This window comes from Podarcis raffonei, chromosome Z, assembly GCF_027172205.1.
Source record: "Podarcis raffonei isolate rPodRaf1 chromosome Z, rPodRaf1.pri, whole genome shotgun sequence".
Lineage (NCBI taxonomy): Eukaryota > Metazoa > Chordata > Lepidosauria > Squamata > Lacertidae > Podarcis > Podarcis raffonei.
Window position 1 is genome coordinate 23333342 of NC_070621.1, and position 228570 is coordinate 23561911.

A 228570-nucleotide genomic window follows, 5' to 3' on the forward strand; every position below is an offset into this window, starting at 1 on the left:
CTTAAGATCTACTGAACAGGGCAGGTATATGGCATCACAGATGCAAAGTCAAAGCAACATATATGTCCTTATGAATGTATGCATGTATATTGCAACCTTTCCACAAGGATCTCAAGGCAGCATACATGATTCTCTCTTCACTCCCACACAATAACCCTGTGAGGTAGGAAAGGCTGACAAATAGTGACTGGCTCAAGATGATCCACAGAGGAATACCATCATCATCATCATCATCATCATCATCATCATCTCACCTTTTCCACAGACTGGGTCTCAAGGAAGCTTAGATAAAATACAAAAAGCTAAAAGAGAATCCAATAAACAGAATCATCAGGAAGTCAGTAAACTCCACTAGAGTTAAAACAGTATAAAAAAAAATCTGTTAAAATACAAATAATAAAAAAGCACAGCAGAGAGTCATTTCCTTAAAAATCAGTCAGCTCCAAAACACCAATCAGAATAAAACAGTCTTCACCTGCCAGCGGAAGGACACCAAGGAGGGAGGCAGTCTACCTTCTCTAGAAAGGAAGTTCCAAAGTCTGGGAGCAAATATTGAGAAGGCCCTCTCAGGGTTAAGTGGAGATCTTAGCTTGGTCTCCCCAGCCCTAGCTCAACAAGAACTTTGCACCAACATGAGCACTTTTTCCCAAGAGGTACTGAAACAGAAGGGTTTCCTGTAACCCCAAAAGCTAATGGAAGACTGTGTCATTACATAAAGTGCCCCCAAACCCCGCCAATTTAATGAAATTGTCTGTAAAGCAATTTAGGTCATGGAGAGATACTTCACACACATTTTTTTCCAAGTGGGAGAAAGAGGGAAGAATTCACTCTTATATAGGAAAAGAAGCTGCCTAATATCTAGTTAGAACACTGTCTCCATCAAGCTTCCCCAATCTGGTGCCTTCAAGATGTTTGGGCCTACAATTCCCATCACCCCTAATTATTGACCATGCTGACTGGGGCAGTTGGGACTTTCAGTCTAAGACATCTGGAGGACACAAGGTTAGGGAAGTCTGCTCTACACTGATTGGGGGGAGCTCTTCAAGGTTTCAGACAGGAATCTCCTATTTGGAGATGTCAGGAATTGAACCTAGGGAAGAGGGAGTGACGTCTCATGAGCTAAATGGAAGCATGCTCTGACCCTCACCACAAATGTAGCTCCCCTAACCATGCTAAAACAACCAGAGTCACCAAACATTTCACATCCTTTGTTGGGAGTACCTTGGGGGCTATTGCTCACATGCAAGAAACTCCTCACAACTTATTGTTCAGGTACTTGTCCCACTTGGAAGACTGCTACTGTGACCAAACAAGGCCTCCAATATGACTGCCAAGGCAGGAAACCAAGAAAGCCAGAGAGAGAAAGCCTTGTGACATTGATATAAAAGGAATTGGCAGCATAGTATTTCCAGCAACTTAAGGGCTTCTCAGAAGAGCTGGTTTAATGTTTAAAACATTTAAGAAATCTAACTAACTGCCTTCAAATCATTTTTGCAAGAAGTTAAAACAACTGTGTCAGAGGACCTTGACTTTGGAATTCACCTATCTGCTCAACTTCAGCGACTCAAGGTTGCAAACTTTGAACTTCTACTCAGTATCTCCAATTTGAAGAACAAGAAGCAAAGGAAAAGTCTTTGTTCTCCCCACTTCATCGCTCTTTCTGACCTTGCATTAACATCCTTTGTTCAGTCCTACAGTGAAGGCCACTTTCTAGATTATTCACACAAGCTGGTCTCATGTAAAGATTTTTATTACAACTGATCACCTCTTATACATCAAAAACTGTCAACAAAATTTACTATGCCTAAGTTTAAATGCCTGCCTTAAGAGTAAAATATCAAGGATATAGAGGTGACTTGCAGCTTGTGCACAGATAAGACTATGTGGTTTCAACTTTATGCAGTTGAAGCGTGGCTAGTTGAAATCACACAAATTAAATGCACAGAGAGCAGGGAGCTTAAAAGCTCTTTCTGCACCAGGTTTTCTTCAGTAAGTTTGGGAGCTTAAAAACAGTCATCATACACCAGTAAGTGCCATACTGTGCTTTTTACACGCCATTTTCCAGTTTTTAAAAGGTTGTTTTGACTATACGTGATTTCATCCCAAAGCATAAGATGCCAGTCATCTGTATACAATGCTCCAAGGAGGGATGTTCACTTCTGCTGCAAATTTACATGCCATGTGGTAGACAGTTTTGAGAGCAAATTGATAAAGCATTATAGAATGCAATTTTATTCATTAAACCATTTAAACTGTATCAGCAATTATTGAGGATAACTCTTTGAAAATGATCCACAGATGGTACTACACACCTGTCCAAACAGCATATATTCAAAGCTTGAAGAAATGTGGGGCAACTAACACATACTAGCATCTCTGGTGCTCTTACCCATGTGCCCTCTTCACAACTGTAAGCTGGGCAGTGGGGTGGGGTAAGTGATGACAAGCTACAACAATTAACTATAACATTGTTCGCTGCATTTAGGTTCCTGAAATTCATACTGATTGTGCAGCTAAAATATAACTGATAGAATTCTACAGGATTAGTGTGTGAAAACAGTCACGATCCAAGAATCCCCAGGCATGCATCTCCTGATGGTGGAGATGTCAGCTGCCATCCTGGTGCCTAGGCATCTTCACTTGGTCACAAGTGGCCGATAGTCAGGTGCTAAATGCGCCTGATGCCTGGCTAATTTCGAACACTGGTTTCAGTGCAACAGGTGTCTATAGATAGGCTTTATTTCCATTAAAAACCAACCACCACAACCAGAAAGCTTTGCTATTTTGAAGAAGCCTGCTGCTGCTGCTCCAGCAGCTAGTATTAATGCACTCCAGTCATTTCAGAATCCAAGGCCAATTGTTCACCCTAAGTGACAGGCGCAACTTTCTTTCACTTCTATTTTAAATGCACCTTTTTAAAGTGGTATTTTATTTGAAGAACAAGCTGTGGGCAACATGCATTTAATAAAATTAATAACCAACAGGAGGCAAGGAGCAAGCAGAAGTGACCTTTACGGGGAACATGATGGTTTCCTAGGAAAATGACAGGGCAGCGGTTAGCTAAATGTTTCAGAAAGCATCTGAAGGATTACACAGGCTGGCCACAAAACATAATGTGCTACAGGGCCTTTGGATTAGAAAATGGTTATTTAAGGCCAGGGGGTTGCGGGGCTTGGAGCCAGCTGATATCTAGTGCAAGTTCCTGCAAGGCCTAGCTCTTCCTGAAGTGGCTGACCTTCCTATATCTGGGCTGTACCACTTGAATCTAGAGGCAGGGGCAGGAGGACCCAGGTTTTGTGTGTGTGTGTGTGTTTCTATTTTGAAAAATATTTCTAATCTGCTTTTCCAGGTAATGCCTAAGTCATCAAAAACAGCATCCAAATAAATACAAAAATCAATAGTCCAGTAAAACATAACACAATCAACTCTACCCCAACCACAAAGGAAGACAACAACCCACAACTACTCAGTTCTCACAGACAGCAATGAGGTGGCCAAGTTAAGTCTTGCTTATACCACATGTGGCTACAAATGAGGGCCCACATGACCATGACAGAACATTCCAGTTGCAAAATGTGCCTGGCGCCTGGAGGATTTTGAATGCTGTACTTGAGGGCCATTCTACTTATAAAGGTGAAACCAACCCACCTTTCTACTAAACTTCATACACACCAGGAGCTTCAGCCAATTTAGGGCAAGTCTTTCATACAAAATGTTTTATGATTATTTGTTTCATTTACACACCGTATTTTGAGATACACACTTAAATAGATATTACATTTTGCTTAAGCAGCAGCTCCTAGGGGAGACATTCCAAAGCCCTGAAAATTGAGCAGGTAACTGGGTGTTCACATTGTTTCGTAGTGTTTTCCAACTTCATTCATACACCCATGATAAGAATGTGACTGTGGGAGGCAGCCTGCCGCAGAACCAAAACACAGTCTCTTGCTCAGGAGAACAAACATGCATTTCCCACGCAGCTTTCGTCATACAAATCCTTGGGGCAGAAGGATCAGGTATGAAATCCAACAGACCCTAAAGAGAAAAGGCCAAGGCCAAAGACTACCAGAAAACCAGCAGGGCTGAGAAGTCAAAACAACAGCACACGATGCAGAGTCCATATATAGACTGCTGTATTTTCCAGTTTGAATTCTACAAGCACAAACTACTTCAAAAAGCAATTCAGTGACAGAGTCTAGCCCAAGCCAGCAAGCTGTTAAGAAAACCAGCAACAACCATCTTTAGCCAGACATGGAAGAATGCAGGATACTGGTTTATTTGACAAGTATGTTAGTACTCCCGAAGAGGGGGATTTAAGAATAACACTATATACAGATCGTAAAAATTGTCTATAGAATGTCCACATGAAACCAGCTTCACGGGCCCTGGAGGAGTCTTATCAGAAGCAAGTGACTCATAGCTGCACTTAAAGCTCAAAAAGGCTGGATCTAAACCAGACCCAGGTTCTTAATACAAAGCACACATTTGCCATGTTACTTTACTACTATGAGATGCAACAAAACTTCATCCAGTTATTTAAAGCCTCCTTTCCTACTTTATTTGCTGAAGAACTTCTTGTTCTCTCCCATCTTTCACAGAGTAATTGCTTTGCTACAACAGTTCATTTTACAGTGCAATGAAATCCATTCATGGGCAAAGTTAGAACTGATTTATTATCCTTGGCACATATAAAACCTTACTGTAAAGATTCTGAAGGCACATCCTCTGTTTGTGGTTCAAGGATGCAGAAGCCTTGCTCTTTTTTTTTTCTTTTTTAAGACACTGCTCTGAGTAAAATATATAAATTGCCACTTCTTGGCCATGTTTGCAGGTAACAATAAATCATAATGTTTAGTAAGTCACACCGTGAACTGCCCATGTGCTCCCGCTTCACTCCCCTTTTTGCGCAAGCGGGTAAATAAACCACAAATGATATAGATATCAGAACCTGGGATCAGGGTTTGTTTTGCCCCCAACAACAATCACTAGTGAGCAGGGCCAGAACAACAAATGTAAATGTTACTTTTGTACAGCAGACTAGTTTCTATCCAGGAAAGGAAGAGGTATGGTCAGAGTTCTAGGACATATTCCAGACAGGCAAAACCTTCAAGAGCATGGAGCAGGCCAGTGAGGGGTATGGCCAGGGAAGGAGTGTGGCCTGAGGAAACTGCTGAGGACCAGACAGAGAAGACCGAGGAGCCACATTTAGCCACAAGCTTGAGGTTCCTTACACCTCCTTTATGGCATAGTGCTATGATTCTATGTGTGAACATGGCCTTGAGTAAAATGTTGGGTTTTGTCAGTCTATTTTCACTTCAACGATTTAAAGAGTCCCAGAAGGTATTTACAGACAAAAGTCTTCAAAAAGAAATGCATAGTTTAAAACAAAGCAGCTAATTACAGCAGCAAAATTCACAGCTTAATTATTTGTATGTCTGGGAAGAAGTAAGGAAAGTGAGTATATAGGATTGCAGCCTTAGTATGTTAAGACAAAGCGATTTAAAACTTATGACTGATGAAAAAATGCCCCAAAATGGTTTTTTAAAAAATGTTACCTTTAATTTCTATTGCTTGTATAATTACAAACACCGAAGAGAGCATGTACCATCTTAAGGAGAACGCCTCCTTTATCTCCCATGCAGGATGCAATGCCTCATGCATCATCTAGAACACTGATATTCAACTGGTGGGCCTGATCCAAGAACGGTTGCAACAGGAGCACTATCAGCATACAAATATATGGTTAAAGATTAATAAATGGGTCCTCAAATGCATGCTTGGGTTAAAAGTGGGTCCTAGGTCTGAAAAGGTTGAAGCCTACTGTTCAAGAACAATTTCCCTATTCTCTTTCCAAAATATTGTTTTCTTCCATATGGAAATTTAATAATTACTCAACTAAAACTCATGGGATAAGTCACTTCTCTGTTTAATTAGGTGATAACCATCCTAAATATTCCGGCTTCTCCTCTCTTTCAGAACAGATGTAAATCTAGAATAAAGACTGCTAACATGTTATTTTTCCCAAGAGGTTTTATTGAAGTTTGAAAAAAGATATACAAAAATTAATACCGTATATCCAATATCTTTTTTAGAATTTTAAAGATAAAAAACTAATCTAAATAAAAACACAAAGAAAAAAGAAAAGAAAAAAGAATAATTTCCCATTTTTGTCTGTCAGCTATATAGAGAGAATTAATCAAAACATCCACTCCAAGTGGATCCACCCAATTATTCCACTTCCTGTAGACCACTAATTTCTTCAATCCTCAAACCCAGATATCACATGCTCATTTTCTTTTCACGCCAAAAATCTATAACAATCTTTAGTAAATTTCAACAATGATTTTTCTCTAATTAAACACATCAACTTCACCATCTGAACTAAGTCCAATAATTTTAACAACTATTCCTCCATAGTAGGTAGTGATGAATCTTTGTGAATATCTCATTGCTGTAATCATATATTGAAATAATGTTTCACGGTTCTTTTCTAATTGTATTTCCATTATTCTTAGCAGGAAAAATTCTGGCTTCAATTGAATTTTAACCTTTAAAAACTTCTAAATTTGTATCCAATATTTCTTAGCTTTTTTACAAGTACACCAAGCATGATAATATGTCCCTTCATATTTTTCACACTTTCAGCAAACATTTGGAACATCTTTATACATTCCGAATAACTGCCAGAGTTATAGAGTCGTACAGTGGTACCTCAGTTTAAGAACAGTCCGGTTTAGCTATTTGGTTTACAAACTCTGCAAAACCGGAAATAGTGTCTTGGTTTGAGAATTTTACCTCGGTCTAAGAATGGAATCTGAATGGTGGAAGGGCACCAACAGCAGGAGGCCTCATTAGGGAAAGTGCGCCTCGGTTTAAGAACGGTTTTGGTTTAAGAATTGACTTCCAGAATGGATTAAGTTTGTAAATCGAAGTACCACTTGGTTTTCAAACAACTTAGTTCACAAACAACTCGGAACTCAAACATCACAAACCCAGAAGTAGGTGTTCCAGTCTGCGAACTTTGCCTCGGAAGCTGAACGTCCGGCGCGGCTTCCAATTGACTGCAGGACACTCCTGCGGCCAATCAGAAGCCGTGCCTTGGTTTCCAAATGTTTCGGAAGTTGGATGGATTTCCAGAACGCATCCTGTTAGAAAATCAAGCTAGGACTGTATACCATTGATACATCATTATATTTAAAAAATCTTTAAGCCCATAACACAATGTAAATCTTAGCACTTTCATCCACATATGTTCCATCTATTACAACCAAAAAAATTCCACATTTAATCAAGTGTTAGATTAAATTTCAATTTCAACCAAAGTTTATACATTTTTGCAACAACATGTTCATCATTTGTACACAAGCTATCACCTTCCAGTGCTAAAAGTTCCCTTGTTTTAATTTTACCATCTCCTTGGTTCCACTCTTAAGAAGTCTTGATAGGTTAACCATTTCTCTTTGCCTGTCACCTCTTTTCTATAAAAGGCTTCTTGTGGTGAAATCCATAACAATGTCTTAGTACATAACCTAGGTTTATTTCTATTCCAGATTCTTAATAAGGCACATCTAATAAAGTTATTTTTGAAATCCACATTAACTTTTAACTTTAACGTACCACAAATATCCATGGCATCCAAACCTCAACTCACATCCTTCTAGTTCCAAAAATCTCTTATTTCTCAATGTCAGCCATTCCTTCTTCCACCCTAAGCAACAAGCTGCAAAGTACAATTTCAAATCAGGTAAACCCAATCCTTTGCATCTTGCAATACTTCGATTTTAACTCGTGTTTTTTTCTCCTGAAATAAAAACTTAATCTTTCTGTCATTGTTTAAACAGAAATCATTAGTCAAAATAGGTATTGTTTGAAATAAAGGCATCATTCTAGGCCACAGGTGTCAAACACAAGGTCCGCGGGCCGAATCCGGCCCGCCAGACCTCGTCATGTGGCCCGTGTAGCCGCCGCCGGCCGCCAGCCTTCACCTTTTATTCTCGCTTTTTTTTTTTTTTGACACAAGAAAGCCGCCTCTTCAGTGCATGCGCGGCAGCCTACAAGCCAGAGAACGTCTGCCCTCTAGCGGCGCCGGCCGTTCTACACAGGAAACCTCCACTTTACATGCATTCAGGAAACCTCTACTTGTTTTTATATTGAGCGCATGCCATCCTGTGATGTGACAGATCCAACGGCTGCCTGAACCCTTCTCTCCTGTACTGTAAGTACATATGATGTATGTGGGGGGGTCTGCTTATTATGGGGGGTCTAATTATTATTCTGCTTAAAATTTTATGATAATAAAGAGTGGACACATAGTCCTACAGATACAACCAGCCCTTTGAGGGTGACCAAACTGCTGATGCGGCCCCCAATGAATTTGAGTTTGACACCCCTGTTCTAGGCAAAACATTCATCTTTATCACTGAGATTCTAACCATTCTTAGCTTCCCACCTTGACATATTTTTCAAAATTTCAGCCCATGTCTTAACATAATTATTTTGAAACAACATACAATTTGACATTTGACATGACAACATCCAAATATTTTACTTTTTCCCAATTTGGAGCCCTGGTTTCTTCAACAAAACCTTCTGATCTTCTGTTGTCATATTCTTTATTATCATTTTCATTTTCTGGTGATTAACCTTAAAGCCTGGTAACATATCAAAATTAGTTTATCCATAAGAATCTCTACTCCCTGTAGCAGATTTCCCAGAACATCAAGTTTCCATCAAATGCTTGTTACTTATAAGTTTCTTTTTGGATCTTTACTCTCATCATTCTCTCATATTGTGTAATGTCTCTTAGCAAGACTACCAAGACCAAAATGAAAAGCAGTGGGAACCATGGACACGCTTGCCTTGTCCCCTTCTATATTTTGCATGGCTTTATTAGTTCTCCATTAACAATTATCTGGGCCTTCTGTGATGTATAAATAGGTATTACCCATTTAATAAAGTTATCTCCAAAGTTCATTTCTTGCTATACTCTAAACAAGAATACCCAATTCACATTGTCAAAGGCTTTTCCTGCATTCCAAAATATCAAAGCAGCTTGCTTCTCACTGTGGCAATTCAGATATTCCAAAATACATAATGTGTTCCAGGCGACGTCACTTGGCCAATAGCCACATTGATCATGATGAATGAAATTTTTAAAAAACTTTTTAAATCTTTGTGACAAAATCAATGTAAATAATTTATTATCATTGTTCAATAAAGGTCAATAGTTTTTCACTAAAGTCAAACCCTGGAATGTAGCTCTGTGAGCCAATTTGCCCAGCCACTGAATCATTATCTCCCACATGTGAAGAACTGCGGGCATTCCACTCCTGTACACAGAGCATAGACTGGATCATGCTTGTCCTTCTCCTGTGAAGCAATCTTCTGAGCATCAAGATCTGTCATGATGGCTACGTTCTCCCTCCATTGCTGGAGGCAGCAATGCTCATGAATAGAAGTTGTTGGAAACCACAGGAAGGGAGAGGGCTCTTGTGCTTGCTGGTTTCCCACAAGCATCTAGCTGGTTTCCCACAAGCATCTAGCTGGTTACTGTAAGAACAGGATGCTGGACTAGAATGACAGCTTGGCCAGATCCTGTAGGACTGTTCTTAGGTTCTTAATCAACTCCTGCTCCTTACCTGATCATTCCTCCTTCATTCCTATTCCATAGTCAGTGGAAGAAGAGACTAGGACACTGCAATTAAGCTTCACTTCTCAAAACATCTGAATCACAGGTCTTTCTTCTTTAAAAGCTATGAGCACTAGCCAGCTTTAAAAATGGCTTGTTATTGGCTTATGAATACTCACTTATATTGGAGACACCACAATCCTTGGCTCAGATGTGGTAGGGAGTCATGCTTGTTTGTCATGATTGTTTTTTGTGCTTGTGCCAAGGGAGAAATGAAGCAAGAGCAACCGGGCAGTGTGCACAAGCATGCTGCTCATTTCCAAGAAACCAAGGCTCGAGGTAATCTGTCAAGGGCTACATGCTGGGTAGGACCAAAGCAAGCAGTGGTCTAGAACACCATGCAAAGTATGTGTCTGCCCCTCTTTCTTTCTTTCTCCCATCCAATCCCTTTTCTCTTTTTCTGACATTTCGCTATCTCTCTCCCCCACCTAAGCCTTCACACCGTGCAGGATATTGGACATGGGGCAGATTACTCTTGCAAGAGATCTGAACTGACTGCTTGCTGAAGGCTTTTGAAATTAGGAACAACAGGCTGCCTACCTAAGCTAGAAATGGGGCGTTCTGTGACATGCAACTACAATTCTCTTCTCTATTTTTTTGCCTTCAGAAATGAAATTAATAGTTATTATTGTACTGTTACTTGTTCTGACACTCTGTTTTGACTCTCCTGCTGTTATTCCTATTTGACTGCTGCTATTTTTGCCAAATGATTGCTAGATTTATTTTTAAGACTGTAATTGCGTGAACTGTTTTGAAATCTCTTTTTCTTTTTTGTAAAACCACATTGGGGGGAAGTTATGGTGGAAGGATGGTCCATAAATACAGCAAGTAAAATAATCATCAATAATGCCTTTCATTATAAAATGTATAGCCAGTGCAGTTATTCACTTTTCTGGTGAAATTCAAAAGGATATGGATTGAGGGGTGTGTATTTATAAAACAAAGATAACTACATTCTCTTAAGCAAAATATCCATCTGGGACCAAAAATAATAATAAAAATATGGCAAAATCACTGAAAAGTTATGTCCAGCAAAATTAATTCATGTGACTTATTAGACATCCCAACAACAGCATATCCATATTTATATCTCGAAATTAAGAAGAAATTAAACATTCCACCCCACATTCAAGAATTCATGCATGGTGGATAAGTCTTCTGGCAAGTGACCCAGTTGACAATTAATCAAGGGCAACATGGAGCTAGGCATTTCCCCTTTTAGTGGACTATTTCACAAATGTGGAAACTTTTAGACTACAACTCTCCATCTCAGTTGGCTGGAGCCAACAGGAATTGCAGCCCAAAACATCTGGAGGGCACTAGGCTGGGGAAGGTTGTCAGGCTATTGCAAGAACGGATGCAGCCAAGAGCTACAGATAGAAAGTACTTTGCTTTGGAAGCAAAGTGGGCTTCAAGAGCACATAATTAATTACACTGGAGCTGGAGAATGTTCAAAGCATGGATGGAAATGGGAGAAGATGGGTAGAGCATGACTCCTTGGGGAGGGAGTATGGAGATATGAGCATGCCACCTTTGTCCCATCTGTACCAATACTTCTTCAGATTTACTGTTCTCTCAGCCCTCCATCTGCTATGCTTAATTGTGGCAGTGCATGCAAGTGCTCTGGTCATTTATATTTAAGGCAACTTAATGTCAAGTATTATTATTATTACTACTACTACTACTACTACTACTATTATTATTATTATTATTATTATATTTATCACATTTCTATTCCACAATGGAGATAAAGATGGTTTACATGGTGTTCCTGGATGTTCTCCCATCCTGGCACAGACCAAACCCAAACCCGATAAGCATCCTTTCAACCATGCCTTTTCCCTTGATGTTAATCAGGTCCCACTTCGTTAGAATGGATCACCTTCATAGTTTTCCATTGCCAAGCAAGGGCTTGATCTCCCACACAGGATGCTTATTGTATCTTTTTAAATTCACATCTCTCTTTTTCCTCCATGGTTCCCAACTATAAACCCATCATCTCAAGACATCATTAGACAAATGCCACAGCAGCATTATGCACTCTAAAGCATTTTAACAGATGTACATATTTTTAACAAGCAACAATCACTCCCCTCATAATCTCCCTCTGCATGCTGAAGATGGAGAAAAGCTATTGGGTGTCAGAAGGCAGAACTGCTCAACTCAACAGCTACTTTGCTTCTGTCTCCACCCAAAATGAAGGCAGTGCCCAACCTGGCAATAATAGAATAAACGAGGCAAGGTGGGGGCTGCAGCCCAAGGCAGGAAAAAAAGTGGTAAGGAAACATCTAGCTGCCTTATATGAATTTAAATCTCCAGGACCTGATGAGATGCATCCAATGGTACTAAAGGTGCTTCCACATGTAATCTCAGAACCTCTGGTCTATAACCTTTGAGAATTCTAGAAAAGGTGAGGTCCCTGCAGGCAGGAGGTGGGCAAAAAGTTGTCCCCATCTTCAAAAGGGAGAGGAAGAAGTCCCAGATAACTACCAACTAGTGAGCTTATTGATAGAAGGAAAGGTCCTAGAACAGCTTATTAAATAATTGATCTGTGAGCACTTAGAAAAGGATGATGTGATTATTAAAACCCAGCATGGGTTTCTCAAAAACAAGTCAGGCCTGACAAATATCATTTCTTTATTTGATAGAGTTACAAGCTGTGAATGTGGTGTATCTTGATTTCAGTAAGGCTCTTGACAAAGTCCCCCATGATATTCTTGTGGAGAAACTGGTAAAATATAGACTGGACAAGGTACCGTATTTTTCGCCCTATAGGACGCACTTTTCCCCCTCCAAAAATGAAGGGGAAATGTGTGTGCGTCCTATGGGGCGAATGCAGGCTTTTGCTGAAGCCTGGAGAGCGAGAGGCGTCGGTGTGCACCGACACCTCTCGCTCTCCAGGCTCCAGGAAGCTATCCGCAAGCCTTGCACACCCGGGGGGAGTTCCCCCCGGGCGTGCACGGCTTGCGGGCGGCAGCCTGCAGCGCGGAGCACGGGACGCCCTCCGGAGGACGCTCCGTGCTTCGCGCAGGTGTCCGCAAGCCTTGCAAGCCCGGGAGAACTCCCCCCGGGCGCGCACAGCTTGCGGGCGGCAGCCTGCAGCGCGGAGCACGGGGTGCCCCCCGTAGGATGCCCCGTGCTTCACGCAGGTGTCCGCAAGCCTTGCAAGCCCGGGGCGAATGCAGGCTTTTGCTGAAGCCTGGAGAGCGAGAGGCGTCGGTGTGCACCGACACCTCTCGCTCTCCAGGCTCCAGGAAGCTATCCGCAAGCCTTGCACACCCGGGGGGAACTCCCCCCGGGCGAGCACGGCTTGTGGGTGGCAGCCGGCAGTGCGGAGCACGGGGCGCCATCCGTAGGATGCCCCGTGCTTCACGCAGGTGTCCGCAAGCCTTGCAAGCCCGGGAGAACTCCCCCCGGGCGCGCACAGCTTGCGGGCGGCAGCCTGCAGCGCGGAGCACGGGGTGCCCTCCGGAGGACGTCCCATGCTTCGCGCAGGTGTCTGCAAGCCTTGCGCGCCCGGGGGAACTCCCCCCGGGCCTGCAAGGCTTTTGGGCGGCAGCCTGCAGCGCGGAGAGCCCTTTGGAGGACGCCCCATGCTTCGTGCAGGTGTCCGCAGCCTGCCGCCCGGCGCGTGGGGCGCCCTGAAGCAGAGCGCCCCTCGCACCGGGCAGACATCGGCCAGCCCCACAAGCTCGGGGGACAGCGGGGAGGCGCAGCGCCGCCATCCCACTGTTCCCCGACCTGGTTTTGGGGGGGAAATAAAGGGGGGGAATTTCCTTTATTTCCCCCCCAAAAAAGTAGGTGCGTCCTATGGGACGGAGCATCCTATGGGACGGAAAATACGGTAACTTTTAGGTGAATTTGTAGCTGGCTGAGGGTCTGAATCCAAAGAGTGCTTACTAGTTATTCGTTGTTATCCTGGAAAACAGAGACAAGTTGAGTATTGTAGGATTCTGTCCTGGGTCCGTTTTTGTTCAATGTCTATCTAAATGAGTTGGGTGAAAGAACTGAGGCGATGCTGATCCAAATTGCAGATGACACTAAACTGGGAGGGGTAGCTAATGCAGCTGAAGAAAGAAACAGGATGCAATATGACCTTAACAGATTGGAGAACTGGGCTAAAATGAACAAAATAAATTTCAGTAGGGACATACGTCATCTTCTGCACTTAGGCAGGAATAACCAGCTGCACAAAGATAAGATGGAGGACACCTGGCTTGCCAGTAGTACATGCGAAAAGGATCTGGAGGTCTTAGTAGACCACACGTTTAACATGAGTCTACAGTGTGATGCAGCAGCAAAAAAAGCTAATGCTATTCTAGACTGCATCAACAGAAGTCTAGTGTCTTGATGAAGAGAAGTAATAGTACCACTTTATTCTGCCTTGGTCAGACCACATCAGCTATGAAAAGCCACCTCACAGGAGGAGAAAGATCTGGAATAACTGAAGATGACACCAGCTCAAAAGAGAACCTGGAAGGAGAACTTTCAAGGGAATTGATGAGAAACCCAGCTTTTGCTGGACTCCAGCTCCCAACAGCCCCAGCCAGCATGGCCAGTGGTCAGGGATGACTGGGGATGTAATCCAGCAACATATGAATGGCCACAGGTTTCCTACGTGTTCCAGGGTATGACTACAAAGGGCAGGTGCAATAAAGTTTCCGGGAAGTATCGTGAGGGCCTAATTATATGTTAAGCTGCATTACTCTGATGATGGGCCCCCCTACACCATTGCAAAAAAGAAAGATGAAACAGGAGAAACTTTGCAATAGAGAACAGCAGTTCTTTAATCCTTCTCTTTCCCTGACTTTTCCCATACCTGTTTCATCCCCAACAGGGTTCCAGAGGCAAATGTAGGTAAGAAACACATGAAAGAACAAGAGCAGTGTGGAAAGAGTCCAGGAGAATGGGTGCACATTGAATAATGATGCATGGACTGAAGATGCAGGATACGGCAGCCTTGCTGGTCAATGCTTGGATTCCCTGGAAACATAACGCACAACACTGCCCCGAGTTCCACAATGGAAGCAAATTGGGATATAAATCCAATAAATAAGATTAAGACAGGTACCTAAAAAGAAGAGAACAAAAACACCAAGTAGGAACTTCTGATATTTACTGCAGAAAGTTTGGCGTGGAAAGTATCTAGGAGAAAGGAGGATGCTATACAAAACAAAGGTTGGAAAAGGGATATTGATGCAACCTAAAGGTACAATATCCATTACGGATTGCACAGAGAAAGGGAAAGAAGGAACCAGTGAGTTCTGATTTGGCCAAAAAACAAAAAAAAAAACAGCTTTCAGCAAAAGATAGGAAGATGAGGAAAAAGAAAAAAATTGCAATCTCTTCCAGTTTCCAGAAATTTGACCTCTACTTTCAGCTTCCTGCTTCACATATCCAGCAAGTCCCACCCAGAAAACAATTAAGTGGAGAAAAGTATGTTAGAAACCCTTTTGTCAGTTATTTATAATTCACTGAACCTCCACATCCAGGCTGCAAACTCCCATTGCAGCTGCGCTCCACGCATAAAGCTAATTCAATGAATACATGCATGATCCCCATAGATGACAAATGCACAGACTTGTTTCACACCATTTCCTACACATAAATGTTTTGTACATGAAATAGCCTTTGGATAAGGGGTGATGTTAACTATGGGGGGAAAGGAAGGTTTACAAGAGCTAGGGCAAAAAGGTGAGAGGTATCTTCTTGAAGCAAACTTTCAGAGGTAAAATCTTGGCAAGCCAGTTTGATATGAAAGGTGCAGACGGGTGGTATTGCTAGGAAGAAGTAGGTAGAATTTTATTCTCAGCTGCAAAAATGGGAGGATGTAAAGTCAGAAAACAAACAGAGATGCACACAAAAAAACATGTTTGATAATCTTCCCTCCTATTTTCAAATGTGTCACTCTTGGGAAGGGAGACCGTTTAAACATTTTTTTAAAAAAAAATCAACTTCATCCTTTTGAAATGGATGCTGCCCTTCATGAGGCAGTGTGGGACAGGTGTGCCAGGAAGTGGAGGAACAACTATGCACATGTGCTAAGAGCTACACACTTTGGGCTGCACCCAACTAAGTTCCACTCAAAACGTACCCACTGAGATTCAGACATGACTATGATTTCAATGGGTCTACTTAATACCCACCCAACTTAGTTGGATGCACAGTCGTTTCTTTTAAAAAAGAAAAAGCTGATGCTTCCCTTTAGCGGGTGTCGGGAGGAAGTGGAGAACTCTGCATGTGCTCAAAACACACGCGGGACAACAGAATTCGGAGGACGCGGAGTGTTTAAAAGTTGGTCGCCGTAGTCCTACAGGGCAGGGCTTTCATTTATTTTATTTGTTTACCCACCTACTTATTGCCCTCTCCAGTTTCTATCCCGGCCAATTTAAGTCATGCTTGGAGAGGGAGGGAGAAGGGTGCTGACAGGGGGCGGGGAGGAGAAGGGGAGCTCCTACGGGGTAGAATCCCCCTGTGAGACAGAGGGGGGATTGGAGCCCATTCTCCACCCCTTACCATGGTAAGGCGAGTTTTCGGACCGTCACCGGCATTACCATCCACCCGCCATGGTGGTTCCCGCCGTCACTAGAGCACCCGCTGAAGCGCTCCGGGCAGCCACGCGTTCTTCGCCCAAATGGCTCCGGCGTCCCTTCCACAAGTCCGAAATATAAGTTCCGGCGTCCCGTTCCCACCTCCCCGCACCTCCTTGTGGGAAGAGGAGAAACTCATCCTGCACCTACTTCGCTGCTTGTATTCCGCCTTTCCATTTCCACTCGCGCCTCCGTTTACAGGCGGACTGATTAACTATTAAGCCTAAGCCATGGTCCTATATACTGTACAGGATTGTTTGTTTTTATGTTTTTTATGTTTTTATGTTGTTTCCAACCACTCCCATCAACCACGACCACTGGCCTTGCAGACTGGGGCTGGTGGGAGCTGAAATCCATCGGCACATGGCGGGCCACAGGTTCCCTCCTCGTGCTAGGTCCTCGCGGTTTTTAAAGGAAGCGATGTATTCGATTTCCCAGTGCAGCCACGAAGCTCACTGGGTGACCCGTGGGCCATTCAGTCTTTCTTTGCCTTCCCTTTACAAGCTGGTTGTTTGTTGTTGGGGGGGGGGGTAAAGAAACCCACTTATATACCCAGCCAAATGGGCGATGTATAAATAATAAAATAATTTGTTATTATTATTAACTTTATCTTCAACCCCTTGGAGGAATGACAGAAGAATAAAAAAAACCGAGGGAACTTTTGCAGTGGATCATTTATGTATGAAGGTTTTCTCTTATATTTCAGCATGCATGGCTTTACAGGTATTTAGGTTGATCTACTTAGGCCACTAGCTCCTTTCCTCTTAGCCCCCCAATTCAATCTGGGCTTCCCCCACCCTATTACCTGAGGACATAATCAGCATTCATCCCCCACCTCAACAAGTTTCTTCAGCTGCACTGAAATCAATCTGTCCATCTAAGTTTGCTAAGGAATTGCATTGTAGCTTAGGAGTTCAAATGTGTGTGCATCTGCTCAGAGGTAAGCCCCATGGACATTCCTCTGCTGGCTTACTCAGAAGTAAGTCCTTGTTCAGTGGAACTTACTCCCAAATAAGATTGCAAAAAGCCCAACAGTATAATGGGGCATATTAGTCTAAAGTATATAAAATTGGGGTTGCAACTGTGCACACGATACATTTCCGCATTGTTTTGGAAGTGGGTCACTTTCATTTCTGCAGGGATCACATTTTCATGAGACAATCCCCTTATGAGTGTCTACTCAGAAACAAATATCAGAGACACTGTTGGCCAAAATGGAAATGAGCCGAAATGGGAATATACTACCCCCTGCCACCATGCCCCCCCCACTTTTACCGCTGCCAGAACACCTCCCTCTCTCCAAACTTGGTGAAAGCGGGTACATTTGCTCTTCTCTGCCCCAGGCACAGAGAAGTTGAGGTGAATCTGTGGGTAAGGTGAGCTTCAAGGGGAGTGGCAAGACCTTTCTGCCCAAATTCAAACTGTTTTTACATACACTTAAGTAGTGTTGAGAGGAGCCGAGACTCCATGGCCACCACCCCATTTTCCAGGGAGCTTACATGGATGAAATATACTCAGAGTCGCAAAGTGATTTCATGCTCTTTATTCAGCTCATAGTGGTGAGGAGGAATGAATGAAAGTCCCCTCAAAGTATCTGCTTAATATACATTATTTACACAATGGGCTGCACATGATCGGCTAATTCCGGAATTCTACTGTAAGCCAATCAGGTTGTGGATTCACTTCTATCTGGAGCATGATTGGGTAGTTCCTGCCAACCAATCATACTGCTGCATTGTTCTAGGACCAATCAGACTGCTGCATTCTGAATCCTATTGTTCTAGGACCAATCAGACTGCTGCCTTTTGGATCCTATTGTTCTAGGACCAATCAGACTGCTGCAGTTTGGATCCTATTCAACTCAGTACATAACAATGGAGATAGTGACACAAAGTGAGAAGGTACGAAGAACACGTGGTGGTGGTGGTGAGAGAAGGAGTAACTGGGAAAAGGCCAGATTCAGATTAAGCTCTGCCTCTCCTCACATTCTCCCCTTTCTCAGTCAGCTTCCCCTTCTCTCTGCCTCCTATTCCTTTCCTCCATGTCAGTGCCAGCTGCAAAATCAGCAAGAAGGAACTATCTCCAACCACTACAAGGCCACCAGTATCTCAGGGATATGCAACAGCAAGGTGAAGTGGGGGTATCTGCAAATCCTGTTATGTTCTGGTCCACCAGAACATAACAGGGGTGATGACGACAAAGTGTTTCTCCCCTTCATCCTGCCACCACCTCGGCCAAGAGAAGAAAGCCCTCAGGGATGGGAGTGGGGAATGAACAGGAATGAGCATAGATGGAGCAAGCTATGAGGGGACAGGGAGTGGGGTTGTGGAAACTGCGAGGGGATGGGAGAAAGGGCTGTGTGAACTCCACAGATGGATGCAGTAATGCTTCTGAATACCAGCTGCAAGAAACCACGGGAGGGGAGAGTGCTCTTGTGCCCTGCTTAGGGTATATGGTTGGCCACTGTGAGAACAGGATTCTGGACCAGATGGACCAATGGCCTGATCCAGCAGGCTCTTATATTCTTATCTAGGAGGGAGGGTAGGGTTTCGGGAGTAAGCTGTAAGGGAAGGGCTTTGGGACGAGGTGTACAGGGAGGGGGTTAGCAAAGGTTATGGAGCTTGGGGTGTGTGGCAGGAAGGCAGGGTTGGTGAGCAATGTGAGCAGAGGTGGCAGGCCCTACTGAGTTTTTATCAGACACAGCACTAGATATCCCCCACTTTCTCTTTGACGCCTAATCCTAGCCACGTTGATATGGAAGATCAACTTAGATGGCTTCAAAATGGAGGATATGATGATCAATGGCTACTAGCCACAATGGGTATGGTGTACCTCCACTTTTGGAGTCAATATACCTCCGACTACCAGTTGCTGGGGAATCACAGGTGCGGAGTGTGATGTTATGCTCTGGTCCTGCTTGAGTGTTTCCCATGGGCACCTGGTTGGCCACTATGAGAACAGGTTGCTGGACTAGATGGGACATGGACATGATCCAACAGGGGGCTGCTCATGTTCTTCAGAGAGTCTCATTGATTGCAGTGGGTCGGGGTCCCTAATAGAATTGCAGCCTTTCTTTAAATATCTGCATTGGTGGAAGGGGGTGGCAGCTGTGGGAGAAGTTTTTCTAGTTGTGTTTGCAGAGCATTTCATCATCATTAGAGTCTGTGTTGCTTTTGGCTGTGGATTTTAAAATGTGTTTTTAGTTATATTTTGCTTGGCACCCAGGCAGCCTCAAGCAACAATAGAACTCCAAAAATAACATTTTATACTGCTTTACACTTGAGGCTCTCAGTGTATTTTTAACAATTGCAATTAAATTGCACTGGAACAAGACTATTGTATTTGCAGAACAGAGCTGCACAGAGGCACAAGCAGGAGAACAGAGAGGCTAAAGGGATTTCTGTTAATCATGTCAGCAAGAACTAGGAGCGGAAATGTTAATCTCTCAGGCCTATCCACACTTACCTTTCCTCTGCTCTTTCTAGGCACGGTCCACATTTAAAAGCTCCATGTCTGAGTGCTTTTGTTTTTGTATTGTTTTGTTTACCCCACAGCTTTCCCCACAAAAAGCTGCTCTTAAAAGCTCAATTGGAGCAAACAGCAGTCCACGGAAAACCCAAATTGCTGTTTGGTTTCACTTCAGTTTAAAGTGTATATTTCCACAGGGAAAGTTGGAGAGGAACCCACATTTGAGCACTCCTGAGAAATCTCTATGTGGGACAAGAAGCTACAGTTAGAACTGGATATGGAACAACTGATTGGTTCAAAATTGGGAAAGGCGTACGACAAGGCTGTATTTTGTCTCCCTGCTTATTTAATTTATACGCAGAATACATCATGTGAAAGGCTGGGCTGGATGAATCCCAAGCTGGAATTAAGATTGCCGGAAGAAATATCAACAACCTCAGATATGCAGATGACACAACCTTGATGGCAGAAAGTGAGGAGGAATTAAAGAACCTTTTAATGAGGGTGAAAGAGGAGAGTGCAAAATATGGTCTGAAGCTCAACATCAAAAAAACGAAGATCATGGCCACTGGTCCCATCACCTCCTGGCAAATAGAAGGGGAAGAAATGGAGGCAGTGAGAGATTTTACTTTCTTGGGCTCCATGATCACTGCAGATGGTGACAGCAGCCACGAAATTAAAAGACGCCTGCTTCTTGGGAGAAGGGCAATGACAGGCCTAGACAGCATCTTGAGAAGTAGAGACGTCACCTTGCCAACAAAGGTCCGTATAGTTAAAGCCATGGTTTTCCCAGTAGTGATGTATGGAAGTGAGAGCTGGACCATAAAGAAGGCTGATCGCCGAAGAATTGATGCTTTTGAATTATGGTGCTGGAGAAGACTCTTGAGAGTCCCATGGACTGCAAGAAGATCAAATGCATCCATTCTTAATGAAATCAGCCCTGAGTGCTCACTGGAAGGACAGATCGTGAAGCTGAGGCTCCAGTACTTTGGCCACCTCATGAGAAGAGAAGACTCCCTGGAGAAGACACTGATGCTGGGAAAGATGGAGGGCACAAGGAGAAGGGGGCGACAGAGGATGAGATGGTTGGATAGTGTTTTCGAGGTTACCAGCATGAGTTTGACCAAACTGCGGGAGGTAGTGGAGGACAGAGGTGCCTGGCGTGCTCTGGTCCATGGGGTCACGAAGAGTCGGACACGACTAAACGACTAAACAACAACAACAAAGAGTGAGGCAAAAGGTAAGTGTGGATAAGTTCATCTTCGTATTCCAGCCACAGGCAATCTGCTTTTCTACTCATTAACACTTGGAACACCCTTCAGTTCTATATTGTAGCCCTATCTGGGCATTATAACTCTGCTTAAATAATGTGTGTCAGGGAAATGGGGGCAGAAACCACCCCCACCATTCATGCATGTGTGTCCTGCCCACTGAGCAAATACATTTGAAGGTGGGGGATATAAGACTGGAATTAAATGGAAATTGGAGTTGGTACCACAAGCGAGCATAGTTGGGCATCTGTGGATGGTTGCTCCTCAGCAGGGGGCCCACTAACAATAAGTCCCTTGACCTGCTGCAGTGAAGCCGGTCACTTCTGTGAAAATTTTATTAGATGCACGCAAAATGACCACAGTGGCAATAATTCATGATATCGCAATCGTTTTAGCATTGCTGAATAAAAGTGGCACCATACATTTAAGCCAGCCTACTCCAGCCTGATGCCTTCTAGTTTATGCTGTTGGACTCTAACTCCCATCAGCCCTAGCCAGCATGCAACAATCGGAGGTGATAGGAGTTGCAATCCAACAGCATTTGAATGGTATTGGGTTGAGGAAAGTTCATCTAAGCTCTAACTGAATTGTGAGACTGTGATATTTCCATTTTATTGCCATTTAACTCCACTGTCTACATCCCCCCTAACCCTACATTCATGTGTGCATAATATATCAGAAAACTACAGATCATAGCACAACACGAGTTTTAGTCCACAGCCATCATAAAATGTGCTAGTTCTTAATGTGCCACAAGACTCTTCGTTGTGTTTTTGAGTTTTCTGCAAGCACAGAGGCTACCAGTCTCACAAGTTTAATAACCTTTGGTTAAATAACCTTTGAACCTTCAATTTTCCAAAAAGACTTTTAAGGGAATATTTTTATCCCAATGTGTTGCTACTGGAAATTGTTTAACGTGTGATTTTATTGTAAAATCACTTCAGGGTATTTTATGAGAAGCAATTCATAATTGAATTGAATTGAAATCTAGTGCTAATACTAATGACTAAAAAACTCCCTTCCGTCAGGGTATTTCCTATGTTCTTTCAAACATTCCAAACTTGTTACTTGTTTACAATCCTACCACTTAATCAGGGAATGTTCTTTTTTTGGTTTTCACTCTGTGGCTGAAGCCTTAGACAATTCGATTCGATTTGATTTACTTTGTATTTAATAATATTTATGTATCACTTGCCATTAGCAACGTAATCTCAAAGCAGTTTACAGATATGAGAATTAAAATACATAAAAACAAGTCCAGTTTATAAACAAACAAACAAAACCCCTGAATATCACAGATATCAAAAATTATATGGGGCAATGGGATCAGTACTGATACTTTATCCCTCCTGGGCCAGCAGCTGTGTTACTGAAGCTGCACTCTGCACTTGGGGTGTGTATGTGTGAAGGCTCATATGTATGTGTGAAGCACTCACTAGCTCTTCTCAAAAGAGGCTACTTGCAGACCTTTTTGCTACGGGTGCAACTCCCGCTATACTTTCCTACTGCCCAGGGATAGTCAATGTAGTGCATTCCCCCCAAATATTGTTTGATTCCAACTCCTATCAGTCCTAGCCAGCATGCCCAATGGTCAGGGATGATAGGAGATGCAGCCAACAACATCTAGAGGGCACCTCATTGCCTACCCCTGCTCTAGCCTCTGGGTTGGTAACTGGGGAAGCAAAATTGTACCCAACTGAGTCTTAACTGAGAGTAGATGTAAGAAAATTAAGTCAGTTGTGTTCATTAATTTCAGTGGCTTGACTCTGGGTATGACTAACACTCAATACAGCTAAGCACAGGAGAGAATCTCAGTTCACATTTAAACCGAACCTGTCTAATTCACACTTGCTGAAACAAAATACAAACCCATGTGCAGCTGTCCTTCAATAACACACACTGTATTTTGAAATGCAATGCTCCAGCCCAGTAATGTGTAGAACAACACACGTATTAGGTCAGAGAATATATAGAAATACATGCATCGTTCAAAATAACATATAAAAAATGTAGCATGTTAGACAAAATAGCTTTGCAAAAATGTGTATATTTTTTATTGATTTATTGATTTATTTGCAGTGCCAGCCTGGTTTACAAAACAGAGAAAATAATAAAATCATTGCTGAAAAATTGTTTACAACCATAACTTAAAAGATACAGAAAGCTAATACCACAATAGAACAGACTAAAATAAATTATACAAACCTTCTAACCATCTGTACAGGCTTGTCTAAATAAGAATGACTTCAGCAGGCATGGAAAAGAATATAATAACAGTGACTGCCTGCTATCCATAGGCAGGGAGTCACAAAGTGCCGTTGCTGCCACAGTAAAAAATTGAGTTTTTAAAATGCTGTGCAGGTATTATGTGGCACCTGTAGTAGTGCCAATTCTGCAGATTGAAGCAGTCAAGTGGGCACATATGGGGTAAGGCGATCTCATAGTAAACTGGTCCCAAGTTGTTACACTTTTTCTCTACTAATAGTAACACCTTGAACTTGGCCTGGTGGCAGATTGGCAAGCATCGCAGGTCTCTGAACACAGCTGTTACATACTGACAAGGTCTCACTCCTGTCAGAAATCGCGCTGTGACAAAACTGCATATGAAATTGTATATCTTTTTGGAGAAAATTGTACTAAAAAGCTGGTGAATTTTCGTGAGGGGGTTTTGTATTTATTTTTTAAATTGCAAAATGATGTGTAAATGTGCAAAACTGAAATCAAGATTGGGAAAAATAATAAATTTAAAATGACAAATTCACCCATCCCTTGCTACCTACAGTCCCTTAAGGGGACCAGACCTACCTCAGAGTCCACTCATGGCCAATATCTATTTCCGATTACTAATCGTGCTGATGAACCCATTAAAATTTGTAGCCTCAGTGGGTGCCTCCATCCAACTTGGAAGCATTGTTCCAGAGCTCCCTCCCTCAGTGTTTGTGGTTTTGCTTAAATAACAAAAGTTTTTGCAGCACAAAACGAAGCCCCTCAGAACCCAGTGGCAAGACATCAAAGCGAATTTTATTTTCTTCTCCCTATCCCCACCCCACCCAAAATGTTATTCCTGATATAATCTCCTCCTGCTTAGTTCCAAGTTTAAACCAGTAAAATGGTCAGCGAAGAAAAAGAATGAGTGAAAATGGCAGAAAATGAGTGCAGTTTACTGTGAGGCCCGGACTTTATGTCCCAAGTAATGGAATGTCATGTTTTGACTTCTGATTGGCTGAGGAATGCAGGAGTCAGTTTTCACTGGGGATGATCAAAACGTTCCCCTCTGCCTGTCGGAGCACAATCTTTTGCGGGGAGAGGGGACTGGCGGCTGCTTTATTTTTCTTCCTCCAAAATGCTGCTTCAATGAAACTGCCGGGAGATTCCATTGTCAGGGTGGCACAAGAAAAGAGAGAGGCAAGGGGGAATTGTGCTTTTTGCTCCGTTCTCTTCCTACCCCATCAGCAGAGCTCATCAGGTCTCCTCCACTGGCATGCCCTTCCTACCTAGGAATACTATGTCACATTACTCCACAAATTTCCTATTACTTCCCATCCCTGAACATCCTGTCCAGGACTGCGCAGCCAACAAAGTCATCAAGCTCGTTGTGCTGGGTGGCAGCGGCGTTGGCAAAACGGGTAAGTCTTCAGAAGTTGCTGCGGAGGCAGCCTGGTCTTTTCTTTCTCCCCCCTCCTCCTCCCCCTCCCTCCCTCCCTCCCTCTCCTCTCTCCACATCTGCCATCTGATTTTATGTTAATATTTGATGGAAATAATGATCCGAGCCCATGTTTATCCTGCAAAATGTAAAGGTTAACCAGATCAGATTCCCACCCCCACCCCCATGCCGCTATGAAATATAATGCCTGGAGATTTTCAAGCAGATGAACTGAGGGAGGGGGGAAGGTCAAGGTTCATTGGCACTGCCCTACGCTAGCAAATTTTGTATTATGTTGCACGGGGTTTCACCGGAAGCTTATCAAGGTTTCATCAATGAGAGGATCCACCATGGTAGAGAAACTTTCTTGAAAGAGGGCTGGGCTACTGCTGCCAGGCTTTCCCTGCAGCATGGAGTTTGGGGTGTTCTAGATTACTCTGTCAGTTCACATGGTGAGCCTAGGGTCGGCTGCGAGGGTCCTTGGGCAAGACCTCTTCCAGGGCCCCCTCTCCTTCATGACACCATTCCTTCACTGTAGCAGTGTTAGAGGGCCCCCTTCCTGCAGAGTGCAGATGCCCAACTGTGCTGACTTGTGATACCAGCCCCAAGTGAGATGCAGCTGGTCTGGCTCCTCCAGTGTTTTGCATGAAATGAATGTATGGAAGAGGGAGAGGAAGCTGTCTTATACCGGGTCAGACTAGTTGCCCATCTATCCCAGTACTGTCAGCAGCTCTCAAGGGTGTCACCTGGTGGAAGGTTTTCTCCATCACCTGCTTTAAAGAGGAGATGCCAGGACTTGAACCTGGGACCCTTTAGCATGTGCTCTACTGTTGCACTGCATTCCTAGTTGAATATATGGCCCCCTTGCTCAGAGTGAGAATTTGTGATCTTTTGCTCCACAAGTAAAGGCACTTACCCACCACTGGGGATGGACAGAAATTAGATTCACTTCACATTTAAAGGTGAACCTACCTAATTTGCGCTTTCTGGAACAAGAGACCTTAAACACAGCCACCCTTCAAAATTCGCTCTTCTCTAAATTTTGCAGTGCAGTTCTCCATCCAAGCAGTGGGTACAAAAATGCATATAGTTGGGTAAAGCATGCATAAAAATGCATTTATTAGTAAAAAAAAATCATACAGAAATATATTAAGGGAAATTTATTGGGGAAATGTGTAATAGATACAAATGTGTCTATTAGGAGAGATTCACATTAAAAAGCAACAAACAAATGTGACTTAAAACCAGAACATGGTGTGGAACTGTAAGAATGGGAAAAATGAGAAAATCTGAAATGGACTTACCTGACCATCCCTACCTACCACCAATAAGCCACCCACCCTTGAATAGGCCCTGAAATGCTCTGCAATACGCTGGGATTTCTGTACAGAGGAGTGAAAGCAGGAAAAGCCCCCCCACTCCACCCCGCTGCTCCCATGAATTTGGAATGCTATCTGATTGGCTATCTGAAAGCAGAACTGGGTGCCAAGTGCCTCAGTTATTAAACTGTGCTTTGGACCCTGCCCCGCAAAACAGGAAAGAGAGTGCAGGATGAACACCCTCCAGAGGGTCATGAGCCGGGCATTGGGGAATGACGTTCTGTTGGTGGAAGACAAGGAGCTATTGGGAATCTGCTCTCAAATCCAACAGGAGATGCATGAAACACTTTTCAGAGAGTGGGTTGCCAGGGAAGACAGTAGGGGAGGCATGAAAAGAGCAAACAAAAATTATTATGGCTGGAGCAATTCTGCAGGGCTCTTATGTCTTTATGGTATAGCAGTCATATTACAATAATATTTCATATCCACGGATTCTCCCATGTGGTGGAGGGATGCTCTTCAGGTCTGCCACAGGACCCTTACTCATTGCAGACAATTCAGGGAGACACCCTAGGTTGTTGCTGCACAAGTCATTGGGCCTCATCTTCTGCCTGAAAACCACTGAAGATGGAATTACACTTTACCCTAGCAAAAGTGAGCTCCCAAACCTACATTGACCATGACATTGCCAACTTGGTGCCCTTCAGAAGTTTTGGGCTGCAACTCCCATTCACCCTTCGGAGCATGCCTGTTGTTTGCAAAATTCCGCCTTCACCAGCCTGGTTCCTTCTTGAGGTTTGTTTTCCAATTCTGGCTGATATGGAGTTGGTGTACAAAACAAAAGACAGTGTTAGGGAGCGCTGTGTTTGGGTGGCAGCATTGAGTAGTTCCACCTTTAGCTAGCTCATTGCATCAAAAAAGGTTGCATAAAAACGGTGGGTATCTGCTGTTGCTTTTCCATCCTGCGGTAAGCAATAGATGTGAAGTGTGTGTGCATGTCACATGGTTCATTTCCTCATAATAATAAGTTGGGTTGAAAGGCGCTATGGGAATTCCACTTAACATAAGGGAGACAGTGGTGGAAAACTTAGTGTCCCAGACTCCCAAATGCAGGAACGTGAGAAAGCCATGAAAAAGACGATAAATGTGAATGTGAAAACAAATAGATGGGAGTTTTATAGCAGACATATAGCCTTAAAAGCAGCTAGCAGAATGATGTCCTTGGCTGCCAGCCTGTTTACATGTCTATGAAAGTAACTCCCGTTGAACTTATGAGTGGGTTTGCATTACAATGCATATGGGTTAGTTTTGTAAGAATGTGCTCTGTTTTGAATACAGTTAAGCTTAAATCTGAAAGTTCACGCTGTGATTGCTGCTTCCTTTGTAGATTAATTATGTGACTTTTCGTCTGGGTTAATATATCCATTTCCATGCTACACTCTGTAAATACACTTAGGGACTTAGGCTGTCTCTCTAGAAGAACTTCACGGGGGAGAGGGGGGAATCAGAAAGAGGGACTAATACTACATGAACAATTCCCCGCAGTCGTGAATGGCTTAATCTGCTGCATACCTGTAATGCAGTCACCAGGCCAAGCCAAATTGTTAGCCACAAATAATTTATTACATTTGCTACATGGAAATTGTACTAATGGGGGCAGGAGATGATGGCCTAAGAGTCATTTTTCTGTGACAATATATGGAACCCTGAAGAGTTTGGGGTATTACTTTTCAAGTTTCTAGCTCTCATGATATTGGCAGCATCTTAGAAAATGTGTTTGCAGCAAGTGATAAGAAAACCATAGACAAATACTGTGATTTTTAAAGAGTCATGTCAAATATTTTTGAAGGCCACTTCACACATTAAGCATTTTTAGGGGTTACCCGTGAAAGCATAATTGTTATCCTGAGTGAGACCATCAAGCTCAATATCACCTACACTGGCTGGCAGTGATTCTCCAAGGTTTCAGAAAGTCTCTGGGGCCTCTCACAGCAGTTCCTGAATATAGGCAATGACCATTTTGTGTACGTTCGATTGATGCATGGCTGCCAACACGTGGGTTGCTTTGGGCTTCAGGGGCAGGGCAGGGCAGGCTTATATGCAACCGCTGATGCGCTTAATGACCTGGAAGTCACCCTCTACACAAACAGAGAGTTGCCTGCATGCTCTTTCTGGGACCTTTTGCATGCAAAACATGTGCTCTACTGTTAAACTATGGCCTTCCCAACAAAGGAAGCTTTTCTTATACTAGGTCAGAATATTGGCTTATCTAGCTCAGTGTTGTCTAAATTGCCTCTAAGGTTTCAGGCAGGCGTCTTTCCTACCTGGAGATGCTAGAGTTTGAACCTTTTGCATGGGAAGCAGAACTACATCTCTTCCCTGAACATGACCAAGACATTCGTAAATGCAAATGTTACTCAAAAACACACATAGGTGTGTCTGAGTAGTATTCCCATTTGATTGCAAACCTGTTGGGAAACCAAGGTTTGCTGCTGTGTAATGCATGAAATGGCCCTGGGAGACCCAATGCAGTTTTGTTTTGGGGCAGACACTTTGAGAATGAGACTATTAAATTATTTATTAGTAGTATTTGTATACCACCCTATACTGGTAGATCTCAGAGCAGTTCACAACATAAAATCACAATATAAAAAACACAATATTAAGTAATAAAAACCAAAAAAACAACCCAATAATCCCACCACCACCACAGCATCGGATGTCAATCAGCCAAAGCCCTGGATGAAGAGGAATGCTTTTTTGCCTGGCACCTAAAAGTGTGTATTGAAACCACAGCTGAACCTCCCTGGGGAGAGCCTTCTACAAATGAGGAGCCACTACTGAAAAGGCCCATTCTCATGTTGCCATTCTCCAGACCTCTTGTGAAGGTGGCACATGAAGAAGAGACTCAGAGGGCACGCACCCTGTGTAACGCCCTTCCACCAGATGTCAAGGAAATAAACAACTTTCTGACCTTTAGACGACATCTGAAGGCAGCCCTGTTTAGGGAAGCTGTTAATTTTTGAAGTTTTGTTCTGTTTAATATTCCTGTGTGAGCCGCCCAGAGTGGCTGGGAAAACCCAGCCAGATGGGCGGGGTATAAATTTATTATTATTATTATTATTATTATTATTATTATTATTATTATTGCCTTTTTCTTTAAAAAACGTTTAGGGGTACTCTCAATTTGACTCAAGAAAACCACCATTTTATAGTTCACATTGGAAAAAATAAATACAGTAAATGGACAAAAGTACAAAGATTCACAAAATGTTTAGGGGTATGCATACCCTTGCGTAGCCCCAGGGGAAGAAAGCACTGATGATGATGATGATGATGATGTTTGCAGGCAGTCCTTGAGGTACTGAGCCATTTAAGGCTTTATAGGTCAAAACCAGTACTTTGAATTGGGCCCAGAAATTAATTGGTAGCCGGTGGAATTGGATTAGGATCAGTGTAATATTTTCAAACCATCTTGCCCAGGTGAGCAATCTGGCTGCTGAATTTTGCTCTAGCTTCAGAGGCAGCCCTACGTATAACACATTGCAGTAATCTTAATAAATAAATAAATAAATAAATAAATACAAATGTGATGCCTGTTGTGGTCACAAAACTTTGGTGCATACTGAGGAGTGGTTCTTGACTGCATTGCACATGTCTGGAGCAATGGTCTTTCGTTGCTAAACATGTTTCCATATAGCACTATTGTCAATGAAATGTGTGTAGCACATGGAATGAAAGCAGGTGTTTAATTACCACTCTGAGCCTGCGGCTGCAGTTTCTGACATTTTCTAACTCTGACTAAAAAGCGGCATTTTTCCCCTTGTTTTGCAGCCCTAATTGTACGCTTCCTCACCAAGAGATTTATTGGAGACTATGAGGCCAATACCGGTACGTCTAACCTTCTAACGCTACATCATTAAAACTAATGTATTTGTGTCTAACTGTCCTGGGGACAGAACGAAGGGTCATGTGGTCAAAATATACAGGTCGAGTCAGGTGAATAGATTGCTATTCCTCTTATGGTTGGAAAATAAAGATTTTAATTTGCCATGTGGCTTAGTTGTTGTTGTTGTTTGCATAGGTCACCCAGCCAAAGGATTTGGGGCTGCTCCGATTTTTAATACCTGGCTCCTTCGGTCCCTCACTCGATGGGTTGAATAGGCTAATTGCTGGGTTCATGTTCTTATGTTTCTAAACCAGCCTCCCCCAACCTGGTACCCTTGAGATCCTGCAAACTACAGCTTCCATCAATCTCAGCCAGCATGGCAAACAGTCAACGATGATGGGATTTTTGCACCAGGTTGGGGAAGACTGTTCCAGAGCCAGCCTTCTTTTCTTTTAGTGCTGTGGATCACTGGCAAAAGAAAATGCTAAAACGCTGTCTAAAATGTGCATATTTTCAGTGAACTGCCCCTGGCTATGAAAACAATAAATCAAAGCCCAATTATTTACAGCCCCGCTCCTTTTCTTAAGCTAATACTCTATTCACTTTAACAGAATAGGATCAGAGGAATGAGTCTGGCTGACACACTTCCTATAAAGAAAAAGGATCAAAAGATTGTTGCTTCCATCGACGGACAGAGGGCCAAGCATTATCCAGCTCTCCATTTCCAACAAGCAGTGGAAATGAACACTGTGTTTAAAAAAGCACCAACCTGAAATATAGACTTTATTTCTGTTTTTAGCGCTGTTCAAAAAGGGCAAGACTGAAATAGATGTAAGTGGGTTTGTCAGTTGACCAGCAAAATGGCAGCTTAGCCTGTCCTTGTACATTTAATAACAACAAGGTGACTCTGCCAACTGTCCCCCCCCCAGCTTTTTTAAAAAAGCATTTGATATGTTATGAGATTGGGGGCAACACTAGATCCCCTTAAATGTGTTATGATTTAGTAAAAGTGAGAATTAATCAAGGTTTGATCAAACTTTGCCGATCACAGAAACCCCCTGGGTTTAGTTATGCCCATGAGCCAAGGCAGCTCAGCAGAGCTAGCTGGATGGGCTATTGGCAGGGGACAAAGGCCAGTGATGACCCAGCAAGGAAACAAAGACTAAACAGGAGCCAGTAAAAACTGCACAGAATCCAGTAAAAATAATTGGCTGCTGAAGGAAGGAGGGCCCATGACAAAATCAAAAGTTTTAAGTAACTTTTCTGGACATGGCAAATTCCACAGCTGAAGTCTGTTGCAGCAAAAGGAGACTTGTGGTATCCAAGAGATTGACAGGCATCTCCCAACTGAGGATTAACTCTTTATGGATCTGATGAGGTGGTCCCTAGTCCATGAAAGCTGCTTACATTTAAGGTGCCACAAGACACTTTGGCTGCGGTCCTATGACACCTTTCCTGGACACCACATATTCCCCCTACCCAAAATGCAGTGGGTGGGTTCTAAATCAACCTATGTAGGTTTGCAGCCTTTTGTTGTTTAGGTCCCACAAGACTCTTGGAGTGATCAAATGTCAATTCTCCCTCCTGACTGATAAATGAAAAACTGGAAACTTCGCCCCTCTAGCTCTGTCCCTTTCATCTGATTAAAATGCACTGCTGGGCTTTTCATTCCTCACCTTTGCTCTTAAGGCTGTCAATGGGCTGATCTTTTGCTCATGTACTTGATTTGTTGGTACTTCTTTCTGTTTCTGTGTAACCATGCACAGGATTTGTGCTTCAAATCTCTGTTTCCAAGATTTGGCTGCTAGAGAAGCATTGCTGGGAGCTGCATGCTTTTTCCATTAAGCAACCATCCCTTCAGCAATCCTTCAAGCAGAAGCAAATATGTTATAGATCGGAAACAGGTGGTCATATATAACTGAGGCCATGGAGAAATACTTCTCCCATTGCTGGAGGGTAGGGCCAAATATGATTAGTGTCTGGAAGTACCCAGACATCTCCTTTTGATGTGTTATGGAAGTGGAATAATATGCTGTCTGGACTTTGTTTCATAGGCTACTTATAAAATGGTGTCAGCTCCAAGCCAGGTACATTTCTCCTGCCTGTGTATTCACTCTTCCAGTCAGGCCTGGTGCCAGCACTCAGCATGGTGGGGCAAGTGCCACAGCCACGGGGCTCCCAGAAGAGCTGCCACATTAGAGCAAATGGGACACTGCATCACCACCTCCAGGACTTAATTTCTCCAAACCCATCTGCCTGCTTTCTTACTTAAAACGGGTCCAGGGGGAGGCTCTGGTCTGGTGATGCAGTAAAACAGTGCCTGGAGTGTACCATTTCAATCTGCAAGTACAAATCTGTGTGACTGAATGCTTCCTCCCATTGAGAAGATGAGTGATCATGACGGCTATGTACCACCACCAATATCAGAGTCAACACTATGATCACTACCAGAAAATAATTTATTCATTCTATTATTATTATTATTATTATTATTATTATTATTATTATTATTACTATTAAATTAATTTATCCCCCAGCCCTTCAACCAAGTTGCTCAAGATCCTGCACATGGTTCTTCCCATTTACAACAGGTATAGGGGATATCTGTGGTTCTCCAGATGTTGATGGACTCCTATCAGCCCTAGCTAGCTTGCTGATGACCAGGGATGGTGGAAGCTGCAGTGCAGCAACATCTGGAGGGCCCCAGGTTCTCCATACCTCTCTTACAACTAGCTGCATGAGGTAAGGTTAGAGATCCTTGCAATGCTGTTTATGGGTGAGGAAGGATTTGAACCCAGTTCTCTGGAAACATAATCCAAACACTGTTAACCACTACACCACCAGGACCAATCAGTTAGAAGCAGAGCCACCACGCACCTGGCCTGGCAGTGGGGTCACTGCCAGTTACGAGGAGAGGTGTGGGGCAGCAGGGACATTGCCACTGTTTGGCTGCATCGGTGGAACCAGTTTGGTGCTCCCACTTGATGCGCCCATGCTGTGCTAACCTACACACCTCGTTGCTCCTTCCTCTCTTGGGAGGAGGTAACAGCTGTGCTGCTGTGAGGCTGGGTGCATGCCAGAACCCCTTCTCACCAACCTGACCATTCCTGCACTACACTATACTGGGTCTTTTACCTAGATTAGTAGAAGTACTGTACACACATTCTTAGATTTATTTGCATAAACAATGTTCTTTTAATATCAAATCCAGATGTTGGAAACTTGGCCATGGGGAATTTATCTCACTGTAAAATGCCTTGATGAGCTTGAAACAAACGTCTTCCACAGAAGAGAAACACCTCCTTCCATGAACCAAATCCTACAGCCTTATCCAACCTGGTGCCCCTCCAGACATTTTGGATTGCAACTCTCTGCACAACTGTACCAAACCTCTGGAGGGCACCAGGTTGGCAAAGGTCCATAGAAGTTATTCTCACTGGGCTAAGCTTCCCCAGTGCTTTGGTAAGTGCTAAATGACTACCTGGTGGAAACATGAGCTGCAACCTTTTACCAAGTGCACCAGAAAAAATATCAGATCAGAGTGGAAGCATACTTGGAGATGGAGATAGACATTTTGTGACTGACGTTTTCATCTCAAGTGAATCCGAAAATGTACTTCCTAAAGCATAACTGTTCCAGATTTTTAACTGGTGGTACTTCTGTGCCTTTAACAGCAGCCTGTCTCCACAGTAGGAAATGTTACACCTGCTCAGGCTGCTGCTGAAAGCAATGGCATTGGGGCACTACAAATATGTATTGGGGTGGGAAACCTGCAGCCCTCCAGCTGTTGGCTGGGCCCAACTCCTATCAGTCTGGCCAGTGGTCAGGGATAATGGGAGTTGTAGTCCAACCACACCTGGAGGGCTCCAGGTTAGCTACCCCCTGCGTGGGGGTAGGTGGGTGGGGGTGGGGGTGTTCCAGGACGCATACTTACAACCATGTCAGCTTGTTGTAGTGATAGTGAAGACAAGACTGCCTTGCAGCCTATCCTTTAGCAAATCTGCATTTTGCATCCATCACCACACTCAGAATAGGGGGGGGGGGGAATTAAATATGGGGAAGTAATTTTTTTCCCTGACACTTCCCAATATATGCCAAAAGCTGAATTCTGCGTGCGGTGACAGGTTTCACACTGCCACCTTGCAACCCAATGATCAAGCATAGGTTTTTATGTCCCCTGATGCAGTGGTTGACTGTCCCAACCCCTTCCCTTACCAGACCTGTCTTTGCAATCCTTCTTCCCTATTTATATCCATGCATGTGCTCTGAACAACTTGGGGCTCACTCTCACATCTTTTAGTGCAAAAAGAATTTAGCCCAGCTTATGAACTTCTAAATTCCCCCTGTGTACCATGTCCAAAAATGCAGGCACCAGCTCTCACTGCCAATAAGCATTTGCATAGCATAAGGAGACACTCTTGGAGCATGGCTGCCCCAGGTTTTTGCTTAGTTACCAGTTGGGTTGTGCAGGCTCTGATGGGAAATATTCCATGTATCCATCCGGTTGTCATCTCTCTTTTTTGCCAGGTGCACTGTATTCCAGGAAATTCACCATTGATGGAGAGCAGCTCACTTTGCAAGTTCAGGATACACCCTTCGTTTCACTGGAGGTAAAATGGCTTTTTAATGTTGAGATGTTTAAAAAGAAGTCTTAATGTAGAAGTAGCCAATGTGATGCTCTTCAGATGTTGTTGAACTCCTCCTCCCATCAACCCCAGCCATCACAGCTAATGGTCAGAGTGCTGGAGTTCAGCAACATTGGTTGGCTTGGTGCCCTTGTTTTAAATTTCCATTATTCTGCCATAACTACCAGTCAGGGTACAGCAGCTATGCCAAGGGTGGGAGCTCAAGTAGACGGCCACCACCCTTCCCTTATGTTTCATTTGGGAAGAAGTGACATTGGAGGGTGCAAGACAAATACCTCAGAGGGAAGGTGAAGAGAGCATCCAGCTTTCCTCTGTCTCGCAATGAGCCCAACGTAGCATGCTTTTCTCTTTTGAGTCTCTCTGATACACACACGTGATGTGAAGCCAAATGGCCTAGGCATGGGGGGATGAAGTTCCCTTTAAGTCACAACACACACAATAACCCCCACAGGCAATTTTAAGGAGTTATGAAGGGCAAAAGGACAAGGAGGGGAGGTACAATGGTGCCTTAAGGAAATAAACAAAATATACTAGAAAGCTAACTAGGTCTAGGAGTTATAGTGTGTAATTAGACAAACTAGAGTAATCCACATTGCCTAGAGCAGGTGTGGGAAACTGTTGGCTCTCCATATGTTGCTTAATTACAGCTCCCATAATCCCCAACCACTGACTATGCTTGTTGAGGCTGAATAGAATTGTAGTTCACTAGTTCAGCAACATTTGGGAGACCAAAGTTTCTGCACTCCTGGCCTAGAGCAAGGATGGGAAAACTATTGTCCTCCACATGTTGTTGGACTGCAACTTCCATCAGCCCTAGCATGACCGATGCTCAGGAATGATGGGAATTGTAGTCCAACAACATCTGGAGAGGCACAGGGTCCCCCATCCCTGATATAGAGAGGCAACAGAATTGTGGCTGGTAACTGAGGAACAGGAGACAACCTTCTGTCACCAGCTGGCTGTAGAAAGATCAGACTAGGGTTGGATACAGTACTTCTGAAGGTAGAAAGAAAGAAGCATTGCTACTGCTCTTGTAGACACTCAACACACAATGATTTTTGTTCACATTTCAAAAGCCTTCGCAACCTATTTGATCAGAGGTGTGTCTGTGTGGGGTGAGTGTATGCACCAGCCTCCCCAGCCTAGTACCCTTCAGACATGGTTGAACAAAACTCCCATCATCTTAGTCATCAGCCATGGTGGTTGAGACTGATGGGAGTTGGAGTCAGAAACATCTGGAGGGTGCCATATTGGGTAAGGCTAGAAAGTCTTAATTTGATCTAGGACTTAATTTGATCCAGGGTTTATCACAGATGGCTCAGAAGCAGGGCCAGTTTTCAGTAGCAGGGATAATAACTACAAAATCACTGGGATTAGTATGATGGGAAAGTGCCTCTGAGGATCCACAGAGTGCATTTTTCTTGGTAATGAAAATTGAGAGCCAAGGATTACGGACTTCTGGGCAAATTTAAGCCTCAGCACTTTTCATCTTTATCAGCTAGAAACAGCGCCTCCCGATCATACTACTTTCAACTCTCTTAAAAATGAGCTTTTAAAGGGGCCAAAGCTTTTAAAGTAGGATATTGGTTATGTAGTATTACATGCAACCAGATAACTGGGCCATTTTGAGTGCAGACATGACAGGGGAGAGGGATTCTTAAGAACAGTTCCATCACACAATTTTAAAAAAAATATTTGGGAAAGTTGGAGTTTGTCTCCAGCCCAAATGCTAAGTAATTTTGTTCTTCTTTGTACCCAGATTAATAGAGCTTTTATTGGCATGGATGAGGGTGTCATAAGCAGAGCAGTGGTAGTTGTGCTTTCATAATTTCGAGAAGTTCCAGAGAATACTTCAGACAGGGCATCGGTTTTGCCTAATTCATTATTCTTTGAAAGAGAAAGCCAAAAGGAAAGAGATAATGTAGGTTGTTGGCTGATGAAATGCTGTCTGAAAAGTGCATGGTCAGTAACTATTTGTGTCTCTGGTTGAAATAAATGATTAAGAAGACATTTCCTTTAAAGCAAAAAAATAGAAAACCCCTGCTGTCCTTTATCTTTCATTAGGCCACATTCCATTTCGATTATTGCACCAATTTCATTCTGGGCTGCTATCAGATATAACAAAAGGGAAATTTCCAGTTGCCTGTGGACATCATTTTGCTCTTTTCTGCTAATCTTTTGAAAATATATAGGTATATATATTCACAGGTGTGTGTTTGTTTGAAAAATGATCTCCTAATGAGGATCATTTGCCAGTCAAATATAACAGATTGCCACAGCTCACATCCTTCTCTGTAGGGTGGACAGGGGACAATATACTGGGGGGCAGCGGGGAGTCAGTAGAGTGGTACCTCGGGTTAAGTACTTAATTCGTTCCAGAGGTCCGTACCTAACGTGAAACTGTTCTTAACCTGAAGCACCACTTTAGCTAATGGGGCCTCCTGCTGCTGCCACGCCGCCACCACACAATTTCTGTTCTCATCCTGAAGCAAAGTATTTAACCCGAGGTAATATTTCTGGGTTGGTGGAGTCTGTAACCTGAAGCGTATGTAATCTGAAGCGTATGTAACTTGAGGTACCACTGTATATTAAAGAAGGCATTGAGTCCAGCAGGTCAGAAATCCCCAAAGGGGAAGATTCCTCCTCCAAATCATTATGGGTGATGATACTGGGCCCTAAGAATAATTTACTACTGGGACAAAGAAACTACACTGGTTGCCAGTTCATTACCAGACTACTTCTCTTGTCACAGATGGAAGGCTATCGGGGAGGCTGGTTTAGTTTGAGCTTCTGATTTTCCCTGGCACCATTGTTCCTTCCCAACTGGAATCTTCTTTTTTCTTCTTGGTTTTGTTGACAGGACGAGAGTGACACTATCTGCTGCCAGGAACAAATAAACCGGTCCATCTACTGGGCAGATGGTTTTGTGCTTGTCTATTCCATCACGGACCATAACAGCTACCGCACCATCCGCCCCTTGCACCAGCATATCCGGAAGATCCACCCCAATGCCAACATCCCTCTGCTGATCATGGCCAATAAAGGAGACCTGCTGCGAGCCAGGCAGGTGTCTGTGAAAGAAGGCCTCCAGCTGGCAAACGAGCTGGGCTGCACTAACTACGAGTTGTCTGCACGGGAGAACTTTGAGGAGGTTCACGATGCCTTTAAGCAGCTTTGCCAAGAGATGAGCAGGATGATTGGGAGCTGCAATGGTGAGAAACGCAGAGGGCTCCATCTTGTTCGGCCTAAGTCCCCCAACATGCAGGATCTGAAAAGGCGGCTGAAGCAGGCCTTGTCTTCCAAGGGGAGAACGGCCACAACACTCTGATGTATCTCAGAGTAGCAAGCCTGGCCTGGGCCTTAAGAGGAGGGATAAGACAATGGGATATTTATATCTATTTATGGCATTCTTTTGCCAGCATTTTTTGTACGACAGAATCCCTTCATGACAAGGTGATATTGGATGGCAAGCTTTCAGAGCTGCGCCTTTTGTGTCAAAATTGTCACCGAGACTAATGGCATCTTAAAGACAGGTTCTTCATCCATGCAGTGAGCTTAGCTTCCTAACTGACATGACATGTAGCCGTACCAGCCAATCAACCTTGCTCTTCCCCCATGTTTCAGGCAGGCAGTCTATCTTTACTCCCTCATTTTTCAGTGCCACATGCATGTTTATTCAATCAAATAACACCTGCCCACATATTAAACAGAGTTGCAAAACTGATGCAGAGGTGGGAGGGGTAGTTGTTCACTGCAGTGGCACAAGCCAACACACACCCTTCACCATACTGAAAACCTGCACAACTAGGTTTTTAAGAGCTTACCTTAGAAGAGAAAAGTACCAAAACTTCATCTCACCCCTACTGCACTGGCACATTTGAGAAAAATAGTTCTCATTTTATCTAGGACGGTAGTAAAGATTGGACTGAATGCCTCGCTTAGCAGTGTGATCAACATATGATCAGGGGTCAGCAAACTTTTTCAGCAGAGGACCCATCCACTGTCCCTCAGACCTTGTGGGGGGGGCGGACTATATTTTTTTTTGGGGGGGTGAACAGATTCCTAGGCCCCACAAATAACCCAGAGATGCATTTTAAATAAAAGGACACATTCTACTCATGTAAAAACACGCTGATTCCAGGACTGTCTGCGGGCCGGATTTAGAAGGCGAATGGGCCAGATCCGGCCCCCGGGCCTTAGGTTGCCTACCCATGAATATGATGAACCAGAACTTGGCAGTGCCCAATAGGCCTATTCCAACTCATAGTTAATGGTGCTTAAGTGCATAACGCCACTATAAAATAGTTAAGACAATGTGTGCTTAGCTCTGTATTCGATTCTGGGCATTTTGCGTACACTTAATGCCAATTTAAAGGAACATTTGCCTTGTCCCAGCTGCAATTGCCACATCATAAAATTGTAGAGACTTCACCATCTACCTGAAGTAGCTACAAAATGTATATTAAATGGATGGAACTATATGTTTGATTTCCACAGTGATGGTGATCAGGCTGCAAGTATACACAACCCAGTTTGCTGGCCTAATTCAGCCTTCTCCAACTTGGTGCCCTCTAGTTTTTGGTTACAACTCCCATCAATCCCAGCCAGCATGGTGGCCTTGGCTGATAGGAATATATCTAGAGGGCACAAAATTAAGGGAGGCTAATCCATACTGGACTCATCACTCTTGTTTTGCCATGCAGAGCTGGGCTGAAATTTTCAGCTGGGGTGAATTTAGAATAAAATGAAGAGCTGTGCTCAGCTTTCTCCCTCTCCCAGAGAAAGAGGGCCAATTTGCTTAACATTCTCTGCCATTCCTGCCATTTGTAGGATACAAAAATGGGCCCCAGATTGCCAACACAGGAGTTCTGTTGTTGCTACCTGTGTTAGCAGCAGCAAAAACCAAAACACTTATAAAAAAGAGTCCTCAATCGTGCCACTGCTAATGATGAGGTCTTACCCCCAGTGCCTCTGAAACTGTTGGGGAATTTTCCACCTCACTTCTAATAATATTTAGAGAAATATCCCACTTACCCTAGTTTTGCCACCTGAAAAGAAGGTGAAGAATTTTGGGAAGCCAGCTTTGCTCAGTACTCAAGTTATCTCACCAGCCCACTACAACCCCAAAGGCTTGTTCCTGGTTTGTTACCACCAACATGCCATGGATGTATATATATATGTGAAATGAAGGTTTTTTTGTGGGGGGGTTTTTTTGCCTCAACATGCATCACTTTACACTTGTTTATATTGAATTTCACTTGCCATTTTGCAGCCCAGTCACCAGTTTAGAGAGATCCTTCTAAAGCTCTTTGCAATCTCTTTTTGCTTTAACGACCCTGAACAATTTAGTATCATCAGCAAATCTGGCAATCTCACTGCCCACTCCTAACATTAGGTTGTTTATGATGAAGCTAGTTTGCTTTCAGTGGAAGGTATTTTTTTGATACAATATAACTGGGTCAAACTGGACATTATGTGTTTGAATCTTGTTCTTCTGTTTCCTCAAATCCAACTGCTCCTTGCTCAGTGCTTGGGCCCCTAATTCAGTTAAGTTTGTAGAGACCGGGAATCTTATCCTAAACACACTTACTGCATGGAGCCTGCGTCAACAAGACTCACAGATTATTCTCCTGGGAAAAGGACAGAAAAAAAGTTTAAAGTTGCTTCATCCCCTCAACTGGACACATGGTCTTGGCGCTATTTTGGCACATGCCCAATAAAGCTCATGTTTTATATCTCTCATCTTTGCAAGTCTCTCAGTCATCCCATCTCCTCAGTAGGGCTGGGCGATATAGCAATATATCATCCAAAACTGGTTTCAAGTCCATATCACAGTATTGGCTTCATAATTTTTGACCTGGCACTACATTGTGAATCGTGATGTGTGTGTGTGTGTGTGTGCGCGCGCGTGTGCTATGCAAAAAAACACAATGTGGGGGAAACCATGAAGCCAGCCAAGGCTTCTACATAGCTCCATCCTTATTTCAGACATTGTGATATGTCAGTATATCGCAATGTTTAGCTGCTGATATATCACAAAGTTGGAAACCAGCTCCATCCTTTTCAGACACATTGTGATATATTGCAGTGTTTAGCTGGTGATATATTGTGATGTTGAAAACCAGATATCGCCCAGTCTTACACCTCAGAAGTGTGCCATGAAAAATGATTTTACAATATAAAAGACTCCTGTGAGGCCTCCACAAAAATATCTGGCCACAGAGGAGGCTGCCCACCACATCTCTGCATGCTCTACTGCTCTGGCCCTACCTTTGTCCATCTCCTGTGCTGATCGATCATCTCTGGATAGCACAGCCAATTCCAATGCTATATAGGTCCCAGCCCTGTCTCCAGGGGTGAAAAAATGTTTGGAGACAAATTCCCATAGGAGTGACTGAGGGAGGACAGAAGATGCCACTGAACCTTTGATTTGACTATATTTCCCTGGTAATGAACTCTAGTCAATCAGGAGTCCCTCAGAAATGACGACTCCATGGCACTATTTCATTTTATTTATACCATTTATTTGCAACTTATCTATAGTAGTCTCTAAGCAGTATACAAAGATACAGCACTTATAGTGCAGGACTATGAGAAGCCTCCCCACCCAATCAGATGCATGCAGTTCAATCTGCCAATCGGATGCATGTAAAATCTGCAAGCTGTGCTAGCTCTTCTCCCAGCTTGCATTGCTGTTACCTCACATATGTAATCAGCTGGCTAAAGCAGTAGGCAGTAGCATTTTTTCTGTGGCCAGCCTACCAGCCTTTGAAGGAGCAGCAACAAAATACCAGTGTGAAGAGGGACAGCCAGTCATGAAGCACATTCAGAGCTTTTTTTTCAGTTGGAGCACACTGGAACACAGTTCTGGCACCTTTTTCCGGAGCCCCCAAATAATAACTCCTGGTGCTGAGCCCCGGCACGAACCAATTCCTGAACCAATTCCTGAACTCATCTTCCTCCTCCCCTCTCATACCACCCACCCCCAATCCTGACATGGCCTTGCTTCTCCCCATGGGCAGAGGCTGCTGTGGGCAACGTCAAGGCCTACCCAAAGGACACCAAGACGTCCCTTCTTCCTCCTCCCTCTAGATGCTCTTGCAGAAGGCAGGAAGCCCATGGTGCTGGTGGAAGAAAGCAGGAAGAGAGAGGGGAGGGGAAGGCAGGCCACAGCATGAAGGGATCACTGTGAGGAGAAGGAAGGTGAAAAAGAGGTGCTGTGGGGGAGGCCTCCCTGTCGCCCTGGCCCAGGTGCCCAGGGACACTGGGCGCAGCATGTCTGCCAGCCTATGGATGGGAGATGGGAGATGGGAGTGAGGGAACAGTGAGTTGGCTGTTGTAGGGCAACTCCATGGCTGGGTCAGAAGTTTCATGGGAAGCAGCGGAGGGAGGGACAGACATACACATAGCTGTCAACTTTCAGATTTGAAAATAAGGGATCAGCAGCCTCAAAAATAAGGGATCAGCAGCCTCACCTGTCCCGGGGAGCCTCAAAAATAAGGGATCAGCAGCCTCACCTGTCCCGGGGAGCCTCAAAAATAAGGGATCAGCAGCCTCTCCTGTCCTGGGGACAGTCTACGGGATATCTAACAATCCGGGATAGAAGCAGGAAGCAGCAGGAAATGGTGCTGGAATAAGGGAATTTCCCCCCAAAAAAGGGAAGGTTGACAGCTATGGACATACAACACCAACCCTCATCTTTGCCGCAGGGCACGCTTTCCTCTATTCCCCCCCCCTCAAATAGTTTTCTCAGTCTGCCTTCAAATGGATGCTCTTCGCAGGCAGAGGCTTATTTGTGGTGGCCATTTCTCCCATGGCTTACAGGGTTTGCTGTGGCATGCAAACAGGGTGGCTACCCTGGTAATCATAATTTTATCATCATCGTCACCTGCTGGGAGAAAAGAAGAACTGCAGGCACACCAGCAGCCCATTTTGGAAGGTCTTGCAGGGTGAGTAGGAGGCGCAGGAGTGAGCAGGCAATTCCGCCAGCCCCTACATTAGACACCTGCCCTCAGGTGCAGTCAAGGATGCTAACTAGTCACCAGTGTCAAAACAAAATCACATTGTCAGTCTCGTGGGTCTCTGTATACGGATTAGGGATGCAGGAAGGGAGACAACCATACTGACCCAGTCTGCCTCAGGCAGCAAAATGTCTTGGGTTAGCTTTATGTTTATTGTCCAAATGTGCAATCAGGGTGGAAATGGGGGTATATATTACTGGCCCCAAAGGCCTTTGTTTGGGGCGGGGGAAGCTGTACAGCAGTGTGGGTGCTATATTCATTGAAAGCCCCTTTACTAGCAGGAGTGGGGAGGGGAACAGGAGTTCTGTGGTTGGCAGCAGCAACAGAGGGCAGGTGTGTTGTTAGTGCTGAAGGGGCTTTCCTAATTATTTGGGTGTGGGGGAGGATATCTTGCCCCCTCCTCAGTTCTGCCCTCCATGGCATCCGCAGGCCTTCCAGACCTCAGAAGGATTGCTTTGGGGGAGAAGGGAAGGAATTGCCCTGTGTAGGTAGAAGGAGGACTTAAATTTCCATCATATACTTAGCAGACATCTCAAGCTGTCTGGGAGAATGACTTATGAGCCTTTGAGGCTGAGGCTGGGAGTTAGGCAAGGCTAAAAAGATTTTCTGGTGTTATTAGAGTTCACCTATTCTAAACAGGCCTCTTACAACCCTTCAAACTCAGAAATGCCATGCTCCGACACCATTTCAGTTAGCATTGGCAAAACCATCTGAACACTGCCAATAGCCTTAGTCAAGTTAAATTCCATGTGCTATCAGGTAAGCCAGGGTCCAAGGACATCTCCTTATGTGTGTACGAAATCAACTAGCAGATATGTGTGGAGAGAATCGCCATTGTAGCTGGTACTTTGTTTGCAGCATAGCCTCTCCTATTAAAAAGGCTTGTTGTTTTTTTAGTTTAGAAAATGGAGTGATTTTAATAATAATGTGTTTTCTATTATGACACAAACAAGGAGAAAGTACAACTGTGTTATATGCTATGTATTGCCTTCTCAAAAAGCTACCAAAGGCACCCTGCTAGCCTCAGGGCTGAATGGGGATTCGAAACCTAATCTTCCAGGCCCTTGCCCAATGTTCTAACCATAACATTTGCAATTACAGATGCTCATTTTAACTACTTTTTTTTTAATGCCCAAATGTATGTTTTCTCTCCTTTTACTCTTTAGTTCTTTACATGATAAGGTTGGCAGTAGCACTTGTGTGCATTTAACAGCTGTGTATGAGATGGCAGAAAATGGTATGAACTAAAGAGTGCATTTGATGAACTTGAGCAGACCTATTTGTTCCTTTTTTTAAATGAACTTTCCAAAACACTGGTGGTTACTAACACAAATAAACTCCACCATGTTCCATGGGGTTTATTCATGAGAGCTAGCGTAAGACTAGAGCAGGCACCCCCAATCCCCAATTCCCATCATCCCTAGCTAACAGGACCAGTGGTCAGGGATGATGGGAATTGTAGTCCCAAAACATCTGGAGGGCTGAGTTTGGGGGTGCCTGCTCTAGTCTTACACTAGCTCTCACGAATAAACCCCAAAAGACTAGAGTATTGTGTTGTACCTAAAAAATGTGAGTTTCCAGTAACTCACTCCCCTTGAGTGTGTGGCTTTAGAAAGGACCGAGAGAGAGAGAGAGCATCTATCACTTGAGGAGCTTGTCTCATTCTCCTAATGGTAGGGCCAGCCCTGGGACACAAGACCCAACTCCTACTATCAATGGCAGATCTACATTTTTGAGGCCCTGAAGCTTGAACTGTTATGGGGCCCCTACACAACCAGCAACGAGGTCTGGGTAACCATGGTTAACTTCTTCAGTGGGTTTGTTCCATGACAGATCATCACCCAAAAATTTTTTAATAGCTACTACATCTCAGATTTTGATTTAAAATTGCTGTACTGGATTATTTCACACGTCAAAGTCACTGGTGTGTGAATAAAAATTTCCTATGTCTTACAGTTTTCAAGTTAGAGCTCATTTGGTAGAGTGTGAGGCTCTTAATCTCAGGATCATAGGTTCAAACCCCACATGGGTAAAATATGGAGCTTGGACTAGATGATCCTTGTGGTCCCTTCTAACTATTCTATGGGGGAGGAATAAAAATTGGGGGAAATGTTATATGCATGCATGATGCACTTTTCACATCAAAAAAATTAAGTACTGTGGACTTAAATAATTTCTGGGGCTCTTCTGGGATTAGAGGCCCTAAAGTAGGGGTGGCCAACTCCCAAGAGACTGTGATCTACTCACAGCATTAAAAACTGGCCGTGATCTACCCTCTTTTTGGGGTTCGGGTCAAAGTTCTTGAGCTTTTTTTAGGCAGGAAGAAAGCCCCGATTTTTGAGGATTCAAGCCTAAACTCAAGGGAGAAAGGGGAACAACCACTCATCAACAGATCGCTGGGGAAACAAACAGCCTCACTGAGTAAACTCTATCTTCCGTTCTCCAGATTGTGCAACAATGGAGGGCAGGGCGAGGGGCCGGATTCTCTTTTACCAACGCTAAGGAAAGGGACCCAGCGATCGACCGCGATCTACCAAAACCTTCCGGGGATCTACCAGTAGATCGCGATAGACCTGCTGAACATCCCTGCCCTAAAGCTTAAGATTCATTCATTTCATAGGCGATCCTCACCTGCCTAGTATTTATGTACAGTCTAGTCACCAACAAGTTCCATCCTATGTTGTTGCATATTCTAAGCTTTGGCTACGTAGAAGTTTGAGGACTTCTACAGAAAAGTCTACCTCCCATCATGGGGTTCCTTGGTTATACCGGAATCTCATTGTCTCCTGGAAGCAAGGCATATCCTTGTTATTCAACAATGTTTCATCTTCAGAGAAATGGGACTTAAAGAAAATCAACGCAGTTGGGAATTTTGTACTGAACATATCAATATCCATTCCAAGCCTTTGTATTGAGGCAGGATATACACTGAATTATATTTGCCGGTGGCAATGCAACCCTGGGGCTTATTCAGGCACAGGACAGCAGCAGGAGTTAATAATTTGAAGGAAATCATTAGAGTTTATCCAAGAGCCCTGTGACTCATCAGCAATTAAGCTATACAGCCATCCGCTTCCTGCTCTTTTACACTTGAATGCAGTTATGTGGAAAAGCTGCTTACCTTTGCTTTTCTTTTTTTTTTAACCATCCCAATGTAGCCATAAAAGCCCCACAACCTTTACAACGCTGTAACAAGAAATGATTTCACTTATGCAAAACCACCATGTAGTCTACATTTGCTGTCATTAGTTTTAGTGGGGGGCTAGATAAAACCTCCTTTACTAAGATAGTCGCAAATGACTCAGTATATGGATTTAAAATACCTCTCCCAGTTGTTGTTTTTCATGTACAATCTCATTTCTGAAGCTTTTTCCACTGACAGTCCACCAAATTTCAGGTCACGGTGACAATAAAAGCTCATTATCATGTTTTGTGAACAGAGTGGAAAAAGGGCAGGTTGCTGTGCCCAACATACATGCTATATTTTTTTTTAGACATTATTGTAAGGATGAGTGCTCTCTTGGCAATTAAAAAGAAGCAAAATGCATTAAAACAGAGTGGGCTGCTCAGAAGAACTAAATTGTCCAGAAAACAAACAAGGCCCCATCCTTATGCCAGCAAATAGTACCTTGTGTTCAGATGTCTCCTTCAATGAGCTCAGCATTGCATATGCCCCCCGCCCCCATTTTCTGGGTGCCCTGAAACAGGATCAGGCCATTCAGGATCAGGCCTGCCTGATCTGCTGCCTAGGTAATCACTGCTCATTGGCCAACTCCAAGCTTTAAACCAGGCATGGATCAGACCATTTTTAAACAGAGAACACATTTGAATACAATGGTACCTCGGGTTAATAACTTATGGTAATTCGTTCCAGAGGTCCATTCTTAACCTGAAACTGTTCTTAACCTGAGGTACCATTTTAGGTAACGGGGCCTCCTGCTGCCGCCGCGCCGCCACCATGCAATTTCTGTTCTCATCCTGAAGCAAAGTTCTTAACCTGAGGTACTATTTCTGGGTTAGCGGAGTCTGTAACCTGAAGCGTATGTAACCCGAGGTACCACTGTACAGGACTGTCCTCTACAGTAGTGGACCTTGGGGGGCCTGTAGCTTAAACTGTTATGGGGCCCCCTTCAAAACCAGCAATGAGGTTTGGGTAACCACTGTTATCTTCTTCAGTGGGGTTGTTCCCATGAGATATCACCACATTTTTATTTTTTAATAATTACTACATCTCAGATTTTGCTTAAAATTGCTCAAAACCTTTACAACATCTGTGCCACTGACTTTGGGATTGTTGAGCTATATGCAAAAAATTAATCAACTACTAAATAAAAAATATATATTAAGCAATGTGGACTAAAGTCGCTTTTGGGACTAATCTGGGATTAGGGAACCTTCATTAGTTCTACCCATGGCCCTGTAACAACACTTCAAACAGAGGAGGATTGTCCTTTGTAGACATATGGCTGCCCTAGAGTCAGGTCAACATAAGAACATGCCTTAGAGTCACCCAGACCATTGACACATTTAGCTGAGAGTTGTTTGTACCTGTCCTTCATCAGCCTGGTACCCTCTTGATGTTTTGGACTATTGTAATCATGGGAACATAAGAAGCTGCCTTATACTGAGTCAGACCATTGGTCCATCTAGTTCAGTATTGTCCACAATGACAGGCAGCAGCTCTCCAGGGATTGAGACATGGGAGCATTCCCAGCCCTATCTAGAGATGCCATGGATTGATGCTGCTGGCTGGGGCCTATGGGAGTTAAAGTCCAAAACATCAGGAGAGCACCAGGTTGGGAAAGGCTGCTCTAAACCTTTTAACATGTTAATGGACATCTGTTTTCTAGAGTGTATGAGAATTACCATCAGAGGAGGCTACTTTCTTTACTTCTTCTTAAGTCACTGTTCCAACATGGCTGTTGTGGTTTAAAAAAAAGGAATGAAGCTGAAAGCAGTGGCTCATGCAGAGACCCAACGGGCATCTGCTTCTGTGAGCAAATTATTCAGTCACATCTGTGCATTCAGAATGATTGACTAATAATATTGTACCCAGTTCAAAGATGCAGTAGAATTACCCATTGCCAGCAGAGGCCAATTGGAAGGGGGCATGGCCAGCACAGTAAGCCATGCAGAGTTACAGCAGGCAGCCTCTGCTTTCAATTGGTTGTTTGATCCAATAGGAGAAACAATTAAGAAATCCCTTTCTTAGTCTCTTGTGGGTGGCACAATTTGTTAATTATTTTTCTGCATCAACACCAGAGATTCAGAATAGGGCACATCCATTTATCTATACGTAATTGAGCTGGCACAGTTTTCAGACTACAGGGAGAAAAATGTAATTAGATGTAGCAAGAACAAAAGAGGGAGGTAAGATGCTGAAATTATGGGGACAATTAAGTTTCCCTTTAGATCATAACATTTGAACTGTTAACATTAGATTGAGTATAGAATTTCCATTGTGTGTTGACCGAGAAAGACACAAATCCCCGAAAAGAGCTCCCAGGTCCTTTGGAGGTGGGCCAGCACATACCGTATACAGAAGACAATAGGAAAGAACATTTGTGCCAGCAGTGCAATGTTCCTATGCATTCAAGCATGGGGTGCGATGGGGTGAGGTTTGCTGTTTCAAACGAGCTAAACAAGGCAGGTTGGCAGAGGAAGTGACAGAGTGCAGGGCAGCAATTCCCAGTTTGATGCCTTCCAGATATGGTTGGACTCAGTGCTTTTTGGGGGGAGGATGCAGGGGTACACATACCCCTAAACATTTTGTGAATCTAAGTTTGGCCTCATTGGGGGACAGTATTTCAATATGAGTAGGAAAATGAGAGTACCCCCTAAACAGTTTTTAGGGGGGGAAGCACTGATTGGACTACAACTCCCATCATTCCATATGGTTGGGCATTGCCAGCTAAGGCTACTAGCAGATCTGATTCAAAAGCACCTGGAAAGCACAAGGTTGGAGAATGCTGGTTTGGGGGAAGAAATATAGTAGCGCCTCCAGAGGAACTGGTGCACTGAAATCTTAGTACGTAGCAGCCACTGACCAATTTTCTTTGTAGTAAAAAATAACTGGAAGGAACCAAGTTGGGAAGGGCTACTTTAGGGTTGCAAGTCTTGAGGTGACTAGTAACCACTTGATAACCAATGTGGTTCTGTACGACTGCTCTTTTCAGTCATATTATAGGTGAGCAAGCTCTCCAAACTTTATCTTAGATTAACTCAGAAGTTATCGGAATTATTCAGGGCGGGGGGGCAGTTGGTAATTTAATCCCATTTTTCTCAAACTCTCCTTTTGTAAGGTAAAGTTAAATGGCACAAGGACCCCTGGATGGTTAAGTCCAGTCAAAGGTGACTATGGGGTGTGGCGCTCATCTCGCTTTCAGGCCAAGGGAGCTGGCGTTTGTTCACAGACAGCTTTCCAGGTCATGTGGCCAGCATGACTAAACTGCTTCCGGTGCAACGGAACACCATGACGGAAGCCAGAGCACACGGAAACGCTAGTCTAACTCAATTAGTTCCCAAACTTTTTTGAGGTACTGACCTCTTGGTTTCATAAACTCACTCCCAGTGCCCCCTAAAAGCATTCGTCAGAATTGCAGTCTGTATGACTAAGGAAGGTAACAACACAATAAAAAACAGTAACAATTAATTGACAGTTATTCAAAATCCTATTAAAACTATTTAGTTTCATTAATTCCACAAGATTGAAGAAGTTAATCCAGTGATACCAGCTTTGCCAAGTCCGATAGACATTTAAGCTTCCAGTGCCTGCTGCCACCCCATGCCTCTTAGTGTCTCCCTAGGTAATCCCACCCTCCACCTCCTGTACACTTTGGGAACCACTGTCCCAGGCACCACATCAGACTGAGGCCATTGGCTAGTCCCAGGCAAGATTGTTGCTTGTCTGTTCTTTTTATAGGCCTGTCTTGTGTCCTAATCCCTTTTCCAAATCCCTTAGTCACTGCATATTGTGGCCAGGGCTTGACATATTTCTTAAAAGTTTCCAAATCTTATTCGCTGAGGACCTGCCAGGCAAAACCTTCCCCACCACTTCTTCCTTTAAAAATATATATTTTAAAGCATTCTCCATTTTAGACAAATTTCTCTATGGCTACATTTCTGGAAACTATCACAGGGACCTTACTCAATTCCCCTGCAGTCAGAAAAGCAAAGAACTCAGATCCTTTTTCTAAATTTGATGGCTGAAGGACTACACAGGTCTTGAGCTGTTATTATAACTGATTGCTCTCAGGCTGCTTTTCCAAATCAGGCGGTTTCCCCACCCCCTGCCCCATCACTCTGCTGAGAATCTTAGCAATCTGGGGCAGGTCATGTCGCAAAGGAAGGCTTTCACTCACTGAAGTGGGAGGACATGCTGTGCTTTTCCCTGCTAGCCAGAAAACGTGACAGATCTGTGTGGGATGGGCAACTCTGCAGCCGTTGGAATGCTCACAGACAAGCAGCTGAATTGCATACATCTTGGCCATGATCCATCCTTGTTCACTGGACACTGGACATTAACTGAATTCCACATTGCTTGAAAATTCCCAGTATTCAACTTCATTCCCCAGGAAAGCATAAGTGTGTGTTTTTATTTTACTTTTGCCCTTTGGGAACTAGGCACAGCATGCTTTCCAAAGGAAACTAGTACTGTAAGAAATGTGTGACTCAACAACACTGTTAGGATCATACTAGGGCTGCAAATCAGAGGTATACCTGGGGGAAACAAGGGGGCACTGGATAATACCTGAGTGTTAGCCTCCAGTTAAAAACACAGCTACAGAAGCTAGTTGTGTTGTTGTTGTTTTTTAATGGTTTATCAAATATTTTCTTGGGTTACAAAAGTACATACAGTGTCTGTGCTTTCAGTTCATAGAGTCCTTTCTACAGATCAGTTATATTCAATGTGAGACACTAATGTTATATAGACAGCATAAGGTTGGGTGAGAAGAGAGGTGGGGAGAGAGAGTGGGGGGGAGAGAAGTGGGGGGAGGTAAACTTTCATTGTGTCAGTGTCACATGGGTAGGTTCTATTCTATTCTATCTTTCTTTTTTATAGTTTTTGTTGGCAGTGAGAGAGATTGGGGGATCCAGGTTGGTTGCCTTCAGTTGACTGCAGTGAGTTTTGTTTGTGTATATGAGGGGGAAGCTACAGATGCTAGTTGAAAAGTTGGCAACTTTACCAATAATCGTCCAATCCACTAGCCACTTACTGGTAGGATGGGAGTCAAAACTGATCCAAGATGGATCTCAACAATGGTACCATAACATAGATATGGTCAATCTACCAGAACATAGATATATAGAGATAGATGATAGATAGATAGATGATAGATGATAGATAGATAGATAGATAGATAGATATAGATAGATAGATAGATAGATAGATAGATGATAGATAGATAGATAGATAGATAGATAGATAGAGATGATATAGATGATATAGATGATATAGATATAGATATATAGATATAGATATAGATAAAGATATAGATATAGATAGATATAGATAGTGTTGAATAGTAGGTAGACATATGACTATGTCGTCTGCTATGACTATGACTATGTCGTCTGCTATGACGACACAGCAATTCTTCAAAGCATCTCTTTATTTGTAAGCTGGAACAGAACTGAACAGCACACAGCTCAGCCGGCCTGCTTTTATAGGCAGCCGGCTGTCAACATTGTAGCAACAACAACCCAGGGTTTCCCGCCTAAAATAACTGACGTGGACCTGAGTGAAAACTACATACACAATACTCCTGGTGGCCAGGGTGAGAACTTCAATACATAACACCCCTCCCCACCGAGATAAGGCGTTAGTTACAATCGTAATGGTTTTCTTATATACAGCACTACACATAATGGTTCAATTAGGCACAAAGCATATCGGTTACATTTCATATACTTCCATTAGACCAACAGTGTTACATGTCCAACAACATAGTCCTTTAAATACGGTCTACTGGCCTTGTGGATTTCCTGGGCAGAGAGTTCAACAGCTTCTGAGGCCACGGACTCCTCAGTGGCTTTCTGCAGTATGAGGTCTGGCTTGGCGAGGAGATGCCATTGCAGACGGATGTCCCAGACCCCGCAGACGATTTGATCCATCAGGGCATCATCTAAGTCTTGGAACTCGCAGTGCATTGCAGCCTGTCGGAGGGCGGTGGTTTAGTTGTTAATTGACTCCCCCTCTGCCTGGTTCTGGTGGTAGAACGCATGGTGGGCAGCAATCTTGGATGGCTTTGGGGCGTAGTGGTTGCGGAGCTTCTCTTGAATCATGTCCCAAGGTGCTGCCTGGACTGCTAGAGGTGCAACCGATGCTCGGGCCATCGCGAACACTTCGGGGCCACCAAAGGCTGAAGAAGAGGCCCTGCTTCTGCTCTATAGACCCTCTTGTCAGCTCATTTGCTTGGAGGTAGCAGTCAAACTGAGCAAGGTAGGAGTCCTATGATTCAGAGGCTGGGGCAAATGGTGGTAGAGGCACGAGTGTAGCCATGGTTCCGATGCCGACATGGAGGGCGATGGATGGAACACAGTGCTCTAGCCAGACGGTTAGCTCTGAATTGGTTCTGCTCCGTGATTTCGCTCAGTGTTTCAGCTCCATGATTCAGCTCATCTCAGAGGGTGGCCGCGTCTGGTTGTGCTCTGATGTCCATCGATCCATTCCTCGTCGCCAGTGTTGAATAGTAGGTAGACATAGCAGACGACACAGCGATTCTTCCAAGCATCTGTTTATTTGTAAGCTGGAACAGAACTGAACAGCACACAGCTCAGCCAGCCTGCTTTTATAGGCAGCCGGCTGTCAACATTGTAGCAACAACAACCCAGGGTTTCCCGCCTAAAATAACTGATGTGGACCTGAGTGAAAACTACATACACAATACTCCTGGTGGCCAGGGTGAGAACTTCAATACATAACATATAGATGATAGATAGATAGATAGATAGATAGATAGATAGATAGATGATAGATAGATAGATAGATAGATATAGATAGATAGATAGATAGATAGATAGATAGATAGATAGATAGATGATAGATAGATGATAGATGATAGATAGATATAGATGATAGATGATAGATGATAGATAGATAGATGATAGATAGATAGATAGATAGATGATAGATAGATAGATAGATATTTGTTCCTACAACCCACCCTTCACTCAATGGTCCTAGGCCAGGTTGCAAAAATATCACAATTAAACAAAATACCAAAGTAATCAATAAGAAGTTAAGAGAACAGCAGCAATAATATTAGCACAGGAGAAAGGAAGACACTCATTCAACCAAAGGCCTTAGTCAAGAGGCGCATCTTGATCAGCTGAACTCAGTGAGGTGGTCACTTTCTCTTGGGCCAGTGCCCTTCATAATGTTGCGGGGGTGGGGGGGACAAGAGAAAGGGAGCAGGAAGGGAATGAGAGAGGAGGTGGCAGAAAGAGAAACAAGGCCTTGTGTACTTTGGCCTCTGGTCACACCCACTGCTGGATTTGGTGCTGCCCATCACCAGCATGTAACCTCCAGCAGATTATAGGAGAGGGAGTGATACAGAGGTGTGGCTGTCTTCTAGATGGGAGCCACCAGCAACATACCCTCCAACATTCGACAGATGACAATTGGGACAGATGTCCAAAGCCTCCCCACCTTCCCCAAGCCCCATAAATGCTTGCCGGCTTTGGGAAGAAGTCAGGGGGACTGTAGGATCGTCCCTGGAACCTCACCTCTACCCAGGCGGCTCAGGTCCTGCTCCATTTTTGGGACATTTCTGGATTAAATCAGAGGCCATCATGGCATCCGTATTTCTGGGAATGCCAGAATGAAATCATGGCAGTTGGAAGGTATGCAGCAGTCTTCCCCCACTTGTCTGCTGTGATAACAAGTTTGCAGAGATTTACAGTATTACGGTATTTTACAAGCTAGTTAGCAGGAAGTTCCTTCTTCAAATCTTGCCTTTGCCATGAACCCAATATGTGCAAGCCAGTCTTTCACAGCCATCAGCATTTTAGTGTACATTTCTCCTAATATACACAATTTTGATTGCAGTTTCCCCTAATTTTGTATGTTATTTTCACTGATATATGTGTTTTTATGCACAGTTTCTCCTACTATGTGCATATTTGTTTACATTAGTTTGTTGAAGAACTGTATCACAACATTTGGAGAGGTGCAATTCCTCCCCAAAAGCTGGTTTTTGGTTCTCGTATTGCCTCAGGAAGTGCAAATTAGGTAATTTTGCATAAAAATGTGATCCAACACCAATATCTCCCTTTGATCCCTACTTAACTTGCATGGTTGCTGTATGGATAATGCAACTGGATAATGTGTGCGAAGAATTTGAATGCTAATAATAATAATAAAATTTTATTTGTATCCCGCCCTCCCCTGCTCAGAGCAGCTAACATCATATTAACAGCACAATATACATAAAAACAAGCAAGTGATCGATTAAAATGCATCCCAAAATTAATTCAAATAAATTAAAATTAAAATTAAACTAAACAAATGGCAGTCCTCAGGTTAAATTGAAAGTGGTTAATACTCGCCATGGGACGCGGGTGGCGCTGTGGGTAAAACCTCAGCGCCTAGGGCTTGCCGATCACATGGTCGGTGGTTCGAATCCCCGCCGTGGGGTGAGCTCCCATCTTTCGGTCCCAGCTCCTGCCCACCTAGCAGTTCGAAAGCACCCCTAAGTGCAAGTAGATAAATAGGTACCACTTTATAGCGGGAAGGTAAACGGCGTTTCCATGTGCTGCTCTGGTGCTGGCTTGCCAGAGCAGCTTCGTCATGCTGGCCACATGACCCGGAAGTGTCTCCGGACAGCGCTGGCCCCCGGCCTCTTAAGTGAGATGGGTGCACAACCCTAGAGTCGGACACGACTGGCCCATACTGGCAGGGGTACCTTTACCTTTTTAATACTCGCCAGGACCAACTGTTTCCACTAATATTATGAGGACCTGTGAGCGGGCTGGGAAACCTCCTTCGTGCTTGTTCTTATACAAAGAGAAAATGCTTCAAAGCGTGGTGCAAATGTCCAGTATAATTTTCAGGGTTACCAGTTGATCTGTTCAATCAGGAATGACAAAGTAAGGTATGGAAGCCGCTGCTAATATTGTGACATGCTTCACCATATTATGATAGCCAACTGGGGAAATGGCCAAGAGGAAAAATAAATAAGGCAGGCTGGGGGTTGGGGGAGAACTGTGTACAAAATTAGTAAGCTAGCTTCCCAGAAAAAAAACTCCAGCTCTGCTAGAAGGGTGAAGAGAGTGTGGCTGACCCTGAAGCATTTCCTGCTCTGAAGATGGGAGTGCAGCTTTTGCTCTAAATATGGTTCCCACGCTTGCATGCAACATATTCCTCACTGGGTTCCTCCCACCCAGCTAGCCAACGCTTCCTTTCTTCTTGATCCTGTTCGTCTCCGAAGACTAAGTGGCCTCTTGCTATCGCGTAAAGCACGTCCAGCCATTTGGGATGCCATTTAGGGTCAATAATGATTGTTCCATAATAGCTAACTGCTGCTGAAGTTTGACAGACGTAAAGCGGGGGATGGGATGGTGAGCCCTCTCCGCTGTCCTCCCCCCCTTAATTCTTTCTCTTCCCTCTTTTCCAACTCAGAAGCTGAGCTGGAGGACAAAGAGGCACTGCTCTGCTCTGCTCTGCAATGCCTTCTTCCTTCCTCCCATCCTTCCCTAACCCATCACCTATGTTATGGGAGGGGGCAGGGGAGAGGAGAGCTGTTATTGTACATGGAGCTGCCACCCCTTGCTCACATTGCCTACCTAACACCCTTGCCAACACCCCACATCTCACCCAATGACCCCATCCCCTCACAGCTCCCTCAACTGCCACAACTCTGCCTACCCTCACTCCATTGCCAACCCCTACCCCTCGCACAACTGGTCCTCCCTCCCCTCCCAGCTCACCCTAATCCCAATATCCTGCTGCCACTTGCAGAGGAGAACAGAATGAAGAGAGAAGGTTTCTCTCCCCTTTGCTCTGTGTCACCGACAGAAGGAAGTGGACAGCAGCAAAGGGCAAAGGGAAGAAAGAGATGAAAAGGAGGAAGTCTCTATACATGTCTGTAACTGAACTACAGTCTGCTTAGTACACTGTAAAGCAGTGGCTCAGATCTTAAAAGTGCAGATAGATTCACTGTTTAACCTGTGGTTCCTGAAATTTTGCAGACCACCGCCCCCTTGGTTCCATAAACTCATCCCCAGTGCTCCCTACCGCACCCTATAAAAAGCATTCACATAACCCACTAAGGAAGACACAATAAAATTCAAAGCAGTAACAATTAATTGCACATTTATTCAAAATCCAGTCAAAACTATTCTGTTCAATTAATTCAACAAAATTGATGGTGATTCAGTGATCATCTGATCGTCTGATCATCATTTACATCTCCGGTGCCCCCTGCTACCCCCTTGCCTCTTGGCACATACTCCTAAGTAACCCCATTTTGGAAACCACTGCTTTGTAGTATCCTAAAGGAGGGTCTGGCTGCAATGGAAGCCTGGTGATGAACACTCCTGTTGGGAGATAAGGAAGGTATGCTGCAACATTTGATATGTATACAAGGTAAGGATCTACAACACACTGTTGTAGTATATCTAAATACAGTGGTACCTCGGGTTAAGAACTTAATTCGTTCTGGAGGTCTGTTCTTAACCTAAAACTGTCCTTAACCTGAGGTACCACTTTACCTAATGGGGCCTCCTGCTGCCGCCGCGCTGCTGGAGCACAATTTCTGTTCTCATCCTGAAGCAAAGTTCTTAACCCAAGGTACTATTTCTGGGTTAGCAGAGTCTGTAACCCGAAGCGCCTGTAACCTGAAGCGTCTGTAACCCGAGGTACCACTGTGGTGCTTCTCTTCAGAGCTCAAGCCAAATGCCATTTGGGGTAATCACAGAAGGAAGCGGCGCAGGCCTGCACAGAGCTCCAAGTCAAGGTTGAGAGCAAGCTGAGGTCACATCTGGACCACATATTTAAAGCACATTGCTTCCCCAAAAGAAAACTGGTAGCTGTAGTGACCTCAGCCTTCTTAAACCTCTGCCCCCAGGCTTAAGCACCTTGCAGATTCTTAAAGGGCCCAACCACTGATGTGAAGACTCCTCCTCCATTCCAAAGTCTTGTGCCTGGCAAGCTCATGCACTAGTGGACCAGTAATATCTTATGGGAGGCATTGGATATCTCAGGAGAAGGCTCTGCAGGGTGTTGGCATTTTCTTCTACGGGCTCATGTAAATCAGGCCCAGTGACCTCCTGATCCCCAGAAGCAGGCCAAGACCCCTGGCTCCTTCGCTGGAGACTCTGCACCCTCTGACTTGATTGCTTCTGATGATCTAGCCCAGGCACCCCCAACCTGTGGCCTTCCAGATGTTTTGGCCTACAAGTCCCATGATCCCTAGCTAACAAAACCAGTGGTCAGGGATGATGGTAGTTGTAGTCCAAAACATCTGGAGGGCCAAAGGTTGGAGATGCATGATCTAGCCCAATCCCCTGAAATGCAGGAACCACAGCTAAAGTTGGTCTTCCAACTTCTGTTTAAAAACCTCCAAGGAAGGCGAGTCCAACACTTTCCAAAGTAGTCTGTCCCACAATTCTTTTCATCTGAAAGTTCTTCCTAATGTTTAGTTGGGATCTCCTTTCTTGTCATTTGAATCCATTGATTTGGGTCCTACACTCTGGAGCAGCAGAAAACAAACTTCCTTTATCATCCATAAAATACAGGTTTCGTTCCTTGGGGTTCAATGTGAATAATTACAGCTTTGGAATATGCAGCAGTCAGGAGAGAAGATCAAAATCAGAAGGAGCTGAAGGGTTAACTTTCCAAGAAGGCAACCTGCAACCACATAAACCCATTATTGCATAAACAGTACATTGCACAGAAATGGATTTTGATAAATAATCTGCTTGTTGTGCCAACAAATTTGCAGGAACATTTGGCTCACTTTTCCCTTGAAGTGTGTAGGTGGGAATTTGCATCAAGGAAACAGTCCAGGGGGGATTTAACCTTTCCCCAGCAAAGAACTACAGATTCAAAACAAAGTAGCTGCGTTTACACTTTCAAAAATGGTAGGTGGTTCCATTGTAGATCTCACCCTCTGCTTTGTCTGGGTATGCCTTAAAAGACTTGAGGGTTTTATAAGCAAATCCTGATGACAGTTTTATTGCGCTGATGGTATGGCTTATTGTCTTATCAGTGGTCCTTAACCTTAGATGTTGAACTCCAACACCCATCAACCCTGACCATTGGGCTAAGATGGTTGGGAATTAGAGTGCTGCAGTTCAGCAACACCATGAGACCCAAGCTTGGAGAACATTGGTACACAGTTCATTAATGTTGCAATCCCACCCCTGCTTACCTGGGAGTAAGGTCCAGTGAATATGGTGAGACTTAGTTTCTGACTAAATATTCATAGGATTCCCATGGAAGTTACTGTTGTCTGGTGTTGGTGATTGCCTGTATGCTTGTGGTTGCATGTTGTTTGATGTCTTGTTTTCCTCATTCCCATTCTTCATGATGCTGAAGTAGGTTCCTAGTTCCCAGTTCCACATAGAGATCATCAGCACACCCCACATCACACACTCTGCAAGCACCCCAAAGACATGCACACAGGCTGCCACTGCCACTGCCACCACTTCCCGCCCTCCCGAACACACAGCACACATGGGGAGAAGTGCAATGACTATTTATTGAAAGCACCCTATAAGATAGGGGTGCAATCTGGGTATTTTTGTACTGGTTCAGTTGTCGATTAGCCAAACGTGTTGCTTGTCCCATCTCGTCACAGTTCTACTAATATTCCCATTCTGATCTTTTCCATTGTTGAAAAATAGCTTGTCATTTTTTCAACCATTGTTAATTTCAAAAAACAACAACAATGAACCAGTAATTGCCCAGGCTAGTATGCATCTTGCCTCAGAGTTGATGCAGTTGTTGATGTTGTTACAGGTATGTAATGTTGAAAAATTGAAACTTGAACAGAATGTAGCTTCAAGCAGTGCACTTTGTTAGAAGTTAAACAAGGATTGATAAAACTTAAAGAATGGAATGTATTTTTAATTATTTGGCTCACTCACTCAGATGGCCAGTGCATTCTTTCCATGCCTCTCCCTCCCCCCCCCAAACAACACAACTTTACAAAGCAACTTTCTATTCACAAGATTACCATCTTCTGCGGATGGCAGGGGAAATGGTAATAATCACCCACTTTACAAAGCGATAAATGGAATGACCTAGAGACATGCCTACGTTAAAAGTGGTATTCCATTGTCTCTGTGTGTGCGCAAACTGCATTGACTGTCCCTGTTTGCAAAGCACAGTTGGCCACCAGCCCAAATCAAGGTGTAAAGGAGACACTGTTTTAGTTGTGTGAGTCAGTCTTTCCTATCTTAAAGAAGGCAAACTGAAGTGGTACACTGGGTGTCTGTCTGCAAGACAGCTGAATGCATTGGGTTAGACCAGATTAAAATATGGTATAATAATGTAGCCCAGTGGTGCTAATACCCTCCGCATGTTGCACACACTAAACTTGGGCATGGCCTGCAAGTTGCAGTGGATGCATTATGCATCCCTTGCAGTCATTTACCCACCTGTTCTTACAATATGGAGAGGCTGCTGCTAAAGGTGGAGGCTTCATTGTTCAAGACAAGTGTTAGGGATGGACCTCTGGGAACCATTATTCTTTTTTTAAAGTGGATGTTTTAGAATTATAATGAATTGGGATGGAGACTGCCTTAAGTTCCTCAGTAGGAATTTAATGGGGGATGAGTGGGACATTAGACAACTTTATATAGAAATGATTGTGGGTGAAGGAGAATCCCTGAAAGGAAATCAAATTGATTCGGAGCCTGAACTGGTGGGAAATGGGTAGTGATGGTAAAATGAATTGTAGAGGGGTGCTGAACGGGGCAGGCTGCAAAATCCCAGGGGGATACTGTGACAGTACAGTACGAGTAATGTGACTTGCAGTAAGTGACTTCTATAAAGCTATTAAGTAACACTGTGTTATTAATTTACAGTTCAGACTGCTCTGCCTCCTTTCTTTTAGCAAATGTTTTGTGCCACTGGGGAAGTGGTAATTCTGTATTGATTTGTTTTGGATGTTTGTATGTGATGCCAATAAAAGGTTTGATGATGATGAATTTACAGTTCAAGATTTCCGCCCGCCCCAAAAAAGAATCCACTTTCTTAGTTCTAGAATGGCACAGCTTTCAGGGTCCTGTGAGTTTTAAATTTCCCTCTAACAACCCACTTTTCACAGAAAAAAGGACAAAAAAATACAATTTGCATGGATTGAAAAAAATAGTAATTAATAAGCATAAATGAGGTGAAAGAGAAGTCAACTGTTTATTAAAATATTATTTATAAAAATACATGCATCAGGCTCACATTCAAACTAACAAAATACAAGTAAAGCCCAATTTATTTCTTTAAATCATGGAAGTATGAATAAAATAATTTCTTTTAAAAAATAGATTTTTAAAGAAATAAAATGGCTTAATCCACTGAAAGCTATAAAACAAATATTAAGAGGAGCAATGCCCATTGCTGAGCAAGGTTGCTAAAGTAACAGTGACATATCCCTACTTGTTATATATTGCTGCTGGATGACTTGCCAGGGAATTGCAAGGGAATTGCAAAGTGATAGAAAGGTAGAAAGTGACAAAAGGGGAGTCAGAAAGAGCTAACTTGAGAGAATCAGTAAGCTAGAGGGAGTTGGTACTTAATACTACATGCAAACATGCCCCAGAAAAGGCATCCATGACCAGTATTGGTCCCAGGAATATTTATGAGACCATTGCTTCCTCTGGTGCTCCTATCCACTCTCATCAAAGTTCAGCTGCTTGAAAGATGATAATTCCTTTTAAGTCCCATTTTCAAAGTCTTAGAAAGGCTGGGGGTAACTTAAGTGCCAGTTGATATACTGCTGCTCTTTGTGTCAATGTTAACGTTCCCACTATGGCCTGGGTACTGCACCCAAAATCTTCTTCACCCCTAGAAGATCTCCTTTTTTCTACTCTAGATCTTCAGTGATGAAAGCAAGAACTTCTGAATGGAAAAGAAGAGAAACAGCACTTAAGGGAAGGGAAACTATTGTAGGCACCACATCCCACTACAAACTGTTGGCTACAATAGGATGCTTGTTTCAAGCCTAATTTCAAAGTGGGGAGGGAATGCTGTGGGCCCAGAAGAGGCACCTCTCTGTTCACATGTGTGCCCATGAGTGGCACATTCACACCCCTGACCTAACTACTGCACCACATGAACTCTCAGAATTAGGCTTTCACTTCAAAAACGGTGAGGAAGTTGGGGGTGGTATCTTTTGCCCACTCTTCTGGTCACAGGAAAACTTCCATGGTTGGTGGTTCATTCTTGAATTTCTTAAGTGAGTAAATCAAAACTGGTGGACTCAGTAATTCTATTGATGGAAATATAAGGTCAGAGAAGAACTTAAATGATTATCACCCTTCCTCAAATGTGACCCCTCCCAATTCTTATTAAATCAGAGACTATTTATTTATTATTTATTATTTATTAAATTTATTAGTCACTTGTAACCCAAAGGTCTCCAAGTAACTTACATTAACACATACACAAAATGCCATAAGGGAGGGGGGAAAGAAGGGATCATATAATACATTAATATATCGTCTAACATAACACTTATGAAAAAACAAAAAATCACGCTCTCCATATAAATAATAACAGCTGTTCCAATGTGTTCTAAAAAATGTCCCTTTTTAAAAGCACTTCTCAAGCTGTCCTACATCCCTAGCACAGAGCTAGACATTTGGTAAGTCATAAAATAGTTTACTTAACAAAACTCTTCAAAGGTCAGATTCATGTGCTTTCTTTAATTTACTAACAACTTACCATCAAATGACAGTATTATTAAACAGTTAAGTAAATAATAACTAATAGGAAATGACTAAATAAATAAGTAGCCATGTAAATAATTAAGCACGTAACTAAGTAGGTAAATATTGGCTTTGTGGTTTCATTTCAATTGATAGCAAAAGGCAGTGAGATCTAGATATTGTTGGACTCTATTTCTCATGATCTTCCGCCAACATGACTAAACGTCAGGGATGGAGTTGTAGGTGAGCAACTTCTGGAGGGCCAGAAGTTAGCTGACTTTGGTCATGGGATGAGGAACCTGTGGCCTTTCACGTGGGGCTGGACAGCATCTCCCATCATGCCAACTATTGGACTTGCTCTCAGGACCAAGGAATCCCCCACACCCGCCCGCCCCCTGTCCCCAAAAAACAGTACTTCTGTCTTGTCAGGATTCAACCTCAATCTGTTAGCCGCCATCCATCCTCCAACCGCCTCCAGACACTCACACAGGACCTTCACCGCCTTCACTGGTTCTGATTTAAAGGAGAGGTAGAGCTGGGTGTCATCTGCATACTGATGAACACCCAGCCCAAACCCCCTGATGATCTCTCCCAGCGGCTTCATATAGATATTAAAAAGCATGGGGGACAGGACAGAACCCTGAGGCACCCCACAAGTGAGAGCCCAAGGGTCTGAACACTCATCCCCCAACAGCACTTTCTGGACATGGCCCAGGAGAAAGGAGCGGAACCACCGTATAACAGTGCCCCCAGCTCCCAGCCCCTCTAGATGGTCCAGAAGGATGTTATGGTCGATGGTGTCAAAGGCCGCCGAGAGATCCAGCAGAACTAGGAAACAGCTCTTACCTTTGTCTCTAGCCAGCTGGAGAAACTGTGCGACCAAGGCAGTTTCAGTCCCATGGTGAGGCCTGAATCCTGACTGGAAGGGATCCAAATGGTCCGCATCCTCCAGGCGTGCTTGGAGTTGTTCAGCAACCACCCACTGAACAACTGAAATGGTTTTGTATTGGACTATTCTTATAATAATGTGTTGATTTTCATTTCTGTTCTCATGTGAGCTGCTTTGAATCCTTTTTAAAGTGGCATAAAACTCTAAATAATAATGATAATATAAATAAGCAGGACATGAATACAATCGTTCTCCTCCTGTGTGGAATTCCCATCAGCTGGTAATCAGAGGCATACTGCCACTGAATCCAGAATGTAACCATTGTGGCTAGTAGCCTTATCCTCCATGGATGTGCCAAATCCTCTTTAAAAGCCATTCAAGTTAGTGGCCATCACTATCTTCTGTGGAAGCGAATTCCACAGTTTAACTATGTGCTGCATGAAGATGTATGTTCTTTTATTTGTCCTGAATTCTCTAATGCTCAGCTTCATTGGATGACCCTGAGTTCTTGTATTACATTTTCTCCATACCACACGCAATTTTATATACCTCTCTCCTTTCCAAAAGAGATGTTCTGCCTAAGGCAGAAAAACAGAATAGATTGGTTGGAGGGCTGATAGTCCAGGAGCTCACAAAAAACCTGAAGCTGCAACTTCCACCTCACCCCATCCCATGCAGGTATACATGATGATGCCATTGTGAGTCACATAGTTGACGGGTCAATGTAATGGTGAGAAAAGTCAACTGTATCTTTCTAACAGCAGCAGGCACAAACGGAAAAGAAGGGATCTGCGGTTGAGCTCTAGTTGAATATCACATGCCACCCACTCTAACATTTTGCTCTGTGAAGAAAACAGACACCCATCCAGCCGGAAATGCTCATGACCTCTGAATGGGGCCATTTGGTTACCAGGAGACTGGATGCAGTATCTAAAGCTACCTTTAACTGATTAACCACTTGATGATCTGCTTACAAGTTTTTCACTGTCAGTGGTTAGTAGCTAGAGGCTAAATAAGCTTTTCCCAGCCTGGTGCCCCCCCCCTCAATGTTTTGGACTACATCTCCTATAGTCATGCTGGCTGGAGCTAATAGGAGTTGTCATTTAAAACATCTGGAGGACGTCAGTTTGAGGAAGGCAGAATTAGCTTAAGCTTCCACCTTCAGAAGCTGCAGTTCTGCAATGAGGGTACACAAGAGCTTGGTTCTGTGAAATGTATTGTGAGTATATACAAAAACAAAAACCTTTTTCCAGCTTTCTTTCTTTCTTTCTTTCTTTCTTTCTTTCTTTCTTTCACATAATCCTCACAAAAAAATTATCTGATACACAGGCTACCAACTTTCCCCTGGAAACTTTCCACAGGAAAATAAGGCATGCAATCCCATTCCCTCTCCCTGCCGCACAGCTAAAGAATTGCTCACGTTCAAATAAGTGAATTGTCACATAGCAAGTATTCCACTTGCAGGACCAGTGGCATGATAAGGAACTAATAAATTTAATTAATTAATAAATATTATTTGGTCAGAAATTGTGGTCCATATTCACTTGATTCATTTCTGTTTATTGTAAAGCTTCTGGAAATCAAATATGATCGTTGCATGTCATTTAACAAACATTGCTAACTGCCATTTCATGCCATCTATCAAAAGCTGTCAAATTCCATTGCATGTCAGCTATCAAATGCCAGGTGTTTGGATTCTGACATAGACTCAGATCAGGAATCCTCTCATTCAAGTAGCTTTGCAGAGGAAAAATCTGGTTCACTCTCTGGTCTTTCCCGTGTGCATCCACTGGCACTGGAACCCAAATCTGGTCCCTTGAACCCTAAATAGATACCTCAAACATTAGACTGATAGCTCAGGCGAACCCTGAGGAGCCTTCCTCAAAGAAACCCCTGCAGCTTGGAACTCCATTGTCTAGGAGAAGCCAAATGATTCATAAATGGCACAGTACTCTTAACTGCCCAATGGAGTACTTGGGGCAGAGTTTTCTTTTTTTCCTTTTTAATGCTTCTTATTGACTTATTATTACAACACATACACACACAACACTTAAAGAACAAACTAAAAAAAAGAAAACACAAAACAAATAGTAAACATATATCCATAAATCTGCAAGTTTCTACACACGGACTTATGTTTTCCTATTTTATATTTCCTACTCTTATTCTATTCTGATAGACTTCCTTCCTCCTCAACGTGGGTCTGATTTTATACTTGATAAACTGTTTCTTTCTCGTTTCGTCTTTTCTACCTTTCTCCATATGCTGTACTTGTAAACCCTATTTTGTTTTGCAAAAATTACTCGAAGCAAGTCCAAGTTTTAATTTGAGGGCACTCTTTTTAAAAATAATCTCTGTACTTTCCCCACTCTTTTTGAAATTTTTGTTTAGACTGTCCCCTAATCGCATCCATCATTTTTGCCAATTCAAGGTAATCAAATAGTCTATCTTGCCACTCTTTTAGTTGGTACTGTTTCACTTTTCCAATTTTTGCAATTAGTATTGTTGCTGTCAGGGCAGTCAGGGGGCAGAGTTTTTATCTTGACTACCTAGTCCTGGTTATAAAGCTCTGCTAGCTACTCAAGGCTAGTGCTGAGATAACCTTCTCTTCTGCCTCAGCTGCAGGACTGCTAACCATGGTTCTGAACCAGTCCTTGTCCAAGGTCTGGTGTTGCCTTAAGCTTCTGGTCTGTTCCACAATGCTGAGCCTACTGTTTATTATCTTCCTTGTGTCATCTTCCCATGGTTGTAGACATCACATAAGACCAGTTCTTAACACCTAATAAATGGCTAGAAGAATGACTTGGTGTTAGTTTGTGGAGGAGTTGCACTGGGGCCCAGTCTCTATTCTCTTTTTTTTAAAAAAGAATTTGGTTTTCCATTTTTAACATTAATATAACATCTTATTTCCTTTTACAAATTTTTAGCTCCACTCGACTTCCCTCCATTCCATCATCTGGTTTTTGTATACCTACATCATATTTCCACACATCTATACCATCTCAATTCTACCTTTTTCCTTAATATTATTTTAGTCTTTAAGCACATGTAGAAGCTTATTTCTATTAAATGTTGTGAGATTTATCTAAGTCCTGTTAGTGTCTTTATATGTTTACAATGATTGTCTATATATAGAATAAATTTACTCCACTCTCTCACTGACACTTGGTCACTCTGGCTTTGGATTTTCCCCACCAGCTTTGCCAGTTCCACATAGTCCATCATCTTCATCTGCCATTCTTCAACTGTCGGTGATTCTTGTTGTTTCTACTTTGGGGCTAATAAAGTTCTAGCTGCCGCAGTAGCATACATAAACAATTTCCAGTCAACTTTTGATATTTCCTCTCCTGTCATACCCAACAGAAATGCTTCAGGGTTTTTTTGGGAAAGTATACCTAAATATGTTTTTTAACTCATTGTAAATCTTTTCCCAAAATAATTTAACTTTATCACATGTCCACCACATATGGTAAAAAATCGCCTTCCCAACAATTCTTATTTCTCATTCTATACATTTTAGCTAATTTAGTTGGAGTTAAATACCAAATACCATCTATACATCCCATGCCCCTGGGACATGTGCCACACCCCTGCGGGCAGTGTGCCACGTCCCCAGGACACGCGCCAGCCATGCCCCCACCTGCTCTCCATCCCTGGTGCCGGAGCATGAAGCTCCGCCACTGATCTTGTAGTTTCAAAACCATTTTTCTTTTGTCTTTGTTAAATATATCATTTATTTGATAATATTGCAACCAACCTGTTAATACATCACCAACTTCATCAAATGGTTTCATTTCTAACTCACTATCGGCTTCCATCAAAATCTCTCTATAGGTGGGCCATTTTCCTTTCCTTTCCTTTTAACTTTTAATCTTTCAACTGATATTGCTTCCACTAGGGATAGCCACCAAGGTCTTTTTCTTTTTAACAGGTTTTTATACCTCACCCACGGGACGCGGGTGGCGCTGTGGGTAAAACCTCAGCGCCTAGGACTTGCCGATGGCATGGTTGGCAGTTCGAATCCCTGCGGTGGGGTGAGCTCCCGTCGTTCGGTCCCAGCTCCTGCCCACCTAGCAGTTCGAAAGCACCCTTAAGTGCAAGTAGATAAATAGGTACCGCTCTAAAGCGGGAAGGTAAACGGCGTTTCCGTGTGCTGCGCTGGTGCCGGCTCGCCGGAGCAGCTTCATCACGCTGGCCACGTGACCCAGAAGTGTCTTCAGACAGTGCTGGCTCCCGGCCTCTTAAGCGAGATGAGCACGCAACCCCAGAGTCGGTCACAACTGGCCCGTACGGGCAGGGGTACCTTTACCTTTACTTTATACCTCACCCAAACATCATATATGGATTTCCTTATTGGGGCCCAGCCTCTATTACCCCCAACAATATGGGAAGGAAACTCTCAGAGTTTCAATCTGAATCTGCATCAAAGTGATTTTGCTTTGTTGCCTGAATCAGTTACTGCAATGTTTATCCTTCTGCCAGATGAATTTCCTGTTCTGTAAATCTACACTGACATCTGCTGGCAGGCTTGAGGTAATTAAAAGCAGAAGTTTTTGATTCATCACCAAAAGTAGAGATCCGTGATTGTCTTGACTACTATCTTACCTGCCAAAACATTCTCCCCTCCTTAAACTTTCAGCTTTAATTTTTCTTCCCAGGAAGCTGTTTCATACTGAGTCAGACCAATGGCCCTTTTAGATCAATACTGTCTACTCTGGCAGTTCTCTAGGGTCTCAACATACTTCCCCCTGAGTTCTACCTGGAGGTAAGAGAGATAAAACCTAGTTGAGTATTTTAGGCTATTACATTCACACCCTGCTTTTTCTTCCATCACCGAACCCAAAGCTGTTTCCAGTCAGCCAACCATTCAGGTGCTGATCAGAGTGAGACCTCCTTGGTTTCAGCCAAGTAGTGGCCTCATGTATGTAGCTTTAGACTGTACCCAGGGCCCATCTGCTAGGGGAAATAAGCAGCAATCAGTACTCTACCCAAATATTCAGAAAGAAGTAAGCATGTTCCTGATTTCTAGAATTCCAGCCAATGAGTGCAAAGATCAAGGGATAGTTGAAAAAAATACACTTTGAACTTATTTTTGATTATATTTAAATGTTGATTCTATTATTGTGTCTTACATCACTTTAAAGATACACTGTAAACATTATTCAGATCATTTCACATTCATTGTGAAGATTTCCCAGTACTCCCTTCATCTTGTCAGCCACATTTCTGGCCACAAGCCTGTGACTGAGACTGGCTGGCAGCTCCTTTATGGAACTATAAATAGAATAATTTTCCATGCCAGGAAAATTGATAGCTCCAGTTTTTGTGTGGAAAAGACAGTATATAAACCTTATGTATAAAGAGATAGCAAACCCCTTTCTCACTGATGTTGCCAGGTTACACGTGTTCAGAGGGGTGATGGCTGTAACTTCCATTGCTACCAAACAGGGAACCTTTGTGATTGTAAATATAGAGAAACACTTGAGTCCAGTTTTCCTCCAGCCTGGTGTTTTGGACTCCAGTTACTACCAGCCCCAGCTAGCACAGCCAATTGTTAGAGGTGATAGGAGTCACATTTGGTAGGCACCAGGTGGTAGAATGCTCTTGATGCTCTGCTACAGAATGACCACTTTAATCTACACTGAAACTGTGCAAAGATCTCACTTGAACAAACTGGAATGCTTGTAAATTGAGTTGTTGGCACAAGTGAAAATGAACAAAGCATAAACCCAAATGTTCTATTGGCAGCTTTCTAGTGTGTGCCCAGTGTTGGCCGGCACCCATTGAAGCTGGTAGGGCAAAAGGCAGGGAGACAAATAGTAGGTAGAGGCAGAGGCAATGGCGGGCAGAAAAAAATGATTCTAATGTTTTCCCCTATCCTCCTCCCCGGTGAATTCTACGAGGGCAACACTGAAGCTACATACTCACATGTTTGTAGCAAAAGATGCATTATTTCTCAATATGGAATTGTTCCTGCTCATCCTCAATTAATCAATCTAGATTTATTCTAGATCCTGACATCCACAAGGGTGGGTGTACATGTTCCCTTATCCCAAAGAAGTCCAATAAAGAAGACAACTTTCATTGTGCAGCCTTAATTTGCAGCTGTGTGATTGAATTGCATTTTGAAATGGTGACAGTCTAGAAGTGCCCTAAGCTTCTGCTGGCGTGTTTTCTCTTCTTTGTACTGGTGTGAGTCTTCCCAAATGTCCTTTTTTGATTAATTTGTCTCTGAACCTTTGTATGCATGCTAAAATCTAATGTAGAAACTATTTTAAAAGAGCAGATTAACCTTGATTTAACAGCAAGCAAATTTATTAAAAAAAATTCCATTGCCCTTAAATGGGTAAAAAGTCAGGTCAAGTTCTGCTTTGGGAAACTGCTGTCATCTTCAGCATTAAGCATGCCATATACCATGATAACACTGCAAACTGACCACTGACTTGCAGACACTACTTCCTGAGTTTCATTAAAAAAATTTAACCTTCTCTGCCTACTTGAGTTGTGTTCACCTGACCCCCTTAGACTATCATAAAGGGTTTTTTTCCCTTGGTGCATTACACAGTTTTCCTCTCATCCTGTTCACATCAGAATGACTTCATTCATTTCTGTTTTTGTTCATACAGCAGAGGGTATCTTCAGTCTGTGTAAAAGTGCTTACCCTGGCTCGAGACAAATTCAGAGTGGTTTAGGGACTCCAGTCAATGTCACTCTTGCTACAACATGGCTTTGTCACTGTGAAAAGTCTCCATCTTTTTCCATTTCCAAAAGTAGTGATGCAGGCCTTACAAATCCCAAATGGATATTCAGTTTAAGAGAACAACGTGCAAAATAGCAGGGCCTTTTACAACAAACATGGGCATTTTCCCCACAACTCGAAACTTGCAGAGGAGAAAAATTCAGATGTGGTGGTAACCCTTTATGTATATTTTTAAGACCTACTTTTCCCCTCCCCATTTTTATTAGATTTGATTTGATACAATTTTATAAAGCTAAAAATGAAAACAATAAGTAAGGCATAATAACAGAAAAGGAACATCCCATATTCCCCATCCTACCACCTCCCTAGCCTGCACAGTGTTTCTCACACTTGAGTCTCCAGCTGTTGTTGGACTACAACTCCCATCATCCCTGACCACTGATGGGAGTTATAGTCCAACAACAGCTAGAACTCAAGTTAGAGAAACACTATGTGATTCAGTTGGATTACAAATTAATTAAGAATTCTGATGCTTATGGGTAAGGAAAGGCTCTGGTGTAAGGACACTAGCAGCCTCTAAAATATTTTATCCTATACATCTCCATTGTGCAACTTGGAGTGATTGGAAGGAGTCTGGGTGGAGTTTCGTTTGTCCACTGTAGTGGAGATGAAAAAGACAACCATTAACCTCTCTAGAATTGCTATCGGATGCTCAGATGTTGATGTTATGATAGTATCTGTTGTTGAATGGGTGATAATTTATCTGTCCTGTGATTGTCATTAATATATGAAATAAGCCTCCAAATTGTAAAGAAAATGTCTAGTTTCTCTTTCCTTTGAGCAAAATGGAATTTGTGTTACCTTTTTGACAATAGCCAATTCCATTTTTTTTATAACATAGGTCTATACAGTGGTACCTCGGGTTACAGACGCTTCAGGTTACAGGCTCCGCTAACCCAGAAATAGTACCTTGGGTTAAGAACTTTGCTTCAGGATGAGAACAGAAATCACATGGTGGCGGCGCGGCAGGCTCCATTAGCTAAAGTGATACCTCAGATTAAGAACAGTTTCAGGTTAAGAACGGACCTCCAGAACGAATTAAGTTCTTAACCTGAGGTACCACTGTATGCAAGTCTTTCCATTTTGGGGCAACAGATAGATCTCAAGTCATGGTGTGGTGTGGTGTGGTGTGAGGTAATCTCTTCCTTAAAGACTGAGGTATTGGCGTTAAAGTTGTTTATGTTTCAGAAAGCAGACTTGCTTGACAGAGTGCAAACCATATAAGCTTCAAAAGTGAGACATCTCATCTCCAGTCTACAACTGATTCCACCTAGCTCTATCATGCTCACTGACCCTATTTGAGGATCTCTCTAATTCTGGCACAAAACAGCAATGAGGCCTCAATTCTAGACTATTTAAATTCCTAGTGGACCTCAAGTATGAAAGTGGAAGCAAAGCATGTCAGGCATGGGAAAGAGATATTGGGTTTAAATTTATGAATTACCGTATTTTTCCATGTATAAGACTAGGTTCCCCCCCCTAAAAATAATGTCAAAAATTAGGGTGTGTCTTATACTCTGGGCCATCTTTCCCCATTTTCTTAAATCTGAGTCCCCAAAATAGAGGGCATCTTATACATGGGGGCATCTTATAGATGGAAAAATACAGTATGCCTGGGAAAGTATGTGGTCTAGTACTTACCTTGACTGCTACTTCCATAGTCATACACAAGGCACTTTAAAATTAGTATATCATTGGCCCTTGATTCAGGTGAAGATCAGTCATGGTCATACCTTGTTTTCTCTGTTTTACCAGAGGGGTTGTGAAGTCACTGGTTCATATATGCACCTATGGTAGAACTGTTGAAAATGAAGGGGTTTGGTAAAAGATAAGCAGAAAAATGAATTTTAGCTTACAAGTTTAGCCTTTTTAGGTGAAATATAACTAACACTGAAGCAAGTAATAATATGCTTAGAAAATCCCCTTTAAAAGCACAACTGCTCTTTTAGATACACATTTTTTTGTACTGCATCATTACAAAATGAAGTTTAATGAATACTTGTCCTTATATATATTATACTCATGTTTATTGAATATGTATTTCCACAAGGCAACAATTTGGCAACAATTTGTTAGCTAATTGCTCATTTTATATGATGCAGCCGTTTATTTGGGAATCTCAGTTGCGGCACATAATAATTATTCAGACATTTAGATTTATCCCCCTGCCCTTTCACTCTTACCATGTTGCAACATGAACAGAACCTTTTTGGAAACATCATGTCCCTTCACTTAAGCAGTGACAGAAACGTAGGTGGAACCAGCCAAGTGCCTCTTCATTATCTCCCTGTATCCTTTTTGTGTCCTCTCCAAGTTTTTCTCAAATTTGTTCTGCTGTCCATTACGGTACTTTGTTATTTATTACAATTAACATATAATTTCCCCGCAGATATGGCAGGCAGGCACTTATGTTGCCTGCTGAAATTGCTTTAAATGTCACTGTTGTCTTTACATCCAACCTACTTAATGTTCCCGGTGACAAAGAAAGCAAATATGAGGTTTTATGGAAACAATTACAGGCAAATGAGGCTTTTACATCAGTCATGATGTATAACAACACCTCTCCATAGAATATTACTCTGATCTAACCATCAAATAGATAATACTTATTCATAATATCTCAGCCCACATGATCAGCATGCATTTGCTGCCTTAAAAACCTCTATCAACTTATTTTGGAACAGGAAGGTGACAAGCTGAAATTGCAGAGTTATGAGAAGCTTAAAGGGAAGCTGCGAGACTGGTTACATTATTTTCAAATAAGAGAGGTTTATAATCAAGACAGAAAAATTGGTTTCCAGGTGGAAAAATCAAAGTTGGAAACAGAATTGCTAGAACCCAATGCTAAGATATTATCAAGAATGTATAATTTGCTGTTGAAATGGAGTACTGAGGAAGAAACGGTAAAATCTGCCATGATTAAATGGGCACAAGATATAGGACACAATATTATGTTTGCTGACTGGGAGCAGTTGTGGACCACTGGGATTAAATTTACGGCATGTAATGCCTTAAGAGAGAATATTATGAAAATGACGTACAGGTGGTACATGACCCCAGTCAAGCTTGCAAAAAATTACCATTTGCCCGATAATAAATGTTGGAAATGTAAAGAAATTGAAGGCACATTCTTTCACCTTTGGTGGACGTGCCCGAGGATCAAGGCTTTCTGGGAGATGGTTTATAATGAATTGAAAAAGATATTCAAATACACTTTTGTGAAGAAACCAGAGGCCTTTCTCCTGGGCATAGTTGGCCAATTGGTGCCAAAGAAGGATAGAACTTTTTTTATGTACGCTACAGCAGCAGCAAGAATACTCATTGCAAAGCATTGGAAGACACAAGAACTACCCACCTTGGAAGAATGGCAGATGCAAGTAATCGACTATATGGAAATGGCTGAGATGACTGGCAGAATCCGAGACCAGGGAGAAGAGTTGGTGGAAGAAGATTGGAGGAAATTTAAAATTTATTTACAGAAGCAGTGTAAAATGTATGAATGCTGATGACATTGAAATGAAATGAAGGGGTTTTAGTGACGAGAGTAAAAGTTTGAAATTATAAATTTGGGAGGTAGGATACTTAAGGACAAAGTGGTAGGATATGAATTTGCTGAACCAACTGTCAAAAAGGGATACAAAAAAGGGAGACGTGAGGAAGTCAGGAAAATAATCAATGTTGAATAATTAGAAAAGAGTGATTTGTGTTTTTTCTTATTTTACTTTTGTGTGTTGTCTGGTGTGTTTTTTTCTTCTTTTCTTTTTTTTCTTTTTTAGGTTAAATGTTTGTATTTTATGTATTTTATGTATTGTGAAATCTTGTTTTTGTGCTTTTATTGTCCTTTGTTTGGTGATGTCTTTCCTTATTGTTAAACTTAATAAAATATTATTATATATAAAAAAACCTCTATCAACTTGCTCACTCGCTGGATCACCACCTTATCGTGGTGCATGGGCTTGCACGTCCCTGTGATCCTTGTGAGCGAAGCCATTGTGAGTCTCATACTGCCAGCAAGGTCACCCAAGGCGGTAAGGTCAAAGGAGAGGAGCTAGAGCAGTGGTTTTCAACCAGTGTGTCATGGCACCCTGGGGTGCATTGAATCATGGTCAGGGTGTTGCAGGCAACACTGGCCTCTGTCCCTCTTTCCTTCCCTCCCTCATCTGATGTCCTCTGCGTCTCTGCTTCCCAAAGGCTTGAACAGCTGTTTATTGCAGCAGCCATGGCTATAAGCTCCACAGGTGAATAGTGCCTCTGGGAGGCACCTCTCTTTGGGGGGAGGGGCAGCTCAGAGACCAGGGATGGCAGCAATAGCTGCCTGGAGGAGAGGGAAGAGGAAAGGAGGCTGAGGGAACACTCCACAAGGAAGGGTGTTTGAAAAAGGATGAGAGGCTGCCAGCTCTGCAGGCAAGGGGTGACATAACTGGGCTTCTAAGCTCCACATGGGTGCTACAGAAAGACTGTAGTTGGTTAAGGGAGCCGTGGACTCAAAAAGGTTGAAAATCTCTGAGTTAGACAAAGAATGATCTAAGAAGTCCTCAGCATCAGAACAGGCAGAAAATAATAAGCTGTATGTTACAACGGCTGTGAAGGTGGATGAAGGCTACAGCAGATAAGAATCTACTAGTTGTCGTGATGCTCATGCTATCAGAATAGATCCTTACTGCATGAACTGATCTCGACTCATAAAAAATATTCACACGCAAGCATCTTCCAAAAACCCATCCCAAAACCCACCCACCCCAAATGAACTTACTAGGGGCTGACAACCCAGGTTGCTTTGCTCACCAATCCCCTAGCCCCACCAATCCCCTTCCAACCCTCATCACCAAAGTCCATCCCTCCTTACTCCTTGCCCAAGCCCCCTCCCCTAATCCCCTCCCTTTACTCACCAAACCTCTACAGCTTCCCCGTGATGCTGCACTGCCTCTCTCAAACCAACTACCACTGCAAGCCCAGCTTCCTCACCCACTTCAACCCCCTGCTACAAGCCCAGGTCTCTTGTCTGCTGCCTCTCTTCCTTACCTGTTCCTTGCCTATACAGTATAAAGAGAAACTAACATACCTATTCCAAACTCTTCCCAACAGGTACAATTAGAAACATATATAATTGATAATATCCCAACCACAGTCTACCACTTCTTTAAAACTAGAATTAAAAACACTTTAAAAACAATTTAAAAACAATTAAAAACTATCAAAAATAGATTACACAAACTATGTTTAATGTATGGAAGGAGAAAATAGGAACATTGTCTCCAGGTTCGTCCCCCCCCGCCCCCGCTCCCTCTAGCTTTCCATCCATTCTTTTGTAAATCTCTTCACCATCTCTCTGTGACAAGATGGAAAGCCAAGAGTCTATACTGCTTAATGAACATCTATGAGAGCAATACCCCACTAAGGGTACAAGAACTGCAAACTAAATGGGAGAAATTCATATATCATGGCTACTGTGCTACCAACTGGAAGCTTTTCTTCCAGGTTGTCTCGTGCCCCCCCCCCCCCGGTACAGGGGCAGAGGAGCACAAAAATCGCACCACTCCACTCTGGCTCGGAGTGGCTAGGAGCCTGCCTGTCCATTCACAAGCTCCCCAGGCCACTCCTTTGCTGCTGTACAAGGAGGGAGGCACGAATACATCTCATTGCCAAGTGAGTATGGGATTGGGGTGGGGTGGGGGTTTGCCATGATACAGTTCCTTGCCAAGGGCACAAGGGAGCCTAGGTATGCCTCTGCTCCTGGCATGCTACTCTGTCCTGCTTTTTACTAGTTGAGCTGACCATTCTACCTCTATAGCAGGCTGGGATTTTTTAAAGCAGATTTCTAGCTGCACAAATGCCCTTCCCTATAAAAGTGGGAGAGCCAAACAAACAGAAAAAGTACTTTGTCCCTTGGTTGCACTCTGTATCAGTGGAGGTTTCTCCATAGGACTCAGTGGCTCCTATCTACTTCACAACAATGATTCATACATTTATCTACTCCAGTAACTAACAGGTGCAAAAACAGGAAGATACAATGAAGCGTTACTTGCACAGCTGTAAAGGATGAAGAAAATGAAGTTCTTATCAAAAAGTAGAGGATGTTTTCATTTAGCTTGGGGAGTTCGTTTTAGGTATGGCAATTGAGCTTAAGTAATTTATTGCAAGTTCTGTTGCTTTACTCTCAAAACAATGCAAGTGTGAAATTTAAAACAAAAAATTTTTTTCCTTCCAGTAGCACCTTAAAGACCAACTAAGTTAGTTCTTGGTATGAGCTTTCGTGTGCATGCACACTTCTTCAGATACATGCACACGAAAGCTCATACCAAGAACTAACTTAGTTGGTCTTTAAGGTGCTACTGGAAGGAAAAAATTTTTTTGTTTTGACTATGGCAGACCAACACGGCTACCTTTCTGTAACTGTGAAATTTAAATGAGAGACTACCATCAATTCCTTAGCAACTATATCATAGTGGCTCCCTATTTTAAAGAAGTGAATAATGTTTCGTAGTGGAACAAAATGAGAGGAAATTAAATATTAATTTAAAATAATTGCCATATTTCCAGAATTAAATTTAAGCTTGCCATGAGATCATGATGACTGCATAACTACAGCAATTATAGCATCGGGTTTCATTTAAAAGATTATTAAGTGGACATGAATATTATTAAACCGAATAACCTTAAAAAAGCCTGGTACATTATTAATCTTATGCTATTTTCTTTTTTGTAAAGTTTTCTATTATTATATGTTATGATGTATATAAAACAGAGAGAACAATTATTATAACAGATAAAAATTAAAAAGATGAAAAACAAAGTTATAAAACAGGCATGAAGAATGAGTATGGTTGCAAATGGGTTAAAAAAACAAAGTCCAAGTTTGTTGTTGTTTAGTCGTTTAGTCATGTCCGACTCTTCGTGACCCCATGGACCAGAGCACGCCAGGCACTTCTGTCTTCCACTGCCTCCAGTAGTTTGATCAGACTCATGCTGGTAGCTTTGAAAACACTATCCAACCGTCTATCAAAGTTATCATACTATCAAATCTGCTTCCAGATTTGCCAGAATTGCAATGAGGGCTGCCTTGAAAATGATGGTTCCACTGTATATGCCATAAAGGAATGCCAAATCACAGAAAAAGTGTGTGGCGGTTCTAGCTCTTGTCAAAATCTCAAATTATTTGTATTTTTTTCCATTATAGCTATATTCCAGAGTGATTGATACCAAGCATCCAATGTAAGATTTGGGGCAGTATTCCACTGAGTTGCAATTACTACTCATGCTGCCCAGATCATAACCTTATACTACTAATCTTTATACTTGGCATGCAAGCCTCAGTATTACCGGTTACCTTCCTATTGAGAAAAAGTATTAAGCTTTCCTCCTAGATATGAATATTTGCCTTTCTAAAAACAAAGCACTGAGAAGGAAACATACTATATCCATATTATGTTCAGCACTTTAAAAAGTATTAAATTATAAATTATTTCCTACCAGACTTAACATATTGGAAAGAACATGAATCATAACCAGTTGGGTCTTATCCTTCAAAGATATATAGCTGACCTGAAAGGTCTTTAGTTTCATGAAGTTCCATAAAATACACAAAACACCCCTAATTCTAGTGGCCCTGGATGTATAAAAAGTTTTTGACCCTGTTAATTGTAATTTTTCATTAAGCTCTCTTTCTTGTTATAGGTTTCGCCTCAAATTTACTGCTACATGCTATTTATTCAACCTACCACTGCACATAGATATGAGCTAATGATCTAGATTTATGTGTGTGTGTGTGTGTGTGTGTGTGTGTGTGTGTGTGTGGAGAGAGAGGGAGAGAGGGAGAGAGAGAGAGAGAGAGAGAGAGAGAGAGAGAGAGAGAGAGAGAGATACCAAACAGGGCTGCCCACTGTCCCCCAACTTTTCATATTAGTCTTTGAATTTTTGGCTAACACTCTTTGGTCCAACCTTAGTATCACAGGCATTAATGCTAATGGCACAGAACAGCTGTTAAACTTTTATGCTGATGACATTCTGCTCATCCTGCAAGGCCTCCAGACAGTTGTTCCCCTACCTCATATATGAGTTGGAAACTTGTAATGAGAGCAGGCTTTTGAGTGAATTTTGGAAAGACATAGGATGTCAGATGATGTCTTTGAATATATACCCAGGTACCCAAATTTCCTTATTCCAGATATTAGGTATTCTTCTCTCTATAATTAATACTTTTGGGTATATAAACATCTGCATAAATCTTTTAGAGCAAATTATTGTGTCATATGGCAGAAAATTCTTCCAGTGGAACAGACCATGGGTGCAGCCAGGGTTTTTGGGGAGAGGAGGACTTTTGTTTCGGGGGCAGAACTGAGCTATCTGTGACTCAGTCGGTCAGCTTAAGGTTTTTTTTTAATTAACTTGTTTGAGGGGGTCAGCTGCCCCTCCTACGCCCATGGAACAGACTAAATTAAAAAAATTCCAGCTGTCTGGCAGCTATAAAGAAAGTAATCTTCCCGAGCTGTCCTGCCTGTATATTTTTGTTTTTAACAACAGTGATTCTGTCCTTGATACTAAGCTGCTGGCAGAGTATAGTTGAATTCTTAACTTTTAAAAGTAGAGATCAAGAACCTCTAACGTTCATAGATACAGACCTGCCTCTGAAGAAGGCTGGGACATTCCTCTATTTAAGATTTATTATGAGTCAAACCAGATTCAACATCCAATTTATTTCATGGCAAGAAGGCAAATAAATCAGTAGGTGTAGGTGGAAAAGGGAATCTTAGGTTGGATTATACAGACAGCATTCATTTTGTTAAAATGGTGTTATGTCACTTCTCTGAAAAGAAACAGACTGCACTTTGGCAGGGACTCTACAACTTTGGAAACACAGAAAATAAAGGCTTTTACCTAACATATCCTTCTAAATCATGCTACACTATTACCTGGACTCTGCCTCATGTGATAGGCAATTTAATATTATAAACTTTGAACAGGGAGGTCTTTACAGATTTAGATATTTCATCTAAATTTCACTTGCCTTAGCTAGGGATTTGCCCAAATCTTTAGATTACGGTATATAATTTAAAGGAGCGTGTAAGCAAATGCCGGGTCTTTGAGCCACTATCCTTAGTAGGGTAACAACTGATCAATAAAGACTTTGGCACAGTGGACAAACTGAAGGAAGTGTGGGAATCTGATTGGTCTATTAATCTTGAAAATACCCATTGGTCTTCTATTTTTGGAACCTTTATTTTTAAGTCAACACCTGTATCCATCAAACAGACAATGCTAAAAAAAAATCTTTTGCAGCAAATACGTCAGTCCTTCTGCTACTCCTCTGTGTTGGAAAGGATACAGAGAAGTTGGCTTGTGCTAATATATGTGGTGGCTCTGTTGTAAGGTTTCCAAATTTGGGGATTTTTAATGAAATAAATAGAAGAAATAACAGGGAAAAAAACTGTAAAATCCTTTGATTTGGCATACTTTTGGCCTTTTCCAGGGAACAAATGTGGGACTGCTGTTTAAACCTCTTATTGGACGCTTATTTGTGCCAGCTCAGTTGGTTATCGCTTGATACTTGAAGAATGACACTGGAGCCACCAAGGATAACTGGCATAATAAGGTTGGGCAAATTGCATTATTGGAGGACTTAACTAACCAACAGTATGCAAAAATGTTGGTTGGCCCAGCATTGGCCTACTTCTCCTGCAGTACCCCTTCTTAGTGGCTCAGATGTGCCTGGGTATGGAGCCCACCCATATCCTGGTGTGGGAACATACCCTGGATTCAAAACTATTCCACCCAGTTAGGACTCCTCCTGTAGCTCTTGGTGTATGTTGCTATGTCTTGAGGATGGAGGCAAAAGAAAATGCCCCATGTTGCGTCTGCATATTATCTACTGCTGTAGCTGAATAATGAGGGAATTGCTCTGTGGTTCAATGAGCTGAAGCTTCTCCAAAACTATCCATGCATTCTTAAGGAGAACAAGTAACATAGTTCTAGTGGAAATGAACCTCTTAGCTCTTATCCTGATAAGAAGGGAAATATTCTTTAGGTATTCTTTAAAACAAAACAAAAAAACACAACTGTGAGGTTGTACAGGTACAGTTTTATCTGTAGGTATATTTCTAATTTCAAAAACAAACAGTATCTTATGAATAAAGCTTAATTTAGAAACCATTATTGTACTCTACCAACATAAGTATCTTAGTGAACCTGGGGGGATTTTTTTATTTGGCTCTGTATCCTGTGGTTTTAGCTCAGAGCAAACTGTTTCATAAACAGTGCAGGTGTCTCATCTTATTCAGAAGGGTGTGTCCATTTGTTTCAGACATATAGAGACATATGACACCACAGAACAGGAAGAAAAATGAAAGACAAACCTACCCACCTACATGTTAAGAGATGCAGAGACACAGGATCTAATGCTGAGAAATGGGCAGGTACTGAAGAAAAGCAGAGGGTAAGGGCTTCTGCTGAGGTTTTCAGCTGAGTAAAATTTTGAAAGTTGTCTGTGAGGTTTTGAGGAATTTAAAATATTATGTCAAAATGAATTAACAAAATGTACTTGTATTGATGTTATTTTTATCCATTTTTCTATTATGCTGTAGGACATCTTGGATATATTTATGTGGGGAAATGGTGAGCAAATTGAGGAGGAGGAGGAGGAGGAGGAAGAAGAAGAAGAAGAAGAAGAAGAAAATTCTAGAGAACCTATTTAAAGGATTTCAGTTGCAGTGATGTTTTATGGTAAATTTTGAAGTGCAGCAGTTCATCATGATAGCTCCAATAGCAATTTCCCTTGGGAGAGTTAAAAATGCAGATGTATTGATCTAATATTTACACACAAACATGCACACACAATAAAGACCAGTTCTATGTGGCATAATACTCCATTTATTAGAAAAAAGCATGACTGCCATCTTATGCATAGCCAGTCACCAGGAAGTAAGCTCCAATAAACTCAGTATTATGTATTTATGACTGCAGAGGATGAAGAAGAAGAAGAAGAAGAAGAAGAAGAAGAAGAAGAAGAAGAAGAAGAAGAGTAGTAGTAGTAGTAGTAGTAGTAGTAGTAGTAGTTTGGACTTGATATCCCGCTTTTCACCCCCCTTAAGGAGTCTCAAAGCGGCTAACAATCTCCTTTCCCTTCTTCCCCCACAACAAACACTCTGTGAGGTGAGGCCGAGAGACTTCAGAGAAGTGTGACTAGCCCAAGGTCACCCAGCAGCTGCACGTGGAGGAGCGGGGAATCGAACCCGGTTCACCAGATTATGAGTCCACTGCTCTTAACCACTACACCACACTGCACTCATTAATGCCAGTATGGACTTCTGACAAGAGCTTCACAAGATCATTTTTGATAGCAAAGCCTACTCCATGTATTCAATGTTCTTGTTCATGTATTCCAGAAGAATGTATAGCCTCCTTTTTCTTCCTTCAGATTTCCCTCTCCTGCTCTTCGAGTTTCTTGAAGCGCTGCAATATCGATGTTAAAACGTCGCAAATCTCTTGCAATGATGGCAGTTCTGTGTTCGGGATGTTCATTATCTGTGTTATCCAACAAAGTCCATGTATTCCATCTTCCAAAGTTCAATTGTCTTACGACCACTGGGTGGTAACCCCATTGGGCGTGGTAATCCATTCAGGGGGAAAGGAGGGTAGACTATGTTTAGGGAACCTTTTCTAGCCCCTCCGCCTTTTTGGGATGAGCAGAGTAGATCCTAAATAGGGCTGCTCAGTCATGGACACAGCTGCCGAGCTGCTCAACTGCCTCATTCCTTGGGTAAGAGTGACTGAATATGTATCCCCCGCCTATGTGCTGGTTCATAACTAGGGGCTTCTAGATTTCACGGTCCTGCCCCCGTTACCATTTGCCAATCATCATGGGACTTTTTTGGGTTTGGGATTTGGTTTTGGAAGACACCAATGCACAATCTCCGATGGCATGAGTATCACGAAGACTGGTAGATTCTTCTGCCTGTTCTTGCTGTTGAGGACTTCTTGGATCCTTCTTTGTCTAGCTCCTCCCCTTTGACCTTACTGCCTTGCGTGACCCTACTGGGAATACAAGACTCCCAGCAGCTTTGCTCACAAGGGTCATAGGAATATATAAGCCTACGCACCACGATGAGGTGATGATCCAGCAAGTGAGTCTGAAAATCACAATACCAGTGACTGCATAGGGTAAAATGAATTCCAGATGATAGCTATAAGAATGAATGATATTGATCAATATGTCTAAAATAATGAAGAACATTTTTAATTATATGATTGATCTTGTATATTTTATTCTTAAATAAACTACCAAGAATGAGGGATAGCTAGGACATGGACTGAATAGCATAAAAGGAATATTTGGGTATCCTTAACTGGGGCCCTTGTGCATCAAGGGGAAGATAGTGTGGGATATTGTGCAAATAAATGATAGGCAGAGAGAAATGCCTGTTGTTGGGGAGGATGACATACAAATGTTATACATGGGTTAAAAGGGGAACAGAGTAGTGCTAGGTAATGGGTATGCATCCAATATATTGCTAGAGGCTGGTGAGGTAATGAAACTATGAAATGCCAAATGTTTTCTGTAGTACAGTGCCTGGGGGTAGTGAACAGATATGTTTGCCAACAAGAATAGCACAAGGATCCAAAAAACCCTACAAAATATGAAATTCTGGCAAGAAAAGGGCTAGAAAGTTTTAAGAATTCCTCTCAGGTAGCATCTCATAGAAGATGTTGAAATTGGTTTTTGTATTTCTTAAGACTGCAGTTTACTCCTCCAAGTTGGTCAGAATGTGCATTCATTTTAAATTGTTTTTCTCCATGACACGAGCAATGACTCTGAAGCTCTCTCACATTATCTCTGCCAAGAATGAACATTGCTAAGCAAGATTGAACAGAGCCATGTGTCAATCAAAGGTAAATATATGACCTAATGTAAGTTCAAGATTATTGTTATATGTTCTTGAGCAATTCAAAGTCCAATGGGCTAAAAAAAGGTTAAAACTCCTTTTCATCCTTTCTGATAGGGGCTTTGTTTCATCACACTCTTTGGCTGGGAGTTTCATTTTCTCTTAGTTTGCTGTTCTTGTTATAACAGCACTATGAATTTTGTTTGCTCCTTGGATTTATGCTAATTCTTTTTATGTATATTGGCTTATATTTTAATATTTTTTGTCTTACTGTAATATTACTGCTCAGAGGCCTCTTGATGAAAAGGCACCCAGAGGAAAAATGGAAATCTAGATAAGCTTGCAAATCTGAACACCATAAAACACTGGCTGGACAGTTTGACTTCAAGGTCAGTTCTCTGACCGTGGACCAGCTGCTGTTTTTCTCCGTTTAGGTCACCTCACAGAATACTTTTATGAGTTTGGTGCAGAGGAGTAGGCTGTATGCCAAGACCCAAGTGTTAAAATGTAAGGTAAAGGTACCCCTGCCCGTACGGGCCAGTCTTGCCAGACTCTAGGGTTGTGCGCTCATCTCACTCTATAGGCCGGGAGCCAGCGCTGTCTGGAGACACTTCCGGGTCACGTGGCCAGTGTGACAAAGCTGCATCTGGCGAGCCAGCGCAGCACACGGAACGCCATTTACCTTCCCGCCAGTAAGCGGTCCCTATTTATCTACTTGCACCCGGAGGTGCTTTCGAACTGCTAGGTTGGCAGGCGCTGGGACCGAACGACAGGAGCGCACCCCGCTGCGGGGATTCGAACCGCCGACCATGTGATCGGCAAGTCCTAGGCACTGAGGTTTTACCCACAGCGCCACCTGCGTCCCTGTTAAAATGTAAACAAGGGTTCAAATTCCTGGTGAGATGAAAGCCTAATTAATGGGCCATTAAGTGAACAAAAGAAGTGAATCTGTGCCAGACAATAAATGGGTTGAGCCCTACCCTCAACTGGCTGTTAGTTAGAAAGACAAAAGCTAGAGAGTTGTGAGATGTGAGCTAGGAGCTAGGAGCAGAAAGCAACAGGTTGGAAAGCCAGAGAGTTGCGTGATTTGTGTTTAAATCCAAGGCTGTGACTATGGGGGAAGCAAAGCCCTCTTGGAGTGTTAATGCTGTGAACCCCTCCATCCAATGCCAGGTGGCCTTTTAGGAGCCCCACGACAATGGATCAAAATGGGTTTATTAGAATTATTGGTTGGTAAAATAAAAAACGTATTAGGAGATAATCTGCAAGAGGGGCTTGGATATTTGGACAGCCTAGGGGCTTCAATAGGCTTTAATCCGACACTGCCTCCATTGTTGTACAGTGGTACCTCAGGTTACAGACGCTTCAGGTTACAGACTCCGCTAACCCAGAAATAGTACCTCAGGTTAAGAACTTTGCTTCAGGATGAGAACAGAAATTGTGTGGCAGCGGCATGGCAGCAGCAGGAGGCCCCATTAGCTAAAGTGGTACCTCAGATTAAGAACAGTTTCAGGTTAAGAACGGACCTCCGGAACGAATTAAGTTCTTAACCTGAGGTACCACTGTATATATGTGTGTAAATAAACCATATAACATAGAGATACCAGTCTCCGCTGTGCCTCATTCTTAAGGAAGTGATTGGAACCCATGGAATCTCACACCACTTGGAGACTGGGGTGGCATGCAACAATACTTTCTAGAGTTGCATATAAATGTGTGATGCAAACTTAATAAATGATAATAAACAAATATAAAATGGGCACAGTTTATGTAACACCCCACCACTTTTTAGGACTGATGGAGAAACTGTGTAGACAAGAAAAACAAAAGTGCATTCTGTTCAATGGGTCTGACTCCCTAGGATGTGTGTTTAGGATTGGGCTACAAGTGTAAGTGCAGGAACCCATCAGGAGGTTTTAGTGTTTTAACTTTTGTATGTTTTAAAGAAGCTTTGCGGATTTTGCCCACCCCCACCCAATTTAATTTTTTTATCTTTTCATAAACAGCTTGTGTGTGTTACAGTCAAGCGGTGTATAAATTATATGAAATAAATAACTCTCCCCCTTCACCTGCAAGGAGCATAAGGTGGCCTCACAACAACTCTGCCAGGTAGGTTAGGTTGAGAGCAGGCAAAGACGACCAGGGGGTCATTCCCCGCGGCTTGAACCCTGGTCTCCCAGGTCGCTCGAACCGCGTCTGCACCGCGCTGTAGCCTGCGATTTGGGGCAACATTTTGGCCAAGGGCGGCGGCATCTGAGCCAGCCATTCATTTTATACATCTTTTGCGTGTGTGATACAGAGAGAAAGGAAACTTATGGGGGGGGGAGGGGGCACCTGGAGGACAACCAGCCGGACGCGCGTGTGAGGCGTTGTTTTGAGGGGCGGCGGCAAAGGCAAAGGCAGGCAGTGAAAGAGGCGGCAGCAGCGGCTGTTTCGAGGGGTGGAGGCGGGCAAGCTGAGGCACCTGAGCGGCATCCGCCTCCTCTTTCTCCTCCCTCTCTCCGCCCTCTCAGTGGTTTCGTCTTTCTTTCTTTCCTCCGCCCGGAAACTCACAAGAGAGGCAGCCACGTTGCCTCAGTCCTACCGACCTGGGCCGGATTCGGCGGCAGCGGCAGCGGGTCCCCTGAGGAGAGCCGGGAGCCCGCGCTTTTCCTTGGCGCCTTTCCCGCCCTCCCGCGGGTCTGAGGAGCCCTCTCCCCCGCGCCTTACGTCCACCAGGTGAGTCCGCCTCCCTCCTCCTCCCTCCTTCTCCCGAGCTGCAGTTGGGATTGAGACCGGGTCAAGCACGGAGGGGGAGACGCACCCAACATCGTTAATTCTTACCACAACACACACACACACACACACACATAAACACCCCGCACGTTAGAGTTTAAAAGTTTCGGGGTTTGGATGGGAAGTGTTGCGGCTTCTTTCAGAGAGGATCGCCGAGTTCTCTCGCTCTCCTTTGACCACCTCAGGATGACTTCCGTGCCCTAAGAGGGGTGTGGAACCAATAATAATAGTAACAGCAGTAACAAGGCATAAAAAATGACTCATGTGGTCAGGAAGAGCTTCAAAATGTTACTTGGGTTGTGGTGAAGATGAGTTCTCTTCTGTGTTGTTGTTGTTTTAACTATTCGCTGACTTCTGTTTTGAGAAAAATCAACCAGGCGATTTGCAAAACTCCTCGGATTAAAAATTTGGGTTAGTGGGGGAGGTTAATTTGAATAGGGGGTTATGCTTGGGGGGATTATTATTTCCCTGATGTCTCCCCCCCCCAATAATTCCCTTCATGATACTTATGTTAATAATTGTATAGGTGAATTTATAGTTCAGAGCTCTGTGACGTGTTTGTCACCCTCGGTGTCTTTAGGTTGAGCTAAGAGTGAGCAATTGTCCCATCTCACAGGGTGGTGGTTGTGAAGATAAATTGGGGAGAGACGTTCCATCACTTATGTGGTCCTGATCCCCGATGGAGGTGGGGCAAGATAAAAATGCAAGTAGTTAGAATTGTTCAACAGGGTTTAGAAACTATGTCCTCGGTTCATGGACAAACATGAATGGGAAGGGTGGAACTCAGTAGAGCTTCAGGTGTTTTTATAATACAAATACATTATATTATTAATATTAATCTTATTGGAATGGTTGTGATCAACACAGAAACCAAACCATGTTTTGAACCACCCAGCAGCAGTGCAAGAGCAATTATTATGGATTAGTGACTTCTTAATAAGTTTTAGGTGCTCTTTTTGCCTTGTGACGTAAGAAGTGGGTTTATTCCATCGTTTGATGCAATAGCAATAGTTTAGATTGTACAGAGCAAGGAGGCCATAGGTGTAACAACTTGTGATCTCCCAAAACTGCAAGCAACCCCACCAGTCACTGGCGAGTTATTCTCTGTTTTTTTCTTACCTGCCTATTAAATACTGGGTGATGGGGATGGGTTTGTCAGGCTAAAATAAATACATACAGGCTGGTATGGTCATATTTGGTGTCTCACAGTTTGTGCAGCCTAACCCATGGCTATCACAAACACTGATGAATGTGTTTGGTATATTTCTATACCAAACAAGCACTCACAAACATGTAAAAAAAATTAGATTTAGAGCTAATTAGGCTTAACTAAGCGTTAGTCCCATTGAACTTCTGAGTTGGTATGCTGTTGCTATAGAACTAGGAGATAGCAGTTTTTAGTTATGCAGTGAGCGTTTCCGGAGCAGCAAATCACATCAAGGTCACTGGGATTTGTTTACCTTCTAGTAAGTGTTTAGTCTTTCATCCTATTTAGGAGTCATATGCAAGCCTACTCTGTGGTTTTTCCTGTTTAGAGAAATGCGTATAATATTGCAGTCTAAATCCTGATTAATTGTGATGTTATGTATTAAAATCTAACAGTTGCTTCTGAAAATGCAGTAATACAACACGCCCACCCCATGTGCTCTTCTGACTAACTCTACACGGTATATTTACTCCTGCCTAATTTACCATTTTCCCTTTTTTGTAGTGCCAAAAAAAGAAAAAAACCTAGTTGCAAAGCAAATGTAGAATAAATAGTATTCTGAAATAATGTTGTGATTCACAATTGCCCTTTTCTATGTAAATTTTAGTTTGGACTTTGCCCTTTTTGATTAGGTAATCTTGTTTGCCTTCAGTTTCGTGAAACAGGTAATAATTGAATTGGCTCTCTTTTGTGGAGTTCTTTGGAGCCTCTGTACAAAACCTATTGCTATGTAAGCATTACTTCACTCCAGGTACAATCCAAAACCTGGCTGCTACCCAATGGGCTTTTTGAAGTGGCCTCTCCCTGCACCTCAAAATGCCATGTTTCAGGGCTATCCACTGCAAGCAGGCAGAAGAGACTATTCTGTGCCAGCAGAGTGATGTTGGTGTCATTCCACAAGTGCAGAAGAACAGGACTGTGCCTCCACTCAATCTAACCCTCTTCTAGCCTGGCAGAAAGGGAATTTGGCGGCTTGCACAGTTTGTCTTGATTTTTAAATGAGCAATTACACATTTTTGCAATAAACACAGTGATCCAATTCACACATCATGGTAAACCATAATTAATGGTTTGCTCTGTATTCTCCTCACTAGTGCTGGGGGGAAACAAACAAGCATCCCTGGCTCTGCATTGCATCTGAACCAGGGATCATGATTTGCTTACTCTGTGCCCTCTTAGGAATGAGCATGGTAAGTCATTAACCATGATGTGATGTTCAAATGGGGCCAATTTCAATGGCCTTTGTTTTCGAAATACGCAAGTGAAAAAATAAATAGTGACACAATAACAAAAAGAACAATGTGTTTTGGCACCTTAATGACACACACATTTATTATGGCATTTGCTTTTGTATAATACAGCCATTTAATCAGATGTATGAGGTGTTATCCTGAGTTGCAGGTATATATATATACCCATGGGGTGGCATGTTGGAATTATAAACAGTCAGATCAAGAGTTCAGGATAAAACTTCATGCATCTGATGAATTGTATTGTGGACCATGACAGCTTATGCCATAATAAATCTGTTAGTCATTAAAGTGCCACAAGACTCATTTTGTTGTTTTTGCTGCAACAGACGAACATGGTTATGTCTCTGGACAATGAATAACAAAGTGAAAGATGCATGAAAAATGTAAAGACAAGGAAGAAGAAATGTTTTTCTGATGCTGTTTTACTAGGGTAGGACTAATGAGATACATCCAGTCTCTTAAGTGTCATGTATTGCTTCCTTTCTTAAGAACAGTTCATCAGTTTATTTTTCTGTGAGCTGCTTGAAGTTGTGATGAATATGATATCTCCTGTCCAAAGTCTACTTTTGTAACTCATAGACAAAAGATGAGAGACATAAATATGATTCTCTCATTTCAGCTTCCAGCTAGTGATAAATGAAAGAGGATTGTAGAGCTCTACATATATTGCAGATAAAGATGGCTTTGTGCTTTCAAAGACCTCATCTTCCAAAAGCCCAAGTCTTACAGAGGAAATTGCTGGTTAAACCCCTGATTTTATCTTTTGAGGCAATATAATAACTATGTTTCTTCACTGAAAAGGATGGTTGAGGAAGAAAATTAAATAGAGCCTTACCTACATATTATGTGGATTAACCACAGAGAAATATAGAATGACAGAATTGTAGAGTTGAAAGGAACCACAGGGGTCATCTAGTCCAGTCCCCTGCAATATAGGAATCTTTTTGCCAAATGTGGGACTTGAACCCATGACCCTGAGATTAAGAGTCTCATGCTGAACTGACTGAGCTATCCTGTGGGCATCGCAGGAGCAGAGTACTGTACATACCGTATTTTTCGCTCTATAAGATGCACCAGACCACAAGACGCACCTAGTTTTTGGAGGAGGAAAACAAGAAGAAAAAAACTCTGAATCTCAGAAGCCAGAACAGCAAGAGGGATCGCTGTGCAGTGAAAGCAGCAATCCCTCTTGCTGTTCTGGCTTCTGTAATAGCTGCACAGCCTGCATTTGCTCCATAAGACGCACACACATTCACCCTTACTTTTTAGGAGGGAAAAAGCGAGTCTTATAGAACAAAAAATACGGTAATTTTTTTAGTCACTTGGGAGGTGTCTTCTTGATGGTAACAAAGACCACTTTATATACTATCCATAGCATTTTTATTGAAATGTTAGCGTGAGAGTTCTGTAAATATAATGTTAAGGGGAGCAATCATGCTTGCTTTTCTAACTGTATAATTCTTGGTGCTCTTTGTGTATCCTAGAACAAATAAGGGAGTGCCTAATAATCCATTGTTTGTAGAGAGAAAATGTGAATTCTGATGTATGGGATACCAAAGTCTGGTGTGTTGGTTGAACGTCATGCCAAGCAACAGTTTGCCCAAAGCTTCATTTAAGGTTTGGTTTAACAGCTGCTCTCAGCCCATTGTTTGTCAGATGTCTGTTTGGTCAAGGTTGGCTCAGTGAACAATGTCAGGACCATCTCAGTATATGGAACTATGAAGTGATCCAACATAGAACCTGAAAACTGTTGGGAGTATTACTACCTAAAAGCTCTAATATGTAGTCACTTACACCTATGACATAGCCAAGTTTAGGACTGTGAAATTGTGGCGATTGCTGATATTCTTTCTTTTCTTCTGCTTAGATGATGCCATGGCCTTTGGCTAGTATAATGAAAGTTTACTGATTACTGAAATTGTATAAATCCAGTAATTTTTTATACCTTGGCTTAAACCTTAGACTGGGCCTTAGGAATTCTCTTGAAACTACTGTGGCTGTTGCAATCCACACAGTTCACCTATATAGTGGTACCTCCGGTTAAGAACTTAATTCATTCTGGAGGTCCGTTCTTAACCTGAAACTGTTCTTTTTTTTTTTTAAATGATATTTATTAAAGTTTCAGAAAAAGTTACAAAAGTAAGAAAAAGAAAGAAAAAAGAAGCAAAAAGTACAAAATACAGAAAAAATAAAAACAATTATAAATAAATCAATCTTTCCATATCTTGTCTTTCATTTACTTGTTTCCCTGACCTCCTCACACCTCCCTTTTTTGTATTCGAGTTCAGTTAGTTAATTCAGCAAATCCTTTCCCTCTTTTTTTATCTTAATCTTTTATCTTAAAAAATTACAACTTTACATTCTCACCTGATTAACAATCCATTTTTACATACTCCTTTGTAACATTACTGCTAAAACCACTTAACTTCATTCCAACATCATTCTAACATTCATTAATTTTACAGTATTTCTGTAAGTAGTCTTTAAATTTCTTCCAATCTTCTTCCACCGACTCTTCTCCCTGGTCTCAGATTCTGCCAGTCATTTCCGCCAGTTCCATATAGTCCATCAACCTGAAACTGTTCTTAACCTGAGGTATCACTTTAGCTAATGGGGCCTCCCGCTGCTGCCCGGCCGCCGCCCCGCCATTTCTTTTCTCATCCTGAAGCAAAGTTCTTAACCTGAGGTACTATTTCTGGATTAGCGGAGTCTGTAACCTGAAGCATCTGTAACCTGAAGCGTCTGTAACCCGAGGTACCACTATATAACCATTTTTTAAGCATTTCAACCCATAATTTTGTTCTTACACATTTAAATAAGAGCCACCCTGCTGGATCAGACCACTGGCCTATCTAGTCCAGTTATTGTTTCTCACAGCAGCCAATCAGATTCTTATGAGAAGTCAACAGCTGGACAGGGAGGCAAAAGTACTCTTCCAGAAAGTAATATATTGCTAATATTTCTAGTTGCCATCAATCTGTCTTACTCTCTTTCGACACCATCTAAGTTGGTACCATCATCACCACATCTTATGGAACTAATGTCCATAGTACAGTGGAATGAAGACATATAATAGTGATTGTGTGAATGGTGTATGGAATTGTGCATGATAGTATAGCTGTGTATGGAGTTGTGTGGGGTGTTGAGCCCTTGCCCAATTAACATGGAATTTGAGAAACTGTAAGGGGGAAGAAGAAAATTCACAGTATCATTCATTCACAGTGTTATTTCTTCTCATTGTTCTGTTCCTGGCATGCACTATCTATTTCTGCTTTGTTACGTTAATGAATGTCTGGCTAGACGTTCTGATTAACATTTCCAAATTATATTAGATAAGGAACATTTCTTACTGTGCTGTCTTGAAGAATGATAGGTGAGGGAAGTGTACAATTATGACTGTTTGGCTAGACATTCTCATTAACATTTTCAAATTGTGTTAGATAAGGAATATTTCTTACTAGGCAGTCTTCATGAATGACTAAATGTGATAGGTGACAAAAAGTGTGTGCCTGTGATCTGTTTAAATGGACAGTTTCCCAGTGCTGTTGGAAGTACACGTCTGAGGCTGCTGACGCTATCTAGTGTAGCATGATTGGACAGGAGTGAAAGAACATGCTAGAAATGTGGCTGTAGGCATTATAATTTGCTAAAGCTTCATAAGGTAAGGTAATTACTTAGCATTATCTCTCTTAAAATTAAGTAAAGTGGAATTTTCTGATAAACATATAGGATGATATGTGTTTTGAAGTGGGCTTTTCAAAGAAATTAGGTAGTAGACATACGGTCTCCATTTATTAACACTTTACCACATCTTTGGAAGGTAACCATTCTGTTGGCAACTCTTCTTTTAGCTGCAGTTACTTGGATAAATCCTAGGTTTTAACTTTTGCTTTTAGTTTGGATTTTGTATGTTAATTGCAGGAGACATTATTTGTTCAGCCTTGAGCCTTAAGTTTGGTTGCTTTCTTTGTGAAGTCACTAATATCAATAAAAAGAATGAAGAGTCTTGATGACACTTAATGAAGTATGGTATATAAAAACAGCTTGTTAGTTCAAAGCACATTTGGCAATGGAGGACAATATCTTTCAAAAGGAAACGTTGTTTAGTTTGGAAGACAGAGTAGAAACATTATTTAGCTGCTGATTGTGAAGTTTAATAGGGTCATTTTCTAATATATTCACTCAGGCTTCCATCCTATACATACTGTATACATACATCCTATATATACATACTGGAAAGAAGTTTCATTGAACATAGCTGTATACCTCACTCCTTAGTCTGAAGACATTCTGAGTGTTTTACAGAATTCTTAAAAACACCATAAACAACAACATCTTTAACATTGCAAAACCCAACAGTACAGTAAACGCAGCATAAAAGCCTAGAAGACTAAAAGTCTGAAAGACTTGGGCAAATAAATAGTTCTTACCATGTATGCAAAAAATAAATCAGTGCTGGAAACCTTCCCACATTAAGTGTTCCATAACTTGGGTACCTCTTCAGAAAAGGTCCTCTCATTGGCCATTTGTCATCTTACTTTTGGAGGTGTAGGGACCCAGATAATGGTCCTTGAGGAAGACAAGTTTGTGCAGGAGAAGATTGTCCTTCACATATCTTGGTCCTAGCCTGGTAAGATGAGAACTAGCAATTTGAATTGCTCCTGGAAATGGACTGGGAATTGGTGCCAATATTTAACTGCTGCTGAGATGTGCTTCATATGCTAATCACAAATCTAGTTTCTTTGTTTTGTACCAACTGAGGTTTCCATGTTGTCTTAAAAGGCAGCCCTTGCACAATGCATTATATAGTACTCTTAAGTGAGCTTTTACCAGAGCATGTGTAAGCTAGTCACACTATCTCTTTCTGGGCATGTTTAGTATCATCATTAGTTAGTCAAATGTTCTTTATGATACAGAAACTACTTGGGTCTCTAAATTTAAGGCTGGGTATAAGGGCAGCTCAACATCTGGTTCTGATTCATTAGGGAGAGAGCAGTCTATGTAGAAAGGGATCCACCTCTGAAGCCAGATGAACCACTCACCAAAACTTCCTCCATCTTAATCCAACTTCAGTTTATTGGTCCTCATCCAGTCCATTTCCAACTCAGGGACCAGTTCAGCACTTTCACAGCTTCAATCTAAGAAAAAGCAAAATAGAGTTGTACATCTACATATTGATGACATCTCACCTCAGATATCTAGATGAGCTTGTTCAATGGTTTCACATAGTTCAGAGAAGGAGAACCTATTGCCCTCCAAATATTACTGGATTACAACTCCCATCAGTCCCAACCAACATGGTCAGAGGTAGGGATCATGGAAATTGTTGTCTAATCGCAATTGTAGGCCACAGGATTGATCCTCACCCCCAGTGCAGATATTAAATAGCCTAGGCAACAGTATCAGAATTTGCATGTTATATAGGAAGAATGGGAATTATAAGAAGCATATGAAAAAGAAAGTTCTTAATAAGGGTGAACTCATAAAGAATATGGGAGACATTTTGACCTTCAGGGAACCATTTCTCCATATACTCATCTTCCGAGGAAACACTTAAACATTTCAGAGCACTCTAGGTCATGATTCAGGGTAGACAGTAAATTCACAGGTAAGTTTCCCTGGGTGTCCTCATTGTACTGTATGAAGTGTGCATGCTAGAACATGTCCACAGCTTGACATAAATATTAGTAATGGTGGGCAAGCTGTCTCTCAAGAGACCTTGTGCATTATTACTTCACACCGAGGAACTCCTCATAGACTTTCAAGGTTTTCTTGGAATAAATTCTCATAGAGTCAAAGGTTTTCTTGTAACAAATATGCAAATCACCAGTATATGAGCAATTGTGTGCCATCTTCAGGATGATGGCCATAGCTTGGTTGTAGAGCAGATGCAAAAAATCCCAGGCATCTCCAGATGGGTGAATAAAGCTTCCTGTCTGAAATGCTAATCAGGGTAGACAAAACTTAACGTAGGACAAATGGTCTGACTTTATAAGGCAGCTTCCATTGTGGATAGCTACTATTTTTCCTAAATTTATTCTGCTTATTATCTATTGGCTTTTTATACGCTTCCACCCATAATATGTCAGATAAGCACATGCTGAACTGCTTTAGTTCTTCCCTTTGACCTCTTTCTAAACTTATGCCATGACTACATTCCTGTGTAACCTGACTCACAAAATTCCTGTTTAGATCTTTAGGGTAGATAAATTTAGGTGGCTAGGCAGAAATTTATTTATAGGCATTAATAACTGGGAAGGGAGAAAATCCACAATAACTTTAATTTATTTCTAGGCTCAAATAACTCCTTGCTGGGAAAAGTAGAAGATCGAGACTGGGCAGATTGTTTACCTGGTTAGTAGACCATTAAAGGTTACATGATTATGTTGTTGTGTCCTCCTATATGTGTGGTAACAAAATGTGGGTGGTTAAAACCACCTCATTTCTCAATTTGAAGCTGCACATACCTGAACAGTATTTGTCGGTACTGACATATATTTGACCATGATTGTGCAGAACAGCATTAGAGTATCTTGTTGAATCTTTCTTACTTCGAGGAAAAGTCTTCTGTAGAAATGGAGAGGCAACAAGGGACAAGAGGAACACTTACATTACTATCATTAAAGTGAATTTCCAGTGTTCAGAGTGCCCTGTGAGAGGCTGCTCAGCTCCCTCAGAATGTAGAGACTGAAGCAGCTTGGTTCAAGCTAGGCAAGAGGGGAGCCAGAAGGAGCCAACTGGTTGGTAAGTTGCCACTTGACTACCCCTTTAATAAATCGGGTAGCCAACATGGTGACCTCCAGATGTTGTTGACCATTACCCCTGACCATTGGCTGTTATGGCTGGTTGGTTATTCCTGCCATGAGGTATGCTGGACCCTTGCAGTTTGAGGCTTTGAAGATAAATGCCAAGAAAATGATAATATGTGAAGCTGAAAAATACAAGTGTTTCCTTTTGTCTTTCCTGACTCATCCAACATTATGCTTCCTTGGATGACCCTGGGTTCTAGTAATATGACAATGGGCAGCAAAGCCTCTCTTCATCCACACCATGTATATTTTTATACCCTGGTGTTTTGTCCAGAGAAAGGTTGAGCAAGACTTATTTTTCTTTTTACTTGATAAATTTATTATTCCCTTGAACAGATGTTAATATAACTGGCCTGTAATTTCTTGGATCCTCTCTGAATGCCTTTTTAAGAGCTGATGTTACACTGACCACTTTCTCGTTCTTGGGTATGGAGGCTGATCTTATGGATACTTTGCATAATTTTGTTAGAAGATCTGCACTTTCACATGTCAGTTGGGTCAGTTGGGTAGAGTTAGGCAAGTGCTGGCCTAAGGGATCTCCTGTCATTATGCTTTGCCCCGGCTTCCAAGACTCTCTAGGTCTAGGACTTCCAGATAAGTTAGCTCATGCACAAGGATCTGCCCTACATCTTCCACAGTGAAGAGAAAAACAAAAGATTTCAGCTTCTTGCCAATCTCCTTTTACTCTTTTAACATTTTAAGTCCCTTCTATACCAAAAGTTCAACCACCTCCTTAGCTTGTTTCCTACTCCTAGTATATTTAAAGAATTGGTGGTGGTGTTAATTGTGGGCTTTGTGAAGGCATGCATATGGAAGACTGGCATCCACAGGAAAATAGCAGGAGGCTATAGTGAAGACTGCTTCATATGTTGCTGTAACACCTGAAACAGTGCTTCATGAATATAGTTAGACCAGGAAACTGCTTTGAAGAGTTCTGGAAAGAAAACCCTTTGAAAATAGCAGAAGAGATGGCAATGCCTTTGTTTAAAGACCCCAACACCTTGGGAGAGGTTGATTTATCAGCTTGTAACACAACTTAATAGTGAAAACAATCCAGCATGAGAGCAGTTGACAGGAAATGCCCCTTCTTATACCTTCATAGGACCACATGTTTATGTCCTTTCACAATGTAGCCATTCTGAAATAGCTAAAGTCTATGTCCTATTTTGTTTCCAAAAGAAGACTGTAAGAACTAGAGTACTGCTTCTGTTGAGGCAGGCTGGGTGACAAATTCCTACTGGAAGTTGTTAGTCTTTTCTTGCCCCACCCCCACCCCACCCCACTGTGTTCCTGGTGAGCACCCACATTTCAGGAGAGAACTGAATAGTTATTACTCTGGTATTGATTCATCTCTTAACCCACCAAAAGAAAGAGCAGAGAAATATTATTGTGTTGGGGATGGGAAATAGAATTTCTGGGAGCTAAACTCTCAGAACTGGTCGCACAAGTATTGTGGCTGAGAAACAAATTTGATTGCTGGCAGGCAAGGTTTTGCTACCCAGGAGAAAGGTAGCAGGGATGTTGTATCAAATGGGGCAAATACCTTATGCTTCCTCCAAATTTCATGGGTATTAAAAGACTCTTGGAGAGTTTGTCTGTTTTAAATGACAGTGATCAAGAAAATAGCATATTTCCTCCACATTAACACTCCATATAAAATCTCCTTTGTTCTTGACCTAAGGGCCTCAGCCTCAAAAAGTGTTTGGCTGGGGGGAGACTAGAGGTTGGGAAGAGTCAGCTGCACACATATGAACCATAGTTCCTGCATTCCCTTGATCATTTTGGTTGCCCTTTTCTGAACATTTTCAGTTTGGAGAAGTCCCTTTAGAGCTCTTCACAATTTTGGGCAAAAGATTCTTGCATTGCAGGAGGCTGGACTAAATAATCCTTGTGGTCCCTTCCAACTCTGCAATTCTATGATTCTATGATTCTTTTGTTTTAATGACTCTGAACACCATCAGCAAACCTGGCTGCCTCACTACTTGCACCTCATTTTAGATAGTTTATGAACAAGTTATTTTTAAATATTGATATTACATTGACAACTTTCCAGTCCTGAAGTATGGAGGTTGATTTGAGGGGCAAGTTACATATTTTTGTTTAGAAGATCAGCAATCTCACATTTGAGTTCTTTGAGAAAACTAAGGTGGGTACCATCTGGACCCTGCTATTTGTCAGTTTTTATTCTATCTAGGAAGATTAACAAATTCGGTGTTGTACTTAACAAGGTAGTGCTAGTCATGAGCAACCAAGAATTTCATGCAGGTGGATATGTAGGAAAGTTGATGGCAGAAGGATCATACTCACATACTTCTTTACAAGACTGAACAAATGTATTACGGTGTAAGCTTTCACAGACTAGAGTCAACCTCATCAGATACAAGAAATGTTATCCTAGGTTGGCAAGTATATATATACAGTGGTACCTCGGGTTAAGTACTTTGTTGTAATTTGTTCCGGAGGTCCATTCTTAACCTAAAACTGTTCTTAACCTGAAGCACCACTTTAGCTAATGGGGCCTCCTGCTGCCGCCGCACTGCTGCCAGAGCACGATTTCTGTTCTCATCCTGAAGCAAAGTTCTTAACCCGAGGTACTATTTCTGGGTTAGCGAAGTCTGTAACCTAAAGCGTATGTAACCTGAGGTACCACTGTAGATTCAGATGGGTATGCATTGAAAAGCTTAAACCAAATAGCAATGAAATTGTTTTAGTAAATATTTTGCTTAACACTTTATCAGAATTCAGATAATCCTCCAAACCAAGTCTCTCAAGTCCTAGTTTTGATGATGAGGCATGAGCCACAGACTTAAGTTCTCCATCTTTCCAACCCTAGGGTTCCAAAATTTTGACTACAAATAACCAAGCTGACGTAAATAGTGACAGTCTTGGCCTTTTGTCTGACTGTCAAAGATAGGAGTTGGCAGGTTGGCTAGAATACATTTTTTATTACTGGTAGTTAGCAATATCTGTAGGCTGGTTTTGCAAGATTGTGTGATCATGAATAGGAAAAGGTGATGGCAGAATAGTGCAGTGGTTTACTCTTTTGGGATGATGCTGATTACATTATACGCATACTTCCACTGGTTTTTCTAGTTCCTGTAGGACACTGGGTTTGTTGCACATAAATTCTGTTGCCATGTCTAATCTGTTTGTCAATATTTTTGCCACCTGGACTGTGAAAAGGCTCAAGACATATGACCTTCTCATGTTCTTATCAACTAGTTAACCCTTAACACTGGGCTTATCTTTTGATCTACTCACAAAAGCACACAAGGACTGCTACACTTGTTCATTTGCTAGGCAAGGAACTGGAATGTTGCATATCCTGTCTTCTAGGATGAGGTCCATGCTGCTTATGCAATGTACTATTCTATTATACAGTTGACTTAATTGAGAAATTAACTATGTGCAAATCTTGAAAGTTTGAGGATTCCCCTTTTAGCATTTGGTGAAATTTTAGCAGGATTAACTAAAATTCTTTTATTGAATGACTGTTTTAGTTAATTTCAAAAGTGCATGTTAACTAGTCTAATATATGTTCAGAGTTTGTCTTACCCGATTCCTGTATTAGCAACAGCATAAAAAGGAATAAATTCCAGGGTCTAAAAATGAGTCTATTGAAATTCATCTTGTTAGTTTTTGTCCACTTCTCCAATCTGTTATAAAGTCATATTGAATCCTGTCTTCTGCAGTATTAGCTACCCCTCCCAGTTTTGTGCCATCTTCAGATTTGTTGGGTATCCCCTCCGTTCCTTCATCTAAGTCATTCAGAACCCTATGACACTGCACTTGCTTTTTTTCTGGGGAGGTGAGAAATTGTTAGTGAGCCATCTTGGGTTTGGTCGGTCAACCAGCTACAAATCCACCTAAGTTACATTGTTAGTTCCATGGTTCCCTAAGCATTTATTTCAAGTATAAAAAATGAGCTGCCCATTATACATGTTCCTACTAAACAGGCTTATTCTGCTTTGTAGCAGCCTAGTACTAACACCTCCCACCTTGAAATTTCTGGTTTGTTTGTTTGTTTTTACTCCCTGAGGCCAGGATTCTATTTTACTTTTCCTTGAGGTATATTATTTTGTTTGATAGGAAGAACAGAATATGATTTTGCCTGTAGGATCTTAATAGCTAGGTGTTTTACAGTTGAGCCAGCAAAAGTTGAAAAACACTGCTTTAGTCAGCATTTCATTCCTTGGATTTCTTCCTAGATTTGAAGATTAAATAAAATGCAAAATGAACTGAAAGACTCATCGTTGTCTTTATATTTGGCATAACTAAATTATTAGTATTCTATAATGCCATAGATGTGTAAATACAAAGAGAATATGTGTGATTCAGCAAATGGTGAAAGCACTGTAATTTGACATGATTAGAGGCAAGAGCAGACAACTTGCTGCTATTGTAGGGAATAATTTTAAATTAGCAAGACTATAAAGCATAATGGGTGCCTCATTTGGCTTTTTATAGCTAGAAACCAGCAGCATGCAATTGTTCTTTTATTTCAGGCATCAGGGGTTATTAGAACAGTGGTAATGATAATGTAAACTGGCCCCTGGAGTGGGGAGAGAACCCTGCTGCTTGAAAGTAACAATATGGCTAAGGACTGAGAAGGTAAAAATGCCTGGAGTCTGCACACGGCACTCTCCACCACTGATGCATGCTTAGGGACATCCTTTAATTCCTACCACCACCCTTAAGCTCTGACTGTTGTTGGTCAGGGCTCACTGTTTAAATATATTACAATGCTGTGGAACTCTACTACATCAAGGTTATTGTGGAAAGTGATGGCTCCCAACTGCCTAGCTCTTATCATGGCACTTCTGCCTGCCAGACAGTTTCTGCAACCACCACCAGGTAAGCCCTCTATGGAAAATCCATATAGGAATAGCCCCAAGAGACATGACTTTGCTGAGGAATCGTTCAAGCCTTTAATTGGTCAGGTTGGCTTCTGTAGCAGCCTTTGTATAGCCACTGTTAATGCTACTTAAAAAATTCTCTTTGCTTTTTATGTTATAGCACAGCATGGGCAGGTTTTCAAAGGTTATTCCGTCAGGAATCCATTCCATATTGACTGGGAATCCTCAAGTGTCTGCTGTGGAATTCATGATACTGAAACAAATCCAAGGGTGTAGGTAGCTCACATGGAACACTGGCCAGTCCTGTTGGGTCTCATCAGTGTATCCTAGGATGCACTCTAGCTGCTGCACATTGCTTGGGAAGAACAAGTAGTGGACAAGCTTTTAGAGGAATTTCCCCTTGTCACTAATCTTGTTACCAAACACTCAAGCTTGCATAGAATGCCAAGCTCTCTTGGAACACAGCTTGAAAACCAGTGAGCTGAATAAAGCCTCATTTCCTCTATCAGTAATCAGGGAACTTTTAAAAGCTGAGCAGGGTCTCCCAAACCAGTTGTTGGGACTACAACTTCCATCATCCCTAGCTAGCAGGACCAGTGGTAAATATGATGGGAATTTTAGTCCAAAAACAACTAGAGACCCAAGTTTGGGAAACCCTGGTTTAGAGTAATAAAGTACTGCGAATACTTAAGTTCTAGCCTGATAACTGTAGCATATATAATTTATATTGTTCTTCACTTTTTTTAAAGAAACACCTAAGCAGTTCACAAATATCAAAAGCAAAGTACAAAAAATGCTATAAAATATTAGAGATAAAAATCAAAAATTATAAATACATTGGAGAACTTCCATAATTTAAAATACATTAACACCGCCAGTAACAGAACAGTTTAACTCTCCTAAACATCAAAAAACACACTGTGTGAAAGATTAAGTAGATGGGGCTTCGGGAATCTCTTTTAAGAGGTTGCTCCAGAGGGTTGTTGAAGCAGCTTAAAAAGCTTGCCATGGAATTTCATGCACACTGGCGAAGGAGAGACAGGGTGCTGCATCTCCTACCTGTGCCCAGCATAGGCCTACTCACTTTTGTAGACCCAGAACAAGTTGCTTTTTATTGATTATCAGCTTTATGCAACTGCATAGGAAAATGAAAGTAACCACAAGAACACTAATGGGTGGAGTCTTGGCTCCAACCTATAATACCTGGAGACAATGTTTAACTTGTATCATTACCCATTACTACAGAAACCAGTTGGGCTGCCAGAGGAGGCAAAGCCCTTCCTCATTTGTCATAGAAATTGCAGGTAGCTGCCAAAGGAGAATCAGAACTCTTTTTAGCCTAAGAAGCATTTTTTGTGGGGCAATAACTTTTGTGGGTTCATTTACAAGCCTAAAATAATGCCCAGTTTTACACATATGGTAGTAAAGAACCAATTCAGAAACTCTTATTGAATAACACCACATGGAACATCTGCTTTCTGATTCAGTCACTGAGGACTCAACAGACTAGTTCCAGCTTGCCATGCTTAGGAGGGCTTTTCACTTTACCATCGTGCAGACAGGTGTGGATTGTCTTTCATCGCTAAGGTCAGGTCTGAGTTTTTAACAGTCTGAGCAGCTTCCTTTTATGGACTTAAGAGAAGTAATGAGGTACATTCAACACTTTCTTGGATGTTAGAAATCTGAGCCTCAGTGGTTAAGAGCTACTTTGATTTGATCTCCAAGAATTTTGTGTAAAACTTGGGCAGTAATGGAGTAAAACATCAGTATTTGAAAGAAAGTTTATTTTACTCTATTTTTTTTTCCTGTCAGGACTTCAAGGTGGCTGACAACAATGAAGAATTTAAACAGAAGCTGAAATTGTATGTTGGGCAACTTACGGTCCTTCCCCCTTTTTTCTGTACATTATGATGAGCCAGCATAATTTTTACCCCATTGAATGCAGACCTTGGCCAATCTAGATGGGTTGCTTGAAGTGGTAGTAAGTTGTGATTGGCTTGATGGGTCACAAGGTGTTCAGGGCTGTGTTAAATATGTAGAAATCTGAGGGCATAAAGCAGGGATGGGGAACATGTGGTAATCCAGAATGCGGCAGCTAGACTGGTGACTGGGGGCGGCCGCCGAGACCATATAACACCGGTCTTGAAAGACCTACATGGGCTCCCAGTACGTTTCCGAGCACAATTCAAAGTGTTGGTGCTGACCTTTAAAGCCCTAAACGGCCTCGGTCCAGTATACCTGAAGGAGCGTCTCCACCCCCATCATTCTGCTCGGACGCTGAGGTCCAGCGCCAAGGGCCTTCTGGCGGTTTCCTCATTGCGAGAAGCAAAGCTACAGGGAACCAGGCAGAGGGCCTTCTTGGTAGTGGCACCCACCCTGTGGAACGCCCTTCCAGCAGATGTCAAAGCAATAAACAACTACCTGACATTCAGAAGACATCTTAAGGCAGCCCTGTTCAGGGAAGTTTTTAACGTGTGATATTTTACTGTATTTTTGGTTTCTATGGAAGCCGCCCAGAGTGGCTGGGGAGGCCCAGCCAGATGGGCGGGGTATAAATAATAAATTATTATTATTATTATTATTATTATTATTATTATTACTCCAGAGGTTGCCAGATTACAACTCCCTTTGTGCCTGACCCATAGATTGACACTGATGGGAGTTGGAGTAGTATAACAACATATGGAGAATCTTAGGCTCTACATCCCTGGCATAAAGACTGGCCTTCCATTACTCTGATATTTCATTTTGTTGTGTTGGGGAAATACTGGGGTTCCAGACCGATACCCTGGGCTGCCTGGAACAGCCAATAGAATTCATACACTAATTATCAGTCAAACAGGAGGTCATTATTTAGCATTGCAAGGGACACTAATTAGGCTGAGAGGAAAGTGCCTCATTGGATAGAAGATACAGCAATATTTATACTTTAAGAATTCCGAAACAACAGCTATGTGTCCGGCTAAGTCATGTGGCATATCAACTGACATAGCAACAGACTTCAGCCTTACTCCTTCTTCCAGCAGTTTCTCCTGCAAACACAATATTCACATTCATTTCCTCAACCATTCTCTCACACATTTCAATTCTATAATGTCAGTTTCTCCCACAACATATTTTTAGTCCTTTTTCATTGCATCTCTGCCCTGTTGACCAGTCTCTTTCCTCTTAAATTGTTATGAGTCTCTATCATAACAAATATTAAAAACAGATGTAAAATATATCTTTATTATGTGATTATGAAATGGGCTAGGTTGGAAATGTAAAATAAAGTTACATAAATACACTAGAGTTAGATATTTTACTGAGGGTTTGTACTTTGTTTATAATTACCATCTGCAAGGGTCACAATGAATATTTGCTGAATATGACTTTAGTTACTTAATGAAGGGTGTTAACTGCTTGCAAAGTTAATAATCTTCTTGCATGTGTATTATAAGATGCTTGGGTGATAACAAAAATATTCTCTTATAAGTTTGTATTAGAAATTGTCTAAGGAAGTGACACAAATATCTGTATCTGTTTATAGTTGCAAAACTGCTCAGCTTAAAAGCATCTCTTCTCAGACAGCTTTGTCAATGTCAAGCAATAAATCTGTCAGCAGACTGAAAATGAGTTTTGAATTGGATCATAAGTTGCAAAAGTATCATTAATGTACCCAATGACATCAGTCTTAACTGGGTGGGTGGAGAGTGGATCAATTGCAGGTAATTTTAAATGGTCTTACAAACAAATGTCTTCAGTTATCTAAAGTACATTACTTATATGTAAATATTGTATCTTTTACTACATGAAATTTGTATACATTGCAGAGTGAAGTAGTGATCTCATCTTTTTAATTAAAAATTGATTTGATGGTTTGAAATATTACCTAATTTTAAATTTTTCCTTTCTACCTTATCAAGTAGGAAGGGGCAGAATTTGTTCTGTAAAGATCCTTTGCAGCACCTCCCGTAGTTGGAAATATTGGGATAATTTGTTGACTTAACACATTTCACACAACTCCTGCCACTGTTACTGAACAGTGGTTCATAGTTCTTATTCACATCAGTAAAGGTTTACCAACCCAAGCCACAAGGCAGAGAATGTAAAGTCAGACTAATTAATGACCTCACGTGAAGTGCACATTGCAGGGGAAGATCTCTAACCATAGAAAAGCACTATCGTTTGCCCTCAATCATTTTCTTATTGAGGCTGCCCTGGTGAGAATTTCATGGATAAAATTTGAAAGATACTGTCTACCACTTTTTTGTTAAACATATTGGCCCTTATTTCATCAACGATAAACTTTTAAAAATTTTAAACAAAACAGGCAAGGAAAAGAGTGAGCTGTGACATCACAGTTTTCTCCCAGAAGACCGGACTTGGATCAGTCTGCTGGTGTAACATTCTGATAAGCATTTGTTTCTTCATTTTAGGTATCTTCTCTTCACTACCGCCAAAAGACCGGCCTTGCCCCCTGATTGTAAACACGCCAGATGTTGGGTGCCATGGCTGAGACTGCAGGAGAAGAACCGGTCTTCAAACTTGGAGAACGGTGCCATGAGTGTGGGCAGCTCCACTTGTTGCTAGACAATCATCTTTATAACTTCCAGGATGAAGTGGATGATGAGCTCACTTGCCATATTTGCCTTCAGCCTTTGCTGCAGCCTATGGACACACCTTGTGGACACACATACTGTTTTAAGTGCCTTGAGAACTTCATGCAGGAGTATGACTTCTGCCCTATGGATCGGAAAAAGCTGTCCTTCCAGCAGTGCCGGAAGTCTTCCCTTTTAGTGCGGAATTTACTTGATAAGCTCATTGTCCTCTGCCCCTTTCAAGAAGATTGTAAGCACACTATGCAACGGTGTGAGTTAGAGGCTCACTTGCAAAACAGGTGTGTATATGGTTCAGTAGTGCCATTAACTATACTTGCATCTTATCCTCTCTGGCTCCTTCACCTTTATTAGTAACTTATAATTTCTGTTTATTTTTGGCCTGAATATTGCATATATTAACAATAGAGGGCAACTGGGCAGCATTCTTAGTTAAGAAATAGATCGCTTGACTGCTAAAATATGTTAATGGGCTAGTTCCCATTTTTCGAATGTATGTATACATGTGGAAGTTTTCTGTTTCTTTTTTTATAATAATATTTATTAAATTTTCTGTTTTAACAATCCAATAAAAACCACATTAATAACATTCCAAATTATACAATAATCAAACAATCCAAATTTTATGCCAAATTATAAGTCTCTGGTTAGCTTTCCATGCCCTGAGGTTCGGGGGGTGATGATGATCTCACATTTATACTGCTTCTCTTAATTAGTCCAGGTAGTTCCAATAAAACAATCCAATGTTAATCCTTCATTTATTTTTAACAGCCTCTGAGTTCGTCTGGCAAGCAGGTTAGACCAATATAGTATGTTTCTGTGTGGGTGTTTTAAATAGCGGGCCAGTCTTATGAAAGTGCCATCCTTCCTCTTTCTGGAGTAATTTTAATTCCCCTTTCCTTTCCTGACATAATCATAGTCTTATGTTATGTGTATGTGCTAATGTAAGCCATCTTTCTCTAAATTAAAATTTTGACTAGTGAAGAAAGCTATATGGATAGTTTCAACAAAAATGTTTTTACATTGTCAAACATAGGAAGTTTTTTACTACAATCTTAGCCTCACTTCTGAGTAGACAATGTTAGGATTGTACTGTTAAGTTGCAAAGCTGCCGATGGCTCTCACAAGCACCTGCATTTGAAGAGCTGCTGGTCTAATTGTACTTTAATTGTTCATTTGGCAAGTATTCACACAACAAGCTGATAATTTGTATTATTTCCTATGGGAACATTTCTAATCCATGAGATGTCTCTTCTCTATCCCTCCCTGGTTTCTGCCTGAGATCGCTGCAGCCAATCAGGAAAGACCAAACAAAGGGAAAACATCTGTCCTCCCTGATTCTCCAATCTCTCTCCCTGCCCCCTTGAAATAGTTTCCACCAGCCAGCAAAACACAAGAAAGAAGTGGCAAACTCTAGCTGATTGGTTATTTGAATTCCTTGTGTTCAGATAACTGAGATTTCAGATACCAAGCTTTCCAGTAGTGGCACCTGCATGTATTACAGCCTTTCCACTGTAGGTTGTGGTGTGCCTATAACATTTATTTCAGTACTAGACTGTAAACAGAACCTATCTTGGGTTTAACATATATATCATACACATCATGAGCTAATAAAAAGAGCAAACGTGTTTCAGTAATTTGAAGGCTACGTGTTTGTTTCTAGCAGAACACCACACTTTTTTTCTGTAGCTGTAAATACCTTTGCTCCTAGTTAACTACTGTTGATAATGGATCTGAAGACAAATCATCCTATAAATTAGCCATTAAGGTGTAACATAGCAGACTGGTGCTGATACAGCCAGATTGACTGAAGACTGTCCAGAGGGCAATTGAATTAGAATTTGGGTATGTCTGAATGTTACTTTTTAAAAAAAGTTATTTTTTCTGATATAGTGCACACTAAAAAATACTTATTTTTTAAAAATACCAAAACAATTCATAATTTGTAAAACAGCATTGCAAACAAAGTCCAGAAATTTAAAATATTCTAATATTTTGTCCTCAATCTCTTAATTTTATAATGTTTTGGCGAACTAAGACCTTATTAACTGTTTCTAATTAGGCTATGTATTTAATGAGCCCTGTATCACTCCTTAACTGATCCAAAAATGATTAAGTTGTCTCCAACTAAGTTTTACTCAGAGTAGACCTAATGGACCTAAATTAGTCACGTTAATTATTTTGAGTGAGTCTGCTCTGAGTAGGATGTGCATTGGGTACAACTCACCCTTCCTCAAGCTGGTGTGTGGACAGCTTGTTATTCTGAAAAAACATTTTTTAGATGTTTTGATTTATTGTTTGTTTGGTTACCACCCTAGGCACCTTTGAAAGGATGAGCAGGATATACATCTAATAAATTAATAAACAGAAATGGTAGTTCAAGTCAGACTATCCTGGAAATGGGCCATGGATTTGTGACTTACCTCCTTCCTTCTCAGTTGGCTTGACTCTTATCTTATTCAACACAAACAGTAGTTTGAACATTTGCCATCTCTGCAAACTGAAAGTGAAGCCGAGAGAGTAGGATGGAAGAAAATATGTGAGACTGCTGCTAATTTGGCTTTTCCATTGAGCCAATGGGTTATAAATGGATAATCTATTTACATTTAAGACTTAAACCCACCTGGTAACACCTGGTACAGAGTCTCAAATAAACATGAATAGTTACGCTTCCTCTGAAACATGGTTCTCCTAACTAAATAGAGTGTAGTTCTAATGTCCTTCTGAATCAGTATCATTGAGGAGTATTTCTGAAGTATATGGCTTGAGGATTTTGGTCATAGTGCTTTGGTGGGCTGTATGGAAACTTTTGAGTTGAGGAATATGGATGCCAAGTCAAATATAAAGCTACACTGGAGATATAGTAGTTCACCACTAGCTGATGGATTTTTTTTAATTTAGAAGATGAGGTGCTCCCTAGTTAATTTTTGCCCTAATTGTCAAAACTGAAATACACACTAATGATAATGCTTGGCAGCATTACTGATAAACCAAAGAAAAAAGGGGAATCCTTATTAACATAAATGTGAACTTAGTGCCAACAAGTCCTCATTTTGACTCATCAATGTGCACCCCCCCCCAAATACCCCTAAGCTCTAATGCATCTGTGAGTCTAAATTTGTTCATTCCTTGGCAGCCCTAGACAAAGAATAACAGTTGAAAAAAATTCTTTGAGCTAAGCAAACTTAAATAAATGAATCACTGTAACCTGTTATATAATTGACTTGACAGAAATCATTAGAAAATATATGGGCACCTCTTGAAAACTAAAGGCGTGGACTACCAATATGCTTAATTCACAGCAATTCTTTTGCTCTTCTTCAGTCCCAAATATTTGCTTATGCATTAAAAGATGCATATATTGTAAATAACATACAGTGCTTGATTAGCAAACAAGGGAGCAAATGAGAGTTACTCCATAGCAAATGAAAGTAATGCCTTTCTCTCCTCTCTGATTTCTTAAACTTACTAATTTATTTAAGCTGACAATGACATCTGCATGTTGGATAGGCAAACTACGTGAAAGAAAACATTCTGTCGGTGGAAACTGTGTGGTTGTCAAAACTTGTGTTGCTTCGTGAAGTACTTTCATGTCCCTATCATAATGGTGTGTAATGAAAGATACATCTCCTTTCATAGATGTTTTCCTTCTCGTGCAGGTGTCCTGGGTTCAAGAAGTTCAAAGCTCATCTTGAAAGGAAAAAGAATCCTCGCTTCAGGTTGAAGGCAGATTCTCTTTCCAGACAGGAAGCGAGTACTGTAAAGGAGCCTGAGATATTGAACGCAGTGCCGTCCCTTGTTTCTGGAAGTTCAATAGCTGCAGTGGTTTCCCTGGAGACACCAGAACCTGGATTGATTAATCCAGCCTTTGATGGGAGTGAAGAAGGTATGCATTCATCTCTCAGAATGAATTCTATGGTCAGAGAAAGCAAGTCTGCCTTTGCAAAAATTATTTTAGTTTTCATTCCATCTGATAAGTTTACAAAAATGCATTAGTTTGTGGTAAAAGAGTTGAAAGCTACAGTTTTATAAGCAAGGCTGCTCAAATTGTGGTACAGTCAGACCTCAGTTGTCGAACGTAACCCATTCCAAAAGCCTCTTTGGCTTCTGAAATGTTTGACAACCGAGGCACGGCTTGCGATTGGTTGCAAGAGCTTCCTGCACTCAAGCGGAAGCTGTGCTGGACATTCGGTTTCCGAAAAACATTCAAAAACCCGAACATTTACTTCCGGGTTTTCAGTGTTGGGGAGCCGAAAGTTCCAAAATGGAGGCGTTCAGAAGCTGAGGTTTTGCTGTACTGGGGGCAGAACCCAATTTTCTAAGAATCTTGACTTTATTTTTTAAATTTTTTTAAAGGTAAGTTGCAAAGATACATGTTTGAAAGTGTGTGAACAATGCATTTGAAATCTCAGAAGCCAAATAAGTAGCTTTGTAGGATTTCTAGTAGTTTGTAAGCAGGGATTCAGTGTCTTGCATAGATTTTTTACTCTCCTATGAATAATAAAACCTAAATAAGAGGAAATAGTCAAATAGTCATTTGCATTGTTTATATAGATTGCATAGTTCAGATTTTCTCAGTACAGGAGTTCCATTGGAGCAGTATTTAAGTTTTTAAGAAGTGTAGAATACATAGCCCTGTTTATTTAAGTTTCTATTTCAGTTTATTTATTTCTGTCCATAATAAGCACCCCGTGGCGGGATGCGCTCCCGTCGTTCGGTCCCAGCGCCTGCCAACCTAGCAGTTCGAAAGCACCTCCGGGTGCAAGTAGATAAATAGGGACCGCTTACCAGTGGGAAGGTAAACGGCGTTTCCGTGTGCTGCGCTGGCTCGCCAGATGCAGCTTGTCACGCTGGCCACGTGACCCGGAAGTGTCTGCGGACAGCGCTGGCTCCCGGCCTTTAGAGTGAGATGAGCGCACAACCCTAGAGTCTGGCAAGACTGGCCCGTACGGGCAGGGGTACCTTTATAATAAGCACAGGTGCTGTTGATTGTACTATATTTGTACAATACATATCCACAGATGAACCAAGGAGAGGGGACAAAAGTGCACTTTTGGAAACATTCTGTATAGTACACTTTTGTTTCTGTTTTGCTAGGAATAAAGGAAAATTACCGGTAAGTCTTAGGAAATGGAAAGTTATACTTACTTTGCATACTGGGCTGTTCAGAATCAGTGAAATAGGTCACCAGTATTTAAAATTTCTAGATGTGATCTGCAAGTGTGTCTCCTTTGTCTTCCCTCTCCCATCTCTGATTCTCACTTTCAGATTTACCCCAAAGAGCCAGTCTTTTAGCAGAGACAACTACAATTGAAATTCACCGAGAAGACCCTGAGGAAGAACTTGGGATGCGGATAGTTGGGGGTAAAGACACCCCACTAGGCAACATTGTTGTCCAAGAAGTTCTTCGGGATTCAGTTGTTGCTGCAGATGGAAAAATAGCGCCTGGAGACCATATCCTGGAAGTAGGTTTGATATAATTAAAAGGCTTCAGAGTAAAATTACAAATCAATTCCAGGACACTAAAATGCAAAATCATGTTTGAAAATTAGTTTGTAAGGGGAGGAGATATATGGGAGCATTTTGAAAGTATTTAAACTGGTGTAAAGATTTGGAAGAAAAGAATATCCACTATAATAAGAATCTATTCATTTAAGTGGATATCAAACTATCCTTAAAATGACGAAGTGACAAAACACTAGGAATGGACGGATTCCTCACTGAATGGTATAAGTCATATATAGATATATTGGCACCAAAACTTCATCAATTATATGATGAGATACTTCATGAAGGTATTTTGTCAACAATATTTAATCAAGCTTACATTACAGTTATTCCCAAACCAGATAAATACCATACACAGTGCGCAAACTATTGCTCTATATCCTTGATCAATGTTGATATAAAGATCCTAACAGTGATTCTAGCAAATAGAATTCAGCAGGTAATAGCAGCGATTATCAAGAGTGACCAGACTGGCTTTATAAAAACAAGCTGCAGATGATATTAGTGGTGGATTTGGTAGCTCTAAATAAAAATAAAGACCATTTGTAATCACATCACTAGATGCTGAAAAGGCTTTTGACAAAAATCTATAAACATGGAAGTAAAGATAAAGGTACCCCTGACCATTAGGTCCAGTCGCGGACGACTCTGGGGTTGCAGCGCTCATCTCGCTCTATAGGCCGAGGGAGCTGGCGTTTGTCCACAGACAGCTTTCGGGTCATGTGGCCAGCATGACTAAGCCACTTCTGATAAACCAGAGCAGTGCAGGGAAATGCTGTTTACCTTCCCGCTGGAGCGGTACCTATTTATCTACTTGCACTTGATGTGCTTTCGAACTGCTAGGTGGGCAGGAGCAGGGACCGAACAACGGGAGCTCACCCTGTTGCGGGGATTCGAACCACCAACCTTCTGATCGGCAAACCATAGGCTCTGTGGTTTAGCCCACAGCGCTACCTGCGTTAAGTAGCTTCACTTAAATTTGGATTTCATTGGATTTTATAAAATGGATTAAAGTAACGTATGAAGCACCTGCATCAAGAGTCAAAGTGAATGGTATTATGTCTGCCACTTTTCCCCAGGCCCGAGGAACTAGACAAGGATTTCCACACTCACCATTGCTTTTTAACATTTGCATTGTGAGATTTACAGTGTAGTTCATAATACATTCAAATATAAATTAGTTTTATTTGCTGACAATATTTTGTTTATTTTGAAACCTCAGACTAGCATTCCCATTTTGATGCAAATGATTGATGCTTTTGGTAAAATATATGGTTATTCTATTAATTGGTCCATATTGGAATTGATGCCAGTAGGTCAAAATCTGATTACACATTCTTTCAAGAAGTACAGTAATACCTCCGTGAACGTCTGCCTTGTCTAGTGTCCATTCTGGCGAACATCCACGGCAAACCCGAGGTACCCGAGGTACCACTGTATTATTCCCAGACCACATTAATATAAAACTTCCAGTTTTTATGTCAGGATCATATTTCCAAAAGATAAACTTCCTGTTTAGGAAAACTGATAGATGAGGAAGATGAGTTTTACAGTTATATTGTTTTAAGACAAAAATATCTACCAGATGGGGCCCAGTGGCAGTACCTTCAGTTACAACATCTCCTAACTAGTTTGTATGGCCCAGCAGCTTTCTGAGTCTTAATCTTATATTAAGACTAAAACAGCAGAAAATAATATTTAGAATCTATTGCACTCCTTCATGTCTGTATTAAAAAAAGGATTTGCCAAGATTGCAAGATGCTAAAGATGTGGTTCCCCCTAAAAAGTTTCCCTCTACATTTTATAGAAAATGTGCTAATTTAAAAATAATATATACTATAAAATAACAGTTGTAACAATATATTAAGGCAAACATTTATCAGTTTTAGACCTTTAAGTTGTAGTAGCAGTTGCCAGGACATTGCCCTGTTTGCCTCTACATAGTTCCATCTTCCAAAGGCCTTCTGGTGGTTCCCTCACTGTGAGAAGCAAAGTTACAGGGAACCAGGCAGAAGGCCTTCTTGGTAGTGGAGCCCTCCCTGTGGAACACCCACCCTTCAGATGTCACGGAGATGATGAACTACATAACTTTTAGAAGACATCTGAAGTTAGCCCTGTATTGGGAAGTTTTTAATGTTTGATATTTTACTATGTTTTATATATGCTGTAAGCCGCCCGGAGTGGCTGGGGAAACCCAGCCAGATGGCTGGGGTAAAAATAATAAATTGTTATTCTTAATTTTTAGGCATTGTGATATATTTGTATATCATGATGTGTAGCTGGTGATATATCGTGCTTTTGAAAGCCAGACATCACCCATGCCTATCACCCAAAGGGCTTTTGTTTTAGCAGGATTCAGTCTGTGTGCTTCTTTGCCCTCATCCAGCCTATGACTGCGTCCAAGCTCCAGTATAAAACATGCACAGCCTCTCCTGATTAAGATGTAATAGAGAAATAAAAATTGCTGAGGAAATTCGAGAGGCAGGAACGGACTGGTTGCAGTATCATCAGATAAATGATTTGTTTAGATAGGACAGGTGGAGGGCTTTTATGACCCAAAGCTCACATCTTGAAAGAAAGATTATTGAGAGTAAAGGAAAAGTGGTTTTCAAAATGTACAAGTTATTATTAGAATGGGAAACAAAAGATGAACTGGTAAAATCAGCTATGATTCACTGGGAAGAGATATAGGTCATAATATAGATATGAGTGCATGGGAGAAACTGGATTCTTTTAAAAATGTTACACATTGAGGGTGAACTTTATGAAAATGATTTACAGGTGGTATCTGACACCGAGTTAATTAGCAAAGATGTATAAATCTGAATCACATATCTGTTGGAAATGTAAAGAAAAAGAAGGTACATTTTATCATCTGTGGTAGACATGCAAAAAGTTAAGACTTACTGGGATATTATATATAATGAACTGGGAGAAAATGTTTCAAAAGACTTTTGTTAAAAGCCCAGAAACGTTTCTTTTAGGTATAATAGACATAAGTGTATTTAAAGACCAGAAATCACTTTTTATGTATACAACAGCAGCAGCATGAATGGTATATGCTCTGAAGTGGAAAGAAGATACAATACTAACAAAGGAAGAATGGCAGATGAAGTTAATAGAGTATATAGATGTGGCAAGATTGACAAACAGAATAAGAGACCAGGATGAAAAAGTATTTAAAGAAGAATGGAAATGTTTTGTAGACTATTTGAAAAATTAATGTAAACATATTAAAAAGTTAACAGTAGAAGAGTAAATTCAGCAGTAAGAATTATTGAGATATAAAATTGAGAAAAAGAAAATGTTGGGAAAATTAGAATATGCAATGGAAAAGAAATTAATAAAATGAACCATGGAAGGGGGGAAGGGAAGTTGAAAATAATTGTGTGTTTTATATTTGGATTATTCTTATTGCTTCAGTTGTAAAAAGAGAAATGATTTTTAGAAAATTGAAAGAAATTCTTGAGGAAATGAACTGCTCCTGTGAAGGGCAATCTATCTCCCTTCATTGCTCTTATTCTATATTTTCTTTTTCTTTTTTTCCTGGAAGAAGGGAGGGACAGGGTATCATAGTGCAAGGCTCTGTACCAGGTAGTATAGTGATCAACTCTTTGTTTTTATTTTCTTTCAAGGTGAATGGCGTCAACATCAGCAGTGTGACCCATGCTCAAGCTATCTCCTTACTGCGTCAGCGCTGTGCTGTGTTTCACTTCATAGTACTGCAAGAGAAAGGGTTTACCACCAGAACTGGGCAACTGGATTCCAGCCGTTCAGTAAACCAGGAAGTGATCCATGTTACCCTTGTAAAGAGAGACCGATCTGAACCTCTTGGCATCAAATTGATCAGAAAAACAGATGAGCCTGGGATTTTCATTCTGGACCTTCTAGATGGAGGCTTGGCAGCCAAAAATGGGAAACTTAGTCGGAATGATAAAGTTCTCTCTATAAATGGCCAGGATCTAAGACAGGGAACTCCTGAAGCAGCTGCACAGATAATCCAGGTAACCAACTAAGTCACAGGTGGGGAATTTTGGGCCTGTGGTTGAATTTGGCTCTCCAGATTGCTTTACAAAGGTAAGTGTTGTATTTGTTGCATGGGCACTTTTTGCCTTTGGCCCCCAGAATGTTAGCCATGAGAGAATTCAGCACTCTGGCTGAAAAAGATTCCCCACCACTTGCTTTAAGGAGTGCCACAGTCAACACTCTAATTAAACTTATTTGAATTTTCAAATGTTGCAAGAGGGAATCCTTGGTAATATGAAGAGATCTCTTTCCCAGACCTGCAAGTGGGATCTTTTTATTGATGATAATTGAACCTGGTTTATTTACTATTTATTTTTAACTCTCACAACAAAGCAGTGATCTGTCTCTTCCTTTTGCAAACTTGGAAGTTCAGTCTTCAGCTCGTTGTCTTTGCATATACTCTATGCATAGACACACAAACAAAAATAAATTGATTTCACTGTTTGCCCCTCTCATTTCTGTTTTAATGCAATATGCCTGTAAGCTATACAAGTGAAGAGTTTAAATTAGTGCTTCCTGTTGAATATTTAAATCAATCCACTCTGTTTGCCCACTTCGTTGCAGTGCTGTCCTGTGCTTGATATGTCAAGTTTTAGAATTAGATAGGCATTGATTGAAATATGAGTAAGCAAGGGTTGTCTCCTGGTTTGTAAACCATAATTTGGAGGGAGGCAGTCTTGTATCTGCACTGGATCTTTAAAAGTGCTGAACTAACTTCAGCATTCATATTATAATTATATTATAATATTGTTGGCATCTTTCTCAAGAGACAGTGGAAGTGTGTGCCATCGGGGGTAAAGTCAAACCGTTGGAGAGTTACAGCTCCTGTTGTGGCTGTAGAGACCAGCATGGAAGAGACATGTTTTATTTCAGCTGGGGCAGATGAAGGTGTCTGGTTTTGCTGGGGCAGATACACCATGATGTTTCTTCTCTCTGCACCCCTCCCAGCAGTCATTTCTCCTTTGTTTTTTGCTGTCGTCTCCAGGCACTACGGTCATCTGCAAGGGATTCCCATATGGTGGGATTAATGTTGCCAGCCTTCATGTCAGATCGCATTTAGCCAGTGCTTCCCGCCCCCCCCCCCCGCCCCCCGGGGCACTCAAGCGTACGCAGTACCAGCACTTCTATTTTTGTTGTTAAAAAGTGTGGAACTTATGTAACTACTTCATGTACCGGCACCTCTTTTGGGGGGAGGGGGTGTTAAAAAGTGTGACACTTAGAGTAACAATTTCATGATGAGTACCGGCAACTAGTTTTCTAGAGAAAAAGCACTGAGATCCTGCCATCTTCCATTCTATGTACATGACCAAGCCAGTGTAGATCTGGGAATGTGGGCTTAGAAAAGCACTTATTTGTTTGAGACTCTGTCTCAATATATATAACTTAATATTATATATACATTATAATATACAAATCACCTATTATAATTTTTCTAGTGACACACTGGAGAGATCCTGCAAATTTGCATGCTTGAACATTATCATTTTAAGCTTCCTTCCTTTTTGGCTTTCTTGACAGACTTGTGAAGCGAGAGTAAACTTTGTTGTTCTCCATCAGTCTGGTGTGCAACTCCCAGAAACTGTTGAAGATGGCAGCGCATCAAACACCAGCAGCAGTAGCAGTGGAGGAAGCCCAGTGCATCGTCGCAGAAGACCTGAACAGAATCATTATCAATGGAAGTCCAATTACCAGAAGGTATTGGTGATTTTAAGTTCTGGTTTTGGGTAGGGATTGGCTTGATTTCTTTCCTCCTTGAGTACTGGGTATTATGCAAATAGCACCACCAGATATGAAAAAAGGCCAGACAGTGAGTGATAAAATATGGGTTTATATTAAAAACAACTCCACATTCATGATCTCCTGAGCAAATGATGTAGATTTTGCTTACAGGTCGAATATTTTTTACGGGAAAAGAAACTGTCTTCTGAAAAGGGTCTCTCCCGCCCCCCCCCGGCTTTCTACACTCAAGAAATCCTTTAAACAACAACCCATAGACTCATTATTAATGAAACTGCTGTGTGTTTGCCATGGCATCTCAGTGTTCCATTGCAGAAAATTCCAGAGCATATTTTAGAGGACATGCTTGGTTCATGAAGGTCACATGGCTTGTTGGGCCATGCTGCTGTTCAGCTTTAACTGAGAGTATGGTCTTCAACACTAGTAAAATGGGGCAATACATTAATCTTGAAACCTGCCATCCTGACAACCTTTATAGAAACATAACCAGATGCTCTCCCCTCCTCTTGTAAGGGGAACTTGAACAGAGTGTCATTCTGATGCCAGTCCCTTGCAGATTGTTGTTTGTTTAAATTGCCTTATGTGTGAAAAAAATCTTATTGAACTGGTTGAGAATCTTTCATGTGGTGTTTTAATTTTTCAGTCAAGTGCTTTATAGTTTGATGCTGTCAAAGCTGTTTGTGCAAGAAATTTATCTCTCCTATATTCATTTTATTACATTCCTTCCTCATGGCCTGACAGGATGACTGGACTTTTAAAAACACTTTTTTCTTGAGTTTTATAGGGTGGTGTTGGTTAATTTGGGGTTAGAGGTAAGATTTTCAATTTTGCTCCATACTGACCTGCCCTCGTTATATTGGTTATAACGATCATTACCATTAGAACCATTGGAGGGATGTGGGTGGCGCTGTGGGTTAAACCACAGAGCCTAGGACTTGCTGATCAGAAGGTGGCGGTTCAAATCCCTGCGACGGGGTGAGCTCCCGTTGCTCAGTCCCTGCTCCTGCCAACCTAGCAGTTCGAAAGCACGTCAAAGTGCAAGTAGATAAATAGGTACCGCTCCGGTGGGAAGGTAAACGGCGTTTCCGTGCGCTGCTCTGGTTCTCCAGAAGCGACTTAGTCATGCTGGCCACATGATCCGGAAGCTGTACGCCGGCTCTCTTGGCCAATAAAGCGAGATGAACGCTGCAACCCCAGAGTCGGCCATGACTGGATCTAATGGTCAGGGGTCCCTTTACCTTTATGTTGAGAAAGGTGAACTGAAAATGTTAATTGGAACTTGGTAGTAATTGGGTTTGTTCACACAGCAGTAGTTTAGTGCTGTGTGCGCAAGCAGGAACAAAACCATGAAAATCCTTGAGTTCATACTAGCATTTAGTTTCATTTTCACAGAATCCCAATTAACGAACCAAAGCTTTTGGCTTAAAAACAAGCTGGTCAGCTTCTTAACAAGCCAACTTCAAAACATGGCTAAATGCCAGCCAAGTGCTTTCCACTGCATGGGAGAGTAAGTGGGAAGGCAGAAAGGCACTAATTGGTTTTGTAATTTGAAATTATTAGTAGGAATCTACAGACTTCCCTGTAGAATGTGAGCCAAAAGCAGTTGCAGTTTAATCACTATGTGATTGATATAGTTGTCATATTCTATTGCTTTTCATATATATATATCAATTTCCCAAATTTTGATTATGATTATTGTTCATTCATGTTGGATCCACACTGCCTGACTGCTAAAACTCTTATAACTTGAAGCACATATCCATTAAATAACACCACAAAAATCATGTGTATGCTGCGGAAATACTATAGCCAGTTACTACTCCATGCTGTGCACACAACAAGGGCAAATATGATCTAGTCATTCAGTGTATTAAAATATTGAGTAACCATATGTAGTATCATCTGGGTCACATGGGATCCTTTTGCAATTCAAACAAGCCTGGTTTCTGTGAAAGAGGTGCTAAAGTTGTGCATCCCCAATGGTTTCTTCCCATCCATTTCCCATTCTCTTTAGCCATTTCTAAATATATGATCATCACACAGCCCTTAATCCCTTAAGGGCGGGGGGCGGGGAGAGAGAGAGGGAGAGAGATAGAGCAGAAATAGCTAAAAGTGGTGATTCCTTATCCTAAAATATCAGGGTTTTAAAACACTAGCTTCATGGAGTTATTTCCCCCCACATCCTGTTTTTTGCTATCTTATTAATATACATGCTGTTATTTCTCTCCATTCTCCTCTTTCAGGCACTCCCTCAAGGTTACCTCAGCCAAGAGAAGTTAGTTAACATAAAGAAGGAGCCAAAAGAATCTCTGGGAATAACTATTGGAGGTGGAAGAGACAGTAAAAATAAACTCCCTATTTATGTAACTAGCGTACAGCCTGTTGGATGCCTCTTCAGAGATGGTAGAATTAAGAGAGGTAAGATGCTTTGGAGTGCCTGCTTTTTAAATTTGGTACATGGGCTAGCATTAAGAGAACAAAGTGCCAAAGGTTTAAATAGCTATACAGTGGAACCTTGTGTTACAGACGGGATCTGTTCCAGAGGCCCGCCCGTAACATGGAACTGACACAAACCAAAGTGCTGCATCTGCACACACGCATGGTGCGATTTAGTGCTTCTGCGCATGCACGAGTGGCGAAACCTGGAAGTAACCCATTCCGGTACTTCCGGGTTGCCCGGGGACGCAACATAAAAGCACGTAACCTGAAGCGGACACAACATGAGGTATGACTGTACAAAGAAATGGTGTTTATATATATATTCATATATATATATCCCCGCGGGGTGAGCTCCTGTTGCTCTGTCCCAGCTTCTGCCAATCTAGCAGTTCAAAAGCACACCAGTGCAAGTAGATAAATTGGTGCCACTGCGGTGGGAAGCTAAACAGCATTTCCATGCGCTCTGGTTTCTGTCAGTGTTCTGTAGCGCCAGAAGCAGTTTAGTCATGCTGGCCACATGACCCGGAAAGCTGTCTGTGGACAAATGCCATCTCCCTTGGCCTGAAAGCGAGATGAGCACCACAACCCCATAGTCGCCTTTGACTGGACTTAACCATCCAGGGGTCCTTTACCTTTTTACCTATAAATATAATGTTATATATTATAACTCGTTCTTTTTTTTTTTCAAAACAGGAGATGTACTGTTGAGTATAAACAATGTTGATCTGACTCATCTTAACTACAGTGAAGCAGTCTCTGCGCTGAAATCAAATGCAGCACTGCACACAGTGACATTGAAAGCCTTGGAAATTGTGGTAACGGAAAAGACATCTGAATTTACTGAGGCACAAGATACCAGGGAAAGTGGGTTTAGCTGGGCTAGCTGGGCTCCTCTCTGGATCATGTGGCTTGGATTGCCTAGGTAAGTATTTCTGCTTGATGTCACTCTGGGAAATTTTCCCAATAACGGTATGTTAGTTACATTTTAGTTGATCTATTTTGGTTAAAATATTGTAAACGAAAGTATGACTTGCTTTGATCAATTAGTCTTGCCTATGAAACTAAAGCACATAAGAAAACCAAAGCTTTCAGTACTCCCAGTTGTGCCTTTGGAAAGTGATGCTTGAAAGTATTTTTAAAAGAAAAGAATTCTAAAATGTACTGAGAAATCAGTGACTAAGAGATTGAACCAAAATTAGCTTAACTATGGTTTGGCCTGATGTCTGAATTAACAAACCATGATTAGGGCCATTGCCCTGCTTTTTCCCAGAAACTGCAGGCGAGAGTAAATTTATAAAATTTAGAGCACAGAATGCAAAGGAAGACAAACAAGTCAGCCCATCCCCCAGTTAAGGAATTCAACTGATATAAAGCAAATCACCTCCCTTTGCTCATTTAAATGGGCCTTAAATATCCATTTTCTTACCATGGCTTTGGGAGGCTAATTTGTGTTGCCAAATGCTGGCTTTTTTAATGTGCTAGATGGGCTTTTTGTTGGTACATTGACTTGCATATTTGTGAGATGGAATTGGATATTACTTTTAACTGGTTTAAAAATTGAAGTTTTGGGATTTATATTTGTATGTAGCTGCAAACCTGTTTGAGTGGCATCTTTGCTAAAAAAAAATGGTCTAAAAGCCTTTTAAATATGCCTTTTTTAAAAGTTATTAAAATAAACCATATTTTCCTACCTCTCAGATGTTTTGAAACCATGGTTTGAGTTCTAACCTATGTTTACCAATTATTAGAAATCATAGCTTGATTGAACTGATCCCCTCTGTCTTAGAAGGCAGAATCAACATTAAGTTGATGTGGCCTTTGTGGATTCAGGCTATAAAATATACTCCAGGATGATGCTGCCAGATGTGAAGACAAAAGTGAGTTTGCCATCAAAGACTCCTGCATCTCTCCTTTGTCCATAATATGTGATACCACTCCATTGTAATAATAATAATTTTTATTTATACCCCGCCCTCCCCAGCCAAGGCCGAGCTCAGAGCGGCTTACAAGCAATAATAAAAACAAGTTGAATGAATACAACTTAAAAACAAAATTAAAATACATTAAAATATTAAAATGTAGCCTCATCGCAGGAGGAGAAGGAAAGGAAAAAAGAAAGAGAGGGAGGGAATCAAATTGGCTCCAAGCCAAAGGCCAGGCGGAACAACTCTGTCTTACAGGCCCTGCGGAAAGAAATCAGATCCCGCAGGGCCCTGGTCTCATGAGGCAGAGCGTTCCACCAGGCTGGAGCCAGAGTTGAAAAGGCCCTGGCTCTGGTTGAAGCCAATCTAACTTCCTTAGGGCCCGGGACCACTAGGATGTTGCTATTTATGGACCTTGAGGCTCTCCGTGGGGCATACCGGGAGAGGCGGTCCCGTAGGTACAAGGGTCTTAGGCCGTGAAGGGCTTTAAAGGTCAAAAGCAGCACCTTAAATCTGACCCTGTACTCCACCGGGAGCCAGTGCAGTTTGAAAAGCACTGGGTGAATATGCTGCCATGGCAGAAACCCCGTGAGGAGCTTCGCTGCAGCATTCTGCACCCACTGGAGTTTCTGGGACAGCTTCAAGGGCAGCCCCGCGTAGAGCGAATTACAGTAGTCAAGCCTGGAGGTGACCGTCGCATGGATCACTGTGGGCAGGTCGGGGCTTCAAAAATACACAGCATAGTTGCAGCAGAAGAGCTAGTGGAGGCATGATTGACAGAAGGGGAATGGAGTGGAGTGTTGGGTGGCATTAGAATGAGTGACCGTAGAGAGTGTTGATTTGGAAACAATAGCCAGCCTCTCTTTGACTGTTGATTTGAGGACTGTTTATACCTTTTCTATTTTAGAAGGCATAGACAACAAGCAAGTTGTTCATATAGTGTGGGGGCAAGGCTTTCAACCCATTTTGAAGAAATCACCAATAATTTTTTTTGGTAGTTCCAAAATGTTTAGAAAAAATGCCCTCTCCTTTTGGATTGGTCCCAACTTTTTTACAATATTTTAAAAAATATTATATGGAGAAAAGAATGGACAAGTTCTTTTCCAACCAAGGTCACAAATAAGCATTTTACAGGCATAGCACTGCATAACATAGTTTTCAAAGCTAGAGCAGGCTTCCTGGATGTGTGTTCCTTTCTCACCTCCTTTCTAGCCATTAACCATAGCTTCATGTAACATGGGTACTGACACAAACTATAGTGCTCTTATAAACCAGTGACTGTAGCTGTTGTTTGAGATGTGTTTGCAAACCATTACACTCAGGCATCACTTTCCAAACACAATGTGTTGCCAGTCAATTGTTTGCTATGTGAGCATTCGCATAGCAAGCTGACTATTTCCATTATACCCTATGAGAACATTTCTAATCCATGATTTGTCTGTTCTGCCTCCCTCCCTCCCTGGTTTCTGCATGAAATGGCTGCTGCCAACCAGCACAATTAAGGAAGTGGACAAACTCCAACTTTTTGGATATCTGAATCAGCTGTTTGTGTAGTGAGGTTTGGGTATAATTCTTTGTGTTCAGATAACTGAGATTTCAGATGAGCACTCTGATAGTGGGATCTGCATGTATTATGACAGAACTAAGGTATGGGGAAATTGCTTCAAAAGAGGGGAGGAGGGAGCATTTGTTTAGAAAGCGCAGTTTGTAGGTCAGTGTTACATCTTCACTTGTCACAGTATATTGTGATGGTGAAAGGGATCCAAAATTTATTCTCAAATGCTGGGAATTTTGTGACTTTGGAGGGCATTTTATAATTCTGAAAATCCACTCCAGCCCATATTGTTACACATATACTATATATATATTTAAAGTTTAGTACAAAACTCCATTTCAAAGAAAGGTCCTGATTTGGGTGTTTGATCAAGGTCGCCTTTTCCAACGTCGTATTTGCTTTTGATCAAAGAACCTGCATGCTGAATGCAGTCTTTGTTTCTGGTGCATGATCCACCAGAAACCAGATATTGATTCTCAGGCAGCAGTGCTGCTACTGACAATGATCTCATAATTGTATTGATTTCAAGGAATGCTCAAATGTAGCACAGACTTGGCATTTCCTGCTTAGCTTCCTCTAACACTAGACGGGGTTAAGCCAGGAATGCCATAAAGGTGAAAGTTAATACAGTCTCCACATAAAAAACGAAAGTGGGAATTCTATATGGAAGCCAAAGAGTGCTCTCTGTTTTCTATTTCAGTCACCTCCATTGCTGTCAAGACATTATCCTGCGTAAAAGCAACTCTGAGAGCTGGGGATTCAGCATAGTTGGTGGGTTTGAAGAAAACAAAGGGAACCATCCATTCTTCATTAAAACTATTGTGCCTGGAACACCTGCTTTCTGGGACAGAAGACTGAAGTATGTACATACACTATTGTTTCTATTACTTTTGCATTCTTTATGAAATATATGGTGTTGCAATGTAATGACTCATTTTGATAAAACTACTGCCCCGGTTACTCAGAGTGAGATGGGTTTTTCATAAGAGTGACTGGTGAGGGCATTTTATCCCATAACACCTGTTGCAGAAACAGAGAAATTACCAATTTTTAGCAGAAGTATACAAAGCCAGAGAAATAAATCTCTCTGAGGTTTGGTAACTCTGTTGTGCTCCTGTACTGCGTTGAATTATCTAATTTCTCCCTAATTACTGTAATGAAGGCTGCTTAGAGGTATGGACAGATTTCTGAATTATGCAGTGGGACAGCTACCTCACAATGGGCAAGTTCTTTGGGCTCATGAGCATTTCTAATTATTTAAAAAGGTTAACTAGCAAGTCTGTCATTTTTTGCTAAGCAATGTACTTGATGTTTTAGCACAATCAGTGCAGACCAATTGCTACTGTACCAATAGGGACATATATCAAGAGCATTACTAACAGTACTTTTGCCTTTTTCTTTGACTAGATGTGGAGATGAAATTGTGGCTGTAAATGGAGTGTCTGCCATGGGAATGAGCAATGCTGAATTGATTCCCATGCTGAAGGAACAACGGAATAAAGTAACTCTTACTGTGGTGTCCTGGCCCGGAAGCCTTGTTTAAGACATAAACTCAGTATAATTTTGGGACTACTTTGGTACCAGATTTCAAGGCTTTGAGTGATGAACCAACCAAAGAAACAGTGAACTGATTTAAGATGGCTTTTCTCAAGACTGTCACCTAGAATCCTATTCCTATGCCAAAGGCAAACTGCTTATTTTATTTTTTATTTTATTTTTTTACCCAGCTTCCTGGCAGACAGAAGCCATGCTTCAGTGATCAGTTAATGTTTTTGTTATGTAACTATTGGACGTTGAACATATGAAATCTAAACTACAGCCTGTTTCTCCTCAACTCACATTTTAATCCCCCGATAAACTGCTTTGGAGTTTGTTTTTACAATCAAGGGGTATATAAATTTTATGAATTATGAATATATATATGAGTACAAGAGAAACCTGTAAAAACGGTTTTCATGATTACTTATGGCTCCTGGTAAATTCAGTAAACATTGGCTAATGTCGCAGGTGGCACTGCAGGTTAAACCACAGAGCCTAAGACTTGCTGATCAGAAGGTCGGCGGGTTGGAATCCCCGCGATGGGGTGAGCTCCCATTGCTCCGTCCCTGCTGCTGCCAACCTAGCAGTTTGAAAGCACGTCAAAGTGCAAGTAGATAAATAGGTACCGCTCCGGCGGGAAGGTAAACGGCATTTCTGTGTGCTGCTCTGGTTCGTCAGAAGTGGCTTAGTCATGCTAGCCACATGATCCGGAAGCTGTACGCCGGCTCCCTCGGCCAATAAAGCGAGATAAGCGCCACAACCCCAGAGTTGGTCACGACTGGACCTAATGGTCAGGGGTCCCTTTACCTTTTAACTTTGGTAGCTTTAAAGATGTTGATAAATAAATCCTGCAAGTCATTATTAAGGTCTGCCTTACCAAAACTATCGTCTCCTTTTCATGCTTGGTAGAAAGGATATGTGAATGCCAACTTTTGGGTAAGACTCACAAGATGTTCTTCCTCCTTTTTTTCTGCTCTTCTGTGCCTTGTTGAACTTGAGACCATTTGCAATGTAAAGCTTGTCTCTGAGCATTTGTGTTTTTTGTGTGAGGACATGATGCACTAGTGTGATGCCTACTGCACCAGCCTTCTTCTGCTTGAAGACAGGATCTTTATTGCTGATGAAAATGAACTGAAGGACCAATGGAATAATGTTCCTGTTGATGCATTAGCAAGTAGAGATCTCTCAACATTTATTTGTGTTACCGCTGCTTGTTGCAATTCAGGCTCTGGGTGGCAAGTTGCATCTCATTCCCACTGTCTCTCTGAAAGAGTTGGGGATTGGCATCTAAAGCCAGTGATGGGAAAATTCTGCAACTTGAAGAAAGTTGAATGGATGGCCCCTGTACCAAGAACAGAGACTGTGTACAATGACTGAATGTAAGAGAAATCTGACAGGACTTTCAGTGAACATATCATAGAACCAAAATAAATGTAATGGCAGCAGACCCATGTGCAGAATTAGGCCTGCTGCAGAACTGTAAAATACTGTATGTGTAAATTTAAACCCCAACACCCCTTCTCACAACATACTTCTTCAAAAAATTATGGCCATGCTTATACTTCCGGTCACATAACTAGCAGGGCAAAAATGGCTTAAAAATAATAATATGGAGGGAAATGTATGGTTGCTGAAAAGCATGCATATCCATCCAGAAATGCTGTGTTTTAAATTGTCTCCTCTGCATCCCCTACTCCCGACTTTGTAAGGGATCTTGCCACTGTACTATCTAGTTGTGTGCTTGTAGAAGGGGAGACAAATAGCTGTTATGACAATTTTGTGTAGCTTGGGATGGAAACCCCATCAAAGCCTATCCATTCTGCTATTGTCCTTTTCCCACCCCACAATGTGATTTTTTAAAATGGCATTACTTCTCTCAGTATTGGGGCTCTCCTGCTTCAATGTTTTAGTGTTTAAGATCCAAGTAGCAAGGTAAGCTCAACATCAAAAAAACGAAGATCATGGCCACTGGTCCCATCACCTCCTGGCAAATAGAAGGGGAAGAAATGGAGGCAGTGAGAGATTTTACTTTCTTGGGCTCCATGATCACTGCAGATGGTGACAGCAGCCACGAAATTAAAAGACGCCTGCTTCTTGGGAGAAGGGCAATGACAGGCCTAGATAGCATCTTGAGAAGTAGAGACGTCACCTTGACAACAAAGGTCCGTATAGTTAAAGCCATGGTTTTCCCAGTAGTGATGTATGGAAGTGAGAGCTGGACCATAAATAAGGCTGATCGCCGAAGAATTGATGCTTTTGAATTATGGTGCTGGAGAAGACTCTTGAGAGTCCCATGGACTGCAAGAAGATCAAACGCATCCATTCTTAAGGAAATCAGCCCTGAGTGCTCACTGGAAGGACAGATTGTGAAGCTGAAGACACTGTGAAGACACTGATGCTGGGAAAGATGGAGGGCACAAGGAGAAGGGGGCGACAGAGGACGAGATGGTTGGATAGTGTTTTCGAGGTTACCAGCATGAGTTTGACCAAACTGCGGGAGGTAGTGGAGGACAGAGGTGCCTGGCGTGCTCTGGTCCATGGGGTCACGAAGAGTCGGACACGACTAAACAACTAAACAACAACAACAAAGGAAGGGACATTGGAAGCAGCATTCTACCAAGTCAGAACATTGGTCCATCTGGCTTATTATTGTCTACACTGACTGGCAGCAGTTCTCCAGGGTTTCAGGGAGGAGTCACTCCCAAACATGAAGTGCTGGGGATTGAACTTGGAGACTTCTGCCTGCAAGGCAGATGCTCTAGCACTAAGCCGTGGCCCTTCCCTGCAATTAGGTATAACATTCCTTTTTTTGCCAGAGGCCTGCTGTTAATAGTTGGATGGCATGTAGAAATTGCTGGGCCAGACAGTTGATACAGAAGTGTGGCATCTGCAGGTAAAATTCAGCTACGCAGTTACCAAGTACACCTTGCGGGGTGAGTGGGTGGGTGGGAATGGAACACCTAATGTTGACAGGACTGTTTATTTCAAACTTAGTAAAGATATACTCTACTTCCCTGGGCAACCACAGTTCCAAGCTGGTCTCCAAGTGTAGGCTCATTTCCATGATTCTACTAGCTTGATTGTAGACTACAGACAGTAAGTTTGAGGAAACTTCCATAAGGATGGCAGTGTGGGGTGCTCCTTTGTTGTTCTAAGATTGTGGTTTGCTTAATGTGAGTCTCTGCCCCTGTGAAAACTGCTTGCTTTACCTGCATTCTATAGGGCAAGTGTAATGCTTAAAATAACTTTTGGTCCAGCATTTCTGTATACAGTGGTACCTCGGGTTAAGAACTTAATTCATTCCGGAGGTCCGTTCTTAATCTGAAACTGTTCTTAACCTGAGGTACCACTTTAGCTAATGGGGCCTCCCACTGCCGCCGTGTGATTTCTGTTCTCATCCTGAAGCAAAGTTCTTAACCCGAGGTACTATTTCTGGGTTAGCGGAGTCTGTAACCTGAAGCATCTGTAACCCGAGGTACCACTGCACTAGTATATGTAACTTGTATAAAATGCAGGTTGAAATCAGACTAATAGCTATGTGTGAAATACAAGTTCAGTGGTCAACTTTCAGGAGGAGCAGTCCATCAAATCTACATGTTTAAAGAATCCAAAAGGACCCAAGGAATGATTCAAATTGCCATCTCTGATTTAAATGTCTTCACTGCCTCATTTGGGTGTTGCAAGCTGTTGTTATTGCCATGTGTGAGAGGACATTGATCTAATAGGGCATGCAATTTTCATGTGGGTGAGGTGTTCCTGCAAGTCACAGCATCAATACTGAGTGTTAATGCCTTCATGTAAATGTGGTATTAAAAGGAATCACCATTTACATCTCCTTGCAAGGGGTGATTACAGAATCCACAAGACCCAAGGCGGAAGCCAGGAGTAATATTTGCCTCTTGCAATGACTGTAGAGAGGAAATTGTATGCTTTTTCCAAATGAAGGGTATGTGCTGCCTCAGCAGCACTATTTCACTATGTTGTCTTATTTCAAGGTGCCTTTAACAATCACCAGTAAATCTACATTGTTTTGCACCAAAGAGATTATGATACATTGTTAACAACTGTTATTATTTTGATGCGTTTATAAATTATTCTGAAGTTATTGAAACTGTTTCGATGATGTGTTATTCTGATCATATTGGCTCTCCTAGCATGCAGCATCCCTACAACTAGCTTCTAGCTTTTAGAAGTCAGACTCTAAGCTAGCTGTCAGGTAGCTTATTGTGATAATTTTGTCATAATACTTTCCTTTTTTGGACAAAGCTTCATGTGGCTGTTACTGTTCTAAAAAATAAAAGTCAATGATTTGCCAAGTATTGTCCTATATTCTAAATGCATTAGTTTGCACGGAAGCTATCTCCCATAAGAAGCCATGGGATCTCACATGTTGGTAAATAACTGCCTTTTTTTGCTGCCAGTTTTCTCTCTCCAAAAATCTGTGAATGTGGTCTTCTTTCACAAAGAGGAAGCTTGTGCGCATGTTTGGTTGCTAATCATTCCAGCCGTTTTAATGTCTCAGGGGAAGAAAGTCGCTACAGACAATCTGGCTGTAAAAATGTCACTATTCTTTTTGGACCACAGATTTGCTCCTTCATGAATCCTGTCCATTTCTCTCCAGTACACCTTCCTCATGACTTTTCTTTCTTCTTGTGCTTGTTCTTCTTGTGGTTTTCACATTCTTTGCTCTCATGCTGCTTACTAGGATTGGACAAAAATACAAGAATTAATGCTTTGCTCCTTATCATAGAAATACAACAGAATCCTTGGTGGCTTTTAAGCAAAACTCTAAACTTATCTGTCAGATTTTCTAATATTGTACTGCCAACATCTCAATGCAAGAGAGAATATTATAGTGAAAAAGTAGTTTAAAAATGGAGAGGCAGGTGATTGGATGCAAAGCAATCTTATGCATCAGCTCTGGACTACAGCCATCCTTTTACAGAAAAACTGGTCTTAGAGCTCTAACATCAAGAGGCCTTTTCCACATGCTGGGGAAATGTTCCAGTAGGAACCTGAAACACATGGTATTTCAGGAGGATCAATCAATAAGAGACTGATATAACACTGATCAGTGAATTTCTACCTCAAGGGGGAAACTGATGGGAATGCAACACACACATACCCAAGTCAATTTTATCACAGCTGTGGGGCTCGCACAACCATTGCTGCACCTGAATGATGCAGTAGCTGTCAGGTATGCTCCACATCTTTGTATTCCCAAGGCTAGGCTACAGTTAACAACCTGTATGGGGCTGTCCTCTAGTGCCTGGAAACTTCAGCTAGTGCAGGGAGGAGACTGAAAATATATATATTAGTATGAATCAGACTGGACCACAGTTTAACCCTACATAATTTAATGCTATTTGGCCTGATCCCAGCTAGAGGCTCCAAACTACCAATGGGAAGCCTCTTGCCACCATGATTTGTGTTTGCCTGCTTCCTCTTTGTCTCTGTGCCTTTGCTCCCGATGATGGTCTTCTTGCTCTCTACTGTGAAAGCCCCACACAAAATCATAACTACATTCTTGGCTATAGTAACCATCCCTTTCATCTTCACTGAAAGAATGAGGAATAGTCACTTGGAGAAGAGACTTATTCTAACAAGAAAAAGGTTTCAAACACTCTTCTCTCTTCAGTTTCATAAATAGGTCACAATATTTACCTACTGGAACCTCATCATAAACTCAGTTGTTTCAAGAAATGTAAACAGTTGGAAAGCAACAATTTTAAAATTTCTTCCATTGTTTTAGCAGGTATGGGCATTCCAATGATAGGAAGGGTATACAAAAAGAGCTCCTGCCGCAACCCTCCCCCAAAGATGGATGACCAATGGCTGAACCAAGTCAGAACAAACCTAAGTCAGGAAAGGTGAAGCCAAGGAGGGCTTCCAGAAACGTCCATGCAAGCCTGGCAGGCAAAGCCTATTCCTTTACAGAAGCATAGTCAATAAATCTTGCCCTAGTATAAAATTTGTCTGTAAACATTCAGTTAAAACCAAATTGATATTATAGTTGCCCATTCTAACATGAAATTCCTAGATAGTGACCTCTAATGTTTTACTATCATAAGTTTAGCCACTGCCAGGAGAAATAGGCTTAAGTCTTAGGGTGTTAAAACCTCAGTATCCATTTCTGAAATATACAGCAGGACCAATCTGGGGTGGGGAGTCAATAATTGATTCTATAACCAACCAATATCTTTAATTATTTTGGTCTATAAGGACCTTTGGGCAGGTCTACCACATGTGGTAGAGAGATCCAGCCATCCCTCCTACACCTATTACAGCCTTTGTCCATTCTAAATTATAGATAAAGGCCAGATTGGAACACAGTTTACCCCTACATAATTTAATGTTCCTTGGCCTGATCCAGCTAGAAGCTCCAACCTACCATTGGGAAAAGCCTTACCACCATGACTTGTGTTTGCCTGCTTCCTCTTTGTCTCTGTGCCTTTGCTCCCAATGATGATATTCTCGCTCCCAACTATTATCTCTACTGTGATAGTCCTGCTCAAAATTGTAGCTGCCTTCTCTGCTATAGTAATGATCCCTTTCATCATCACTGAAAGGAAATAATAGTGAGTTAGAGAAGAGGCTTTGTCTAACAAGAAGAAAATTTCAAACACTGTTCTCTTTTCAGAGTTTCATAAGTAGGTCACAAGATTTACCTATTGGAACCTCATCATACACAAACTTGCTTCAAGAAATGTAACAAGAAATGAAAACACATGGAAAGTTGATCACAAACCATGTGGAAACCCCAGAACCCACCTTTTTAAAAACTGCTTTACTGTTTTAACAGATATGGGCAATTCCAGTGATAGGGTTTACAAAAAGAGCTCCTGCCCCAACCTTCCCCTCCCCTCTCCCCAAAATGGATGGACAATGACACAGGAAAAAAACCATGTGGTTAAATGGCTAAACCAAAACAAACCCAAGTCAGAAAAGTGAAGCCAATAAATTCTTCCAGAAATGTTCACATGAGCCTGGCAGGCAAAACCCACAGTCCTTCACAGGAGCATGGCCAATAAGTCTTGCCTGAGTAGTGTAGTTGTAGTTCTAATGTAGTTCCTGCCTAGGGTGAAACTGTCGCTGAGGGACCCAAGGTGGTTTTGCCTCATGGGGCCAGTGCAACCCCTCTAGCTGATCCAGAAGGATACCATGGTCAATGGTACCGAAAGCCACTGAGAGATCCAGCAGAACTAGGAAACAGCTTTTACCTTTGTCCCTAGCCTACTGGATGGAGATCATCAACCAGTGCAACCAAGGCAGTTTCAGTCCCATGATGAGGCCTGAATCCCGACTGGAAGGGATCCAAATGGTCCACATCCTCCAGGCGTGCCTGGAGTTTTTCAGCAACTGCCCGCTCAATCACCTTGCCCAAGAATGGAAGATTTGAGACTGGGCAATATTTGACCATAGTGACTGGGTCTACATATGCTTTTTTGAGAAGTGGTTTAATAACCACTTCTTTCAGCGAGTCTGGGAAGACTCCCTCACAGAGGGAAGCATTCACCATCCCACAGAGCTTTTATGAGCTAGGATAGGCAGGGATCAAGAAGACAGGTGGTCGGTTTCACTCATGCAAGCAGCCTGTCCACATCCTTGGAGGTAAAAGATTGGAACTGATCCCATGCAACTTGACTAGACAGGACTCTAGCACTCTCCCGCCCCGGCCCTGCGCCCACGGTGGAGTCCACCTCTTTCCAAATCTGAGCGACTTTATCTGCAAAAAACTGCAAAATCATTGCAGGAGATTTTAGGGACCTTACCAGGCCCTGATGGCATTAGATTGTGAACCACCTGAAAGAATCTCCTGCTGCTGTTTTCTGCAGATGCCACTGAGGCAGTGAAAAATTCCTCTTCGTGGTCGCTATTGCCACTTGGTAGCGTCGACGTTGAGCTCTTACCCGTGTCTGGTCAGATTCAGAATGAGTTTTCCACCACCAGCGCTTTAGCCGTCTCAGTGATTGTTTCATCACCCTCAGCTCTGGGGGAAACCACGGGGCTGTCTGGGCTCCATGCAATCAGAGAGGGTGTTTCGGAGTCAGACAGTCTTCTGGGTGTTGAGTTTTGTGCCCAGTTTCATGCTTCAGAAGTTCCATTCCAACATAAGAAATACCAGCACTTACTTGTATTCACTGGTGGGAGATGTCCAGTCACAATCTCTTTCCCCTCTTGAGCCAGAATGTTCCCAGTGACTGGAAATATTGGAGGCTGTAGTCATCCATGGCTTGTGAGATGTAGAAATGGGAGGGTAGCTTATAAAACCCGAATCTGTGGAAAAGGAAACAGTCTTTCACTACCCAGTTCAAACAACTGTATGATGGAGCTGGCATGTGCCTTGGTCCTCCACAACATCCATAATGGAACTTGCAACAAACTCTCCACATAGATATAGCCAAGAGAAAGTCCTTCCTTCCTTGCTTGCTTTCTGTCTATTTCTTGAAAGAGAACTAGACACAACTGTGTAAGCTGTCCAAGTCATATCTATTGCAGAAGTTAACTGGTGTTTCAATGGAGTAGCTGACGAACAATGCTGATTTGGAAACTCTCAGGAACTGCTTCCCTAACCCTAAGGAAACTGGAAGATTCTAAGAATCCACCCTTGAAGCTTACTCAATAAGTGCTAAAAGCAATGGACTGTACAGAAGTGCAGTTCCAGAAAAAGGCACTCATCTGACACAACCGTTTTAAAAGATGTAGATTTTGTGTTTTGTGTCCCAATGGTGGTAAAAGGCCTGCTTCATGTTCCAGAAGTCTTAGCCCCTTATGAAGTGGACACACAGAGCAGAAAATAAAAGCACGGCTGGGCTAATAGATTATAGCTAAGGTACTGCAGCAGCCTTTGGCTATAAGCAATAAACTTGACTGACTGTCTGACTATATCTAAGGTATAGGGGACTGACAACGCAAAGCACTTTAAAATCTAGAACCAGTGTGGCCAATGGTTGGGAATGATGGGAATTATAGCCCAAAAGATTGGGTGGACCCCACCTATTTGACTGAAATGAACACAGTCTCCTTTCTCATCAGCATTGCCCAGCTTCCTACACGACTCTTACCTCCATGTTAGCTCAGAGCAAGTATCAGTATCTTCCACTTGTTAAAATCAAGGCTTGCATTTGAAACATAAAGTGAGTGATTCAAGTAGCATCAAAATGTGGCTAACATGAAACTGTCTTATGGGTACAGAGGGGAGTAACCACAGTGAAATCTGTAACCAAGTGTTTGAAACCCTGTTAGGCTTTGCATATAAGGCCACTGCCTAGAAATATATGGGGGTGTGGTGTGGTGTGGAAGAGCTCAGCAAATTATTCAGATGTAGATATAGAGCAGTATTAATATGGAGTTCCTCAGCAGCAGAAACAGAACTGTGCTTAAGCCACCCACTTCCTACAAAGTAAGGAGAGAAGCAAGCATTATGTCTTGTCTTCATGGAGGATGGCAAGTGCTTTGGCATGTTCCTGGCAAACATACCTGGAAGCAGTAACTGGCTAATAAAATTAAGCATGGGCAACATGTTAAAAGGGTGATTACACTGACTGGTGCTGGTATTTTTCAAGTGAATTTGGGAACATGTTAAGGCCAGGAAGATCAGGCAGGGATATGCAGGAGAGAAATCTCAGGAATATTGTAACATTCATGACATCCACCCCGCCCACTCCAGGCTTTAGCAGTTGGTGGGAGAATGAACAAGGCAAATGCTGCAATGCAGGGAGTCACACAGGAAGGGGTAGCTCAAACATGGCTAGCATAGAAGGCACATCATGGGGCATAGTGGCACTCCAGCTCTTCTACACCTGCCAGTTTGCAGAGGTTAGCATTTAGAGGCAGCTCATATCCAAGAGTAGACAACCTGTTGCCAGTCATAGAAGATGGACCTGCCTGGGCTCTGAGATCTTCAAGGGAGGCCATTCTCAGGCCTGCCACCCTCACAGGCATGCTTGTTTTATGTTTTATATTTTATATTTTAATTCTACTAATGTAAAATTGTTTTTTTAAAAACAGATTTCTTTTTTATATATGTTTTTAGCTGCTTCTATTTTAGTTGTAAGCTGCCTTGAGTCCTGCCAGGGAAACATGTGGGATATAAATACTGTATTGGCCCAAATACAAGCCACACCTGAATATAAGCAGCACCTTTAAAATTGGAGGGGGGAAAGAAAAAAAAGAAAAAATATTCGAATAAAAGCCACTCCATTCCTCGCTGCTCCTGGCTGCATATGGGGGGGTGGAGCCGTGCTGCGCTGCTCTCTCCCTTTCTGGTCTTGGGGAAGAGGACGGGGGACTACATGTGGGGTGGGCGCTGCTTTGCCGCACTCCTGGCGCTGTTTGCCCTGCACTCCTGGCTGCATACCGTAAAGTCATGAATATAAGCCTCACTTTAACTTTTCACGGTCGGAATTTGGGGGGAAAGTGAGGCTTATATTCAGGCCAATACAGTAAATATAACAATAATTAAATAGAATGGTCTAAGGCTGCCCAACAAGAAGCGAGCGGGGAAATCCACATAACCCATAATGGGTAGCACAGGACATTAACTGATTTCAGGCAGCATGTCTAAGGGGCTCACCTGTGGAGTTGTAGCCAAATGGAGGTGGTTGGCTGTTGTTGTAGCTGGCAGACTGGCTTTGAGAGAGGGAGCACAACAACAACTGGTTAGTAATATCTAGTCCCCCTGTCACCCATTCAGAAGGAGAAAAATTAAAATCAGCTGTTCTAAAACAGAGCATCGTTGTCCCAACTCCCTTAAAGAGCTTCTCTCTTATTGACTGTAAGCCACCTCTTCATCAAAGGTGCTGATTCTTTCCTAGTCCTACCATGCCATCTCTCCTAGCTACTACTGCTTTCTTGTCTATCCATTAGGAGCACAACCTAGGAGTGTTGAGTATGCAGAGAGCTAGACACAAGAATACTGAAGAGCCCTGTTGGATGAGACCACCTAGCCCTGCATCTGGCTTTCCACTTTGAACACCAAGATGCCTCTGGGAACCCTACAAGCCAGGCATGCTATCACCCAATCTGCCTTCCTACTAAACTAACCTCTTCTGCTGATGGGACACAAATCAGGGCATCACAAGATGACAGTAACCTATGGTGAGCTGAGGCTGCATTTCAGATATTCCTGGACAGGTAACAACCAGCATCTAGAACTGGGACCAGGAAAGTGGAGTGGGAGAAAGAGAGAACCAGAAGCCAGTGCAATTGATATAAGACTAGTGTAATGTGGCTGGAAAAGTGCTCACCATGAAACACTGTGGTTGCTGTATTTTTCTGCAGTTTCAGATGCCTCTTCAAGAGCATCACCACATTCTCTGCACACCACTGGAAAGAGCCATAAATCATCCCAAGAGTTCTGCTCTTAGCAACTCATGAACTGGCAGTCTGAATGCCACTGCTCAGCAGTAGCTGGAGGTACAAACTGCAGGGAGATAAGGCACACTGAATAGGCATGAGCAGTTCAGTTGATAGTTGCTGGCCCCTATGAAAGCTTTCGGGTCAGATTGGCTCACATGGTCTGAGCAATCTGGAATCTATCACCAGAGAAGCTACAGATCAGCTGGCTCTCTCCATCTGCTTTTGCCTCCCACCACTGCCCTCAGCTATGGCTTGATCTGGTAATCTACAAAACTGGGATTACAACCTTCCAGGTGGAATGGAGATGGCAAATAAAAAAAGGGGGGGGACACCAAACAGCCCTAGCCCTATCTCCAAGAACCCTCACTAATATTATAATTTACAAGTAGTGCAATCACAGTGGATCAATAAACTGACAAAAGACAATGGTGACCAATCTCAGCCTAAGGTTAAAAAAAAGTGTTGATGTGCATTTGAATGGTGATTCTGCTAATGTCCACAATCATATTCAAAGAGCTCTTTCTCAACCACAAAGCAATGCAAAACCACAACCACAATTCTGCTAGCCTTTTGCAGCCTACAGATGAGACAATATTAAGAGAGATGTCAGTGTGGCATAGTGGTTAGAGTGTCAGACTAGGACCTGGGAGACCAGGGTTCAACTCTCCACTCAGCTGTGAAGCTCAGTTGGTGACCCTCGGCCAGTCACTGGTCTCTCAGCCTAACCTACCTCACAGGGTTGTTGCGGGGATTAACTGAGGAAGGGAAGATCCATGTGTGCCACCTTGAGCTCAAAAAAGTTAGGATATAAATGCAACAAATAGAGTCACTTACCCACCATGTGTTGGAATCAAAAGGGGTGGCGGTGAAGCATGAGGTGGAGGAAACAGACCTGTAGACAAAGTCATACTAGTTTAAATGTGTGGAGAAGGGGAAGGGAAGCTCTCAGCCCCCTTGCAAATGCTGCTACAAAGTCTGGCAGAGCTGAAGGGCGGTATGCTTCAGCCTCTCCCATCAGTCAAGAGCTGTGGGACAGCTGTTCCTCCTGCTCCCTAAAAGAACATAACACCAAAGTGGAGGCCACCCTGGCCTCATTTCTCAGATGAAGAAGGAGCAGCACTTTTAGTGAGCTCACTTGCTGCCTCTAAAGGAAGACCCTTCAACTGCCACTGAAGCCTTCTCTTTCCTCACTGGTGTTTTTTCTTCAGAAGCATATAATGTTGTTTCTTTGGCCACAGAATGGGGACAGAGAATGTCCCTTGAGCATGTTCTTGTGCTCAGATCCTTCTTGTGGTTTTCTTACAGGCACCTGGTTGGCCACTGTGAGAACAGGATGCCAGACAAGATGGGCCACTGGCCTGATCCAGCAGGCTCTTCCTAGAACTTCACTATGCCAATTAAAACCCTGGTATCATCTCCATCCTGTTTGGTAATGTGCCATAAAGCATACACCTGTCTCTGAACTTCATGTTTCATCTCCCTGCACCCCAACCAGCTTCTGTCAATAATGCAAGGCAGGAAACACACAATGTGATAATATCAGCATATATTCGCTACATATTAGTGAAGGAAGAGAGACGGGACTCAACAATGGACTCATGTCCTACCCATACTGTGCAATTCTGCTAAACCACCTGCAGTTCCCAGGTAGCTTTCCTTCCAGGTGTCTACCACATCTACTTCTGTCTCAGGAACTTAGACACTTTCAGACCTCAGCCTTGCCTATTCCATTACTCTTTAAGGTGTTTCCCCACCCCATAACCATTACACACCAGAGAAGTTAAAGATTTCATAGGTTGGTGACCAATGAAATCTGTAACTTCTCTGATGTATAATGGTCACAGGACAGTCCCCTCTAGATGGTTCTTGATTCCAGCTCCTATCAGCCCGACCTAGAATGGCTAATGGTCAGAGATGACAGAAGACTTAGTCAAGAAACATGTTGACAAGACCATGTTTGATTAGCTACATGTGTTCATCCAATTAAATGCTGCCCAGATTTCTCTTCAAAGGCTTTAATTTGAAGTGCTCCATTCTCCAGTAGGCCAGATTGAATTTGCTACTCTTATGCTTAAACAGAAGTACTTACCTGGAACGGGAGGCATACCTAGGCAATAACAGAATACTTGTTAAGCAGGTTTACAAATTTGGTTTAGAGCAGGGGTGGAGAATATGTGGCCCTATTGCTGGACCCATCAACTCCCATCAACCCCAGCAAATGCCACCAGCAGTCAGGAGTGATGGGAATTGTAGTCCAGTAACCTATTGAGGGCCACGTATTCCTCAGCCCCACTGTAGCTAATGTGAAGAATAGAACAGAAAGCACTGTAAGTATCTACACCACCAAAGAACCATTGGGCATAGCACTGCACATGCTGCAGAACAAGGTGAGATCAAAGTGGTATAATCCTGAGATTATTAGAAGCTTTATAATCTTTAAAGAAAGGATCCTGACCTTCCGTCTGTGGCCCAGTCCTTTCACTTTGCTACTGTGGACACAGGACAACCAGTGAGTGCTCTTTCAGGCATTTCCTATAATCAACTGCCTATGGCAAAGCGGGTTTCAAACCGTGATGGTAGGGTCTACCTAGCTTTCTGGAACAGCCTTCTATACTAGCAGGCACCTACCTGGATGATGACGAGGTGGTGGGGAAGAAGTAACTGGCATCCAAGGAAGGAAAAAAACAAGATGGAGGTGAACCACCTACTGATGGTGGAGGACCCGTGGGTGGCACCAATGGCTGTTGTGGCCCTGGTTGCTGCAGTGACTTTGTGGGATGTGCCTTGCTCCCATTGTCACCAAGTAACTTTAAAGGAACATAAAACAGAAAAGGGATTGGTTAAAAAGAAAAAAGAAAACATCTGACCTCCCCGTTAATTGCAGCCAAACTGATTCCTGTACCAGGCCTTACACAAAGCACATATCCCACATGGGAGGACTGCACTGTGCCATTGGAGCACAGAAAAATGGCAGAATGTGGTCCTGGATGTGGAGTTGAGCTTAAATGGAATTCTGAACTTCTCCTTACTTTGCTTTTGAGTATGCGGACTGAATTTACCGTATCTTTCCATCTATAAGACGCCCCCTAGTTTTGGGGACTCGGATTTAAGAAAATGGGGGAAGATGGCCCCGTGTATAAGACGCCCCCTAATTTTTGACATTTTTCAAAAGGGGAAAAACCTAGTCTTGTACACGGAAAAATACGGTAATAAAAAGGGTATGCAATCAGCCCCAAAGGAGGCTCCTTTAGACGAAGGGTGTGATATAAATTTGAGAACCAGTGTGGTGGAGTGGTTGGACTAGGACCTGGGAGAGACCAGGGTTCAAATCCTCCCACTTGGCCATGAAGCTCTCACTAGGTGACTGTGGGGGCCAGTCACTGCCTCTCAGCCCCCCTACCTCACAGAGCTGTTATGGGGATTAAATGAGAAAGAATGCACCACTTTGAGTTCCTTGGAGAAAAAGGTGGGATATAAATACAATAAATATATAAACAAACTAATCCACTTGTACTCAAAAGTGAGTTAGATAAGAAAGCGAAGTTCATGCAGTCTGGACAGATTTCTTACCTGAATTGAGTTTTCCTCTGAGCCATGCTTATCATGACGCCTTCCTTCCACTCTTCTAATAGTGCCTGGCTCTCCACCTATCACATCAATGGTCACACTTAGCTTCCTGGTTATAAAAGGGAGAGAAGCAACATCTCAGATTCAGCATAAGCAGGTGACAGACAGATGGTCCGGGTGCACACTTGCACTCTCCCCCTCATTCAGCTATGTAAACAGGGAAGAGATGGAAAGCCTTGAGATTTACCAACACGTAGGTCATATACTGCACCAAGTTCCACTGTATAGACCCTTGGCCCTTAGATCTTCCACAGGAAGGACTTGGGCATTCTTACCCAGTATGAATGAATAAACAAACAAACAAACAAACAAATGAATGAATGAATGAATGAATGAATTCAAGTGCACAGTAAGATTCATGGAGGGAGCATCGCATCCCTAGCAGCCAATTAGGGAGGCCCAAAGACTTAATTGCAAAGCATTCACTGGCCCAGACACACGAGCACCTCATCTAATAACAAGGGTTAAGGTTTTCCCACACCTAAAGCTTTTGCTGAATGTTGTAGGGTTTTCACTGCCTTCTCTTGGGGTCTCCAGGGGACAGAATAACACTTTAAGGCACAGGGTCAGGAACAAGTAGACAGGCATTTCCTGCTTGGCTTGGGAACTTTTGTTATTTTACTATGTCCCCCACAACTACATCCACTTGGCTCCACCCAGAGGCAAAAGGCATGCTGTGTCTTGGCACAGTCCATGCGGCATTAGGCTACATTCCTTTACCAGGAATGGGTAAATTCATGGAGGATAAGGCTATCAATAGCTACTTGCCATGATGGCTATGTTCTTATCCTCCCCCATCCTTAACTCAGGAGCTCCACCCCTTCATTTCCAGGCTGGACATTGTGCAACTCAGGTCAACCCTCAGGAACTCTGGTGACTTGAGGGGTTGGGGTTTTCTAACTCCTCCCCTGGGCGCTTCCTTTTCCTCCCCCTCATCTGAATATCACTCTTCTCTTCATGCCCTGCCCTGCCCCAAACATAAAGAGCTCACAGTGATGCCTGGCCTCTGCTCCTTCTAAGGAAGGACAGAGTATGTAGAGTCTTATACATCCTGCTGCACGTTCAGCCTGGTGGGGCAGTTGGCAGGCCCCTGAAACAGATACGTTTGCGGGGAATCAGAAGATGATGGACCATAACTTCAAAGAAAGTAACCACAGTTAAAGTTAAAAATAACATAACCTACTTAGTGTACTTGCACTTGCAGATTAAAATATACAATGATACTTAAGCTGCTAAAACATTTTACACAGATTAAACTATTGCAGACTAACTAACTCTGACTCTGAGGCAGACAGCAACACATCAAAACATAACCTGCTGCTCTGTGAAGACTGTTCAACTGACTGAACCAACTGTACCAACTGCTATAACTGCCTCAGACGTATGACATCACAGAGTTCTACAGCTCTTGCAACAATCCCTTTACTATATGCATTTTGGATACCAACATCCCACAGGTTGCGGCCACCCACCTGCCAAATTTGGCCTGTGAGGCGGGTCCCAAAATGGATCTGGCCCATGGAGCCTAAAAAGGTTCCCTGCCCCTGCAGCAGGATCAAGCCTACACAAGAACAGCTTGGAGCCGACCTGGCATAACATAGCATTTAATTAATACAAGAAGCTTAAAAAAAAAAAGTGGTTGGTGTACCTGTTTGGGGGAGACCCGACTTTCACCTGGGGCTGTAAGATCTGCTTTAAAATCTGGTTCTTTTTCTGAATTTCTAGTTCCTCCTTGTTGAACCTAAGCAAAAAATTAAAAATTAAAAACCAATAGCATAATACAGCCTTTGTTAGCCAAGGCACAAAAAATGGAAGTTGGGAGTTTGCTTTGTTTATATAACCAAAGATGGCAGTTACCTGCAGGGAAACTTTCACCAATCTGGAGACTCTCCAAATGGTTTGAAGTACAGCTCCCATCAGCCTCTGTTGCCGTCCAGCAACATCTGGAGGGCCTCAGGTTGGGGGAGGCTATTTCAGAATGTGTTTAAGAGTCAAAAGTAACCACACACACACAGTGCAGCAACTCACCATTCCGAGTGTTGCTGCATGAGTCACTGATCTGAGCATGCCTGTAACTGAACTCCCCTCCCTGCAATGACCCCTTCACAATTGCAAAGCCTTCTCAGGGTGTGGTGTGGGGAGAGAATCTGCACTGGGAAAGAGATGTGGATATAAAGAGCACTTAACCATTCACCTCCCAATTATTTTTTTAGCATGAAATTCTCTCCAAGCTGCTTTTACCAAGTGGCTACTACACCATGTACGGAAACTCGTCCTGGCAGCTGAAATGAATTTCTACATATATTGGTTGACTGACTGAGGAAGTGGCTAGAAGCAAACTCTGCAATAGTTTTTTGTTGCTTGAGGTTACCATCATTTGTATATATGCATATTATATTTATTTACAGAATTGTGTCACAATGATTTTTTTATTTAAGATTAATAAAATTAATACATTTCATTTAAATATATGTGTGTGTATACACACACACACAAACACATGTGCATATATGAATAAGCTAAGTACACCTGAGCTGTGTGTGTGTGTGTGTGTATCTCCAAGTAATATTAATAGTAATAATTTTATTACTTATACCCCGCCCATCTGGCTGTGTTTCCTCAGCCACTCTGGGCAGCTTACAGCATATATTGAAGCATAGTAAAACATCAAACATTTAAAAATTCCAGATACAAGGCTGCCTTCAAATGTCTTCTAAAAGTCACATAGTTGTTTATTTCCTTGACATCTGATGGGAGGGTGTTCCACAGGAAGTGTGCCACTACCGAGAAGGCCCTCTGCCTAGTTCCCTGTAACCTCACTTCTCGCAGGGAGGGAACCGCCAGAAGGCCCTTGGAGTTGGACCTCAGTGTCCGGGCTGGACGATGGGTGTGGAGACGCTCCTTCAGGTATACTGGGCCAAGGTCATTTAGGGCTTTAAAGGTCAGCACCAACACTTTGAATTGTGCTCAGAAATGCATTGGGAGCCAACAAAGATCCTTTAGGACCGGTGTTATATGGTCCTGGTGGCCATTACAATCACCAGTCTAGCTGCCGCATTCTGGATTAGTTGTAGTTTCCAAGTCACCTTCAAAGGTAGCCCCACATAGAGCGCATTGTAGTAGTCCAAGAGGGAGATAACCAGAGCATGCACCATTCCGGTGAGACAGCCTGCAGGCAAGTAGGTGGAGCTGGTATACAGCTGCCCTGGACACAGAATTGACCTGCGCCTCCATGGACAGCTGCAAGTCCAAAATGACTCCTAGGCTGCACACCTGGTCCTTCAGGGGCACAGTTACCCCATTCAGAACCAGGATGTCCCCCACACTTGCCCCCCCAAAACAGTACTTCTGTCTGGTCAGGATTCAAGCTCAATCTGTTAGCTGTCGTCCATCCTCCAACTGCCTCCAGTACACCTGAGTTCCACCACTTACCTTGATCTGGTTTTCAGCACTGACAGAGGCAGATGACTTCATGCCAAGTTGAAACCAGTGCTGCTTTTCACAATAGGCTTTCCTCATTGAATCCATAATTGAAGTAATCAGAAAGGTCAGCACCTGGGAGGGAATGAATGAATGAATGAGGCAGGTTCCATATACCTAGTAGAACGAGATGGCAGAATCTCGAGGTGGGAGAATGCGTCATCCCACTTCAGTCTGCAGTGGAGGACCTCATTTTAAAATGTGTTCCTATGTTTTAAAAACAGCAGAGCAATCTACACACAGAGAGAAAACTAGCATAGACAGAAGCTGCTGATACATTAATTTTCTACTTACAGAGGAGCATTCATAAATGCTCACTTGCTGACCAAAGTTGCATTGTCTACTTTACCACTTCATTCTCCTGCATATGTAGATCATTTCAGACTTTGAGTCATAGAAAAATTAAAACATCCTCAAAAAAATTAGCTCTGGGGTTAACACAGCTGTGGTGCTATTATATGTTGTGGTGGGATACAAAGGAAGTATCAAAGTCTGGAACAATCTAGCAACCTCTGAGACAAAATGTATTTCATTACAGTAAATATCAGCATTCTCATTAACAGTCATAATCCCAGACAAAAACGGGTGAATTTCTGAGAACCAAGGCACAACATTCCACAGTTAGTGGTTGACCTGTGCTAATTTTCTAGAAAATGAGGTGATGGAACTCACCATGAACATCTCCCTTGTTCTCTTATGGCAATGGCTGAGGGGGCTGGAACTGAGTTCCACCTGAAAAAAGTACTGGGTTGACCAGGACTAGCCTCTTAACTATGGACTGAAGTAGATTTGGAAACCATGGTAATGAGACAATCCTACCTAAAGCAAACTTTGAAAAAACAGAATAAATCCATGCTGATGGGAGGGAGTATTTGAGTCCACTAAACAACAATTGTATTTGTAACAAGCTCCAAGGCACATCAGCGAATGGCCCTGTCATGATTTAATTGCATTTGTCTAAAAAAAAAGACATTTGGGGGCATTAACCAAATCAGTCTGGGATCATCAGCATGTGAACATTGCCATCCTAATGTTTGACTATAGAAATCAATGCCTAAAGTATCTAACTTCTCTTATATAAGCAAATCACACAGAAGGAATTAAATAGCATTTCAGTTTCACAGCATTGCCTGATCTATTATTGTGCCAGAATTATATTTTTGGTGTTGTTCAGTTAAAAAGGAAGGGAGAAAATCCAAGCTGCAATGTAAAACGCCAGGGCTGCCAACTGATTTAAGGAATTGGTAATAGCCAACTACACTTGAATATATTTTGTACACTAGCATAGCCCCAATTTAGATGTCTTTCTGATATAAGTTAGGAAGTGAAAGACAAACCAATCAGTCAGTGTCACAAGGAAAAGCCATCTCTAAAATTTGCTTCTGTGAGGGAAAAGCCTGGTTTCTTGCTGCTCCATTTGCCTTGCGGGAGCCAAAACACAACCTACGTCAACAAAATGATTCAGACTGTGTCACAGAAAGATTGGGGTGGGGGTAGGAATCTGGGCAGTAACTGTCCACCTTCATCTGATCTCAGTGGAGTGTTAATCTTTGCCTGGCAAGTATGCCAGACGTCTGATTTGCTGGAAACTGCCTGCCAAATGGGGGTCCTGAGCCCCTTATAAATGGACTGTGCTATGTAGCCTTTGTTCTCTCACATCAGGATCCATCCCACCCCCATCAGATAATCCTGCAACTGACCATCCTTGCTACTCACCTGATCCCAAGTAGAAAGTTTAGGATGAGATAAATTAGAACCACAGATGCTCCTTTTAGTTTTCCTTGTTCTTTTTGGGTCCTGTTGACATCTTCATTTCCCTATCTGACTTTTAGAAGACATCTGTGCAATCCCCACGTAGGTGTTTGAGTGAGGGTCCCAAGATCTCTCTCCTGACTTATGTTATGGAGGAGGGGTGGCAGCAAAAACCAGATAGCTGAGCCATAACTGGCCTACTCTACAAGACAGTTGTGCAAGGAAGGGCAGAAACAAACTTTCCTGAGCCTCTTGCTTTCATTACAGCTTTTTCATCCTCTAGTCTAGAAACACACCAGAACCAAAACAGCCTGCATAAGGAAATATGTATGTCCTTAAAAGTTCCACTGATTAAAACTGGCTTCCCCTCATTAGTCAACTAAAGGTTTGGTTGATTTGATGTAATGATTAGAGCTTGGACGCCTAATCAATTATCCAGTTATAACACTGCTGCTGCAATGTTTTCTGCAACACACATCAGCGAAACATTCTCCTCAGGAGCAAATATTCCTGGGGGTCTTTTGATTTAGTCAAGACTTCCATAAATTAAAGTAGCTGGAAGCTTTAAAAATGTGTTCAAGCTACTTCAAGATCATATCTGATACCGCTACGCTTTGGCAGATGAGTTTCACCAGTTACACTGTCTACCAAATTTAACCCTTTCACCAGCCTTTCAAGGTTAATTAACTTGCTTAGATCCCTGGTCTGTACCTTTCACACTTAAATCCAGTGAAGAGAGGGGAAATTCAGAGCAGAGCTTCAGTTTATTATACAATGGTGCCATTCTAGTTCTGGGATTTTAATGATTCGACCAGCCAAGTTTCCCACCCAGCAATTGTCCAAGAGGCTCATCTTTAACTTTTCACTTAAAAAATCCAGTTTCACAACCATCTGATAGAATTTCCCCACTCTCTCTTTTCCCTTATCCCTGCTATCCTCTGCAAAATGTTTCACTTATTTGAGTCTACACCAGGCAAAGGCAAATTTGAGAGAGATTCATAGGGGGAAAGACCACTTTCTGTTGTCTCTCCCAACGGTCTTGCCAGGGCTAGGAAACTACTTCCTGAAAGTTTGTCCCAAGCACATGAATATATTTAATTAGTAAATTGGGAGCACTTCAACAGCCAATATGCTTGCGACAATTTTATTTATTTATTGCATTTATATCCCACGTTTTTTCTCCAAGGAGCTCAATGTATGTTGTACATGGTGTTGGAAAATAACTAGGGAATAACAGTTAATCCTGAAATCCCAATAGCTGACTACCTAAATTCAAAAAAAGCATAGAGCTTGACTCACTGTCTAGCCCAAAGAGCCCCCAGTAGAGTTTAAAACTAAAATATATGTGCACTGTTTGCAAAGGATGGGCAATATAGGCTGTTAGACCTTTAAATGTACCAGTATTAAGCACTGACAATTGTGCTCCCCCACCTCTACCCCTCTAGGAGTGAAGAGACCACAACCTTAAGTAAGTTTAAATGTTTTACTTACAGTAATCAGAGGTCTCACTCATGCATCGTTCAATGCTACAGCAGAAACAACACAGGTAATGTATTCTTGGTTACAAAATACAGAAGTTGACCTCAAACACACAGACTTGAGTCTGGAGCCCCAGCCTCAGATGTTTGCTCAGTTACATGGTTCAAAGAGAAGACAGAGAGAGAGAAGAACAGGAAATAACCCTTGCATCCTCCCTCCCCAATGGTGAGGGGTCATGACCAATCTGAGTCTTCTCTAGCAATTAAGAACTCTGTGATCCTTAACCCCTTTCTTACTGGTAATTATACAGTTATGTTTGGCTGCATAAATCTCCCATAAATCTGCATAAATCTCTTCCTCATCCAATCCCCGCAACAATCCAGTAAAGTAGCTTAGGCTAAGAGGAGTGACTGGCCCAAGGTTACCCAGTGAGCCTTCATGTGGCTGGGAGGAGATTTGAACCCTGGTCTCCCAGGTACTAGCCCAACATTCAACTACAAGAACAGAATGACTCTAGCTTGGCACCGATTGGTTCTTGGCCCTGACAATCAATGAAATGGGGGTGAGCACACAGCACAGACATGTTCTGGGGACCCCAAAGGACTTATGCAACTTGGCCCAGAGGAACAAGAACACATGGAAGCTGCAGAATACATTCCAGTGAGAGAGCTGCATCCATTGCCAAGATTCCATGAGGGACACAGAACTTGGCACTGGATTCGGAATTCTGCTTCCTGACAATCTCGGGTTCAATTTCATTTTTAAATTAAAAACAAGCAAACAGATTTCCTTACAAATGGTTGAGAGATGCTTAAAAGCACTTGGACAAGAACTGAATGAATCTGAAGACATCAGACGAGGCAATAAATAAAATGAAGTATGAGCCAAATGTTTGCAGCTGGGTAATTTTTTAATGTCTGATTGAGGAGCACACTTATAAATCACACATCATGCTCTCCTCCCATCTACCCCGTAACTCCTGCTGCACACAGGCCCGTGATGTGAAATGCAAAGCAAAAAATAAATCAACTGATAGTATTGACCACAATAAACTTTGAGGCCCCACCTGGTTTCCTCCATGGTTTGTCATCAGCTGAATCCAAATCCATGTCTGCTTCAGGTAAGCCATATATATTCCCAGGAGCATCTAAATCATTACCTTTGGGTTGCAACTTGGCTTTGAAAGAAGGGAAACAGATGTTTAGTGCCAAGACTCTGTTGTTGATCCATTCATTTGCTGAGCAAATTGATCAGGGTTTCTTTTTTCTCTCCCCTCCTTTTTTAAAAATCCCCAATGGATTTAGCTTCAGTTACATTAATTATTCCCATCTGTGAGTTCAATCACAAGTTGTTGCTTTTGTCAAAATTATTCTGTTTCCCCTTCTTAAAAAAATTAATGGGTTTCAGCTACTTAGCTAAAGAAAGAGATAAGGGGGGAAAGACAGAAAAATTTAAGACATCTTAAGACTGCATTCATATGCAGAGATAAACTATATCATGAATTGAATGAGCCTCAGGTTCATGCAGACAACCTACCGCTCTTCTATGCAGCAGGAATGCTTTTGCATTCCATTACATCCAAATACTAAACTATGGTTAGTCTTAACTATAGTTGTAAAGGGAAACAGTTTCGCCGATCCCACTTTGTATAAACACAAATTCAGGTATTTGTGCTACCTTGCTTTTAATATTGCAGGGTCGATGGAATTCCCTCCCACAATAACACAGATTTACGCCATAGGATACTTTCCTGCTGCTGCCCACGCTCTTAGATGCTTAGAATGCCTTTAAATTTCCTTAGTAGTTAGGCATAATAGGCTTAGCTGTGAAATTATTATATTGATTGTTATGTTAGAGTTAAACTATTAACTACTAGAGGGAATACTGGTAATTTATTCTGAGGTCTTCCATGTGCTCAAGAGAAGCTGTTGCTGACATCAGCCTCTAAAAAGCTGCTACAAATTCCCTAAACCTCCACCTAAACCAAATTCATTTAGCACTCAGGTCTAGCTAGTGGGGACAATCTGCCTCTGATCCCAGAGTTCCTCCAGTTGTACTTCCAGGTTGCTTTGACAGTTTAGTGACTTTGAAAAACCTCACTTGTACAGTCTTCTGGCAGGACAGGGAAGCCTATTAGTCTAACACAGCCACTGGCTTCCTTCTTCTAATCTTCCTCAGCAATGTATGGTTATCACACAAGGGATGAACAGTATAACATTTGGGCCTCCGCTATCCACTTTTGCCTCAGATTTCTCTGGGCTTTGCATACAAAGAGACTCAAGGTGCACTGAGCAATGGAGTCCAGACATGCAGAAGTCATGGAGGTTCTCTACACACTCTTTCATCCAGCCAAGAAAGAGGCACTCTCAAAGTCAGAACAAAGCACTCTAGCAGGGGCTAAGCAGAACCAGTCAGAGGTGGGGCCCGAGGAGCAGGAATGTAGCTTGGAGTGAGTCCCGAGGGCCAAACAGAAAGGTCTGGAGGGCAGGCAGAATTCAGCCTGCAGGCCTGAGGTTCTCCATCCCTGCTATACAGGACCCATCTTGACTAACTGCTTCAGAGGAGGAAAAGCCACAGTGGGAGTAATAGGAAGACCAGTACCAGTTGTGGTTGCTTCATAACCTTGGTTGTTTTTTAGACTCATATTCCTGGGGCGCTCCCTAGGGAGAGAGAAAGGACCAAAACACATCTGCATCCATGGGCATAGCCGAGAGAGAGCCAGCTGTCCCCCAGAAATCAATAAAAATATATAACTGAGATTCTGCCCCCCTCCCCAACAAAAGGCCTGCCCCCCCAAACAAAAATCCTGGCTACCTTCATGCCTGCATCAGACAGCTGGAACAGGCTTCTGCTGAATTGCACTGTGGTTTGGCTTCAGTGGGCAGCTACAATAAATGGACAGGCTAAGATGTGAGGGAGAGAAGCAGAAGGCAGCCAAGAAACGTAGAAAGTCTGATCACTTCCTAGTTCTGACATATTACAAGGCATATGACGCGTTTATAACTTCACATTCGCTAAATGCCAGTTGAACAGTTATGAAGAGCATGATCCAAACCATGGTGAATGGTGATGAGCTTCTGTCCTCCCTCCTTTCTTTGCAGGCCCAGCTTAATAAAACACTTCCTAATTTTCACCAAACCATGTTGATGTCTGAACTGGCAACTGCAGCTCAAGCAAGCCCTTCAAACTTGCACTGAAGCTGGGATGGGGGGCTGTATCCAGCTCCCCACTCACTGTGGATCACTTTGACAGGTGGGCAGGACCACCCACTTGTCAGTCACCTGACACCAGGTGATTAAACTTCAAACTTCAAAGGTAGACTCGAGAGCATACTCTTAAGTTTAAGCCACACTTACTAAGGAAGATGTTTCCTTTGTAGCCCATCTTGAATTTAAGCTGGCCTGCAAAGGGAAAATTCAGAGAGTACTCAAAGTGTGCTTCAAATTTTTCCCTTCCAGCTATAATTCATTTGCGCTTCATGGCTTACTAAAGTTAGCCAGAGGGATGGGTTCAAGGTCTGGTGAGCGTGTCTTCGTTTGATGTAGTGGTGTGGATACTCCTGGAAAACCTGGACCTGATGGCATTTAACAACTATCATCAAGTCACAGATTTCCCTCTCCTTTTGGGCAAAATATTAGAGAAGGTTGAGACAATGCAGCTGCAGGGAGTCCTGAAGGAAACTGATTATCTAGACCAGGTGTGGAGAACCTTTTGCATTACAGATCTTACTGAACTATGACTTTCATACTTGCTAGGAATGATGGGAGTTCTAGTTCAGCTCCATCTGGAGAGTTAAAGGTTCCCATTACCTGTTCCAATCTAGGGTCAGACCTGGGTTTGGGACAGAATTCATCTTGGTCACCCTGATGTTTGACCTCTATCAGGAAATGGATGGGGTGAGTGTGGCTAAGTTCTTGCTGGATCTCTCATTGGCTTTGATACCATCAGCCATGGTATTCTCATGGACCATCAATGGCAGGAGTCTTCCAACTTTTCAGACCAAGGTCCACTACTACCGGTAAATCTTTTAATTTTTGCTATACAACTCTATTTAGTCTTTCTTCCCCTTTCCTCCCCTTTCCTTTCTAAATATCGCAGAAAACAAAACCACAGATAAAACCAAGAGCAGAATTCTGACACTTGCAGACGTACATGAAAGATGGCCTTCTTGTTGTGATGTTGCCAATCATTACTTGGATGTAGTCGTCACTGTCACTATCACTGTCTTCCTCGTTGTCTTCTCTACCTGAAAGGGTCTAGGAAGGAGACAGAAGACATGCACAATGAGAAGACAATTTTTTAAAAATACATACCTAAGCAGCAGCACAAGTTAGCTTGCTCCCAATAAAGTTAGCTCAACTTCAATTGCAATAAATTTGATAAGTTAGGCATGACATTACTTTTAAGTCCTGTTGGACTTTGTTCACAGTGAAATCTCAACCATGCCTACAAAAAGTAACTCTCCTGTAACTCAATGGAGCTCACTCCTATGGAAGTGAGGTTAGGACTGCAGCCTTAAGCCTGAGAAATAAACATTCAGAGGCTTTTTTTTTAAGTTAGTTACATAAAACTTTAAAATAGGAATGCTCAAGAGGTACCATCCCCCTCCCTTCAGGTTACTTGTACTGTAAGTATGTAATTTATTTTAATTTACTTGTGCCAGCAATCATGGATGATGAGTGAGTTGAGAAGGATGGGCAGCTATTTATTTATCTGTTGATTCAAATCTAGGAAAGAGAGTCCTTTTTGATCGAAAAGCCACATTTACTTCCGGGTGACCGGAAGAATAGCAACAAATGCAGATTATTTTTTTTACCATTTGCTACTTTCTATACACACTCACCGCTCTATATTCTCCATTCAGGCAAGCAAGAGGCATTAATCCAAGTTCAAGAACCCATCCCAGCCAGGAAGAAGCAATAAAGGGCAAAGCATGGTTGGTAAGCTGATATGTGTTTGCAGCTAGGCAAGAGATATGGGCTAGGGAGAGTATTGAGGCTTAGAGGGCTGCATTTGGGCCTCTGCCCTGAGGTTCCCCAACCCCCTGATTTAAATAAACAAATGCAATGCAAAAGCACTCTACCTTTATGAGATAGTTGACTGTATTTTGCCAGCAAACTGAACAACTGCCCAACCATTCTGGGTCTCCTCTACTTCTGTTAAGCTTGGCAAAGAGCTAAACCATTCTTCTAAGCCAGCCATCTCCAACCTGGTGCCTTCCAGATGTTTTGGACTCCAAGTCCCATCAGCCCTGGCTAGCACACCTGTATGTTGTTGGCTGGGGCTGATGGGAGTTGGGAGATCTAAACAACAGAGGAGCACTAGGGTAGAGATCTCAGCTTGATTATACTGTACTACTCACTTGCTGTAACAATTCTCATTCTTCATCACTGACAATCTTTCTCTCCTTGGGAATGTCTTTTAAAGGATGAGGTCCTGTGTCCCTGATAAACACAGAACAAACACACAGACTAGAAGCCATGTTGGCTCCTTCTCAAAACACATCTCAGTCACAATGACCAGCAAGTCTGGCAAGGCAACAGAGTAGTGATTGGTAACCACAATCAGCAAAAGAGACTAAATAAATAAATACTGTTTTCCATTTTCTATTCTCCCCTGCAGCTGTGTGTTAGTTAGCAAAAGACAATAGCAATGTTGAGTAGAGGAGGTTGCCAGGGTTACAGGTGGCATACAGGGGGGTGGGGTGTCCTTTTATACAGAGGTTTTTGAGCAAGGTTTTTGGGAAGAAGTATGGAGGGGTAGAACTCCATGTGGTGTTGGCTGGAGGAGGCTGAACCAAGAGACCGGGGGTCATGCCTGGCTTCTGCTCTGGACCAAAGCTTTCTGAAGCTATGAGATGAGCAACAAGATACACTACTGGGGTGTAATCTTCTGCATTCCCTCCACCTAAACTCAGGTGTAAATATGTATAAATAAACCATATTTCTAAAAGATACTACAGTCTCCGATGTCTCTCATTCCAAAGGAGTGGCTGGTAACAGTATGTAAGCCATGCTGGCAAATGTACTGCAGCTGCCCCCCCCCCATGCATTTGACTCTGAATTACAAAAATAAAATAAAATTTACCCAGGAATTGGTCCATCTTCCTGATTACCAGTGTCAACTGCAAATACATCAAGAGGAGGAAAATTTTATCAAAGCTTCAGAAACTTTGCGAGAGAGAGAGAACATACCACTACATTTGCATACATTCCTCCCTAACAAAACATGCAAGATGCTTATGTCACTTTTCCCCTTTGAAAAATTCAGTACAAAAAAAAATTTGCCGCTGTAGTATGCTAATGAGACACCCTGCCCAATGGAGGGGAGATGTGTCTGGAAACACAAAGAAGTAGCACTAACTCTGGATTCGCTTCATGCTTTGCCTCACTTTCATTTCCCAGGGCTGTCCCTCGTTCTAGGGCGCACACAAACTCCTGTCATCCCTTTTGCTTTCTCTTGGCTACCAAGACTCTTTTATCTTTGCTTTGGCCACCGCAGCACCTGTTGCATCCCGTTAAAGGCTTCCAGTTGGTCCTTGCTGCCTTCTGTTAGTCATACAGAAATCCTGCTGTCTAACTTTTTCCTTCCCTATCAGTGGTGTCTAAACCTGCAGGCATACAGAGCCAGTGGGAAGCTTCAAGAATGCCACTCTGCCTAGCTGGCTGCCCTTACTAAGCCTCCAGACAAGAATGCTCACCTACTGCCTTCTCTTAGCATACATCCCTTGAACATGACGTTCACCTTCTACGAGAAATAGGGACTCATATTCAATGCTGTGCAAAGTAAGTGTCCTGCTGGTGCAAGGATTCCTTCTTGCACAGCATAACTCACTCTCACATCTATTTAGTGGTGGAATCCTTGCACTGACAGCATGCAGTGCACTGGATACAAGGGAAAGTCTTTGGTACACGATCACCTAGGCTGTCCAACTCCTTGGCTGTTAATATTAAGCAGGGGCCATCAGTACTTTGCTTCAGACCCTTCTGCTTATACAGGCCTTTTCTGATGTATAGCTGAATTCATCTGTCGTTGCATTTCTTAAAGGTGAAATACTGAAGGCACAAATGCAGACAATCCCAACAAGAAAAAAAAAGTGGGAGGCATTTAAAGAAACCGGCTCAGAGATGAACTGAGATTTAAGAAGGAAAAGTATAAGAAATGAAGGAAAGGGAAAATCACAAATGAGGAATATACATGAGTAGTCAACAGTTGCAGGGAGGAAGGCAGGCAAGCCAAACCTCAGAAGGAAAGAGGTTAAAAATAACTTTAAAAGGTTTATTCTGCTTTGTTCAAAGCAAGAAGCAGAACAAGCAACTAGTAAGCCCCCTAGTGGAAAAGACGGAGCAATACTATTGAGTGACAGAGAAGGTGGAACGGCTCGACACCTGCTTTGCCCATTTTCACCCAAATGGAAAGCAATACTCAACATGGGTGTAGCTAGAATTTTTGTTGGGGGGCAGGCATTTTGCTGGGGGGCTGTCCCTCCCTGCCCCCCCAGCTATGTAGCAACCTGGTGATACACAACCTGGTGATAACATAATAAATGATGCAAGGAGGGAGCTGCAGCCCATGATAGAAAAAGAGGTGGCAAGGGAACACCTAGCTGCTTTAAATTCAAATCTTCAGGGCCTGTTGAGCTGCACCCAAGGAGCTTGTGGATGCAATATCAGAACCTTTGTCTACACAGTAATCTTTGAGAATTCTTGGAGCTGAGGTCCCTGCAGACAGGAGGCAGGCAAATGTTGTCCCCGTTTTCAAAAGGGGGGGGGGGAGAAGACCCATGTAACTACCAACCAGTGAGCTTGACACCAATGCCAGGAAAGATCCTAGAATAGATATTTCAACAGTCTGTGAGCACTTGGAAAAGAAACCCAGCATGAGTTTCTCGAAAACAAGTCACGTCTGATGAAACTTTTCCTTTTTTAAAAATGGAAAAGATCCACCAAGCTTGTAACTCTAACTCTACAATTCTATGATTCTACCAAGACCATAAGCAGTGCCTGCTGGATGAGGCCAATGGCTCATCTAGTCCAACATCCTGTTCTCACTGTGGCTACTCAGATGCCCAAGAAGGAAACCCTCAAGCAGAATTTGAACACAGGTCCCATCTCCTGCAGTCTCTGTCTTCTTAATCTAATTTAACCCACCCTGCTGCTTTCAGGGGTACCTTCCCATGCCCAATTTAAAGTGCAAGGTCTAACCTTTAAAACCCTGAACAACTTGGAACCAAGTTAATTTTAAAAAACTGGGCCTTTTAAATCAATGTGGTCTGGATCTATCAGTTTTTAAACCTATGTTTTAACTTTGGGGGGTGCAGTGAATTTGAGGGTTATGTGTGTTTATGTTGCTTTTGATTTTAAAGTTTTAGGACATATTTGATACTTAAACTGGTTACTTACTTGTCAATTGTAATACACCCATAAAACTTTGCATTATGGGGCAGCATACAAAAGCCATTACAGCTCCTGTTATTTTAAAGCCTTACTAATTTGCTATTTTGGTTTGCAAGGTGCTGCAAGAGCTTTGGCTGAATACTGCGAACTTTAAACGAATGAAGTTGCATCCCCTGTACTCAGCCTTACCTGGGAGTCTAAGTCCCACTGAACTCTGCCCGGCTAACTTCCAGGATCGCCCTGTAACAAATGTGCAAGCTCCTCGGGGAACGAGACCTCTATTTTAAAAAAAATATTATAATTTTTGATTGTGACGCTCTGCAGTGCCCTGAGGAAGTCAGGCGAGTCAGGCATTAAATAGCCATAGTCACTACACGGCAGGAGGCTAACTACCACTCCGTGAGGGAACCGGATAGCGAGGGAAAGATGCTCTCCCTCCGAGTTGAAGTCCAAAGCGACCCTAGGCAGACGCCCCCGCCGCCGCCTCCTCCTTCTTTTCCTCTCCTTCCCTAGAGCGGGTAGGGCAGCGGCGTCGGGAGCCTGTGGACCGGTGGGTTTTGCCACGCGCTGCACCCCGGCGGCGGCGCGGCGGCTCTACTCTCCAGGCAGCAGTCCCAGATCTCCGGCCCAAAGGGGCGGTGTGGGAGGGGCCGGAGGAGAATTGAACGCGGCGCGGCGGGTAGAAGTTTGCAAAGGCGCCGCTAGGTCGGCATGGCATCCTCCTTCGTTCCACCGCGCGCGCGCGCTCCTTTCCCACCCTCCAGAGCAGCAAGAAACAGAAAGAAAAAAAGGGAAAGGATGGGGTCGGGGCTGCCACCGCCGCCTGCCAGCCTGCCTACCTCCGTAGAGCCATTGCTCCTCGTCCTCCGTCTGCATGGCTTCCCAGATTCGTGGCCATGGCGGAGCCGGAGGCACTTGGCTGCGGAGCCCAGGAAGAGAAGCGGGCTGGGAAGAGGTTGCACAAGAAGCGAAGGAAGGGATCCAGCGAGCGAGGCCTCTCAGCAAGCGCAGCAGAGGACTCCGGGGGGGATTCAGAGAGGGAGGTGCGCCTCAACCGGCTCTATCCTCCGCGCGGAGCTATTGGAGCAGTAGCCCCCCCACCGGGGCTGCTGGGCCAAAGTGCCGCCATCCATCGCTCTTTCTTGGGCTTCTAACCCCGGAAGGAGAGGGGGTAGGAAAAAGTGGGGGGGGGGCACCTCTCAACGTCGGAGCAGCGGAGACAGAGAGGTGGCTGCGGCTGCTGTTGCGGGAGGAGCGGCCGGGTCCTAGCGCCCAGCCGGGAATATCTCTACTTGGCTTTGGGCCAGCTTTTCAAACGAAATTAAAATTTAAAATAACCCGGGGCTAGTGAGTCTGATCACAAGCGCGTTTCCTCCCAAGAAGGCTGGTTGCTGGGTAGGTGGATTTGCATGGGAAAAGATGGTCCCGTAAGAAAGGAAAAGTAGCGTGACAGGCTGCTGCTCTCTGAAGTCAGAGCTTTCCAAACTTTTCAAGCTGGTGACACGCTTTTTAGACAAGCATAGTTTCATGGCCCAGTAAATTCAGTTTTACTACCAAAACAGAGGTTAAACTAACCCGTCATAAGAGCGCGGGGAGCATTCGCGCGACTTACATACAGTGGTACCTCGGGTTACATACGCTTCAGGTTACAGACTCCGCTAACCCAGAAATAGTGCTTCAGGTTAAGAACTTTGCTTCAGGATGAGAACAGAAATCGTGCTCTATTGGGCGCGGCGGCAGCAGGAGGCCCCATAGGCTAAAGTGATGCTTCAGGTTAAGAACAGTTTCAGGTTAAGAACGGACCTCCGGAACGAATTAAGTACTTAACCCGAGGTACTGTATATGCACCGCCACGTTCCTCCATGAGGACATGATGAAGCGAAGTGTATGCGTTCGCGGACCTATGGCTCTTTTAATCTTTAGAATTTATATGGGGCTTTTGAACCAGTCGACGATCAAGGTGCTTTTCATACAACAGCCCCAGGAAGGTTATCCAGTGTCAGCCCCACTTTTCCAGTTCAGAAGGCAGAGAGTGAAAAATAAATCTTGCTTAAAGCGCCCCTGGCAGGCGGGAAATTTGGAGCAGGGTCTTCCTATTCCTAGCGCAATGTGGCAGCTGCTGCAATGCTGGCTCAGCTTCATTAACGTGTGACCTCGAAATTCCAGATTCCCCCCCCCCATTGATGCCTAAGTTCAGTGCTAATTTGTGTCGCGAACCCGTTTTGTGCCGCCCCTCAAACGAATAACTGACACTCAAACTGGGGTTGCAAGTAAATGTCCCAAAACCCAACCTTGACGATTGATTCCAAACTGGTGCCAAAGTAGTGCACTGGTTTGGTGCTATAATTTGGTGCTGTAATGCCAAAAAATCCAACCTTGTCTAATTGACTCCAAACAGGTGCCAACATTTTGTGCCGCAAACCCCACATTTTGTGCTGCCTCCTAAACTGAGTAATTGACACTCAGACTAGGGGCCGCAGGGACACCCCAAAACCCAACCTTGTCTGACTGACTGCAAACTAATGCAAAAGTTGTGCAAATGGTTTAGCACTAAACTTTGGCATCGGATTGGAGGGGGATCTGGAATTTCGGGCTCACACATTAATGAAGCTCACCGACTCTGTAAATGGCTGGGTGTGCAGCTGGGAAACACACAGCTAATCTGGCTGCCCAGCTGATGTGCCCATCTAGTTTACAGTGGTACATCGGGTTACATACGCTTCAGGTTACATACGCTTCAGGTTACAGACTCCGCTAACCCAGAAATAGTGCTTCAGGTTAAGAACTTTGCTTCTGGATGAGAACAGAAATCGTGCTTCCGTGGTGCGGCGGCAGCGGGGGGCCCCATTAGCTAAAGTGGTGCTTCAGGTTAAGAACAGTTTCAGGTTAAGTATGGACCTCCGGAACGAATTAAGTACTTAACCCGAGGTACCACTGTATATGTAAAACAAACACACAAACATTGCAAGAAGAAAATATGCACAGAAAGGAGAATGCTATGCCAGAAACAGCTTCTGTGATGGGTTTTCTACTTGTACTACTGGTTTGGGACTAGTGTGTGTGTTTCATATTGAAACCATAGGGGAACATTCAACATTGGTATGCCTCACCTCCTGCTGTCTGAAGTGGCACAGCCTGCCAACCATCCCCTGCCTCATTCTGCTGCACTGGTATGCCTTGTCTTTGTCTCTTCCACTTTACATACATGAATAGTTGTATATGTTATTGGAAAGAAGTGGGTACCCTTCTCTTTAAAAGACAAAACAGGCACAGATAAGCAGCACTTGAATGCAAGTTCATTATTGCAAGGGTAAAACTAGGCTCATTTCCGCCTAGGTCAAAGATCCACTTTGGCACACACACGCCCCATGCACATTTACACACACACACACAGGCTAGGAGTCTCAGTGGTGCCCTTCTGGAAGCTTCACGCTGTGGAAGATCACCAGCATTGCATACCAAAGGTCCCAGGTTCAATCCTTGGCATCTCCAGCTAGGAAAGCCTCTTACCTGAAGCCCAGGAGAGCCACAGTTAGTCAGTGTAGGTAGGCAGTATTGAATAGGCCAGAATCAGGCCTTCAGTGGGGGGGGGGCATCTTTGGAACCCACTCCCTTTAAATATCAGATACAGACTTTATTTGTTCTTTCCACACCTGTTGCAGATGTTCCTTTCTAAACAGTCCCTTCTAAATGAATATTGGAATTGGTATTGGATTTGAAATTATATGTGTGTGTGTAATAGTTGTTGTTGCAGTTGTTTTACGTGCAATTCAATTATGTTTTTATTGCATTGTAAATTACTTTGTGATGGATGTTCCTTAGGAAATGATTCATAAATGAAATAAATGTTAGCCAGGCTGCTATGCTCACAGCCAGAGGGAAGGCAGCTATCTTGGCAAAGGCCACACAAAAGTTTGGAGCCAGCCTTGTATCAGTGACAAGGCAGAAGCCCCCCTGCTCCGGGCAAGGAGCTTTAGATTAATAATGTACTGTTATGTACAGTAAAGTTGAAATTAAGCACACTCAGTATGGCACCAGCCTGTATGACTGCAGCCACCAAGCAACCAAATCACGTAACTCCCAACACTTGTGCACAATGCAAGATCTCCTTTGATATCCCTGTCTGCCACAAGTAGACTGAGCAAGCTTTGTAACATCTGTCCAGCCCTATCTGTCTAGGCTGTTTTGTGCCCTCGTTATATGCTGATCTTTCAGGTGCTGAAATAAAAATACTCAGCATTTTCCTAAAAGGGGAAGAGCCTTCAGTATAACTTATCCTTACCCAGCATAGTAAACCTACCCTTCTCATTACATGCCAGCCTGATATTGCACACACAAATAAAACATTATCCCATCAAGAATTAGGAACATAATGCCTGAAAAAATAATGAATGGCCAGCTACTGGGAACACGCAGGACAAGATTAGTATTGTGCAATCTATGCCAATGGTGCAGATTTGACTGGTCATTATACCAAGGGCTTTTACAGTCTAAAATAATGTCATTGGAAAACCAGGCAGGTGGTGTAGAAATGTTTTAAATATCATATTTTTCCATGTATAAGACGACCTCTTTTTTTTTGGAACCCCAAATCAGTATTTTTGGGTTGCCAAAGTTGTTGATCGCCCATGTACAAGACAACTGCCCATTAAGAAAATGCCTTATAGACAAAAAAGGGAGTAATTGTGGGAAAGCCTTTCCATTTAGTATCAGTAGAATCACAAGCACTTGCTTGATACCAGTGTGTTTTATAGAGGTTCCGTCAGGCTAGGACGGGAGAAGATTCAAGGTCCCACTTAGCCATGAACCTTCAGCCCATCAGTATCAGCCTAACCTACCTCACAGGGTTGCTGTACGTGATAGAACATCATTTTTGTTGCCTTACGCCAGGATATAAATGAAGGAAACTACATTGCAGAAACTGTGTTCCAAATTAAAATAGGCTAAAGTAGTTTTATACAGCAACAGTTGTTGTCGGCATCAATCTCAAGATAGTGGAGTGTGCTCCCAGGGGTGAAGTCAAACCATGGTGTTAGTACCTAAGTGACCTCTCCAGAGCAGTGACCAAGCCTGGGCAGTGTGTGGAGGTCCTGGGCTTCCCAGATGACAAGACCACCCTCTCGGCCTCACTGATGTTGTCCAAAGAAAAGCAGAGCGATATGTTTGGCACCAGCTTTGTTGGAGGAGTTGTTGGAAGGAAGTGTACAAGGCGCCATCCAACCACCTTAGGGACAGGTTTGTGTAGGGTTTACTGCTTAGCCTTTTCTTCTCCCAAAATGTCCTGCAAGGCAGCGGGTATTGATTTTTCCTTGGGTGCACTCCTGAAGCCTTTTCACAAATGAGTATAGCCATATGGCAGTGGAGGTTTAGGATTAGAGTTTTCCTTCTCCAAGATGGGCTACCTTCCCAGGCTGATGAGCCCCATCTGTCCCTCACTTCCATCTGCAGCAGATGCAGAAACCGCCTCCTTGAATGTTGGACCCACTACTGGGTCCGTTCAATCTGCTGGAACCTGTCTTTGCATGCAGGGGTAGTTCCTAACTCTCTGAGGGTTTGAGACCCATTGGCTACCCTCACCTGGCTTAGCTGGCCAGCTGAAATTATTTCCTATGGTATGGCCACTGTAGCATGCTGACAGCTTCTAGGAGCCAGAGCTGAGAGCTGAGTGCAGGGTGGGGATCAAAGGTGGACACATCCAGTGTCTACCCCTCCTATACCTACTACATCCCACAGCGGCAAATTTGTATTAGTTGTGCTTCATATAGATGGCCAGGAAAGTTTGACTGTTAGGCTAATTTGGCCTTTGGTCTGACTTGACTAAGCACAGCCATTTTTAGGTCTTCAATGTCAAGGTTAAAGCAAGCATTCAGAAATGACTGAGAGGAAGAGGAGGAGGAGGAGGAGGAAGCAGCAGCAGCATTTGGATTTGATATCCCGCTTTATCACTCCCCTTCAGGAGTCTCAAAGCAGCTAACAATCTCCTTTCCCTTCCTCCCCCACAATAAACACTCTGTGAGGTGAGTGGGGCTGAGAGACTTCAGAGAAGTGTGACTGGCCCAAGGTCACCCAGCAGCTGCATGTGGAGGAGCGGAGACATGAACCCGGTTCACCAGAGTCACCATCAGTTTTCAAGGGCCTCTATATCCTCCAAGCATTAGTCTGGAGGCCAGAACAATCCCAACACCTCACCTTGTGGCTGATCAGACTTCAAAGTGCTGGTTGACAACCCTGAAAAATAAGGTTATCACTTGTATGGATCAATGAATGATCTCAATATTATGGATGGAAAGACTGAAGCATTTTATTCAAGAGGTAGATTAGGGCATGACCTGAAGGTACATGAAGCTACTGCTCAAGGAGATCCAGGTCTGGTCAATACTTGAATGGGAGGCTGCCTAGGAACCACACGTGCACTGAGCTTTGATGATGGAAGATAGGCAGAATAGAAATGTACAAAAATAAACAGTCTGACCACCAGGGGGCAGTTGCTTCAGGGCTATGTTAAGACTGCAAGTTGACTTTCCCCTTAGTGCATATTAAGTACCGTATACATGGATGCAGCACTTGTGAACACAGCCTGTTTACGGACTGTTGTCTGGTTGGATCCTATAAAGAAACCAAAGCAACAGAAAAGCTCTCATCGCAAAAAAATGGTTCACCAGTAAATTATTTCCAAAAGCAATTCACAGTGGAAATACCTAGCATCCATATGTTGGCTAAAGGAGACATAGGGCAATGCAGGAAGTCACAAACACAAAGCTTAATTAGTTTTTTATTTTAAAAACTTCAAGGCATGAGATCATCCTATTTAAAAAGTGGCTGTTAATTCGTAAACTGAATAGAAGTATTGAGGACTTAATTAAAATGCATACAGTTTAACAAGTTTCATGAGTTACGAATAATTATAAACAAAAAATTCACAAGATTACAGAATGTGAACATATTTTAATGCAATGTTGTTTACTAAAATGGTAAAATTATTTACACCATGTATCAACCCACTGACCCCTTCCCCTTATTGCTCAATTCTAGTGTTTTCAAGTGAAAGTGATCAGTCATTATCAGGACACTAAAATGCAATATTCACAGTTGAGCATGTAGAGTTCTGAATCTTAAATCAGGACAAGAAAATGCATTTTTGAATTTATCAGTGTTAGTCATATTCAGGAACAGACCCACTGAAATCAATGGGTTTTTCAATGGGTCGGTTTCAAGTGTGACTTAACATAGGATATCTATAATACATTCCACAGTTTGGGGTGGGGCAGAGCCTCCCAGTTCTGCAATACTGATGCAAATTGAACAACCAGTATACATATTATATACAAAATAAGGTGGTACACTTCTGGACTGTACCAGAAGTCTGCAGGTGTGCAGTATCCAATATATGAATGCTCTCCCAAATTAAAAGAACCCGTACATGTAGTAAAATAGTGCATCAAGGAGATAGTGTGGCCCACCCCCTGTGGTTCTAGTTTAGTACATGCGGGAAGCTTTGTTACTTATAATTTGGAACATATGTAGGACACTCCTCACCTATGGAATTCTACCACGTCACCTATACCATACAAAATGGCTTTAAACCTTGTAGGGAACAACAGCATAAAATCAGTGATAGCGTTTGGCTTGGGTTTTCCAGTTTGCCAATGAAATTCCATAGCTTTATGTATACAGCTCTGTACATCTGAAATGTTCAAGGCACTTCCTCTTCCACTACTTGGGCATGTTACTATAGATCAGAGATGGGTAAACCTGCAGCCTTCCATATGTTACTGGGACCACAGCTCCCATCATTGGCCATGCTGGCTGAGACCAACAGGTGTTGGGAGTCCAACTTCTGAAGGCCTACAAGTTTCCCACCTCTGCTGTAGATCTACTTGACTGTTACAGGTTATGAAAAAGAAAAGAGGAACTTCTGTCGTGGGGATGGCCCAACCGCACACAAAAAATCAACTAAAGAGGCAGCATGGAAGGAGCAACCAATTCAAGATGTAAAGCACTCGAAACAGCACTAGGGAATGCTGAAAACACAGTAGGGAATGTGAAAACCAAGGAGATGCTCCACAGAATCATTTGTAAAGCCACTAAGTATACTGGGATGCACCTCTCAGGTGGTGTGTACATTAACTCAGAATAGCAGAACGGCTTGAGCAGAACTTGGGTTTTTACAGAATTAGACTCTGGGGTGATATTCTGTCCTCACAATCCTACTCAAAGTAGACCCACTGAAATTAATGAACCCATTAGTCATATCCCTTACCCTAATTTCACTGGGTCTACTCTGTGTACGGCTGGAGTTAAATACTACCCCAAATATAATTTACTTTCAGACTGAAGGCTACGTGGTTCTATCTTACAAACATTTGGATATTAAGAAAAAGATGACCAGATCATGAGCCAAGTAAAGTCTTCCACATTCATGGGTATTGAATACAATGTTCTCAAGTGTTGGAAGGGAGAGGTGGACAGTAATAAGGATGGGGGTGGGAAAATCATCCACGGGCTGCATCTTGGCTCCCCATGTGAAACCCTCAATCCTAGAGCAATCTGAAGGTGAAGAGGAAGTCAGTTTTGGGGCAATCTTTGTAGCTTTACACAAAGCTCCTGCAGCTTACTGAAAACTGAAAGGGCTGACATCCCCATTCCTCATAACATTTCACTGCTGTTGAATCAGTATGAGGACAAGAGGAAGGGGGGAGGCTCACACTGTGTACACATGCCTCAAACACTACCCCAAATAGGATGAATTGGGTAGTATTTTACATCTTTAAAAATGCAATACTTACATTATTTGAATCAACAAAATTCTGCATGCTACTATTAGTAGCAACACTGTTGGGCCATGTTTTTTTCATTAGAAATTGAATTAACAAACATTTGGCTCTTGTACACCTAACAGGTAACACGTATGGACCCTTTGTCAGACAAACTTTGGAATTCAACTGAGCTTTTAAACTGTCTGAGACTTGGAAGATTTGTAACCTAATCCTACAAAAGAGGAAAAGAGAGATTAATTGGAAACAAGTCACACTAGTGTCTATGGAATTAGCTTCTACATAATATGATCAGAATGGGAAGGTGGAGGTGTTTTTGTACAAGTCTTAATTTAAGACATACTACCAAAATGAAAAAGCTCCAAGCCTGGCACAGTGTTATGATTATTTGAAGCAAGAATGGGGTGGGGTGAGAATCCCACTGTAACCACTGAGCAAAGAAATGACATGCATCTAAAAAGACACATGGATAGTATTCAGAATTCATTACAAAGAGTGTCAAACACACACTCAAATCTTCTCAGTGCTAAGAAACTATCCAAAGAAAAACTCACAGGGGGAGGGGAATAATAGTAAGATTTGTGGGGTTTGGGCTAGTCTGTGATATTCAAATGTGACAGTTATGCACTTATGCACTGTAGCATCAGAAGCTTCAGTTACATCAGGCAAGAAACAATATTTAGACTTACTCTTTTTGGCAATACTGTACATAACTCTCAGCACCCTTTATAATGAATGGAAAAACACTACACTGCATTTCACACTGTACCACATTATTTGGCTATTCAAATATTCATTCTGCTTTCCAATACTCCTCTGTTCAATACCATGAACATTTTAACAGAATGTGAAATACCCACACTGAGTAATAAAAAGGTCTAAGTAGCAAGCAGCACCTCAAAAGTTCTATTTAACTGATATTCCATTTTTAATACTCAGTGTTCCATTTTAAAATCCAACTGGATAGCTCCTGCCATCAGGAATTTCCTCCTGGAGCCAGAAGCCTGGGCATCACTAAATATTTCAAGGTTCAAGTTATACCACATACCTTAGAATCCTTTGCTTTCGCAGCTGCGCAGTGTAAAGCATACTAAGGAGCACCCCGTTCAAGTCCATGATATTAAGGATTCCACAGGCACTCTGGTGCATGCACAGAGCTCCAAGTAAGCAATGGCTCCACCATTCTACTAAATGGGCAGCCCTAAACATGCAAGTGGTATATGCATACATAGATGCATGCAAGTTCTTGATGAAACAGGAGCTCTGGTCTGCACAAGAAGCTGCAATGCAAGGCTCATGATGGTGGTAGCTTGCTTTCTTCATCACCGCTGTTACAGCAGAGCCACAAGCAAGCAACATAAAATTGCAGGCACCTTCTGACCCCATTTTAGTCACAATTATAGCAACATAACTGGGGTAAAACTGGAATATGTAGTGTGAAAATACATGTAAACCAAACATTCCAGAGTCAAAGCTAACATATTCATCAAATAAATATTTCTGATGAATTTTTGGCTTCCCAATTCTTGAATCCTACCCTGCACTCATTAGAGGCTTTTCAGGTATAAGTGGCCTTTTGTGCTCAATATTATTCAGTCCACTGGACAGAGAGATATTCAGAGATATTCACAGAATCATAGATGAACACCTCACCTTCAAAATCAATCTGTCAATGAAAACCAAGCAAGGCAAGAGCCACCAAGCTGAGTGCATGTCTTGACATATATTTATTCAAAGAGTAAGTTATTGAAATAGAGGAACCTGGTGGCTTCCAGATCTGCCATGCTATTTCATTAGTACAGCTTACCCAGATTCTTTGAACTTTTTTAGAGGGATAGTCTTCATAGAAGGATGAATCACGTTATGTTGAACAAAATAATATTATAAGAGAATACCCAAGTACAACTCTGCTAAAAAATTATTTTCTTTACTGTATTTCAGTTCTGCCACAGTCCTTAAAACATAATGTAGATTACAATCCTACTCTCTACAATGTCTACTCAAAGGTAAGTCCCATTGAATCCAATGAGGTTTCAATGGTAAGTGGAGTTAGGATTGCAACTTTAGAGTAGACCATACTCAGGGGGATTTTTGATGTTCTCTCCATGAAAGCAGACACTCACCCCAGTACCATATCATAAAATGCATTTGAAAGTTTCCCCAGTTTCAATGGAAGCTAAGAGGCATGCTGTGGAAGAATTTCAAGCCAATAATCCCATTGGGTTTGTGACTCCTTAGAGATATACAGGTGTTGCAATAATACCTTTATAAATGTGATACATTTTCGCATTCATTTACTAACAAAGTGCACCTGAGCGGGACTTTTGGTAGTATGCACAAACCCATTATTGGCTTCATAGTATGGCACACTAATGGGTCATACAATCAGAAGAATGCTTACAGACATAATTCATAATAAATCTATGTAGAACAAATGTAAAACAATAGGAATTATATTACATTTTGTAAACCTTCATGTAGTATCACACTTAACATTATACAATGAGGCAATATTTATAGACCCATTGTCTATATTGCAAATGAACCCTCACCCTGCTTCCACAATGTAAAATGAGCAACTTTGCAAGTGCAGGACAAAACCAGTACTGCTGTTCATTGCAAGTCTTATACAACTGGATTATCAAAACTGTATTAATAGTTACTGAAAGCTAACCTTGGTTGTTTCTGTCAAGAATTTAAAGTAGTGTGAAATTGATGTACCGCGTCAGAAGGATGTATGTTTGGAAAACAGAGGGATTTCAAAATTCATAAGGCAGCATGCTCAAAAAAGGCTACAAGCAGCACTGATTCTATATCAATAGTGGCTATTATATCTGTAGTGACAACTCTGCATCACTGAAGAAGTTTAAAATAATAATTCAGGGTACACACAGAAGCCTCATTATTTAACATTAAAAATGTGCAAATTGTTTTCTTCTTAAAACAAAAGAAAGTAACATAGCAACGAAGCTACTCTACCAAAGAACACCTTTGTGTTTAAAAATCACAGAAAAGTAGACCATCTTCTCTCCAACATCCCCTACAAGGCACTACAGGTAGGAAACGACAGATAACATGAAAGGTAATACTGCTCCTCAGTCAGGTCGAAATATGGGATATTTTGGTAAGAATTCTATTAGTATTACCTATGGAAGGGGAAAAAACACAAACATATATTAACCAATACATTCAGCTCATTAGTGTACAGAATATTAGGTAAGCTACAAGTAATTAAATATGTTGGGTAAGATCATGGACGGTACTTTATACCAAATCAATTACTGGCCCATTTAATTCAACTCTTCTATACTGACTGTACTAAGGCTGTTGGGTGCGAAGGCCCACGGTGAAGTGTACCCAATTGACAATATTTCAGACCTGGCAGAATCCGTGACCAGGGAGAAGAGTCGGCAGAAGATTGGAAAAAATTTAAGGACTATTTACAGAAATATTGTAAAATTAAGGATTGTTGAATGATGCTGGATTGAAATTGAGTGGTTTCTAGCTGTAATGATATAAAGGAATATGAAAAAAAAGGATTGGATAGAAAACAAGGTGTTTATAAGCTGTAATGCTTTAAGTTAAGGATTTGCTGAACAAATAATTTGAAATGGAATACAAGAAGGGGAGGTATGAGGAGGTCAGAGAAATATGTTATGGAAAAGTATGTATTATGAGCTATATGTTTTTTTTTAAACTTTTTTGTTTGTTTTTTGTTTGCATAAAAATTGGAAACTTTAATAAATATCTCTTTAAAAAAAAGACAATATTTCAGACCTTGCTCCCCCTAGTGGATCCTGAGGGTGCTTTTTCACTGAATCTAACTTGGCAGTTTTCATCTTCTGAGTTACAGCTGCTTTCCGGTTGCTTATTCCTCAAGTGGCACCACCAACAAAGGGCAGGGTTATCAGCAGTTTTGTTGCCTTATATAGCACTTGAATGATCAGTGCAATGTGGGAAATGAAGCTTCTGCAACAATGTGGCAAGTCCATAAAAAGGGAAGCTTGAAACTTCTCTGTTCACAAACTTGGCAGCCACTGTGGCATCGTGCACAACCTCCTCTCTTCCCACTGCTCATGCATGTCACCAGTGAGCAAGTACAGGGCTGGTTACAACAGGTGACTCTGCCAATCTGAAACCTTTCCTGAACAAGTTACGCCCCTAAACACATGCAGAGGTCCTAACTAATCCAGGAGGAGGTGAATAATTCAGCACTAAAGGCTATGGGAATCTGAGCTAAAGGTCTGCACATATATGCATGTTACGGAAAATTCCCTGAGTGCCACAACACTCTCAGTCTCAAATGTTCAGAAATTCCAGTATGGTTCTGTAAAATTCAAAAGATATAGACAATGTAATGGAAGGTACACGGCTAAAACCTTGTTGCTACAACCAGCTTGCTTAAGAGCCACAGCTGAAATCTGTGATTTTAAAAAGGTCTGATGGGCCAATCTGCATCACCTCAGGACCAAAGATGATCACATTTACTTAAATATATATATGAACCAGAATGGTTAAGGATGGGGGGGGGGGAATGACAACAGCGACAAAGGTAAATGTAGATTCATGATATCCACAGGACGAACAGACAACTTCAGAAGAAAATCAATCTGCACCATTAGCAGCATGAGGACACAGTGCCAAAAATGTGGAAGTCCAATACAGCATGTAACAGATGAAACCAACATATATGGAATGAACAGAAAGGAAACGGGACGGGGGGGTAGGGGGGAGAGGAGAGGAGAGGAGAGGGACAGCTCTTTCCCACCTATCTAATTTGCACCACATGAGTAACTGGAGGCAAGGAACTGGACTGAAACTACAGCTTGGAAGCACAATACAGTGGCAACTTGGGTTACAGACGCTTCAGGTTACAGATTCCGCTAACCCAGAAGTATTACCTTGGCTTAAGCACTTTACCTCAGGATGAGAACAGAAATCGTGGCGGCAGTGGGAGGCCCCATTAGCAAAAGTGGTACCCCAGGTTAAGAACAGTTTCAGGTTAAGAACAGACTTCCAGAACGAATTAAGTTCTTAACCCAAGGTACCATTGTATCATATTAATCATTCTTCCCAATGCTACCAACTTTCTCCAAATGTTGAAATAAGGCAGACTTTTTAGAAAAAGAGTGCCCCTAGTCAATTACACAGACAGATACATAACCAATCCTATCCAGGTTTACTTAGAAGGATTTCCTACAGATTTCAGTGGGGCTTATTCCCAAATTAGTATGCACAGAACAGAAGAGCCAAGAGTGTTTTGTTCAAAGTAAGAGCAATTAATTGACAAATCAGACAGAAAAATAGGGAAACACCTTTGTAACCAACAATCTGTTAATAGAGAAGTATAAAGTACTTACATACTCCATCATATTGCTAGTTTCGCATTTCCTTTTACTCAACTTCCAGTGCAAACCAAGCTAGGAAAGTAATATAATGTTTAGCATTACCTTAATGGGAGCATAATATTTAGCATAATGTAACATGACTATCTGTGTGTATAGTTATTTTATCTGTCCATTTGGGATATTAGCATTTGTAAGGCTACAACTGGGGCACATAAGCAATACAGAAGCATCTTTAATCCAGCGTCTTTGTTAATTGCATACTACTTGCTTATAATAAATGTATTCACACTAAAACTGAAAAAACCCTGAAACACTCCACCATGATTAAAGCAGCCACTTCCCTTCTTACCTTATGATATAATCTGTTATTTTCCCATTCTAACAACTTCTCAATTGATCTTCTAGTCTAGGAAAGATGACCAAAATAGCGTTAGAATATGGATTCAATCAGTTTCCTTAAATATGGCCCATAAAACTGGCCCATGTGTCTGTTGCAATCGACAAGGAATTCTGCAAAGGATCTCTCATCTCTTTGGCTCTACACAAATAAGATAAGATGAAGGAGAACACAACAGAATAAAAAACATACAGTCTTCTCCAGTTTCGATATAGTCCGCATTGAACACTGTTTGCTGTGAAGAACAACAGCGGAAAGTGTTGTTGTGCTCATACCCTGTTTGTGGGCTTCCTAAAGGCATCTGATTAGGCACTATGGGAAAGACTAGATTGGCCTTTGGTCTCATTCAGCAAGGCCATTCTTATATATTTTGTTCTGTGAACCATCCTGAGACGTCTGGGTATAGGAAGGTATATAAATTCAAGCAAGCAAGCAAGCAAGCAATAAAATTAATATAAAATGAAAAATATGACCAGACTGCTTGCAGTATTTACAGAAGTTGCACAGGGTTTAGGAATTTTGATGATCATTAGTGTCTAGCCCCAAAGTAAAAAGTATATCTGGACTGTTCCAATTCAAGATAGATGACAGTGGGGAAACTATATTATTGAATGTTCACTATATACTTGTTCCTAGTCATATTGCTAGGGAACAAGAGCAGAAGAGTGCTATTGCACTCATATCTTGCTTGTGGGCTTCCTGTAGGCATATGGCTAGCCACTGTGAGAGCAGAATGCTGGACCAGATCCACCTTGGGCCTGATCCAGCAGGGGTCTGATGTTCTTAGGCTGTGCAGGAAGGACTATGAAACAAGCGAACAGCTTTTTAACCTAGCCTTCTCCAGAAAATTTTCTATATACAGGGAATAGTTTTTTGCTGGAGGGAGCATTCACTCATGCCACCTCTAACTGCAGTCTGAAGTAGTACAGCCGAGAAACATATTATGAGTCATAAGTTTATATCAGTGCTGGGGAACCTGTAGTCCTCCAGATGTTGCTAACTCCAACTCCTATCACTGCATGATCATTGTCCATGATCATTGTCCATGAGGGCTGAGGAGAGATGGAGTCCACCAACATCTGGAGAGTCACAGGTTTCCCACCCATGGCTTATGCCATATTATGTAAAGTATTTCTATCCTAATCTTGCAGTCTGAAGACATGATACACAAGGGAAAAGGGAGGAGGAGGGGGAAAGGAAGGTGAGGCACCAGTTCTTAAAGTTACAGTTCTTATAAAGACCAGCTGTGATGGAAACAGTACAGATAGCCTGACAGAAGGGCACCCACCAAATGATAGTTGATGGGAGGGCCAAAGGCCTGTTAGCAGGGGCTATGGAATAGCCTGGTGGAGTAACTGGAAATGAGAAGGGGTTAATTTCCTTCATGAGTGTAAATTATTCCATGGATGAGCTAATCACAGGTACAAGGTCAGACAAGCCAGTGTCCTGACTATATCTGTGATATGTCATGGCAGCTCTGTGTGTCAGCCTGTAGGTCTGCAGTTTATCTGTCTGTCTGTTGGTTAGTATGTCAATGTTACCTGTCCACTGTTACATCTTTACATGTTACAAGTTATTTAAAGCAACCAAGATACTGTACTTTGTAGTTGCATGCACCTGTATATATCTATCTGCAAAAACCTACAAGCTGTATATATCCATAACTGTTTTACTGGGCCTTATCTTCTGCAATAGTAAACTATCTGAACCTTTCTCAGCTTACATGTGGTTACTGGTACTGGAAGCAACTGCCACTGCGTGGATATCTCACCTTAGACTCCCATCATAGTCCTGCTTCTTTTCTCCCCCTCTGCTCTATGACCTGATGGAATAGTCCTATGGGATTCAGTTGCAACACTACTGGAATTTTGGCACAAGTGCACAGGGTGATCTTGGTGGCAACTGGTTTGAAGTGAATTAACACTCAAGCAAGAATATACCAACCAGGTTTAATACTGAGCCTACTGAAATAGCTATCACCTTCATTTCTCTAATTTAAAGTGAGTAGAGGTTCCTAGACATCTGCCTAAAACAGGCATAATTCTGTACCTTCCTTATTTTCCAAACCTGCACTGTCTTCTGCTCTCTATCAAAATGAATGCATTATGAGCAATTAGCTAAGGTTTGGGTGACAAGAGCTTTGAAAGCCTCAAGAATGCAAAACTAAGGCACTTAGGATTTATTGAAAGGACACCGAACAAATTCAGGCATCTAGAAGTATTGATTGCATTTCTACAGAAATAACTTAACAGGCAAGTAAAGAATTTAAGGCCATGAGTCACACAGGACTGTTTACAAAAGAAAATAATGTATGAATTAATTAATTAAAAGAATAAATTCTGCATATCATGGTGTTGTAATTAATTTTAATCATTTGGATATAAATCAGAGTAACAGAGTTCTTGTTGTTTGAAAAAATAATGAGAAAAATGCTGACAGAAAAGGACAGATGTTCTAGGGTCAGTACAAGAAAGATGTGAATTATTTTGAAATATATTAAAGAACAAAGGTTTGTGCAACTAACAATCTAAAAGCAATAAAGAAATTAAGAGCTCAAGCAACTGCAGGTAGCTGCTGGTGACACCAGTAGCCTAATATGTGTACTTACTCTTTTGTTCAGACAGACAGCAGGCCACAGACTGCAGCCAAGTGTGCAGCAGCAGCACAAACAGCCACAGAGAAGCCATTTTACACTGATAGGGAGATTCTTCTTTAAACATACATTTACACGACTGATACTTGTCTTGAATTCTTCCGGAGCAACCTGGAAAAGCAAGAGATAAACCTATACTGTACTGGGAACCATGTATATAGAGAGAAAGTAGAAAAAGAAAATATAATTCTGGGATTTATTTATTTCATAAAATTTATATGCTGCTTGATTGTAAAAAAATATTGTAAAGGCTGTCAGGAATTAGAACTCTACTGCCAGTTTGTGTGTGAGGAAATGCAGTAATCACTAAGGATGAAATTTTTGTTTTAGTTACTCTACAGAAACTTTTGGTATTCTTACTTGTGTTTTTTGCCTGCATAAATAGATTTAAATACTTCAACTTCATACCAAATCAGTTATTTTTATCATCATCATCATAATCAATGTTAAACACAGTAAAAGTGAGCTTTCTCTCTCTCTCTCTCCCCCTCCCTCTGCAAATACAGTTTTAGCAGGCTACAGTAAGCCACACAGTCCTTAGGATAATGTTGCATGTGTGAATTATGGAATCCTTTTCAAATATCCTCTCACACAAAGGTTGCAAGGTACAGAAACGTGATGGTCCTCAAGGAGCAAGTGACCAGAATAATGGTCCTCAGTAAAACAGTGTTTTAGGAAATTTGAAATTTTCTGGAGGAAAAACAACCCAAACACCCAGACAGCATTCTAAGAGATTCCTTTTCGGCCCAGTACACCATAAAAGGGTATGAAGGTGGAGGGAAGGGTCATAATATTTTACAACAGGATACAAGAGAGGAAAGGAGCAATGACCAGCAGGCTCACTCTCCCTTCTTTGGCCATCATAATCACAGCCCAATCAATCACGCCTTGTGCCAAATTACAATACGAAGGGAATGTTTTATGACTTACACCTCCTTGCACTGGACACCAATTTCCCCACAGAAGTCCTTGTTGTTTTAAGATCAGGACAGGAAACTGGACTTTCCCCCTAAAGGATTATTGATTGATCCAGGTGACAGGGAAGTGGCAGATTTAAGACCATATATCACAAACCAATATTTTCATCCATCAACTAAGAACTGAAAGCTAGGACTGAGACTTCTTGCCTGAACATGCAATTCTGTTGCATGTTGAGAAGATTACCAACATATTCATTAAAAGAATTAAGTGAACAAAAAAAAAAAGGGACAAGAGTTTGGGGAGAACTGAAAGATTTACCAAGGAAAAAGAATGATTGTAAAGTTGAAGAGGAGGGAAATAAAATTGATTGTTAGGGCCTATATTTTGAGACCTATCCCCATTCTTCATCTTGTCTTTTTAAAGCTTATCATAGGCTTCCTACTTACAAACTTCCTTTTGTACAAATTAAAACAAAATCTCAATCCAGTTATCTCAATTTAAAAAATCATTACACAAAATATGTTCACATTCTTTATTTATGAAGATACTTTGTATTATCAACACATATGATCAATAATATAAGAATTCAAATATTAAAAAACAATCCAGCAATCTAAAATGTGGAGTTTAAACATAATTGTTCTGTTGCATCTTAATCCTACAAATATCCTTTTTAGAATATAAAGGTAAAGGTACAGGATTAAATATACTGTATAAGGAACAAAACACACTCAGCAGAATATCTTCACAATACTTGCTATAACTCAGCAATATCTTACTATTGCTAAAATTAGTATGTATTGGCATTGTTATAATCCAGAATTCCATGATATTAAAAGTGTTCCATGGTAATTGCTACTGACTTTAACTTAAGTATTTTAAATTATGCCCGTGTTGAAAATGAAATGGATTGTAGTTACAGAACCAAAGATAATATGTGTTCCAGATAGCATCTTCATTTATAATTTGTTAGTGCTTAAAATGTACAAGGCACTTTACATTTAAAAGTGTACAGGTCCCTATTGCACAAGGTATTAGTTGTGTGCCCGGACATTAGAAAGTTGAAGCAAGATTTGTGGAAATTATAGATGCAAGAGAGAAGCATAAAACAAAATGAGGATTCTGGGACGAGCTAAATGAACCTTGAATCCAATCAGATGAAGTGACTAAGATGTCAACAAACCTACACCTGGTACTCTGTCCACAACACATTAACTTGAATGTAAATTCCATGAAAATCAGTGGCTGGATCTCAAAATATAGGAATACAGATCAGGATCACCAGATCTTTCAGTTCTTTCAACATTTAAGACATTCAGCCGACTGAAAGAAAAGCATTTTTGCAATTTACACGGGGTACATGTGCTGACTTACCTTCCCTGTCAGAACAGAGGGAAATTCGGTGTCAAACTTGTTGGTTAAGCCAAACCTTAAAAAACAAAAGAGAAAAAGTATTTCCACCTAACTTGTTTCTAACGCCATAAGTTATATATCGCTGCTACTTTCCACATCAGCTTTCAAGTGTTCATAGTACATTTTAAAGTACTACTGAAAACGTGCAGAGAACATAGCTCCTTTTATTAACACTTAATTTAAAAACCACATCCAAAGGCATGCACCTTCCTCCCACTTTCATGGTTATAGACTATTAGGGCAATTGATGTTTCTATCTGTATAGTGACTATAAAGTTCATCCGTTTCTTGCTTATGCCCACAGCCTGATGAACTGTAAAGAGTACTTTGCTGAGATTATTGCAGAACCAGAAAACTAAAGGAGGAATTCAGCACAGCTCTTGACAATTGTTTCAGACAGAATGATCCCCCCTCTTCTCTCCCCATATCCTATTCCAGAGTTTCTCATGACCCTCATAGAGGCAATTTGTGGGGGGCATGTGGGGGGAGAGGGTTAAAGCTGTGCAGTCCTTTCTTGGGATTCTGCTAGTGAGACTCATCAGCTGAATATGACTCTAGGAATTAGGGGCATAATCCTTTCAACAAAACCGATGCAAAAATTATTGCACTTTGAAAACCCCCCCCACTTTACTGTTGAGCTCCCTTTGGATGACAAAATGACGCAACATCTTAACAGTAATCCCAGTGGGTCCCTCACAGGATGGAATCACAGCAGTGTCATTTTGGCTTTGCTACCTGCCTTGCATACACCAGGGCTAGGCAATGTCTGGTTTCCAGCATCAGGTTAGATATCACCAGCTAAACTTCACAATAAAACAATGTATCACAATGTCTGAAATAAATATGAAACTATGTGGCAAAGAGATAACCTCCTTCTTTAAAAAAACCATCAACCTTTATTTTTAATACGGAGGGAAGCTATTTATGGGGCACCAAAAACGTAAACTCCAGGAAATGGAAATGAAAACACTTCTCTCCTTCTTTTTCACCAGTGGCTGTGGGCCAGAGGGAACAAAAAGGAAGGTGAAGAAGCACATAAGGAAGCATAGGGGGTGTGGGAGGGGACTGTGTGAGAAAGCAAAGGGGCAGGGGAATATTAGAGAGAGTACGATGGTAAGGAGGAGAAAATGGGGAACGTAGAGGGGGAGACACATACATGTGTGTACACACAGAAGCGGAGAAGAGAGGAAAGGGACAAAGACATGAGGGATACACAGGCACACATTCATGAAAAGATTTTGGTTCTTCTCAAGCCACCATGGCTTGACCCCTATTGCAGGAAAACTTTGCAGGGGGAAAAACAGCAACCTTTCATAAAGTGGCACTGTGCACAAGGTCGATATTTGGCGCCCCCAGATGGATTTTCTCAATTTTGCACCGCCTCAGATTTTTGAACGCATGAAATTAACTATGTAAAAACGAGAACAGAAATAATGGACTGCAAACAGTGTTAAGTACCCCAAGGGAAAAAAAACTCTGCAAGAAAAGCAGGTCCTACATGCAATGTATCATATGATAAATGACGCTCTGCTCCTTGAAAACACATGGAGACTGATAAACTAAAATGAGCACCCTACATCAATATAGGTCAGGCTGTAACTAGGGCTGGATGATGTCTGGTTTTAAAAATAGTCGTATATCACCAGCAAAACATCACGATATACCAATATAACACAATGTCTGAAATAAGGATGGAATTATGAAGAGGTGAACGGGGTAATGTCCTGGCAACTGCTACTACTTAGGGGTCTGAAACTTAATTCCCCCCCATGCTTTTAACATATTGTTGCCACTGTTATTTTAAAATACAAATAATTTTTAAATTAGGACACTTTCTCTAAAATTAAAGTTGTAGAAGTAATTAGTAGCGTGGATATGAAAGGAAAGGTGGGAGGAGGTTCCCTTACAGACACAAGGGAGACACACACACAGAGAGAGAGAGAGAAGCTGAGAAGGCACGAGAGAAGATTCAACAGAGCAATGTTTATTATTATTATTATTATTAACTCATAAGTAAATAGTCGCTGTTTATTTTTCTATGGAACAAGTGGTGACTTCCAAGCCAATCCCAGCTGAGACCAGCAGCAGTTCAAAGGCAGCACTGGACAGCTCAGCTCTTGAGAAACGAGGCAAAAAAGACTTTCAAGTTTAAGGAGCTGCAGAGCAATGGAGAGTGAAGGAAACCCTCTCTATTTACTCCAACACAGAGAAACATCGGAACCACGGCATAAGGTTTTCCTGCCTTTGTTCTGTTGTTCCGCCTGCACTGCTCTGGCTCTGGGAAGAAAGGGTTCTGGCATGGTCCTAGAGCCCTTCCCTCCTTCCCAAAGATGGGCAAGCACTTACTATCCTTCGGGGGAGGGGGTAATGCCAGGGGTCTGGAAGCCAGACAAAATGGAGGCAGTTTGTAATCTTTCACAAAATGGAGCCTTTGCAATGCTAATATCTGGTGCCCCCAAGCGGATCTTCTCAATTCTGAACCTTCTAGGACTTTTGGATTAATTAAATAGCATAGCACTGTGTAAAAATAAGAATGACAATAATGGACTGGAAACGTTAAGACCCCCCCCCCCATTCCCCAAAGCAGATCCTACATGGAGCATCCTACAGAAAGGAAAATGGCTGCAGCTAGGGCTGGACAATGTCTGGTTTTCAACATCGTGATATGTCACCAGCTAAACATCGCAATATTACCAATATAACACAATGTCTGAAATGAGGATGGAACTATGGGGCTATGTCCCGGCAACTGCTATTCCTTAAGGTTCTGAAACATAAATATCTACTTACCTTTAACATATTGTTACAATATTCTGTAGAACACATTTTAAAATTATTACACTTTATCTAAAATTAAAGCTGTAGAAGTAATACGTGGCATAGATATGAAATGAAAGGTGAGAGAAGGTTCCCTAACAGACACAGAAATAGGAACGCAAGAGAGTGGAAGAAAGATTAAACAACAGGACAAGGTTTATTATTATTTATTCATATGTAAAATAACTCCAGTCTATTTTTCCATAGGACAAGACTTTGCTTCCAAGCGAGCCCCGGATGAGGGCGGTAGCATGCATCATTTCAGAGATGAGGCAGAAAGCACTTTCAAGTGTCAGGAGCTGCAGAACAGAGTAAATTGATAAATGGAGAACAAAGGAAACCCTCCTTTGCTCTCATTCCCACCCACAGAGACACCTGAACAAAGCTGTGATCCCATAAGGTTTTCCGGGTTTAGGGAGGGTGGTGCTAGAGGGCATCCCAGAGCCCTTATCTCAATTTCCCAAAGGTGGATAAGATAATGGACTATAGACGATCTATTGAAAGATACAACTAGAAAGATAAAACTGTGGAGGAAAACCTTGGGCACAGCTCTGGCTCAGGGAAGGAAGATCCAGGGCTACTGCGGGGTCCTAGAGACCTTCCCTTCTTCCAAAAAATGGGCAAGCAAGTACTATGCTTCCGTCATTGGGAAGGCAATGCCAGGGCTCTGGAATCCCAGAGCCCCTGCGCCACCCTCCAAAAGCCAGACAAAATGGAGGCACTGTTATCTTTTATAAAATGGCTGCTTGTGAGTCCTCTATTTGGCGCCCCAAGTGGATCTTCATAATATTGCACCACTTAGGACTTTTGCATTAATGAAATAGCATAGCGCTGCGTAAAATGAGAACAGCAATAATGGACTGCAAACAGCATTAAGCACTTGAGGGATGAAAAATCCCTACAAAAAAAGCAGGTCCTATATGCAGTGTATCATATATGAGGTTCTGCTCCTTGAAAAAGCATGGAGATTGACAGACTGAAATGAATATCCTACATAAACATAGCCCAGAAAGGAAAATGGCTGCAGCTAGGGCTGGACGATGTCTGGTTTTCAACACTGTGGTACGTCACCAGCATAACACAATGTCTGAAATATGGATGGAAGCAACTGCTACTTAGGCATCTGAAACTTATAAATATCTGCTTGCCTTTAACATATTGTTACAACTGTTATTTTATAGTAAGGATAATATTTAAATTAAGACACTTTCTCTAAAATTAAAGTTGTAGATGTAATTGGTAGCATAGATATCAAAGGAAATGTGAGAGAATGTTCCCTGATAGACATGAGGGAGACAAAGACACACAAGCATGCCCTCAAATACAGAAGGGGAGAAGGGAGAAACAAGGCTTAAGCAACTGAAGGCAGCAGTTATTCAAAGCAGCACTGGACAGCAGCATTCGCATCTCTTGCCATGTGAGACAGAAAGGGCTTATGAGTCTCTGGAACTACAGAGAGAAATAAATAGATAAATGGAGAAGAAAGGAAACCGCTTATCCATTTACTTATTCCCCGTGCACAGAGACATCTGCGCAAAGGCATAAGGTTTCCGGACTTTGGGAGGGCGGTACCAGTCACCCTCCCAAAGTCAGATAAAATGGATCTTCTCATATTTTTGCCACCTCGATTTCTCTGTGCTGTTCTTCTGTCTACGAAGAAAGATCCAGGGCTCTCAAAGATCACTTGCCCTGCCCTCCCAAAGTCAGACAAAATAGAGGCACATTTGAGGAAATCCAGAAAAAGGAATACACACACAGAAGGGGAGAAGGGAGGAATGAGGCTTAAACAGCAGGGTAAGGTTTATTATTATTATTATTTTGAACTCAGAAGTAAATGACCCCAATCTATTTTTCCATGTGAGGGACCCAGCAGGGCTCAGGTGTCAGGAGGTGTGTGTGTGAGAGAGTAAGTAGATTAATTTAAATAAAAGGAAACCCACTCTCCATTTATTTATTCCCACGCATAGAGACACCTGTGCAAAACTGCAATCTCATAAAGCTTTCCCAGCTTTGAAGGGCAGTGTCAGGGCCATGGCAGCACCTCAGAACCCTCATACTGTCCTTCCAAACCTTTTGAGGCCAATATTTCTCACCCACAAGTGGAGTTTCTCAGTTATGGATCTTGCAAAAATTGTGGCATCTCAGCCTGGGGAACTGTACTGCTAGCACTGCTCTGGCTGTTGGAAGGAAGATTCAGGTCTCTGTTGTGGTCCTAGCGCCCTTCCCTCCTTCCCAAAGATGGGCAAGCACTTCTTGAGCTTCCGGCTTAGGGGAGGCTGTGCCATAGTCCTTGCGCCACCCTCCAAAAGCCAGACAAAATGGAGGCACTCTGTTATCTTTTATAAAATGGTGGCTTGTGAGTCCGCTATTTGGCACCCCCAAGTGGATCTTCATAATATTGCTCCACCTAGGACTTTTGGATGAATGATTTAACACTGCGTTGTTTAAAAATGGGAACAACAATAATGGACTAGAAACAGTGTTAAGTACCTCAGGGAGGAACCCCTGCCCCCAACCAGAAATGTAGGTCCTACCTGTAATGTATGTTTTGATAAATGAAAATGCATGGAGATGGACACACTGAAATGGTATCCTACAGAAAGGAAAATGGCTGCAGCTAGGTCTGGACGATGTCTGGTTTTCAACATCGCGATATGTCACCAGTTAAACATTGTGATATACTGATATAACACAATGTTTGAAATAAGGATGAAATTATGAAGAGACAAACGGGGTAATGTCCTGGAAACTGCTGCTACTTAGAGGTCTGTATTACCTTTAACAAATTGTTCCAACTATTGTTTATGGTAATTTTTAAATTAGGACACTTTCCCTAAAATTAAAGCTATATAATTAGTGGCATAGATTTCAATGGAAATGTGAGAAAATGTTCCCTAATAGACATGAGGGGAGACACAGGCGCACAACCCTGCACACATATACAAAATGGGAGAATGGAGGGAGGAGGCTTAAACAAAAAGCAAGGTTTATTATTATTTTTAACTCATAAGTAAATAACCCCTGTACAGGACTGCCATTGTTCTGTGCAGGAAATCTGCGGCACTGCTCTGGCTCTGGAAGAAAGATTCAGGGTTCTGGCATGGTCCTAGAGCCCTTCCCAAAGATGGGCAAACACTTCTTAGGCTTCCGTCATTAGGAAGGCAGTACAAGGACTATGGCAGCATCCCAGAGCCTCCACCCCGCTTTCCAAAAGCCAGACAAAATGGAGGCACTTTGTAATCTTTACAAAATGGCACCCTCTGTGAAGCTAATATGTGGTACCACCAAGTGGATCTTCATAATATTGCACCAACTATGACTTTTGGATGAATGAAATAACACTGTGCTGTTTAAAAATGAGAACAGCAATAATGGGGTTAAAAACAGTGTTAAGCACCTCAGGGGAGAAAAAACCCTACAAGAAAAGCACGTCCTGTATTCAATGTATCATAAATGAGGTTCTGCTCCTTCAAAACGCATGGAGATTGAGAGACTAAGTAGGTCTGGACGATGTCTGGTTTTCAACATTGTGATATGTCACCAGCTAAACATCGCAATATACGAATATAACACGATGTCTGAAATAAGGATGAAACTATATAGAGATGAATGGGGCAATGTCCTGGCAACTGCTGCTCCTCAAAGTTCTTATATTTACTTAGCTTTAACTTATTGTTACCACTGTTATTTTATTGCACAGATAAATTTTAAATCAGCACACTTTTTTAATATTAAATCTGTAGAAGTAATTAACAGCACAGGTATGAAAGGAAAGGTGAGAGAGGGTTCCCTTACAGACACAAAGGAGACACATACAGAAGAACACAGAGAGAGAGAAGGGGAGAAGGGGGGAAGGAGGCTTAAACAACAGAGCAAGCTTTTTATTATTATTTTTAACTCAGATGTAAATAACCAGAAGCAAGCCCTGGCTGAAGGCAGTGCTGGACAGCAACATGAGCTGCTTTGGGGAGGCAAGGCAGAAAGGGCACAGGCACCTGTACAAAACTGTGATTGCAAAAGATCTTTTCAAGGGTGTGCCATCTCCCTCTAGCTCAGGGATGGTCCTAGAGCCCTTCCCTTCTTCCAAAAAATGGGCAAGGACTTACTATGCTTCTGTCATTGGGAAGGAGGTGCCAGGGCTCTGGTGGTGACCAAGCCCTTGCGCCACCCTCCAAAAGCCAGACAAAATGGAGGCACTGTTATCTTTTATAAAATGGTGGCTTGTGAGTCCGCTATTTGGCACCCCAAGTGGATCTTCATAATATTGCACCACTTAGGACTTTTGGATGAATGAAAAAGCATAGCGCAGTGTAAAAATGAGAGCAGCAATAATGGTATGCGAGGAGCATTAAGCACTTGAGGGATGACAAATCCCTACAAGAAAAGCAGGTTCTATATGCAATGTATCATATGAAAGATGAGGTTCTGCTCCTTGAAAAGGCACAGAGACTGATAGATTTAAATGAGTATCCAACATCAAGTCTGGCTTTAAACACTGTGGTATACCAGTAGGTGAGCATCATGATATACTGATACAGCACGGTGTCTGAAATTAGGATTAAACTATGTAGAGGCAAATGGACTCATGTCCCGGCTACTGCTACTATTTAGAGGTCTGAAACATAAATATTTACTTACCTTTAACATATTGTTATAACTGTTATTTTCTGACACAGATAATTTTTAAATTAGCACACTTTCTCTAAAATTAAAGTTGTAGATGTAATTGTTAGCATAGATATCAAAGGAAATGTGAGAGAATGTTCCCTGATAGACATGAGGGAGACAAAGACACACAAGCATGCCCTCAAATACAGAAGGGGAGAAGGGAGAAACAAGGCTTAAGCAACTGAAGGCAGCAGTTATTCAAAGCAGCACTGGACAGCAGCATTCGCATCTCTTGCCATGTGAGACAGAAAGGGCTTATGAGTCTCTGGAACTACAGAGAGAAATAAATAGATAAATGGAGAAGAAAGGAAACCGCTTATCCATTTACTTATTCCCCGTGCACAGAGACATCTGCGCAAAGGCATAAGGTTTCCGGACTTTGGGAGGGCAGTACCAGTCACCCTCCCAAAGTCAGATAAAATGGATCTTCTCAAGAGAGACACACACACAGATACAGAAGGGGAGAAGGAAGAAACAAGGCTTAAGCAACTGAAGGCAGCAGTTATTCAAAGCAGCACTGGACAGCAGCATTCGCATCTCTTGCCATGTGAGACAGAAAGGGCTTATGAGTCTCTGGAACTACAGAGAGAAATAAATAGATAAATGGAGAAAAAAGGAAACCGCTTATCCATTTATTTATTCCCCGTGCACAGAGACATCTACGCAAAGGCATAAGGTTTCTGGACTTTGGGAGGGCAGTACCAGCCACTCTCCCAAAGTCAGATAAAATGGATCTTCTCAAGAGAGACACACACACAGGAGCACACACACAGAGAGAAGGGGAGAAGGTACAAACTAGACTTCAAGAACAGAACAAAGTTTATTATTATTTTTAACTCAGTATTAAATAACCTGCCTATTTTTCCATGTGACAAGTGGCAGCTTGTAATTCAGCCTAGTTCAGGGCAGCAGCCATTCAAAATGCAGTGTTTGACTGTAATGCATGCGATTTTCAGAAGGCATAGCACAAAAGGTCAGGAGCTGCAGAAGGAAGCAAACACTAAACGGAGAGTGAAGGACACCCACTCTCCATTTATTTATTCCCACGCATAGAGACACCTGCATAAACTAGGATCACATAAGGTTTCTGCTGGCTTTAGGAGGGCGGTGCCACAGGAGAAAAAAAAGCCATACAAGAAAAGCATGTCCTGCATGTAGTGTATGATATCACATATGAGGTTCTGCTCCTTGCAAAGGTTTGGAGATAGACAGAGTGAAATGAGCATCCTGCATATGGTAAACCCAGAAAAGAAAAGGACTGCAATTAGGTCTGGACACTGTCTGGTTTTCAACATCGTGATATCTCACCAGCTAAACATCTGATGTAACACAATGTCTGAATACATACAAGTGTGCACACATACACAGCAAGGAAGATGGGAGGAAGGGGGCTAAAGCAACAGGGCAAGGTTTATTTTTATCTTTAACTTTAGAAGTAAATAACCCCAGCCTATTTTTATATGGGACAAGTTTTGACTTCCAAGCAAGCCCCACCTGCGCAGGCTGAGTGAGGATCCGAGAAGGAAGATCTAGAACTCTGGCACAGTCATGGAGACATTCCCTCCTTCCCAAAGATGGGCAAGCACAGAGCCCTTGCGCTGCCTGCACTTTTGTAATCTTTCACAAAATAATGCATTATACGAAGCTAATATGTGGTGCCACCAAGTGGATCTTCTTAATATTGCACAGCTAGCACTTATAGTGGAAAGAAAAAGCTTAGCACTGTGTAAAAATGAAAACAGCAATAATGGACTGGAAACAGAGTAAATACCTCAAGAGGAAAAATCCCTATGAGAAAAGCAGGCCCTACATGCAATGTATTATATGATGACCATCTGTCATGGATGTTTAGCTGAGCTTCCTGCACTGCAGCAGGTTGGACTAGATGACCCTTGGGGTCCCTTCCAACTCCACAATTCTACAATTCCATGATTTATGAGCTTCTGCTACTTGAAAAGGCCTGCAGATTAACAAACTGAAATGAGCATCCTACATAAACAAAGGTCAGAATGGGAAAGGGCTGCAAGTAGGGGTGGGAGATGTGACATGTCACCAGATAAACATCATTATATACCAGTATAATACATTGTTTGAAATAAGGATAGAATTATGAGGCAGAGAATGGGCTAATGTCCAAGCAACTGTTACTACTTTGGCATCTGAAACTTTAAAATGTTTACTTACCTTTAACATATTGTTACAACTTTTATTTTACTGTATGGATAATATTTAAATTAGCACACTTTCTCTAAAATTAAAGCTATAGATTTACAGCATGGATATCAAAGGAGAGGTGAAAAAACATCCCCTAACAGACAGGAGATGCACACACACAGAAGGAGAGAAGGTAGAAAATAGGCTTGAACAACATGGCAAGGTTTATTTTTATTTCTTTTAACTCAGAAGTAAATGACCCCAGTCTATTTTTCCATGGGCTTCCAAGCTGCCAGGTTGCTCTCAGCCATTCAATGGCAGGGTTAGCAGCAACACGTGCAGCTTTTGAGAGGCAGGGTAGAAATGGCTTAGAGTATCAAGAGCTGCAGAGGGAAGTAAATAAACAAATGGAGAGTGAAGTAAACCCCATCTCTATTTATTTATTTATTCCCATGCATAGAGAGATTTCCCGGCTTTCGGAGGTCAATGCCAGGGCTGGCCCTATGCCCCACCCAATGATGGATAAAATAGATTTGCCCTCTGAAAGCCGGACAAAATGGAGGCAGTTTGTAATCTTTCACATAATTGTGCCCAGTGGGAGATCAATACTTGGCACCACCAAGTGATTTTCTCAATTTTGTGCCACCTCAGGCTTTTGGATGAATGAAATAGCATAGTATTATGTAAAAATGGGAACAGTAATATGTAATGGATTGCAAACAGCAAACAGTACCTCAGGGAGGAAAAAATCCTACAAGAAAAGCAGGTCCTGCATGTGATGCATTATATAATATATGAGGTTTTGCTCCTTGAAAAGGCTTAGAGATTGACAGGCTGAAATGAGCATCCTACATAAACATAGGTCAGAAAGGAAAAGGGCTGCAACTAATATAGCACAATGTCTGAAATAAGAATGTAACTATGAATGTATTGGTGGCTAGGGAAGGAGGTATGATGAGCAGAACGCAAGAAAAGCAAGTACTCTGCTTAGTCTGAATGAATATTGGCCTGGTTCCCACATAATGCTAAACCGTGGCTTATTAAACTATCCCCCGACCCAAGCTTTGCACCACCTTCAAGGTTAAGCCAACGTGGAAATCTTCCAGTTCCTCTGACTGATACAGCTGCAGCTAATACAGGAGGGCCTCAAAGAGTGGCTCTAAAGAAATCTCCGCTCCTTAGGAATGTCGAGGAAAGAGCAATGATAAACATAACCCTAACTAACTCTATAGTAGAGGAAATTGAAGAAATAACAAATAGTATTCAAGATTCGATGCGTGACCTCAACAAGCCTAGGGTAAACCCCCATGAACCTGCTCATGTGGGCAGCAGGAATATGAATAATGATAGGTCTGGAAAAGAGGAGATACTGGCCTTTCTACAGGAGGAATCCCCAGTAAGGGACTCACCCAACCAAGAAAGGCATTTGCAGACCAAGGGACTGGACCCAACTATACAGTGAATTAGCATGTATGACACTATAGATACTTCATCCACACTTCTGCCAATAGAACAGACTTTGCCCCCAGTTAAGGAGGATGAGCGAGCAAGGTGAGAAACTACACAGATGTCTGGGGAATTATCTGAACTCGATCAGGAGATGCACACTGGGAAGCCGGTCACCCCAAGCGCTGAGTTGCGATTCTGCCCAGCCGAGGACCAACCAGAAACTTCCCTGATAGGTAACATAATGCCTAACCTGCCGGATGTATCACAAACTACTAAGCAACCTATTCTCCCACCTGTGTTCCAGGACTGCCTCAAAGCCCATCTGCAAGAAGTTAATATCTTAGTACATCAACCTTCATCTTGCCTCGCAAATGCTGACTTGGTTATGCTGGCACTAGAGGACACCTCAACAGAAGAAGAACCCCTGGGAACGATTTCTGGGATGCATATTCCCGTCGATGCTCTCAGTCCTAGCGATCTCACCCCCCCCCCCCCAAATTGGCTACTTGACTTCGAACAAGGAGTCGACAGCAGACCGTTCAAGAAGCGTCGACACCAGGGACCATGGTCTAACTGACGCCCCTGAGGCACTAGAGGAAATGCTACAGGTTCCACCTGGGGCCCCTAGTGATAGCCAATCTAATGACATCTACTTAGACTGACTTTGTGCCAAGGTGGGAAACCCGGTGCAACACTCTTCCCTGAAGTTGCTATCATGGAACGTGGCAGGATGGTCCTCAAAGTTATGCCATCCTGACTTTGTTAAGTTAATAAGAGAGCACAATATAGTTTGTTTACAAGAAACTTGGTCGACACGGCACATTGACTTTGCCGACTATAACGCCTATGCGGTTCTGGCAGTCACAAGAAAGGCAGGCCCTCGGGTGGCTTGCTAACCCTGGTGGCTCCCCATATAAAATGTGAACACATTCTCTTGACTAATGCAAATTGCAAAATTTTAGCAACAAAGATAGAGCTGGAGAGCCAGGAAATGTTACTAGTCAACGTGTATAATCCTCCCACCTCTACTGTCATAGCCAAGAACCATCAATGAGATCTCCTTGCACGTCAATGAGATCTCCTTCCCATTGTCTTGACAGGCGATTTTAATGCCCGCCTATGCCAAGGGCGGGAAGTATATACAAAAGCTTGGGAGATCTTGGACTGTCCTGCCCTCCCTGATTTCTGCTTGTGGGAATGAGAATCACGGGACTTAGAAATCAACCTGGCAGGATTACAGCTCACCAAGCTGACTACCACCAGGGTTTTGGTGTGGCTTAATGGGCTGCCAGACTACGAAGGCTCTGGGAACTTTACCTTCCTCTCCTCACAAGGAAATAGTGTGGTAGACTATATTCTGGTCCCCACTAAATTGCTGCCCCAAGTGGTTGAGTTCCACATAGGTGATCCTATGCTTAGTGACCATCTCCCTCTTCAATGTAAATTTGTCTTTCCATTGAGAGTGCCAGAATATATAATCAATCCACCCCACCCCCAGGTACAGTGTCCTCAGTACATAAGGATTCGAATTAACGAGCATACACTATCGTCTTTCCAAACCTTGGTGCATTCTGATCGTGTGATTCACTTCATCTCGGTAGGGAGTGGTGAACTTTCCCCAATAGCTAGAGTCACTTGGTTTGAGGAGCTTATGGACACTCTAATAACCAAATTGCCCCATTCACACTCGCACAGGCCACCTAAGAAACCAGGGTTTGGCGAGTGGACTGATAACGAAATCAAAGGCATTATAGTAGAGGTTAGGAGAATATTTGAGAGTCTAGAGAGGCAGGCACCTCTCAATTGCCTGACACATATTTCATTAGGGAGTCTATCCAGCTTAGCCAGATAATATACAACCAGGCTTGCTGGGATTCACTGCTTTCAGCCATCCTTACCAATGACCATAAGAAATTTTGGAAGGTTATTGCAGACCCCCCACAGACCCAAGATCATCGACTGACATTGATTCCACCTATGCCATGGGTAGAACATTTTAAGGCGATCTTCTACGACGATTGTATTCCATCAGACAGCCAAGATCTTGCCCCTTCTTCGACCCTGGTTGAGTGGCCCCCTGTCTCCATTACTGAAGTCGAAAATTTAATTTCTCAGATGAAACTAGGCAAAGCCGCAGGCCCTGATGCCGTCCCGCCTGAACTAATTAAAGCCAAGCCAGACTGGTGGGCTCCGATTCTAGCAGAACTATTCACTGTGGTGGACAGAATTGGAATTATGCCTAATTCATGGCAGAAATCCATAATCATCCCAATCTTTAAAAAGGGGGACAAAAACATACCGTCCAACTATCAACCAATAAATCTATTGTCAAATATTGGGAAATTGTGTGCAAAACATCTATTATCCAAATTAATCACGTGGCTTGACGTGAACAACATCATAGGCCCACAGCAGGCAGGGTTTAGGCCAGGCAAATCCACTTTACATAACTGTATAGTGTTATCCCATTTAGCCGCCAAGTACAGTGGCACCTCGGTTTAAGTACTTAATTCATTCCAGAGGTCCATACTTAACCTAAAACTGTTTTTAACCTGAAGCACCACTTTAGCTAATGGAGCCTCCTGCTGCTGCTGCTGCGCCACCAGAGCACGATTTCTGTTCTTATCCTGAAGCAAAGTTCTTAACTTGAAGCACTATTTCTGGGTTAGTGGAGGCTGTAACCTGAAGCGTATGTAAACTGAAGCGTATGTAACCCGAGGTACCACTGTACACGCAAGACCATAAAGAAGGCCTATATGTGGCCTTTTTAGATCTTAAGGCTGCTTTTGATTCAGTTGATAGAGGGCTGTTATGGTCCAAACTGGAGTCATTGGGCCTAGACCCTAGGTTACTTTACTTGATTAAAAAGCTTTACTCAAATAATACCTGTCGTATAAGAATAACCCCAGGGGACGAGGTGTCAGACCCTGTTGTTATAAATAAAGGTGTGAAACAGGGCTGTGTTCTTGTTCCCTCTCTTTTTAATCTCTTCCTAAATGACCTTGCCCCATTATTAAAACTGGTGGATGCTCAGAGCCCAAAACTCAATGCATCAAAAATTCCCATTCTCCTATATGCAGATAATATGATTCTGCTCTCATGGTCAGGAATTGGCTTAAAGCATCTGCTAAATGCCTGTATCGACTATCTGTCTAGAATGAAAATGAGCATGAACTTTGATAAAAGCAAAATAATGGTTTTCAGGAATTATCGTAAGAGCCATAGTTGGGTTTTTGGTGGGAAACACACCCAGCAGGTGTTCGAATTCAACTATTTGGGGATCAGTTTCCCATCACATGCTCCAGTGGTCTTCGCACTGCGCAGAGGCAGCAAACGCCAGCAAGCTGTCTATGCAGGCCATAATGCGCTTCTTTGCAACAAGAGGTAACCAACACATCACTTCTGCCCTTAAGGTTTTTAATGCCAAAGTTAGAGCTCAACTGCGCTATGGAATTTCAGTCTGGATGATAATAATAATAATAATAATAATAATAATAATAATAATAATAATAATAATAATTTTATTATTTATATTATTTTATTATTTTATTATTTATTATTTATACCCCGCCCATCTGGCTGGGCTTCCCCAGCCACTCTGGGCGGCTTCCAAAAAAAATGTCAGGGTTTACCCAGTCAATGGAATGAGTGCAGACAGCCTTTCTATTTAAGATTTTCGCTGTCCCACGCTGTGCACCTTACGCAGCCCTGTGTCTACAGGGAGGCCAACATAAGCTAGAGATCGTTGCCTGGATGAGTTTTCTTTTATGCTGGCTAAACATTTGTTTTTCAGCAGACTAAGATACTTTACTTTGCAAAGTTCTGTCAGACTCCTTCCCTTCCCCAGGGCTACAATTGTTTTGCACAAAGATACAGCAACTTGGGCTTTCAGAGGATCTCTTGGGTGCTGTGGCTTTTCCAATCACCAAGGCCATGTTAAAAACTAGGCTGTGGGACATAGATCACCAGGAACCAATTTCAGCTGTAGAAAAAACATGTTCCCTTCTTTATTTTTGACTTTCTTGGGCGCAGGAATTTAACCTCAATTATCTACAATTTTTGTTTAACCCGCAAGAAAGAAGGGCTTTTTCGCTGGCTAGGTTCAATTCTAATCCTAACCTCCTTTGGGGTAGGTTCGCGGGTATGGCAGAAGGAGATAGGATCTGCTCATGTGATGCCCAGCTGGTGGAAACTCTAGCTCACATGGTCCTTAAAAATGTATGATGATCTCCACCAACAATTTTTAGACCAACTATGTATCCCAATGTATGTATCCCAATATGGAAACCAGAGACAGAGGTCATTCGCTTCTTATTACAGGCGAGAGACCAGGAGCTCACCAAGACAGTAGCTAAGTTCCTCTACAGTGGTACCTCAGGTTAAAGATGCTTCAGGTTACAGACGCTTCAGGATACAGACTCCGCTAACCCAGAAATAGTGCCTCGGGTTAAGACTTTGCTTCAGGATGAGGCCCCATTCGCTAAAGTGGTACCTCAGGTTAAGAACAGTTTCAGGTTAAGAACAGACCTCCAGAACGAATTAAGTTCTTAACCCGAGGTACCACTGTATTACACTACAGGACCCTGCCCTTGCTGGAGACCCACAGAGATGAAATAGATTGCTCGCCTCTTCTTTCCTTTGGCAAATGACTGTACTGCTGAAATGGCAACGAGATTGCACTGGCCTATTTATTCTGAATGTTTGTAAGTGATGCTAATAAAGGTTTGATGATGATGATGATGATGATGTTATTAAACTATGATTTATTAAACCCCAGTTAAGCATTATTTATGAACCAAGCTCCCCACCTCAGTAATGGTTTGTTTACTAGCAGGCCACAATTTGAAGATGCAGTTTGTGAATGGCTTTTGAATCTTGGTTTGCATTAGCTATGGCTTCATTATGTGTGATTACCTGTGAACTTGGCACTCTTCCTTAACCAAGGTTTCCTCAGACACTCACTGAACTACAAGCCACGAGGCAAGAGTGGTTGGACAATAAATCAAATTTGGGAAAAACAAGCCATGATTTGTTTGATTGTCTGTGGGAAAATTCATGATTTGTTCAACAAACCACGGCTTAACCATGCAGACAGTCTATTCACCAAACAACCACAGGAATTAATTAGTGTATTAATTTAAACATTAAATTTAATGTAGCCAGTGTATTAATTTAAACATTTTTTGTAAATAATTCAGTGATTTAACAAGAAATGAGATGCATAATGGGGAACTGAATGTATTCATATTTCTCAAAATGAACCAAGGCACAGCTTAAGCCAGTGATGGCCAGACTCGGCCCTCCAGTTGTTTTTGGACTACAACTCCCATCATCCCTAGCTAACAGGACCAGTGGTCAGGGATATGATGGGAATTGCAGTTCCCAAAGCGCTGGAGGGCCGAGTTTGACCATCACTGGCTTAAGCAAACAGGATGGGAATACAGAAGAAAGAAGGAAAATATACTGAGATGACATATAGGACAGTAGGAAAACAAGAAATACAAGATGCAAACGCTACTCCCAAAAGGAGTAGATATAGCAATAATGTGTGATAAAGGTTTATTAAATAGAGTAGAAAAAAATGAAATACAGAGTGGGTGCAATCCAAAACATCCAACCTGATGTTTGTAAGAAAACAGCTGAGAAACAAATTGACAAATACTGTGCAAAGTACGCTCACTTATTTCAAAGACCAAAGAGTCTGAGTGCAAATCCAATAAATATAAAATGATAAAACAATGCTTATGGTGTTTAAAAGACTACAATTATTAAGGATTAATAAAAGGTTTAGAAGATGCTTTTTAAAATGATATGGTAAAAATCAAAAGTACAGTGGTACCTCAGGTTACATATGCTTCAGGTTACATACGCTTCAGGTTACAAACTCTGCTAACCCAGAAATAGTGCTTCGGGTTAAGAACTTTGCTTCAGGATGAGAACAGAAATCGTGCTCCGGTGGCGCAGCAGCAGCAGGAGGCCCCATTAGCTAAAGTGGTGCTTCAGGTTAAGAACAGTTTCAGGTTAAGAACAGACTTCCAGAACAAATTAGGTACTTAACCCGAGGTACCACTGTATTTCTTAGAAATAAAAGATGGTTCCCTTGTTGTATTAAGATGTTCCTTTTCTATTCAGTAGCACAGTATACAACACTGACTATCATGAACCATTTTTGGAGAAGTGTGAGTAAAATTCAAGAGCAATATTAAGAAGTGTGGTTTTCATAGCATAAAATATATTTTTTAAATAAACAATACATGTAATTTTTTTCAAATGACCCTATTTGTGTAAACTATCAGCAGTTATGTGAGACTCAAGAGTTTTTGTTCTAATCCAAAGAGAACAACTTCTGAACTGCTGCTTTACTGAAAGTATCAGCCCTGTTCAGTTGCTAAACTTTGCAATATTTCAATAATTTTTATGTACTGCTCCAACCTATTTTTAATTTGTATATTGCTTTTAAAATGTTGGTTGCTTTTAATAAACATGCTGCTAACATTAAAATGGAAAGGTGGGATCAAAATGCCGTTATGAATAAAACATGCAAAACCCATATAGCTGTGCCTTTTGCCTTTACTGCAGTACAGAACTCAACTGGCTAAATTAAGCTAGACGAAAAGTTAGCAAACCAACCAGCCTAGAGGGGTTGATTCTATTTTGCAGTCATTCAGAAAAACCCAGGATTCTTATGACAGCATGACCAGATTGTTTGGAGATGTCCGTTTACTAGTCCTGCAGGCCTCAAATCAATCTAATTTTACTTGCCTCAATAGTGTTTTATTGGAGTAATATAATTATGGGTCCTCTCCCCAGCCCAACTTAGCAATTTTTTAGAAAAAGTTTTAAATTAACAGGGTTTTTGTTTTTTAATGCAACCAAATGAGAGAGAGCCATAACTGAATCCCAAGGCATCTAAGGGGATGTGGCAGGTGTCTGTGTTGTGGGGTGAGGAGTTGTGCTTTATACAGTATTTATTGTAGGTTGACCACAACTCATTCAATTAAGCCTCAGTGTGTTATCTCCAGATTTGCTTCATTCCGTAGCAAACCCCCTTCCAAGCAATAAAATTGGGCACTTGTCATATATCCATTATCCACATGTGCGCGTATAAATCTGTACCCCAAACACCTTCTGATCTGAAAGCCCTTCTCCCGTTCCCAGCCCGCCTCCTCTGCTGCACGAGGATTTGCCAGAAAAGGGGCGACAAATGAAAACACAGTACAAAGCTGCTCATGAGGATCGCAGGGCCCTAGTGCCGAGTGAGATATTCCATGAAGGACCCCCCGCATAACCCTCCCGAGCTGCAAGCACTTCCAACGAGAATGAAATGAAATGTGCTGCAGGAAGGGACCTCTGCACCTCCTCCTTCGCAAGGTCTCATCCCCACGAAAGAAAACGAAAAAGGGCTGCACGAATGGCTCTCTGCACACACTCAGGGGCTCCCTCTGCTTCACGGAGTTCCGAAGCATCTGATGAGTTGAATGAGGAAACTGCGCTCTCTGCACCATAGCTGTCAACCTTCCCTTTTTTTGCGGGAAATTCCCTTATTCCAGTGCCGTTTCCCGCTGCTATCCCGGATTATTAGATATCCCATAGACAGGTGAGGCTGCTGATTCCTTATTTTCAAATCCCTTATTTTCAACTTTTCAAGTTGACAGCTATGCTCTGCACTCCCTCAGAGGCACCCTCGGCGCCAGGCAGGCCTGTAGCCAGCGAGCCCAAACCCCTCCTTCCCCACAACCCTCACCCGCGTCACCGCCGCCCTCCCCTTCTTCCCTCGCCCCGCCCCCTTTCGCCCCGCCCCCTGCCCAGTCCCGTCAGCCAGCAGCCGCCCTCTCCCTCTCCCCGTCACCCCCTCCCCAGGTTTCCTTACACAGTGATTTGCCCGGCGCCCCTCACAGCCACGGGTTCAGGCGCGTCCCGGAGCCGCGGCAGCTCCTGACTCCTCACCACAGTCTCGGACTCCTCCTCCTCTTCGTCTTCCTCCTCCTCCAGCTCATAGATAGTGTCAAAGTCAGCCATGTTGGGGAGCAGGACGCTCATCGCCCCCCCTCCCTCTCCGGCTCGCGATCTGGAAACGCGCGTGCGCCCCGCTCGCGGGAGATGGGGGGGGTGGCCCAGGTTGGCGGCAGTTAGTCGCTGGCTCGCGGGAGGCCTGTGGGCATGCGCCGAGTGGGGCCGCCGCTGCCGCCGAGGCTTTTGGAGACGAAACCGAAGCTGAAGACAGTTTAGAGGCCGGGAAGCACCTGAAGAAGTAAGAGGTGGTGCGATTTCGGCTGCGACGACCCACATAGCCTGGTCCTGTGAATGGTTTCCCGGCTTTCTGGGTTGAGAAGTTTTCTTCATCACCCAGCAGTGGAAACACGCAGGTGGTTTGACAAGGGATAAGGAGTGCGGAAAAAATCGTTGGCTGGCACGTCAGATGAAAGTAAAAAGCAGCCAAGTGAGAGACTGAGCTCCTTGCCACGTGGAAAAATGGAGTTTCTTCGTAAAACCCACACCCCCAAAAGCAGCGGTTCTCCACTTGTGGGTCCCCAGATGTTGGACTACAACTCCCATCATCCCTGAGCTCTGGCCTTGCTAGCTGAGGGTGAGGGGAGTTGTAGTTCAACAACATCTGGGGACCCACAGGTTGAGAAAGGCTGCCCTAAAGGCAGTGGTCTTTAAATTATTAAACAGAGACTATACCTATCTGTATAAAAAGCAAGTAAATGCACAACCCCAACTGCTAAAGGAAGGGCTTGTGGAAAAAAATGAATAAATATCCTCTTCAAGGTCTCCACCTCACAAAGCAATGAGCAATAAAACTATTCCCCCCCCCCAAAAAAAATAGAAACCACAAATGTTGACTGAATTATTGTATCTTTATTATTATTTGGTTCATTTAACTATTTGTTAAATGCAAGAGAGGGAGAGTTGGCAGCAACTGAGGTGCAAATGTGGACTGCTGTGGCAAAACTTGCCTCACTGTTCATGAGAGAGAAGAATATAGAGTGCAGTCCTTTGTGCAGGATCCACTGGTTGTGGAGCTATAGGATTTGACAAAAGCCCTGCTATGGCAGCAAAACAATAGTCTGCCACCAGTGGAATATATTGGCAGCACCATTCCATCAGTGAAGGTATGTTGACAGAGGGAAGTCAGCAGCAGCATAGAAAAACACTCTGCATCCAAGAGATTGCCAGTGTGATTCCCGGCAGGCACCAGTGTGCTTGCCAGTACTTCCTATGGCACTTGCTAAATGTCTCAATAAATATCACCTCAAAAATCTATAGAGCACAAGACACTGTTTGCTCTTCTTGCTTGGTTCATATTTGCACTGGCTTAGCATCCTCTACAAAGAACACTTCCTTAATGTGCCCACATTTCATTAGGTGTCATTAGGCAGAAGAGGCGTATAAAAAGCTTTCCTTTGAGTGCAGCAGCGGCTGACACTGGTGCCTTTCCTTCATTAATGGTGTGGGGACATGGCTGCACCATTTTGTGGGCCCTTTTCTGCTCTTTTAGATGTGGCAGCTATTTTGTGTGATGTCACACATCCCACAACGGCCAGTTAGTGGTGCCACACACCCTCAACAGCTGTTATGTGACCAGGGTCTACTGCACTAATACACCCATTGGCCTCCAAACATTGGTGACTCCTATTTGATGTATGTTATACTCCTTACTGCTTGATAATGCCTTTATGGATGGCATAACTTTATACAGGGGAGCTCTTTCCCATTGACTTAAAAATGTTGCATAACAGTGCATCATAGGATATGGTGTAATTCAGCACTCCAGAGCAGCACAACGCCACCAATATATAAAACCCCACACAAGGAGACTAAAACTCAGGTGACAGGACATCTGCCATATTGCTACATCTCTGGCCTCACTAGGGATAACTTTGGTAATGGGAGAAAGGTCTTCACAACACATGGGAATGGATGAGTTTGCTCTGTAAAGAGCCCTTTGCCTGCATTGCACCTGCAGGGGAAAGCAGTCAAAGTGGATAATAAGGGTGATCCGTCTAATTTTGTGCCAGATTGGTAGGTTCAGGCCCCAGGCTGCTAGTTGGTTAGCCCTTGTTCCAGACAGAAGTAGAGAATTCAATACAAAATGACTGCATTTATTTAGGAACATGTTATTTACCACTATAGCTGTAAATCTGTAATAATGTGGTAGTCTTCGTCTTTGACAATCACTCATAGCTGAGTAAGATTGTCTTCCATGAACACTGTTTTAACTGAGACCGAAAGTGACCGTAGAGGCCAATTCTGGATCCACACGCCCTTCCACAGTGGGGAAATAGGTTTCCGGCTGGGAGTTGATCACAGTGAGGGTTTGCCAAGCGTACCTTCCTCTTAGCACATTTCTCCCTTTCGTCCTGTGGTAGTCCAAGGTACATAGTATGCATTTTATAAGTGTGTTGAAATGATATTTTACAATCATAATTATTTTGACAAAAATAAAACATTTCCTTGCCGTTACGTATGTAATCCTCCAAGACATTGCTGAAGAACCACAAAGAACCACAAATGAAATAACATAATTGCATATTTTAAAAAACTATTATTAACTCAGAAATTCATCAGTTTATCCATGATACAAATTTATAATAAAAGTTGAGCCAGTTGAAAATACAATTCTGCAGGATTGAGAAAATATTGTATTCAAAAGATTTTAATAATCTCCATATGATTACTTACAGTGTGGAAAAGTACTTTCATTTGATCATGTACAATCTTATCAAAATGTAATCCTAAACATGTATACTTAGCTCAGAAATAAGTCCTGTTGAATTTAGTGGTGTTTACCTCAAGATAAATGTGGCTGGATTGCAGCCTGAGTGTAATGTACTTCTATTTTAAACCATATTTTAATTAACTGTTTGTTTGTTGCTGTTTTTTCTATTATGTTTTATTGTAATTCATATCTGGTGTTAGCCACCATGAACCTGGCCCTGGCTGGGGTATAAATAAATTTATTATTATTATTATTATTATTATTACTACTACTACTATTTTACTTCTCATGGGCACAACCTACAAGGAAGCTCTTTTGAGAAAAGCCTCTTCAACACAAATTTCCAGTGGATTGGGCTCCATGTATTTAGAAGTCACTGTTCAGACATTTGCCTAAACACACCAATGCTCAACATTTCAAAAGGGTAGGATCCATACAAAAATTCTGCCTGCAATATTTGGTCCCCAACGTTCCTGGCATTGTGTGAGGAGGGGATTAGGGGCCTTATTCATTTACATTTAAAAAAAGAGGTTTACAACAGTATAAAATAAAACATTAAAATTTCTGATAAAAAGTTAAAACAGATATTAAACATATTAAAAATTTTTTTGAAATCAACACTGACTAAAAATAAATAAAACACATGTAACTTCTACAGTGTTGATTTGGGTTCTTAACAAACCTTTCTGATCTTCCCAGGTTGTTTTGATGTGAAAGTTTTGGAACAAACTGTAATGCAAAGTATCCTTTAAAGTAGTTCCCTAAACTCCATTGAGGTGTTAAGATGAAGCACATGCCACACAAAAGAGCAGCAAGAAGTTCTTATTGAGACCTCATTTCACATTCAGACACACAAACCAATTGGTTTGGAATTTACAAGCCCTAAACAAATGTCAACTTCTCTTTCATCTCCAGGAAAACAAGCGGACAGAAATAGATGGATGCCTAATTTCTTTTACTGATTTCTGCAAAATCTCAGAATGGAACCCTGTTCAACTGAATCTGGAAGGTTTCTTTAAATAGTGCACTGAGACATATTTCGCTAAAATAGCTAAATCCTTTTGAGTGAAATCCCTAAAGGTGATTGTATAATTTCCATTTACCTACCTGAATCTGTATAATTTTTTTGTTATTGCTCATTTAATTATTATAACTTGCAGACCAGTCATATGAATATTTACTTTTAAATCACTGGAACTTAATTCATTAAGACTCCTTAACAAGTCTGCACAAGTGTTCACTTATACACACAGTTACTTAGAAGTAGATTCTTCAGATCTCACAAGGACTTACTTAAGGGTAAGCAAACCTAGGATCAGTCTGTAAGGCTGCTATGCACATTTTATTGGGGTTTAGCCCCTTGAACTGAGTGTGGCTTCTTCATAAGCATGCATAGAATTGGTATACTTGGGTCATATTTCATCCAATGCTATTCATACTGAAGAGCAAACTAGTTGAAATTAAGGATACAAATAAACATAGGCTTCAGCTGGTTTACTCTGAGTATGATTCAGTTGGATACAACCCATAGTATGTTCACAGGGCATTTCAAATGCTCAAAGCAGTTCCTATGCATTGGATAAGATTTGTTAAAATATCTATAATTTCTGAGTAAGAAAAACCTTTCTGTGACAGATAATTGCATTTCAAGTTACAAACTATAAAGTCTTAAAATTGCAAATGCAAGAGATAAAATTTAAGTGCTCTTATTCTAACACCTCTTTAGTAAATAAGAATAACAGAGATGAGGGAGGGGGAGTTTAACCTATTCCCCCCTCATAAAATTCACAGAACATTTCTTCTAAAGACAATAAAGCTGAAAGAAACTTTTTTTTATTTGCTGTGAAGATTAGCACCCTTTCAGGCAATTTAGCTGCTGAAGAAAAGAGAAGGAAGACACAGTTCTGCATATCAAAGCTGTTTAAAAGAAGTGTTAAAAAGGTCTGTGGCTCACTATGAGAGGTCTTAAAACCAATGGCACACTTGGCTAAGAGAAAGTTGGCACAGCTCACTTGCATTGTGAAATTAATATTCAGATTATACACATTTTAGAAGTATAGGAAGTTGTGTTATATCAGTTCAGACCATTGATCCATCTATGCTGATTTAGCAGGGAATCTCTAGGGTTTCAGCCAGGAATATTTCCCAGCCCTTAATGGAAAGGCTAGGGATTGAACCTGGGACCTTTGTCTGCAAAACATGTGCTCTACCATTGAGCTATAGACCTTCATTTAACATACAGGAACATAGGAAGCTGTCTTATTCAGACTGTTGCATAATCTAACTCAGTATTGGCACTGACTGGCAGTGGCATTCTAGGGATTCAGACGCATTTCTCTAAGCCCTACCTATAAATGCTGGGGACTTGGCCCTTTTGTATGTAAAACAGTTGTACCACTGAGCTATAGCCCTTCCCCTATTTCTTGTGCCTATGCATTTTTATAAAAAAATAGGGGAGGGGCTTTTTATTTCATCTTTTCAGCAACCCATTGTATATGCTCTTGTAGCTGTTTTTTTAGAGAAACCATTTAGGTAAGGAGTTTTGTTTCTCACCAAGCTTCCCATCACCTGTGTTTATTCCTCAGGAAGACCTATTTTTCTGATGATTCCTGGTTCTAAAACACTATTGTTGCAGACCATATAGAATCTATGCAACACATCCTTGCTTAATCAATTCCTGGCAGCTTCTTCTATTGGGCAAATATTTTCCCCTCCTGATGCTAACTTCTTTTAAATTATTTATTTATTTTTAAAAAATATGCTATCCTGCCTTTCTTTTAAAAGAGAGCTTTCCAAACTTTTCATGTTAATGACACACTTTTTAGACATTCATCATTTCATGACACAGTAATTCAATTTAACTAGCAAACTGGAGGTTAAACTAACCCCTTTCCAGCCCCTAGAGGAGTTTAGGGAGTGTTTTTGCAACACACCTACACACTGCAAGCGACACACTAACATGTAGCACAAACACAGTTTGGACATCTCTGTTTAAAAAAGTAAACCAACCCAAACCCTTCAGGTTTCACATGCATGGTTACCCTTGGAAACAGATGTCTGGCACTCAGACCCTCAGGTGGGGGAGAACTTAGACACCTCCTCCCCTTGCCCTTCTTCATCCCCTACCCTAGCTTGCTTTGTCTTAAGTGGAGCAGTTATTGGGTTTACTTACACAGTAGTTATGTGAAACATATAAATCTGCCTTATGCAAATGCCCCTGCGTTAAAAAAAGAAAAGAAAGATTAAGTTGTATCCAATGTAGAAGACTTTTTGTCTATAAAATGTATGTTGTTGATTGTCTGTATTTAGTATTGCATCTTAATTGCAATATGCAAAGCTCTATACAGTGGTACCTCTAGTTACAAACTTAATTCGTTCCAGTGGTCCATTCTTAAGCTGAAACCATTCTTATCCTGAGGCCCGCTTTCGCTACTGGGGCCTCTTGCTGTGCGTGTGCCTCTGGCACGCAATTTCCATTTGCATCTTAGAGCAAAGGTTGCAACCAGGAGCAGCTACTTTCGGGTTAGTGGAGCTCGTAACCTGAAGCATTTGTAACCAGAAGTGTTCGTAACCATAGGTACCACTGTATTGTAATGCACATTATACCCTCCAACCTTTGTTAGACTCCAACTCCCATCAGCGTCAGTTAGCATTACCAATGGACAAGGATGATGGGAAGCTGTAGTCCAAATCAGCTGAAGGCCACTATGTTGGCTACCTCTGCACTAAGAGATAATCTAATAATAGCAGTAAAATGTCTGGTAGTGATTGGTTGAACTGCTCTAATGCCACAGAATCTTAGATCATAAACAGAACCCACTGTCGTGGAAAATCTCTCATCTCACTAAACGTCCCCCCTCCAAATACACAGAAAAATAAATGAATACCAGATAAATAAAGCAAAGGCATGCAGCTGGAGGTGTGAACTTTTTTTGCTGCAGCAAAGGGCCCTTTGCTTGAGCTATACCATGTTTATAATATGTATGACATCTTACATAAAGTGAATGAAAATAGAGTGGTCAGATTTGCCTAGAGGAGACATGGATTCAAATCTCTGCTTATATAAAAGTTAAATAGTATTATTTTATAATGAAGATACATTCCTCTGTTTCTCAATCAAAGGAGGCCTTTAAGAGTGTCTTCCAACTTGTTTTCTGTATGGGAATTCTGTTGGTGATTCTTTTGAAAGAACGCACACCGGAAATATTTCATAGGAAAGTCTTCCCCAACCTGGTGCCCTCTAGTTCTCTTGGCCTCCCATCAGCCCCAGCCAGCACAGCTGATTAAAACTATAGTTCAAAACCAGGTTGAGGAAAACTGATGTATGATGATAATCCATATTTCTCAGACTTTCTTAGTGAAGCCATGACAGAGATGAATTTTATGTATTTCATGAGTTTCTGCACTGTTTTTCAATAAACATTTCCAGGGCACTTTACAGCAAGAAATAATGAACAATGAAAACAATTAAAGCAGCAAAAATAACTTTATTCTTTACACCAGTAAAGCAGCAGGTAAAAACAGCATTCTTCAAATCTGGAACTATACTTGATGATCTGATAAAGTTAATAGTCTTTACTTTGTTATTTTAACTCATGTGCAACTGCTTATTCTACATGCCTGTTGTATAGTTTTGTTCTTCTTTTAATTTTTGTCTGTTATAATTGCTCTCTCATTTATATACATTGTAAAATGAAATAATAATAAAAAGCTTTACACAAAAATATCAAGTATTTAAAATTCCATAGATATTAAAATCTCAATAGATGTTTGGAAATATAAGTGTTTGCCTGGGACTAAAAATACATTAAATTAGACAAGTCTCCTTGGGGTGCCACAACTGATGTGAACCAGTTTTACCAGGTCCAAGCTCAGTATCCTATCTTCAGTCTAAACCATGCAACCACAATAGTATTTTGGCTTATGTTTTATACTATTTATTTTTATCTTTTATTTACAGGCATTTTAAGAACCTGGACTTAGACTCACTTGAATCTGTATTGCCTCCTAATTTTTTTAAGCAAAACTAGTAATGAGAAGTACGAATGTTTTGGCACAAGAACAATCACCAAATGAATCTCAGCGTTGAATGATAGTAGCCATTAGTAGCAGAGTTGTTTTACAAGCTAAATTGATGGCTTTAGCATCTTGTAGGATTAGTCTACTGTAATTACCCTTCTCCTTGGTACTCAGTGGCACACTTCAGGCACAATTTTGCCAAACTCAAGCACCTTTAAGTCTCAAAAGTTTTAATGGGAGATATTTAAGCATGTGCTGAACTCTGCCACTGAAATTAATCAGCATGAAAAAGTGCGTAACTTCAGCTTAATTCTATCCTTGCTGTTAACCTTGCTAGAATTGCCAATGGTCCATTATTCTTAAATTCAACATACACAAAGAAGAGGTTAAATCTGGCTTACAGGTTTCCATTAAAACAACCACAACAACCCTTTCTGCTTTAATTTGGGCCTTCAGGAATATATTTTTAAAACAGATGGCAAAAAGTCTTCTGTAAAGCAATAAGTCATTTATTAAATAAACAGTACACTATAATGGGGAAAATTACAAATTATGGCAAATGATCTTAAGGCACTTCTTACAGAAGGCAGACATGCTTTTCATTTGCATCTAAGTCAGTAATTTATTGTACTTACTGAGTGATACCTAGATAAGTCATAGAGCTGATCCATTGGGTATGGCTAATGCTGGATAGCAGCCAATGCATGCTTTTTAGTTTAAGCATGTTAATATGAGGTGAGACTCCTTAAACATTAGAGCATCATGAAACTTAGCCCAGCTGTATCAGTCAACTAAACATTTGGGGGCAGCAAAAAAAAAAAAGCTCTCATAATGAATATTTTTTCATACATTAAGAATATTATAGGATAACTTTATTGGAAAGACTGTATTCTAATGTAAAAAAGAGAGATGCTATTAAGAAAAATAGATTTTTTTCATAATACTCTGGCTCATGCTGCAAAGTGCTATAGATTCAACATCTTTCAAACCTAAACAAATGTATAAAACTTTGAAACTTGCAACTTTGCGAAGGTGAAGTTATTTCAAGCTACCAAGATTTCAGCCTTTAGAAGCTGAAATTATGTAGATTTAATTTGAATAAGCACAGAAGTTTCATTTCTAAATAAAGGTTCCAGCAAAGAGTTAAGAAGTTTTAAGCTCCCCTGATTTCAGTAGGAAAGTTAAGCACTTGCTTAGTGCACTTTCACTCTGTGAGAGGAATGAGGAATAGATATGTGTGGGATTTGAAACTTCAGCTGGATCATGCCAAGAGTTCTACTAGAGAAGAAAAGATTTGGGGGGGGGCAGATTACGAGGTTGGAAATATAATAGTGTCCACTTATCTTTATTAGTAGAGTACATGCATTTTCTCATCCATTCATAAGATGAGTTTTGTCTTTGACTATGGGGAGAGACTTCATCCATATTAATTGTGTAACAGAAGGTGAAGGCACAGAAGATTTGGGAGCTGTGATTAGCAGCACTGTATGAAACCCTTTTAGGAGATAAGGAATTCATATGTAAACAAGTATCTGTCCTGGAGGGTCCTTGGTCGTAAGAATGCCAATCTTCCCTTTCTAGGTCATCATGAGAACCCCAGCTCCCCAAAGACTGGTTTACCAGTCCATGGTTTTCCATACTTGGCAGATGACAATAAGCCATGCAATCTGTATATGGTGCTGTGGAGGCATAGTTTTGTATTGTTAGATGGTTATTGTTGCTCCTTAGGGATCCTGGTTTCTTTTTCTTTCCAAAAGATGGCTTACATATGTGATATCAGTGACTGGTGGATTTTTTTTGACAACCTGCTTGTTGGTTACTCTCTTCCTATTTAAGGTGAAATATAAGTTATTGCTGGTCTTTGGAACACATCACAATCTGATTGAATCTATTACTCTATTTTGAATTAACAGTCATTGTGTTACCACGCTTCTGGTAGTCATGGTTTAGGAAAAGGTCTGCCAATTCTCTAAGTGCATGTCCATTAAAATGAAGAGCTGACGCATCCAAGCAACCCCACCTTTCTGCTAGCTCTGTCTTGCTCTCTTTGTTTACATTTAAAAAATAAAAATAAAATCCTAGATCATATATAACTAAACACTAAGGTATTTGTCAAAGGATGTCCTTGCAAAAGAGATGTGACGTATTATGAGACCTTTAGCTTTTCAGATAGGTCTATTCTTTCAGAGCTCTTTACACCTTGACACCATTCAGACTAGTACATCCATTCCAGGAAAGAGGGAAGCTGTGACCATCAGAGAGATGGGTAAAAGGCAAGCAAGACAGTTTCTCTAACAAGTGAAGGTGAAGGAAAGTTCATTATCTAGAAGTGGAAAGTTTAACTCTCATTTTCAGAAGTGGGGAAATTCAGGCACAATGACAAAATGTGACTCTCCAGGACCCATATCTAGCCCTCAGAAGTCTCCACTGGCCACACATCCTCACTAGCCCTGCCTTGTACCCTCTTTGAGTGTTTTTGCCTGTCTGGAATGTGCCCTTGAACTCTGACCATGCCTCTTGTTTCCTGGATGAAAGATGGAGAGGGGTGTGGGAGTTGATTGTAGATGCTACTGTACAAGGGTAAAATTCACAACTGTTGTTCTTCCCACTTTGCCTCTGGCCCTCCCCACAAATGACATGTCATCCTCAGAAGATTGTCTAGCAGGCAATGTAGTCTTGGGGTAGAAAAGGTTCCTCACTCCTTCACTTGTTTCATTTCCTTTGTAATATGTTCAGATTTTGATAGCATTAAGCAAGAAATGGACATTTCAGTCAGTATCTGGGGATTAGTTGGGAACAGAGACGGCTCCAAACTGTAAGGCAACCTTCTCCAACCTGGTTTCCCTCCAGATGTATTATTATTATTATTATTATTATTATTATTATTATTATTACAGTGGTACCTCAGGTTACATACGCTTCAACTTACATACGCTTCAGGTTACAGATTCTGCTAACCCAGAAATATTACCTTGGGTTTAGAACTTTGCTTCAGGTTGAGAACAGAAATCGTGCAGTGGCGGCGCAGCAGCAGCAGGAGGCCCCATTGGCTGAAGTGGTGCTTCAGGTTAAGAACAGTTTCAGGTTTTCAGGTTAAGAACAGTTTCAGGTTAAGAACGGACCTCCAGAACGAATTAAGTAATTAACCTGAGGTACCACTGTAGTTTTTATTAAAGATTTTCTTGTGTTACAAAACAAACACGGAAAAGTACATAAGAGAACTCATTCTGAAACTTACCTATAGATGGTACCTAACAGCATGGAAGCTGGCGCTGGTACACCCAGGAACCTCCACCTAAATGCAGGAAAAGCTGCCCTTCCAGATATTTTGAACTATGACTCATATCAACCCTAGCTTGCATGGCTGTTCCCCAAAACACCAGAAGGATACCAGGTTTGGAAAGGAAAGGCAAAATGAAGTGGCCAGTGACTTGTCACTCACAATCCACCATCAGTTCCTGCACAATCCTTATTGAAATGAAATAAACTGCATAAGAGTACAGTAGTTTCTGATTATTGCAATGGAGCATGTGCAGGAATCTTTCATGGTGTATTGTGCCCTATATTAACAGATGGGATAATTGTTGTTTAGATATTTCAGCCACCGAAATGTCTTGGTCAAGCCTTCTGTTCCATGGAAGAAAGAAGGTTTGGCACTCAGGAAAGAAATGTTGAGGGCATGAGGAATAATTGGCTTCTTTCCCAAATTCAGGGACCAAAGATTTCTGGAAGGCAGGCAGGCGGACATACATTCTTTCCCCACATGCCAACAGTTTCTCTGATCCCTGGTCCATCTCTTTCTCCATAGGAAATGCAAGAATTTCAGTCAACAAAATGACCACTCTTGTACAAACACTCTGGCCACTCTGGCTGCTGCTTGAGTTCTCTTTGTTTATGAAAGGATGTGTGCAAATGGGGGAAAGGAAACAAAGTGCTGCAAAGTAAAAACGCACCTGCAAAATGTTCTAGCTTTCCACTTGTACAAATGTATTTCACAAACATCTATTGCATAAAATAGCTTTTTCTTTGTTACAGTTAACAAAATACTTACTGAATCAAACTTCCTGCATGGTTTCAAATGAGTCAAACTGATGTTAAATAATCACTGTTGTTGTATGCCACTCCTGTCTTTGAGCTATGTAAGATTCCAGGGGTTTCAGTTTCTCACTCAGGGTCCGTATTTCCTTTTGGAAATGTGGCACATCAGAGACTGTGGTATTCATAGGATATATAGTGTATTTACACATATATACAACCTGAGCCTCCAGTGAAGGTGTTCACAGCATTAACACTCCAAGCAGGCCTTGCTTTTCTCACAGCCAAAGCCTTGAATGCAAATAAGCTCTCAAACCTTGCTCTCAGAAAATTGCTCTGAATCTCCTGTTCCTGCTTTACTTCTAGGTCACATTACTGCCTCTACCCTAAACTTCTAACTCACATTGTTTCTAACTCTTTATTTTAAACTCTGGCTTTATTGGTTGTGAGAGGGGCCCCACCCATTTGGCTGTCTCACTAAGTCCCTTGGAGCCCATGTTTTCTGAATGGCCCATAACCTGCCTATCACCTCAAAAGGAAACTAGCTAAGCTTAATTATCTTTTAACACTTACTGATCCAAGGATTAGAGATGGCTAGTACACCTCTTAGCAGCCCAAACCTTAATTAGATTCTAATACTTTGCTGGATCTGGGGATTGTAGTTGTCTGGTAGTTTTCTGAAATTAGCAGTATTTGATTAAATTCTAACACTTACTGGTTCCAGGGATTTAGAGGAACCTGGCACCCACAGACTCATAACACTATATAACTACTAGGCTAATGATAGATAAGGCATTGTTCAATTTTATAGCAATATATTTTAATCGGGGCTGTCAATAGATTAGACGTATTTTAGTTATTAATCTACCTTTTAACCAATTAATATATTGAGCTCAAATATAGTTGCAATTTTTCCATGAGATACTACTTTTTGTGCTACTGAGTAAAATAACTTGCAACTTGATTAATAAAGGATCATTGTTAGAAGGACCATCTTTATCATTTCTTTTCTCATCCTTTATTGCAGTAATAAACTAGGGCTACAAGTGGCTTGAAAACTATATAAACACCTGTGCTCTTAAGGTATAACAGCTCCAAAGAACTTGTCCTTTTGTTCTTAAATCAACTCATTTAAACTTTTCAGTTCTGATTTTAACCTTTGGATACTGCCTTATTAAAAACTCTGCTTTATGTTACATACTAACAGCATCTAATGAAAACATATTGCAATCAAAAGTAAGCAGCATTTTAGCAAATTAGAGTTAAAATATGCCTTCAAAGCCTTCCCTTATCTTCCGTCATAATTATCTCCTGTATGTAAACAAGGTAAAACAGACTGGTTTACCAGATAAACTGATACTGCAATGATCCTGGGGCAAGTGACTAAAGTGCAGTTTTTGTTTTGACTTACACCAGGAAGTGTAAGTTTCTCTTCCTTTAATTGCCACCATGGAATTTCTAAGGACTTTTCAAGTATGTTTAGGAGAATAAAAGCAACGTAATCCTTGCTTTGTTCATTGATACCAATGTAAGTTGATGGCAATTTGATATTGCATGGGCTGCTCAGTATCACGTCTTTGTAATTTTTTAAAAATAATATTTTATTAAATTTTAACAAGAAAAAGGGTTACAAAAACAACAACAAAACAAACATAACAACAAACAATAAAGAAAATAAACACCAGAAAAACACAAAAACCAAAAATTCCACACAAAAACAGGGAAAAAAATAAAAATAAAAATCCCTCCCTTCAATTTCTACCATTCTTTTACTTATTTTCCTGACTTCCTCTCACCTCCCTCTTTGTATTCCATTTAAAAATTTATTCAGCAGTTTCATACCCTCTTATCTTACCCTTAATTATATGTCCTCATATAATATTACTTCATATTTTCATTTGTGATCAAACCATTCTTACAAATTCTTATTTCACCTTATTACTCAAGCCACTTCATTTTTTCCATTAATTTCATTAATTTTATCTTATCCTCAAATCTCTAAAAATTCTAAATTTAAACCATATTTAACCTTTCTGCAAAAGCCAATTACTTCCTTTCCAGCATCTCTTGCTATTTCATTAGTATTACACTAATTCCATAAATATAGATTTATTACAAAAAAGCGTTTCTCATTCAAAGTTTATCCAACGTCCTTTTTCCTGGTTCTGGGTGATGTCAGTCCTTATGTCATTATATCCTCCTCAGTCAGGTGTTCTAATATCTAAAGCTCTCAAGTCACTTCCAAGCCCCCTCTGCGAGTTTTCTTGTTTCTGCTTGTGGTTGCATACATCCTTGTTCCCTGTTGGATTCTTTCGCATTTTCTTCTCTTTCTCTTTGGGGAGCCGATCACCGGGGAATTCCGTACAGTAGTATTCTTCATTTCCTTTTATCCAATTATCCCATTCCCCGGTGTTGCACTCCCCAGTGTTTAGTTTGTAATCCAAAGAGTAATTGTTCCAAAAAAGATCTTCCACTTGTTTCACAGTCCCACCAGAGATAGGAATTTTCTTAAATCCAAAATTTAGCCAGTGTCCTCCAAGTTCCATCTCCCAGTGTTGCAACTTTTGGTCATGTAGGACTTGAATTCTCTGTGTCTTTTGAGATGCATTCACAATTTCTTCCATCTTTCTCTGCCCTTGCACTTGCTCTGTTAAACCAGTTTCCTGGATAGATTGTTGTGCAGTTTCTGTAACTGCATTTCCCATTGGCACCTCTTTGCTGACTGCAGCTGTTATATAGTCCATCTTTTGATTCATCAGAGACACTTTCTCATCCAGCTGTCGCAGCACATCATGTATTTTGTCCAGGGCAGATAAAACTTCCTCTCTAATCATTTCTGTCCCACGGTCTAATTTTCCCAGTTACTATGTTCTCTTTATAAATTAACACAGACACTCTGGTAGGCTTCCTCTAGGGGGTGTAGTTACTTTTTGGCATCCATTTTTAAAATGTATCCAACAAGGAAGAAAAAAGAATTACTTTCGATTTTCAGATATTTTGTTTCCTTTCAATATAAAACAAACAGGCAGAAAGCAGCATTGGAATTATTTTTTTCTTTTCCCTTTTCCAATTCTATCTGTCAATTTTTCTATATTCAAATTGTAAGCATCACCGACAGTTTCTTTCCTGTCATTCCGTCCCCAGGTTAGGGACAATGGAGACTTATTTTCTTAACTCACTCTCTTTGTATTTTTGAACTGAGATATAAAAGAATAACTTTCTTGCCTACATTTTAATATGATCAGTTAGTGTATTTATTATGGGGTTTTTGTTTTGTTTTTTGTCTTTTTACTTATGATCACAAGGAATAACAGCAAAAGCATTTGTGCCTTGACATTTTCTGTAGTAGTTTACACCACACTACAATGAAAACATCTGTATCATTTATTGCAACCTTTGCCATTCCATGATGGCTGGAGCTGATGGGAGTCCACAACATCTGGAGGGCACCACATCAACAAAGGATGGTTTGTTAAAAAATGTGTATATAAAGCAACTTTAAGGTCTGTTATGTTTGTTTAATTTTTTTAGAAGACGGAACCCATTGTTACAACCTAAGTTAATCAAGACTCTTTAAGCTACAAAACAACTTTCAAAACTGGATAACAGAAGAAGTAATGTAAAAATGAACATATTTAGCAGTTTCCACTGACCCACTCAGGAGGTGAATTATTTGCTTTGTCTCCTGTTCATTTCATCCTCCAGTAGTTAATATTTCTGAAAACGACACACAGGGCCAGACTTGGAACCCTTCCATATGTCCTTTTTTATTGTGCATTCATGATTATTTGTGCTCATGATGGTAATGGGATAGTTATATTCAGACTAGCTTGCAATACTGTTGGTGTCTGCAAAAGCTTTGGGGCCAACCTACTGCTTCATTTCCAATCAGTGTGTGTGTTGTAACTTCCTACTGAAATCTGGTAACTTTTTATACCACAAATATTCCATTTTATCTTTTGTTGTAAAACTCAGTGCTTTTTTCCTAGAAAAATAGGTGCCAGTACTCACCATGAAATTGTTACAGCAAGTGTCACACTTTTTAACAACAAAAGAGGTGCTGGTATTGAGTACCCTGAGTACCCCCTAAAAGAGCACTGGTCAAACCTAAGTTGCATTACAGTTTAAGAGTGCACTCCAGATAGTAATATAGTAATGGGAAACAACTAATAAAGCAGAATGAGATGTGGACAGTCCAATATAAATCTACCCTTAATGCACTTTTGCTATGTCAATGACATATTGCGGAATACACCTGCAGAAAAAACACCAATCTGGGTGGCCCGACATGTGATAGTTTTTGGTAGTTTGCCCCCATTATTGTAAAATAATAATAATTTTTTTTAAAAAAAGAATAATCTCTTGTTGGAGTGGACTGGGCTATTGGGTTGGACCCCAGCTGTTTAATTCTTTCCTATCTTCTAACTTTTCTCCTCATAATTGCTCTCCTCAAGCTGCCTTTGTCCCAGAGCAGTGTACTTCTAACAATAAAAATAGCTAGAGGAGAAAAAGGTCAAGCAGCCCATTCCTGCATTATTCCTCCATTTCAACTTGAAACTTCTCATGTTTTGTTTTGTTTTGTTTTGAGCATAGCAGAATGATACAGATAAGTATGTGGCATTCTACTTTGGACCTCAACCTATGACGTTTTGAAGATGGCTTTGGATGCAAACAGGGTAAGCTTCTTCCATCAACAACCTGCATAGAAATGTGTGCAAATATTAAGTCAAACGTTTTGGCAGACTTTGGTAAATTTGAAACTGATTTCATCTGCTCTTGTATATCAAATTTAAGTATTTTCCTCTGTAACATCTTAACAAATCAAATACATGCAGTTAACTTAGGTTCAATTCAGATAACATGTCAAACCATGGTGAAGAAAGCTTGAGGCTGCAATCCTATACCTATTTAGTAAATCCCATTGAATATACTGGTGCTTATAGGGTCCTCATGTTTCATACTTTATAGAGGACAGTCTCAAGGGGTTATCCAATCCATGTTTGGTCAGTGGTGCCACCTGAGGTACAGGACTCCACTCAGCAGAATGAGCAGGAGGGCCCTCAAATGCAGCAAGAGAGCCTTATCACATTTTGAGGTAAAGGAGTGCATATAAAGAGTGATAACACCATAAAACTATTAACTCCAGGGGATAAAATAATGTATCTGTTTAAATATACCATTAGAAAGGAATGCAAGGCTTGGACTACAGACTGAGCAGGAACACAGATCACCTGGTCACACACTTTCCCACTATGAAGATATGCGCCAGAGTTGTATTTAAAATTATAATTATTTATTAATTTGCATCTATACACGTAAATCAGAACATGCAAATCTGTGCCCTTATTTGATTATGTGTTTCCTCCATGGCGACATGAAAGTGGTCACAACAGTGATTTCCTTCTGAGTACAGCATTTCTCTGTAGGCAGTGCTTTTGTTTCTGTGTGGTGTCTGAAATGGCAAGACAGTTTTGTCCAGAAGCTGCTGCACTACGAGTGGGGAGTAAATTTATGAAGCTGAGCAGACAGAATGTGAAAGCACACCTACAGCCCTGATCCATGATTTTTCTTTGGTAGACAGATACTATTTATAGGATTACCCTAACAGGTTGTAACATTGTATGGTCTACATTTAGCACACAAATCCTGGTTAAGTTTCTAAATGATAGTGCAAACCATAGTTGGGCATGATGTCTCAAATGAATCATGATATGAGGGATGTATGGTTCTTGAATATTTGGGATATGTCCAGGCTTGAAGTGGGAACTCATGGTCTGAGGCAGGTACCATGGATTAGGTGCACTCATGTCACAGAACCTTTTTCAGATACACAAAGAAATAGTAGCATTCAGCATCAGCCCTGAGATTAAGTGACAGCAGGCCTTTGGTACTGCCAGGCCTTCTACGCTACTAGGAGCCTGGCACTATGTCCTTTTCCTGGTTACTGATAGAGTACCCCCGGAGCTTCATGCTCTGGCACCGGGGGCAGAGAGCAGGCGGGGTGGGGCTGGCGTGCCGCTCGCAGGGGCCGGGCGTGTGTTCTGGGGGCAAGCAAGCGGCCAAGATGGAACCCCACTGGGATCGCACTGCTGGGGGCAGGGCGCTCCCCCGCCCCCTCTTCTTCCACCAGTGAGTACCCCACAATTGGGTCAGTGGACCACAGCTAAGGAAAGGGGGGTTGTACTCTAGCTTGCAGTTTTCCCATGGCATCTTGTTGGCCACTGTGAGAACACAGTGCTGGACTAGACAGGCTTTTGGTCTGATTCAGCAGTCAAGCTCTTATATTTTTAATATTAAACTGAGAACTGAACATGCAGCTTCCAACACACTGGCCTGTTTCAAATACTAATTTAAAACATGATTAAGATGATATAGCTCAAGCCACAGCTCACACAGGCACCTCCTCTTTCACAGAGTGAAAGCTTCTGTTCTTGGTTTTGGCGAAACCATAGTTTCTCATTATGTACGAAATCCAGGGAACTGTGGTTTGATCATTGTTATTAACTAGAATTAGAATGAACGGCAGGTCCCTAAGTTTCTATGTAACAAGAAACTGGTGTAGTCAAAACAGAACATAAAACTTTTCATTCTTGTTCTCTCGCATTCAAAAGGATACTGGAATCTCACTGCAGCTAAATTCCCTCCAAACCAGGATAGAAAACATTGTTGGAATCCAGCTCCCATGAGTCCCAGCCAGCATGGTCAATGGTCAGGGATGATGAATGATGCAACCCTGCAACATCTGAAAACCACAGGTTCCTCATCCCTGATCTAAACCATAGTTTAAAACTGATAATCTGAACTCAGCTTTTGTGGGTGCAGATTAGGTGCAGATGAGTATCACATTTAGTACTGCAAAGTATGGATGGAAATGTGGCTTCTCATTTGTCTTAAGGTTCCATTGGAAATACACATCCTTACCTCCTTTTGGCAGCTGCTGCATCTAGGTGCATATAACTAGGTATGTGCAACCCCTTTTTGCACAAGAGTCTCTCCTGTTCAACTGAATTTTAGAAGTAGATTTTAGTTAATCAATAATTTAAAAATCAGAACTTGAAGAGTACCTCCCCTTCTCTATTAATTCTGGTGTCCAGAGCAACCCTGATGTCATTTAGTTGAGAATATCAAGACATGAAATCATAAGCTCCCGTGCAGATATGAAATAAGTACAAAATTAAAACCACAGGAATCTTGAATTAAACAAGGGAATGGAACAGAAGCTGGTGATGTGCCATCAAACTTATTTCATGGCTTCAGGTTGGAGATGTGAAGACCCAGGAAAAAAAATAAAACAGTTTTGTTTCTTCTACCTGCCCCATCCAAGCCTTTCCCCTCCCCACGACATGTGAAAGGATAGATAAGGTTCTTTCAACCTGGGCAAACCTTCAGCTTTTAGAAGTCCATGATAAATACAATGACAAATATGAAGAAACAGAAACTGATTGTGGTGGCTCAGAAAAAGAGGTTGATTAAAATTCATGTAATATCCCTCTTTGCTTTGTCACAGTTCTGTTTATGGATATGAATGCTTTATGTCTGCTTCACATTGTGGAGGACTGTAGGAAACACAGGGTGGTAATCAGTGCTAACCCTGCTCACGGTACACCCAATACTAACTTAGCTACATTACTTTCAGTGGGTCTACTCTGAATAGGACTTACTTGAATAATTTTCAGATTACACAAACATTTTCTTTTACTATAATGTTGGCAGCTTCTCCTGTTCCTGGGAGTGGGGAGGTTCCACCTTTTCCTTATAAACTGGAAAAATGGGGGGGGGGAATGCTAGGTTGATTACAGTTCAGCAGTTGTAGCTCCATTTGTAATTTTTTTAAAAAAATATATTAAGAAGTAAATTCGATTTGCAATTATTAACCCCCAAATTATTAACTTTTAATATACCAAACACAATAATTTAATGGCAAACCGACCCCCCCCCCCCGCAATTTCCCCATGGATTCAAACATCCGGAAATTTTACACTGGAAACATCCAATCAGCAAAAAGTTGGCTGGTGTGTAACCTCCACACTAAAAAACAACATCTGCACTTGGACAAGCCATTGTGCAAACTCAGCAATTTTGCACAGTGTCCTTATTTTGCAAAATTTATTGCTGGTCATGACAAGGAACAAGGAGTTTGCCCTCAAGCACTGGAAATCTTTCTTAGCTATGTGTCTAGGTTCTGAAATTTTATCAGGCATTGCCTGTGCACCTTCAGGCATAACTTTTTAGCCATAAGGACTAGGAACTTCTGTTTAAAATGAAAGTTGTTCTTAGGAAGCTGAATTTTGTGCCTAATACTGCACTGTCTACGTTTCCTGTACTTCTGCAGAAACACAGCATATGCCCAGTCCTGACAACAAGCTACACTGACTCAGTGTAACCCTTCGTTTCCTTGTAATTGTCATTAACTCCACCCTGTTAAGAGAACAGAATAAAAACATTCTTGAAAGAACAAATTACTGGAATTGCTCTGTGTAAAAATTATTCAGTCTCAAATCAAGCAAAGTATGGGGCTGCAGATTTGGGGCATTTATTCCAAAAAAGTTTTTCCGGCCATAACCCCCTTTCTCTCTGCCCCTATTTCCAGACCGCCTTTGCAGTCAAGAACACAAGGTTCCCAAAGAGCTTTTGCCATATCACAAGTGACCTTGCCAAAGGATGTTTTGCTGTTTCTCCCAGGCCTTGATGTGATGTGAAGTTCTCAGTATTTTACAAATGGCTGTTGTGATGCTGGGGCTGGGGAGTTGGGTCTCTTGCAAACAGCTTTGGCGTTCCTGTTGTGAACTGTAGTGCTCCATGTACCCATGCTTTATCATGTTCTTCCTTTAACGCAATGACCTTACTGAGATGCCACAACTTGCTGGAGATTTCCATTGTGCTGTAAGCCACTCATTGGAAGAGGAGCAGGTGGTGGAGGTGGTGGGAATAAAGTACCAGTCATTTCTGAATGCGTCTGTGGGTCAGGCATTGGGATGGGACTCATGGAACCAGAGTCACTCTGGATGGAACTGAGGCTGCTGCCATCAAAACTTGTCATTTTCTTCTTCATTAATTTTCTTTCTTTGGCTCTTCGGTTCTGGAACCAGATTTTTACCTACAAGGGCAAATAATATAATGGTTTCAGTTGCTTACCACAAAATTATAAATGCATATGTCCTTCTTTGTATGCCTTTCTCTAATTAAATCACTGGGAAGGTGTGTGTTGCACATTTGGGTCCAATGTGAGGGGCAGCAAAATAACAAAATGGATGTATTTGCCACCCTTTACATTTGTTGACATACCCTGTGACATCAGACAGAAAGGCACATATAGTGTGCTTCTAAGAAGTTGTGTGCAATGTGTCTGTGAAAGCAAGCAGTGCCATCTTTAGTACCCTCACGTACCACCCTCATTAACTTTTGAGTGAACTTACTCAAATTCTGGTGGCAGCTTGTGCCACCAAGATGGCACCACTTCTAGATATGCTTTCTGTTCATGTGTCTTAACAACTGGATACACTTGCCCAGTGCTTTTTTCCTTAAAAATGTTTTTTCCTACTCATATTGAAATACTGCTCCTTGATGAGGCCAAACATAGATTCACAAAATGTTTAGGGGTATGCGTACCCCCACGTACCCCCAGAAAAAAGCACTGCTCTTGCCTCCCAGGCTCTGTGAGAGATATTATACGGGCAAGACAAACTAAGTCCAAGTAAATCAGAAGTTGAGAGAATTACAGTATTGCCTGATATTAAAATGAGGGGGCAGGTATGTAGTGTGCCACTAATTCTTTCTGTGAGAATAGTACTGTTATCAAGCACACAATAGATTTCCCATTTTTGAAATATTGATAGATATCTTAGATGCCTGCCATGAAAAGCTTCATCTAATGACAACTGCATATCAAACTACTGTTAAAGAGACAGGAGCAGGCTGTGCTGGTTTTTCTCTGCTAAGCTGGCAAGAACTTGGGGAGAGGGGGGCTCATACAGTAGTTCAGCACAGAGCATGTACTTTGCATGCATAAAGGCTCAGATTCAGTCCCGGGCACAGGTGGCAAGTGATGGGAAAGTCCCCTACTGCTGCCTCTCAGGGTAAAGTGTACGATAAACAGTGTGACCTGGTCTAAGGTACATTCCTATCTTTCCAACCTTAATGTAGCCTTTGCAAACCTGATGCCATCCAGGTATGTTGGATGACAACTCCAATCAACCACAGCCAGCATGCTAGTTAGCTTTTCTTAAAGCATACTTCATGCATTCCACAAGTTTTCACTCCCATTTCAAGCTTAAAACTTTAAAAATAACTATACAGAGTCACCTTTAGTACCACCTTTTCAAAATCTGAGCAAAGACTCAATAAGGTGTGCTTAATACCTTGTTCATGGCAATTTTTGTCTATTTATAAATAATAAAAACATTTAGACCACTTATTTATAAAACATCAACACGGTGAGTTGAACTGAGCCATTTTACACATACCTCCCTTGAAAGCTTTGCAGTTTTTGTTTTAACACCACCCAAATTTGGTCCAGTAATTTACCTCTTTTGTATTGGAAACCATACTCTACCTGTCTCTCTGAAAGTCTCAGGTTTGCAGCAAGTTCAGACTTTCTCCTGATTGTAATATATCTATTGTAATGAAATTCCTTCTCTAGTTCTAATCGCTGATGATCCGTGTAAACTACACGGTACTTCTCTCTTGTTCTTGTTTTACCTGTTCAGAAAAAAACAAAAACAAAATACGCATAGGTATTTCTAAACCAGAAAATTTGGCATGTCTCATGTTTGTGTCTTGATTGACTGAAATACAGATGTCTATGTATATTCTGGAGAGTGCCAGGATACACACTCCTGCATACTCTCACTTTCTTGACAGTAGTAGTTTGTATGTGTATACATTCCTGCATTGCAGGGGGTTGGACTAGATGACCCTTTGGGTCCCTTCTAGCTCTACCATTCTATGTATGTTGTCCTGATAATGAACTATAGAGAGAGAGAGAAATAAAGGTGGTGTGACTGTGCTCCTTGATTTCTCTGTGAAGGCTGGGGAGAAGAGGAATGTTTTCCCTGGCGCCTAAAGATTTGTAACAAATGTGGCAGGCAATCCTTCTTGTGGAGAGCATTCCACAATATTCTACATAAAAAATAGCATTCTATCCCCAGAGTGATTTAATATCTATATGAAGCTACTGTGGCCAGCCATTTGGAGTTTTGTGTTAAGGTGCCATCAGTACGTTGATGACACTCAGCTCTATTTCTCCATAACATCTATGTTAGGAGATGTCATGTAGGCTTTGGACTGGGGTTGGGATGAGGTGAGATAAGCTAAGCTTGAATCCTGGCAAGATGAGGCACTGGGTGAGTGGTTCCTGTGGCTGAGAATATGGGCTATTGTTGCGTTCCTTGACATGGTTACTTTCCCTTTGAAGAAGCAGGTACACAGTGTAGCAAATGCTTCTGGATCCAGTGCAAGTCACTGAAGGCTCCAATAGCCTTAGTGGCTAGAAGCACCTTTTACCAACTGTGAATGGGGTGACAGCTACAGCCATTCCTCAACCTGCAGAGCTTGACCACAATAGTTCCAGCACTGGTGACTTCAAAGTTGGATTACTGCAGTGCACTCTTTGTGGGGCTTCCCTGGCACCTGATCCAGAAGCTACAGTTTGTGAAGAATTCTCAAATGGTTGCTTACAGGAGTTAGACCCTGTCTGCATACACTTCTCTTCAGATCTGCACTGGTATCCCATTTGAAACCAGGCCAATTACAGTAGTTGCTTAATAGCTTGGGACCAGTTCACTGTTCTCTTTTTGGTGTCAGTCAAATACATTTTTGTTTGGGAAAGCGTATCCAGAAATGTAGACGTTACATGTGTTTCATTTATTTTTAGGTGTGTTTTTTTTAATAAGCATTTGAATGTTTTTCAACATCTGCTTTAAACCTATATATATATATTCGTATTTTTGTAAATCACACAGCGGTTTTCTTACTATCAAGAGGATTTAATTTTTATTAACTGAAAATAAACAAATTCATGGATAGCTTAGTGGGTTATAGCTGATAATGCCAAGGTTGCAGGTTTGATCCCCATATGGGGCAGCTGCATATTCCTACATCGTAGGGGATTGGACTAGATGATCCTCAGGGTCCCTTCCATCTCTTCAATTCTATGTCTAAAAATTTGTTTTACAACTTTGTTTGTTGTATTTATACCCTGCCCTTTAAGGGGAGGGGGAAAATCTCCCAAGGCAATTTACCAAGCTCAGTACTAATACAGTTCCTGTCCTTAGGCTCAAGACATTGACACACTAGGGGAAATGAACGGGCAGGGAAAGGGAAAAACAAGCTCAAGCATGGGCTCTTCATGTTATAGTTCTTAGCAAACTGTTATATAGGTTATTTCTGTCTTGCCTTTTGAAAAAGAGTAGTTCCTCCTCTGCTCCTGGATATGATTGGTTTGGGTGGAGGGTGGGGGAGCAAGAAGCACTTCCTGCCCCTCCACCCGAACCAATCAGATCCAGGAGCAGGGCAGGTGACTGTATCGCTTTTATTGCCCACTCTTCATCCAAGGAGCCCCACGATGGGATACGTAAAAACACACAAATATAAAATACCCTAAAATTGCAGAAAATATACAATAAAAGCAACAGCATATTGAAGCAGCAGAAAGAGTGGATTGTCACCCCATCTCACCTCTCCAAAAGCCTAGGCAAGGAAGTGCATCTTGACCTGCTGACAAAAGCTGTACAAAGTTGGTGCAAGTTATACCTCAGAGGGTGATCCCCACTTTGGTGCTTCTGTTGAAAAGGCCCTCTAACACAGTGTGGAAAAATTAGCAGTTAAACCTGGTAATTATAGATGTACTCAGTGCTCCAATGAGAATAGCAATGTCTGCATTACATTTTTATAGGTGTCTATAAGGACTTGAGTGGGATGCACTATTTGAACTAGTCCTAAATTGTTTAATCATTCTACAAACCCTTTTATAAAATACAGGCCCTCAAGACTCTCCTCAGGCTGCCCTCAGGACTCTCCTAAGCCACAACCCTCAGCAGCCCTGCTCCATACCCTGTCTGGAAGGTGTCCTTGATCTCTGATAATGCCTCTTGATTGCCAAACTGAAAAATAGAGAGTGGTGTGTGAGTGTATGTAGAAACAAGCCTACGGTTCAAAGGCACAATTTACATTTCTTGCTCTGTCTACTTTTTCAGGCCCCATTCACCACTGGCACAACACTACCAGCCCTGCAAGAAGAGAATGTGACTCTGTAAATGGTTCACCATCCTTGCTTTCCCTAGTTCTTTACAATTAGTACCACTGTTTTACTTACTCAATATCATAAGGCAAATAGGGTACCATCTAGCCAAAATGAAGCACATTTGATGTGTTTGCTATGGGAGAGTTAAACATGTCCTCAAGCTCTGTTTGGATTCTGCCTGTGGATCTTGGTATTGTCTCAGATCATGTGTAAAGTTATTCTTCTTGAGGGAAACATGCAATCTCTACCTTCTTTTAAATAAGCAAGGAATTGTATGTATAAAACAACTTGTTGCAATTTGCCACAGTTACCTAATTTTCAGACTTTGTTTTGCTTGTACAGTTTGTGCAACCCGCCCCAGAAAAGTCAACAGGTATTCCATTGAAATAAAAAGGACTTAAAAGTGCTTTATTTGGGCTGAATTGTATTTTGCATTTTTAAAGAAAACAATTGGAACATTGTCCCATTCATTTTTGTATGTGTATGTTTGGGGTATGTGGTGGGGGAATATAGTGATTCCCAGTGGTTTCTTGGGCTCTATCCCCTTTTTAAAAAATCACGTGAGAAAAGTTTTTGTTGCATCTTGTTTCAAAATTAATTATTACGATGTGCAAATGTTAGGGCAGAGCCATTTAAGTGTTCATTTGTAATCTTTTGTGGAAATCAGGCTGTTCTAAATGCCATGAAACTACTCACCTGATGTTTGACCTGTATTAGGATACTCCTGTTATTTTACCAGTCTGTGACTCAGCCTGAGTATTGTGTGGGATGGGAAGGGGGTGGGGGAAGTTTTCCTATTGGCCATAAAATTCACAGAGTGTTTCTTTTGAACACAATAAAAGCAAAGATCGGGCCTCTTTATTTTCTGTGAAAATTGTCACTCTTTCCGGCAGTATAACTGCTAAATAAAAGGAAGAGAAGGAAGAGACAGGGATGCACATCAAAGGTGGAAGAGGTGTCAAAAGAGGGTCTGTTGCTTGACATGGCAGATAGGCCTCTGAACTGAAGACAATGGATGGAAGGGGCAAGACGTGGCGGGGTGGGGGATGCTCAGACCTCACAGCTAGTTTACAAAGCAAAATAAATTAGCATGAAAACTGCCTCTGGCTCACCCTGTCCTTGCTTGAGAGTTGCTCCTGTTTTACATCATTAACATCCTCTTTGTCACATGAATTAGTCTATGTCTGTGACTTCTGCAGGGTGATAAAAAAGAGGCCATGTTGATATTCTCGTTTGTGTGATGGGGACACAGTTCTAATTATACACATTAAATCTACTTCAAAGCAACAAAGAAATGGTTCTGGGCAAAAATGTGAACGAGATCTGAAGCTCAACTGTTAGCATAGTGACTGATGTAATTGTTAAACTTATTATAGAAGTGGGGGATACTCAAATCTAGCCTTATTTTGGGTTGTATTCAAGTAAGTCCTACTTAGAGCAGACCCACTGAAATTAATGGGCCTAAACTAGGCACATCCATTAATTTTAATGGTTATACTTTGAATAAAACATATTTGAATACAGTCCATTGGTTTTACCACTTAATTCAAGGATAGGGAAATTGTGGGCCTCCAGCTCCCATCACCATCTCATCACTCCCATCACCATTGGCCATGCTGGCTGGGGTTGATGGGGGTTGGAATTCCAGCACTGTCTGGAGGGCCAAAGGCCTATCTTAGTCCTCATTTCCTTGAAACGAAGCTTTATAATGTTTGACTCTCATTCACTGCTTGGTATATGAGTTTCTCTTACCCGTCCCTTATTTATCCCTCCACAGTCAAAGTTTTAAAGGGTTTTACTGTCATTTTCCTTATGCTATTCTGTGAGGTGCCATGTACCTTCATGGTATTAAATAACTGATATAGAACACAATCCTGTGGCAGGTTCTTCTGAGCAAGCTCCCTTAAAATGAACAGCAGCTGTGGAAGAGGAGCTAACATAATATGAGGTCTTCCTGGAGAATTGCACTCTTAGCTTGTTGATAAATGGAAGTGTATGGAGGTGGGCACCATCTCCTTATACTTTCCAAATTAGACTACTGCAATGGGCTGTGCATGAGTAGACTGAAGACTACTTGGGAAATGTAGCTGTTCCAATTTTTTTTTTAACAAAATTGAGTACTATATTGCTGGGCAGGAATATATACAGTGGTACCTCTGGTTACAAACTTAATTCGTTCCGGAGGTCCGTTCTTAACCTGAAACCGTTCTTAACCTGAGGTACCACTTTAGCTAACGGGGCCTCCTGCTGCTGCCACTGCGCAATTTCTGTTCTCATCCTGGGGCAAAGTTCTTAACTCGAGGTACTACTTCCGGGTTAGCGGAGACTGTAACCTGAAGTGTTTGTAACCCAAGGTGTTTGTAACCCGAGATACCACTGTATTGCCAATTTTGGAAGTTAACTTATTGTCTGTTTCTGAGCACAATTCATAGTGCTGTTGGTTTTAATCTTTAAAGCACTATTGTTTTAACAATTTTTATATGTGCAGTTGTTTTAGCTTAAATTTGTTTTCATTGTATTGTGAAATTGCTTTTATGTATTTCATAAGAAGCTATTAATAAATTAAATTTGTAATAAAACAACAGTAAAATATCTCTGAGGCTGCCTACATCCACATGTGTCTGCTGACAGGTTAAGATAAATCTTAAGAGATGAGGCCAGTGCCCAATTTACGTATAAGCTAAACAAGCTATAGCTTAGGGCCCCACTCTCATGAGACCCCCCAAAAAAATTAAAGGAAAAAAACCTGGATGTACATTTCCAAAATATAAGATAAAAACAATTAAAATAAAACCTACATGCAGCAACAAGTGTTTTGTATTGTGCAGGTTCCTATGATGTAAGTAATGGGCCCTGCCTGCTAGACTGCTGCCTAAAATATCACTGGTTAGATACCTGTTAGGTCCATAAATTACCACATAGCATATATTCAACACAAAACCAGTGACAATTTGTTGTTGACAAAGGACAGCTGGACATATAAAGGGCCCCATTACCTTCAGTAGCTTAGGGCCTCATCAAACCTAAATCTGGCCCTGGATGAAGCAGATAGAGACCAGGTAGAGAGACATTTTGGTGTTAGCACACTCTCTCTGCAGTTTTCTCACCAAAACACTGCCTTTTCCTTATCAGGGAAAGACTTTTATTTACCCAGACATTTTCAGTGGTCTCAGGTTTACAATTATGTAGCTCCTGGGAGGGTGCTCCGAAGGCTATAGGAAGCAGCAGTTCTCTCTCCCAATGGAGAGAGAGATTCCGCCCCAGACAGGGAGAGCTGGTGTAAGGGAACCCAAACATGAACCCAAACTTGCCCTCCCAATACAGTGCTGGGATGGACCAAGCAAAAGCTCAGATCCAACAGCTTCCCACTCCAGTTAATGCCTCTAGGTAACTACGTTAGCCCTTCCCACTGTTTCCAGCAGGACAAAAGATGTATTTATTCTACATTTATTCTTACATTTATATTCTACTTTTCCTCCAATGATCTCAAGCTGCTGTACATGGTTCTGCCCCCTCCCCATTTTAGCCTCACAACACTCCTGTGGGGTAGTGCAGTAGAGACTGATCGCCCCAAGGTCACCCAGTGAGTTTCATGGCTGAGTTGGGGTTTAAACTGAGGTCTTCCAGCTCCTAGTCTTTAACCACACTGGCTCTATATTGGTTATTTCTTTTTTAAAAAAATTAAGGACAAGAGCGCAGCTGTGGCCCATCCTACCAGGTGGTGTGCAGGAGGGCATTGGATGAGGTGGATGAATAATCTTCAGCAGTTCTCTCCTCCACCCCTTGCACCACCCCTTCTGTACTTACTTTTACAGTGTAGATCCATTGAAATCAATTACCATGACTAACTTGGTTTTATTAATTTCAATGGGTCTATTCTGAGCAAAAGGGTTTTGTTTTTTTAAAATTGAGTTTCACATATTTAAGATTTAAGGTGCTGGTTTTGACCTTTAAAGCCCTTCACAGCCTAGGACCCTCACGGCCTAGGACCAACGGAGAGCCTCATGGTCCATAAATAGCAACACCCTAGTGGTCCCGGGCCCTAAGGAAGTTAGATTAGCCTCAACCAGAGCCAGGGCCTTTTCAACTCTGGCTCCGGCCTGGTGGAATGCTCTGCCTCATGAGACCAGGGCCCTGCAGGATCTGATTTCTTTCTGCAGGGTTTGTAAGACAGAGTTGTTCCGCCTGGCCTTTGGCTTGGAGCCAATTTGATTCCCTCCCCCTCATTCTTTTTTCTTTTCCTTTCTCCTCCTGCGATGAGGCTACATTTTAATATTTTAATGTTTCAATATTTTAATGTTGTGTTTTAATTTTGTTTTTAAGTTGTATTCATTCAACTTATTTTTATTATTGCTTGTTAGCCACCCTGAGCCCAGCCTTGGCTGGGGAGGGCAGGGTATAAATAATAATAATAATAATAATAATAATAATAATAATAATAATTATTATTATTATTATTATTATTATTATTATTATATTATGACTGGCAGTTTCCTTTTATTTTTCTTACAGCTAATACAGTGGTACCTCTGGATGCAAACAGGATCCATTCCGGAGCCCTGTTCGCATCCTGAAGTGAACATAACACGCGACTGCGTGTGCATGGGTCACGTTTCACCGCTTCCGCGCATGTGTGTGACGTCATTTTGAGCGCCTGTGCATGCGCAAACAGCGAAACCCGGAAGTAACGCGTTCCGTTACTTTCGGGTCGCCGTGGAGCGCAACCCGAAAATGCTTAACCTGAAGCGTATTTATCCCAAGGTATGACTGTAATACACAACCACCAAAATCAAATCAGTAACCCAGAGAGTTATGGGAAGGATGCATACCAAAGCAGAGTAAGTATCATTTTCCTTAAATTACATGTTCTCAGGCCCACTTTAGGATTACATCCTTAATCTACCTTTTAATCTGTCCGTAGACCTGATTGCAGATAGCGATTCTTAAGTTGTTCTGCTTCTTGACTGATTTTTTTATAATTGTGGTTCTTAAAATTTGTTCTACAATTGGTATGCAGCACTGGAAAATTTATCTTAAAACATATTATAAAATCGTAAATTTATTTTGCATATTCCTCCCCCACATTTTCTCAGGCTGTGTCTTAAGTTAATATTACTATTTTTTATCACTCGGTCTCATGTAGGTCTTTAAGGCAAATATATATACATATATATTGACAGGGGGTGGGCTGACCAATATTTGCCTTTTATGTATCTTGCCTTGACTCTCCTGTTTCCAGGTTGCAGCTCTGGATTTGAATTGTTCTGAAAAAGAATGGTAGGATAATATATACAATAGGCATCTATTGTATCTATACTTAGCATTTATATAGCATTTTAGAGTGTTCAAGTTGCCTTACATATTGTCTCTTTAATATGTACAACAACCACATAAGGTAGGTCAGTATTAAAAGCATCCCCATTTTCAAGAAGAGAGATGGTGGTTTCCCTAGTGAATTCATGGCTGAGGAGGCAAGATTTGAAACAAGGACCTATCAGTTCACAATATTAATAGTGACTGCACAACAAAAATAAACAGAGACTTACAGCCAAGTCTCAGAGCATCTGCTTTGCATGCCAAGTGTTCCAGGTTCAATTCCAGGTAGGGCTGGGAAATACTCCTCTCTGAAACCCTTGAGGGTTGCTATCAGTCACTGTAGAGGGAATATTAAGCTAGATGGGCCAATAGTCTGGCATGGTGCAAGACAGGCTCCAGCCTGGTGGAACGCTCTGCCTCATGAGACCAGGGCCCTGCAGGATCTGATTTCTTTCCGCAGGGCCTGTAAGACAGAGTTGTTCCGCCTGGCCTTTGGCTTGGAGCCAATTTGATTCCCTCCCCCTCTTTCTTTTCCTTCTCCTCCTGCGATGAGGCTACATTTTAATATTTTAATATTTCAATATTTTAATGTTGTATTTTAATGTTGTTTTTAAGTTGTAATCATTCAACTTGTTTTTATTATTGCTTGTATGCCGCCCTGAGCCCGGCCTTGGCTGGGGAGGGCAGGGTATAAATAAAATTATTATTATTATTATTATTATTATTATTATTATTATTATTATTCTGTCGGTATTGACATCATAGTACAGGCAGCCCCACATTTATGTGCATTCAATATGTGTGTGATCATATATACATGCAATGTGGTGAACCCAAAAGTGACCTGGAAGCGTTATGAAGACATCACTGAAACATCACTAAAAGGGCAGAGCTGATGTTTACAGTCTTTCTTAATGGAGTTCAGTTATTTCACTGATGTGCGTGATATCTCAGAACGTAACCCCCACATAAATGTATATTTTTACCTAAATCCTTCGAGAAAGGGGGCAAAAGTGAACCCTGGGCCAGAGAAAATGTCGAATTAAAAAAACTTCAGAAAAACCTGGCTGCAGGATCAGGCCAAAGGCCCATCTAGTCCAGCATCCTATTCTCACAGTGACCAACCAGATGCCTCAAAAGGAAGCACACTAGGAGAACCAGAGTGCAGCAGCACTCTTCCCACTTGTGATTGCCACCAACAGGTGTACATGGGCTTTCTGCCTATGACGGTGGAGGAAGTCAGAAAACTGCAAGTATGTGGAGATATCTCCACATATGGTGTCAAGGGCAATCAGCGCAACTTGTACAGAGTTACAGTTAAAGGAAAAAACTCTTGTGTGTGTATTTTGGCTATGGGGAGCTAAAGTTTGCTATTTTTCCCTCCTGACTCTCATCTCTGCATGTGCTTAGGATCAGGAAGGCAACATAGGGAAAAGCGACAGTCCATTGTACAAGATTCCTAAGTTAAGAGGCCTTTGGGGATAGCAGGCCTGATGGGACAAGGCAAGAAAGCAGATGTCTGAAAAATGTTTGGGGGTAGATTGTTATGAGGGCCCCCACTTTATCTAAATTGTATAATTCGGTATTTGAATGATTGTTATTAATAATTGTATTATAAATTGGTATTGCTATAATGAGGCTATTATTGGACTGTACTGTAATTGAAAACTAATAAAAATTTATTATAAAAAGTCAGTATTCATCTATTTACACCAATCGCATCACCCCCTATAATTTGCTAAGAGTGTTTTGGGAATTATAGCTCTATGAGTGGTAAACTACAGCTCCCAGGATTCTTTGGGGAAAGCAATGAGTGCTAAAGTGGTATAAATGTTCTTTTAAACTTTCCACTTTCAGGAAACTCACTCTACATTTACCTTTCCGCCTACTGCAGAAAATTCTTGAGTGGGGTTGTGTATGTATGCAGAGAGGAGATTTGGTGTCTACTGACAGACCTTTTAGTGATTTACAGTGTTTTCTAAATTATTTAACACAATTTATATACAGTACTGCTTGATTGTAAACAAACAAACAAAATCCCTTTATTGTTTATTGTTTAGCAGTAGTAACAAGAGAAGTCCCTTCTCTTAAAAATTGGATTTCCTGAAACCGATAATGGATTAACAATCCCTGGAAATATTGCACTAAGGCCTGCAAGAAAACAAAGGAGGGAGGGAAGGGCAATAGGAAGCACACACACATATATACACAATGCTAGCTCTTGATCTAATAACCATGGAACCCTGGTTTTTTGGACTGTGATTGTTACACCTAAACTGGGCCTCTTTATGCACTATTTTGCACCTGACTCTGTTTGGTGAACTTTAAGATTCTGGTAGAAAACAAAGCAGATCCCAGGGAAAAGACACAGACACAGCACATGGCATGGACCAATGAGGCTGTACCTTGAAAAAACCCATAACCCTCATACGGAAGCCGAGGAAGATCTGGAGTGAAGTGAGCACGAGAGTGTAAGAAGTGTCCTGCTGGATCAGGCCAATGGCCCATCTAGTCCAGCATCCTGTTCTTACAGTGGCCAACTAGATACCCATGGGAAGCCTGCAAGCAGGACCTGAACTCCACAGTGCCTTCTCCATTGTGGCATGAGAAGGTGGCACCAATAATGAAATGTGATGGCAAAGGGGTGGAGGTCCAACTGGTACAAACCAAAACAATAGGCTCTCTGCATTTGAAGGGGATATTTATTATTTAAAGGCAGGTCTGTTCTCTGGGCAAACATACTCCAAAAGAAATGCTCAGCTTCTGGTCAAACTGTCTTGCAGAGAAAGCTGGCCAGTGTTAACACTCATCAAGGAACCCCTGATAAACTTCTTGAAAGCCCACAATACCCTTGAAAGCAGTTTGACAACCTCTGACCTAATACTTCTCTTCTCACAGGGGAGCATCTGCCACTGTTGGTGCTAAATACACTATATAAAGCATTTGAACCAAATAGGAGAAGTTTGGCCATCTGCTATGTTAACTACCAACTCTTTGTAGCAGTATATGCTTGACAGCAAGTCAAAAATTTACAAGCCATGCATCATATTGGTTTTGTCATATTTGAAAACTTTAAATCTGAAAGCTCTGGCTGCTAACAGATGACTTGATGTTGACCACAAATACAAAGTCTGTCTGCATGTGTCTACCTTATTGTAGCGGCTATCTAAGACTGCAGTGGGCAGCACTTAGAAACTTAGCTCAGTAAAGACATTTTATAAGAAAACTGGTGAGATAACTAGCTCTAAAAGGTTCTGTTCTCAAGGGGGGGGGGGAGGGAGAATTGTGCTTCTAATTGGTTGTAGGTTCCATTTGGATTCTTTCCAGAAGATCCAATCTCTTTCTCAAGGTCAAAGCAGAGCTCAGTTCTGGAAAATAATAATAATCTTAAAAAATATTGACAAGCTGCTTTCCAGAGTTGGCTATCACCTAATTCCATATAGCACAGTGGAGGAAAAATGCTCAATAGTAACAATTTTTTAAATATGCTTTAACTGAGTGTTCTTGCCTTAATTGTTGGCCACTTGGATTCTGTACAAAGAAGAGCTGCTGATATTCCTGATGGTAGAGAGTATAGCATCCAAAAAGAGCATTTGAATAAGCACTTTGCTGCCAAATATCCTTAGGGCAGGTTCTATAGCTGCCCTGATTTCTGGAAGCAAACAAGCACTGCTTTGTTGTGCACTGTTCATGGAATGTTCATGACACCTTGTTGGCTACTGCAGAAGACAGAATGTTGGACCAGGCAGCTCAATCAGTTCCTGTTTACAGGACAGTTCTTATATTATTAATTTGTTAGGTTCTAAAGGGCTCTAGCATGGTGTGTTTAATTTTAGTTAACATTGTCTACCAATCTGGTTTTGCATTGTGAGGCAGGAAGTGTTTATTTATCTTCAAGGCGCCACGAGACCCCTTGTTATTTTTGTTGCCACAGACTAAAACAGCTACCCCTCTGGAATTTGTTATTTTTGTTAACATCAAAATATTAAGAAGAAAACTGCATTAGGCCAAAGGCCTGCCTCATTCAGCATCCTGTTCTCACAGTGGCCAATCAGATGCCTATGGGAAGCCAGCAAGCAACAGCAACTCTCACCACATGTGAATCCCAGCACCTGGTATTGGGACATACTGTCTCTGACACTGGAAGTAGAACACAGTTATTGAGCTGGTGGCCATCACATTATTGGAGCAAATTCCATAGTTTAGCCGTGTGCTGTGTGAAGACATACTTTCTTTGTTGTGTCTGGTTAGATATATCAGACAGATCTAATTGTTCTATTGTATGTGTAGGCTGGGCACTGACAAGGAGCCATGCAGCAATATTCTGTGCATGTTTGCTTGTAAGTAAAATTCCACCCTGTTTCAAATGTGGCTAACAGTGCAATCCTAATCATGTCTACTCATAAGTTGAGTTGAGATTGCAACCTTCAACATGTGTAGGATTTGAGCCTCAGAGATTGAACTTCCAGAGAGGGGGACTGTGCTGAAACCTAAGAATGGCAACTCTAGGTACTTACATAGCAGCATTTTAAAAAAGTCAGTTAGAGTGTTGTGGGAGATAAGGGTTCAAATCCTCACTGAACCGGTTATTGTCTCTCAGCCTAGCCTACTTCACAAGGTTTTTGTGAGGATAGAATGAGAAGGGAACCCATGAGTTCCTTTGATGGAAGGTGGGATATAAGAAGAAGAGGCCTCAAAAGCAATGTAGAAAGTTATTTGAAAGTTATTTCAATAAAGACCTTTCCAGTAGCCTGTATTTAGAGAGATACTTTACCACAATCCTTCACTTGGAAGAAATAATTTAAACCATTGATTAGCCCCTTGACATTTACATGCCCCAACATTCCATGAGGCTTGATTAACAGTAAGCCATAATATCACAGTTGAGCTCTTAGATGTTCAAATCACTGATCAGAGTTTCCTGTACTTTACATAATCAGCAAGGAGTAATATGTTTACACTACTGTTTCATAACCAAAGGATTCAATTGAAAGCTAAATACACTTAAGTTTTGCAGTACTTAACCCCCCCCCCCCCCCAATAGCACTATTGTTCTTTGAAGGATTGCCTGCAAAAGTGTGCCTGGCTCATTTTGGGATCCTGGCATTATGCATTATGTTATAGAGCACCAGGTATTGCAGCAATTAACTTCCACAGTCTCTTAATAGCCGCAGTCAAACCACACAGTAGCTGTGGTTGTTCAGGATTCTCTTTTTAATGCAGCACTTTAAAACCAGAATTTTATTATTCATTGTCCGTATACTATAATTACTGAGTGTTTAGTAATCTGGCAGTTCCTCCTCACCCCCCCCCGCCAACACCTTTATTCTAGTCCATTATCTAACAAATATTTTCCTGGAGCTCTGAGATATATTTTATACAATTTTTATTTCACCAGCTTACTATTGAAACACCTATGAAAAGATCAAGCTGGTTGTGTGTGTTAGATCCCTGCAGCCTCTGAGCATGCCTAGCATTTTAAAGTGAAGGATGACCTTTCATCTACTGTTTCCATTTGAAGTGTTAATGCATGAAACCCTATAAATTGAACATATAACCATGGTGTGATGCTGCAGACCTCCCTCTCATGTAGACCTCAGAAGATGTGAAGCTTTATGTGAATATAACTTTTCTCCTTCAAGACCATTTTAGTTTTTCAGTCATACAAGTGTGTAGAAAATGTGAGAAGCTTACTTTTAAATGAGCCATATATTCAATTACAGTGCTACCAAAACAGCGTGTTTCAGTCTGCTGTCCTATATGGGAGTAAGACTTAATTCCTATAAACAGGCATAAGGTTATGTTGAATATTTTTTAAAAAATATTTGCTGGATTATCTCATTTAAAAGACTTTGGGTAATAACAAACTAAACCATACTCAAAGTAGACCTATTGAAATCAATTAACGTAAGTCATACTCAGAGTGCGCCCATTGAAATCATTCACTTTAAGTCCATTTATTTCAGTGAATCTCTTTAAGTATGACTTAGATGGATATTACCCCAGTTCACTTTCAATTAAAAATTCTCTTATCCCGCTCCTCAAAACCCTTGTTTCTGACCATTGCATGTGGTGATTATTTCACTATATCTGATCTTTCATTGACATCAGAAGGACAATAAATCAAATTTGTTCAAAAGCATAGACAACATCTAGGGAAGCAATCTTTTTCATCTTGAGCAAGAGTTTTGTATTCCCGTGCAGAGGTGTGTGGGTGAGATGGCACAGAATAATGCTAGAGATTTCTGTGTATAGATTAGTCCTCGCCAACATACCTGTTGAAGTGGATTGGACTGTTTTCCTCATCCATTCGTAAGAGCTGTGTCTTTGACTGTGGGGAGAGATTTGCTCTGTATTGATTGTATTTACAGAAGGTAAAGCCCCCGATCCAGCGGGATTCAAGGAGTTGTAATCAGCAGAACTATAGGAAACCTGCCCGGGAGATGATCCATTCATTTGCGTAGCGGTCACAGTGTTGGAAGGTGCTGGGCCATAAGCATTCCAGTCTTCCCTTTGCAGGCCATAATGTGCTCCCCAAGCCCCTGAAGGTTGTCCACGGTGGTCCATATTTTGCATTGGATGGTATCCCATGTAATCTGCGTAGGGTGTTGTGGAGGCAAAGTTTTGTGCCGGCAGGTTGTTGTTGTTGTTGTTGCTGCTGCTGCTGCTGTTGCACCTTACGGATCCTGGATACATGCTGCCTTCTTTTTCCAAAAGATAACTCACATACATGATGCTCATACCCTAGCTTTGTCCTGCCAAGGCATCCTGCTTCTACTCCTTTGATGTCACACCCCCTCCTCTTTCTCTCACTCTCTTTTTCTAGCCCCAACTGGCTCTATGAATGACTCATGCTAGCCCTGAGGTCTCTTTACTACACATGATTAACAATAGTATTACCAGGTGCTGGGCCAACAGTTTACTAAGGTTCTGCCTGATGTCACAGATAACTGGCTGCTCTCAAGCAACATTTGCATTCAAATGAAGGGTTAGCCATCCCAACAACCCCACCTTGCTGCCAATTTGGGTGCTTCCTTTCTCACAGATGCTCCATGTCCTGACCTACTGGTTTCCCAAATCCCCAGACAGACAGGGCACGGATTCCACACATTTATTTATTTATGCAAAAATAAAATAAATAAGAACAACAAGTATCTCATTCCATCATAAATGAGTTATGTATGCACTTGCTGCGTCAGACTAACACATCTGTCCCTCTAGAATTTGTTTTGTCAGTTGCAGCAAAAGAGTCAAGAAGAGTCTTGTAGCATCTTAAAATCAACTGCTTTATTTTGGCACAACCTGTTGTTGACTGTACAACCTCTGGCATCAGACAAAGTGGATTTTTTTCTGTGAAAGGTTATGCCACAATACAATGCTTAGACTACAAGG

The 228570-nt window shown here is 41.8% G+C and overlaps 5 protein-coding genes and 2 long non-coding RNA genes across 39 annotated transcripts; 3 read left to right on the forward strand and 4 right to left on the reverse strand.

The window, feature by feature from the left end:
- The first annotated feature begins 24252 nt into the window (after positions 1-24252).
- Positions 24253-38460, forward strand: LOC128406610 (ras-like protein family member 11A-like). Of its 2 annotated transcripts, XM_053374148.1 has the most exons (4): positions 24258-24643; positions 29814-29870; positions 34396-34478; positions 37375-38460. In XM_053374148.1, exons 1-4 carry the CDS (start codon positions 24499-24501, stop codon positions 37840-37842), a joined length of 753 nt encoding a protein of 250 aa, XP_053230123.1. In that variant the 5' UTR covers positions 24258-24498; the 3' UTR covers positions 37843-38460. The 2 variants fall into 2 exon arrangements, with proteins under 2 accessions (XP_053230124.1, XP_053230123.1); XM_053374149.1 differs by lacking the exon at positions 29814-29870 and having other exon boundaries at positions 24253-24643.
- Positions 38461-84309: 45849 nt separating this feature from the next.
- LOC128406204 (ligand of Numb protein X 2-like) lies at positions 84310-126472 on the forward strand. Of its 2 annotated transcripts, none has more exons than XM_053373319.1 (11): positions 84310-84650; positions 103251-103711; positions 107090-107316; positions 108699-108895; positions 112574-112942; positions 114522-114659; positions 116945-117119; positions 117834-118062; positions 121318-121476; positions 122025-124088; positions 124751-126472. In XM_053373319.1, the coding sequence occupies exons 2-10, from the start codon at positions 103311-103313 to the stop codon at positions 122158-122160; spliced, it is 2031 nt and encodes a 676-aa protein (XP_053229294.1). In that variant the 5' UTR covers positions 84310-84650; positions 103251-103310; the 3' UTR covers positions 122161-124088; positions 124751-126472. The 2 variants fall into 2 exon arrangements, with proteins under 2 accessions (XP_053229294.1, XP_053229293.1); XM_053373318.1 differs by having other exon boundaries at positions 84314-84650; positions 114483-114659.
- On the reverse strand, positions 126465-140599 carry LOC128406205 (pre-mRNA 3'-end-processing factor FIP1-like). Of its 28 annotated transcripts, none has more exons than XM_053373322.1 (9): positions 138328-138452; positions 138136-138234; positions 137088-137193; positions 134356-134409; positions 133203-133251; positions 132733-132784; positions 130289-130433; positions 128566-128718; positions 126465-126857 (listed from the first exon to the last, which is right to left on the reverse strand). In XM_053373322.1, the coding sequence occupies exons 3-9, from the start codon at positions 137120-137122 to the stop codon at positions 126788-126790; spliced, it is 558 nt and encodes a 185-aa protein (XP_053229297.1). In that variant the 5' UTR covers positions 137123-137193; positions 138136-138234; positions 138328-138452; the 3' UTR covers positions 126465-126787. The 28 variants fall into 28 exon arrangements, 15 of the variants coding, with proteins under 15 accessions (XP_053229297.1, XP_053229301.1, XP_053229300.1 ...); XM_053373326.1 differs by having other exon boundaries at positions 138420-138437; XR_008328435.1 differs by lacking the exons at positions 128566-128718; positions 138136-138234; positions 138328-138452 and adding exons at positions 133406-133581; positions 137332-137424 and having other exon boundaries at positions 132733-132764; positions 134352-134409.
- Positions 140600-141601: 1002 nt separating this feature from the next.
- Positions 141602-153481, reverse strand: LOC128406206 (uncharacterized). Of its 2 annotated transcripts, XR_008328441.1 has the most exons (6): positions 153091-153481; positions 149218-149299; positions 148008-148111; positions 146670-146740; positions 144922-145032; positions 141602-143902 (listed from the first exon to the last, which is right to left on the reverse strand). It is a non-coding gene; the product is annotated as an uncharacterized LOC128406206 (long non-coding RNA). The 2 variants fall into 2 exon arrangements; XR_008328440.1 differs by lacking the exon at positions 141602-143902 and having other exon boundaries at positions 144217-145032; positions 153091-153478.
- Positions 153482-159005: 5524 nt separating this feature from the next.
- On the reverse strand, positions 159006-191234 carry LOC128406363 (cysteine-rich hydrophobic domain-containing protein 2-like). 2 transcript variants are annotated; one of them, XM_053373691.1, is made up of 6 exons: positions 190716-191234; positions 171719-171773; positions 169379-169534; positions 166723-166779; positions 166386-166445; positions 159006-164171 (listed from the first exon to the last, which is right to left on the reverse strand). In XM_053373691.1, the coding sequence occupies exons 1-6, from the start codon at positions 191186-191188 to the stop codon at positions 164121-164123; spliced, it is 852 nt and encodes a 283-aa protein (XP_053229666.1). In that variant the 5' UTR covers positions 191189-191234; the 3' UTR covers positions 159006-164120. The 2 variants fall into 2 exon arrangements, with proteins under 2 accessions (XP_053229666.1, XP_053229667.1); XM_053373692.1 differs by lacking the exon at positions 166386-166445.
- On the forward strand, positions 191093-196312 carry LOC128406364 (uncharacterized). Its single transcript, XR_008328480.1, has 3 exons — positions 191093-191211; positions 194484-194648; positions 195417-196312. It is a non-coding gene; the product is annotated as an uncharacterized LOC128406364 (long non-coding RNA).
- A 12979-nt stretch (positions 196313-209291) lies between these two features.
- LOC128406533 (homeobox protein CDX-4-like) lies at positions 209292-228213 on the reverse strand. 2 transcript variants are annotated; one of them, XM_053374008.1, is made up of 4 exons: positions 227454-228213; positions 221082-221126; positions 213175-213320; positions 209292-211719 (listed from the first exon to the last, which is right to left on the reverse strand). In XM_053374008.1, exons 1-4 carry the CDS (start codon positions 227917-227919, stop codon positions 211465-211467), a joined length of 912 nt encoding a protein of 303 aa, XP_053229983.1. In that variant the 5' UTR covers positions 227920-228213; the 3' UTR covers positions 209292-211464. The 2 variants fall into 2 exon arrangements, with proteins under 2 accessions (XP_053229983.1, XP_053229982.1); XM_053374007.1 differs by lacking the exon at positions 221082-221126 and having other exon boundaries at positions 227454-228201.
- Positions 228214-228570: the final 357 nt, after the last annotated feature.

Bases quoted from the DNA above. Each gene is read 5' to 3' on its own strand.
- LOC128406610 (XM_053374148.1), top strand. From the start codon at position 24,499: ATGCCCTTCCTACCTAGGAATACTATGTCACATTACTCCACAAATTTC. The intron at 24,644-29,813 runs GTAAGTCTTCAG...CTTGTTTTGCAG, and splicing joins CAGCGGCGTTGGCAAAACGG to CCCTAATTGTACGCTTCCTC. The intron at 29,871-34,395 runs GTACGTCTAACC...CTTTTTTGCCAG, and splicing joins AGACTATGAGGCCAATACCG to GTGCACTGTATTCCAGGAAA.
- LOC128406204 (XM_053373318.1), top strand. From the start codon at position 103,311: ATGTTGGGTGCCATGGCTGAGACTGCAGGAGAAGAACCGGTCTTCAAA. The intron at 112,943-114,482 runs GTAACCAACTAA...CTTTCTTGACAG, and splicing joins CAGCTGCACAGATAATCCAG to ACTTGTGAAGCGAGAGTAAA. The intron at 121,477-122,024 runs GTATGTACATAC...TTCTTTGACTAG, and splicing joins TTCTGGGACAGAAGACTGAA to ATGTGGAGATGAAATTGTGG.
- LOC128406205 (XM_053373325.1), bottom strand. From the start codon at position 137,122: ATGATAAGCATGGCTCAGAGGAAAACTCAATTCAG. The intron at 134,410-137,087 runs GTAAGAAATCTG...CTTTGTCTACAG, and splicing joins CAGAGGAAAACTCAATTCAG to GTCTGTTTCCTCCACCTCAT. The intron at 126,858-128,565 runs GTAAGGCTTTTC...GTCCAATCCTAG, and splicing joins GGCAAACACAAGTCATGGTG to TAAGCAGCATGAGAGCAAAG.
- LOC128406363 (XM_053373691.1), bottom strand. From the start codon at position 191,188: ATGAAGAAAACTTCTCAACCCAGAAAGCCGGGAAACCATTCACAGGAC. The intron at 166,446-166,722 runs GTAAGAAGGGAA...TTACTTTCCTAG, and splicing joins ATAACAGATTATATCATAAG to CTTGGTTTGCACTGGAAGTT. The intron at 164,172-166,385 runs GTAAGTACTTTA...CCCCTTCCATAG, and splicing joins CTAGCAATATGATGGAGTAT to GTAATACTAATAGAATTCTT.
- LOC128406533 (XM_053374008.1), bottom strand. From the start codon at position 227,919: ATGAGCATCATGTATGTGAGTTATCTTTTGGAAAAAGAAGGCAGCATG. The intron at 221,127-227,453 runs GTATGTTGGCGA...ATTCTTTTTCAG, and splicing joins AGTCCAATCCACTTCAACAG to AACAATTCAAATCCAGAGCT. The intron at 211,720-213,174 runs GTAGAGTATGGT...TTGCCCTTGTAG, and splicing joins TGAGACTTTCAGAGAGACAG to GTAAAAATCTGGTTCCAGAA.